The sequence below is a fragment of the Symphalangus syndactylus genome, chromosome 1 (assembly GCF_028878055.3).
Source record: "Symphalangus syndactylus isolate Jambi chromosome 1, NHGRI_mSymSyn1-v2.1_pri, whole genome shotgun sequence".
NCBI lineage: Eukaryota > Metazoa > Chordata > Mammalia > Primates > Hylobatidae > Symphalangus > Symphalangus syndactylus.
In genome coordinates this window covers 16555102-16796012 of record NC_072423.2, presented here as the reverse complement: position 1 = coordinate 16796012, position 240911 = coordinate 16555102, and the positions used below count along the sequence as shown (strand labels likewise).

At 37.2% G+C, this 240911-nt stretch overlaps 1 protein-coding gene across 8 annotated transcripts; it reads right to left on the bottom strand.

Annotated features, from left to right (window-relative positions):
* Positions 1 to 21160: 21160 nt before the first annotated feature.
* Positions 21161 to 226551, bottom strand: RTTN (rotatin). 8 transcript variants are annotated; one of them, XM_055296715.2, is made up of 49 exons: positions 226143 to 226551; positions 225643 to 225830; positions 224601 to 224778; positions 222331 to 222420; positions 220164 to 220254; positions 218385 to 218499; positions 217259 to 217409; positions 214198 to 214363; positions 211449 to 211630; positions 207753 to 207868; positions 196239 to 196409; positions 188233 to 188445; positions 186283 to 186395; positions 185430 to 185556; positions 169480 to 169605; positions 168842 to 168958; positions 167775 to 167911; positions 164495 to 164666; positions 161163 to 161262; positions 158980 to 159068; positions 158478 to 158595; positions 154075 to 154171; positions 153371 to 153439; positions 147276 to 147464; positions 146427 to 146666; positions 140424 to 140568; positions 132361 to 132515; positions 127412 to 127631; positions 111611 to 111739; positions 111042 to 111152; positions 106898 to 107056; positions 105564 to 105635; positions 91549 to 91738; positions 90085 to 90173; positions 81798 to 81891; positions 75818 to 76010; positions 73688 to 73778; positions 70057 to 70210; positions 67337 to 67474; positions 63888 to 64105; positions 47462 to 47567; positions 46600 to 46697; positions 45294 to 45371; positions 41286 to 41412; positions 37282 to 37484; positions 33591 to 33858; positions 23748 to 23851; positions 22568 to 22637; positions 21161 to 21592 (listed from the first exon to the last, which is right to left on the bottom strand). In XM_055296715.2, the coding sequence occupies exons 1-49, from the start codon at positions 226180 to 226182 to the stop codon at positions 21507 to 21509; spliced, it is 6693 nt and encodes a 2230-aa protein (XP_055152690.1). In that variant the 5' UTR covers positions 226183 to 226551; the 3' UTR covers positions 21161 to 21506. The 8 variants fall into 8 exon arrangements, 6 of the variants coding, with proteins under 6 accessions (XP_055152690.1, XP_063492703.1, XP_063492737.1 ...); XM_063636633.1 differs by lacking the exon at positions 146427 to 146666; XM_063636667.1 differs by lacking the exons at positions 224601 to 224778; positions 226143 to 226551 and having other exon boundaries at positions 225643 to 225758.
* Positions 226552 to 240911: the final 14360 nt, after the last annotated feature.

Below are 240911 nucleotides of genomic sequence, written 5' to 3'. Positions count from 1 at the left end.
AAGGCATTCTGCAAACACCCTGTTGTTGGAGGTTAGAGTGCTATTCAGTCTTACTGGCCTGGAATTTTCCAAAGGCTAATATTGGAAGTTCTTCCTACAAACCTGTATGCCCCCTGGTTTCCTATTCACCCTACCTACATAGCAGTTCTATTGTCCATCGTGACAATGACTCACCAAAATTTACCTCTAATTCTCATATGCATATTTCAATACCTCCCTGCATGGCATAATTAGGCAGCAATTAGAAGAAACTTTGGAATATAAACTGGTATTATTTTCTAACAGCAATTTTACTGAGTTGTATTTTTTTTCTCTGTTCCTCAGGTGTACAGATATGGTTTACTCACAAGTCTTAAGTGAGGACATATTTCCATCCCTGATTCATACAGGGTCTGTTTTATTTAATTAATTACTTGATTATTGAAAGTAGTATAATAAGTACCATGAACCTGTCACCCTAAACAAAAACCAGGATCTTGGTGCAACCTACATTCACTTGCGTTCTCCCCACGTCAAAACATCCCACTGCTCTTCCCCTGCTAAAGTCACCATCACCCTCTTGATTTGCCTTTTTATGTAGTTTCTGTGCGCGTATGTGAGGTGAAATTGTTTGTTGTTGTTGTTGTTATTGTTTTCACCTCTATGAAGAGTATATAAATATTTAAGACACATTTTTCTTCATTGAATATTCTACTACTAACAGTGATGGGAGTGAGATGGCAGAATAGGAAGCCCCAGACCTCTTTTCCTCCCCACTCCCCCACAAGATTCAACAACTATGCATGGATGAATTTCTTTTGAGAATTCCAGAAATGCAAGAAATAAATTTCTGGGTTTGAATAAATTCCGCAGTCTAAGGTATTTTGTTGGAACAATACAGATGAACAGAAACACTTAGCACAGGTGAGGGGCTCTGGCAGCAAGTGTGTGCTAGTCCAGATGGTGGCTTTGTTCTCAGCAGCCCCAAGCATCTAGAATATGCCAAACCTGTCCCTCCTCCAGGACAGGTGATGCAGAGCCAGTCCTCCAGGCAGCCCCAGAAAGTCCAGAACATCAGACACTTGCTGCAGCTCTGTCCCACCCCAGGGAGAACTCAGGATTTGGGGGTTCCCCATCTTGTTCTGTGCTGGGCTGCAGAGTCTAGTTGAGAGGCTCCTGTACCCTGAGCAAGCATGAAACTAGCGGTCTTGAAGCCAGTAGAAAAATTGGTGGCACTCTCGCTCCATAATCCTTTCTCTGGCACCTCTCACATGATTGGGAGAAAACCCCAGGTCATAACTTCTCCCAGGGAGGGAAGGAGGGGACTTGACCATATGTCCCATGTTCTGACATTCTGGGGGGCTTCCCAAAGGACTGATTTCTGTCTTGCCTGAATCTGAGAGTTGACAGAAACAGCCCTAGGTCGGGAGCCACTGAGAACGAAGGACAGAGTTGACACTAGTATGCACTCACCAGTCATACTTTCTGCAGCCCAGCACAGAACGAGAGGGAGAATCCCCAAATCCTGAGTTCTCCCTGGGGTGGGACAGAGCTGCAGCAAGTGTCCGATGTTCTGGACTTCCAGTCGGCTCTGCATCACCTGTCCTGGAGGAGGGATAGATTTGGCACATTCTAGACTCCTGGGGCTGCTGAGAACAAAGCCACCATCTGGACTAGCACATACTCACTGCCAGAGCCCCTCACCTGTGCTCAGTGCTTCTGTTCATCTGTATTGTTCCAACAAAATACCTTAGACCGTGGAATTTATACAAACACAAAAATTTATTTTTCACATTTCTGGAGGCTGCGAAGTCCAAGATGAAGGAACTGGCAGATCCAGTGTCTGGTGAGGCTCGTGTGTTGCTTCTGAGAACTCTGCCTTGTTGCTGGGTCCTTACACAGCAGAAGCCAGGAGGGCAAAATGCACCAGGCAGTCCCTTCAACCTCTTTTATAAGAGCAGCAATCCATTCATAAGAACGAGCCCTAATGCCTTCATCACTTCTCAAAAGGCCTCACTTCTTAACACTGTCACATTGGGCATTAGGTTCCAACAGGTGACTTTTGGAAGGCCACATATATTGAACCGATAGCATTCCACCTCTGGCTCCCCAAAATTCATGTCCTTCTCACAAAGGACAAAAAAATGCATTCATTTTATCACAAAAGCCCCCAAAGCCTTAACTTGTTCTAGCACTTACTTTAAAGTCTAAAGTCTCATTTAATATTGTCTAAATCAGATAATGGTTGACACCCTACGAACAAATTATTTTTTTATTTTATTTATTTATTTATCTATTTATTTTTTTGAGAAGGAGTCTCGCTCTGTCGACCAGGCTGGAGTGCAGTGGCGTGATCTCGACTCACTGCAACCCCCGCCTCCGGGTTCAAGCAATTCTACTGCCTCAGCCTCCCGAGTAGCTGGGATTATAGGTGTAAGCCACCGTGCCCAGCCAACGTACAATTTATTCTGAGGCAAATTCCTCTTAAGTCGTAAGACTGTGGAACTAAACAAGTTACATGTTTCCAAAATACAATGGTGGGACAGATGTAGGATAGATATTCTCATTCCAAAAGCAAGAAATAAAAAAGAAGAAAGGGGTAACTGGTACCAAATTAAGTCCAAAACCCAACAGGGCCAAACCAACATTAAATCTTAAGGCTTCAGAACAATTTTCTTTGACTCAGCGTTCTGCCTTCCAGACATACTGGGGCAAGGGTTGGGCCCCCAGGCCTGGGCAGCCCCACTCTCACTGCTTTGCTAGGTGCAGCCCATGTGGCAGCTCTCACACATTGCAGTTGCATGCCTATAGCTCTCCCAGGCTGGAGTCATCTGCTGGTGGTGCTACAGTTCTGGAGTCTCAGAGGTGGTCCCAACCCCATGGCCCTGCTGGCCATTGCCTTGATAGGGGGATCTCTGTGGCTGTGCGTGCCTGTGGCAATTCTTCTTGTGGGCCCTGAGGTTCTCTGAGGTAACTTTTGAGAGCTAGAAAGCCATGTCTCCATACCTTGTGTACTCTGTGTGCCTACAGAGTCAGCACCACGTGGACGTTGCCAAGGTTTATCACTTACACCCTCCAGAGTGGTGGCCCAAGCTGTACCTGGACCCACTTGACCGCAGCAGGGAGCTAAGGAGCTCTGTGCTGGAATGCATGGAGAAGAGACTTGAGGTGATTCTAGGCAGTGAGCCTGAGGTCCCAAAGGTACCTGGGCACTTTCCTTGAAACCATTCTGCTCTCAAGGTCATGGCATTCTGGCTTGTGATGGGAGTGGCCATGATCTCCAGAATGCTTTTGGGGTCATCCTTTCATTGTCCTGATGAATAGCATCTGGCTCCTTTCTATCCTTCCTAATCTCCTGACAGTCACTGGGCCACACCCACTGGACAGAACTTCAATTCTCTACAGAATGTGTCTTTTTATTCTTTACAAGTTGGCCAGGCTGAGAATTTTTCAACTCTTAAGTTCTGCTTCCTTTTTAATTAGAAATTCCATCTTTAATTCATTTCTCTTTTCTCACATTTTACTACAGTCAAAAAAGCCATGCCACACCCTCAATACTTTGCTTAGAGATTTCTTCGGTCAGATATCCTAGTTCATTGCTTTTTGGTTCTGCCTTTCACAAAGTACTGGGACACAGAAACAATTCAGGCAAGTTCTTTGCCACTTTGTAACAAGGATGGCCTTCCCTCCAGTTTCCATTAACATATCCCTCACTTCTGTCTAAGACCTCATCGGAAGTACCTGTACTTGACTGAGTATGGTGGCCCATGCTTGTAATCCCAGCACTTTGGGAGGCCAAGGTGGGAGAGTTGCTTGAGGCCAGGAGTTCTAGACCAGCCTGGGCAACAAGGTGAGCCCTCATCTCTACAAAAACTTTTTTAAATTAGGTAGGTGCTAATTTTGAATTAGCATATATAGTCCCAGCTGCTTGGAAGACTGAGGCAGGAGGATCACTTGAGCCCAGGAATTCAAGATTAGTCAGCTGTAATCTCACCAATGCACTCCAACCTGGGTGACAGAGTGAGACCCTGTCTCAAATAAATAAATAAATAAATAAACAAACAAACACCTTTACTGTTCATATTTTTACCTATATTCTGATCACAACTACTTAATCTCCAAGAAGACTGAGACTCTTCCTACAGCTCTCCTTTTCTGAATTCCCTCCAGAATCCCCCTCTATGGTCCATTCATGGCAATATGGGCTTTTTCTAGTCTGCTCCAGCTTCCACCCATTACCCAGTTTCAAAATTGCCTCCACATTTTTGGATATCTGTTATAGCCACACCCTACTTCTCAGTACCAATTTCTAAGTTCATTCAGGCTGTTACAACAAAATGCCTTAGACTGGGTGCCAGCAGATTCAGTGTCTGGTGAGGTCCTGCTCTGCTTCCAAAATGGTGTCTTGTTGCTGCGTCCTAATATGGCAGAAGGAGAAAAAGGGACAAATGCTCTCTGAAGCCTCTTTTATATGGGCATTAATCCCAACCATGAGGGCAGAGCTCTTGTGACCTAATAACCTCCGAGAGGCTTCCTCTTCTAAATCCATCACCTTGGTGATGAGGCTTCAACATATGAATTTCAGAGGGCCACATACATTGAAACCACAGCACTTAGCAAGGCAAGATCATGTAAACACACAGCCCCTGGCTTCTCCCTTAGGATGGAAAGAGAAGACTGAAACATACTTCCAATATTCAGACTTTTTGGAAGGCTGTTTGAGGGACTAGCTTCTGTTTATCCTGGCTCAGAGAACTGATGAGACTTGGCAAACTTTAGATATCTGAGGGCTTCTGAGATAAACAACAAAAAAAGAGCTGGGTAGTATGCTAGTGCTTCAGAGGACTGCAGTACAGCAGACAGATAGCAGAGAGAAAAGAGATTATGAACTTCTAAAAAAAGAAACTGGGAAATCCTTCTAGTTATGATCTATATACAAAAGTCCAAGGAAGTCATACCCATAGAAAAGATTTAAGAGGACCACAGAGTCACTAGCAAGGCTGACTGGTGAAGGTCATCACCTATACAAAGCCAGGCTGTAAAGACTGGGAGATGCAGCTGATTTTTCCAATACACAGACCCTAATATAAAGGGTTAAGAAACACAAAGGAACAGGAAATCATGGCCCAAACAAAGGCACAAAGTAAATCTTCAGAAATGAAGGTGAATACAGAAATGAAGGACCATACACCATGAACAAGTGAGATTTATCTCTGGGATGCAAGGATAGTTTAACACAGGTAAATCAATTAATATGATTACCTGACAAGGAATTCATAATTATCATCATATATATATTCAAGTAGCTTAGAAAAATGGTGCATGAACAAAATAAGTATTTCAACGAGATAGAGAATTAAAGAAAAAAAATCCTAAAATTTTGGAGCCGAAGAATACAATAAATGAACCAAAAAAATCACCAGAGGCCTTCAACAGCAGACTTGATGAAGCAGAGGAAAAGAGTCAGCACACTTGAAAATGGGTCATTTGAAATTATTCAGTTAGAGGAGCAAAACAAAAAAGAATAAAAAAAGTAAAAACTTAAGGGGACCAATGGTACATACTACAATATACATGGTACATTGCATTGCAATGGCACCTCATAAGGAGAGAGAGAAAAATGGCAGAAAGCTTATTTAAAGAAATAATGACTGAAAACTTCCAAAATCTGAAGAAGGAAATAAACAGCCAGATTCAAGGAGTTCAAATGTCTCCAAATAGGATGACCCAAAGAAGTCTATGCAGAGACACATTATAATCAGAGTCATGAAGGAATAGAAAATGAACATATCTATAGCCAATAGGGAAACTGAACTAGCAACAAAAACCTCCAAACAGAGAAAGCTCAGGACCAGAAGACTTCATCGGTGAATTCTACCAAACATTTAAAGAATTAATTTCAATCTTTCATAAATGCTTCCAGAAAACAAAGTCAAGGAAGAGGAAACATTTTCAAACCTATTTTCTAGGGCCAGCATTACCCTGATACCAAAGCCAGACAAAGATATGCAAGAAAAGAAAACTATAGTTCAACATCCCTGATGAGCATAGATGCAAAAATCCTCAGAAAAAAAAAAAAAAGAAAAAAAACTTGCAAACCAAGTTCAACAGCATAATAAAAGGACAATACACCACAACCAAGTGGGATTTACCCTTGGGATGTAAGGATGGTTTAATGCAGGTAAATCAATTAATGTGATTAATAGAATGAATAATGAAAATCACACAAATATCTCAATAGACATAGAAAAAGGATTGGATAAATTCAACACTATTTCTGATAAAAACAACCTCAACAACCTAGGCATAGAGGGAACTTACCTCTACATAATAAAGGTCATGCATGACAAACCCACAGCTAACATCATACTCAACAGTGAAAAACTGAAAGCTTTGTTTTTCTTTATTGTTTGAGATGGAGTTTCACTCTGTTGCCTAGGCTGGAGTGCAATGGCATGATCTTGGCTCACTGCAACCCTCACCTCCCAGGTTCAAGCAGTTCTTCTGCCTCAGCCTCCTGAGTAGCTGGGATTACAGGTATGTGCCACCATGCCTGGCTAATTTTTGTATTTTTAGTAGAGACGAGGTTTCGCCATGTTGGCCAGGCTGGTCTCAAACTTCTGACCTCAGGTGATCCACCCGCTTCAGCCTCCCAAAGTGCTGGGATTACAGGCATGAGCCACCGCACCTGGCCTGAAAGCTTTTTTTTCTAAGATGAGGAACAAGAAGAATGCCCACTCTCAGTACTTCTATGCAACATAGTACTTGAAGTCCTGACTAGAGAAATTAGGCATGAAAAAGAAATAAAAGGCACTCAAATTAGAAAGGAAGAAGTAAAATTGTCTCTGCAGACTACATAATCTTATATGTAGAGAATCCTAAAGATGCCACACACACAAAAACGTTAGAACTAATAAATGAATTTAATACAGTTGCAGGATACAAAACAGACACATGAAAATTAGTAGTGTTTCTATACACTAGCAATAAACCATCTAAAGAAGAAATCAAAGAAACAACCCCATTTACAACAGCATCAAAAATAATAAAACACTTAGAAATAAACTTAACCAAGGAGGTAAAATATTTATACACTAAAACTACAAAACATTAATGAAAGAAACTAAAGAAGATAGAAATAAATGGGAAAATATACTGTGTTCATGAAGTGGAAGGCTTAATTAGTGAAAATTTCCATATTATCCAAAGCAATCTACAAATTCAATGCTATCCCCCTCAATATTCCAATGGCATTTTTTTTTTTTACAGAAAAAAAAAATCCTAAAATTCATATGGAACCCACAAAGGTCCTGAATATTCAAAGCAACCTTGGTAAAGAAGTACGAAGCTAGAGGCACCAAACTTATTGGCTTCAAAATAGATGTATTATAATGCTACAGAATCCATAAAAACAGACATATAGATCAATGGAGCAGAATAAAGAGACCAGAAATAAACCCATACATATCTGGTCAACCAATATTCAAAATGGTGCCAAGAATACACAATGGGGAAAAGTTAGTCCCTTCAACAAATGGTGCTGAAAAACTGGATATCCATATGTAAAAGAATGAAATTGGAATAAATACTTAAAGGTAAGATATGAAAATGTAATGCTTCCAGAAAAAAATCAAAAGAGAAAAATTCCATGACATTGGTCTAGGTAATGATTTCTCAGATATGACCACAAAAGCAAAGCAACAAAAGCAAAGAACTAATAATAATAATAATAATAAGTGGAAATACATCAAGCTGATAAGCTTCTGAATGGCAAGGAAAAACAACTAACAGTGAAAAGGTAACCTACAGAATGGAAGAAAATATTTGCAAACCATATATCTGTTAAGGAGTTAATATCCAAAATATAGAAGGAATTCCTACAATGCAATAGGAAAGAACCAAAAAACCCAATTAAAAAATGGACAAAAAACTGGAATAGACATTTCTTCAAAGAAGACATACAAATGGCCAACAGAAACAGGTGATCAAGCAGCATTAATTGACAGGAAAATGCTAATCAAAACAATATTACCATTCCATTAGGATGACCATTATAAAAAAATAGTGCTGGCGAAAGAGTGGAAAAACTGAAACACTTGTGCCCTGTTAGAGGGAATATATAATGATGCAGCTACTATAGAAAACAGTACAGAGAATTCTCAGAAAAATACTAAAATAGAATTATCATATGATCCAGCAATCCTACTTCTGGTGTTTATCCAGAATAATTGAAATTAGGATCTCTAAGATATTTGCACTCGTATGTTCGGTGCAACATTATTTAAAATACCTAAGATGTGGAAACAATCTAAATGCCCATCTACAAATGAATGGATAAAGAAAATGTGGACCAGATGTGGTGGCTAATGCCTGTAATCCCAGCACTTTGGGAGGCAGAGGCAGGCAGATTGCTTGAGTTTAGGAGTTTGAGACCAGCCTGAGCAACAGGAAGAAGCTCTGTCTCCACAAAAAATACAAAAGTTAGCCAGGCATGGTGGCACAGCTACTTGGGAGGCTGAGGTGGGAAGATTGCCTGAGCCCAGGAGGCAGAGGTTGCAGTGAGCTGAGATCACACTACTGCACTCCAGGCTGGATGACCATAATGGAGTATTATTTGGCTTCAAAAAGGAAGGAAATTCTACTGTATATAACAACATGAATGAACCTTGAGGATATCATGCTAAGTTAAATAAACCAGTTACAGAAGGACAAATACTGAATGATTACACTTTTATGAGGTATCTACAGTAGTTAAATACATAGAAACAAAAAGCAGAATGCTGGATGCTAGGGTCTGGGGGGAGGGAGAAGTGGGGAGTTGCTATTCAACGGGTATAAAATTCTAGTGATCTGCTGTAGAACATTATGCTTATAGTTAACAATACCACACTGCACAATTAATTATTTAAAAGGGAAGGTCTTATATGATTTTTTTTACCACAATAAAAGATTCTACTACTACAATCCATTCATACTGTTGGATATTGTTATTGTTCATTCATTTTGACTGCTGCATAATGTTCCATTGAGTAAACTGAATCACATAAACTGCTTATTCATTAACTATCCGATTGATGGGCTTTTGGGATGTTCCCAGGTGGTCATTACTGTAAAGAATACTGCTATTAACACTTTTTTACATGACTCTTGATGCTCATATTCTCTTGAATATTTTGGGGATGCATACCAAGGACTAAAACTGCTACATCATAGTGTATGTTAATGTTGAACTCTAGAAAGTAATGTCAAATTGTTTTGCAAAGTGGTTGCAACTACTTCCATTTCCACCAGGAATGTATAAAAACTCCCATGAATTTATATGCTCTCCAACATCTATTACCATCAGACTTTTAACTTTTTGTCGTCATTTGAGCGTAAAGGTAACTCACTGTGGTCTTAATTCTTATTTTCCTAAATGAAAATTACATTGAAGACCTTTTTATATGCTTATTGGTCGATGAGTTTCCTTTTCTTGAAAATGCCTGCTCATGATTCCTATTTTTTCCATTGGGTTATGTTCCACTTATTGATTTGTAGTTCTTTATATGTTGTTGATATTAACTCATTGTCAGTAACATATATTGCAGATATTTTCATCCAGTTTATAACTTAACCTTTTTAAATTTCTTCATGGGTGTTTTCCAATTAACAATGTTCCTAATTTTTATATATTGAAATTTGTCAATCTTGTCTATTATAGTCAATGCATTTTTTAAAATCTATTTGAAAAAAGTCTTTCCTAGCCCATGGTCTAAAATACGTTTTCTACTAAGAGTGTTAATATTTTGTTTTTGACATATATGTCCTTAATCGTTTTGATTTTTGCATATGTTGTACAGAAGGAACCCAATTTCATCTTTTCTCATATGACTAATATTTTTTCTCACCCTATTGATCAAGTAGTCTTTCCTTTCTCCACTGATTGCATACCATTTATCATATATTAAATTTCCATATATGTGTTTTGCTTATCCCTGCCCCAATATCAGACTGTTTTAATTACCATAATTTAATATTAAGTTCTAAAACTACTGCTCTTCAAAATTCCTCTTCTAAAATGTCTTGTCTATTCTCAGATATTTACTCTTTCATATAATGTTCAGAATAATTGCATAAAACTCTACAGTAATATCCCATTGAAATTTTGACTAGAATTGTGTTAAATCTATCAACCAATTTGGGAATAACTATTTAATGATGTAAAAGAGCAATCATTTTATGATGCTCAATGATTTTGTGGGCCATGATTGAGCAAAAGCCCAGCAGCAATGGTTCTCCATTTACCATGACATCTGGGACCTCAGTGGGAAGACAAAGGCTGGGATGACTCAATGACTGGGAGCTGGAGTCATCTGAAGGCTCATTCACTCATGTCTGGGGTTGAAACTCAGCCATGACTGTCATGCAGAACTCATGGCCTCATGTGGCTGCATGGCTTTCTCACAACACGGTGGCTTGGTTCCAAGGGAAGCAGTAGGAAGCTGCATCATCTTTTATCATCTAACCTTGGAAGTTATATCATATCACCTTTGCCATAGAATTACAGACCCCACCTCTAGAGTGGGGAAGTATCAAAGTCACTTTTTAAGAAAAGTAAGTGGGATAGGAAATACTGTCCTGGCTATCTTTGGAAAACAAAATCTAAGTCTCCCTCTCTATTCACACAAAGCCTAACCATATCAAAAAACAATGTCTTGTTTTTAATAGGAAGATTATAATCACGACGTTGATTTCTTTAATAGCTATAGAACTACTGAAGTGTATTATTTTTGAGGTCATATGTAGCAAATTATATTTTCCCAAGAACTTGTCCATTTCATTTATGCTTGCAAATATTCTAGTATAGAATTGTTGATAATACGCTAGCAGTATCTCTTTAATCTCTATCTGTATGTATGTCCACATTTACCTTCATTGTATTATTTGTATCTTTTTGCTTTTTTAGTTGATCATTTTTGGCAGAAATTTGTCTAATTACTGCTCTTTTTTCCAAATAACTGGGTTTTTTTTTGTTTGCTTTGTTGATTTCCTACATTATGTCTTTGGTTCTATTTCATTGACTTCAGCTCTTGTTTTTTCGTTCTCTCTCAAACTTAATTTAGGTTTAGTCTTTCATTATTTTTCAAACTTCTTAAAATAGACATAATGTAGCTCATTAATTTTGAGACTTTCTTCTTTTATATAGATTTAAAGCTAAAAATTTCCCACGAAGATTTTAAAAAGGGAGAAAATTTTCACTTTTACTGCATCCCACAGGTCTTTAAGTGTGGTGTTTTCATTATCATGCAGTAAATTTCCATTGTGGTTTCTGCTTTAACTTTTGGGTTATTTAGAAGTGTGTCTTTTAATTTCCAAATATGTGAAGATACTATCTTATTGTTAACTTAATCACATACTGGTAAGACTTCTTCACCTATATTGACCTATTCCTTGAAATGTATTGAGACTCTGTTGCCTAATACTTGATAATTGTAAATTCTTCAAATGAAACAAGTAAAAATGTGTTTTCTTTAAATTTTGGTTGCAGAACTCTGTATATACCCATTAGATCAAGGTTATCAATTGTATTATTTAGATTTTCTATATCTTTTTTGAGTTTTTACCTGCTTAACCTATGAGCATGTGCAGAAATCTAGTCCCTGTGATGGCAGGTTTATCAAATTACCACTTTTTGCTTCATATACTTTGAGGTTATTTTATGAGATGCACGCATGTTTAAAACTGTTACATCTTCTTGGTGAATTTAATCATTTATCATTATAGTGATCTTTCTCATATCCATCTCAAAAAAATCTTGAAATCAATTTTATTCGTGACAGTAACTTCCAATTTTATTTGGGTTTTTTTTCACTTTTATTTCACCCTTGTAAATAATATATATTTAGATTTTAAAACTCAATCTTTCAAGTAAGTTTAGTAAATGGACTAAACTCATAAAATCAAGTTTATCTTTCATTTATAAGTTTAGTCCATTTACTTTTACTGATGTGCTTTTATGTTTCTGTCATATTTCTTTTAATTTGTCCATTTTTTTCATCTTTTCTTAAAAAAAAAAACCCACCTGAATAACAAGGTAGCATTTTCTTACATCCTTTGTTCTTCCCTTACCAATGTCCATCATGTTGCTATCATCTAGTTAATTTTCTTTCAGTACCGTACATATAACATGCACAATTTTAAAGACATTTTACATATGCATACACCTGTGTTACCATAACCTGAATCAAGGCACAGAACATTATAAATCAAGGTATAGAAGACATACGGTTGCTTTGTACCTTTGGGTCAATACTCCACCTCTAAGTTACCGTTATTATGACTTCTGTCACCAGAGATTAGTTTTGTCTGTTATTGAACCTCATATAAATGAAGTAGGTGTAAATTTTTTTTAATGTCAAGCTTCTTTTGATCAGTTTCTGATGTTTACACATAATGTTGTATTTCTCAGTATTTTATTTTTCATTGTTGAACAGTATTTCATTGCTTAAATATATTGCAATTTATTTATCCATTCTTTTATTGATAGGCATTTGGGTTGTTTCCCAAATCTGGGGCTTGGGACTATTATAGTATCATTTCTATTTAGTATACATCTAATTCTCAGAGATTTCCTCATTCTTGCTTTCTAATTCATTAATTCATAACTCAACTGTATCTATTCTTAGTTCTACCTATTGTAGTCTTTCAACTTTTATATTTGTTGCACATATTTTCTGCTCTTTTTATGTTTTCTTGTTTGGGGTTCATATTTTAATTTCTTCATCTCTTTCAATGACTGACTAATTTTAAATTTTTGTTTCATCTGTTTTAATGTTTCTGCTTCTTTTTGAAAACCTATTTTCAGCATGTTGTTTTCCTCAAATGTCCTGTTATTTTGCCCGATAAGTTCATTTTCCTCTGGAGTATCAGGCAGGTACAGTGGAAGGCCAGCCCTTAGTTTGTATAAGTCCAAGACAGATCAAGGGGTGCATAAGCCTATAACGGATAACTAGTTCTAGGCTTCAATCAGTCACTCCCCACTCCCAAAGCACCTTCTTCTCTCTGTCAGGTCCTCGCCCTTTGCTCCCCCAATGAGAAGCATTAGGAAGAAATGTTTTGAGACTGTAGTGCCTATGTCTGTGGGGGTCTGAAGTGGCAGAGAACAGAAGAGCCTAATGGAGATCAGGGAGACCCACCCTTTTTCCCGGCTCCTCACAAGCACAGGGGCTGTGTTGCTGCCCAGAGTTTGCTCATGAGCACACTTGGACCAGAAATCTAAACTGCCAGGGGCAGGCACTGTTTTCCCCAAGGCAATGGATAAGAGAAGTAAGAAGAGCTCCCACTACTGCCTACCCCTCTTACACCTGTCTTCCCTCTCATGGTCTTGCTGGGCTGTCTGCAGCCCCTGAACAAAGATATACCCCCACCCCCAACACAGCAGTTCCAACAGCTTCCCCATGACTCAGCTGGTTTCTTACAATTCTCTCTCCATCCTAAAGGAAATTTTGGGAGAGGGATCAGCAGTCCTGATAGGCCAGCGTCTTGGTCAGCACTAGCCCCATTTCCCTAACCATTTCAAGGCTTTAAATCATACCTAGCTCATGCTATACATGTTGGATCTACCAATTGTCAATCATACTTTGTATTCAGAGCTTCTTAATTTGGGTCAAAACTCAGAATCACCAAATGAGAGATGCAGTATCCTCATTCTTCCACATAGCAGCTGCTGCTAAGAAAGATTTAAAGTGATAACGATGAGAGATGTTATTCCCTATTGTGATGGTACCAAGAGAATATGCATTTCCACCAGTTTTCATTAAGTCAAGTTACTATATTCCCTTTCAGCTTTTACTGCTGCCCCCTCCTCTCTTTCTGTGCAAAGCAAATACTGTCATGTTTATTTTAGTCAAAGTTAGGTTCTTACAGTGCCTGCTGCTGCACACTAAGAAGCAGGGCCTGGAAGGAGGCTGACAGGTGATCTGTTGATTTGTACCTTTCACACAGCATGGGTAATACAAATTGCCTGCTTCTGTTTTCCCACACTGCTAGAGTTGCAGCTTACACATTTTTCAGAATTTACTGTTGTTTTCAAAAAGCTGATGCCTACACTCTATTCCCCAAAAGAATGTACAAGTAAGATTCCTAGTTAAAAAAAAAAAAAAGAAAGAAAAAAAAAAGGATCCTTAAAGTTTAGATTGGCATCTGTTTCATGTGGGTGCCAGTTTTCAAATCCTAGCAAAAATATTGTTTTTTTCTCCCTCTTCATTGAACTAAAAGATAGTTTAAGAATTTTAAGTGTTTTAAGCTGTACTTCTTTTTTCAGTAGACAGAAATCTATTCCATAAAAGAAACACGGTTCTGCAAATTTTGAAAAAGTCAATAAATTTTGAACCTAACTTACACTGTGAAATTCTGTAGCTTCGCCTAATAAAGTCATACTCATTCATTCGATATATATTGAGCACTGGCTTTGTGCAAGGCGTCATGAGAGGTGGGGAGTTACAAGCTCAATCAAAGGTCATGTCTTTATGGAGATAATGGGAATGATGTATGAGAATCAACATAATATGAGGGGTAAAAGGGCTAAGGGACATAAAGACTTAAAACAACAACAAAATTAAAATCTAAAAGAGTTGTGGAAACTCAGAGTAAACCGTTTCTTCCCAGGTGGGGAATCTGACACAGCTTCATGGGAGAGTTGTGGAAACTCAGAGTAAACCATTTCTTCCCAGGTGGGGAATCTGACACAGCTTCATGGGAGAGTTGTGGAAACTCAGAGTAAACCATTTCTTCCCAGGTGGGGAATCTGACACAGCTTCATGGGAGAGGTGACATTTTGGCCTTTTACAACAGGCAGAAAAATGTAAATGTGAAAGTGGGTGGAGGCATACTCTGGAGGAGGAAAGTTGAAGAATTAAAGAGGTAGGAGAAGAAGAGCAAGCCAGAGAATCTGAAGAGGGCATTAGGGTAAAGGGTGAGTTGAGAGTAACGTCCAGGCAAGTACACATATCCTCGGGGAATCTTTCTTCTAATAATAGGGAGCCAGGCAAAGGAGTAACCACGAAAACCAACAAAAGGCAGTTCAAAGTTTGAAGAAACCTCAAAAGGTCATAGAATGGCACAGCCTCTCTTACTTGGCCACCACAGAACAGATTTGCTCAGATTAAAGAATTCTCTCCATTCTCCCAATAAAACATCCTGGCTGATGCCGGAGCACATGAGCAGGGGAGGGCCAAAGGGGGTGGGCATTAGTGCCACTCTCTCTGGCTTCCCTCAGGTGAGTTTCATGCTTACAGAGATTTGGCTGTGCTTGTTCCCAAACCATTTACATCACTTAGACTTGTTATTGGAATTATAGAATTTGGTGAAATACTAATGACAGAAGTGATCAGAAAAATAATTGTTACAGTAAGAACTAAGTTGAGTGTTTTGCAAAGAATTGGTAACAAGAAGTCACTTAAAAATTGCTATTGAATCTGGTGTGGCAAGTCAACTACAAAATAAAGTAAAAAATGGTAGAAATCTGGAAGAATTCTTAGAGGAAAGACAAAGATGTAGAAGAGGTTAGTTTGGGTTGCTTTAATATGTGCCTTAGTATTTGCTCCACTTTCAGAAACTGAAACTGGAAATTGTCCAAATGCATTAGGTGTGATTTATGATTTTAAAAAAACAGTATTAACACCAATAAGGGAACTATACTCTAAAAAGGCCTCAGCCCTTAATGAAAAGTTTGTGGAATGAATATATATTTACATACATAAAATACATACACTTAGACACATATATATGTATGTAATATATATTTAGATACATATATGTAATATATATTTACATACATAAAATAAAATGTTAAAGGTACATATTTAAAATGTTGCAATTAATTTTATTTTTCAATTAGCCAGTTTTAAATTACTGTCTGTGAAAATGCTGGCAATCTGTTCACATCAACCATTCTATTTCCCAGCCTCATTTCTCCCTGAGGAGAAAGTGGATCCTGACAGCTGATGGCTGCATTTCATAGGCATAAACTCCACAGAGGGCATCTGCCTTTACACTGGAAAGGCATCTGACTTCTTTCTCTGACACTAATATTTTTAGCTCTGAATGCAGCTAGAACTAATCACAAAGTCTAAATGCAGACTGAACAAATTCAATAAGCATCTAAATCTTATTTACTTGGGAAGATAATACTTTTTTTTTTTTGACCCCTAATTACATCAGTTTTCTCTCAAATCAAGAACATTGATGGACACTGGTGGTTGCTGAACCAAACACCACCTCCCCTTCTCTATTAGCAGTGGCCTGTGCTACTGGATCTGGTGATGTGCCCAAATAAGGGACTACAATTCTTGGCCTCTCTTGAAGCTTTGAGTGACCATGTGCTGTTCTGTCTGAGATGTGAGCTCTAGTTATTGGACCTGTCTTTTGGGAAGGCTCCTTAAAGGGAAACATAGCTGAGGAAGTCCTTTTCCAGCCTTTCTCCTTCCTGATGTCCATGAGGTAACTTCCTAAAGGAAACGTGCAAAGACAGAGCAGAAAAGCAGGCAGTTGAGCCCCTGAGGACACTGTTAGCTACAGACTGCCCACGTGTGCGTTTCCTGGGACGCAAACAACAACAACAACAAAAACAGTAAAAAGAAAAAGAAATTCCTCTCTTACTGAAGCCATGATTATTTTGGAGTTTCTCCTCAATGAAACTGTTGCTATTCCTAGCAGATACAGAATATAACTTTAAACCATGTATCATACCCATAAACTGATTCTCTGCAATTCAATCTTCATGAATATGACCAGAAAACAATTAAAAACAGTAAGTTCCCATTTTATAATCTGTCTACTTCCATGGTAAGCCAAAGAATGTTCCAATAAACTGTTTGAAGAAATAATGTTTTCAGAATTTACAAGGAACTGCAAGCAATCTGCTACCAGACTACCAAGTATCGCTGCCCAGAAGAACCCAAATGGGTGCAGATACTCCAAAGGCACAAGCATTGGCAGAGGCCAAAGTGAGGTAAGGATGCCACTGAAAAGTAGAAATGTGTCAAAGAACATTACCTTGGAGTCTGTACTAAAACACTTTTTTTTTTTTTAGCTTTCATACAAAATTAAAAAGAAATTTATTAAATGTTACCATATGGGTATTTTGTAGAACATGGGTCTAAAGATTTATTTTTTTCTGAAGCGGATTCATCCAACGTGGAAGGAGCAAACAAAATGCAAAAATGAACGTTGCTGGAAACATTTAAAGTAGGATCACACTGAGCTCCTTCTGTGTTGCTGCCAAATCTCAGAATCCCGGGGTCTTGGCATAGTCTTTCGCACATCTGAGCCTTGAGGCCCTGTGAAGTCCCACACAGCCCCAGGTGCGGGACTTGAGTTGTATAAGGAAACTTGAGTTGTATAATGAATTTCCTATGAGAAAGTTTAAGTTAGGAAGAATAAACTCTATGTTCCCCAAAACTAAGTTTCCTAATTGACCAAAACAATATCGTCCACACCCCTTAATCTTTGGATAACAATGATCAATGGGAAGAAAAAAAATGGCTACTCCCAAATTGAAGGATTTTTTTTTAAGCTAAGATTTTGTTTTGGTTACTAAGGTTATAATTTTTTGAATCTTCCATTTACACAAGTCAGATGGAAAAAGAACAATATTTTGTCAACTGACACTCAATCAAGACAACATGACAAGCAGAACAAAATGTGCCCACCCCAGGTGTATATAATGCCTGTATGCACTGCTTTGTGAGACTCGGGTTCTCAATGGCGTCTTGCCAAATGTCTGGGCAATCAGTCATCCCAGGACTGTGGACACGCACTCCACCAGGAACCAACAATCCTTTTGGGATGCTGGAACCTCAGTTTTCACAGCCCAACTCACTTTCCAGCACATCCCGTCCCAGAGGGGAGGAAAGTTTGCAAGGACACAAAAGATTTAAAGTTTTTGCTTAAACAGATGTTTTTGAGAATTTTGTAAGAATAAAAAATCACTGATAACATCTAAGGGATAACTATGTACCAGGCTAAGCACTCAGTCCTCTCACCAACTGCACAAGGTAGGACTGTCCTCATCCCCATTTAGCCTTGAGCCTGTTCCAGGTTTCCAACAATTGCAGTGGTGAGGCCAGGGTTGATTCCTGGTCCACAGGACTCAAGAGCCCTCTACTCTTAACCGCTCTATTATGCTCTGTCATTCACTGAGATAACTACAAGCAGATCTTAATGCAGAAGCGGGGATGCCAGTCATTACTCTTACCCATCACTCTGCCAAATCCGAGGAACATCACGGGTCAAGAAGCAGACTTGGGGCTCTGGCAACCTCAAGAAATGGGGAATACACAAGGTGCAGCCCCGAAGACTGATGATGCAAAATGCCCATGGATGATGAGTCCATTTAACACTACAAAGGAAAATTGGTGATCTGGAGTTAAATAGGCAAAATTCTGTTTGTTTTTTTTTTCTCCATTCTTTATACAACACCAAAAAAAGAGGTACATTAAGCTATTCATTTCTGTGTCTTTAGGAAGAGTGGGAAAAGGGTCCAGCCAGGCCTGCTAACACTACTTTCCTACTAGCTTCCTGTTTTCAAAACTAATGGCTGCCTCCTCCCTCAAACTGCTCAAGTCTTAAGTCCAGAAGCCTCAGTATCAATGTCTGCACTTCATGTGTGACGTGGCACTACCTTTTTGTGTTTCCATAGCGCACATACACTAACTCAGCCCACCAAAAATGCTAGGATATGGAGAAATTGGACACCATGAAGTATGAACTAGTCCCCTGCACCTATTTCCTGGATCGTTGCTTAAACTTGGGCATGTGTGAAAGAAAAAATACTTGGTTCGCATTCAAGAGACACAGATTCAAGTCCTGATTTCATCAGGCAGCAGTTAAGTGATATGAAATAATTTTCGTGTTCTAGGCAGTTTTCCGTAATCATGGGGATTAATCAGTGGTTCTCAAACTGTGGTGAGCAGAACCTGGAGAGCTTGCTAAAAATTCTCCTAGACACAAGTCTGCCTCATTGAGCCCAGGAATCTGCATTTCAATGCACACACCTGAGGATTCTGATGCTGGTCCCCAAGGGAGAGGCAGGGCAGCTGCTACAGCAGTGGGCCAGTCACCTTGAGGCTCCTGCTGAAACGTCTTCCCTGCTGGCTGACGGGACACAATCCCAGGAGACCCAGTTGCAAGGACTGTCCCCCAGGATCTGGACCAAAGCGTGCACCCGAGCTTCACATTCCTGGACACCAAGAGAGGCGAATGCAAGTTCCCCTAAAGCCATGGCCCCTCTCCTTTCTCCAAGGTCTGCAGTCCTCCTGGGCTTTGGCAGGTAACATTTCTGGGTGGTTCTGACTACTAGGCTACAAATCTCCCTCTGGTACTACTGTGAACTGCTAGGGAAAATGATCAGTTACAACAATTCTTCCTGGTTCCAAGAAGATGAGGTAGTGCCTACTCTGATATGTGAATCAGTCAGTCAATGAACCATAATATCATTTCCCTGAAGACAAATTTTTGTTGAAAAATGGCGTTTATCTATAAGATTCAAACACAAAAAGAGATACTTCAGTGGGGGTGGTAGAGGGGCAGAAAAAATGGTTTATAAAGAAAAGTGGTTTATAAAGAAAAGCCAAATTTATTCACAGTTATCCTGGGTTCCAACCTCCGCTTCACTGATAACCAACCACAGCCAATGAGCACATTACTTAACCGCTCTGCGCCTCCGCTTATTCACCTGGAACACAAAGACATTAGTAGTATTTTAGAAAAAGACAGATTAAATGATAAAAGTTCCGAGAATAGTACCTGGGACATAGAAGGAGGAGTTATAAAGGAGTTATGAAGGGAGTTAGAAATTCATTTCATTTATTTATCAGTGAGGGCCGATTAGAGAATTCCAGAAAAATGCCAAGGAATATAAGACACGGGGAGAAAAGGGAAAAATAATTACCAAGATTCTTGCTCTCAGAATTGGCGAGTTTTCTCCGCTCCACATTAACTTGGGCGGCTCAGAAACTTCTGAGCTTCCTAGATTTATTTTTCAGATCTCGAATCAATAATTCTCAGACATTACAAACTTAACTGTTACTACTTCTGTATTTAACATAAATTTTGTCCTCATACTTCCAGCTTAAATAACATCGCTGCTTATTTTATTGCTGTTAGCAATTTAACAGCACTTAAAATGATTTTAGTTTTTCTGAAAACATTATCCTAAATGAATATATATATACATGTATATGACATATATGTATATTCAAACATATATATATATATATCACCTTTTCTCTTAGACACAATTTTCTCACTTTCAAAAGTGTTGGGAAAGTTGCTGAAAGTGATTAGTATTTGATTTTGGTTTAAATGCTGAATTCAAAACTACAAGTTAAGTAAGATTATGTAATAGAGTACTTTACAGAGCTTGTTCCTCCTGTATTTTTTTTTTTTTTTTTTTTTTTTTGACAGAGTCTTGCTTTGTCACCCAGGCTGGAATGCACTGGCATGATCTCAGCTCACTGCAACCTCTCTGCTTCCCAGGTTCAAGAGATTCTCGTGCCTCAGCCACTGGAGTAGCTGGGATTATAGATGCTCAAGATCAGGAATGGCTAATTTTTGTATTTTTAGGAGAGATGGGATGTCGCCATGTTGCCCAGGCTGGTCTCAAACTCCTGGCCTCAAGTGATCCACCCACTTCGGTCTCCCAAAGAGCTGAAATTATGAGCGTGAGCCACCACGCTTGGCCGTCTTCTGCATTTTTCAGTCTTACTCTATTCTTCATGTTTTGGGCTGAGCTAAATTTGAACCCAGGCTTATATAGCCCCAACTCTATTTCTTTCTTCTTTATTACATAGCCTTGCAGAAGCCAAAGGTAAAGATTATAAATGTAATGATTTAAGAGTCATCTAGAAAGAAGATAACATCACTAAAACTTGCCTAAGAAAGCTTACAAATCATGTACACTTACTTCCACACAGCCCTTTACAAATAATGCACACTTACTTCTACATAGGCCTTTTCCAGTGTGGATGCTCTGGATAACAGAAAGTTTTGAAAATAAGGATTAGTACTGACAGAGCCAAATTTTACATCAGTTAAAATTTTTTAAAAAAGAGAAAAAACCAGGACACAATGTCTCCTTTCAACTCCTAAAATTAATATTCATGAGACTGATAAAAGTCTGTAAGCAGCAATTATTAGTCAATTTTTAGTTTCTAAAAATAGTTTTATTAAATAACTGTTAAATAGGATTTTTTACAAAATAAATGGCACAGAAAAGGGTAAAAATGTTTATGTTCTCAGAACTTTCTATGCCTTTTCAACAGAAAGGAAAAGGCACAGAAAGTTGTCAGCTGCTATTACTTCTGGAGAGCTGCCACGACTGGACGGTGTTAGAGTATCACCAGTTCTCTTTCTCATGGGAAAGAAGGGGATCAACACTTTGTAGAGAGGTAGCATGTCTTCAGGTAACAGCTGCTACACACAACTGGCTTCAACTTTAGCTCCCCTGTTGATGACTGTCAGCTTCAAGGTGTAGCATCTCATGGCATTCAGGAAGAGTTAAGGAGCTGCACGAGGTTTTCAAGACATTTCAAATAATAGGCATTTAGAGGGTCTGCTTCTGAGTTTGGGAAAGCTGAGATAGAAAAATAAGAGTACAGAAATACTAGTTTATGAAACTTGGTACTATACTTAAGAGGCACACACATGAACAAATATATATGAACAGGATTTATATATAATTTATAGCTGTATTTAAGTTCTTGATGTAACAGCATTCCAGAATATTCTACATTTTTAAAAAAATAAACAAGTTAAAAAATTAATACTTTTTTAAATTAACAGCTTACCCAGAGTATTTTTTAAAAAGTACCCCCCATAATGGATACCATTAACTATAATTCCAAACGAACGCCATTACTCTTTTTTTATGTACCATCCTTCCTAAAGCATAAACTTTAACTCAATTATTCACTAGCTCCAGAAATTCATGGTCACAGCTAAAACAAACTAAAACCTCCCCTGCTTAAAAAAAAAAAAAATTAGACTATAAAAACACAAATAACCAACAGATATATTACAGTACAGGAAAGACACAGTTCAGTGTTTTAGCATAAAAAATGTTCAGAGAATAACGCTCACTGAAATTTGATGTCACTAAAAATGAATAATGTGCTTTGAAAAGAAAACCGTCTCTAGTATTATGACCACATCACAGGGAAACATGGATATAGGGGTAATAGGATCAATTCTTGGAAGACTGTCCTCCAGCTCCCTGATGTTAGATCCAAGTTTTCTGCTCACAGTTAATTCTAATTGGGCCAGTTCTTATCACTAAGAACATACTTCAACACAGTGGTCACTGTTGGCAAATAAAATTTAGTACAAAAATAAGACGAAGATCATAGATGCATTTTTAGAAACGATCACATCTTAAACTTTCATCTATCTATTTTATTATTTTTTTAAATGATATAATTAAATCACATACTGAATATTGGCACATTTTACAATGCCATTTTGCTGTGGCCTGTCCAAATATCTCATTAATCAGAGAATTCACTTAATAGCTTCCAAGTTTAACTATAATCTCTTTCTTATTGCAACTTACTTTTCTTTGCTAAGGAGTATGCTTCATCCACTCTCCTTTTCACTGATGGACTTTTCAAAGCTGTTTTTGCCTAGAGATAATATAGAACAATCCATTAATTAGGTTTCTTGCCATGTGTTATGGATCATGATAGCAAAACACTAATTCTGCCCATTGCTAACTACAGTATTAAACAGAATATTATGAAATATAATAACTAGAGAGTTCTTAGTATAATACATCCTGTTGAGTCAATCCCCTTGCACATTCTGAAGTCTTGCCCATATCCCTTTTATCTAACTTGATTCTTTCTCTATTCCCATTTTCTTTCTTCCCTTCTCTTTTATTCCTTCTCCACTAATCTCAATTTGCTATTTTAAACTAGTCAACCTTGGTTTCAGTTTTTCATATTCCCTTGAACCTCAGATTTCTGATCACATATACCAAATATTAGCAGTTGGCCAAGAAACACTTATGGAGTGACTACAAAGTGCCAAATCCTGTGCTAAGCTCTGGGGATACCCAGGTGAGAATGACAGCAACAGCCTCTGTCCTTGTGTATGTGACTCTGGCCAGCAGGGAGAAAACTAGCCCAGGCAGAGATAGTCAGCTGAGAGAACACCGTTCTAGGATGGCTGTCTATTCTAACACTGTCACTTGGCTACTATTTAATCACTAGATACTTATGGGTATTTCTCTTGGGAATGAGATGTCTGCAATAAAGCAGAAGTCCAAAGGCCAGAGAAAGAGTACAACACAAATCTCCACGTTGCCTGCCCTTTTCTCAGAGCAGGCTTTGTGCTGCAGTCTTATAAGAACTGAGCTAGAGAAAGGGGAGTTATACAACTGGATAAAACTTTTGTTACTCAGTTTTAAGATGTGTTTTCCCTTGATACATCTTTTAGAAGAAACAATCTATACTAAAATTGCAATAATACAGTAAATTAATTTAAATGAAGAGGAAAAAGCCAGTTCAGAGATTCTCTTCTAAACTGAGACATTCTGTTGAAATAATTAAATAAAAAGATTTCAACTGATGGTTTACTAATTGTATGAATGAGCAAAGTGAACACAGGTCTTTGATTTTGTCTTTTTTCTTTTGCTGTAACTCTTGACACCTTTGGATGTATCCTAAGAGTTTATACCTGGGTTATACCTCGTTGTTTGCTCACCAGGTGTAACAATGATTTTTAAAACTGACCTTCTGATAATTGTAAATCAGAGCCCAAAGCGCAGCTGCTCCAATCCTCTGAGCATTTTGATTCTCACTTTCCAGACAGGCAGCAAGCACAGTAATGACTTTTTCTAAAAATGAACATATATTTTAAAAAGGTTCAGTCCCAGACACTGCATTGTATTCTTATCTTGGACTAGTCAGACACCCCCCTCTTTTCCCATTAGAATGCATACATAAAGTTGGTATCACTAGACTATGGCAAAACCAATCTTTTATGCCATGTGGTATATGGGAGGACAACCTGAAAACATTGTTTTCATGTCAGGCATAGAAGGGTCAAAGACACTGAAGCTGCCTCATTTTTTGGCCGGAATTCAAGAAAAGGCACATTCATTTAAAGACCACAAGTGTGCAAAAATAAGTATACAATTAGTTACATTAATGAGTTACTCAATTATAGCTAACATTTTGGCAGGCAGAAAAACAGATCTGCTTTCATGATAAATTATAAAGACTATCATACAAACATATCAATAGCATGAGCTACTATATAAAAACGATAATCAAATATCACACTGGTTGATGTTTTTTAAAAATGACTAGGGTGGCTGGCAAGATGGCTGAATAGGAACAGCTCCTGGGTGCAGCTTGCTGCACCCAGGCAAACAGGGGCAGGAGTGGACCTCCAGCCAACTCCCAAAGACCTGCAGCAGAGGGGCCTGTTAGGAAGAAAACTAACAAACAGAAAGGAATAGCACCAACATCAACAAAAAGGATGTCCACACAAAAACCCCATCTGGTGGTCACCAACATCAAAGACCAAAGGTAGATAAATCCACGAAAATGAGGAAAACCCAGTGCAAAAAGGATGAAAATTCCCAAAACTAGAGTAACTCTTCTCTTCCAAAGGATCACAACTCCTCACCAGCAAGGGAACAAAACTGGACGGAGAATGAGTTTGACGAAGTGACAGAAGTAGGCTTCAGAAGGTGGGCAATATCAAACTCCTCCAAGCTAAAGAAGCATGTTCTAATCCAATGCAAGGAAGCTAAGAATCTTGATAAAAGGTTACAGGAAATGCTAACTAGAATAACCAGTTTAAAGAAGAACATAAATGACCTGATGGAGCTGAAAAACACAGCATGAGAACTTTGTGAAGCATACACAAGTATCAATAGTGAAATCGATCAAGCAGAAGAAAGGATGTCAGAGACTGAAGATCAACTTAATGAAATAAAGCGTGAAGACACGATTAGAGAAAAAAAAAAGGAACGAACAAAGCCTCCAAGAAATATGGGACTATGTGAAAAGAAGAAACCTATGTTTGAATGGTGTACCGGAGAGTTATGGGGAAAAATGGAACCAAGTTGGAAAACACTCTTCAGGATATTATGCAAGAGAACTTCCCCAACCTAGCAAGACAGGCCAACATTCAAATTCAGGAAATACAGAGACCACCACAAAGATACTCCTCGAGAAGAGCAACCCCAAGACACATAATCATCAGATTCACCAACGTTGAAATGAAGGAAAAAATGTTAAGGGCAGCCAGAGAGAAAGGTCGGGTTACCCACCAAGGGAAGCCCATCAGGCTAACAGCAGATCTCTCTGCAGAAATCCTATAAGCCAAAAGAGACTGGGGGCCAATATTCAATAATATTCTTAAATAATGTGTCTTTTCTTTTTTGAGGGGGGAGGGGGATGGAGTCTTGCTGTCTCCCAGGCTGGAGTGCAGTGGTGAGATCTCAGCTCACTGCAACCTCTGCCTACCAGGTTTAAGCAATTCTTCTATCTCAGCCTCCTGAGTAGCTGGGATGACAGGTGGGCACCACCACACCTGGCTAATTTTTTTTGTATTTTTATTAGAGACAGGGTTTCACCATATGGGCCAGACTGGTCTCAGACTCCAGATCTCATGATCCGCCCACCTTGGCCTCCCAAAAGGCTGGGATTACAGGCGTGAGCCACCGCGCCTGGCCCAAGAAAACAATTTTCAACCCAGAATTTCATATCCAGCCACACTAAGCTTCATAAGTGAAAAATAAATAAAATCCTTTACAGAAAAGCAAATGCTGAGAGATTTTGTCACCAGCAGCCCTACCTTACAAGAGCTCCTGAAGGAAGCACTAAATATGGAAAGGAAAAACTGGTACCAGCCACTGCAAAAACATATCGAATTGTAAAGAACATTGATACTATGAAGAAACTGCATCAACTAACTGGTAAAAAACAACCAGCTAACATCATAATGACAGGATCAAATTCACACGTAACAATATTAACCTTAAATATAAATGGGCTAAATGCCCCAATTAAAAGACACAGACTGGCAAATTGGATAAAGTGTCAAGACCCATCGGTGTGCTGTATTCAGGAGACCCATCTCATGTGCAAAGACACACATAGGCTCAAAACAAAGGGATGGAGGAAGATTTACTAAGCAATTGGCAAGTGGGGGGGAAAAAAAGCAGAGGTGGCAATCTTACTCTCTAATAAAAAAGACTTTAAACCAACAAAGATCAAAAAAGAAAAAGAAGGGCATTACATAATGGTAAAGGGATCAATGCAACAAATAGAACTAACTATCCTAAATATATATGCACCCAATACAGGAGCACCCAGATTCATAAAGCAAGTTCTTAGAGACCTACAAAGAGACTTAGACTCTCACACAATAATCATAGGAGACTTCAACACCCCACTGTCAATATTAGACACATCAACAAGACAGAAAATTAACAAGGATATTCAGGAGTTGAACTCAACTCTGAGCCAAGCGGACCTAATAGACATCTACAGAACTCTCCACCCCAAATCAACAGAGTACACATTCTTCTCAGCACCACATTGCACTTATTCTAAAACTGGCCACATACTTGGAAGTAAAACACTCCTCAGCAAATGCCAAAAAACTGAAATCACAACAGTCTCTCACAGCACAGTGCAATCAAATTAGAACTCAAAACCACACAACTACATGGAAACTGAACAACCTGCTCCTGAATGACTATTAGGTAAATAACACAATTAAGGCAGAAATAAATTAGTTCTTTGAACCCAAAGAGAACAAAGACACAATACACCAGAATCTCTGGGACACAGCTAAAGCAGTGTTTAGAGGGAAATTTATAGCACAAAATGCTCACAGGTGAAAGAGAGAAAGATCTAAAATCAAAACCCCAACATCACAATTAAAAAAACTAGAGAAGCAACAGCAAACAAATTCAAAAGCTTGCAGAAGACAAGAAATAACTAAGATCAGAGCAGAACTGAAGGTGATAGAAACACGAAAAACCCTTCAAAAAAAATCAGTGAATCCAGGAGCTGGTTTTTTGAAAAGATTAACAAAATAGATCGCTAGCCAGACTAATAAAGAAGAAAAGAGAGAAGAATCAAATAGACACAATAAAAAACGATAAAGGGGAGATCACCACTGATCCCACAGAAATATAAACTACCATCAGAGAATAGTATAAACACCTCTATGCAAATCAACTAGAAAATCCTGGACACAAGACTAGGAAGAAGTCGAATCCCTGAATAGATCAATAACAAGTTCTGAAATTAAGGCAATAATTAATAGCCTACCAACCAAAAAAAGCCCAGGACCAGATGGATTCACAGCTGAATTCTACCAGGCGTACAAAGAGGAGCTGGTACCATTCCTTCTGAAACTATTCCAATCAACAGAAAAAGAGGGAATCCTCTCTAACTCATTTTATGAGGCCAGCATCATCCTGATACCAAAACCTGGCAGAGACACACACAAAAAAAGAAAATTTCAGGCCAATATCCCTGATGAACATCGATGCGAAAATCCTCAATAAAATACTGGCAAACTGAATCCAGCAGCACGTCAAAAAGCTTATTCACCAAGATCAAGTTGGCTTCATCCCTGTGATGCAAGGCTGGTTCAACACACACAAATCAATAAACGTAATCTATCACATAAACAGAACCAACGAAAAAAACCACACAATTATCTCAACAGATGCAGAAAGACCTTCAAAAAAATTCAACACCCCTTCATGCTAAAAACTCTCAATAAACTAGGTATTGATGCAACATATCTCAAAATAATAAGAGCTATTTATGACAAACCAACAGCCAATATCACATTGAATGGGCAAAAGCTGGAAACATTCCCTTTGAAAACTGGCACAAGACAATGATGCCATCTCTTACCACTCCTATTCAACACAGTATTGGAACTTCTACCAGGGCAAACAGGCAAGAGAAAGAAATAAAGGGTACTAAAATAGGAAAAGGTTCAAGGGCAGGGTCTGTGAGTGTAGCATCTGCTCACTGGTATTGGTTACAGGGCAGCATCTGCTCACTGGTATTGGTTAGAGGGCAGCGTCTGCTCACAGGTATTGGTTAGAGGGCAGCATCTGCTCACTGGTATTGGTTAGAGGGCAGCGTCTGCTCACTGGTATTGGTTACAGGGCAGCGTCTGCTCACTGGTATTGGTTAGAGGGCAACATCTGCTCACTGGTATTGGTTACAGGGCAGCATCTGCTCACTGGTATTAGTTACAGGGCAGCGTCTGCTCGCTGGTATTGGTTAGAGGGCAGCGTCTGCTCGCTGGTATTGGTTAGAGGGCAGCGTCTGCTCACTGGTATTAGTTACAGGGCAGCATCTGCTCACTGGTATTGGTTAGAGGGCAGCGTCTGCTCACTGGTATTAGTTACAGGGCAGCATCTGCTCACTGGTATTGGTCAGAGGGCAGCGTCTGCTCACTGGTATTGGTCAGAGGGCAGCGTCTGCTCACTGGTATTGGTCAGAGGGCAGCGTCTGCTCACTGGTATTGGTCAGAGGGCAGCGTCTGCTCACTGGTATTGGTCAGAGGGCAGCGTCTGCTCACTGGTATTGGTCAGAGGGCAGCGTCTGCTCACTGGTATTGGTCAGAGGGCAGCGTCTGCTCACTGGTATTGGTCAGAGGGCAGCGTCTGCTCACTGGTATTGGTCAGAGGGCAGCGTCTGCTCACTGGTATTGGTCAGAGGGCAGCGTCTGCTCACTGGTATTGGTCAGAGGGCAGCGTCTGCTCACTGGTATTGGTTAGAGGGCAGCGTCTGCTCACTGGTATTGGTTAGAGGGCAGTGTCTGCTCACTGATATTAGTTACAGGGCAGTGTCTGCTCACTGGTATTGGTTAGAGGGCAGTGTCTGCTCACTGGTATTGGTTAGAGGGCAGCGTCTGCTCACTGGTATTGGTTAGAGGGCAGTGTCTGCTCACTGGTATTGGTTAGAAGGCAGCGTCTGCTCACTGATATTAGTTACAGGGCAGTGTCTGCTCACTGGTATTAGACCAACCACAGTGCTAGTGTATTTTAGGAGCTCAATAAATATTCGTTGTGTGAAAGATTCCAGAATAAAATAAACAAAAATTTTGTCTACATAATTCAATTTTTTTATTTTAAGGGATTTTAAATATTTAACAAAAACAAAACAAAAAAAGCTGCTCCCTAAAGTGAACTGGAAATGTGCATCAGGACAATGTGAAAGGCAGGTGCAGTGATGTTTCGGGCACGCTGCAGCCGACTCCCTGAACACCTCATCTGCACTATCTGATGCCCTTTGGTTTTCCTGTATCATAACCTACCCAGAACCAAGCCATGTATGTAGTTTGCAGACACAATTTATCACATGAGGTTACGGCTGCAAGTGCTACTCATTAGGGCACATCAAATGTCCCCTTATTAAATGGGAGGGTGATTTCCTTATGTTCCATCGGAGTAGCATCAAGTGATGTTTTTAAATGTTGTCTCAAACACTCAGAATATATAACTCCTCTCATCTAAGTAAGTTTATAACTCCTTCAACCAGCTGCTATCTCTTAAAGCATTTTTAATACTACTGTGTGTGTGTGTGTGTGTGTGTGTGTGGTGTGTGTGTATGTGTGAGAATTAATGTGGTGGGCCCCTCTGATAATGCAAGTGGATCGACTTTTTTAACAAAACAAATGTTATTGTGAAACATGCATTTAACAAAGCAATAAAACAATTTTGAGTTTAACAAGTAGGTCTGAACTCTCATATAAATATTTAAATAACCTAAAGTGAATATACGGTAGTAAAATGTAAATAATGAGAAAGTATTTTTGAATATTTGAATTGAATATTACCTTAATATAATAATTGAATATTACCTTAATATAATAATTGAATATTACCTTCTTAATATAATTGGTTTAATTATAAGTTTAGGGATGTCAGTCTGGTAATTACAGTGAGTTGTCAGTTATGGTGACATTAATGTCTTAGAAAAGTTCTTGAAGTTTTTACTCATCATTTCTTCAAATATTTCCTCCCATTCTCCTAGGACACTTCATTAAACACAAAGACTGTCTTGATATATCTGCTGTGTCACTTACCTTTGATTCTTTTAATCCTTTCTCATCTTTTTAGCTTTCTCTGCTGCGTTCTGGATAATATTTTTCTAATTTATCTTCTAATTCCTAAGTTCTCTGCTATACCTAACTTGCTGTCAGACATGTATATTAAGTTTTCGATTTTGGCTACTGAAGTTCTAGATTACTGTTGTAAAACAGAACTTCCTACAATCATGGAAATATTTATATCTTGCTATTTAATAAGACAGCCACTAGCCACATGTAGTGAGTACAATTGAATAATTTTTATTAGTTTAAATTTAAATAGCTACATGTGGCTGATTATCATACTGCACAGTAAAGTTCTTGAAGTTCTGTTTGGTTCTTTTCAAATATTTCAACTTGTCAGTTTCCCATTTCCTAAAATTTTCAAGCTTGTCATTTATTTATCTAAATATGGTATAATTAAAGTTATTTTTAAACCCGTGCTTTGTAATTCCCATATTCAAAGTCTGGGCAGATAAGCTGGTATTTTTATCCTTCTGCTGTTTCTTACTACATGTTGCCATGTCTCCTAATGTGCTTGATTATCTCTAACTTTGTACTGGTTAATGCTTTTGAAAAATTATTTGTAGAGGTTCCCTGAGGCCCAGTATGAACTTGTTTTTCATCCATCACCAAGGCAGTTTGCTTTCTGCTAAGTACCCAGAGGCACCATCAATCGAAGACACCTCAAGCCAAGTTCACAGCCAACTTTGGGTGCTGAGCCCTATCAGAAGCAGTCTGTAGTACCCATTCTCACATTTGTTTTTCCTTTACAGTCTCCTTCATGAAGTTTGGGAAACCAACTTATTTCTGACTCATCCATCTATTAAGAGAATGGTTCTTTGTAGGTACAGCTTAATACAGGCAGGATAGCCAGTAAGAATCCCCACTTTGGGGAATCACGGCTTCTGTACTCTCACCCCTCAATACTCCTCAACAAAAGCCAAGCATACAATCTTGGCAAATGCACTTGGGGCAAAATAATTTTCTATGTAATTCTTACTTGGGGCAAGACTTTCAATCAAAACTGGACTGGAAGTTTCTCACTATCTTTTCAGTTTTTTTATTATTTTGAGGTGCATTTTAATATAGCCTGTCTAGCATGTTATTGTTGTTTTCAGAGGAGACTTAGTCTGGCATTACCAGAAACAAGGAATGTTCCAGATCTTTTTTTGGAGATGGAGTCTCACTCTGTTGCCTAGGCTGGAGTGCAGTGGCGCGATCTTGGCTCACTGCAACCTCCGTCTCTCCGGTTCAAGCAATTCTCCTGCTGGGGACTACAAGGTGCCCGCCATCATTCCTGGCTAATTTTTGTATTTTTAGTAGAGGCAGGGTTTCACGATGTTGGCCAGGCTGGTCTTGAACTCTTGACCTCAAATGATCCACCCACCACGGCCTCCCAAAGTGCTGGGATTACAGTTATGAGCCACCATGCCAAGCCCCAGATCTATTTTTACCAGCAAGGTCAAGCTCCACTGCACACTCCACTCCTGACCATTTAAACCAGATGTGTGGGTGCTATCAATCAGAGGCAGCCTTTCCTGGTAGACTTTTAAGCTGGCTGCCTCTGCTAAGGCCTCCTCTGTAGATCCCCAAGTGGAAAGAGAAGCATAGCCTGTGACATCCCTTTATAGTTTCACACAGAAACTGCACAGCTGATGTCTCTTATCTTACCCCTGCCTGAAAAGCCCACTGATCTCTAGTCTGTGGGGTAGGGGAAGCTTCTCACCAAAGTTTATCCATCTGCTTTAAGCTAATGAAGGAGAAAAAGCATTGCTGACTACAAAGAAATGCTAAAAATAATTCTAGAGGGGTCTAGAAGTGGAAAATGCAGACTTCTCTCCTTCAGTTCTCAAAAAGCTTGACCTTTTTCCAACTCTCAATAATAAACTGGAGGAAGTAGTCCCCAAAGAAAAAAAAATCATTCTAAGAAAGGTGAATAAACAATATCAGATGTTACTGAGTAGCTGCTATATACCAAGATGGTCACAAACCCTTCACAGGCTCTCTCATTGCCCTGAGGAGGGATTATCATTACCCTCATTTTACAAATGTGAGGGCTGAAGCAGATACAGTGGGAGAGGATGGAAATAAAACCAGTGATGTATATCACACAGCAACAGAGAACGCAGCATCAGCACAGCAGCCACCGGAAGGCAGAGTGCAAAATCCACAGTAAGGTTAGGTCTGGAACAAGCTAACTGAACTTTAAACATCTTTCTATATCATATCTAGCAGTTGATTATCAGAATGCTTATCAGAAAAACAGAATCACAACTATATACACCACAAAATGTAAGAACAATCATTTTCGTACACTTAGAAAACCCTTGATTTCACAGAAAAATGCCTCTGAGAAAAGTTTCAGTGAAAAACATGAAAGAACAAGAGAATGAATCTATCTTAAACATTTATCACGTACCAGAAATAGTGCTAGGCACTTTATGTGTGTTTATAAACTGATTCTTAATCAAACCAAGAAGAGTGGGCTTCTTTTATAGATGAAGAAGCTAGGCCCAGCGAGGCTGCACCAGGTGACGCTGGAGTGATGCCCTGGCGCTGGCATTCAAGACCAGGTGTATAGGGGTCTGGAGCCCACCTTCTGTTTTTCACTAGAACACATGTCTTTTATAAAACTCACTCCCCATGAAATTCACACACTCCTCACAGAGATAACACATGGTTGCAGAAAAAGATCTTTCCGATTCTTTTTGCTTCAATTTTTTTCTGAATCCTTACCAATCCTCGCCTCCATCTGTCCTACATCTCAGAGAATGAAGTCTCTGCGAGGCTAACTGCACCATCTGATCTCAAGCCCTGAACTCTCTCCCGTCTGCTTAGGATCTCTCTCAATCATCAAATATTTATTGAGTGCTCGCTAGTTGCAGGCACAATTCTAGGTGCTACACATAAACAAACAAAGCAGACAAAAACCTCCTGACCCCGTAAGAGCTTACCTTCTAGTGTGGGAAGACTAGGAATAGACAGATACATGAAACACATAGTCTATCAGATGGTGATAATACTATGGAGGGAAATAAAACCAGGAAAGGAAATAGTGAGGAGGAGGAAAGAGAAGGCAAAAAGAAGGGGTTGGGGGCTATTATATTAACATGTGCTTCTGGAGAGGCTTCACTGACATAGTAGCATTTGCTTGAAGATGCAGAGGAGGGGAGCCGGAGTTAGAGGAAGAGCAAGGAGAGAGGAGAGGGAGCAGAAGGTAAGGCCAGGAAGCCCTCGTCCACAGCTCCCCTTCCTCCAGGTGTCCAGTGCATGCACTGGAATGACATGATTTGCTAACCTCAGGAGACTCCTGGAAGCCCACGGAAGGCTGAAGCCATGCCTGATTCATTCCCATGCCTTCCACAGTGCCTTGAACACAGTGGGTGCTTAATAAATGCCTAGAAAATTATTTATAAAATTATTTGGTGTTGACCTGGACAGTCTATGAATAACTACATATATAAATGTATGTGTGTGTGAATACTTACCATTAGCCAGGATCTTGGGTTTATTAGCAGGACTGAAGCAAACATTATGAAAGATAAGAAGAGGCAATAACGGGCTGCTCTTGTGCTTGTATTTGCTCATCTCTGTTAGTAAGTCCAGACAGCCATCAAGCCTCAGAATCATTTGTTGCCCATCTTCTCCAAATGATATATTCAGGAGTAACTTCAACCAGAGAATAGTCAAATTACTGAGATGTTTATTTCCTCCTTTTGGCAATGCTAGAGAGAGGAAGTTCTGTAAGAAGTTACTCTGTGGATAAATAGAGAGAATATTATTTTCTTCTCATCTTTTTCATTGTTTTCCTAGTCCCTTGGTGACCAATTAACTAACATTCTGATATACTCTTCCCCTACATTAATTTCTCCTTCTTTCTAATACCTTCTGAATACTCCATCTACATTATTTCCAAGTATAAGTGAAAAAGGTAAGGAGAACAAAATAGTGCTCAAGTTTTAATTCCTGCTAATTATTTCCTCATGATGGATGAAATATACTATAGTTAACTCTTAATTATTTAGAACTGATAATTAAGTTTGGAGATTATTTCAGCGCTCTTGAGTTTTCTCTTCTCTCTGCCTTCTGGTGATTTTGCTATTCATTAAGAGCTACCCTATGGAAGGAAAAAAGGCAAAAATCCAAATCAGTCTTGAATACTAGTTAACAACTCTGGAAGTAGTGAGGGTATTTTGAATCATTGTAGCTACAGGTGTTGTTGTTGTTTTTATCAAATCTATAGATACATCTTACATTCACTTTATCCCAGGTACTTATCATTACAAGTAAGAATTTTTGATGGCTACAGGTCATTCTATTATGCTTACAGATGAGAAGCTTTATTATTTGAACTGTAAGAGTCTTTTCAACCTCCAAATAAAGCCCCTTCTACAAAACCCCACCAAACCCTTAACTATAAGATAATAAATTATTGCTTAGACTAATCTATATGCAAAGCATAAAAGTGCAGCATCAAGCTGCAGCCCATGGCAGCATGGAAACCACAGTTAGGTGGACATTTTAGAAATGAAATGCAATCACTTAACTTTTATGATTGCACAGAATAACTCTTCTCTCTCTCTGTTTAAATCTACTCCAGTTTATCTCTTAGGTTTTCCTAGACCAAAATCAAGATGTTGGCTTTAATCTATAAAATACACTTAAAGTTTTTATACAAAAGGACTCTCTAACTGCAGAGGACATTTACAGGAAGCTGGGTCAAGCACTCTTATCATGTTTCTTATGTACTAATTCAACCTATTTCCTAACGTTTACTCACATTCTTTCTATAAAGTTAATACAGAGACAATTAGGAGAAAGACAATCCATTGTATACATATTGCAAGAAACTTTTAGTGTTGCTAGAATGTCAAAGATGCAATTTATCATACTTTGTGTAGAACTTTTGCATTTTTATTCATAAGTGAAAATGGTCTATAATTTTGGTCTACAATTTTCTGGGTGGTACTATTGTCAGGATTTAGTATTAAAGTTGGTCAAGGTTCATAAATTTATTAGGGAGTTTTTTCTGTACCTTTCTATAAGTTGTAATTATTGAAATAACATAGAAACTCTGATAAAATAATTAGCTATTCAGATGTGAAATCACTTGTGCCTGATATCTTTTTAATAATAAATTTTAAAATTTGCTTCCAAAAAAAAAAGAATGAAATGAGCTACAGAAATATTATCAACATTACCCACACAATAAGTAAACTGTAAAATTACATGCCCACTTTCAGCTGCATTTGCTGTCACTCACACCTACTCTCAGCCAAATTGACAGTTTTTAGATTCAACCCTTGCTGGATTTGGGACTGAAAAGGGTGATAAAGTAGACGTCAGTGCTCTCAAATGTAAATGTGCTGTGGGTGTGGGCACTCCTTTTTTTTTTTTTTTTTTTTTTTTTTTTGCTGCTTCTAAAGATGTTTTCAGACAATTTCCTACACCAGGAAGAATATGTAGAGATGTATACCATGGTAGAAAAAAAAAAAAAAAAACAGGATATTTCAGAGCCTGAGCTGTACAATAGCACCTGCTGCATTTTCTGCATCCTATAGATGAGTAATGAAGAAGTAGAAATGTTAAGTGTCTGGGCTCATTATTACTTAATGCAGCAGAGGAAGTCTCAGGCATTTCCTAATTAGAGCAGAGGAAAAAAGACTTGATTAATCCGTCCCTGGAAAGACAGTCTGATCACACTTCATCAAAATATTCTCAAGGATAGCACTAGAATAACAGATTAAGAGTTGAACATATCTTAGAGATTATTTTGTTTAACCCAAATGAAGCTGAAAGAGAATAGGTCTCCAGCTCAAAGTCACACACCAGAATCGAGATTGGCACTTACATTCCTTCTGGGTGTTCCCACTTAGCTTCCCACCAACATGCTCTATAAGGAAGTGGTGGAAAGCGCTGCCCCCGCTCTGCTCTCACATATGCAGAATCTCTCATTCTTATGGATGCTAATCACATATATCCAGTTCAAGAGAATGTCTCATTTTGGAAATGATGCATGTATATGAATACATATATGAAGAAAATATATTCAAATACATATACATATATGACATACATGACCATATACATGAAGAAAATATCCAGCCATGTGCTGGTAAATAAACTGATTGTGGTGAGGGTAGAAAAGATCCATGATTTGTACAGTTCGCTGAATTACATGGTGTGATACGCCCACTGTGGCTGATTTCAAAGTAACAATGTAATATCAACTGGAATTTTTATAAAATTCCTGCGAAATTTCAGATGACACTCATGAGTCAGTAGGAGGCTGGCTCCAACATGCCACTGAAAACATCTTTCCTTGGTAAGACTGATCTTTCCATTTCCTTAGAACGACCGATCTTTCTATTTATCTGGTGATAACAAAGTATCTTCTGAGGAGTTCAGGGAGAAGAAACAGTAGAGGAAAAGGAGACTCAATTCTTATAAATGCTCTCAACTTTTGCAATTTATCTTGGCCTTCAAGTAAAAGAAATGGAAACACTCAAATTACAATACTAGTAAGTAATATATAATCTGATTACATTCAAATCTGAAGGGATTTCCCCAATTAGGGATTCTGTTTATACACATCTAAATAAAGAATCTAAGTGCATATGTGTACTAGAATTTATTTAACTCATTACATCCCTTTTAAATTACCTTAAGTTAAAATCAGTGATGAGAAGTCTAGCTTGGGAACTGGAATCCTAGAGAACTCATAAAATTGCTTAATATGCCATAAGGAAGTTAAGTCTAACTGGGGGAAGTAGGCTGTGATTTCATAAACCATTTTGTCAATGAAATTAAACTGAAATTGTTACTGTTCAATTTGGTCTGTTTAAAGACCAATATATTACTTTTATTATCGCCAATAAATGTAAGACAGCTATCTTTCTAAAACCCTCATCACTGAGAATGATAAAATACAATCCGAAAGCTAAGAAGATACATGAGAAGGAAATGGTATGACTCTACTCTAGCTCCTGTCCCTCTGCACGTGCCATCTATCAACTGGCTTTAAACAAAGTGAACCTCTTAACCCTTTTATGATCCTTTAAAATAAAATGCCTCAAAATCATAATATATTAATCTTAGAAACTGAGTTGTAAACTTTCGATTGGAAAGATTATTTCACTGAGTACCCTTTTAAGATATGCGGGGAGTTTAAGTGCTTACCTTCTGAATTACTCCTTTACAGTCATGCGACAAGGCCAGGTTTGAAAGAAGCAGAAAAACCATCTGCTGAACCATGGTGTTCTCCAGTGGCATTTGGGAAGCCAATTTTAGGATACACAGCATCAGAGAGTTGCTCACGGCTCCTCTATGTGTAGCTTGAACAGGCTGTTGTCCACAACTTGACCAACAAAGAGAACTGCAACCTTCAAAAATAACAGCCTATCACAATGTCTTCTCAGTTTCCCTGTTTAGTTTTTGAAGACACCAAGTGGCAAAGCATATCTGTCTAACAAAATGACTTGGCCATTAACCTGTGAACTGCAAATTAGCAATGGAGGCTAATGTTGGTGTCTACATTCAACCTAATAGATATACTGTCCTCACTGAGGGCCTAATTATCTCAATAAAGCACTTGAAGACACCAGGTTTATTTTTTAAAAAAGAATAAAATAAGCATACTAGGGTTTTTAATAGTTCCTAAAGAAAACATCTAAATAAAGGCCTGTGTAAAGGAACAGAAATTTTAGAAATGGGAGATAACTTGTCTAATGCCTTCATTTTACATAACATACAAATAAAGAACATAATATCTCTGGGAAAGGGGACAGAACAAATACTATTTTCTATATTTGGTCAACAAAGATATGGAGCTCAGAAAAGCCAGTTTGTTGCTCAAGGTCACACAGCTTAGCATGGCAGCAGCCAAAAGTGGCATCTACAGGCTTTCCAGGGTCCAGTGTTTCTCAGGAAATTAAGTAACTGAATGACACTTATTGAGGGAGAAAAAAAAAATTAGAAATACATTTTAATGTTAAATCAATAAGACTGTATTATACGTAAACCTAAGGTATAATTGACTTGTGAAAGTTCATACGAGGAGGCCAACTTAAGTATAAATTGATCAGAATCAAATACATTCTGTAAAAGAAACTCACAAAACATGAGTAAACAAACAAAAGATATACTAGTGGAGCTGGAAAATGCACTGAAAGGAGACATTCCCACCAGACCCAAGGAACGGAGAAAGTTAACAGCACAAAATGAAGGCAAGGACAATCCTCTACACATATGCTTCGATGACAGTTCAAGTTCAAGAGCTTGAAGGTCTGTTTATATCTCTTTGTGCTGACTGGAGACAGCCTGAGTTGGGTATCGAAATGGACAGCTCCAGAGGTGTCGATGATTCAAAGGAATAAGCCATCATCAGCATCTGGCAGTAACTAGATGGGCTCTTAACTGTTTTGAGTTCCAGTCCCTTCTCTGTATAACCTTCGATATTCAGAGACCCCAGTTGCTGGGCTACTGAGTGTTGTTAGAAGAAAGCACAAAAACTTGCTAACTAGTCAAATTTTAATTTATGACCATAAATTTTAAATGGGTATTTAACACTGCCAGCAATCCTACTTTGCTTCTCTAGTGTGTTTACTTTCCTTCCTCTAAAAACAGCTACTTCACACTTTCTCCTCTTTTCACATCACCTCTACTCCTTGTCTTTGCTCATTCTTAGTGGTCAGTGTTCTCTCCTAAATGAAGAAAGCAGAAGTATTCAAAATGGGAATTTTCTCATCATTCCCATCAAGTCTACCAGCCTTCCTAAATCCACATCCTTCCTCTCAGCCTTCCTTCTGCTTCTGTTAGCTGTGCTCTAGCTCTCACCTCTCTTATCCTCTCAGACTGGGCTCTTACCCGCACTCTTTCCTGCACCTCATTCTCCCAATCCCTTAAGTTAATAAACATGCCTTTAAAACATACATTTTTAAAAACGAGCAAAAACTCTTCCCTTGACTCCACATCTGTCTCTTGCTATTGCTCCATTTCTTTGTCCTCTTAAGACTAGAACATTTTGGAAAAGCTGTCTCCTCTACTCTTCATCTTCTCTCCTCAACTCACACTAAGTAGGTTTCTGTTCCGGCACTGCACTAAAATTACCCTCAAGGTCCAAAAGAACATCAGTACTGCTAAGTCCAATGGCCATTGTTTCTATCCTCACTTTAGTAGAATTTTCTATAGCATTCCACATAACTGAGCATGCCATTCTCTGACTTTCTGTGACTGTGCACTGTTATCTCATTGGCTGCTCCTTCTCTTTTTTTTCTGCTGGTTTCTCATCTTTTGATTAACTCCAAATGTTGATGTGCCTTAGAACTTGGTCATGGGTTTCTGCTTCTCCATCTACACATCCTCCCTGGGTAATCGCAAACAGCCACATGGCTTTAAATACAATCTATATGACAATGACTCCTGTGGTAGCCAGCCTCCAAGATGGTCCCAGTGGCCCCTGCCTCTGTACCAGGGTTGGGTATGTGTGACCCACAGGAGCTAGGAGTGCTGTTCAGTTACTTCTGAGACTGGATTATAAGAGACTATAACTTCTGCCCTCAGCCCACTCATTGTGGGTCGTCTGAGACAGCCCTAAGTAGCAAGGAATTGAGGCTCCCATAGTCACACTGGATCCTCTATCCCAGTTAAGACTTCAGATGATTGCAGAGACTCTGAGCGAGGACCACCCAGATTAGCCATTCCCAGATTCCTGAGCCACAGAAGCCGTGGCATAATGAAATGATTGATGTTTGCAGATGCTAAATTTTAGAGTAATTTCTTTTGTAGCAACAAATAACTAATAATATTCCCAACATTTTAAATCTTCAAACTTACCTCTACTCTCCGTTGAATTCAACTCCAGCTTACTATTTTCACCTGAGTGAACATCAACACCTCAGACTTAACAAGACCAAATAGAACTCTTGATTGCTACTACTTTCTCACTTCAAGTCTGCTTCTTTTAAATCTTCCCCATTTTAGTAAATGGCACTACTGTGCACTCAGGTTCATTTCTCCAAATGAAGTTCACCCCGGACACCTTTTTTTCCTTCCTACCTCCCACAACAGGTATCCTTGACTCTACCTTTGAGCTATATACTGAATCTGTCTACTTCTCTCAATCTCTCCAGCTACCACTCAAGCCCAAGCTACCATTATATCTCCATGACAAGTCTCCCTGCTTCTAGACTTGCTCCCAATCATCCATTCTCCACATACCACCCAGGGTAATTTTTCTTTTATTTTCTTTTCTTTTCTTTGTGAGACAGAGTCTCACTCTGTTGCCCCGGCTGGAGTATAGTGGCGTGATCTCGGCTCACTGCAACCTCCGCTTCCTGGGTTCAAGTGATTCTCCTGCTTCAGCCTCCTGAGTAGCTGGGACTATAGGCATGCACCATCACGCCTGGCTAATTTTTGTCTTTTTAGTAGAGACAGGGTTTCCTCATGTTGGCCAGGCTGGTCTGCAACCCCAGACTTCAAGTGATTCGCCTGCCTGGGTCTCCCAAAGTGCTGGCATTACAGGCATGAGCCACCTTACCCAGCCTAATCTTTCTTAAACACAAATTAAATCATGCCACTCACCAGCTTACAACTGCCAATATCATCCTGTTACACTCACATAAAAATCCAAACTCCCTACTCTGGCCCCTGAGGCCCTACATGACCTGTCCTCCTATCTCACTTCAGATCACTCTCACCAGAACTCACAATGCACAGCCCACCACAGGCTCTTGATAAAACATCTATCGAGTGCATGAGCGAAAGAGGAGCCCTAGTGATATCAAGCATCACCAGACCAACTGTTCTGAGAACTAACTTTCAACATGCCAGTCTCCTGCTCTAGAATCTATAAGAAGTTCTAACCTTCACCTGAATTTTGAGGCCCTACATCATAATTTTTATCCTCTCGATTTTCCTACTAAACTCAATTTCCCAATGCCAGATAATCAGACCAGTCCTCCCTCTCTATTCCCTGCACTGCCAATGACTCTTTCATGTCAACACACTAAAATATCTGTCTGCTCTCATAATACCTATGAGAAAGCTTGCCTTTGCCCATCATATCCTCAATAAATCAGAGAAATACTTCAAAATAGGTATTAGTTTTTCCAGTCCACCTTAACAACATATATAAAACTAGTATTTTGGTATATTATTGAAAGGCAGTATTGGATCCTATTTACCATTTGGAAAATTTGCAGTATAGACACAAAGGAGCTGCAGAGAAATTTGCATCAATGAATCATCTATCAAAATCCAAGGCCAGAGAGAGTGCAAGACAGGGACAAGGTGAGCTTCAAGAGCTGCTTCCTGTTGAAGGAAGGGGAAAAGACAGCATTAGTCTGAATATATAACATTAAAATCAAAACAACAACAAAAGCCACCAACATAAGACACAAGGAGAACCCTGTGACGGCTTCAGCATCCTGCCCCAGCCCCACTGGGCTCCACACATGGCTGCCCTGACCACGAGCCTGACTAATCTCAGGAAGTCCCTTCAACACCAGGGTGGTTAAGATGTACCACTAAGGTAGGAAGCATAGAAAATAGCCTTTGTAACATGTAAATTAAACAGCAAAGTGATATCTCACAACACTGAATAAATTCCTGTAAATGTTATGAAATGGCCAAGAAGTGAGAATTTCTGATTAAGTAAACATTCTCATCAACTCTGAGTCCTCTTTGCCCACCCTCTCTCCCTCTCTTTCTCTCTCTCTCTGTGTGTGTGTATGTGTGTATATACTCAAAGTAAATTAGGTTTTGAGTAATTTGAATATATAAAATTCAGTCTAAATATTATGATAAGTCAATAAATTCTGAAGTAACTCAGAGTCTTTATTACAAAGATCAGTTACCCCAGGACAATACTGCAGATAAAATATAGCTGTTTAAGTGCAGCAATATCTGTTTTAAATGAACAAGAATTCCGAGGTAATTTGTAGACCCATGTTTATGCACGTGAGCATGCACATAAATACACACACAATTTCACATAGCATCAAGTGGCAGAAGAGAAGTGATTCCCAACGTTCAACACTCTCCGTAAGCACTGAAGTCATTCCCAGTGCTCTCTCTAAAGTTCTTCCCATGTTCACCACTCTCTGTGGCACACAGCCCTCCATCTGCAGCAGATGACCTTGTTTACTATTTCACAGAGAAGACAGAAACGATTAGGTACAAATTCCTTTATCTACTCTGCCATTCTGTCCACATAGTTTATCTGTATTTTCATCCATTCATCCTTCCTGTCTGACAAAGAGGTGTTCCACTTCTTGCCTGCCAGAGATTGATACATCCATCTGTGTTCTGAAACACAGCTCTTCCTGCCTCCTCAGGGATCTTAATCCACCAGTTAGTTCTCCTCTCGCTATCTCTTAAACAACTCGTCCCCAATTTGCTCATTTCTGTGCCTGTATTCAAGTAGTTTACATTTTAAGAGAAACAAACATACTCATTTCATCTTATATGTCCTAAATTATTAATGCCACTTTTCATGACCAAACTTTCACATTACTATTACTGTAATTTCCCCGTCTCACATTTAATCTTTAGCTCATTTCCATTTATTTTCTGCCCTGATGATTCTATTGAGGCCACTCCTACTTTTGTGGTTGCCAACAATGCTTAAGCACTGTGGCATTTGCTATATGTCTCTTAATTTCCATGCTGCTGCTCTATCTTGGATCATTTCTGATAGAGTCTGGATATTTGTCCTTGCCCAAATCTCATATTGAATTGTAATCCCCAGTGCTAGAGGTGAGGCCTGGTGGGAGGTGTTTATATCTTAGGGGCGGATTCCTCATGGCTTGGTGCTTTCCTCAAGACAGTGAGTGATCTCATGAGATCTGGTCATTTAAAAGTGTGTGGCACCTCCTCGCCAGCTCTCTTACTCTTGCTCCAGTTCTAGTAATGTGATGTGCCTATTCACCTTTTGCCTTCTTGTCATGATTGGAAGCGTCCTGAGGCCTCCCCAGAAGCAGATGCCACTGTGCTTCCTGTATAGCCTGCAGAACTGTGAGCCAATTAAACCTCTTTTCTTTAATAAGTTACCTAGTCTCAGATATTTCTTCACAGCAAGGCAAGAATGGCCTAATGCAATCTCCAAATTCCTTCTCCAGTATTCCCTTCTCAGTCGTTTTCTGCCCTCTCTTAAATGTTCCTATTTTCCAAACATATGACCTTGGTTTTCATTACATACTTTCTTGGGAAATTTCAATGATAGTGAGGACCACAAACACCATCTACACATTGATAACTCCTAATATCCCCACCTTGTATCACCCCTTAGAGTCCCAGACCCATAAAATCTATGGGCCACAAGCCATTTTTCACCAGGATGCCCCAAAGACTCTTGAGGCTAGCACGTGCAAGCATGAATATCGGGTCTCTCACACCTGTGCTCTGCTCTATCATGCACTCTTAATGCATGATAACGTAGCAGCTTAAACTGGAGTTTGGAAGTCATTCTACATTCCTCCTCTTCTCAAATGCCTCAAATTTACTCCCTACCCTCCTTCTCCTTTCTACCTGCTCAAGTTAAGGTGTCATCATCTCTTGTTTGAACTATGACAGTCCCCTCTGTCTAACCTTGTCCACTGTTTAATTCATTTACCTCACAGCCACCATGATCCTTCCAGTATGAAAACCCCTTAATGTTATGCATATGCAAACAGCAGGGTGGGGTGGCAGTGGGTGACCTGGTGAATTACCCAATAGTGGCCAACTATTAATAATGAGAACATGCCATACACCTGATAAAAGCTAAAACTGAAATTAACAATCTCTACCTCCATAAGATTATATTTACACTCAAGGATAATCTAAATATTCTTTGGATTTACTTCTTATTAAACAACTTAGAAATACAGAAATGCTTTGACTCATTGAGATATTACACTTTTATAAATGGCTAATGTGATACAAATTGAGCACAATATTTGTAACTAGTATCCAGGTTAGCATTTCATAAATCTTTATAGGTAGATCCCACATGTAAAGTATTCCAGAGTATTTCCCTGAATAAGGTGTCATGAATGAATATTAACTGCACACACATGAAATTTATATATTTACATATACACATCAATACTGACTGTACATCCAGTCACAAGCATAATAAGCATGAAGGAATCATTAAGTTTATTAATGGCACTTTTGTTTGAGAAAAAGTTCATATAAATTCACATATAGGGAATTTTAATAAATTGTATAAATAAATACTTAATTTCCATCAAACTACTTTGAAATATAAATTGTGAGTCATGCATCTGGCTTTTTAACATCGCTTAAGGAATAAGTGTGTTCAACATGTCCATTTTCCAGATGTGGTATCGTTTTTCCAGTTGTGTTCTTACCACAAATAAGAGCAAAACAGGTAAAAATTTATAAGGCAATAAAAGCTTCTATAATTTATCTTTGCTTTCTATATTAAAGCTTTAATTTAGTATTTTTTTAAATTTTATTGTCATGGCTAGCTTTTATAAAGAATAATCTAGTATTTCTGCATTAAAGCATTAATCTAGTATTTCAAAAGTGTTGTAAAACTATAGACAAAGCAAATCAGAGTGTTCAAAAGATTATATCCTCTATAGTAGTACTGATACAATGGTTTAAAACATCATCAATGCTTACAAAGCAAAACATCTCAGTGATTTTTAGACAGAAGGGCTGTGTAAATGGTCACAGGGAGTCAGCAGAGCTAGAAGAAACTTCCTCTTGGTGGATGTGGCCACACTAGGTAGCAGCTCTAACTATCTTCTCCTTTGAAGCAGGAAACTCTTCATCTTCTTTCCTTATAGATACAGACAGCTTCACTTATTTCCTTGAAAAGTTGTTTTGACAACCCGTTTTGAAACAATCTACCTTATAAGACACATCCAGCCATTCATTCCATACCCAAAACATTTAAAATGCCTAAGAGTACAGAATGAGGCTGAAGTTTGTGAAGTTAAAGTTTCAGTGATAAATCAAAACACTGATATACACAAGAAATGTAATCAGTGTTGATGAATAACGATCAGATACACACATTTCTGACAATTAACACTGAGTTTAAGGACCAATCAACTGTGTGTCTAAAAATTTAAAAGTCAGAGCTTTCCATTTTTCCTACTACATTGTCTCATACAAAAATTAAACTGCTTAATACCAGGACTTCTTCTATTAAAATTTTGAAAAGTAGCTCTACTTACTTTACATTCTTCATTTTGATAAAGACAGTTTCTTAGGAGCTGCATGGCAAGGCTTAACTCTTTAATAACACCATCCTCCTATTTAAATAAAAAGCAGTTGAAAACTGTGAATGCAACAGCATACTTCACTTTTTGTGTATAGTAACTCCCTCCCCTTTGGGTCACGGTACAATGCAGGTGTGCTCTAATCATGCCCAACCACTGTAACTTTGAGGGAACTGACAGGCTAACGATCTCTGAAAGATGACCATATCTCAAGAAACACATTCACCACGAAAAAGCTATTTCTGTTCTATCAAGCATGGAGGAACTCGGATATATGATAGCCTCCATGTTTCATCTCAATAAAGTGAGGCAGATACTGACAGATTTTCAATCATATCAGGTGTTGGCTGACTTTCTCAATGAAGGACCTTTGGCTAGAGAGGAAAGGAGGCAAAAAAAAAGAAAAAAAACAACTGATAAACATACAATCAATCTCCTGCATCAATTACATTATTAAATAAGACTTTGTCTTGGTTTCTTACTAAATGCAGTAGAAACTAGTTATTACACAGAGTGCTGCTATAACGACCTTACTTACACACATATATGTTTATTTATATATTTATACTATTCACACAATTTACTTTGCTGAATAAGTGGGTGGCAGATCTTGTGAACCACAGTAGTTATTGTTAATCATAGCTATTATATAATAACTATGCTATTTTGAGTTTACCTGAGCATGCAGTTTAAACATGAGTCCAGCAGACTCAATGCTAGAGGAGATATTCAGAAGGCACAGAAGGAGATAAACAGAGATGAGGAATACCAGCTCTGCAACCACCCAGATTTGGGGCAAATATTAGCTGCATCAATTACCAGTTGTGTGACTATGCTGTAATGAGTGTTTGTTCATGAGATAATAAATATGAAATGTTTCAATAGTGCCTGACATATAGAAAACTCTTAATAAATTATAGTTGTTGTAGATCTCATTCCTAGTTAACCTATGCTTGTTTTGAGATACAGATTTTCTTTTTGTAGTATAAAAAATTTATCTGGCATAATACCATGTATATGTGGATATTTCCAATGTTTATAATAACAACAGTGCATAAGAGACATGTTGTCTAAAGATCTTCAAGTAAGAATTAAGACCAAAAAAAGCCAACAATCTGCTAATGTAGAAGTCTCATTAATTTCTCCATCTGTATCTTTCTTCTAAATGAGACACTCATTTCAAGCTCGTGCTCATTTCTAGGCACAAGGGGACTGAAGAATGGTCTCTCTATACAGTCATTCATTTATCACAGAATGCTACCTTTTTTTTCAATACTGCTTTCCCAGGCCTCAGAGAATCTAGGTTCAGCTGTGCATTTATGTGTTTCATCTGCTCCATGCAATTGTCTATAAGATTGGCTGAAAGACAAAATCTGCAGTAGTCAAAAGGATATTCTATTTCCAAGTAAGTTAAAACCACATATACCAATCAGATTCTCAAAAAGGTAACATTTTCTATTTCTGACCCACTTCATTTTAGAATTTTCAGTCAGAGATTAGTGAATCAGAGGGGGGAAAAGTAAGAGAACTAAAATGCTGAAGGCCATTTGTTTTCAGTTTTTAGTAAGATACTACCCAAGTCCAATTTACAACTTGAGGAATACATCATTTGTTTTAGTAGCAAATCACAATTGGTATTAATGGACTTGATGTTGCCATTATTCTCTTTTCATTCTCAGATCTATATTCTCCGATTCCCAAATGAGAAATTACAACACTCAAGAGGGAAATTTATACGAAAATATGGAATCATCTGTTGCTGTTTTTACCATCAAAACTATGTGGGTTTTGTTCAGGTATACAGTGAGTGCTTCTGAATAGTAATATTTAATTATAATGAAACTCAATGTGTTACCTTTTAGCTTCCCTACTATTTACATATAGGTTCTTTAGAGCAAGAACCATCACATATTAAACAAACAAAAACAAACTATGTCTAATCTTTTTATTTGAAAAGTAATGCATATTTACTGCTTCTGTATGGAAAAAAATTATTTTTAGTGACACTGAGATTATACTATATGTTTTTTACATTTTGAGTCCAAAGAGAATTAACTTGAACAAGCAACAAAACATATGAATTGATAATGCCATCAAAACAGCTGATGTGTCATGTGGCTCACCTTTCAAAGCACGTTTCTGTGCTCTTCTACTGACAGCCAGAAGTGACATCAATGCATTTGCAGCTACTCTTTTCAGGATATCTTTGGAAGATTTCCCTTCATAGCACTGCAGAGAATACAAATCAAACCGCTTTGAAGAAATATTTAATCTGGAGCAAAACTGTTGTGAATAAAGAACATTTTCTGCTTAAAAGATATTGCTAGGTGTCAACTATCATGTGAAATTCACTGGATTTTGATAAATCATTAATATTCGTGAATGTTCTGTGTGGATAAGACTGTATAAGTTGTTTATAATACGGAAGAGAAAAACAATCATTCTTAAAGACCCATCCTCTACAGAAAAAAGCTTTATTTAGCTTTCACATAGCAAGCTCATATACTTACTCAAATTCATCAGAGCATATTGTATATACATGTGTGTACCTTATTAAAATGGGTTCTTGTAAAACTGCTGAACAGGAGAACTGTCATCAATTTCTTCATTTCTCCTTCTGGGGACACATTCCCCTCTCTCCATTTCTATCTAAACTACCCCTATATCTTAGGTGATTTGGTTCTTTCCATTTTTCATTTCTATGGTAACATGCACCCGTCATATAACATTTTCTCAAAAAATAGTGCGTAACTTTTTTGACTTTCAGAGAAATGGAAAATCATTTGTAATTCCGAAACTACTATTTCTGTATATTTCCTTTATACATTTAAATTTATGAGTTAGAAAAATTTTCACTTAAAAATTTATAATATGTATAAAAGTAGACATAATAACAGATTCCATACATTTTTATTAAAAAAAACAAAACAAAACAAAACTAGAAATTTGTGCTCCAAGATGGCCAACTAGATACAGCCAGGAGGAACATCTCCCACTGAGGGAGCGGGACATCAGGAAGACTGGCACACTCCTAGCAGATCTTCAGAGGGAAGGCATTGAGAGCAGATGGAGGGAAAACACAGAGCTGGGGCTGAAGGGGGAGGAAGCTGGGGACCCTGCTCGGGGCTACCAAGCACCACAATTTGTTCCTGGCCCCCAACAACTCCTGCAGAGGGGGAAGTTGAAAAGGCAAGGAACGAAATTTGCTCTCCCCACAGGCCTCTGGAATCCTGGTAGGAAGGGACCCCTGGACCACCATGGACATTTGAGTTGTCAGGGAAAGCTGCTTAGGGAAGTGGTAGAAGCAGAATTCCAGCTGAGGCAGAGCCCAGAAAGTTTGGTATGGGAGTGTCTACAGTGGAGCACGGCCAGGGATGCTCATCCCCTTAGGCTAGACTTGCTCCCATAGGAGACTTTATCCCTAGGGGAACTGTAGGACCTCAACTCTGCAGGGTGGTCTTGCCCATGAGACAGGGCCAGTCTGGGCCACCCTGTGATCTGCTGGCTTCTCCCAGAGCCCAAGCCTAGCCACACCTGCTTGGAGTGAAGCTCCCAGGTACGGGCCCACACGGTAGCTCCTGCACTGGCAGACTGTGCCTGACTAGCAGAGTGCTCCAGCAGAGTGACCCCAGTGGACACGCACCAGCATTCTTCCCCCACTGCAGCCTCCTTCATGCTGCCTTGCCTGCAGGCACTCACCCACTGGCCACCCACCACAGTGCTTTGTGGGCGTGTACAGGCGGACCTGCCTTCCCTTCCCCACCAGCACATGTGTGCACGTGCACCCTGCTGTGCCACTGCTGCCAGCCGTGAGTGCACCCCATCCTCCCTCCCTGCTATTGTCCTCAGAGAGTCAGCAGGCATGGAGCCCGCCAGCCCTGGGCCTGCCAGCACCCCGCCCCTGTGCTGGGGCTGCCAACACAGAACTAGCCACCAAAAGCATAGAACCCAGCCCCAGCCCTGAGCAGCCACTGACATCAGAATGAATGGGCACAAAGGGTACACATAGTCTTGCGTCCACCATTGCCCAGTCTCATGCTAATACCACTATCAGTATGAATGCACACACAGTCTCAGGTGGGGGCTCCCACATCCCCAAGCCATGCTGCTACCACAGCTGCTGTAGATGCCTGCATCAAGGCTGGCACCCTGGCACCTGACAGCACCCTGATGCAGCTGATGAGTGTGCACCCTGCTGCACTGCCACTGCTGCTGACATGTGTCAACAAGGATGGATCCTACTGCCACTTCCCTACGAAGTGCTTTGGCTGGCACCAACCATCAGAGAGTTACGAGCAGCAGTCTTAGAGCACCTTGGACCCTCCAGAGCAGCAGGTTCCTAACCCTGAGGAAACAGAGATCAAAGCCCTGCCCTGATACCAGTCCCCAAGAGTTAGAGCACACAGTCCAGGAGCTGAGTTGAGCCTTGGCTCCCTAAAATCTTCCTAAAATGAGTCGACTGAATACACCTTATATCATAATGAAATGCCCAAGGACATTAAGTAGGATAAAAGGAAAAAAAAAAAAAAAAAGACAATCATCCAAAGGATAGCAACTTCAATGACCGAAGGAACATCAGCCCACAAAGATGGAAAAAATAAAAACAAAAAAAATAAAAAAAAAAAAACAGTGCAAGAACTCTAAGACCTCAAAAATCCAGTGTCTTCTTTCTTCCAAACGACCATACTAATTTTCCAGCAAAGGTTCTTAACCAGGTTGATATGGCTGAAATGACAGAAATAGAATTCAGAATATGGACAGGAATGAAGATCATTGAGATTCAGGAGAATATTGAAACCCAATCTAAGAAAGCTAAGAATAAAAATAAAACAATACAGGAGCTGACAGCCAAATAGCCAAGAAAAGAATGTAACCGACCAGACAGAGCTGAAAATCACACTACAAGAATTTCATGATGAAATCACAAGTATTAACAGCAGAATGGACCAAGCTAAGGAAAGAATCTCAGAGCTTGAAGACTGGTTTTATAAAATAAGACAGTCAGACAAGAGTAAATAAGTAAGTAAATAGGAGCAAACAAAACCTCCAAGAAATATGAGATTATGTAAAGAGACTGAATCTACAACTCACTGGTGTCCCTGAAAGAGATGAGGAGACATATCTCATCATCCATGAGAACTTTCCCAACCTAGCTAGAGAGGTCAACATTCAAATTCAGGAAATGCAAAGAACCACAAAACACTTCACAAGATCATCCCCAGGACACATAATGATCAGACTCTCCAAAGTCAGGGAGAAAAAGAAAAAAAAAAAAAAAAAAAAGGTAAAGGAAGCTAGAGAGAAAAAGTCAGGTCACCTACAAAGGGAAGCATATCAGATGAACACTAAACCTCTCAGCAGAAACCCTACAAGCTAGAAGAGATTGGTGGCTTATATTCAACATTTTTAAAGAAAAGAAATTCCAACCAAGAATTTCATATCCAGCAAAACTAAGCTTCATAAACAAAGGAGAAATAAGATCCTTTACAGAAAAGCACATGATTAGGAAATTTGTTACCACCTGCCTTACAAGAGTCCCTGAAATAAGCACTAAATGTGGAAAGGAAAGACTATTACCAGCCACTACAAAAACACACTTAAGTACACAGACCAGTGACACTATAAAGCAACCTCACAAACAAGTTGGCGTAACAGCTAACAAAACGATGACAGGATCAAATTAAAACATATCAATACTAACCTTGCATGTAAATGGGCTAAATGCCACAACAAGGAACAGTGGCAAGATGGATAAATATGCAAGGCCCAGTGGCATGCGGTCTTCAAGAGACCCATCTCATATGCAGTGACACACATAGGCTCAAAACAAAGGGATGGAAAAAGGCTACCAAGCAATGAAAAACAGAAAAAAGCAGGGACTGCAATTCTAATTTCAGACAAAACAGACTTTAAACCAACAAAGATAAAAAAAGACAAAGAAGGGCATTACAAATAGTAAAAAACTCAATTCAACAAGGAAACCTAGCTATCCTAAATATATATGCACTAAACAAAGAAGCATCCAGATTCATAAAGCAAGTTCTTAGAGATCTTCAAAGAGACTTAGACTCCCATAGGGTAACATGGGAGACTTCAACACCTCATTGACAGTATTAGACAGATAATCCAGACAAAAAATTAACAAAGATATTCAAGACCTGAACTCAACACTGGACCAAATGGATCTGACAGACATCTACAGAACTTCCCACCAGAAAACAACAGAGTATACATTCTTCTCATTGCCACATGGCACATACTCTAAAATCAACCACACAATCAGATACAAAACAGATTTCAGCAAATTCAAAAAAATCAAAATTATACTGAAATGGTTTGGATCTGTGCCCCCATCCAAATCTCATGTTCAACTGTAATCCCTAATGTTGGGGACTGGATCATTGGGGTAGATCCTTCATGAATGGTTTAGCACCATCCCTTTGGTTCTGTTCCTGTGACAGAGTTCTCATGAGATCTGGTTGTTTAAAAGTGTGTGGCATCTTGCCCCTCTCTTCCTCCTGCTCCCACCAAGTGAGATGCCTCGCTCCCCCTTCTGCCATAATTGAAAGTTTCCTGAGGCCTTCCCAGAAGCTGAGTAGATGCCAGCATTATGCTTCCTGTACAGCCTGTGGAACCGTGAGCCAATTAAACCTCTTTTCTTTATAAATTACTCAGTGTCAGGTATTTCTTTACAGCAATGTAAGAATGGTCTAATACATATACCATCCACACTCTCAGACCACAGCACAATAAAAACAGAATTCAGTACAAAGAAAATTGCACAAAACCATTCATTTACATTGAAATTAAGCATCCTGCTCCTGAATAACTTTTGGGCAAATAATGAACTTAAGGCAGAAATCAGCAAGTTCTTTGAAACTAATGAGAACAATGATAACATACCAGAATCTCTGGGACACAGCTAAGGTAGTGTTAACAGGAAAATTTGGAGCACTAAATGCCCATATTGAAAAGTTAGAAAGATCTCAAGTTAGCACCTAACATCACAACTAAAAGAACTAGAGAAGAAAGAGCAAACCAACCCCAAAGCTAGTAGAACACAAGAAATAATCAGAATCAGAGCTGAAGAAGACTGAGACATGAAAATCCATTCAAAAGACGAACGAAGTGAGGAGCCGGTTTTTTGAAAAAAATAATAAGATATATGGACCACTAGCTAGACTAATGAAGAAAAGAGAAAAGATCCAAATAAACATAATGAGAAATTACAAAGGGGATATTACAACTGACCCCAGAGAAATAACCATCAGAGACTATTATGAACACTTCTATGCACACAAACTAAAAATCTAGAAGTGGATGAATTCCTGGCCACATATATCCTCCCAAGACTGAACCAGGAAGAAACTGAATCCCTGAACAGACCAATAATGAGCTGTAAAATGGAATCAGAAATAAATAGCCTGCACACCATAAAAGCCACGGATCCGATGGATTGACAGCCGAATTCTACCAGATATATAAAGAAGAGCTGATACCATTCTTACAGGCATTGTTCCCCAAAAAAATGAGAAGTAGGAACTCCTCCTCAACTCATTCTATGAGGCTAGCAAGGTATGGCGAGATAACTTGCACACTTGGAGGACGGAGAGAGCAGCAACTGGGGGACTTCACATTGAATTCAGTGCTGCTCTATCACAGTGGAGAGCAAAGCTGTGCTGGGCTCAGCCAACACCCATGCATGGAGAGATCATTTAGATCAACTGCCCAAACCAGCAGTCAGAAGTGGAGTTTCTTGGCAAGCCTTGCCACCGTAAAGCCAGTGCTCTGGGGTCCTAGGTAAACTTGAAAGGCAGTCTTGGACACAAGGCCTGCAATTCCTAGGCAACTCCTAGCGTTAGGCTGGGCTTAGAGCCAGTTGACTATGGTGGCATGTGACACAGGGAGACACCAGCCAGGGCAGCTAAGGGAGGCCTTACACCATTTCTCCCTCAATCCCAGGCAGTGCAGCTCGCAGCAACAGAAGTGACTCCTTTCTTCTACTTGAGAAGGAGAGTAAACAAGACTTCGTCTTGCATCTTAGATACCAGCTCAGTCACAATAGAACAGGGCACTGGGTAGAGTCGTGAGACCCCCCATTCCAGGCCCTAGCTCCTGGATGACATTTCTAGACAAAACGTGGGCCAAGGGAACCCACTGCCTTGAAGGCAAGAAACCAGTCCTGGCAGGATTCATTACTTGCTGACTAAAGAGCCCTCAGGCCCTGAATAACCAGCAGCAATATCCAAATAGTACACCACAGGCCTTGGGCTCTGGGATGTGCTGACTTTAGGTATCACCCAGCACATTCGCAGCTGTGGTGGCTACAGCAAAAGACTCCTTCTGTTTGAGAACAGCAGAGGGGAAAGTAAAGGGGACTTTGTCTTGCATCTTAGGTGTCAGCTCAGCCACAGTGGGTAGAGCAACAAGTAGGCTCTTGGGCTCCCTGAATCCAGGCCGAAGCTCTTGGACAGTATTTCTGGACCATCCCTGAGCCAGAGGGGAACTGACTGTCCTGAAGGGTGAGCCCCAGGTCTGGCAGCATTCGTCACTGAATGATAGAAGTGCCCTTGGGCTCTAAGTGAACATTGGCAGCAGCCTGGTAGAACTCCCATGGGACCGTGGTATTGGTGGCCAAAAGGAGAGTCTCCTTTTCCTGTGGAAAGGGGAGAGAAGAGCAGAAAGGACCCAGTATTGTGGTTTGAGTGCCAGGTTAGTCGCATTAGAATAGAACATGAGGTAAAATTCTAAGGTTTTTGACTCTAATCCCTGGCTCACAGACAGCATCTCTGGACCTGTTCAGGGTCTGGGGGAACTTACTGCTCTGAAGGGAAGGACAGAAACCTGGCTAGCTTTGTCACCTACTGATTATGATGTCCTAAGGCCTTGAGTGAACATAGGTAAGCAGGTAGCAACTGCAGTGGGCTTGAGAGAAACCCAGTGTTGTGTTGACATCAGGACTAATCCAGCGCAGTTCCAGTGGTGGTAGCCACAGAGATGCTAATATCACCACACCCCCAGTTCCAGGCTGCTCAGTATATAGAGAGAGACTCTGTTTGTTTGGGAGAAAGTAAGGTAAAAGAACAAGAGTCTCTGCCTGGTAATCTGGAGAATTCTTCCAGATCTTATCCAAGACCACCAAGGCAGTACCTCTACAAGTCTGCAAGAAATGAAGTGTTATTGGGCTTAAGGTCCAACTCCCTTGGAGTGCCTGGAAAGCCTACTCAAGGAGGACACACACAAACAAGCCCAGACTGCAAAGACTGAAACAAAAACCTAACTCTTCAATGCCCAGATACTGACGAACATCTACAAGCATCAAGATCATCCAGGAAAAAATGACCCCACCAAATGAACTAAAATAAGGCATCAGAGACCAAGCCTGGAGAAACAGAGAAATGTGAACTTTCAAACAGAGAATTCAAAATTGCTGTGTTAGGGGAACTCAAAGAAATTTAAAATAAGAGAAGGAATTCAGAATTTTATCAGATAAATTTAACAGAGAGATTTAAATAATTAAGAAGAATGAAACAAATTCTAGAGTTAAAAAATTCAATTGGCATACTGACAAATACATCAGTCTCATAATAGTAGAGCTGACCAAGTAAAAGAAAGAATTAGTAAGCCTGAAGGCAAGCTATTTGAAAATACACAGTCAGGGAAAGGAGACAAAAGAAAAAAGAGAATAAAGAATAATGAAGCATGCCTATAAAACCTAAAAAATAGCCTCGAAAGGGCAAATTTAAGAGAAAGAGATAGTGGTAGAAAGTTCATTCAAAGGGATAATTTCAGAGAACTTCCAAAACCTAGAGAAAGATCAATATTCAAGTACAAGGTTAGAGAACACCAAGCAGATTTAACCCAAAGAAGACATTTAAGATATCATAATCAAACTCCTAAAGGTCAAGGATAAAGAAAAGAACCTAAAAGCAGCAAGAGAAAAGAAATAACATACAATGGACCTCCAATATATCTGGAAATGTTACAGGTCACAAGAGAGTGGCATGACATATTTCAAGTGCTGAAGGGAAAAAAAAATAAAACAAAAAACAAAAAAACTTTACCCTAGATAGTACATACGGCGAAACTATCCCTCAAGTATGAAGAGAAATAAAAACCTTAGACAAACAAAAGCTGAAGGATTTCAACAACACCAGACTTGTCCTACAAGAAATAGTAAAGTGAGTTCTTCAGTCTGAAATGAAAGGATGTTAGTGAGCAAGAAGAAATCATCTGATGGTACAAAACTCACTGGTAATAGTAAGCACACAGAAAACCAGAGACTACTGTAACACTGTAATGGTGTTGTGTAAACTACTCTTATCTTAAGTGGAGAGTCTAAATTATGAACCAATCCAAAATAATAACTACAGCAACTTTTTAAGACAAAGACAGTACAATAAGACATAAAGAGAAACAACTAAAAGTTAAAAAGCAGGAGATAATGTTAAAGTGTAGAGTTTTTATTAGTTTTCTTTTGCGTGTGTGTTTGTTCATGCCATCAGTATTAAGTTGTCATTAGTTTAAAATAATGGGCTATAAGAAACTATTTGCAAGCCTCATCATGGTAACCTCTTACCAAAAACAATACAAACGGAGACACAAAAACTAAGAAGAAATTAACATACCACCAAAGAAAATCATCTTCACTAAAAGAAAGACAGAAGGAATTAATGAAGAATGAGATCACAAAACAATTAGAAAACAAATAACAAAACGGCAGAAGGCAGTCCCTACTTGTCAATAACAACATTGAATGTAAATGGACTATGGGCTAAACTCTACAATAAAAACACACAGAGGACCACTTATCTGTTGCCTACAAGAAACATACTTCACCAATAAAAATATATACAGACTGAAAATAAAGGGATGGAAAAAGACATTCCATGCCAATGAAAAAAAAAAAAATAGGAGTAGCTATACTTAGACAAAATAGATGTCAAAACAAACACTGTAAGGAGAGACAAAGAAGGTCATTATATAATGATAATGCAGTCAATGCAGCAAGAGGATATAATGATTGTAAGTATATACGTACCCATCACTGGAGCGCTGAGATATATAAAGCAAATATTAGAGCTAAAGAGAGAGAGAGATCTCAAGACAATAACGTCTGGAGACTTCAACACCCTACTTTCAGCATTGAACAGACAGATCTTCCAGACAGAAAATCACCAAAGAAACACTGGATTTAATCTGCACTAAAGACCAAACGGACCTAATGGATATTTACCAAACATTTCATCTAATGGCTGCAGAATACACATTCTTCTCCTCAGCATATGGATCATTCTGGAGGATATTCCATATGTTAGGTTCACAAAACAAGTCTTAAAACATTCAAGAAATTGAAACAAAATCAAGCATCTTCTATGACCAGAGTATAATAAAACTGGAAATCAATAACAAGAGGAATTTTGGAAACTATACAAACATGAAAATTAAACAATATGCTCCTGAATGTCCAGTGGGTTAATGAAAAAATTAAGAAGAAAATTGAAAAATTTCTTGAAACAAATGATAATGGGGCCAGGCATGGTGGCTCACGCCTTGTAATCCCAGCCCTTTGGGAGGCCAAGGTGGACGGATCACCTGAGGTCAGGAGTTCGAGACCAGTTCGGCCAACCAACATGCGAAAAATATAAAAATTAGCTGGGCACGGTGGCAAGCGCCTGTAATCCCAGCTCCTTGGGAGGCTTGAGGCAGGAGAATCACTTGAACCCAGGAGGCAGAGGTTGCAGTGAGCTGAGATCGTGCCACACTGCACTCCAGCCTGGGTGACAGAGTGAGACTCTGTCTCAAAAATAAATAAATAAAAATAAAAAATAAAATAAAAATACATGTAGCAATTGCGGGCAGAGTTGGGTCGGAGTTAAGACTCCTAAGGAAATAGTTGTGTGCACAGATATGTCTTTTATTCCCTCCTGAAATTCCATTAAAATGACAAAAATGGGATTATACACACACACACACACACACACACACACGACTGAAAACGAGAAAGCAGATGGATGAGTGGCAAGTTTATTAGGCTTGGGAACCCTGAATTCTAAGTGGTGAGTGGGGAAAGCTGAAAACTACCCCAATCTATCCACTGAACTGCCCAAGGCTGAAGAAATTTAGCACCAGGTATCCCTGGATGTGAGGATGAAGAAGGATTGCTTAGTCTCTAAAATGCAGTTACATGCCCAGATCCTGCCTGACAGCCACGAATTTCTATGTAATTAAGCCACTCTTCCTCCCAGCCCTTGCAAAATCCTGGATGTTTAGTCTCTGGAGAGGATAAATTAGGATTCTGAACTGGCAGAGACGGGAACATTTGTGGGCAAGAGTATTCTACTAAAACCTTTGAAGTTAGATTAAGTGAAATTGTGCAAACTAAATTCTGAGACCTCAGCTGTCGTCTCCTACTTGGCTACATAACATTTGGCAGTTGGGTTTTCATTCTCCAGGGAATCTGATAAGCCCCAGAAGACAAGCCTACAAAATAACCCCCACTGGTCCCCCTGGACAGCAACTGACAAGTTGCACTCATATGCTCAGGGATGTCAATCTGCTTTGAGTTTCCCAGTCTTAAATAGAGCACATAATCAAGATTACCAGACACCAAGAAAAGCTGCCCAACAGAAAAGAGAGACTAAAATAAATACAGGAAAAGACAGCAAAGAGAGATTACATAGGGAAAAAAAAAAAAAAACCTCATAGGAGTTCCAAATGTACAGAGCATACAAAGTACAGGGAATGTCTCTGCAGTAATTTAGAAAGCATGAGTTTATAGATGGAAAGAATCCCCAAGACAGCCCAGTACAACGGCTAAAACAGATCCACACCTGGATGCTTCATCTAAACATTTTAGAATACGAGAAAAAGGAAAGATTCTAAAAACTTCCAGGAAGAGAAAAACCAGGAATTTTAAGGGCTTCGGAATTTCCTTTTTTTTTTTTTTTCTTTTGAGACGGAGTCTCGCTCTGTCGCCCAGGATGGAGTGCAGTGGCGCGATCTCTGCTCACTTCAAGCTCTGCCTCCAGGGTTCACACCATTCTCCTGCCTCAGCGTCCCGAGTAGCTGGGACTACAGGTGCCCACCGCCACGCCTGGCTAATTTTTTTGTATTTTTAGTAGAGATGGGGTTTCACCGTGTTAGCCAGGATGGTCTCGATCTCCTGACCTCGTGATCCACCCACCTCAGCCTCCCAAAGTGCTGGGATTACAGGCATGAGCCACCGCACCCAGCCAAGGCTTCAAAATTCTCTATAGTAACATTTGGAATTAAAAAGAACAGACTATGGCTTCTAAATTCTGAAGTAAACGATTTCCAATCCAGAATTCTCACTAGCCTAACTATAAATTACATGTAAGGGTGATAAAGACTTTCAGTCTTATAGATCTCAAAAGACCTCCTCAGTACCTTTTCTCTGAAAGCTAAGGGAGAAGAAACTCTAAGCAAAAACAAAGAGCATTAACTAGGAGAGAAGGCCACAGGAAATGGGAGACAGCATGCGGGATGCAGGAGACTGCACATAGCACACAGGTAAAGGAATTCCTGGAACCAGGTGAATGGATATCTCAGGATGACAGGAGACTGCACCTAGCACAGAGGTAAAGGAATTCCCAGAAACAGGTGAATGGATATCCCACAACGACAGGAGACTGCACCTAGCACAGAGGTAAAGGAATTCCCAGAAACAGGTGAATGGATATCCCAGGACGACAACAGGCACCAAGTAGGTTAGAAGGAATTGGGAAGAGATTTATTCCAAAAGATGAAGCGATGAAGTTCTGACAATTCTGAACACACTGAGAGGATATTTAATTCTGGCAAAGAGCATGGAGTTTATAAATGATAACAGGAAAGTCAGCATGTTTTAAAATAATACAATAATTACGTCTAAGGCAAACAAAAGCTGTGCAAGAAAAGAAAATTAAACACTCTGCAACATGGTTCAATTGTGTATAACACTGTCATAAATTTAATACCATTCACGCTGCCTATTCTCTAATTGGCATTATGGTATATCGATATTAGGAGAATAAGAAGGAAACCCATTTTGGCAGGGTAGGTGGGTGAGGCATGAAAAAAAAGCTACAGTCTCATTTTCCATAGTAGGAATTCAATAGATAATATCTCAAACTGAATAATCAAGACAAAAAAATAAGCATGTTATTTAGATACATGAAAGAGAAGCTATAAAAAGTAGCTAAATGAGGTATAAGTGGTCACCTCTGAGAAAATGACGAATGAAGGCAGAAATCTACTTTTAGTAAAAACTTACAGATAAAACTGTTTGGTTCTCTAAAATGTGTACACGGTAAAACTGAAATCAAAGCCCCATACCAAAACCAAACAAACAAAAAGGAAACAAACAGGATTAACCTATGGTAAATTCACATACTTTCCAACATGTACTGAAGGAAAGGCTGGAGTGAAGAACTGACTTTCTATCAGTTTCCATACAGTACTTACTGCAGACTGAAAAACAGTCTGAGCATCTCTGCACAGAGCAAGTGGACATGACTGGAAGTGTGAGGAGCCGGGAGGCAGCAAGGCTGAGAATAAACTCAAGCAACAGATAACTAGCTCCTAGATGATGCAAATACACAAAAAGAGAAAAAGAAATCGAGACGATACAGAGCAAGAAATAATGTCTTTTCATCAACCAAAATTCATTTAAATGTCATGCTCTTTCTAGATTAATCCCTTCTGTACATTTAAGTGATGTAGGGTATTCTAGGTCAAGACTTTCTTGCTTTCTTTCCAAAAGGTACTTAATGTAAAAAATAGGCTTTTTAATTACAGTGAACATTCATCAACACAACAGTATCTTAAATATATAAGCCTTCCTTTCAACAGATTTACCCTTGAATTTTACCATTCACTAAATGTGAGCACAAAATACATCTAAAATAAGACACAAGAGTTCCTCATTTGCATTACTACTTTTAGATATCAGATCAAATATAAGGAGCAAAATTAATTCATTATCTCAATTGATTAATACATCAATTATAGATGAAATCTACTACATAGAGAGATTTTTATTGATCTTGTTATCTATATGTATTTGCAAATAAAACATATTGAGCACAGTAGGCCCCCTTATCTTTGAGGGATCCATTCCAACACCCCCAGCGGATACCTAAAACCATGAATAGTACCCAACTCTATATATTCTAAGTTTTATTACTATACATATGGAACTACAATAAAGTTTAATTTATAAATTAGGCAGGAAGGAGATTAACAATAATAATAACAGAATAGTATAATAAAAATTATGTGATTGTGGCCTCTCTCTAAAGTATCTTACTACAATGCACTCATCCTTCTTCGTCTTGTGATTTGTCAGTCTGATAACCAAGATAGCTATACTAAGTGATGAATGGGCACATATCGTATGCAACGTGGGTAAGCTAGACATAGGATGATTCACGTCCCGGGGGGAGACAGAGCAATATTTCATCATACTACTCAGAATGGCATGCAGTTTAAGACGTAAGAATTGTGTATTTCTGGAATTTTCCATTTAATATTTTTGGACTACAGTCAACCATGGGTAACTGAAGCCATAAAAGGCAAAACTACAGATAAGAGGAGAGTACTGTATCTTCACAAACTAGGGAAGGTAAAATCTCTGCTAAGTCAAATGTGTTCAGTATTTTATGGACAAAAGAGAGCTGAATATTTCTTAGAAAATGTTCAAAGTCTGAAACCATCTCAAAATGGACTTACAAAAAAACACTTACACATGACTAAAGATGTAAGTATGAATACCTTCAACATGTATCCCCTATGGGATAGTGCTATAAAGCACCATTTAAAAGATAACTCTGCCCATTTTAATTGAAGTTCCAATACAGTAATTTGTTAGGAGGATGGAGATTTTAGAGGCAGCTGAAACTTAGTAATAATGTAATAAAAGCCTATCATTTTGCACTTGAAGAACTGAATCACAAGAAGTTAAGTGACTTGCCTAAGGTCCCATATCAAATGTTTTTTGCGTATGGATTTACAGAAAACTTAAATAGACCTTTGAAAGACACCAATTTTAGAATATAATTTCTTCAGATAATTTAGACTGTAGTTTACTTTGCTTCATATAGCACTTGGCCCAAACCACAGCCTCCATGGACATATAGTAAGCTACATTTATTACTTACCAAAACGTGTTGCTGTTGAATGTATTCTAATAATATTTTAATTCACATATCCTATTTCTATAGGGCAAAAAAACCAGTGTTTGTAATTTAATAGGCCCATTAACTCCCAATTTACATTAGGTACACATTTTGTCATAAGTGTGCCAGGAGTATACTTCCTCTCTTCACTTTCTTTGTCTTAAACTTGCCTGTGCCTTTCTAACAGATGTCATGTATCCAAATTCTACTGCTTACACTAACACAAAGAGTATGATTTATTAGGAGACATGGTTTAAATAATTGGTTAATGTATCCATACCCTCACAAAATACATGTTTTGTAATTTAGAAGAAATAAAGAAGAAAATTAGCTAGTCATTAGGAAAATCATTGAGATATTCTGTGACTGTAGGCTATCTCATTTTCTTTGTCCAAAAAGGTAACAAAAAAATTATAAACAAAAGCTTTTATAATGAATAATATTACAAAGTATTAGGTAAAAATAAGGACAAGGTACATTTCACAAATTCCTCTAGCACAGATTTTTTTTTTCCTGTGTATACTATTATAAACTGATTCATTACTCTACATGGATCCATATGTATCATGAGTCTCATCACGGATCCTTCAAACACAGCACCACAAACAACATTAAAGAGTTGGGAAATAAAATAGCCCTGGCTTCGCCTGGCTGGAAGTCTTTAAATTTCCCAGGTCCAGGAGGACTGGTTGCAGAACATCTAGTCATCCATGCAGAGCCAGGCTCCCACAGCTATTGCCATTTTGGCCTTGGCAGGGAGGGCAGGGCCCAGCACACTGCCCTCACTGCACTCTCCTCTGAGTGAGTGAAGTCACTGAAATTCTCTGTCGAGCAAAGTGTGTCAGCAAGATCAAAAGCCTTTCCCCAAGCAGTACCGTGCTCCAACCAAAGCCAAAGTTAGGAAATTTATAATTAAATTAGATAGCGGTTGTGGTTGGGAGACTTTTGAAAAGGTTTGAATTTTCCTCCTTACAACATTCTTTAAAGTGCAAAACTGGAGACTCAGTTAATCATTGGGAAATAAAGTCTGTTGTTCTGATGGGGAATGAGAAAACTGGGACAACGTCCAGTTTTTGTTTTCAACAAAGAAAATTTAAGTGAACTGACAGTGAGGGAGTAGGTACAGGAAAGCTATGGCCTCCCAAGAATAAGAGGCTTTTAGAGAAATGCTTTGAGGAACCCTTCTCCCCTAGAGCTCTATCCAGGCTTCTGAAGGCGCTGCTGGAGATGGATGAGAAAATGGGGGATGCCTTAACAGGCTTCTTACCTATGCTGGAAAGGCAATCAGATTCTGTAGCACAAGGGAGACAAAGTCCCCTGAGAAGCCCTGTGACACTCTCCACAGGACAGCTCCTGGGTGAACCAGGAAGCGTTTTCTCCTCTCTTACTGGCAATCCTTTCTGCATCTCAACATAATCAAGCCTTGTGCCCAAAATGCACAAGCAGTCATACCAGAAATATCTGCATGACCATGACTCTCACAGGCAAAGAAGTGGGTAAAAATCTCCAAATTCTAAGCAACAAAGGGCCTATAACAAATCGGCACAGAGACAATCTTCTGTCTTTGCCAAACGTGGCTGGCTGATTGGGAAGCTGACGCAAATTCTTCAGTAAACAATTCTATTACTTTTCTACCTTTCAGCGAGAAGACAAAAATCATAAAACCATATGATTAAAAAGAATAATTCTAAATACTGAAAAATCTAAAAATATTCCTGTTTGTAAAAAACAATGTACAACTTTAACTTAGTAAACACACAGTTTTTAAAAAATTACTAATCTACTTATAAAATAATACTTTAGTGATTTTAGAATGTTTTCTGATTAATAAAATTATTGATTCACATTTTAGACTATAAACATAATTTTATAAGATAAAACAGGTAACAGGGCTTGGAAAGGGGGCATTTTCTTCCAAATGTGCCAGACAAGTCCACTTACCTATACATGTAACCAGCCCCAAAAATCTGTGGTCCATTTATAGAAATCAAATGTCACTTAGAATATATTTTCAGAGACATAGATTTATCTTTAAAATTACAATAAATTTTGAACCATAACTGCATTCCTGAAATATATCCATTTTCGTCATGATATGAAACATTGTCTTGATCAACTGTTAGATTTAGATTAGTAATATTTCACTTCAAATTTTTATATCATATTCACTGAAGAAACTGGTCAACATAAGCGGGTGGGGCTAAGGAGGAGATAGTTAATTTAACTTTATAAACTTTTGTATCATTTAAACAGTCATAATAAGCATTACTATTTCTTAATTTAAATGACTGAGACAGTTTTTAACAAGACCATGACTGAAAGTCAATTCATTTAAATGCTAAAGTTTTTGAAAAACCAAGAAATGACGTACCTGAAGAATTACATCACTAAGTCGTTCTAGAGATTTCTGATTTTCCTGAGTGTCATCAAGAAGTGAAGCCATTGTTGGACTATAGGATAAATTTGTTTTGCTCTTAGCCTGGAGATGCCCTTTTGCTTCTTCGGTCAAGAGAATAGAAAGGAATTGCAGGCTGGCAGTATACAGGGCAGGGCACGTGGCAGACAAGCCTGCACATTTGCAGAACATATCTAAAAGAATAATTTCAGATGTGAATGTTTGAAAATTTCTTCAAAATTCAACAAAGAAGGAAATCAAATTGATTTTAAAGTAACTATACTCTGGATCATCTAGATTACCAACTTGTGTGATTGTGTTGCAATTTTTAAAGGAGCTGGTACCAAATAGAACTTAAAAGCAAGACTTAGTATGCAGTGTTGGCACAATGTACAAATAAATATTTCATAGCAGTTCAGACAGCACATGAGTGGTCACGAACTGATTCACAAACTTAATACAGAGTGGAAAGAACAGACCAAACTCAAAGGAATTTACACTGAAACAGTCATTATTAATTTCCTGTTGGGAGCACTGGTTTTGTTTAATCAAAATTACATGTGTTGTTCTATATTTTATAAACTTGAAAAATTGGATTTATAATTTTGTTTTGATTTTATATTTTAGATTTATGCTTGTGTGAGAATTATAACCATAAAAATTTTTACTTAGATTTTGGCTTGTACAAATTAAAGTTACATAAGAAAAATAAAGTAGCAGTAGAGTTTCATGAGAATTATGTTCATTTAAATGATGTCCAAATATTAGTCAAGTTTGAGAAAAGACTCTTATAGATAACGCAAGTTACGGAGTGACCACGAGATCTTTTAAATGTATATGGGCATATGAGATGGAAATTGATTTTAAAAAAAACAAAAACCAAAAATAAAACCATGGCAAAAAAATCAATGATAATTGTTATTAATGCTTTCATTAACATTACTATTATGAAAACCATTTATGCGGTAAGTTACTCTTGATTAGTACTATTATTACATAAAACTATAGACATATTTTGAAGGAAGGTTTTGAATTTAATATGTATTTATTTTATCACTAGAGAAATAGTGTCAGATAAATAAGTTTAAGTCAGAGGTCAGCAAACTTTTTCTGTAAAGGGCCAAGTAGTGGGTATTTTATATTCTGCAGGTAACTGGCTTTTTCACAACTATTCTTCTCAACTGTTGTAGCATGAAAGCAGCCATATGCAATATGTAAATGAGTGTGGCTATGTTCCAATAAAACTTTATTTACCAAAACAAGCTGCAGGCCAGATTTATCTAATGTGGGTAGCATCATGCTTTCTATTGATATTATTGGTGACTCAGGTGATAAACTAATTTTCCCCCAATAAATATAAGAAGAAAATCTCAATGTCTTAATCAGTCAATCTCTTTCAATTATTATATTTTAAACAAAATAATGATATCCTACATGGACACTGTACTCCATGGTAGACTCAGAACTCCTATATTCAGAAAACTAACAATTCTGTTCCTTGTTAAACATGCATTTGCCGTAATTCTTACTATCGCTTTGGTTAAAAATTGTATCATGCATTTAAGTTTACTGAATGATCAAATGATAAAATAAATGTTAAAAAAAATCAGTCAGTTGAATTAGCAGGTACTTTGGAAGCTTAAAATAACTCAATTTTGAGTACATTTAAGCAGGTTGTTTAAAAAGGTTACATAAATGTCAGCTATGAATATTTATGTTAAAAAACAGCTTTTTTCTATGCTAAAATTTAGGAGGCTTCATGAATAATTAAAGATTAGTTATTTTAAAATAACCATGTTTATTTTAGTGGGCAACTATCATGAAAAACATCTTATAAAAATAATTATACTATACTCTTCGCATTTCTGTACTATAAGAAAATTCTGATGTGATGAGAAAGTTATTTTTATCATAACTTTCCATGTTATCATGTATACCGGATTTTATATATGAAGATGTATCCGCATATGATGCATATATGTCAGAAATGATACTGGTTTCTATACCAACACGAGAAAATTTATCTCACTGTTTTATAATCATATCATAGGTACCTTTATAAAACCACAGACTTAAAAGTGACAAATGGGATCTAAAGAGCGTCTGCACAGCAAAACAATCATCAGAGTAAACAGGCAACCTACACCATGGGAGACAATTTTTGCAATCTATCCATCTGACAAAGGTCTAACATCCAGAATCTACAAGGAACTTAAACAAATTTACAAGAAAAAAAAAACAACCCCATCAAAAAGTGGACGAAGGATATGAACATACACTTCTCAAAAGATGACATTTATGCAGCCAACAAACATGAAAAAAAACTCATCATCACTGGTCATTAGAGAAATGCAAATCAAAACCACAATGAGATACCATCTCACGCCAGTTAGAATGGTGATTATTCAAAAGTCAGGAAACAACAGATGCTGGCGAGGATGTGGAGAAAATAGGAATGCTTTTACACTGCTGGTAGGAGTATAAATTAGTTCAACCATTGTGGAAGACAGTGTGGCGATTCCTCAAGCATCTAGAACCAGAAATACCATTTGACCCAGCAATCCCATTACTGGGTATATACCCAAAGTTTTATAAATCATCCTACTGTAAAGACAAATGCACACGTATGTTTACTGTGGCATTGTTGGCAATAGCAAAGACTTGGAACCAACTCAAATGCCCATCAATGACAGAGTGGATAAAGAAAATGCGGCACATATATACCATGGAACACTATGCAGCCATAAAAAAAGAATGAGTTCATGTCCTTTCAGGTACATGGTTGAAGCTGGAAGCCATCATTCTCAGCAAACTAACACAGGAACAGAAAACCAAACACTGCGTGTTCTCGTTCACAAGTGAGAGATGAACAATGAGAACACACGGACACAGGGAAGGGAACATCACACACCGTGTCGGGGGATGAGAAGCAAGAGGAGGGAGAGCATTAGGACAAATACCTAATGCATGCGGGGCTTAAAACCTAGATGATGGGTTGACAGGTGCAGCAAACCACCATGGCACATGTATTCCTATGTAAAAAACCTGCACGTTCCGCACATGTATCCCAGAACTTAAAAGTAAAATTTAAAAAAACCAACAGTGGCCAATATAATGTTCTCAATAAAAGACAGCTTCAGGGATGACATCTTTAAAAAGCTTAAAAAAATAAAAAAATAATAATAAAACCACAGGCTTTCCTAACTCGCTTTTATGTTATCTCAAAATGTGTTTCAATTTTTCAAAAATGCATTTTTGGGGGGCTCAAGAACACTGCAAATTTTTCAAAGCAAGCACCCTGATACCTCTTTTATATGCCACACCATAATTACTTAACTTTAGTGAATTTACGTATCTAAACAGGCAGAATCATTATCTCGTTTTATTAGCAGAAAGCCCCCAAGATTATGCGAGTATCTTCTTACCAATCGCCGCTGTCCAGTGCTTGGCCAGGGCCACGGTAACAGATGGGAGTGTGACGGCACCAGCTTTCCTCAGGAGCATGGCCAGAAGATTAAATAAATGTGTCCATGTGTGATAAAAAGCTGATATTAACTCTTTATCTATAAAATTAATCAAAACACTTCAAGTTATTAACACAACGAAGGAAAAGAACCTTTCAAGATATAAAACTTACCACAGACACTTCATTACACTTAAAATGAGGGGTGTGCACTTATCAAATGAAGACAAATCTAATTCAGCATTATCCAAAATTTGTTTCAATTAACTTCTTTTCCATTGCTTCTTAAGATATCTCCCCTCCACCCTCCTGCATATAAAGCCACACTCACAAACTCTCCTCTTATTAAAGCATACTCAAGAACAATCAGAAGGTGTGACAAACTAAATATTAAGCCATGACTGCAGAACTATATATTGGCACATTATAAAACTATGTCATTGTTTGTGCTACTTTTGTCAGAGTAAGTTTTCCCCTATTTCCTTTATCCCCTCCAGCAGCTTCGGGCAGGGGTGAAAGGAAAGCACTGTGTGCCAAGGTCAAGGTAGAAAAGAAAGAATTTCTTTGAAGAACCAAGAAAAGAATCATCCCACAAAGAAAAGTATGACACAAAAGAAGATTCTGCAGCTCTTCCTATGGCTAAGGATGTAGCAATTCTAGGATGAGGACCCATTTTCCCTTCTCTGTACTCAGGTAAATGGAAGCTGGAGAGCAGTCATTGAGGACTCTCTCTGACCACGCCATCAGGAGGATTTGTCATCTTTTATCAAATTCCACTATAATGTAAACTTTATAGGACGTTAACCCCGGGGACATCTATCTAGGTGTACTTCAGCACCTATGAGGTACTTGAAAACTGCACCTTCCCCAGGGCAATCCTTGGTGTTTCTCAACCCTCTTGTCATTAGTGGCTCTCTAAAGAGTTTATTTTAGAAATATGTTTCCTCATTGCCATCCCCACAAGATTTTAATTCCACACATATACTGTATATCTCTTTATGTACTATATGTATATCTGTACGTTGTACATAAAAAGGCTAAGTATAGAGCTTACTGTTTTTATTCAATACAGGCTTAAGAATAGCCGAATAAAACATTTAAGTTGAAAATTAAATTAAAAATTAAAGACCTATTAACACCAAATTTAGCTTTGCACCTATACTTGCTGAATAACTTTTCATGTAATTTATTTACTTATATATATATATCATCACAATGTATCAATTTATATACATAAATTAGCAATTCATATAAATACATAATAGCAATATAATAAATTCTTATAAAATCATTTAAAACTTTTTTTTCAGAAAAAATTTTAAAAACTTCTTAAAAATTATTTTTAGTGAACTTTTAAAACCTTTTGCTAGATATGAGAAAACAATTTTTAATTTAACCAGCTAATAGATGTACCTTCAGATATTGACATTTTTTCCTTTCAGCGCTTGATGTAATTAATGATGGGTTAAACAACTTTTATGTAATTAAATATATACTACTTTCATTTAATTTTCAAAGCTCAAATCATACAGAAAAGCAAGAGGATCAATAAAAAGCATTCACAAGGCAGCCAGTAGCAGCCAAGATACACAGACCACCTTTTGCTATATGACCTTGGGATCAAACAATCAACCAAAGGTCCTCCAGCTGCTGTCATCTATTCACCACAGTTTTGTGGCACTAGTCTTGCATACATCTTGTGTATCTTCCATGAACTCAACGTCAATGCTTCTCAAGGAATTCTCAAGAAAAACCAAGAAGAGAAATAGTAATAAGATTGTCTCAGGTAGAGTGGAGCTTTGGAAGCCTACAAACCATTTTAATTTCTAAGATGTTTTTGCCTCACCCTCTTCTCCCCAAAATCAATTTTCACGCCTTAGGGACTGGGGGTGATATCACCTTGTTGAGCTTGTCCAGTCTAACCTAATAAGCTTAGTTAGGGTATCACTGCCACTTGTTGAATTTCTAAAGAATTACTATTCCCTTAACATCGAGATCATTTTAACACTGATGAGATGCTAAGAACTGGCTTTGCTGGGTATCATAACACACTTCGTTTTCTAGACCTAAAACCAAGTAAATCCATCGTTCAAATAAAACTGAAAGGCAAAGAGAATTACCAAATGGTCAATTACTTCATTATAAATGATTGTTTCCATTTTTAAAACAATTATATTAGATTTTGACAAAGATCCTACTTTGCTTTAATTTTCTCCACTAAGCATTACATTCAACGTTTCATCATAAAATATTTTCCCCTGGAGATAACATTAGATCACAAAATATATATACATTTCAATAATTTAGGACCTTAGGAAATTTTTGATGTATTCTAGATTGGCTTATACTTGTTATTGGGAATGTTTTATTAAGTTTTTGGCCTTAGCCATAGTTTATAAGAATAATTAATACCCAGAACTCACTGTACTTTCTGACATCACACAGAGGGCTTTGCCCTCATTTAAACTGAAAACTCAAGGGTAGTCCTTTATTATACTGCACACTTGTCTTAATTGGTACCACTAAAATGCACCCAAACTATAAAACACATTATCAAAGCCTTCCAAAATACTAGCAAAAAGAAATTCAAAAAGTAACCTTCAAGTGAATACCTGAAACAGAGTAAGTTTTTTTTTCTCACTATTATTCGCTTACATTCTAAACTAAAACAATTAAGCTTACCTAATACATCTTTGGTACATACGGTGAGAATGCCAATGATATTGGTGATAAGAGGTTTCATAAGCTCATCCTGAATCACAAGGTCAGGCTCCACCAATAAACATGACTGCAGAAGCCTGGACAAAGAGGATAGGTATTCCAGGAGAAAGGAAACCTGTTTGAAAAGGAGACAGGGTAAAATCAAACATGCCATATAAAAAGCCCATCTCAGTGATACAGTATTTTACTTTTGTAACACAATAAAAAATAAAATATTAACCATAATTTTTCAAGATCTGAAATTAACACATAGCAGACAAAGCATTATTTTTCTCATAAGCATGTCATTAACAGCCATATTAATACTGTCAACTATACACCAAACAAAGCAATGTTTTCAAAGTCAAGTTTTGAATTCCACTTAAAGAAGTAAAGTCTTGGCCAGGTGTGGTGGCTAACACACCTGTACTGTAATGCCAGTCCTTTGAGAGGCCAAGGTGGGCAGATGGCTTGAGCCCAGGAGTTTGAGACCAGCCTGGGCAATACGGCAAGATCCTGTTTCCACAAAAAATATAAAAATTAGCCAGGCCTGCAGTCCCAGCTACTTGGGAGGCTGAGATGGCAGGACCACTTAAGCCCAGAAGGTAGAGGCTACAGTGAGCTGTGATCACACCACTGAACTCCAGCCTGGGTGACAGAGTAAAACCCTGTTTCAAAAGAAAAAAAAAAAGTCTCCACATTTTTCAAGTAGTCAAATTATGAAATCAATATTATGGAAGAAGTAGAAAAGTGCATAACAAAGCCATAAAGTCTATAATTTTGTAAAGAAAGAAAGATTACAAAAATACCCTTCAAAGTGCGTAAGTGGGGGTGGGGGAAAGCTAGCCTAATAGCCTAGTTATTGCTACAAATGAAATGCAAATATGTTCTATTATTGCCCTCAGCGTAAAAATACTCCCATTATTAATTATAAAAGAAAAAATTAAATCATCTTCAATATCACCAACAAAACCATCTCTGGAATTTGCCTGATGCTAATGTTGTTAAGTATTAACTGGCAAAAGTACTTTTCAGAAAAATAATCCTCTGAATATGTAACAATTAAAGAATGAGCTGTGATGTCTCGTTTGTCCACTACCCTCAAGCAATGAGCCAGTTACATATAAGTGAATTTTATAAAGATATTCTGAAATCAGTCATTCTCTCTCTCTGTACACACACACACACACACACACACACACACACACACACTTTTTTTCCTCTCACCTTATTCTGGGGTTGTAGGAGTGTAATGAAGAGTCAAGAGCCTGTTGTAAATTTGTGGAGTATGTGTCCCTGAGGTCAATGGTCTCAGACTATTTACAAATAGTTCTGTCCTACTTCTCCTGATGAATACGTTCTCCCTTTATCTCATTTGCCAACTTACTTTATATAAAAGTGTAGGTGGCTCCAGGTTTCACAAACTCTTCAGTTTGTGAAATTTAATTTGTTTACTGCCGTGAAGTCTTGAGACTTCATATTAACTTCATATTCTACACTACTGAAATTATAGCAAGTCTGACCTCTGGATGTATGAAATATTACCATAAATAGATAAACCATGCCAGGTGAGGCAAGAAGAAGTGTTATAGAGAAAAAGCTGAATTGCTATAGATTCTTTTGTATACGATCACATTCAAGATTAAATAAAATATTAATATATTGAGTAGTTGATAAAGTAACTCTTTTTCTATGTATGGCCCTCTTCAAAAAAAAATACCAACCAACTGACCACAAACTTTAATACATCATACCTTTAGCAGAGTATAACCCCACCAGCAGGGCTCTGATCACTCCATCTGCTGCAGGCACTCGCAGCCTGCTCCCTCACCTCCCCAGCTTTCTGCTTAAGTGTCACCTTCAGGAGGCCCCTCCCCTTGCTGACAGACCCTTTTACCCATCCTCAATTACTTTTTTCCATACCATTTGTGACTATCTGATAAAATGCATTTTATTTACTTGTTCACTGTCTGTCTCCTGCATTTATGGCACAGACTGTACGTGAGGAGAGATGCTCATCTGCTTTGTTCAAGGATATATCACTAGCACCTAGAACAGAATCTGGTAAAGCAGAGGCTCAAGAATTTCCTGGCATGAGTGAATGATCTTATATACATACCAAGAGTCCAGAAGCATTTAATCTGCATAAGGCCACCTAGTGCAGTGGTTAAGAATGTGGGCCCTGGAACTGACCTGCATGGGTTGGAATCTATGTCAGAGACCTTGGACAAGTCACTCATCTCTCTGGGCCTCAGGCATTTCCTTTATAAAATGACATTAATGATAACTTCATGATTCTTGTGAAGATTACATGAATTAACAAAAACAAATGCCCATAAGTGTTTGCTACTGCTATTATTCATTCATCGCACAAGTATCAAGTGAGCACCTGTCATGAGACAAGCCCTGTGCCAGACACTCAGAACACAATGGAACATAACAGCCAGTAAGGTCCTGACTTCATGGAGCTGACTGTGCCCCTCTGGCCTCATTTTGCCCTCACAGATTCTGCTCCAGCCACTCCACCCTCCTTGCTGTTTCTTGGATAGGCCAAGCATACCCCAACCTCAGGGGTCTTGCAATGACCACAGGACTAGCTTCTTCACTAACTTCGGGTCCCACGTCACTGCCTAATTGTCCTAAGTGGAATAGCCCTACCCTTCCAACTCTGACATCACTTCCTGTCCCCTGCTTTAGTTTTTCTTCTGAGATGTCTATCATCTTCAGGCATATATGGATTTTCTAATTATCTATTCTCCCAACTTGAGGAAGGGTCTTTGTTTTATTCACTTGGAGAAGATCTAGGCACACAGCAAGTACTCAACAAAGATTTGTTGGATGGAGAGCAGAAAAATGGAGGAGACAGTCATTATGCAATAGGCATGCTCAGGTGAAAACACTGCACCAGGACAAGAGCTTCAAAGACCATGTGTGTAGCATTCCCAAACTTTGTAACGGGGTCTGTCTTATTCAGCTCAAAGAACACATCTCAAAGCAAGAGATATTGGTCTACTTCACCTTTAATTCATCATCCCCTAAATAAATCTTGTGGCCCTTCTTAAAACTTGATTTTGAAATAAAATTTCTGTTAGCAACAGCTACATGAATAATTGTTAGGCATGTTTTATAAATAGATTCTAGCTATAGGCAAGAATTTAAAACAGTAAATATCTGTGAAGGAACAAGAATAAATCATTTTTATCAAATTGGGTTTTGAAAATACACATAAGTTAGCCACCAAATATTTTAACAACTTTAACTTTGGTGTAAATAACAGAGAGAGCCTAAAATCACAGAAGCAGGAGGCAAACTATACCAATGTCCCTCTTTATTGAAGTGGTGCTCCAAGATATCCAGACACTTGATTATACATTTAAAGCTGGTTAATGATGGAGTCAAGAATAGAATCTAGGTCTTCAAACCCCATCTCTCTTTTCTAACATCCAAACATGTCCCATATTAAAATTTTAAGTAACATATTTCAAATAATCTCATCATACCATGTATATTTTGAGAGGTTTTCATCCTTTTCCTATGACTAGTATCTCCTCAGCAAGATTTTTATTTTTGACACCTAACGTAAACAAACCCCAAACAGACTTGAGACGCTTACCTGAGCCTGAGTGTGTTCAGCTGGAGGCGATGAAGGCAGCAGGACTCTGAGTTTCTGGACACATGTCTGTATGAGGGTAGCATCTGCAATGCTGTGATGATCAGAAAAAGAAAATCCTTCAGAAGATTAGTATACTTTTTATTAAAGATTAAAAAATCAGAATTTGAAGTTTAAAGGTAACTCGAATACAATTCAAGAGAAAGGATCTTTATAAGCAAAGAAAATGTTTATAAAAAGATATCTCAAATAAGTTCAAATTGTATCCTGGGTTACCTTCAAACAGGAAAATATCTTGTCAGAGAAACGTGAGAAGCAAAGAGTTGTGAAGAAAATATCTAAGGAAACCTAATAAAAAGCAGAATAAAATATAATACAGCCCATTCGGAAAGAAAGCAAATGAGTAACAGGAACCTTGGTGGTTACTTTCCTAATAAAATAGCCAAAATACTGGCTAAAATAGCAACAACACTGTTCATATTTAGAAAGTAAAAAACAAAATAAAGTAAAACAGGCCGGGTGCGGTGGCTCATGCCTATAATCCCAGCACTTTGGGACGCCAAGGTGGGTGGATTATCTGGGGTCAGGAGTTCGAGACCAGCCTGGCGAACATGGTGAAACCTCGTTTCTACTAAAAATACCAAAAATTAGCCGGGCGTAGTGGCAGATGCCTGTAATCCCAGCTACTCAGGAGGTTGAGACAGGAGAATCGCTCGAACCCGGGAGGCGGAGGTTGCAGCGAGCAGAGATCGCGCCATTGCACTCCAGCCTGGGCAACAAGAGTGAAACTCTGTCTCAAAAAATAATAAAAATAAAAAAATAAAAATAAAGTAAAACAAGTAGGATTTTTTTAAAGTCGAAAATGAAAAACAGATATGGAAATATGATAAGCCTTTGCCATAATAGGTCTTTTAATGCCCCTGAGGCCTCAATGCCACATCAGACTCTTAGCTGACTCGTAAGAAGCAAAGAAGATCTTATCCCTAGAGCTCTATTTTGGTCATCTTCAGGCAGGAGCATCCGGGAAGGAAAGCCAACTGACTAGCAGTTACTTTTCCAATCCGAGTAGGCACAGTAAAAACATGACCAATAAATATTAAAGCCAGAACAAACTCATACTCCATTGCATATCATACATGTTAAAGGAATAATTCCAATCGAATGAAGTGAAACAAGGAATACTTCTTTTAGAGTTTATATTTCTTAGAGTTTTCTTAATATCCCAGAAAGAAAGAGAAGGCACTATGATTTGACAAAAAGACGGAAGACATTTCAGATGGTGAATGTTCAAAGGTAAAGGGACAGAGAGACAGAGAAATGCAAATAAACATGTGGTCAAAAGGAGGTGGGTGTGGCTGGCTAGAATAAACTGAACACCAGAAGAAAGGAGAAGTAATACTTAAGGGGGTATCCTAGATACCATCACTTTCAATTCTCACACTAACCCCATTAAATAGGTGTTAATGACACAGTAGGGAGTAACTTCCCAAGGCTGCAAGCTACTGAGTGAATGAACTATCATTAGACCTTAGGTCAGCCTGAATTCAGTATCTAGTCGTTTTCTACTATAATTTACTAGAAATTCAGAAAAATTATGTTACAGACTGATTAATATCAAATAAGTGAGTAATAAAAATTCAAACAATTTTTCTTTGAATTTAATTTCCCTAAATTTTATCAGAATACTTTTTGATGAAAAGTTTAATTTCCCATAACAAAATAACTCCAAATGAATTTAACCAATAATTTTTCAACCCAGGGACATTATTCTGATATGACCACTAAAAAGATGAATTCCCAAATTCTCTCACATCCATTAAGAATAGGGGATAGCACCATATTCCTTAAGTGTGCTGGAGGATAAATAAGGTTTAGGATCCATGAATTTTAGAAAGCAGGAGTTTTTCTTTGGCCTTAATAGTCGAGATAACAAACTAATACAAGTGCTTTACTAGATGTAAAATAAAAACCATCAAGACAATTCTGGCAAAAGCAAAATCCTAGAGTTCCATGAGCCTGAAAAAGAATAAAGCTATATTCCCAGGTCACATGAAATCTTATATCAAGTCATGAATACAGCTTGTGTAAATTTATCTCGACTAACATGCCCCTCTAGGAGTATTTATCTCTTACCTACAGAGAAGTTCTATGAGATGAGCTTGTCGAAAAGCCTTTGCAGTGTCTCTGGGAGCAATCGTCAAGAGGTTGTCCAAGAGGCTGCACATTGCTGAAAGAAGAGATGGAGTAACAAAAACACACGGTTTGGGCAGGGGAGCAGAAAGAGATGAATCATGAGGTGGCCGTGGTGATGTACTTTCCTGGTGACCTATTATTGAAAATAAACATAAGAATTATTATTTTATTTACCTTACAGCTATGTACAATACTCAAAAGTTCTTATAATCACAGGAAAGTTCCTGAAAATGATAATGTATATTTGGGGAATTGGCTTAGCTGCTTGGCTCATCTTAACCTTGAGGTTAGGGGTCAGGCTACCCCTACTACTCCTGACCTCCACCCTCCACCATGTGTGGATGTAGACGTGTACACACGGACATTGCCGTATGCAGAAAAAACAAGTCAGAAAGGGCAGAACACGACTTCATGCCCCAAGTATTCAGACACTGAGGAACAAACAGATGATTTACAATCCTTTTTCTGAAACTCGAGGGGCCAGAGGTGTGCCCAAATTCAAATAATTTTTAGGTTTTTTTCGGAGTAAAATCTTACTATTTTTATTATTTTTTAATTTTTAATTATGGATATATAATCATTGTACATATTTATGGGGTACACATGATATTTTGATACAGGCACACTATGTGCAATGCTCAAATCAAGGTAACTGGGACATCCATCACCTCAAACATTTATCATTTCTTTGTTTTGGGAACATTCCAACTCCTTTTAGTTATTTTGAAATATACAATAAGTTATTGTTAACTATAGTTACTCTGTTGTGCTACTTAACACTAGATCTTATTCCTCCCAACTGTATTTTGTACCCACTAACCATCCCCTCTTTATCTCTGGCTCTCCACTCTTTAGCCTCTGGTAACCCTCATTGTACTCTCTATCTTCATGAGTTCAAGTTTTTTTTTTTTTAGTTCCCAAATATGAGTTGCAATATTTGTCTTTCTGTGCCTGGCTTATTTCATTTAACACAATGGCCTCCAGTTCCATCCATGTTGTTGCAAATGACAGGACTTCATTCTTTTCTCTGAGTAATATTTCATTGTGTACATACATGGTTCATTTTCTTTATCCATTCATTTGCTGACAGAACTTAGACTGATTCCTTATCTTGGCTATCATGAATGGTGTTGCAATCAACATGGGAGTGCAGCTATCTCGTTGATATACTTTTTTTTTCTTTTAGATATATACTCAGCAGCTGGATTGCTAGATCAGAGGGTAGGTTCTATTTTTAGTTTTTGAGGAACCTGCATACTGTTCTCCACAGTGGTTCCCAACAACACTGTACGAGAGCTCTCTTTTCTCCAAAATACTTTTAGACTTTAGAACAGTAATAAGGTACCTGCACCCTACATTAGTTAACACCTCCATTAACCTTTGAGCATTCCCTTACTTTCTGGCAGAGCAAGATGTTCCAGGTTCATCTTGTTCTTTCCTCGCCCAAGCTCTAAAATTGGATATTTGTTCCAAAGTGTTGATTCCCTAAAGTGGAGAATGGAGTTTGGAAAGCAAGATTTGGGCACTAAACGTACACATTGCTATTTAGTGTGTCATTGTTTCTAAGCTAGAAAACGTGTGTGTATATACGTATGCATGCACATACGTACCCCTGGGCACATAAACATATATTTTATCTACGAATTAAAAGTCATTAATTTGCCTGTAATTCCAGAATTTTGTGAGGCTGGGGTAGGAGGGTCACTTTAGGCAAGGAGTTCAAGATCAGCCTGAGCAACACAGAGAAACCTATCTCTACAAACAGGTTTAAAAATGAACCAGGCATGGCGGCACATTCCTTTAATCCTGGCCACTCGGGATGAGGTGGGAGGATCACTTGAGCCCAGGAGGTCGTAACTGCAGTCAACTATGATCACAGCACTGTACTCCAGCTTCAATGACAGAGTGAGACCTCATCTCTTAAAAAACAAAATAATTGATTCATACTGAAAGCTCCAAATATAATCCAACACTCCAAATATAATCCAACACTAAATATCTTCCTCCTTCCATATTTGTAATTTTCCTAATGTGAAAGTAAAAAATCTGGCTTTCATTGTCTACAATATATTTACTTATTTGCCTTGCCTTATGAACACAATAAGTAGTTTCAGAATTTCTAACTAATAATACTGCAAAAAATAAAACTAGTAACTAGAGTTCAATGCTTGGTTACAGTTATTTTTGCCAAAAGTCTGAGGACTAAAGTCCTAAAAATAAGTCTGAGAGTTACTGGGGTTACTTCCTCTCTCACTTCAATGCTATTCATGTGAAATGTAGCTGGATTAATTTGTTTGTATTCCATGTTATTGTTTCCCATTTTTGTTGATTTTATTTTTCTTTTCAGCAAGTAAAACATACATGATTATGAAAGTCAACCTATACAAGAAGATACATGCAGAGAAGGGTCACTATCCCACCCCTCAATCTCTTCTACACTGTTCCCATCCTCTCTTATTTCCTAACTAACTCCCACCCATTCTCATAATTAATCTCATTCATTTCCAGCTGTTCCTTCCTGTTTTCTTTCTACACAAATAGATACATGTATTTTAAATTTCCCCTTCTTTTATATGCAAAAGTAGAAAACTGTAAATATCATAAACTATAAATACTCTCTATCATTGTGCTTCTTTCTTCACTTGACAATACTTCCTAAAATTTGTTCCATATCTGTTTGAAGATATCCTCCCCTCTCTTTTTTTTTTTTTTTTTTTTTTGGAGAAATGGTCTCTCTGTTGCTCAGGCTGGAGTCTGATGCAATCATGGCTCACTGAAGCCTCAAAGCCTGGGCTCAAGTGATCCTCCCACCTCAGCCTCCTGAGTAGCTGAGACCACAGGTGTGTGCCACCATGCCTGGCTGATTTATTTTATATTTTGTACAGATACAGTCTCACTACCGTGAGAAGTATCTCCCACCTCAGCCTCCAAAAGTTCTAGGATTATTGGTGTGAGCTGCTGTGCCCAGCCCCCTCTTTCTAATAGCTGTAGTTCTCCACTGTTATTTTAAAAATAAATTTTATTTATAAATAATTTTGTTATATGTTTATCATTATCTATATATTGTTATATATTTATCAAAAACTATCCTTCTTACAGGCATTTGTGTTGTTTCCATGTTTTATAATTACAAACAATGCTTGCTAAATTATCAAGTACATATGTATTTTTATATTGCTGTAGATAAATAAAAGAGAATTCCTAGAAGTGGAATTGTTTAATCAAAGGTAAATACACAGTTTTGTTATCTATTGCCAAATTTCCTTCCAAAATTGTACTAATTTGCATTTTCTCTAACAATGTTATGAAAGTGCTTATTTTCCACAGCCTCGCCAAAAGAATGTACTGCCAATACTTAATTGTTGGCAATTTAATAAATAAAAAAGTATCTTTGGGTAGTATTAATTTGTATAATATTTTTCCAAAGATAAAGGCTACTTTTAGGTCCTTTGTAAATTATCTTTTCATGTTTTCTGCTCACTTTTACATGAGAGTTTGTGTTCTTTTCCCCTCAAATATTACGTCTGTAATCCCAGCCACTTGGGAAACTGAGACAGGAGGATTACTTGAGTCCAGGCATTCGAGACTACAATGAGCTATGACCATGCCACTGCACTCCAGCCTGGGTGACAGAGCTAGACTCTGTCTCTTAAAAAATAATGATAAATCTTTGGAAATAAAAATGGAAAAAATTAAATTGAGATAATTCTAATGAAAATTGTCCAAATGATTTCAAGGGAAATCTTTCAGTATTCATAAAATATGTATTACATATCTTCAGCACTTCTAGAGCAAGCATATAGAAACCTTTTCTGAATTTTTCTGTAAAGAGAGCTAGTTCAGAATATAAATTGATACATATTTTTTCAATTTTCTTGCTCATTTATTTTGTAAAACTAAGGAGGACATTTGACACCCTGATCTCTTATTTCCAAGTTTTGAAAAAAAAGGAATATACCTGATAGCATCATACATCACCAAAAAATTGTGAGAATTAATCCTCTGTTCATGCCTCCCCTTTCTGTGGGTATTCTTTCTTCTATATGCTTTTTTTTTTTTTTTTTTTTTTTGGTCATATATATGTGCTGAAATGATTGGCAAAGAGTAAAATTGCATAAATATACATTTAAAGCATACTATTTGTGGACAGGCATGGTGGCTCATGTCTGTAATCCCAGCACTTTGGGAGGCCAAGGCAGGTGGATCATCTGAGGTCAGGGGTTAGAAACCAGCCTGGGCAACATGATGAAACCCAGGCTCTACTAAAAATACAAAAATTAGCCAGGTGTGGCGGCACACCTCTGTAATCCCAGCTACTCAGGAGGCTGAGGCAGAAGAATCACCTGAACCCAGGAGGCAGGGACTGCAGTGAGCCAGGATTGCGCCACTGCACTCTAGCCTGGGCAACAGAGTGAGACTGCCTCAAAAAAAAAAAAAAAAAAAAGCATAATACTTGAAAATAAAATAAATTTAAAATCAAGGGTAATCCAAACAAAAAACAGAAAGCCTGTATGTCCACACAAATGCCTATATCACGTGATGAATGGGTAAATGTAATATATTCATACAGTGGAATATTATTTGTCAATAAATAAATGAAGTTCTGATACATGCTAGAACATGGATGAACCTTGAAAACAGCACACTAAGTGAAAGAAGCCAGTCACACAAGACCACATGTTATATGATTCCATTCATACAAAATGTCCAAAACGGACAAATCTATAAAGAAGGAAAGTAGATTAGTGATTCCTTAGAGTGCCAAGAATGGGGGAGACACGGAGTGACTGCTAATGGGTATAGGGTTTTTTTGCAGGATGATGGAAATATCCTAAAATTGATCGTGGTGATGGTTGCACAACTCTGAATATACTTAAAACCAATAAAGTATACACTTTAAACAAGTGAATTATATGGTAGGTGAATTATATCTCAATAAAGCTGTTAAAAATAAGAGTAAGGCAACATGCTTTTAGAGATAAATGTTCATGAAACTCATGATCGAATGTCATTTCATGCCCTATGTCCTTAGCCATTTAAATAATCTGAGTTTGCTCCTTTTGTTCTTAAGAAGATCAAATGAGTATTTTCTATAGTTAAATAATTTTATATATAGTGAACATGAATTACTAAAAACCAAAATGGAACACTGTTTAGGAAATTATTGGAACAAATATTGTAATGAAAGTTCAAAGTTTTAATTCAGAAAGTTTTTCTAAATGTTTCAGAAAGCACTTTTTCTGCATATACTTATATGTATGCCAGGGTTTAAAATTACTTTCTTTTTAGGTAGTATAGTCCTTTCAAGTCAGGAATTTCATGCTACTGAATAAGGCTTATATACTCACTAGAACTAAAAAAAAAAAAAAAAAAAAAAAAGCAAAGTTGCAAATTTGAAGCATAGCAGGGTTGGAAACAGTTCCTAGTACAAGGAGCAAAACTTATATATTGTCATTAATAAAAATTAGTCCCAAGTTGTGTATTGTGCATTTCTAATAAAATAAAGACTCAACACATTTTATGTGCCTTTAAATGGAAGCACAGCCTTAGAAAATACTTAAGACCAGAATCGCTTTATTTTCAAGTGGATTACTTGTAGCAAAGTGTTTTCTCAAAAGAAGGGAAAAAATAAAGTTAAGTTATACCCATCAGTTCCCAAATTGAAATGTCCAATACCTATGAGTGCCTAATAAGGAGCCATACAGGAATTGGACTATTTATTTGAGAGCCAAATTCCATTTATTAGTTAAGAGCATTTATTTTATTAATTTCTGATATATTGGTTCTAAATGTATTTCATAATGGTCTATAACTTATTTCATTAAAATTCTGTTCTTTAGACATTTACTTTCAAAATATCTGTCTGGACCAACTTGTCATTTTTCTTTTTGAAGGTAGAATGTCTTCACTAAAAGGATACCTTGAGCCACAAACTGGTCATGGGAGGCTTCAGGTAGAAGTGTTGTTGACTGCACAAGTGGCTGAAATTCAGTACTCTCCAATGAAGGTGCCACCTATAAAATCAGTAAATTATTTTACTTATTAATGTTACAGTACGGAAAATGAAACAGGCAACATACACACAAGATATCCTTAAACAAGAAGGTTTAAAACAAAATTATACTAGTTAGGATAACTAGAAAAGATTCCATATCTTGGGAGTTACAGCAGTTTTTTTAAATGGCATTTCCACTTCTTCTTAAAGGAATTGGGAATTGTTATCATTTACATAAATCAGTAACTCAAAGGAGCAGTATTGACTTGAGGCCCATTTAGGAGTTTAAGGTTCCCATAAGGCCAATTCCCTCATTGCCCAAATGTTAGAAAGGCTAAAATATACCACCTTAACTGTAATTCATTGTGATTTTTGCATTTCTTGGTTCATAATAAAGATATTTTTAATGTTCCAAATGGCACACATAAATTTTAATAGTGCCTAAAAAATTAGAAGTATTAAAAGATTTTTCTCTACCTCACCTCCTATCAAGGAAGAACACTAAAAAACTGTGCCAATATGCTGAGATTGTTTCCAAATACAACATTAAACATAAAATCTGTGGAAAGCAAGTACGATTTCACCTACAGGTTTATAATGAGCAGAGCGACCTTCTAAGACTGAAAAAGCACAAAGTGATGTGTTTGGCACCTCTTAGGTGAAAAACACGTGGTGAAGTCAGATAACTCTTTTCCTTACCATCAATTTCTCTTCCGTGAAGTAACATGAAGTGCCCATACCTGGGTAGCCTCCATATCAGTACATGCAACACAACATTAGCTATCCATAGAAGTTATAAACCATCATTCCAGACTCAGATCCTATGTAGCTCACAGTATTTGTACATTGATTGTGTATATATCTTAACACTTAAAGTAGAGTACCTTAGAATTACCATGATGAAATGAAAGCAAAAACTAAGGCTATTTTCATTTGCAGTTTCTAATAGTAAACAGAATATAAATTTGAAGAAATTACTAAAAATGGAATATACAGTTTTTTAAATCCCTCTTTTAACTTGAGCCCTTAACCATCTTTCACCGCATTAACAGTCATGATGCCAAGAAGTAAGTGAGAAAGCTGCAGCTAAAAAATGTAAGCTAAGCACATAAAGTAATCTAAAAAGTAAATCTGGAAAAAAGTTCAGTCTAAATAAGTTAATCATAAATAAACATTAAGTGCCTTATTTTATGTAATATTAGATACAGATACTAGGTAAAAATAACCTAAAGCTTGTTTATTTTTAAAAATATATTTGCCTACAATTGGCAATGAGAGGTATGTGAAAAAATGTTCCTGTCAACAGATATCAAGACAACATTTATAGTTCTGTGAAGAAAATAATCCTATGCCAAGACTGATATCACAAACTATGCACAAGCTAATATATCTGGCTCCTGCCACAACTCTTTTGGTTGTATAAGAAAAGTTAACGGGTTAATGATGCTGAAATCCTTTATCATTTCACTGAACATTCTTCCAACTGATAAAGACTCAAGAAGGCCTTATTAGTGATATAAATAGAAGTAGGTACCTGCTTTGTGGTTTCAATGATCAATGTGGGAAAAGAAAGCTTATAAGGGCCCACTAAATACCTGGCTCATTAGAAGAAAGCAAAGTTGTGATTCATGACAAAGGTCAGGCATTAGTAAAGATGTGACTTTCCTTAGTCTAGTCCACAGAAGGGATACACAAGTTTAGAAAAGATGCTTTCAGAAAGTACCTTACTGTATTATAACTTACCCCATGTGGTTGGGGAAACACAATGATTGCTTTATATGGCGCTTTAAAATTGATTATGGATGATTTATATTTCTACTAGCCTCTATTTTTTAAGTGTGCTAAATTAACATATTGCTATTTTAATAACTAAAAGCAAAATAGTATTAAAGCAAATTGTCCCAGTTCTATGCTCAAATCTTTGCTTGTTTAATCTCCAATAGATAGTATTTGGTTACATTTGATAAAGTACATCGATATGTAAATATGTTACTTTTCACCTTAAAATCCAAGTAATAACTAGACAATTTTGGCATTCAAGTATTAGCTACTGGAAGGTGCAGTATGAGCCTATGAAGCTATAGGTAGAAAAAGCCTGACCTAGTCCACGTCCTCATTTAGAGAAAAGGACCACAAGGGATTTGTCCGAGTTGAGAGTAATTAGGATTCTCAGTCCAGAACTGCATTCATGACAGCATAAATGCGTTAAAATCAGAGGCAGTCCTCAGACGTACCTCTTGAGAAAGCTAGCTGGCCTTGTTTGACAGGCTTGCTTCTTTCTCCCTGATCCCCCTGTGTCCCCGTGGAACTTCAGCTAGACTAACTTCACCTGCCCCATCCCAGGTGAAGGAGAAGGAATTGGCTTAGTTTAAGAGCAAACTTAGTCTGCTTAAGTCATCCCTTCCTGTCAAGCTTCTCGCTGCTCTCTACCTCACAGTAAGTAGGATAACTAGAGTTGTCCTCTTATAACAGCGAGAGTCTAATTCTTGTATCTATCACTTGCTCAATTCATTAGAATGTGCTGAGTGCAAAATCACAATCTAGACTTTTCCCTCGCTTTCACATCTGCCACATGACATATCCTGAGATCTTCAATTTATAATCCCTCAATAAGACAAAAAAAATCTGAATTTGAATATATTTCTAGCCTTATCACTTTACAGATATTACAAAAGACAATACAAGCTTTTTAGAGCAGGTTGATGCTACTTAAAGGTACTGTTCTAAAACAGACTCAGATTAGTGTAATGGATGTTGCTAGGGGATAGGAGCTGGGGAAAAGGGGAGATGTTTGGTCAGAGTGCAAACTTTCAGATAAGATGAGTATGTTCTGGGGATCTAATGTGTAGCATGGTGAATATGGTTAATAACACTGCACAGTCTACTTGAAATTTCTTAAGAGAGTAGACCTTAAGTGTTCTCACCACAAAAAACAAACAAAAAAAGGTTAACTCTAAGGTGACAGATGTGTTAACTAATTTGACTGCAGTAATCATTTCATCACATATACATATATCAAGTAATCTCACTGTATATCTCAAATATATACAGTTTTGTCATTTTAGCTCAAAACTAGGGGAAAATAAAAAATAAAATGGACTCAAATCTTGCTTATAAAAACTGAAAAAAAATTGTTCTTCAATGTGTTTGTAAGCAGATTTGGTAACTAAAGGTTTCTAAATTATGCTTCAGTGTAAAATAAGCAGCTAAAATTAAGAAAGTCCCTTTGAAATCACTGAAAATAGCAAAGTCATTTGCCATATCCAAGTAGAATTGGAGTGTAAAAAACAATTTCTGTCATACAAGCAAAAATGCATCAATGTACAAAAATGATTTTCTTTGTATCTGTCTTACAGAAACAAGACACTTTAACTCCTTTTGAAAGTTAATTCAGAACTTGAATATTGTATTTGTCAAAATGATCTAATAATAGTTTAATCATCTTCCCTCAAAAGCAGTACTGGTGCCAAAAAAGTTTATTTAATTGTTTTTAAAAAGGTACAAAGGGAGAAAATAAGGATTGTAGTGTGAAAAAAATAAAGTACAAGCCTAGCCACGTTTTGAAAACATGGAGAAATATAAGATATGAAGGGTTTCTAAGAGATTCTAAGTTCCATGTGTTCATTTTAATAAATAATACCTTTCTCTATATGCCCAAGAGCAGGAAAGCTTTGGCATGCTTTTCAATTTGTAATCATTAATTCTAACCAAATTGTAACAAGAAATTTAAATTATTTCAACTAATAGATTCATAATTCAAATGCATTATGTACAAGATACGTAAAAAAAGAAAGCTCAGAAAATTCCTCTGAAGGAATGAGCAGAAGATGATAGACGATTCTTGCATGTCTAACTAAAGGATCACTTAAAGAGACAGATTATCACCACAACATAGTCACAGTTCCTATGCCGTCCTGTGAGTAATCTAAGAGCACAAATTTCCAAGAGCTCGTCTCACTTGTATTTTCCTCCTAACTAAATATACAAGGTTGTTAGACTCTGGATAATCCACAAGTAGCTGAAATTTATTTAAACAGAGTATAACATTTTCTTTCTCTTTCCACCATCACACAAACTGCCACCTCCTCAAGTTTTCCTGGGGTCACCATGCTGGAGGTATTTTTATGTCCTATCAGTGATGCCTATGTAAAAACTATTTTTCTTTTAGAAAGCCTCTTGGATCCATCCCTGCTTAAATTGTCCTCCGTCCACTCTTCTTTCTATAAAACAATTTTAAATACCATCAAATGAATGTCAATACATTTTTTCTCTCATATCAGTTGTAATGTTTCATGCCATTCCATGCTGCTGAAATATCCTTACATCTTTATCTTTATAGCTATTATATCTTACCTCTTCAAATCCAAAAGCTGATACAGCTTTCTTAACTAATTCCTATCTGATTAGTCAGGTCATCAAACTTTAGCTTTCCGTCCCACATTCTACTCCAAACAGCCTCTTGCATTTTCTGAATGTTAATGCCTTCAGTATAACACAACTTCATATTTAGTTAGAAAGTCTAAGTATGCTTTATGTTCTCAAGTAGACTTTTGTCATTTGTTAAGTGGTCACTGAATCCTAAGGAATATTTGAATCTTTTCAGTCCCTTGCAAATGTGTGTATGCATATAAAAGAGAAGGGGATAATATTTTAAAGCCCATTTCAGTTGCCACGGCCTACACAAAATCACTTTTCATTTCATCATTCCTTTTAAAGAAACCTCACTGTCCCTTGACTACACCATCTTTTATGGGATCAATCACATCTGGCCCTAGAGTGAAGAAGGAAGCAAACATACTTCTGGACTCAAAAGAATGGTCTACCAGTTACCACGCTAGGAACTTGAACAAGCATCCACTTCGTGGAGTGGGACCTTACTCCATGTCCTAATTTCCTCTTTTGCAAAATAGTAACAATGCTTTTCCGTTTATTTAAGACTATGAAGTGTAAAAATTCTCTTTAAATGTTTAGAAAAACTAAAATCAGTTTGCTTTAAATCCATGCTCCAGAAAAAGTTTGAAAGTATCACATAGCTCACAAAGAAAGGCTCAAAAAGAAAGGAATTACATTTCCCACGTTTTAATTTGACAACTGATAAATTTAAAAAAATACAGACATAGTTCTGCTCAGGAACAGCAGAAGAGACCGAATTTTGGTCATAAAGCTGTTGCTGCACACAGGTGTGTAAGAGGCACAAACAGCTATCCATCTTGGATATAAACGTGATTTCGAGACGAAAAACTACACCTAATGGCTGCATCCTCCTACCCCGGAGGAGGAGAATATCGAGTTTGATAGAGGCCACTCCTGAGGAAGCATTAACAAGGGCGATGCCCCAAAGCTAACAATGACACTCTGCTTACTCTATCTGCAGTTTATCAAACATACAGGACCCAACAATCCTTACAACGCTTGGCAAACAACTGAACTAATATACATTAGGTAACAGCATGAAAGTCCCTAACTTGGCATTAACAGCACAAAATGGATAGTGACCCAGGAGAACATGCTGGATGACATGACCCAAATCAAAAGATGATGCTTTCCTTGGAAAGACAAAATAGAAAAACCAGCCAACCAACCAATAAAAGATTGCATTTTTTCTCAATTCTGAGATAGACAAAACAAAGATATAAATAAGCAGATAAGCTGATTAATAAGATTTACATCCACTCGGCGGGGCGTGGTGGCTCACGCCTGTAATCCCAGCACTTTGGGAGGCTGAGGCAGGCGGATCACGAGGTGAGGAGATCGAGACCATCCTGGCTAACATGGTGAAACCCCATCTCTACTAAAAATACAAAAAATTAGCCGGGCGAGGTGGCGGGCGCCTGTAGTCCCAGCTACGCGGGAGGCTGAGGCAGGAGAATGGCGTGAACCCCCGGGGGCGGAGCCTGCAATGAGCCAAGATCACGCCACTGCACTCCAGCCTGGGTGAAAGAGCGAGACTCCTTCTCAAAAAAAAAAAAAAAAAAAAAAAAAAAGATTTACATCCACTCAACTTATACCTCAATTTGTAACTTCAACATTTTCTTACACATAAGAAAGTATGACTTGGTCTAAGTACTGACAGCTTTGGTTTAAAGTAATACTGGCAGAATGAAAACACTCTCCAGATTTTTTTCCTGCTGGGACAAAGATACACATCATCTTGGGTACGGTAAAGAAAATATAACTAGTAGAATTAGTGTACTAAAACTATTTTTGTAAATAAAAGTCACCCATTCTAAAAATTCTGTTTGGAAACCTCCCAAAAAAGTAAAAAGTAAACTCTGTGAAAATTCTAACAGAATACACTAGCCTTTGGAGAAAACAATAAGAAATAAATTTTACACATATTACAAAATTCTTTAAAAAAAACTGAAAAGATTCCATTGGTATATATTTCTAAAAGTCTGTGTTATATCTAAACACAAACAAGTTAAAGATCTTCACTTTAATCGGGGTGCTTCTTTCTTTAATAATGACTACAATAAGAATTTCCAAATTTTCTCAGAAAATCTAGTATTCTAACCTGTAAGATTTATATGTTATTATAAAATAGAGAAATTCAAAAGGTTGATATGCTTTTGCTTTTTGTATTTAGGTTTTCTTGTATAGGATAAATACGACTTGAGTGCTCACCACGAAATAGCTAAGATAACTCAAAGTTAATTAGAGCAATTATTATTTACTGAGTACCTATTAAAAGCAAAAAAACTGAAATATGTACAAAGATTTCAAGGCTAGTCTCGAGCCCTTTTGACAAATAGGCTAACCAAACAAAATTTGCTTTTTTTTTTTTTTTTTTTTGAGACGGAGTCTTGCTCTGTCACCCAGGCTGGAGTGCAGTGGCGCAATCTCGGCTCACTGCAAGCTCCGCCTCCCGGGTTCACGCCATTCTCCTGCCTCAGCCTCTCCGAGTAGCTGGGACTACAGGCGCCCGCGACCACACCCGGCTAATTTTTTTTTTTGTATTTTTAGTAGAGACGGGGTTTCACCGTGGTCTCGATCTCCTGACCTCGTGATCCACCCGCCTCAGCCTCCCAAAGTGCTGGGATTACAGGCGTGAGCCACTGCGCCCGGTTAAGCACACATTCATGCCGTCCTTCTGTGAACTAAGTAACCAATTAAGACAATTCACTTCGGCATTTATCATATTACTGCTCTTGTTGAGACAAAGGTACACACTATCTCCACCTTGGAAAGGAAAGCATGACATCTAGTGGAAACTCTTACTTTTCCATATGAAGATCCAATGTAGCACTAAACACAAATACTTCTCTTGAATCTAGGGAAAAAAAGACTTAAAACTGTAGCAAAACGTATCAGTCTTTTGAGAAACTAGGAGATAGATTAAACATAATCTTTACATTATAATGTCTGTATAATAATTATTATTCTCATATTATTTTTGTTTCTGGAAACAGGTGTATCAAATCTTTGCCTTCCTGATATGTTGTATAATACAGTAATTATTCCAAAAACCCTTTAAAATTAAAAGTAACGTTTCCCAGTTGAGAATAAATGATTCTGCATGTTTGTAAATAACTGAAACCTAGTATCAATCATTCCTTATAAATACTCAGTGTTTCAAACTTTTCTGCAAAAAAAGCAACTAATGCATGAATGAAAGGGGAAGCAAAGAAGGCATGCAGACAGGCATATATAAATTTCAGGTATTCCAGATAAACTTCTATGTGATGCAAGTATTTAGAAGTGTGTTTAAAGTTGTCAGCACCACACTAGAATCATTTGAATGTTCTTCATATTGCCCTGCCCTTAAGCACAATTTCAGGGTAATCAACCATTTTTAATCACGTAGGATTTGTTCTCTTCTAATACTAGTGATAAACATATTTTCACACTTTTGTACTTTCAAAAAAGGTAGGAGAGAGGTTGAAAATTCTCAACTAAAGGGATATTCGGTGTAGCTATACCGTAGCAAGGCACACCCTAGTTCAAACTCCAGTTCTGCTACCTATAGCACTAATGATCACAAAGTTACTTTACTTCAGAGTGGCTTGCGCACACAGAAAAGCAAGATAAGTATCTGTAATGTACAACTGATGTGCAGGTTGAATACAATAATTTAGCAAAATTCTGCAGACAGCACTTAGAATAAATCATAGCTGTTATAACCTTACACTTTGTATTCTTAACTCTTCCACTATGCAAATTCAAATTTTTTCAGAGATTCAAAATGAAGGACTTATGCATTCTTTGCAAGTACCGTTGTTTCTGAGGTGGAGAGAGAACTTGGATCTCGATCCTGACTTATCCTAGATGGAGCCCTCCAAAATTTGAATGAGTCATCTAAACCTGCAACAACGAGAAAACTGTTAACATGGACACCCTCCTACGAACTGTAACAATTAACTAAAAGGGTACTCATTACAGGAAACCAATTTAAAACCAAAGAAAGAAAAAAAAGTACATGGATCTGGCTTCTGAGATAGACCATTATTTAAAAAAAAAAAAAATCTAAGGAAAGAGTTTTTTTTAATGTGCATAAGAATCACTGAGAGCTTGCTAAAGCGGCTGCTTCAGCCCCAGCCCCAGAGGCTCCAATACCCCAGGTCAGAGTGGAAGCCCTGAGTGTTCACTTCTAACAAGTTCACAGGAGATGCCAATGCTGTTAGTTTAAGGGCCATGCTCTGAGTTTAAGGGCCACGCTCTGAGTAACTGATCCAGAGAAATGTAAACAATTAAGTGAGTCACTTTTCTAATAGGGATATTTAAAATGTTCAAACTTCATCAAATCTCATTTTGTTGATTCCTCCAAGAAGTAAACAGAAAAGTGAATCACACATTCACACTTAATAATTTGGGGATAAAGGAACTTCATGTCTTCAACTTAACTCTTAAATGGCTCAGAAAGAATATATATAGATCATACATATCCATTTATTTATATACACATACACACACATGTGGTAAGATGTAAATACAGTAAAATGTTAACATTTGAGAATTTTTTTGTACTATTCCTGAAGCTTTTCTGTAAGTTTGAAACTATGGCAAGATTCTAAAAAATTATTATAAAAATGAATTTAAAAATAAAAGCTATTTATATTATTAAATTACTATTTATTACGAGATATAATTATTTTTATGTGCTCAGATCTTATACTTAGCAAATCTATGAGAACCAACAAACAAAAGGAATAAAAAGGTTTCAGGAAAATACTGTGACAAGTAACATACTAAAATAAATAACTTTTTGATACATGAGCAAAATGAATTAGAAAATATAGTGGGAAAAGGTCTCATTCATAAGAAGGATAAAAAAACTGTACATTGCCTAGAAGTGAAAGTTCCAAAAAAGTTTGAGACGTTAATAGAGAAAGAAACTATAAAACTGTACTGATGGGCATAACTTATAAAATATTAATAAGATGTCAAAAATAATTTCCATGAAGAATTTATAACATACAAAAATGCCTGCAGAATATTTAGTGAAAGAAGGAAATACACAAATGTACACAAGATATGAACATAATTACATAAAACAAACAAAGGCTATACAGAGAAAGAAGACTGGAAGAAAATACATCTCTCTGGGTGGTGGAACTGGAAATGAATGTTTTCCCTGTATACTTTCATTTTTCAAATTTTTGAAACAAATATATGTATTTTTAACAGTTTTTAAAAGTTACATATTACAAAAATAAAAATATAAAGATATTGTACTTACCATTTAAATCATTGCTTTCTGAATTTCTATCAAAAGCAGAAAAATTCAAATCAAACATACACCGTCCTAGGTAACAATGTTTTACCATCTGATTCAAATGTTCATAAAAATGGCAGTGATATAAAAGAGCCTGAAGGGCAGGTTTTCCAATGAGTGATAGGCCAGAGTCCTCATCATGGACACAGGGACCCTGTAGGAAAAGAGGAAAAGAAGAAGGAAACACTGATTTATCCAAGAATTTCCTTAAAAAGATCCATTGTCTCCTCTCAAGGAAACAAATGGGTCCCAGATGCTCCCATCTCCTTCCATTCTGCTTTTGTCCTTACACAGTTATAGCAGCCTGACCTAGGACAAATTATTCCATAATACTCTAGGTCTTTGCTGCCTAAACACCCCGGAAGGGACAAAGCTTATCTTTCTCTTGAGGGGCCGTTTCATTTAAAATGTTTCTATGGAATGATCAGCTTTAACCAAGAAATCATATACTTGAGCCAAAAACAATAAAAGCAGTATTTTTAAATCTACATATAATAGTACAATAATAGGTGTTAAAATATATGAAATAAGGTGGTCCATATATTATGTTCAGGATTATTTTTTATACCTATCACTAACCCAGGTAAAATGAAAAGGTCCATTAATATTCATATGGCAAAATCTGTCACATTACTTCCCACTGAATTAATCCTGACAAGGAAAAAAACACACACGTACACATACACACACATGAACTGCCACCAGGAGGCTGAAAAGAATCTGCTATTACACAATTTTTCTCTTTGCATTTTTCCCTATTTTTTGCATTGTCACTTACTACTTTTCCTGGAATATCTAATAGCAAAAAGCAAGCAATGAGGATTGGTTTGAAGTTTGCAAATAATCCTATCGTTAGTTTATAAATATTTCTTTCTACTTTCTGGGAAATGATAATAAAGTTAAGATTTTAAAACAGGCCATAAGACAAAAATAAAAGATAGCAAACAGAAATCTAAGAGCCAACAGGAAAGATATGTTCAAAACATATTCCAAGTTGACCTTTAACCATAAGATTTGTGTGTGTGTCTCTTCTCTCACCCTCTCCATCACCAAGAGAAGATGGATATTTTAACTTACTCTTCAGGAAGACAAAGGAATTCACAAGTTAAAGGCATAATTACACTAACAAGGTTATTTCTATTAACACTTCTTTTTAAGGACATTTATATACATCATTATAATGAAACCTCTTCAATATTCAATGTCTTTTACGACTATGAAGTTGTTATTGTTGTGTTGTAACAAATCTACCAACACTGGGAGCTTACTCGTCCTAAATAGAGCAATTTATATAAGAAATAAGAGTATTGTAATGAACAGCCAGCACATGGTGGTCACTGTCGTTATTTTAAATGTAGAGGTCTAGAAGAATCAGGTAAAATAGAGAGAAATACAAAGTGAATGGGGTTATGTGGCTCCTGTTTATTAACCAAGGTATATACTACAGGTACTGGCGCCCTTTAATACATTACCTTATTTTATTATATAGAATGAAGTATTCACCCAAAATCACAGAGTCAATCTTAACATTCACAGCTTCAAGAAATTCTATCTTTTAAGCAAGTTATAACGTACTTAAATGTACAAAACATGCCAAACACCCAAGAGATGTGCAATAAACTGCTTAACATCACAAATTAGAGTCCTCATTATAATAATACAGGGAAGGAATTAACAAATAAGACAAGAATTGTAGGGGGTTTACTAACTTCACTCCATCTAAAAAATTCAATAAATCAAAAGCGATTAATCAAAGTTGTACAAGAACTATTTTTCAAATTATATTTTATAATGATACAAAGAACAACTTAAAAATATTTTGCCATACAGATTATATAAAAATACCCAATTTTTCATATTTTTGCAAAATTATGTCTACATGAATGCTTCCTCTATCAGTTATCACAACCCAAAATTCACAAAAGTTTAATGAAAATAGAGAAGAGAATGTAAACTGTATAAATCTTGAAAACAGAACAAAATGATATTTACAGCTCTTTGAGAGCTCTTAAATCTGCTGCTTCTTTATTCTGTTCAAGGCCTACTGAGGCTGATGGCTATACCAACTGTTAGGAAGACAAGAGTTACAAACCCACTGTCTTCTAAAATCTAACATTTCTTTAGTTTTTAAGTATTTTAGAAGTGAGAAGTTATACGTGTAAATACGATATTAGAACTCTTGCAATTATTCTCTAAATATGTAAAATTGTCACAGTGATAAAGAACTTAGTTCAATCACATTTTCCCTTCAATAAATTAAAAATTCATTTTCCAGTTCCTATTAATATAAACACAGACTTAGAAAATATAGGTAACAAAGAAAGTCATAATAAGAGACACAAATTTATAACTAAATCTATCTAATAAAGTTTAGAATCTGTTCTATCTTTCCTCTGTTTATAAATCATGGTAAAAATTATTCAGCCTACCAAGATTGAAGAAGCTAATTTAGCTTATGAACAAAAAATTTAGTATCATAGAAAATAGTGCAAAAAGGTTTAAGATATGGAAATAAAAAAGGAAATAACAGAAAATAAATTCAAGAGGCCTAATAAGGGACTTAGAATTTCTGGAAAGATAAAACATAACACAAAAAAAAGAAAAATTCATCTTAAAAGAAATAAATATGAAAAGATTTGTCAGAGCCAAAGAAAAATAGAAGATCCAAATCTTCAAATTAAGAAGCTTAACAAATGTCAAGCAAGAAAAATGGAAAAAAAGATACCTAATAAAAAAAAATTCTAAAACATTGAGGACAAAGAGATGATAATGAAAGAAAACATCAGCCATAAAGAAGTAAAAAGAGTCAGATGAAAATTCAACTTCTCATCAGTAGCACTGGATGCTAGAATACAGTGAAGCAAAATTCTTGGGAGGAACAATTTTCACCAAACATATGGTAACTAACCACATTATCAATCCAGGGCAATTTAAAGACATTTTCAAATATGCAAGAACTTGTGATATTTATCTCTCATGCACTTGTTACTAGGTACCAGTACAATCACTTTGAGAATTATGACTAGGAAAAGAAATTCTAACAGAAGAGAAAGGATGAGTAAGAGCTTCGAAAAACTTAAGACATGAGACATGATATGGACCCACAATATAAGAAAAAACAAACAGGAACCTCAAGGGAAAATAAATCACCTAAATGAATTTTTAAATTATATTTTTATATATACATATATACACACACACGTATACATGTATACATACATACAAATACCAGAAAACTTTTCCTCTGAGTATTAGATGAGTTGGTCCTGGAAGCAGAGATCAGAAAGTGTAATCACAGCCCACTAAGTGTCTCTGTAGTGAGTTACAGTTTTCAACTTTTAGAAGCAACCTACAGATAAAATTGAGACTGCAGATGAGAATGTAAACATAATCAATGCTCACAAAGCAAAAGTAAAAATAAAATTATTAAAGATGAGTATTAGAAATGGAAGAGGAAAGACTGAAGAAAGGACAGGTACATCTCAGCCATGTCTTATTCATCTCAAAATGGGTTGGGGTCAAAAGATATGATGCATGGGTGACAAAACCAGGAAGAGCAAGTGTGACCAGTGGAGAAATAAGAGCAGTAATACCACTATGGTACTATGAGATACTGTGGTATCTGCAGGAAATTGTGTACATGAGCTAAATCCTTAGGTACTAAAGTAGTATACGAATAAATATATTATTGCAAACATGCTATTTAGATATACAGTGGTAACTCCCTGAAGAATTTAAATCAGAGGTAAAACTGTCTCAGTGAAAGGAGAGGGATAGTGAATTTCACTATAAGCTCTGTTAGCTTTTTTAACCATACGTATTTATTACTTGAAAAAAAATTTCTTCTAAAAAGTTCAATTAGTGCATTCAAAATATTTTTGAACTGCCAAGTAATCTGAAATATGCACATACTACATAAAAATTATTTTATTTTTTATTTAACTAAGCATTAAGCCTGAATCCCCATTCTCTACACTTATTGAGAGCATTATAATGGAGCCAAGCCCAGGATATGCACAAAAGATGGCCAGGCTCAGGCTTTCACAGATAACTAGTGGTTCAAGGGCCAGAACAATGAAGTCTTTCATGCACACACTAGGCTCTGCTCCATACATCCATCAGTAATTGATGGGGTTATCTTTTAGCATAGTGGGGAAATTAGCCCAATCAGGTCTAATTGCTCTGTCTCAAGACATCTGTATCGTGACTAGCCTTGCCCTCAGGTGAGTTCTGGGGCTGCCAGATCATCTGCTGAATTGCCAGAGAGAGCTGAGAAGGAAAGTAAGAAAGCTCTTCAAATCACCAGAATGCCATTACAAATACATTTACAAAGAAAACTGCAAATTAATTATGTCATATCAAGCTCCAATTAATTTGAAAACATCTTTATCAAGAATGCAAATCAGAGTATTAATTTTAAAATGCATATTATACTCCTAGTGTCAGTGCTAATATACCCATTAGCTATAATTGAAAAGGTACTAGAAGCAAAGAATAACATTTAAGAAGATATAATATTTTCAAGGAGAAAAATGAATTATTGGCATATATAACAAAAATGCTATAATATAATCCAAAGACTAAAAAAAATGACCCTAAATACATTAGAAATCCGAAACTACATGTAAAATATGAATATCATTACAATGATATCAATTTACCAAGTACTCATTGTCTTCTGGAAATACTCATGATGCTTCATAACAAACATATTAAAAGATAAAAATAATACATATTAATCATATCAAATATCAAAATAATATATAACTATAAATGAGTTGACTATTTAAAACATATACACAGACAATTACTAGCTTTGTTCACTGACAGGACATAGAAGCAATGACACCCCAGGAACAATGAATACATCTAGAACGCAGATCTTGGTTTCTAAATACCATTCTCCATGAAAAGAAATCAGAGCCCTTGGAGCAAATATCTGATTCCAGGATGGAGCTGGGATATTCTATAACACTTTGCTGTACCAGAAGTAAGGAAATGGCTCAAATATTGATAAAGACACAAGAACCATCATGAAGAAATTTCCCCTGGACAAAGCTAGAATGATTTGAACATTGAAACAAACAATGATAGAAACAGATTATAGCCCATTAAACAAACTTAAGAATCTTCAATCCATGCTGGTGTAAATAAGTGAATCACTAAATAAGCAAGGAAGAACAAAAAGTTCTTCCTTACGGTAGCATGTAATAAACATAGAAAGAAATGATGGAATTAGAAAATCATTTGGCAACAATTCTGTAATAACTGTTTCAGATAAGAATCATGAATGGAATTTAAAACTAGGAAAACAGTGTGGAGATTTCTTAAAGAACTAAAAGTAGAACTACCAGTGGGATTCGGCAATTCCACTACTGGGTATCTACCCAGAGGAAAAGAAGTCATTACACAAAAAAGATACTTGCACACACATGTTTATAGCAGCACAATTTGCAATTGCAAAAATGTAGAACCAATTCAAATGCCCATCAACCAATGAGTGGATAAACTGGTGTGTGTGTGTGTGTGTGAGATACACACACGATGGAATACTACTCAGCCATAAAAAGGAATGAATTAATGGTATTCGCAGTGATCTGGATGAGATTGGAGACTATTATTCTAAGTGAAGTAACTCAGGAATGGAAAACCAAACATCATATATTCTCACTCATAAGTGGGAGCTATGCTATGAGGATGCAAGGGCTTAAGAATGACACAATGGACTTTGGGGACTTGAGGGAAAAGGGTGGGAAGGGGTGAGGGATAAAAGATACAAACTGTGTGCAGTGTATACTGCTCAGGTGATGGGTACACCAAAATCTCACAAATCACCACTAAAGAACTTACTCATGTAATCAAACACCACCTGTTCCCCAATAACCTATGAGAAAAAAAAAAGTAAAACAAAACAAAACAAAAAACTAGTGAAGGGAAGTTTGATGAGAAACAGATATTTACAGTCTCAGAGCACCTCTTTCCAAAAGAAAAAACTGTAACTTTACAAAGGACAAAACAGGCAGATTCTATATTTACTAAGTAATCAAAGTTAATATCACCAACAATGGGAAAGAGCAATATAATATCTCTTGACATGATGCACTGAGAACCCATCACTTCTATGGTTTTTCTGCCAAAAATGAACCTGGGGAAAAGGACAAATCTAATTGAAGGATATTACAAAAAATAAGTAGCCTGCATTCTTCAAAAATGTTAAGATCATAAATATTTAAAATTTTCAAACTATTTCAGATGAACGAAAGCATATATGTAAGACAAGTATGTGCAATGTGTATTCCTGAACTGGATCTTGGATCCAGGATTGGATTTTTTTTCTTTTGTTTTTTCTATTAAAAACAGCAGTGGGACAACTGAAAAACCTTGAGTAATCTCCTAATTTTGATAATTATTATTGTGATTATGTAAGAGGGTATCTTTATTTTTAGGAAATCCACACTTAAGTGTTCAGAGGAAAAGAAGCATTATGTCTACAACTCTCCAATAGTTTAGAAAGAAGACACTAGACAGAGCTGAAGTAAATGTGTAAAATAACATTTGGGGAATCTGGGTGAAGAGTATATAAAAATTGTATTGTTTCTACAAATTTCCTATAAATCTAATTTTTTTCAAAATAAAGTTTAAAAAGTCTGTGTACCAATTCAAAGTCCTGTCACAAACATGGAAAGTAACTAGAGCATGAACAAGTTTATTTAAATCACAAACTGACAACCCATTATGTTATTTAAGTGCATGAAATTACCTTTTACATTTAAATGTGAGATCATTTTTGAGTGGAAAGAACTTTAAAATTATGCATAAGCTACCATCATCATACATAACATGATTATAACAATGTTTCCCGGGTACATGTCATCCCCTGTAGGCCATAAGCCCAAGAATACTAAATTGGATTATCTGTGAATCTCCAATATTTAGACACTCAACAAATGTTTACAGAAATGAACTGAGACAAGTTACATCAATAATCCATCTCTAATCAATAGATTTCTTGTTATAATCAACTCTAAAATTGGTTGTTAAAGTTTCAGGGATACGGATTTGCGACACTAGTCTTCAAACTAAACCCAGTTATGAAACCATCCACATTCAGGAGTCTTAACTCCTAGTCAGACTGTGGGAAACTGGTCTGAAAAACACTGGACAGTTGGGAGCCACAATACAGTTTTGCGTCAACTGAATATTGGCTCTGTTTTCTCTCCTTGGCAGAGAATGTAGTATGCAGGGTTTTTGTTTTCAGAGACAGAGTTTTGTTCTGTCACCCAGGCTGCAGCACAGTGACACAATCATAGCTTACTGTGGCCTCAAACTCCTGGGCTCAAGCAATCCTCCTGCCTCAGTCTCCTGAGTAGCTAGGGACTACAGGTGCATGCCACCATTCCAGGCCAATTTTTAAAATTTTTTTTAGAGATGGGGTCTCACTATGTTGCCCAGGCTAGTCTCAAACTCCTGGGCTCAAATGATCCTCTCACCTCAGCCTCCCCAAGTGTTGGGATTACAGGCATGAGTCACCATGCCCAGCTGGGATGTAGCTTTGAATGAGGCTGAGTTTGACTCAAGAACAAGACCAATGTTTATAAATATCCCTCTGAAAAGTTAGTGTCCTGAATATAAAAGAGCTGTGATACACCAAAGACTGACACAGCAGGAACTGGGTTCTCATATCCAGCAGGGGCCTGGTATCAAGGCCCCTGGTAGGAGTGCTGGATGCCAAGGGAAGACAGGCCGAGATACTTCATCTGCTCCTCCTCTTAGTGACCACCCCACTTCCAGTATGCTTCTGCATCCACAGAAAAATGAAAGGAGACTTACACTACGAAAATTAAGGCTTTATTTCTAACTGTATTTACTTATGATATTAAGACCAAAAGGATAACTCGAATGTTTTGCACATTTTAATGAATCAGTCAAGAGAGATGCAGCAGTTACTTTCTCTGTGGTAGGGGTTGGGAGAAACATTTTTAAAAATACAAAAAATGTAGCCCTGTCAGAAACAAACATTCTACATAGGAAGATTAAGTTAAATGGCATGAAATAATGCAAATATGGAAAATAACCTAATTTAGTGGTAAGACATTAAATGTTAGTGTCTTTAAAAGGAAGATTAAAATGGGAATTGCAGTGGTTGGTAAAATTATTTAACACTTTAAAAAACAAATTGTTTTACATTATTTACTTTTATCTTGTCCGAGAAAAGATTTAAGGCCCATTACAAGGAAAAGTAAATTGTAACATGATAGTAAATGCATACCAGGGATAAAAGAAAGAAAAAAGCCAGAGATATGAAAAAAGTGCAACCATGAATAAAGCTTAGAAGGTAAGCTGGGTGTGGCAGAATGTGCCTGCGGTCCCAGCTACTCAGGAGGCTGAGGCAAGCATATAGCTTGAGCCCAGGAATTTAAGGCCAGCCTGGACAACACAGTGAGCCCCATCTTTTTTTTTTTTTAAGTACATACAGAAAAAGTCATAATTGATAAAAGGGCTCTACTTTCTGGCATCTAACAATAAAAGGGAAACTCGGCTATAATATTATTCATAATTTATATATGCGTATTATTACTACTCACAAGTACAACAATTCTAGATCATGACATGAAGTAGGAATTTATGCTACTGTGCAGGGGAAAGAGAGGAAAAGGAGTAGTAATTATAAAGAGAATGCTTCAGAAAGCCTATGAAACAAGAGCACTAGCGGGCATTAATTTAGACTGCAGGCAGGAAAACAAAGTGGAAAGCAATAGAAGCAATTCTCTTTGCTAAAAAAAAAAATCAAATATTTACCTCAATCAAAATAAAATTTTAACAAGGCTCCTAAACATGCTGTTTCATGCTATATCCTCCAAAATACTATGAAAGGTACACTAAAATAAGTAAATGAAACATTTTGTTGAATAAGATTATTATTCATAATTCTACCAGACTGTTTGAATTTTAAAATACTGGCTATGTGGCCCCTTTTTCATGGTTGCGAAGGACCACGTGCCCCACTAGCTGCACCCAGAGACAACCATCTTGTTTCCTTCTTGCAGCAGCTGTTTCTACTTTGGAATTTCAGACCCCACTAAACTTTCTTAAAATTGCATGACAGATATACTGGGTTAACTATTTTCACTGCCAAGGAAGAACACTTAAACAAAAATAACCAAAAAAAAACTGAAAAGAGAGGAAGAAAACCTGAGTTTATTAAAAAGCATACAAGATTGTCCTTATTTCTCTAATTTTTCTTAAGACTAGCAAAAGTTTTAGGTCTAACATGTAAGTCTTTAATCCATCTTGAATTAATTTTTGTGTAAGGTGTGAGGAAGGGATCCAGTTTCAGCTTTCTACATATGGCTAGCCAGTTTTCCTAGCACCATTTATTAAATAGGGAATCCTTTCCCCATTTCTTGTTTTTGTCAGGTTTGTCAAAGATCAGATAGTTGTAGACCTGTGGCATTATTTCTGAGGGCTCTGTTCTGTTCCATTGATCTGTGTCTCTGTTGTGGTACCAGTACCATGCTGTTTTGGTTACTGTAGCCTTGTAGTATAGTTTGAAGTCAGGTAGCGTGATGCCTCCAGCTTTGTTCTTTTGGCTTAGGATTGACTTGGTGATGCGGGCTCCTTTTTGGTTCCGTATGAACTTTAAAGTAGTTTTTTCCAATTCTGTGAAGAAAGTCATTGGTAGCTTGATGGGGATGGCACTGAATCTATAAATTACCTTGGGCAGTATGGCCATTTTCACGATACTGATTCTTCCAACCCATGAGCATGGAATATTCTTCCATTTGTTTGTATCCTCTTTTATTTCATTGAGCAGTGGTTTGTAGTTCTCCTTGAAGAGGTCCTTCACATCCCTTGTAAGTTGGATTCCTAGGTATTTTATTCTCTTTGAAGCAATTGTGAATGGGAGTTCACTCATGATTTGGTTCTCTGTTTGTCTGTGATTGGTGTACAAGAATGCTTGTGATTTTTGTACATTGATTTTGTATCCTGAGACTTTGCTGAAGTTGCTTATCAGCTTAAGGAGATTTTGGGCTGAGACAATGGGGTTTTCTAGACATACAACCATGTCATCTGCAAACAGGGACAATTTGACTTCTTCTTTTCCTAATTGAATATCCTTTATTTCCTTCTCCTGCCTGATTGCCCTGGCCAGAACTTCCAGCACTATGTGGAATAGGAGTGGTGAGACAGGGCATCCTTGTCTTGTGCCAGTTTTCAAAGGGAATGCTTCCAGTTTTTGCCCATTCAGTATGACATTGGCTGTGGGTTTGTCATAGATAGCTCTTATTATTTTGAGATACGTCCCATCAATACCTAATTTATTGAGAGTTTTTAGCATGAAGGGCTGTTGCATTTTGTCAAAGGCCTTTTCTGCATCTATTGAGATAATCATGTGGTTTTTGTCTTTGGTTCTGTTTATATGATGGATTACGTTTATTGATTTGCGTATGTTGAACCAGCCTTGCATCCCAGGGATGAAGCCCACTTGATCATGGTGTATACGTTTTTTGATGTGCTGCTGGATTCGGTTTGCCAGTATTTTATTGAGGATTTTTGCATCAATGTTCATCAAGGATATTGGTCTGAAATTCTCTTTTTTGGTTGTGTCTCTGCCAGGCTTGGTATCAGGACGACGCTGGCCTCATAAAATGTGTTAGGGAGGATTCCCTCTTTTTCTGTTGATTGGAATAGTTTCAGAAGGAATGGTACCAGTTCCTCCTTGTACCTCTGGTAGAATTCAGCTGTGAATCCATCAGGTCCTGGACTCTTTTTGGTGAGTAAGCTATTGATTATTGCCACAATTTCAGAGCCTGTTATTGGTCTATTCAGAGATTCAACTTCTTCCTGGTTTAGTCTTGGGAGGGTGTATTTGTCGAGGAATTTATCCATTTCTTCTAGATTTTCTAGTTTATTTGTGTAGAGGTGTTTGTAGTATTCTCTGATGGTAGAAGGACATAGGCATGGGCAAGGATTTCATGTCTAAAACACCAAAAGCAATGGCAACAAAAGCCAAAATTGACAAATGGGATCTAATTAAACTAAAGAGCTTCTGCACAGCAAAAGAAACTACCATCAGAGTGAACAGGCAACCTACAAAATGGGAGAAAATTTTCACAACCTACTCATCTGACAAGGGGCTAATATCCAGAATCTACAATGAACTCAAACAAATTTACAAGAAAAAAACAAACAACCCCATCAAAAAGTAGGCAAAGGACATGAACAGACACTTCTCAAAAGAAGACATTTATGCTGCCAAAAAACACATGCAAAAATGCTCATCATCACTGGCCATCAGAGAAATGCAAATCAAAACGACAATGAGATACCATCTCACACCAGTTAGAATGGCCATCATTAAAAAGTCAGGAAACAACAGGTGCTGGAGAGGATGTGGAGAAATAGGAACAGTTTTACACTGTTGGTGGGACTGTAAACTCGTTCAACCATTGTGGAAGTCAGTGTGGCGATTCCTCAGGGACTTAGAACTAGAAATACCATTTGACCCAGCCATCCCATTACTGGGTATATACCCAAAGGACTATAAATCATGCTGCTATAAAGACACATGCACACGTATGTTTACTGTGGCACTATTCACAATAGCAAAGACTTGGAACCAACCCAAATGTCCAACAACGATAGACTGGATTAAGAAAATGTGGCACATATACACCATGGAATACTACGCAGCCATAAAAAATGATGAGTTCATGTCCTTTGTAGGGACATGGATGAAACTGGAAACAATCATTCTCAGTAAACTATCGCAAGGACAAAAAACCAAACACCGCATGTTCTCACTCATAGGTGGAAATTGAACAATGAGAACTCATGGACACAGGAAGGGGAACATCACACTCCGGGGACTGTTGTGGGGTTGGGGGAGGGGGGAGGGACAGCATTAGGAGATATACCTAATGCTAAATGACGAGTTAATGGGTGCAGCAAACCAACATGGCACATGGATACATATGTAACAAACCGGCACATGGATACATATGTAACAAACCTGCACATTGTGCACATGTACCCTAAAACCTAAAGTATAATAATAAAAAAAAAAAAAAGAAAAAAAAAAAAAAAACGGCTAGCAAAAGTTGTAATCAAGTATTGTTTGGGACAGCAGTGGCTCTCCAACTTTTTTTATTTTGGCCAACTTAGCAAGGCCAAAACTCCAAAAGCTAACTTAAATCACTATTTTCCACTTTTTAGTAGAAAATGATTTCCATGATGAAGACTGGAGAATAACAAAACCAACAAACTGCAGTAAGCATGCCACCAGCAACAAACAGGAACTTTACTATTTAATTTCCAAGAGAAAAATATGAACAGCTACATACGGTTCTGTATTATAACATAATGTCCCAGGAACTTTAATGTAACTTTAATATACTCTGCCTTTATACTTATTTCAATAATTAAAAATTCATTGGTAGTACATCACCAAGTATATCCATGTACATGCGTCACTAGTTTAACAATGGGAGTAGAGACGATTTGTATTTGAGCCAAAAACAACATGTTTTAAAATGTAGTCTCCAGATAACAGGTACCAAAACTACCACACTATTAATATAACTATTAATCCTGCATATTCCCTCCAGTTTTGTCTCTTGGTTTTATTACAACATGGATAGTAGATAAGCAGCCATTATCAGAAGGCAATGTTAAAGAAATTACGAGCAAATTACAAGCCTGGGATTTACAATGACTGGTAGGGTTACCCTGGGTTTGTAAAGTTTGGAAAGGTAAGTCTTCCAAGAGTTAAATGCTACCTGGGACTCCACAACCATCTGGATTCATGCTTCGGGTCATGTGAGGAAACTTGACCTTGCTACAGTTCAGCTTGTTTCACTAACTCCTCTAAGGGTATAGTCTAATTAAAACTTAAAAATAAACCTTAGATTTATACAGGATTCTGAGGAGTGAGGTGTAGCAATATGATAAATATATCCCTATAAGGTGAAAATGTAAGGATAGGTAAAAGGACAGAAACAGCACATCTTATCTCCCCAATAAGTGTACTTTTGTATCTTCCAAATTACCTAAAACTGCAGCAACACGGATGGAGGTGGAGGCCATTATCCTAAGTGAACTAACTCAAAAATAGAAAATCAAATATTGCATGTTCTCACATATAAGTGGGAGCTAACCAATGAATACACATGGACATAAAGATAGAAATAACAGACACTGCGACTCCCAAGGAGGGAGTGGGGGAGGTGGCTGAGGTTATAAATTACCTAACTGGGTACAATGTTCAATATTTGGGTAATGAGTACATGAGAACCCCAATCCCCACCATTACGCAATATACTTATGTAACAAACATGTACATGTATCCCATGAAACTAGAATTTTTAATGTAAGCTATAAATATGTTAGGTAACTATTTACTGACGTGATATTCAGAACATGAAACAGAAAGTTAACCCAACAGAAACCAAAGCAAGATAAACTATAACCCGCACTGTGCACTAACCTAGAAAAGGAAAAAAAGATGTTAACATCAACACATATTTAACTATCTACAAATTTGTTTATTATTACTAAATTAGAGAAGTGATATAGCGAAGTGGGTAAGAGACTGCCTAGACTCCAAGCAAAGGCGTACCATTGACTAGCTGTGTGATTTATGCAAAAGTTCCTAAGCTTAGAAAATGAGGATAGTAGCAGTTCACAATTCAAACAATTATACAAGTTACTATGTCTTACATTTCTAGAAGGGTGCCTAAAATATAGTAAACATATGTTAACTAATATTATTTGTTTTAAATTATTTTGAACACTACAGAGAAGAATTTTTAAGTATGGTCAGCATAAGAAAAAATTCTACATTCTAAAATTCTCTTAAAGAGACCCTTGTTGTCTTGTATATAGTTTCATCAATAATGAAATATACTACTTATACAGAAAATTTATCACCAATTAATTTGAAATATCTACTAGGTTGATAATTGTTTAAAATCACCCACCTGCCAAGTATAATCCTTTATAATTTCTGTAGGCATTGGAATTACAAGGAGATTCTGAAGAATAAATGCTGCCTGAAAATGCAAAAAAAAAAGGTCAATACTGCCATCTTGTTGTCATCTCTGAAATAACCAATATATTGTAATGTAATAGCAAAAGACATATCTCTGGTCAACTGCAAATGCTGAGAGGTCATTACGAGAATTGTCAAACTGTATTTCTTGTTAGGTGATGACCTTGTTAGGTAATGACCTAACAGTATATGAAATTATTTCATCAGGAAATATATCTTTTCCTATTTCAGAATTCAGCTTTATTAAAAAATGATTTGTATAACATAGACAATTCTGGTAGCATTTAAGAAATATAATTTTAGGTTTCTACTATCCCCTTTCAGATTACACACACACACACACACACACACACACACCCTCTGCCCCGCTTTCTCCCTTCTCTTATACAGACTCCTTTCAATAAAAACTTGCTAACTAGAAATACAAACCACAAATGTCCAACTTGACTGACTAGATTCTGAAGATGATCAAATTAAATAATCATACAAATAGGAGCACTGATTGTCTGCTTAACGAAAGATGATATAACCATAATGGGAGAATGACAGGATTAACAAGAGGATTCTAAGAAACTGACATTTCCAACCATGATAACTAGAAGTGATGGAAAAGCTTTAAAGTTGATAAATCAAGAAGCAGCCATAAATATAAACATCACTACTTAAAAACATGAAGGCAAATAGCAACAAAACTAGCCTTTTGAGCTTGGAACTGGCGACTGCTAATGGTGGACCCAGGAGCTGCTGTTTTTCTTCATAAGTCTCTAAGTACAATTTGATTATTGTTTTAAAACCATTTAAGTGAAGCATTACTTTAATAAAAGCAGCAATAAAAAAACCACAAGCTATTCAGAAAGAATTAAAATAGGGCTTATTTTTCCCTCTCATATTATATGATAAATACTACAAAGAGTTATTTTGACAGCCTCTTATCTATACTAAAGCTTCATAAATATCAGAGACCCATAAATGCTGAGATAATATAAAAGTAATTTTTCCTGTGAACTACTTGTCAATGCATAATAAAAAAAGTTCACATTAAAATATAGTATATTCTGATTTTATCTTATCGGAAGGAAGGACTCCAGTTTTTCCCGTGCATGAATACCTTTTAAATCCTCTACTGTCATTTTGTTTGGGTTTTCACAGGCAGGAGAGATCATGGTCAGTGGTCAGTCCACCATGTTGAGCGGGAGTCAAGTATCACTTACGGATACCATCACATAGAATTTCTACGGAAAAAAGGAGAAAAGACAGACATACCTCCCGGCGCACCATACTACATTCTGACTGGTCCAGAAGAATGTTCACCACAGTTCCCCAGAGCCCACCGGAAATGTTCTGACAACTGTTTGCTAAGGCCACACAGCCAGTTTCAAGGGTGGTCAGTGCTGATCCTAATCCCAGTGAAGTGAATCTCACCTGTTCAAATTAAAGAGAAAGTTGTTGAATCAAATAATCCTTTTTCCTAACATGAATTCTTAGTTTTTCTGGTACATAAATATCATACTTTAAAAAAATATGCCATTGGTTTTACGATCCTAAATTATAAGAGACATCTATAGAAGACATTATCCTCCATTCCATGATTCAAGAAAGCAATAATATAGGAAAAATTAAATATAAGCAAATTTCAAAGCAAAGTAAAACTGGGTATAAAAAGATACATAAAAATTATAGTTTGCAAGCCTTTTTCTAGGGAAAGCATAGGGCACTTACCTTTTATGAACACAATTTCAATTTATTCTTCATTCTTAAAAAAGGTAGCTATTCTTTGCTCTACCTTTCTTAATTTTTTAGTGTTTCTTCCAAATAAATGATTTTAACTTTCTTAAAACTTCAAAACAAAGAGGCAATTATCATTTTACAAGGCATTTTGTATTTTCCTCAAAAGTTATTTCGAGAGAAAAATGTTTCCAAATAAGATTGATGTGGTATAATATGCTTGCTGTAGAACCACTGCTGTTCAAGCCACACGTTTTGGTAAATTTCTGAATTCTAACCCAAAAATATAGTTTTAATGACAGCTATAGAGTTTTAAAAAAATGCAGTCATAAAATAGTCATGTAGTAAGTCCAAGTTCAATGTGACTAAAAAATGTATTTCAAATATTTCTATAAGTAAGATTTTATTATAATAGCATATTTTGCTTGAAAAAAGTAAACAACTGGCTAAAACTGGAAAGAAATAATACAAAATTGTGTATTGTAATGCAAATGCCATTTTTTGCATTTAATTTAATTTCATTACATGAGACTTAAATGTTGCAAGTCTATAATTTCCAGATCCTTTTCAACTGTTTCAAAACGGCTAAGCCTCTCCAATAATTTTCCACTCTTCTGAAGGTAATAGATACTATAACCTTTTCTCTTTTATATTTTCAATCTATACTCAAACAAATTTGATTGAAAATGAGGGTGCTGTGCCCTGAATTGTGTCTCCTCAAAACTTGTACGTTGAGGCCCTAATCCCCAAACTGTATTTGGAGACAGAGCTATTAGGTGATTACAGTTAAATGAGGTTATAAGGGTGGGACCCTATTGCACTAGGAATGGTGGCCTCGGGAAGGAGAGAAATCTTTCTCCATGTGCATGCTCCAAAAAGAGGTCATGTGAGCACACAGTGAGAAGGTGGCCCTCTGTAAACCAGGAAGAGTGCCCTCACCAGAAACCAACCATGCTGACACTCTGATGTTGGACTTGTAGCCTCCAGAACTGTAAGAAATAAATTTCTGTTTTTAAGCCACCCAGATGATGGTATTTTGTTATGGAAGCCTGAGCACACTAATACAGATTTTTGTACCAAGGAGTGGGGATGCTGCTGAAACAAATGCCTAAACACATGAAAGTGACTTTGGCACTGGGTAATGGGTTAGAGGCTAGAAGAGTTTTGAGGTGGATGCCAGAAATGTAGACATGGGTAATTCTCATGAGATCTCAGACAAAAATGAGGAAAGTGTTATTTTAAAAAAGGTTATTTGAGGAAAGGCAATCCTTGATATAAAGTAGCAAGAAAACTGGTTAAGCTGTGGTCATGTTCTAGTGTTTTGTGGAAGGCAGAACTTGTGAGCAATGAATTTGGATATTTAGCTGAGAAGATTTCTAAGCAAAGTGTTGAAAAACTGGCTTGGTTCCTTCTGATTGCTTATAGCAAAATGCAAAGGGAGAGAGATGAATTAAAGAAAGGAATTAAGAATGGGTAAGCAAAAAGAAACAAGAACAAGATTTGAAAAATTCTCAGCCTATCTGTGCAAAAAAAAATGAGAAAGCTTGTTCTAAAGAGAACATGGGGGGTGTGGCTGAATAACCATTTAAGAAAGAGATCACGGGTGCAATTCATGGACTTAATCAGACATCTCAGCAGAAGCCAGGAATAGAGATGGGATTATATCAGCAAAGACATTGCCAGTTTGAACTAAAGAGGACACAGAAAGATGCAGAGAATGAAGGAAAGCTGTTGGACTTCCTGGATTCTGTAAGCAAATATGTGCTACAGTGGTCCCTCCCTTATCCATGGGGAATACATTCCAAGACCCCCAGTGGATGCCTGAAACCACAGATAGTGCTGAGCCCTATAACTACTATGTTTTCTCCTACACATACATATCTATGGTAAAGTTCACAAATTAGGCACAGTAAGAGATTAACAAAAATAACTAAAAATAAACTAGAACAATTACAATATGCTATAATAAAAAATATATAAATGTGGTCTCTCTCTCAAAATATCTTATTGTATTGCACTCAGCCTTCTTGTAATGATGTGAGATGATACAATGATTACATAAAGAGATGAGGTGAGGTGAATGATGTAGGCATTGTGAGGGAGGGTTTGGCTACTACTGATCTTCAGGCTGCTTTTGGAAAATGAAACCTCTGATAAGGGAGGACTACTGTATTCTTCAATGAAAAGTAAGAATGATCCAAAAAATGATTCAGAGATCACCAGGCTGCGAATCTCACCACAGGACTAGGGGATGGCTTTTCCTCCTTGGTTTCAAAGACCTCTCTGATTTCGGTGGTCCAGAATGATGACCCTGCCCAGTGCTTCAGGAACATGGCTGCCCTTGAAGACAGCTTTATGGGCGGGGCTCTTGAAGATAGCCAAAGGGATGGGGTCACCCCATAGAGCCATCTAGATGCTGTCACTCTGGTGGGCCTGTAAGGCACAGCATCAAGCCAAAGAACATTATCCTTGAGCATTAAGATCTAATGAAATTTGCTTTGCTAGGCTTTGGACTTGCTTGGGACCCATCACTTCTTCCTTTTTTCCTATTTCTCTCTTTCGGAATGGGAATGTCTATTCTACCATCATCTTTTGGAAGCACATAACTTGTATGGATTCACAGGTTCACATCTGGCGAAGAATTCTGTCTCAGGAGGGTTTGTATCTGGAGACTTACCCAGATGTGGTTTAGATGATATTTAGATGAGATTTTGGACTTTAGACTTTACAGTTGATTTTGGAATAAGTTAAGACTTCTGAGGTTGTTGAGGGAGAATAAAAGCATTTTGCATGGAAGAAGAACATGAAGTTCAGGGGCTCAGGGGTGGAAAACTATGAACTGAACTGCATCCCTCCAAAACTCATATGTTGAAGCCTTTATGCTCAAGTGACTACAATTGAAGATAGGGTTTCTAAGAGATAATTGAGGTTTAATGAGATCATAAAGGAATGGTCCTATCTCCATAAGACTGGTAAACTTACAACAACAACAAAGAAAAAGACACATCTGTCCCTATACCACCCCTCCCTCCCCTGCCCCACATGCATGGACCAAGGAAAGGCCATGTGAATACACAGCAAGAAGGAAGCTGTGTACAAGCCAGAAGAAGAGCCCTCACCAGAACTTGACTGTGCCAGCACCCTGATCTTGGACTTTCAGCTTCCAAAACTTCTATGAGTAAAGAAGTTTCTGTTGTCTAAGCCACCCAGTCTATGGTATTTTGTGATGGCGGCCTAGGCTAAAACAGAGCTTAAATAAAACATAAGGTAGAGTCACTACAATAATCCCATAATATAAGTAGGTATATGCATATATGTTTTGTGTCTTTTTTGTTTGTTTTTTGAGATGGAGTCTTGCTCTGTCACCCAGGCTGGAGTGCAGTGGCACAATCTCGGCTCACTGCAAGCTCTGCCTCCCAGGTTCACATCATTCTCCTGCTGCAGCCTCCCGAGTAGCTGGGACTACAGGTGTCTGCCACCACACCCAGCTAATTTTTTTGTATTTTTAGTAGAGACGGGGTTTCACTGTGTTAGCCAGGATGGTCTCGATCTCCTGACCTCGTGATCCATCTGCCTCGGCCTCCCAAAGTGCTGGGATTACAGGCGTGAGCCACCGCACCTGGCCCCATGTCATTTGTTTTTTAATCTAAACACAATACATTTGATTCTCCTTCACACTCACCTCTGGGTCCCGATCAACCCACAATGGAATCAACCAAGCCAACCCTTGTTGAGTAGGAATATATTCTTCACTATGACTGCCCAAAGGCAAGAACCAAAGTGACATCCACTCCTAGAGGGAAAAAAGGGAAACAGAAATACTTTAGGTAAGTTTCTAAAAATAAAATGCAGGAAGGTTAAAACAAGAATTTTTAATGAAAACAACGTAAAAATGTATTTTATACTTGGTTTTAATCCATTATTCAGCCAAAACAAGGCAAATAAAAAAATCTCAGTTTCTCCTTAAAAAGTTAAACATAACAATTTTTTGACAGAAGCTATTTTTCCTATAATGTAGACAAAATGTAGTTTTTCAGTGAATGCACATTTTAATCAATTTCAAATAAGATTCAGATTTGTTAATATACGACTTCTAAGAAATATTCTAGTCAAAAATCATTCTTGTTTCCTAAAAAGAAAAGTCAAAAGAGACATTTTCATGTAGCAAGTTTACATGCTTGAAATGTGTTGGACACAGCACATTCCCTTTCAAGCAAATGTTCAGAAGACAGACAGCTTTAATGCGCTCACCGAGCTCCCAGCCTGGGCCATCATCTCATGGGATAAGTGAAGCAAGCAAAGAATTGTGCTCTTTGTAACACCTTTTCCCATGAAGGACATAGCATTTCCTCCACGCTCCACATAAAAAGAAGTAATGACCTGAAAAACAAATGTAAACAATTTCATGGTGGCTTTATTCTTAATGGTATATAAAGATACATATATAACTGTCTACTGACTCATATGAATTAATCCTTACCTTATAAAGTTGTAACATTTTTAGTTTATATACTTAAAAATGAATAAGATGGTAAATTTTATGTTATGGGTATTTTACCATTGTTAAAAGAAAATATTCTTCAGCCTACATAACATAGCAAGACCCAGTCTCTACTTTAAAAAAGAAAAAAAATAGCCAGGCATGGCAGTGGACACCTGTAGTCCCAGCTACTGGGGAAGCTGAGGAGGGAGGATCACTTGAGCCTGGGAGCTGGAGCTTGCAGTGAGCTATGACTGCACCACTGCACTTGGCCTAAGTTACAGAGGGAGATCCTGTAATTTTTCAAAACAAAAACAAAAATTCTTAGTTTCAATATTTTTCCTTTTAAAGTCTATAAAAAAAAAAAGATGTGTGGTGCCCTCCTAGTACACAGTTGTAACTTAGAATATGCTTATATTTTTAAAAATGTTATAGCATCCTTTTAAAGAGTTTATAAATAATTTGTGCTGGTTTTCAAGGGGAATGCTTCCAGCTTTTGCTCATTCAGTATGATATTGGCTGTGGGTTTGTCATAAATAGTTCTTATTATTTTGAGATATGTTTCATCAATACCTAGTTTATTGAGAATTTTTAGCATGAAGGGATGTTGAATTTTATCAAAGGCCTTTTCTGCATCTATTGAGATAATCATGTGGTTTTTCTCTTTGGTTCTGTTTATGTGATGGATTACATTTATTGATTTGCATATGTTGAAAGGGCCTTGCATCCCAGGGATGAAGTAGACTTGATCTTGGTGAATAAACTTTTTGATGTGCTGCTGGATTGGGTTTGCCAGTCTTTTATTGAGGATTTTGCATTGATGTTCATCAGTGATACTGACCTGAAAATTTCTTTTTTTGTTGTGTCTCTGCCAGATTTTGGTATCAGGATGATGCTGGCCTCATAAAATGAGTTAGGGAGGATTCCCTCTTTTCTATCGTTTGGAATAGTTTCAGAAGGAATGGTACCAGCTCCTCTCTGTACCTCTGGTAGAATTCGGCTGTGAATTCCTCTGGTCCGTTTTTTTGGTTGGTAGGCTATTAATTACTGCCTCAATTTCAGAACTTGTTATTGGTCTATTCAGGAATTCAACTTCTTCCTGGTTTAGTCTTGGGAGGGTGTATGTGTCCAGGAATTTATCCATTTATTCTAATTTTCTAGTTTATTTGCGTAGAGGTGTTTATAATATTCTCTGATGGTAGTTTGGATTTCTGTGGGATCAGTGCTGATCTCCCCTTTATCATTTTTTATTGCATCTATTTGATTCTTCTCTTTTCTTCATTAGTCAGGCTAGTGGTCTATCTATTTTGTTGATCTTTTCCAAAAAACCAGCTCCTGGATTCATTGATTTTTTTTGAAGGGTTTTTCGTGTCTCTGTCGCCTTCAGTTCTGCTCTGATCTTAGTTATTTCTTGTCTTCTGCAAGCTTTTGAATTTGTTTGCTGTTGCTTCTCTAGTTCTTCTAATTGTGATGTTAGGGTGTTGATTTTAGATCTTTCTCCCTTTCACCTGTGAGCATTTTGTGCTATAAATTTCCCTCTAAACACTGCTTTAGCTGTGTCCCAGAGATTCTGGTATATTGTGTCTTTGTTCTCTTTGGTTTCAAAGAACTAATTTGTTTCTGCCTTAATTGTGTTACTTACCCAGCAGTCATTCAGGAGCAGGTTGTTTAGTTTCCATGTAGTTGTGTGGTTTGTAGTGAGTTTCTCAATGCTGACTTCTAATTTGATTGCACTGTGGTCTGAGGGGCTGTTTCTATGATTTCCGTTCTTTTGAGTTTGCTGAGGAGTGTTTTACTTCCAATTATGTGGTCAATTTTAGAATAAGTGCGATGTGGTGCTGAGAAGAATGTATATTCTGTTGATTTGCGGTGGAGAGTTCTGTAGATGTCTATTAGGTCTGCTTGGTCCAGAGTTGAGTTCAACTCTTGAATATCCCTTTTTTTTTTTTCTGAATAGCCTTTTTAATTTTCAGTCTCGTTGATCTAATGTTGACAGTGGGGTATTAAAGTCTCCCACTGTTATTGTGTGGAAATCTAAGTCTCTTTGTAAGTCTCTAAGAACTTGCTTTATGAATCTGGGTGCTCCTGTATTGGGTGCATATATATTTAGGATAGTTAGCTCTTCTTGCTGTATTGATCCCTTTATCATTATGTAATGCCTTTTTTTTTTTATCTTTGTTGGTTTAAAGTCTGTTTTATCAGTGATGAAAATTGCAACCCCTGCTTTTTTCTTTCCATTTTCTTGGGAAATCATCCTCCATCCCTTTATTTCGAACATATGTGTGTCTCTGCATGTGAGATGAGTCTCCTCAATATAGCACACTGATGGGTCTTGACTCTCTATCCAATTTGCCAGTCTGTGTCTTTTAATTGGGGCATTTAGCCTGTTTACATTTAAGATTAATATTGTTAAGCATGAATTTGATCCTGTCATTATGATGCTAGCTGGTTATTTTGCCTGTTAGTTGATGCAGTTTCTTCATAGCATCAATGGTCTTTACAATTTGGTATGCTTTTGCAGCGGTTGGTACTGGTTGTTCCTTTCCATGTTTAGTGATTCCTTCAGGAGCTCTTGTAAGGCAGGCCTGGTGGTGACAAAATCTCTCAGCATTTGCTTGTTTCTAAAGGATTTTCTCCTTCGCTTTTGAAGCTTAGTTTGGCTAGATATGAAATTCTGGGTTGAAAATTATTTTCTTTAATATTGAATACAGGCCCCTACTCTCTTCTGGCTTGTAGGGTGTCTGAGAGAGAACCGCTGTTAAGACTAACGGGGATGGGCTTCCCTTTGTTGGTAACCTGACCTCTCTGGCTGCCCTTAACATATTCTCCTTTGTTTCAGCCTTGGTAAATCTGATGATTACATGTCTTGGGGTTGCTCTTCTCAGGGAGCACCTTTGTGGTGATCTCTGTATTTCCTGAATTGGAATGTTGGCCTGTCTTGACAGGTTGGGGAAGTTCTCTTGGAAAATATCCTGAAGAGTGTTTTCCAATTTGGTCCATCCTCCCTGTCACTTTCAGGTACACCAATCAAACATAGGTTCAGTCTTTTCACATAGTCCCATATTTCTTGGAGGTTTTGTTCATTCCCTTTTGTTTTTTTTTCCTCTAATCTTGTCTTCACGCTTTATTTCATTAAGTTGATCTTCAATCTCTGATATCCTTTCTTCTGATTCATCGATTCAGCTATTGATACTTGTGTATGTGTCAAGAAGTTCTGGTGCTGTGTTTTTCACCTACGTCATTTATGTTCTTCTCTAAACCAGTTATTCTAGTTAGCCATTCCTCTACCCTTTTTTCAAGGTTATTAGCTTCCTTGCATTGGATTAGAACATGCTCCTTTAGCTTGGAGGAGTTTGTTATTACCTACCTTCTGAAGCCTACTTCTGTCAATTCACCAAACTCATTCTCTGTCCAGTTTTGTTCCCTTACTGGCAAGAAGTTGTGATCCTTTGGAGGAGAAGAGGCGTTCTGGTTTCTGGAATTTTCAGCCTTTTTGCACTGGGTTTTCCTCATCTTCGTGGATTTATCTACCTTTGGTCTTTGATGTTGGTGACCCTTGGATGGGGTCTCTGAGTGGAAGTCCTTTTTGTTGATGTTGACGCTATTCCTGTTTGTTAGCTTTCCTTCTAAGAGTCAGGCCCCTCTGCTGCAGATCTGCTGGAGTTGGCTGGAGGTCCACTCCAGACCCTGTTTGCCTGGGTATCACCAGTGGAGGCTGCAGAACAGCAAAGATTGCTGCTTGTTCCTTACTCTGGAAGCTTCGTCCCAGAGGGGCACCGCCAGATGCCAGTGGAGCTCTCCTATATGAGATGTCTGTCAACCCGTGCTGGGAGGTGTCTCCCAGTCAGGAGGCACGGGGTTCAGGGACCCACTTAAGGAGGCAGTCTGTCCCTTAGCAGAGCTTGAGTGCTGTGCTGGGAGATCCGCTGCTCTCTTCAGAGCAGGCAGGCAAGAACATTTAAGTTTGCTGAAGCTGTGTCCACAGCTGCCCCTTCCCCAAGGTCAAAAATTTTAAATTTTAAGTGGCTACTTGAAAAATAAAATATCTAAATGATCAGGTCCTTATTATCTTCCTCTAAGTCATCTTTGGAGATATCTAACATCTGTGATCTGTGTAATGATTTTTAATTCTAGCTTATAAATGACAAGCCAAGAACTTTGACAATATTTTCTTTCAACTTGATATTTTTGTCAGACCTCTGGCATTATACATCATGTATCTGATTTAAAGATGTAATTATCATAGTTTATTCACCTATCATAATTAATCATGCTTAGTTAAAAAGTCTCATTTCACAGCTACAAAAAGCAAATACTCATATTCAAATTTCACTGTGCAGAAACAAGCTAATCTCTTATTAGAAATATGGCTCCCTTCCAAAAAGGAAACAGCTTTAATTACTAAGAAACTATGAAGCAAATCATTTGGACCAACAATGACTTTGTTTCAATGTTCTCTCACATAAGCCTTATTCTTTAAAAGATGAATTTAGTCATTAGTAGTACAACAGGGATACCTGTTTATGTAATTAATAAACTAAGCAGATAGTCCCAAGATTAAATGTTACCCTGCTACAATTTTTAACAAAAGTGACAGATTTCTTCCTAATATTTTCCTACCATTTAACATAAAGTCATAAAGATTTTCTGCTCGAGATGTTTTATGAAGCACAAAACGAACTCCTTTTTAAACCAAAGCAAGATTTGCTAATCAAATTTTTTATAACTGCAAAACATTACATAACAGGGACTGTGCTTTTTATGTATCCTTTACCTAACAAACTGTTACTAAGTTTTATTACCTCAAAGACAACTGAACATAGAATGGACTACTGCCTTTTTGCCTACACTTCTTACCTAAAACTAAGCCCTTTGGTTCTCCAATACCATGAACAGTTCATTTCAATTTCTGGTATTTGAAACATAGGTGTGATCTAAGGTCTTTGCACATAATTTTTTTAAAAAAAAGCACTTCTGATAGTTTCTAAACATAAATGAGGCAACACTTCACTTCTTCTTTAGTTACTGCTGTGGCAGGTCCTCACCTATTCCTGATTTCAAAGAGTAAAACTCACTTTCTAGAGGAGACAGACTCTGTAAAAGGTTGATAGAGTATTTATAAATCACATTACAAAAAATGCTATAAACTAGGTGCTTATAGGTTCAATTTTTTTTTTTTTTAATTTTTAAACCTTTAGGTTCAGGGGTACACGTGAATGTTTGTTACACAGGTAAACTCATGAGAACAAAGTTACAACACATCAGAATCTCTGGAACACAGCTAAGGCAGTGTTAAGACGGAAATTCATAGCACTAAATGCCTCCATCAAAAAGTTATAAAGATCTCAAATTAACAACATCACAACTGAAAGAATTAGAGAAGCAATAACAAATCAACCCCAAACTAGCAGAAGACAAGAAATAACCAAAATCAGAGCTGAACTGAAGGAAATCAAGACACGAAAAACCATTCAAATGGTCACTGGATCCAGGAGTTGTTTTTCTGAAAAACTAAATGAGATACATAGGCCACTAGCTAGACTAACTGAATTATATTTTAAATGCACTAGAGGAGCTGACTTTGTAAGAAATATTATCATTAACTCTTTAATATACCTGTTTTTTAAAATTCATACATTTCTGATAGACAGCAGAAAATAACTAATTAGTATACTGACAGTTGATCCTTTTTCAATATTTATAATTAAAAAATGAAGTTTAATTTTTTTATATACTTTAAGTTCTAGAGTACATGTGCACAATGTACAGGTTTGTTACATATGTATACATGTGCCATGCTGGTGTGCTGCACCCATTAACTTGTCATTTACATTAGGTATATCTCCTAATGCTATCCCTCCACCCTCCCCCTAACTGATGACAGGACCCGGTGTGTGATGTTCCCCACCCTGTGTCCAAGTGTTTTCACTGTTCAATTCCCACCTATGAGTACGAACATGCAGTGTTCGGTTATCTGTCCTTGCGATAGTTTGCTGAGAATGATGGTTTCCAGCTTCATCCATGTCCCTACAAAGGACATGAACTCATCCTATTTTACGGCTGCATAGTATTACATGGTGTATATGTGCCACATTTTCTTCATCCAGTCTATCGTTGATGGACATTTGGGCTACTTCCATGATTATAGCAGCATGATTTATAATCCTTTGGGTATATACCCAGTAATGGAATGGCTGGGTAAAATGGTATTTCTAGTTCTAGATCCTTAAGGAATCACCACACTGTCTGCCACAATGGTTGAACTAGTTTACAGTCCCACCAACAGTGTAAAAGTGTTCCTATTTCTCCACATCCTCTCCAGCACCTGTTGTTTCCTGACTTTTTAATGATCGCCATTCTGACTGGTGTGAGATGGTTTCTCATTGTGGTTTTGATTTGCATCTCTGCTGGCCAGTGATGATGAGCATTCTTTCATGTGTCTGTTGGCTACATAAATGTCTTCTTTTGAGAAGTGTCTGTTCATATCCTTTGCCCACTTTTCGATGAGGTTGTTTGATTTTTTTCTTGTAAATTTCTTTAAGTTCTTTATAGATTCTGGATATTAGCCCTTTGTCAGATGGGTAGATTGCAAAAATTTTCTCCCATTCTGTAGGTTGCCTGTTCACTCCGATGGTAGTTTCTTTTGCTGTGCAGAAGCTCTTTAGTTTAATTAGATCCCATTTGTCTATTTTGGCTTTTGTTGCCATTGCTTTTGGTGTTTTAGTCATGAAGTCCTTGCCCATGCCTATGTCCTGAATGGTATTGCCTAGGTTTTCTTCTAGGGTTTTTATGGATTTAGGTCTAACATTTAAGTCTTTAATCCATCTTGAATTACTTTTTGTATAAGGTGTAAGGAAAGCATCCAGTTTGAGCTTTCTACATATGGCTAGCCAGTTTTCCTAGCACCATTTATTAAATAGGGAATCCTTTCCCCATTTCTTATTTTTGTCACGTTTGTCAAGGATCAGATGGTTGTAGCTGTGTGGTATTATTTCTGAGGGCTCTGTTCTGTTCCATTGGTCTATATCTCTGTTTTGGTACCAGTACCATGCTGTTTTGGTTACTGCAGCCTTGTAGTATAGTTTGAAGTCAGGTAGCATGATGCCTCCAGCTTTGTTCTTTTGGCTTAGGATTGTCTTTGCAATGCAGGCTCTTCTTTATTTCCATTTGACCTTTAAAGTAGTTTTTTTCCAATTCTGTGAAGAAAGTCATTGGTAGCTTGACGAAGATGGCATTGAATCTATAAATTACCTTGGCCAGTATGGCCATTTTCACGATATTGATTCTTACTATCCATAAGCATGGAATGTTCTTCCATTTGTTTGTATCCTCTTTTATTTCATTGAGCAGTGGTTTGTAGTTCTCCTTGAAGAGGTCCTTCACATCCCTTGTAAGTTGGATTCCTAGGTATTTTATTCTCTTTGAAGCAATTGTGAATGGGAGTTCACTCATGATTTGCTCTCTGTTTGTCTGTTATTGGTGTATAAGAATGCATGTGATTTTTGCACCTTGATTTTGTATCCTGAGACTTTGCTGAAGTTGCTTATCAGCTTAAGGAGATTTTGGGCTGAGACGATGGGGTTTTCTAAATATACAATCATGTCATCTGTAAACAGGGACAATTTGACTTCCTCTTTTCCTAACTCAATACCCTTTATTTCCTTCTCCTGCCTGATTGCCCTGGCCAGAACTTCCAACACTGTTGAATAGGAGTGGTGAGAGAGGGCATCCCTGTCTTGTGCCAGTTTTCAAAGGGAATGCTTCCAGTTTTTGCCCATTCAGTATGATATTGGCTATGGGTTTGTCATAGATAGCTCTTATTATTGTGAGATATGTGCCATCAATACCTAATTTATTGAGAGTTTTTTAGCATGAAGGGCTGTTGCATTTTGTCAAAGGCCTTTTCTGCATCTATTGAGATAATCATGTGGTTTTTGTCTTTGGTTCTGTTTATATGATGGATTACGTTTATTGATCTGTGCGTGTTGAACCAGCCTTGCATCCCAGGGATGAAGCCCACTTGATCATGGTGGATAAGCTTTTTCATGTGCTGCTGGATTCAGTTTGCCAGTATTTTATTGAGGATTTTTGCATTGATGTTCATCAGGGATATTGGTCTAAAATTCTCTTTTTTGTTGTGTCTCTGCCAGGCTTTGGTATCAAGATGATGCTGGCCTCATAAAATGAGTAGGGAGGATTCCCTTTTTTTCTATTGATTGGAATAGTTTTAGAAGGAATGGTACTAGCTCCTCTTCGTACCTCTGGTAGAATTCAGCTGTGAATCCATCTGGTCCTGGACTTTTTTTGTTTGGTAGGCTAATAATTATTGCCTTAATTTCAGAGCCTTTTATTGGTCTATTCAGGATTTCAACTTCTTCCTGGTTTAGTCTTGGGAGGGTGTATGTGTCCAGGAATTTATCCATTTCTTCTAGATTTTCTAGTTTATTTGCATAGAGGAGTTTACAGTATTCTCTGATGGTAGTTTGTAGTCTTGCTAGTGGTGTATTTATTTTGTTAATCTTTTCAAAAAACCAGCTTCTGGATTCACTGATTTTTTTTGAAGGGTTTTTTGTGTCTCTATCTCCTTCAGTTCTGCTCTGTTCTTAGTTATTTCTTGACTTCTGCTAGCTTCTGAATGTGTTTACTCTTGCTTCTCTAGTTCTTTTAACTGTGACGTTAGGGTGTCAATTTTAGATCTTTCCTGCTTTCTCCTGTGTGCATTTAGTGCTATAAATTTCCCTTTATACACTGCTTTAAATGTGTCCCAGAAATTCTGGTATATTGTGTCTTTATTCTCATTGGTTTCAAAGAACATCTTTATTTCTGCCTTCATTTCGTTATGTACCCAGTAGTCATTTAGGAGCAGGTTGTTCAGTTTCCATGTAGTTGAGCAGTTCTGAGTGAGTTTCTTAATCCTGAGTTCTAGTTTGATTACACTGTGGTCTGAGACACAGTTTGTCATAATTTCTGTTCTTTTACATTTGCTGAGGACTGCTTTAATTCCAACTATGTGGTCAATTTTGGAATAAGTGTGATGTCGTGCTGAGAAGAATGTATATTCTGTTGATTTGGGGTGGAGAGTTCTGTAGATGCCTGTTAGGTCTGCTTGATGCAGAGCTTAGTTGAAGTCCTGGATATCCTTGTTAACTTTCTGTCTCATTGATCTGTCTAATGTTGACAGTGGGGTGTTAAAGTCTCCCATTATTATTGTGTGGGAGTCTAGTCTCTTTGTAGGTCTCTAAGGACTTGCTTTATGAATCTGGGTGCTCCTGTATTGGGTGCATATATATTTAGGATAATTAGCTCTTCCTATTTAATTGATCCCTTTACCATTATGTAATGCCCTTGTCTCTTTAGATCTTTGTTGGTTTAAAGTCTGTTTTATCAGAGATAGGATTGCAATCCCTGCCTTTTTTTGTTTTCCAATTGCTTGGCTGATCTTCCTCTATCCCTTTATTCTGAGCCTATGTGTGTCTCTGCATGTGAGATGAGTCTCCTCAATATAGCACACTGATGGGTCTTGACTCTTTATCCAATTTGCCAGTCTGTGTCTTTTAATTGGAGCATTTAGCCCATTTACATTTACTATTGGTATGTGTGAATTTGATCCTGTCATTATGATGTTAGCTGGTTATTTTGCTTGTTAGTTGATGCAGTTTCTTCCTAGTATTGATGGTCTTTACAATTTGGCATGTTTCTGCAGTGCCTGGTACCGGTTGTTCCTTTCCACGTTTAGTGATTCCTTCAGGAGCTCTTGTAAGGCAGGCCTGGTGGTGACAAAATCTCTCAGCATTTGCTTGTCTGTAAAGGATTTTATTTCTCCTTCATTTATGAAGCTTAGTTTGGTGGGATATGAAATTCTGGGTTGAAAATTCTTTTCTTTAAGAATGTTGAATATTGGTCCCCACTCTCTTATAGAGTTTCTGCCGAGAGATCCGCTGTTAGTCTGATGGGCTTCCCTTTGTGGTAACCTGACCTTTCTGTCTGGCTGCCCTTAACATTTTTTCTGTCATTTCAACTTTGGTGAATCTGACAATTATGTGTCTTGGAGTTGCTCTTCTTGAGGAGTATCTTTGTGGCATTCTCTGTATTTCCTGAATTTGAATGTTGGCCTGCCTTGCTAGGTTGGGGAAGTTCTCCTGGATAATATCCTGAAGAGTGTTTTCCAACTTGGTTCCATTCTCCCCGTCACTTTCAGGTACACCAATCAAATGTAGATTTGGTCTTTTCACATACTCCCGTTATTTCTTGGAGGCTTTGTTTCTTTTCATTCTTTTTTCTCTAAACTTCTCTTCTCGCTTCATTTCATTCATTTGATCTTCAATCACTGATACCCTTTCTTCCACTTGATCAAATCAGCTACTGAAGCTTGTGCATGTGTCACGTGGTTCTCGTGCCATGGTTTTCATGGCATCCATCAGGTCATTTAAGGTTTTCTCTACGCTGTTTATTCTAGTTAGCCATTTGTCTAATCTTTTTTCAAGGTTTTCGGCTTCTTTGTGATGGGTTTGAACATCCTCCTTTAGCTTGGAGAAGTTTGTTATTACCGATCATGTGAAGCCTTCTTCTCTCAACTCGTCAAAGTCATTCTCCGTCCAGCTTTGTTCTGTTGCTGACAAGCAGCTGTGTTCCTCTGGAGGAGAAGAGGTGCTCTGATTTTTAGAGTTTTCAGCTTTTCTGCTCTGTTTTTTCCCCATCTTTCTGGTTTTATCTACCTTTGGTCTTTGATGATAGTGACATACAGATGGGGTTTTGGTGTGGATGTCCTTTCTGTTTGTTAGTTTCCCTTCTAACAGTCAGGACCCTCAGCTGCAGGTCTGTTGGAGTTTGCTGGAGGTCCACTCCAGATCCTGTTTGCCTGGGTATCACCAGTGCAGGCTGCAGAACAGCAAATATTACAGAACAGCAAATGTTGCTGCCTGATCCTTCCTCTGGAAGCTTCATCTCAGAGGGGCACCCAGCTGTATGAGGTGTCAGTTGGCCCCTACTGGGAAGTGTCTCCCAGTTAGGCTACTCAGGGGTTGGGGACCCACTTGAGGAGGCAGTCTGTCTGTTCTCAGATCTCAAACTCTGTAATGGGAGAACCACTACTCTCTTCAAAGCTGTCAGACAGGGACGTTTACGTCTGCAGAGGTTTCTGCTGCCTTTTGTTCAGCTATGCCCTGCCCCCAGAGGTGGAGTCTACAGAGGCAGGCAGGCCTCCTTCAGCTGCGGTGGGCTCCACCCAGTTCGAGCTTCCCAGCCACTATGATTACCTACTCAAGCCTCAGCAATGGCAGACACCCCTCCCCGAGCCTCGCTGCCGCCTTGCAGTTTGATCTCCGACTGCTGTGCTAACAGTGAGGGAAGCTCTGTAGGTGTGGGACCCTCCAAGCCAGGCGTGGGATATAATCTCCTAGTGTGGTGTTTGCTAAGACTGTTGGAAAAGCACAGTATTAGGGTGGGAGTGTCCCAATTTTCCAGGTACCGTCTGTCACGGCTTCCATTGGCTTGGAAAGGGAATTCCCCGACCTCTTGTGCTTCCCGGGTGAGGCGATGCCCTGCCCTGCTTCTGCTCACAGTCCGTGGGCTGCACCCACTGTCCGACAAGCCCTAGTGAGATGAACCCGGTACCTCAGTTGGAAATGCAGAAATCACCCGTCTTCTGCGTCGCTCACACTGGGAGCTGTAGACTGGAGCTGTTCCTACTCGGCCATCTTGGAACTTCTCCGAAATTTATTTTATTAAAGGGACTCCAGTGAAATTCATATTAAATTTTATAGTACAGCAAAGCATATTTATAATCTTTAAATTTGTTTTAAAAACAATATGTGCTTTTGGAAAAAAGTTCTAGATAAGACCAAACAAAAATATATATATACATTATTTAAATCATTATTTAATAATAAAAACACAAAAATAAAACTTATTTTTATAATAATTTGTTACATTTCCAAAATGTTTTTGAAACTGTATCTTAATTTAAAAACTATACACAATATATATGTATTATGTAGCACATATATTAATTAACTGATTCACTAACCACTATGTAAAAACCATGGTGCTAGGTCAATGAAGTAGCCATGGGATAGCAGAAACAGCCCAAAGATGATACTTACAAGCTCACAGTCTACTAGAGCAATGCAGAAAACAAAATAAAGGTCCAGGTACAGTGGCTCATGCCTGTAATAGTGGCACTTTGGTAGGCCAAAGTGGGAAGATCATTTGCACCCAAGAATTCAAGACAAACCTAGGCAACATAGTGAGACCCATCTCTACAAAGAAAATTTAAAAGCCAGCCAGGTGTAGTGGTGCACACCTGTGGCCCCAGCTACTTGGGAGGCTGAGGTGGGAAGATCACTTGGGCCCAGGAGGTTGAGGCTGTAGTGAGCTGTGATTGCGCCACTGCATTCCTGCCTGAACAACAGGGTAAGACTCTTTCTCAAAGAAATAAAGTAAAATAAATAAAAATATAATGTATTAATAGCCACATATATAAATTGTTACAGGTATATAACCTACAGGAAAGGCCAAACAATATTAGGTAAGTATCCAACTTTTGAAGAATAAGAAAAGGTTTCTAAATGAAGGTAAATAAGTAAGTTAGATCTTAAATTTTTTGTAGATATTGCCATCCCTAAACGAGAGGAAACTATGTGAAAGAAGTAGTCTTTTTAAAGTGCATTTTTATTTTGGAAAAGCAGCCAGATATAACTGAAAATTCAGAGATGTGGGAAAAAACTACAATGGGGGCAAATCTCTAAATGCAAAATTATTGAGCCTTATGCTCTTGAAAAAAAAAAAGATTTGGATTGAAAAATTTACGCTTCTGAAAAATAATCTGGCAGTAGGTATAGATTACATGATGGCAAGAAGGCACCCACAGCATGAAAACCAAATAGGAGGTTACAGATACAATTTTATCAGAAAATTCCATGTTTAGAATGTCTACTGCTATCGCTATCAATTTACTTATCTTTCAAAATCTAACTCTACAGTGCTTCCTACAAGAGTCATTCTCAAGGTCCGAACACAGTTAACAATCAAAACGAGGTTGACAGATTTGTCCAGAAAGAAAACAATGAGTAATTTTTGGATTCAGACAGTTTATTACCTACATAAACAGCAAAAGCAAGAATAGTCAAAGGTGCCAGCTACTAGTATCCCTTGCACAGGATGACATTGAAATAAAGGGGCCAGATGACTATAACAAAGATGCAGGACGCTCTGTTGCTGAGAAGCCCATGCCATGTTGCAGTAAAGCAGTTTTATAAGCTGTAGCTACGCCCCAAGGAGAGAAAGGCAGAAAGCCCAGTGCTCATCGGAACCTAGGAACCAATAAGAAACGGGCTCCTAACTGACTTCCTAACAGACAGTGAAGTAAATGAGCTGCTCACAAGCCTTTCATATTCTCATGTTCCAGAAGAATCACAGGAAATTCTGCCAAGATTTAGATTGGCTGTAGTTAAGCCTTGTCTATGAAGCCCAAGGGCAGATATGCAAAATTGTCAGGCCACTGTGATGAGGCTGTTCCCATAGAACTATGTACAACCATATCATTGTCATATTTATTATACCACAATAGAAATATTTTGACCTAAATGATGATAAAAACATGGCATAAGGCCACGCTTAGAGGATTAGAGCTCAAAATGCACATTTGAGAAAGACTTTAAAAAAAATCAATGATGTAAGCCTCTACCTTAAAATGTCAGAAAAAGAGCTGTAAACTAAACTAAAAGTAGAAGGAGATAATAAATATTGGCAGAAATAAAACACGGGAAAAACGTTAAAGACAGGCTCAACAAAGCCAAAGGTTCATTCTATTAGGAAGATAAATCAAGAAAAATTGAGAAAGGAATAATTGATGTCTGGAATGAAAGGGGACTTCACTACAGATTCAGCAGACATTAAAAGTGTAAGATGATTTGATGAATACCTTCATAGTAATAAATTTTAAAAATTGGATAAAAAGTTTTTAAGTTCTACAAAAACATAATAAGGCTGACACACATAAAAAGAAACTCTGAATGATTTTAGATCTATTTAAAAAGTCACTTCAGGCCAGGCGCAGTGGCTCACACCTGTTATCCCAACACTTTGGGAGGCCAAGGCGGGTGGATCACCTGAGGTCAGGAGGTCGACACCAGCCTGGCCAACCTGGTGAAACCCCGTCTCTACTAAAAACACAAAAATTAGCTGTGCGTGGTAACGGGTGCTTGTAATCCCAGCTACTTGGGAGGCTGAGGCAGCAGAATCACTTGAACCCGGGAGGCAGAGGTTGCAGTGAGCCGAGATCACACCACTGCACTCCAGCCTGGGCAACAGAGCAAGACTCTGTGTCATGAAAAAAAAAAAAAAAAAAAAATTAATTTCATTTCATAATTTACAATCTTCCCAAAAGGAAAACTGCAAACCAAGATTGTTTCACGATCAAATTCTACCTAACATTAGAGAACAAAATTACACTAATGCAAATCAGCTATTCCAAAAAAGAAAGTTATATAAAGGAATATAAGATTTAAAACAGTTGAAAAGGTCACGTTCTTAGAAACTCCCTGCTGCATTAATTCGTCATTCTCCCATTTTAGTCATAAGAATGGAATGATTTTGATTATTAAAAACCTGACAAATTCTTTAAGAGAAAAAAGATGCAAAACTCAAAAAACTTTTTTACATGAGCAAACAGGTAGAATAACTCTAAAAACTTCAGAATTCTAAAAAAATTGAGAAACGAAATCCACTAATATATAAAAAGAGTAATACATCACAACCTAACAGAAATGCAAGGTTGTTTAACATTTTAAAATCAATCGATAATGGAATATAAGAGAAAAATCATGTGATTATCTTAAAAGATACAGAAAAAAGCAATATACAATTATGAATTAAAAAACAAAGCTCCTAGCAAAACAGGACAAAAGAAAACTTCCTTAATTTGATTTTTCTTAATTGACCAAAAAAATATAAACAGCATACTGAAGGGTGAAAAATTAAAGGCTTCTGTTTTGATATTAGAAATAAGAATTGCTGGATACATGGTCAATGTATAAAAATTGGCTATATTTATATATTTCAATAACAGAAGATAAAATTTCAAAACAGATGCTCATTTTCACCAAAAGATAAGAATGTTCATAGCAGTAGCATCTAAAACTGCACAAACTGGAAGAAAAAGAAAAAACAAATATCCTTTAACATTGTACAGACTGAGTATGCTGTATACAAAATGCTTGGGACCAGAAGTGTGAATTTTGGAGTTCTTTGGATTTTGAAGTATCTGTATCATATACTTACTGGTTGAGCATTCCTAATCCAAAAATCCAAAACCTGAAATGCTCTAGTGAACACTTTCTTTAAGCATCAAAAGTTTCCATTTATTTTTTTGAAAATGAGAGTATTTATAAAAGTGACCTTCCTTATTAATAAAAATCACTAAAACATTTCACTATTATGACTTATATAAATAATGCATAATATTCTACATTGAACAGAGTAACATATAATGTACTTGTGGCCTGGCATAAAGTAAAAGCAATTGATAAATAGTAAATAACTACCATGTGGGGGGTGCTGCTATTTCTACTTACCTCAAGGAGACCTGACAAGTACTTCACACAGATATCTAGAGGCTTTGTGAGAGGAGAGTGTGAGCTCCATCCCGGAAACGCAGTGAGGTTAGCCATCCCTCGTAAGGTCCGCTCAAGGGACGGCAGCCCATAGAAATGAGGCGCATCCGTCACTTTCAGACACTGGAGCAGTTTCAGAGCCAGCTGCGTTTGAAAAACGTAAAGAAGTTCCGAGCATTTCCTATGTATGCAAAAGAGGGAAAATCAACCACCAAGGAAGTATAATGCACTTAATGGGCTATCTTACTGGCTATAAAAGGTTACTTAAACTCATAGTAATAGAAAAAAATGAACTAGACAAAATGGCAGAAAATATTCTCTATCAAAATGAGACTTTTCAAGGAAAGCATAAAATACCAACTAGAGAATGTCATACAAAATACAAGTAACAATTACACTGGGCCGGGGCAGTGGCTCATCCCTATAATCCCAGTGCCTTGGGAGCCTGAGGTGGGAGGATTGCTTGCGGCCAGCTTGGGCAACACAACACAGTGAGACCTCATTTCTACAAAAATGAAATAAAATAAAATAAAAATAAATTAGCCAGGTATGGTGGTGCACGCCTATAGTCCCAGCTACTCAGGAAGCTGAGGTGGGAGGATCTCTTAAGCCCAGGAGCTTGAGGTTACAGTGAACTAAGAATGTGTCACTGCACTCCAGCCTGGGAGACACAGTGAGACCCCCATCTCTTTTTTTTTTTTTTTTTTTTTAAAAAAAAAAAAGGTTGGGGGATTGCTGGCAAAATGGTCAAATAGGAACAACTCCGGTCTGCAGCTCCTGGCGAGACTGACCCAGAAGGCAGGTGATTTCTGCATTTCCAACTGAGGTACCCGGTTCATCTCATTGGGACTGGGTGGAAAGTGGGTGCAGTGCACGGAGGGCAAGCTGAAGCAGGGTGGAGCGTCGCCTCACCTGGGAAGCGCAAGGGGTCGGGGAATTTTCTCCACCACCCAAGGGACGCCGTGACAGACTGAGCCTGAGGAACTCCTGCACAGATACCGCGCTTGTCCCACGGTTTTCGCAATCTACAAACCAGGAGATTCCCTCAGTTGCCTACCCTACCAGAGTCCTGGGTTTCAAGCACAAAACTGGGCAGCCATTTGGGCAGACACCAAACGAGCTGCAAGAGTTCTTTTTTTCATACCCCAGTGGCACCTGGAACAGCAGCGAGACAGAAGTGTTCACTCTGCTGGAAAGGGGTGCTGAAGCCAGGGAGCCAAGTGGTCTGGCTCAGCAGGTCCCACTCCCACTAAGCCCAGCAAACTAAGATTCACTGGCTTGAAATTCTCGTTGCCAGCACAGCAGCAGTCTGAGATCGACCTGGGACGCTAGAGCTTGGTGGGGGGAGGGGCATCCACCATTGCTGAGGCTTCAGTAGGCAGTTTTATACTCACAGTGTAAACTAAGCCACTGGGAAGTTCAAACTGGGCAGAGCCCACTGTAGCTCAACAAGGCTGCTGTGGCCAGATTGCCAGATTTCCCTTGTCTGGGCAGGGCATCTCTGAAAAAATGGCAGCAGCCCCAGATAGGGACTTATAGATAAAACCCCCATCTCCCTGGGACAGAGCACCTGGAGGAAGGGGAGGCTGTGGGCGCCAACTTCATCAGATTTAAACGTCCCTGCCTGACGGCTCTGAAGAGAGCAGCGGACCTCCCAGCACACTGATCAAGCTCTGCTAAGGGTCAGACTGCCTCCTCAAGTGGGTCCCTGACCCCCGTGTATCCTGACTGGGAGACACCTCCCAGTAGAGGCCAACAGACACCTGATACAGGAGAGCTCTGGCTGTCATCTGGCAGGTGTGCCTCTGGAATGAAGCTTCCAGAGGAAAGATCAGGCAGCAATATTTGCTGTTCTGCAGTCTCAGCTGGCGATACCTAGGCAAACAGGGTCGAGAGTGGACCTCTAGCAAACTCCAGCAGACTGGCAGCAGAGGGGCCTGTCAGAAGGAAAACTAACAAACAGAAAGGAATGCATGTCCACTTCAAGACCCCATCTAAAGGTCACCAAGAAAAGATATCAGTGATTGAAGATCAAATTAATGAAATAAAACGTGAAGACAAGATTAGAGAAAAAAGAATAAAAAGGAACAAACAAAGCATCCAAGAAATATAGGACTATGTGAAAAGACCAAATCTACGTTTGATTGGTGTACCTTTGAAAGTGACAGGGAGAATGGAACCAAATTGGAAAACACTCTTCAGGATATTATCCAGGAGAACTTCCCCAACCTAGCAAGACAGGCCAATACTCCAATTCAGGAAATACAGAGAACGCCACAAAGATACTCCTCAAGAACAGCAACCCCAAGACACATAATCATCAGATTTACCAAAGATTAAATGAAGGAAAAAATGTTAAGGGCAGCCAGAGAGAAAGGTCGGGTTACCCACAAAGGGAAGCCCTTCAGACTAACAGCAGATACTCTCAGCAGAAACCTACAAGCCAGAAGAGAGTGGGGGCCAATATTCAACATTCTTAAATAAAAGAATTTTCAACCCAGAATTTCATATCCAGCCAAATTAAGCTTCATAAGCAAAGGAGAAATAAAATCCTTTACAGACAAGCAAATGCTGAGAGATTTTGTCACCACCAGGCCTGCCTTACAAGAGCTCTTGAAGGAAGCACTAAATATGGAAAGGAAAAACCAGTACCAGCCACTGCAAAAGCATACCAAATTGTAAAGAACATCGATGCTGTGAAGAAATTGCATCTACTAATGGGCAAAACAACCAGCCAGCATCATAATGACAGTATCAAATTCACACATAACAATATTAACCTTAAATGTATATGGGCTAAATGCCCCAATTAAAAGACACAGACTGGCAAATTGGATAAAGAGTCAAGACCCATCAGTGTGCTGTATTCAGGAGACCCATCTCACATGCAAAGACACACATAGGCTCAAAATAAAGGGATGGAGGATGATTTACCAAGCAAATGGAAAGCAAAAAAAAAAAAAGCAAGAGTTACCATCCTAATCTCTGATACAAAAGACCTAAAACCAACAAAGATCAAAAGAGAAAAAGAAGGGCATTACATAATGATAAAGGGATCAATACAGCAAGAAGAGCCAACTATCCTAAATATATATGCACCCAATACAGGAGCACCCAGATTCATAAAGCAAGTTTTTAGAGACCTACAAAGAGACTTAGACTCCCACACAATAACAGTGGGAGATTTTAACACCCCACTGCCAATATTAGACAGATTAACAAGACAGAAAATTAACAAGGATATTCAAGACTTGAACTCAGCTCCTGACCAAGCGGACCTAACAGGCATCTACAGAACTCTCCACCCCAAATCAACAGAATATACATTCTTCTCAGCACCTCATCGCACTTATTCTAAAATTGACCACATAATTGGAAGTAAAACACTCCTTAGCAAATGCAAAAGAACACAAATCATAACAAACAGTCTTTCAAACCACAGTGCAATCAAACTAGAACTCAGGATTAAGAAATTCACTCCAAACCACACAACTACATGGAAACTGAACAACCTGCTCCTAAATGACTACTGAGTAAATAACGAAATGAAGGCAGAAATAAAGATGTTCTTTGAAATCAATGAGAATAAAGACACAATGTACTAGAATCTCTGGGACACATTTAAAGCAAAAAACAAAACAAAACAAAAAAAGAAAATTTCAGGCCAATATCCCTGATGCACATTGATGCTAAATCCTCAAAAGATGTTGAATAGGCATTTCTCCGAAGAAGATACACAAATAGCCACCATAAGAACACGAGAAGATGCTCAAAATTATTTTTCATAGAAGAAATGCAAATAAAAACCAAAATGATACCAGTCTACACCCATTAGGATGGCTATAATAACAAGTGTTGGTGAGGATATGAAGAAAATGAAACACTCATACATTGCTGGTGGGAACGTAAAATGGTATAGCTGCTGTGGAAAACAGCTTGGCATTTCCTTGAAAAGTTAAACATAGAGTTACCATTACAGTTACCATATGAACCAGCAATTCCACTCCTAATTATACACTCAAGAGAACTGAAACACATGTCCACACAAAAATTTGTATATGAGTGTTTACAGCAACACTATTCATAATAGCCAAAAGGTAGAAACAGCTCAAAGGTCCACCAATGTATGAATGGATAAACAAAACATGGCATATCTATAAATAGAATATTATTCAGTCACAGAAAGAAGTAGTGATATTTGCTACAGCATGCAAGGACCTCGGAAACATGATGCTAAGTGAAGAAGCAAAAGGTCACATTATTGTTTGATTTCATTTATGTGATATATCCAGAATAGGCAAATCCACAGACATAGAAGACTAGTGGTTGCCAGGGCCTAGAGGAATGTGTGAATAGGGAGGGACTTTTTCATGGATACAAGGCTTCTTTTGGGGGTGATGATAAAGTTCTGGAATTAGGTAGTGGTGACAGTTGCAAGCATTGTGGATATACTAAAACCATTCAAATGCACATTTTAAAATTGTTAAAATAGTGACTTTCATCTTAATTTTTTTATTTTTAAAAAACAGAATTCATAACTAGAGATACGTATTTGAAAGTCATCAGTGTAAAGATAATCATAAAGTCATAGGCATAGGTATGACTGCTCAAGTAGATTTGTAGACAATTAAGAGAGAACCAGGAATTAAACCCTAGAGAACAAAACAGTGTGTGTGTGCATATGTGAGTGATGTGTGCACGTGTGTAGTGAAGGAGACCAAGCACTTACAATCAGGCTGTAACAGATTAAACTGAAACAAAAACAAGCAGAACACTATAACTGATTATTACTTAAGTATTTGAAAGAAGTATTTCTTAATTTGAAAGAAGTACAAAGTAAAACTTTGAAAATCAAAGAAAACTTAGGTTCTATATAAATGCACCTAAACCTGCAATGTTACAAATGGTACCTGTCAGTAACTTCCATGAAATTGAGCAGCAAGGTATCAAAAAGAGCAATCAGTTCTTTCTGAAGTTGTTGCCTGACAGCAGTCCGGATATCATCTGTTTCTTCTCGTGCCTGTGACTCTGTCAGAACCAAGAGGTCTAACAGTGGGTTTGCACTCTAAAAAATGAAATTTGTAAAAAATATATTTACTAATTGAACTACATATTGTTTCCTATAAAGGGTTTTGTTGCTAACCACGTTCTAGTAAGAGTTTTATTTCCTAACTAGTAGGTGTGGGCCTTTACTGCATTAGTAGAGATGTTCTAAATTCAAAAGATGTTTAATATATTCTCAACAAAAGAAAAACATATTTATCATATAAAACAGAAAAAAAGGACGAGAAAAACAAAACCACACATAATCATGCCACACAGAAATTGCCACTATTATATATTGGTATATAACTCTCCTTTTTGTTTCTGAGAATATAAACAGAAAACTGTACATTTTTCACAAACCTATAGCAAGTGAAAGAAATCACTACTGCAACCATTTTTTCCTACTTCCTGTTATTAACAATATTTCTGCAAAAACATTAGTTTAATATCTGATTATTTTTCAACAATAAGGATTTACCATACTAACTCCTGGATAATCAATGATGCATAATTTCACTAAGCTGCAACACACAGTGTACTCAAGTTGGATTTTATCTTATGTATGAATTCTGCAATAAAATTATTAAATCAAAATATTATAGGAGTTTTAATTTTTTGATATATATTGCCAAATTGTCCCTGTAAAAAATGTACCAATACATACAATTACACAGGATGTGAAAAGACCCGCAGCACTCAAGCCAATGCTATGTGGATTATTACTGCAATAATCTTTGCCAACTTGATAAGCTAGTAAACAAATATTAGTGCTTTCTAAAATCTTTCCACATGCACATGTATGTTTATTGCAGCACTATTCACAATAGCAAAGACTTGGAACCAACCCAAATGTCCAACAACGACAGACTGGATTAAGAAAATGTGGCACACGCAGTGGCTCACGCTTGTAATCCCAGCACTTTGGGAGGCCGAGGCGGGTGGATCATGAGGTCAGGAGATCGAGACCACGGTGAAACCCCGTCTCTACTAAAAATACAAAAAAATTAGCCGGGCATGGTGGCAGGCGCCTGTAGTCCCAGCTACTCGGAGAGGCTGAGGCAGGAGAATGGAGTGAACTCAGGAGGCGGAGCTTGCAATGAGCCGAGATCGCGCCATTGCACTCCAGCCTGGGCAACAGAGCGAGACTCCGTCTCAAAAAAAAAAAAAAAAAAAAATGTGGCACATATACACCATGGAATACTATGCAGCCATAAAAAAGGATGAGTTCATGTCCTTTGTAGGGACATGGAGGAAACTGGAAATCATCACTCTCAGTAAACTATCACAAGGACAAAAAACCAAACACCACATGTTCTCACTCATAGGTGGGAACTGAACAATGAGAACACATGGACACAGGAAGGGGAACATGACACTCCGGGGACTGTTGTGGGGTGGGGGAAGGGATAGCATTAGGAGATATACCTAATGCTAAATGACGAGTTAATGGGTGCAGCACACCAACATGGCACATGTATACATATGTAACAAACCTGCACATTGTGCACATGTACTCTAAAACTTAAAGTATAATAATAATAAAAGAAAAGAAAAGAAAAATCATTGAGGAACCTGTTAAAATGCAGAGAAGATTTGAAATGTTCTCAATACAAAGAAATGACAAATGTTCAAAGTGATGGATATCCTAAGTACCCTGATTTGATTATTATACATTGTATGCATGAATCAAAATCTCACATGTAAAAATATTATGTATTAGTAAAAATGTAGACTCCCAAAAAAATAAATAAATAAAATTTTTCCTCTTTTCCCAACTAAAAAAAAATAGATAAAGGAATATAAAAGGATTATTTCTAATAATATTGACAAAAGAAAATGTTACATTAATCAGAAGCATTAATATATGGGATATTTATTAATCATCTATGATGTCTCAGGCACTGTGCTAAAAAAAAAGATAGTAAGATTTCATTTGACTTTTTGAATAAACTAGAAGATTTGCATTTTCATTCCTGTTTTACAGATGGGAACACAGATTTATAAAGAGGTTAAATAACTGTCTAAGTCTTAGACAGACAAGGGCAGAGCAAGAAGCATCTTACTCCAAAGCTAGTATTCCATCCTCAGCACAGCGTCACAGCACTAGTGCATGTAACAAAATACAAAAAGAGATACAATCAAAATGTAACTATTGTTCTTATAAAATCCTTCACCTAAAGAGCTCAAATCAAAATTAATTGCATTCTCTTTAGGGAAAAGAAATGAAAATATGTAAAGAAACCTCTAAATTGCTTATAGTATATAGAGATATATACAATTATAAATAATATAACTGAGAGCTTTCAGAAACTATTTAGTAGAGACACCTTGCTCTTATTTTACAGTGTTTTAACATCTAAATAGTTTTTTTCCCAACTTTTTCTTTTATCTTAAGCAATATATGTCTTGGATAAATTAAAATCGCATAAGACATAACTGCAACTTTTATGTTCCATACATGAAGAATTGAGATAAACATTTAGTAAATCATAAAAATAAATATACTTTCTATAGTGCTCTGAGCCCTAAATATCCAAAAGTTGACTCACACTCACATGCCTTCTGACTCCCAAAACTACTGACAAAATGAACAAACTGTTTATACCAAGATGCAAACTCCATCTTGTAAAACAATTTCATTATCGGGAATTATTAATTCTGATATGCTGATAAAAATTAAGTAGAAGCTACTCTTAATACATGAATATACTGATACAGTATGTGTATACCTAAAAATTAAGATTCTCCCAAAGAATCTCATCCTATTAATAACTTGTTTCCACTTGAAGATTACTGAGGGTTTTTTCTCTTTTTACCTTTGATTTACATGTTAACACTGAAATTCAGTGAACCTCAGCAATACCAGTTGTAAAATATAGGGTGAAATACCATTTCTCAAGTACAATAGAGTAGAATAAGATGTCTCTACTGATGCCTACAGATGTCAAGTGCTTAATCATATCTGAAGTTTTTGTCTTTAGATATTAGGATTCAATCCTAATTTTAAATCAACTACTTGGGCCATTATTCTGTCACTGGTGACCTCTAAAAGGCAACAATTTCTATAACGATGGCTCATTTTCTTTACACACACAGTTACCACTCATCATATCCAATTTTACATCCATCAGCAAGCTATGCCAAAAGTATGTGCAAGACCCTCAATAAAGTCTGAGTGCACATGAGCCTGTCACAGGAAAGTCAGCCAAGGAAAATATATATGCCGTGTAATTCTGTTGAGCTTCACCAAAAGAAGAAAAAAACTAACAGCCCCACATTTATGAATTTCCATCAAAAAAAATGCATTCCGAAAAGAAAGGTATTCAAATTCAGCACTTCTAGGTTATTATAAATAAAATATCATATTAAAAACAGATTAGAGGTGTAATAAACTCCTAAATTGCCTAAGAATTACAATATGTTTGTAATAAATGAATGTCTTGATAAAACACATAGAAGAAATTTTCACAAGGGAAAGTTCCTAAATCTTCTCTCAGGAAGTTAGCTGATTTTTCTTTTCACTTCCTCTTAGCATTCTTCTGACTAATCAGGCATTCATATCTGCCTAATTTTGTTTTTGCAACCACAGCTTTTGTATATCTTTTCACGTATGTCCATACATTCAAAGCAATTTACTTGGAAATGTTATTTTACTGAACTTCTTAAATCATTTCTCACTTATTTTACTCACTTCAAAGGATAAACTTTAAAAGGTACTTGATTTTCTATTTCCAGGTTCCCTTTATCCTAAACATTGGTAGTTATATAACACATACTAATTTATCTTGTAGCATATTTAGGGAGTAAACCCACCTGATAGTGAATATTTAAGTTCACTTTTGTGCACTCTTAAAAGTATTATTATTTATAACACTTGCGGTGATAATATATGAGACAAAGTAGAAGCTTTCCGAAGAAAGGTTTAATACCATACAAAGCCAAATAAGTAAACGTAACTGTACCAAAAATTCTTTTCAAAAACTGCATTAAAATTATAGTACAATCATCTAGAGTCTTGTAGGAATTTCATTTTAATTTCATAACTATGAATAAATTATAAAATGTACATCAACTTATGACATACTACAAAATTAACAGTAATTTAAAGGTATGGTGTTCCAAGTCTAAACAAATATAACAAGACTGAAATCATATCTAATATCGTTTCTAACCATAATGATAAAAAACTAGAAGTCAACAAAAGAAGGAATTCTGGAATATTCACATATACATAGAAATTAAGCAACATGCTCCTGAACAATCAATGGGTCAAAGAAAAAGCTAAAAGGGAAATTTTAAAATGTCATGAGACAAACAAAAATGGACACAAAACCAACCAAAACTTATGGGATGCAGCAAAAGCAGATCTAAGGACATACATAACAATAAACATCTACGTCAAAAAGAAAGAAAGATATCAAGTAAGCAACCTCAAGGAACTAAAAAAAGAGAATAAATGAAGCCAAAACTTAGTAAAAAGTAAGAAAACAATGAAGATCAGGGCAGATACAAATGAAATAGAAACTGGAAAAACAATAGAAAAGATCAACAGAATCAAGTATTGAGATTTTGAAAAGATGAACAAAATTGACAAACCTTTAGCTAGACTAATAAAAAAAGAAGACAAAATCAGAAGCAAAGGGAAGACATTACAACCGATACCACAGAAACATAAGGAATCATAAGAGACTATTACAAACAATTTCATGTCAACAAATTGGAAAACCAAATGGAAAAAATCCTAGACACATAGAGCTACCAAGATTGAATCATGAAGAAACAGAAAATCTGAACAGACCAGTAACAAGGAGATTAAATCAGTAATACAAAGTCTTTCACCAAAGAAAAGCCCAAGACCTGACTGATGGCTTCACTGCTGAATTCCACCAAACATTTAAAGAAGAATTAATACTAATCTCTGTACTCTTCTAAAAACAACTGAAGGAGGAATACTTCCAAACTCATTTTATGATGGCAGCATTACACTGATACCAAAGCCAGACAAGGGAACTACAAGAAAAGAAAATCACAGGCTAATATCCCCGATAAACACAGATATAAAAATCCTTTACCAAATACTGGCAAACTGAAACCAAGAGCACAATAAAAAGATCATTCACCATAATCAAGTGGAATTTATTCCAGGGATGCAAGGATGGTTCAACATACATAAATGTGTAAATGTGATACACTAAATGTATAATAAAAAAAAAAAAATTAATAGAATTAACAAAAACCACATGATTATACCAACAGATGCAGAAAACGCATTTGACAAAATTCAACATCCTTTCATAACAAAAACTCTCAATAAATTAAGTAGAAAAGGAATCCCAACACAATAAAGGCCATATATGAAAAACCCACAGCTAATATCATACTCAATGGTGAAAAGTTTAAAGCTTTTTCTCTAAGATCAGGAACAAGACAAGGATGTCTACTCTCACCATGTCTGTTCAATATAGTACTGGAAATCCTAGCCAGAGCAATTAGTCTATAGAAAGAAATAAAACGCATCCACATTAGAAAAAAGGCAAGTTAAGTTGTCTCTCTATGCTGATGATATAATCTTAAATCTAGAAAAACCTAGACTCCACCAAAAAACTTTGATCTTAGGTGAATTCAATAAAGTTGCAGGATACAAAATCAACATATAAAAAATCAGTGGCATTTCTATACACTAACCGCTCCCCCCCAAAAAAACTCATTTAAAATAGCTACCAAAAAAAATTAAGATACTTAGGAATAAATTTAATTAAAAGGTGAAAGATCTCTACACTAATGTCCAAGTTGCAGGTACCAGAATGAAATCATGCTCCAAGGAAAGGGGAGGGGAGGGGAGAGGAAAAGGGAAGGAAAAAGTGAAGGAGAACGGGAAGGGAGAAGGGAAGGGAGGAAAAGAAAGAGGACAGGAAAGAAGAAATGAAAGGAGACTAACAACCCAATTGTGGTGGAGAACCAGCAAGGACAACAAGATACAATTCACAAAAAGACCGAATATGAAAATATCTCCATCTAATTCAAAATAAGTTATCTATTTATAAAACCACAAAAACCTCAGCACACACACACCTCTACAATTTGACACAGCAATTACAATTCTAGAAATTCAGTCTATAAATGTACTTGCATATGTAAGCAACCTTGAACGTAATACACGGTTTCCATTTTTGTTAAATCTTAACAAGTTATAAAATTAAGGTTTTGTGTGCTTCTTGTAATTAACTACATAGCTTATTGCTGAGTTAAATGTTTATTGAGAGCTCGCTCTGTGCAAGGCACTATAGTAAATGCTGGGTATGCAATAATGAACAAAACAGTCCCTACTTTCACCAATCTACAATAAAGGAAAAGATAATTACTATGGTTTGAACGGTCCCTCCAAAATTCATGTCGAAATTTTATCCCCAAAGTAACAGTATTGAGAGGTGGGCCTTTGGAGGTGACTGGATCATGAAGGCCCTACCCTCATGAATAAACTAATCCATTCATGGAGAGTGGATTAATGGGTTATCATGGAAGGGGAACTGGTGGCTTTGTAAGAAGAGAAAAACCTGAGATAGCACATTAGCATGCTCAGCCCCCTCAGGACTCTTCAGAGAGTCCCCACTAGCAAGAAGGCTCTCACCAGATGTGCCCTCTTAAACCTGGACTTTAGCCTAGACTCCACAACCATAAGAAATAAATTTTTTTATAAATTACCCAGTTTCTGATATTATGTTAGAAACAGCAGAAAACAGCCTAAGACAATAATAAACATCTAAATAAGTTTTGTACACACACAAACATTCATATCAGTTAGCATTTCTAACAACACAGGAATTCATATTTTTACATAAAATTATCTCTAAGTTTCACAAATGTATTAATACATAATGAAACATATTTGCCTTATAAGATCCACTATCTCCTATATCAGTTTAGGCCCTCTTTTCTAGTTTTGTTTTGTTTTTTTTTCTTATTTGTGTAAAGCTTTATCTTAGCTAAGTTGAGTAAATTCATATGGTATTTGCAAATAAATACATAAAGAGACAGAGAGAACAACAACAGGGACCTGGCATCTTGGGTTCTTTGCACACTTCTTAGAATAAGAAATCTGAATAGCCAAAATTTTTAGAATAGCTATTTAGAAAAATTTTAGAGCTGGGCGCGGTGGCTCACGCCTGTAATCCCGGCACTTTGAGAGGCTGAGGTGGGAGGATCACCTGAGGTCCGGAGTTCAAGATGAGCCTGGCCAACATGGTGAAACGCTGTCTCTACTAAAAATACAAAAATTCGCTGGGCGTGGTGGCAGGCGCCTGTAATCCCAGCTACTTGGGAGGCTGAGGCGGGAAAATCATTTGAACCCAGGAGGCAGGGGTTGCAGTGAGCGGAGATCGCGCCATTGCATTCCAGCCTGAGTGACAGGGCGAGGCGCCATCTCAAAAAAAAAAAAAGATTTAGAATTTTTAGAAGAGCTAAAAATCTGAGAGTAGTGGGGGCTAGAAGGGTAAATACTCCAGTAACCGTTATTTAAGGCCTGAGCACACTTTACTCATTCTTTATAACTTCACCATCACTATACCCTCTCCTGCCTCCATCTGGCTTTGTTAGCTAACTCTCAACATGCCTATCTGGACATCCACCCTGTCCCCTGCCACCTGAACTGAAATCCCCACTTAAAAATACAGTTGCAGCGGAAAGTTCACATGCAGTACAGGTTTTATTAAACACAAGACTGTAGGTCCCATTCACTGTACAGAATTTTAATAAACACATTCACAATCCTATCAGGAAAGCCATGTTGTTATGAGCCATTCATTACATGAAGACTACTTTACCAAGCATAGACAATATAAAATTATCCTTTTCCATAATATAATGTTAATGATTTCTACAAATAAGTTACTTCCCAAACTTAAAATCCAAATTCCTTAACACCACTTACATGTCTAAGAAGTAATTCGAGAATCCAGTTTAGAAGTTCTAGTGAAGAATTTTTTCTTTGTTCTTTTATTAATTTATTTAAAAAATGTACGATATCTATTAGCAGTTTCTCATCTTCAGTGCAAGCAGGAAGCACTTGTAAAAACCTATAATGAAAAGACAATAATTATGGTTTCTGGCGCTTTAAAATACACAATACCACTGTTCATCATAGATACGTGGACTTAACAGGTGTCTTGTGAGGATGCTATTTTATGAGACACTGTTCTAAATGCTTTGAAAAATGCAAAGTTGAAACAAACTGGGTATCTGCCTTCAAGAACATGAGCTTATAGTGGAAAAACCATGTGGACAAGTAACTAAAATAACTAGAAGTGACAAATATCATAGGAGAAAAATAACAAATTCAGAAAAAGTACCAAAAAAATACCAAGGGGAAAAACACTGACTCTAACTGTCCCATGAAACTTGCTTTTTCATACTGGGAATGCCATGTTTCACTGATAGGAAGAATTATTACTTCACACCTAATTCTGACCAACTTGAAAAAATAAGGTCATAAAGTGAGGGGAAAAAAAGTCCTGCAAGGACGCTACCAGAGTTTGTAACAGGCAAGGAAAACACTGAAGGTAGACTTAGGATGAAATTTGTTTGTATGTTCACAGCAAAAGGATATGAGACAATTTTCTGAGATTTCTTTAAAAAAAAAAAAAAAAGGTTTAAGAGAGCTAAAAGATTAGTAGACAATAAAACATTTGTTTAAAAGGGAGAAGTAGTTTGGAAAATCGTTTTTTTAAAAAGCAATCAGGAAGAGATATGATGAGATTCAATTTTATCTGTAATGTTTTATTTTTTTATAAATCTAAAGCAATTGCATCAAAATGTTAGTAAGAGTGGCAATAATACGAATCTTAATATTCAGCATTTATTGAGCACCAACCTTGTGCCAGCCTATGTTCTAAGAGCAGGGTTTTTGTCAAACTTCATAACAACAGCATGAAGTAGGTACCTCTATCTCAAAGACAAGAAGACTCAACCAAAAACATGATTAAGTCGTTTTTCCAGTCACACGGCTAGCAAGTTTTAAAACATGAATACTAAACTAAGCAGTCCAACACCAGGGATATATAATGCTGTATTTCTTAGTAATGTGGTGTTTGTCTCATTATTATTTTTCCTTACTTAAAATTCCCACATCCCCAAAATGACATTCAGCTGAGTAGGATGGCAGGTGTCGGATTATGAAAATTGAGATTAGAAAAATACTCTGAAAGGATGGAATGAAAGGATGATTCTAACAACCATAGATCTTTGGGGAGATTTATGATTTAACAATCATAAAGATTATAAGAAGTCTTCCATGATATCCAGTGTAACATTAAAATATCAGCTCTGTAACCCCATTTTATATCCGCCCTCGTATCCCTTAAATCTAAGTGTACTATCCTCTTTTCAATTCCTCTTGAAGACACAAGACACTCTTTCCTAACTCAGGGCTTTATCCCTTTGCCTGGCATTTTTAAAAAAAAAACACTTAATTTGTATAATATTTGTTGAATATGGCATTTTAGTCTAGAGGAGAAATAATATATTCTAAAAGTGGTTGTGAGTCAACTGATCATCCATTTATGGATTCAAAGTATCAAATTTCTGTCACATAACATGCACCAAACTATATTCCATTTATTTCTGTTTTATTTTTAACTGACAAATAATAATTGTATATATCTTTAGGGTACAATGTGGTGTTCTAACACATGTATACATTGTGGAATGATCCAATCAGGCTAATTAACATACTGATCACCTCAAATATTTATTTCTCTGTGGTGAGAACATTTAACATCCATTGTTTTAGCTATTTTGAAACATACATTATTATTAACTATAGTCACTATGCTGTAATAGATCACCGGAACTCATTCCTCTTGTCTAACTGGAATTTTGTAACCTTTCAGCAATGTCTCCCTTTTCTCTACCCACATCCCCCTGCCACTTGCCTCTGGTAACAATTCTACTCTCTACTTTGAATTCGACTTTTTTTAGATTCCATATATAAGAGAGATCATGTGGCATTTGTTTCTCTGTGTACCTGGCATCGTTTCGGCTTCCAATCCCATAGACTTTTAACATCCTTCTACCTGTTATGCCTTGGCTTGAGCTTCATTCTCTGAACCACTTTTTCTCTACTGAAGAGGGATAGGGTGCTCCTCTAATACAGTTTCATAAAAGCCTGCTTGGAAGCATTTCTACTTTTGATTATACTTTTAGCTGTCTTAATTCCAAGTTCCATGAGAGCAGGACCCTATCAATTTTATTCACTGCTATATTTCCTACAAGAGTGACACCAAGTAGGTGATCAATAAATGTTTGTTGAATGATGGAAAAGGAATAGGAAGAGAAAGGCAGTAGCCCCTTTCTTCCTATTCACCCCACGCCACAGCACCACACCCGTATAAGGCATCATGTCCAGATCTCAGGGAGTGTCCTAAGGAACACAGCACCCTTGTAAAATAGCATGAACAAATGAGAAGTCTGGATGCTGTGGCTTTTAAAGTCTATCTAAAAAAAAAACAAATCATTTAAAGCAGGGTAGGAGGAATAGAGAAGAAATTATAGTTAAGTTTAAATGAAGAGTTGTCACATGTGAAGACAGTATTTATTCTGTGAGTTTAAGGACAGAATAATAGGTAGAAATGACCAGGTACAGTTCAAAAGAACAAAAAACTTACTAATAATCACAGCTCAAAAACAGAATGAATATCCTTCAAAGGAGGTGTTCATGCTGAGGCTGCATGGCCAACTGTGTACTATGACTTATGCCACATATGAGGGATATAAAAAGGAATGTAATAAACCCAAGGCACATGAGAAGACAAGTATTTAAACAAGTGTAGAGGTAATGCAGGAAAGCCACATGACAATCATGGTAACTACAATTCCACATACATTACAGAAGAAGACGACCTTGGAGCTCAAGGAGGAGTAGATATTCACGAGGCAGCCAGGGAGTTAACTATGTAAAAGAAAGGAGGTATAAAACAGAAGTGTATGCCCTAAAATATCAAGCAGTTTCATAAAACCCCAATATTTGTACTTCATGGAAACACAGTATATGTTAGAGAGAGAGAGGCAGAAACTGCAGCTGAAAAGGTAAGCAAGAGCCAGATCAAAAAGAACTTTCTACAGCATGCTAAGGGGTAGGAATTCTATTAATATCCAGCACAATATGGAAGAGAACCCACAGGTGACATGTATTTCAGAAGGATCATTCAGGAAGCAACACAAATGAGTGGCATAAGGTTAAAAGCAGAAAAACCAATTTGCTAGTCAGTCTACAATCTGGTGAAAAATGGAGAAAAACAGTAGCCAACAGGACTTTCAGTAGGAAAGGAGTAGAGGGGCATTAAACATGCAAACTCAACAGAAAAACTAGTTGAAAGAAGACTCTAGATACCTCTAACAACTTGTAATCCTACTGAACCATGACTATCATCTGTTTTCTTAAAATAAGTTTCCAAAATGATATTAGATTGTAATAGCATGCTTGTGTGTTAGCATACACATATAAAAACATACACATAAATTAATGTTGGACTGTTAAAATAATTAGCTTGGAAAGTTATGTTTAGAAGCCATAGTACCGTTAAGTAAAAAGATTTTAGAAACCATTTTTTGTTGTCAAACTGAAATATACTTTTGTTAATAGTGATAAATAGTCATGGTTTAGGGTGGTGTTCATTCCAGTATATATGTAAAAATCATGTTTACCCTTCTCTGGATAGTTGAGTTTGCTAATATCATTTTTGGGTAAAAAATTAAATGTAACTTCAAAATATAAGACGACTTCCTTACATCTGTTGTTTAAATGACCTGAGAGGACAATTTCAAAATATCTGAGCAAAGCCAGAATTATTCTAACATATACACTCACTTCTAAAAGGACACCTTTTGAGGAACATTCATTTGGATATATCATATATTTGAAAACTTAGCCTCAAAGTATATTTACTGACATGGAAAATGTCTAAAAAATAACATTATTTTTTAAATACAATAAAAAACTATTCACACAGGTATGAACATGCTTCTCTATATTTTGTTTTGTCTAGAATGATATAATTTGAAATAGCTGTATTTTAAAAATATTAAACTAAGCTTATAAAAATGTTCTCAATATCTCAATACTTTATACAGCCATAATTTATGAGAATTTTCTATCTCCAAGCACCCTTTAAGCTGTTGGTTCATCTTAGATAATCAGTCAAAAAGATAATGTTCCTTTCTATCATTAAACTGAGTGAAAGCAAAACTAAAGTTTCCCAAAGCCTCATTAGTACATGCATTTCTGGAAGTAAAGTTTTTAAAAAGTTTTCATGAAAAAAGGTGGATTCTGTGATATACATTTTTGATACATTCCTTAGTGAAACATAATACAGCAAAAATACATCAATATTTATAAATTATGCAGTAGTGTCTGTGTTGCCATGATCGAGCACAGGCCTGAAAACCAAATACAAGATGAATATTATATATACATGCGTGTATATATATTAAACATATACACAGTCTATACTCTCCACTTACACTAGTCCTGAGGAAACTAACCATAAAAATGTGATGCTCACATACAGTTACTGCTACTGGGCAATTAGAAATACTCTAAAGGCTTCCACTGACCCACAGTTTGAGAGTCTTTCCTGTAATGCGGTATTGCATACTATTTCTATGGTTTTAATTCACAAGAGAAAGAAAACTTAGCGCAATGAATTCAATCAGCTTTTATGTTAAAATTTCTTTTGACAAATAGGGACATATTACATTTATTTAAAGTGAAGGATTTATGCATTCTTCAACTGGCGAGACTGTTTAAATGCGGGAGTGTGCTGATAAATATGTAACTGAGAGTGCTGACTTATTGTGTTTGTCAATTTCCATGGGCTAAATATCCCACTCTAGACAATTTGGAGCTACCATGTAACATGAAGTTGTGAAGAGGCACAGTGGCACTCCATTGTAGTTATTTCCATAAAATACATACCCCTGTAGTGCATCTGTGTGCATAACCTCAAGAACAAAGATAACAGTAAAATGTTGCCACATAATTAGAAAATGATGTTTGCATATTCATTACCCTTTGTCTTCATATAATTTATTTAATTGTAAGTTTATATGATTAAGAATGGCTGTGTTTAACAACCAACTTATAAAAATCCTGAAAATTCAACCATCAGCTCTCTCAAAAGGCTGTATTAGTGGGCACCAGCACACCACTGGAAAACCTAATCAGATAAACTAATTTTTAAAGCTAAACTAATAAGAGAATTCATATTTTGGAAACTCATTTAACCTAACAGCTTAAAAACTGCACATTTTATGTTAAATAATAAAGTTATAAATTTTATACTAAAGTCACATGAAGAATAAAATGAAAATCTGCTTGCAGTGGTTGCTTATCAGTCTTGTTGCAAATGCAACCATCTGCTACAAGTTAAGCATGTTAAATTGACAAGCTAGAGCCTTCTCAACTAAGTGCTATAAAGGACCTCCACATGGCAATCAACTTCATGAAATTGAGAGTAAAAAGAAAAATGATATAATTTACTTAAGAATAAAACAAAAGCAAAACAAAACAAAACAGCCTGTGGCAGGTGTACCACACCTATTAATCAATTCACTGATGTCTCAACTCATTTATAACATGGATAGAAATAAACATTGAATTTGTTTCATCCATGTCTTGTCCTAATTATTTACTTTTGTGCAGTAAAATTTTCTAAGGATAATACATTGTTATAAGTTTATTAATAATCCCTTCAACAATGCAATAACTACATTAAAAATTTCTCTTTGGCTATTATTACAGATGAGAAAAATCCTGGAGTTTTTCTTTCTATGATAGCAGCAGTAAGGGCATAGACTCTTATCTTCAAAGGTTAGGAGATGAACACAAATACACTACAATCCAGGTCTTTGAAACTGGCAGCCTTGACCTTACACTGACCTGTTTAGTGCGGTATGCCAAGCCAAGGACTTCAAGGTAACCCCACATGGACCAGGGCAACCCTTTAAAGACAATCTGTCATTCAGAAGATAAAAGCTCATCCTAGTCACAGCAGCCCTAACTTCCCTGTGGGCTGCTGCCTGAACAATGGAATGGAGGCAGTCCTGCAACCCACTAGCCATGTGTGTTATCTTCAGCGTGAGGATGTCCTCTGTGGATAACTTCAATGCATCTAAAATTCTAGACAAAAAGAAGAAAAAAGAAGGAGGGACATAAAGCTATTTAAATAAAAGCTCACACTTATTTCTATTATAAACTCTCCCAAAAGTTGTTTAATCTTCATTTTCTTTTAACAAAAGGTTGACTTACAGCCGAAAGAAAAACTGATACATATCTGTCAATATTAGGATTTTACATTGGCATCCCAAATGTTTATATTGACTTTTCCTCCTTATAAAAATTTTTATTCACATAAGACAGATTAGAATATTAAGATACTCAAAAGTAATCACCATCACACTAATGATAACACTCATGCATATACTTACTGAAATTTTATTCTAATCCAGAACCCTTTTCCTAGTGATTCATATCTATGAACAAATCAGACTTAACCTCTAAAACAGTACAGAGTAAAATGCTTTTTCATTTAAAATTTTCCCATGATAGATTGTTAAAAGTAACAAACACATGTAATCTTTAAAAGAAAGTAAAAATTATAACTGTTAAAAAGCAGAATCAGATGATATCAAGGGAAAAAGCTACTGGACCTAAGGAAAAAGTAAAACCTAACTAATTAATTACAATTAATTAATTGCAAATGCTTTTTCAACTAATATAAGAGCTTACTCTTGCATTTTAGTTTCAGAGTTCATTTGCTTCAACAGATTATCACTCCCACGATACCATGACAGGTTCCAAGCTATTCTCAGCATATCTGACACCGGCTTCAAGGCCAAACAATCAGCAGATAAGGGCAAAACTATGGAGTAAGGACTCACAGCATGGTGTCCGATTACACGAACAGGTAGATGATACCTAAAGAAAATGTGTACAAATAATTACAAACTCAAATTTTTAAATGCTACTCAAAAAGATGAGCCACAAATGAGAGCTAGTTCAATGCCTCCCAACCCACAATGCTGCAAAGGTTTCTCTTAGTCCCTATTTTAAACAATTATCATAATTTATACAGTATTTCAATTATTCTTTTCATCTCCTCTGAACTCCCCAGAACACTTAAATCCTTTCTTGAGGACTTACCACATTCTATGCTATATTAACAGTTGTTGTGGAGATAACTAATGCTCCTTGAAGTCAGGGCCCATGATATAGTGAACCAAACATAAAAGGTGTTCAGTTAAAACACTGATACTTACTTTATGCCAAACACTGCTTATTTTGTGTCACTCATTCACAGTTACATGGTATGGCATTATGATACCTATTTTACAAATGATCAAAATGAGGCTTAAAGCTGATAAATGAATTGCCTATGATCATAGAGGTCACTAAATGACTGAATTCCAGCTTATTATTTTCACTTGAGAACATGGTTTCATCATCAATAAATTCAACAAGAACCAAGAAATATGTGTAGAAATAAAAACAGATTCAATAGCAATATCTTTTAAACCAAAGTTAATTTTGTTCTATCATAAAGACACAGGCATGTGTATTTTGTTTCAAGTTTTTCCTTTAACATTGTGAAATAATCTAACATGCACTAAATTTGCATCCTAGAAGGAACAAAAAGAAATTTTAAAACTCCTAAAATGTATATAGAACAAAACATGATCCTAAATAGCCAAAACAATCCTGAGCAAAAAGAACAAAGAGGGAGGCATCACACTGCCTAACTCTGAATTATGCTACAAAGCTATAGTAACCAAAACAGCATGATACTAGCATAAAAACAGACACATAGACCAATAAAACAGAATAAAGAATGCAGAAATAAATCCACACATTTGGTCAACTCTCAACAAAAGCACCAAGAACATACACTGGGGAAAGAACAGTCTCTTCAGTGAATGGTGTTCAGAAAACTGGATATCCATCTGAAGAAAAATGAAACTAGATCTCTATCTCTCACCACATACGAAAATCAAATCAAAATGAATTAAAGACTTAAATGTAAGACCTGAAACTATGAAACTACTAGAAGAAAACATTAGAGAAATGCTTCAGGACATTAGCCTAGGCAAAGATTTATTAAGTAAGACCTCAAAAACACAGGCAAGCAAAGCAAAAATAAGTAAATTGGATCATATCAAGCTAAAAAGCCTCTGCATAGCAAAGGAAACAGTCAACAAAGTGAAGAGACCACCTATGGAATGAGAGAAAATACTTGCAAACTATTCAACTGGCAAGAGATTAACCACCAAAATATATAAGGAACTCAAACAACTTAACAGCAAAATAATAATAATAATCCAATTAAAAGCTGGGCAAAAGATCTGAATAGAAACTTCTTAAAAGACATACAAATGACCAACAGGTATATGAAAAAATTCTCAACATTACCAATTATCAGAGAAATGCAAATCAAAACCACAATGAGATATCTCACCCCAGTTAAAAAGGCTTTTATCAACAAGACAAAAAAAAATAACAGATGCTAGCAAGGATGTGGAGGAAGGAGAATGCTCATACACTGTTAGTGGGAATGTAAATTAGTAGAGCCATTATTGGAAACAGTATGGAGTTCCTCAAAAAATTAAAAACAGAACCTACATATGATCCAGCAATCCCACTGCTAGGTATATATCCAAAAGAAAGGAAATTGGTATGTCAAAGAGATATATGCACTCCCATGTTTATTGCAGCACTATTCACAATAACCAAGATATGGAATCTACCTAAGTGTCCATCAATAGATGAATGGATTTTTTTAAATGTGGTATAAATACACAATGGAGTATCATTCAGACGTAAAAAGAATGAAATCCTGTCACTTGAAACAACATGGATGGAACTGGAAGTCATTATGTTAACTGAAATAATCCAGGCACAGAAAAACATCACATGTTCTCCTTTACATGTGGGAGCTAAAGAAAAAAAAAAAAAGATCTCATGGAGATAAAGAGTAGAATGATAATTACCACAGGCTGTAAAGGATGGTGGGGAAGGGGGGGAATTAAGAAGGGATGGCTAATGGGTACATAAAAATTTAGATAGAAGGAATAAGATCTAGTGTTCAGTAGCACAATAGGGTAACAATAGTTAACAGTAATTTGTTGCATATTTCAAAATAACTAGGACAGCAGATCTGAAATGTTCCTAACACAGAGAATCAATAAATGTTAGAGGTAATGGACATCCTAATTACTCTGATTTGATCATTATACATTGTATGCTTTTATCAAAATATCACATGTACTCCATAAATATGTACTATTACATACCCATAAAAATAAAATAAACTCCCCTAAATAAATAAGCAAGCAAGCAAAGTGCTGTGGGATATAGATGAAGGAACTCCTAAGGGAATGGGGAACACAGTTCCTTCAAAGAAGCAACAATAAAACTGACAGCCAACGTTCCTACAAAAAATGGACTCCAACTGCCAACCTAGAATTCTATACCTAGTGATAACATTTTTTAAAACAGAAAGAATTTTTAGATTAAAAAAAAAAAACCTGACAGAAATCATCGCTAATGTAAGGGCACTACATTAAATAATAAAAAAATCTTCAAAAAAAAAAATTCTCAGATGGAGGCAGAAAAAACAAAAAGGCAATAAAAAGTAACAGAAACGACCAAGGCATACAAATCTAAATGAGTATTTACTGTATAAAATAATTATACTAACATCTTATAGAATTTAAAATATGTATAGAATTTAATACCTGACAATAAAAGAAAAAAAAAGAAGAGCAAATAAATGGAGTTAATGTGTTCTAAGGTCCTTGCATTGTCTGGGATGTGGTAAAAATACTAGTTCACAGTCAAGGAAGCAAATTATAATTTCTATATTATAAAATAATAATCATCTGTATAAAATATATAGAAATAATGTATATAGAAGAATACTTAGCTGGGCACAGTGACTCATGCCTGTAATCCCAACACTTTTGGGAGGCTGAGGTGGGAGAATTGTTTGAAGCTAGGAGTTCAAGACTAGCCTGGGTAACAAAGCAAGATCCCAATCGCTACAAATAAATAAATAAATAGAATATTTAATGTATATATAACTACAAGTTAACAGCTGGAAAACATGGATTAATTTTAAAAATTAAGAAAAGCCAGAGAGGAAAAAGAAAGAAAAAAACCACATTGGACAAATAGAAAATAGCAAGCTAATAATCTGTATCCAAAAATATTAGTAATTCTAGTAAACGTAAAATGCATTAAAATATTCCATTAAAACTGTAAATACTGTCAGATTGGACCAAAAAAACTCAACTATATACTTCTTAAAAAAAAAAAGTACATTTAAGGACACAGAACAGCTAAAACTACAAGGATGGAAAAATACATTATCATGCTAACCACTAACCAAATAAAAGCTGGTGAAGCTACAGTAATAAGAGATCAAGTGAATTCTATATGATGAAGCACTGCTAGAGATAAAGAAATAATTTCATAATGATAGAGACAACCCACCAGCATGTTTACAAACTAAATTACATGGCCTCAAAATACACTGTCAGCCAGAATGACAATGTCATAGTGGAGATTTTAACATGCCTCTCCGCTACCTGAAAGAACGTCACACACATACAATAAAGTAGACACAGGGAAGATCTGAACACTATCAATAAACCTGATATATTTTGATACCTAATAGAACAGTATATCCAACAACTACTATATATACATTATTATTTTCAAGTATACATGGAACATTTTAAAAAGCTGACCATATGCTGGGCCATAAAGTAAAATTCAACAAATTCTAAAGAATTAGAATCATAGAAAATATTTTCTAATGTCAATATTAAGCTAAATATTAATAATAAAATAACTAGAAAACCTAATAAACTAAATCTTCACTAGTTACCCCCAATAACACTAAACAACCCTTGGATCAATGAAAAAAAAATCACAAAACACTTAGAAAATATTTTGAACTAAATAATAAAATATGGCATATCAAATTCGTGGAATATACCAAAAGCCACACTTAGAAACAATGATAGCTTTAAATGAAAGGGCGGCTAACAATCAATGGCCAATCCTCCAGTAAGTTAGAAAATGAACAGCAAATTAAGTCTGAAAAACATAGAAGGAAGAAAATAATAAAAAGCAAAGAGTAATACATCAGAACCACTCTGAGATACCACCATACATCCATCAGATGGGCAACAATTTTTTAAATGACAACATTACTGTGAGTAAAGGAGTAATAAAACTCTTTCTCCTCTTTATGGACAAACATGATCTTGAGCTAACTCTCTGTCCCTTTACCCAGTAAAATCAGATAGATATGGAAAGTCAAGAATTTACTAAGCTGCTTTGCTTATGATGAAAATGACTCCCCACATCTGGACTGAGACATCCAGGAATAAACTATAAATGCACGATGGGATGTCACAGCTCTGAGCAATCTTGAGTGCTGTGGCTCTTATAAGCAACCTGGAAACTATGCCTACAGCCCACTTACTAGAGAACATATTTTCTATTTGGGACATGAGGCTTCCAAGCCAAGACAGCTCCCAGCACCCACAAATGTGATCTCATTCTAAGCATGACTACTGCAGTTGTGTGAGTTTTATTATTTAGCCAAACCCAAACACCATTAAGACTGGTAATGCAAATACCAAAGGCTAGTGAGGATGTGGGGCAGCTAGTACTTTTCCACTGATGGTGGGAATGTAAATCAGCACAACTTCATAATACTGTTTGGTAACACCTACTAAAGCTAAACATAAATATCCTATATTCCAACAATGACACATGTTCAAGAATGTTCTTAGCAGTCATTTATTCATAATAGCCCAAAACAGAAAACAAATTAAATGTCCACAAATAGAATGGTAAATAAAAGTGTTGTATATTCTTAGAATACTACATAGCAATGAAAATGAACCAACTATTGATTGCTTCATGCAGCAACATGGACAAATCTCTCCAAGTTGAGTAAAAAGCCAACATAATAATGCACTCTATTTATAAAGTTCCAAAACTAGCAAAAATAATGTACAGCAATAGAAATTAAAATAGGATTACATTTTGGGGTGGTAGAAGGTAATGAGAAAGCACAAAAAGGGTTTCTGGTCTGTCAGTAATATTCTATGTCAATCTGTGTGACATAAATAAGTACGTTTACTCGGAAAAATTCAAGGGCTGTACCCTTACGACTTGTATGCTTTATGTACGATATATGTCAATAAAAACAATTTACTTTTTACAAAAGTCTAAAGAGACATGAAAACCAAATACAGTGCAGAACCTTAACTGGTTATTGCATTCTGAAAAAATATACACAAAAGATACTTGGAGATAACTGGAGAAACCACATCATGTTATAGAATTATTTTTAATCTTGTTAGATGGGATCATATTGCAGCAGTTATGTAGAATAATGTCCTTAAAGATGTGCATGCTGGAATATATAGGAAAGGAGTGATTTATGTCTGAAACTTATTTCCAATTGGCGGGTGAGGGAGAATTAAATATAAATAAAAATATGTATTAGGAGAGAGAAAGCAAAGAGACTCATATGTAAATAATTGATGACTCTAGGCTGAACGACATACAGGTATGCACTGTATAGTTCTTTCAACTTTCCTGTAAATTTGAACGGTATCAAAATAAAAGATTGGTGGTAGGGAGATATACTTACTGAAATCTTCAAAGCACCATTGTGAAGGAACCATGAAAGCCCAAGTTATGAGATTTAAATGCTAAATGAAAATTGTCACAAATTATAGATATTGATTTCCCTTTCTGTAACAACATTTTATCCTTCAAGAAAATCAGAGAAATAAATCCTTTACCTTCTAAAAACGGAAACAGGCAAACTGAAGACTGATGGTAAAGAAGGTTTATTGGAAGGATTAACAGACCTATTTCATAAAAAACAGAAACAAAGAAACAACTGAGTAGAGCAAGTTTTGTCTAACGAATACAAATACAATTTACCTCACTTCGCTGACTGCAAATGAAGCAACTGAGTCTATCCTTTAGTATAGAAACAACATGTTTGCTACTTCCTAGATTTGCTTGTGAAGAGTAAATTATGTTTTAAAAAAAAATTCCATGTAACAAATGATTCATACAATGCAGCGGTGGGACTAGCAGGTGGACTTTGTGCGTCTCCTCCCACGGATCTTGCTCAAGATCAGTGCTAATCCTATACTATCGTCCTAAACATCTTCCGAGGTTTTTTAAAAATCATGAAATATTAAGAAAAAAACACATATTTGAAGGTATATACTAAAAATGTATTAAAGACAAAAATTACTGCAGTAATTTTAAATTTTATATTTAGTAATGTTTAAAAATAAAATTTGATATAGACTTTCTGGGCCAATAGGCTTTTGAATACTGTTTATTCAAATCAAAATTCATACCACATTATGTGTAGCATGGACAGCATAAGCTTCGTAAATCAGAAATTTCCATGCCTTACTATAAGATTGCATCAGATTCCTGAGATAAATAGTTAAGAGTAAAAAACTTATAAATTCTTATATCTCACCACATATCCATTCTTGATACTTCATCAAATAATAGAAGACAAAATAGTGCTCCAACTTCAGTCACAACAGTACAGTCTTCATGAAATATTAAGGAAACTGAATAAAAAGAAGCACAACTTTATGAAATATTTGTACGTCTAGAAAGAATGAACTTCAAATTTAAAATATCTTGATTTGAAGAGAAAAGAAATGCAACATTAACCCAGATAAGGTGACACTAAAACACAGGCTTTCATCTCTAACTTGTGGATGTACAAGAATCACCTGGAGGGCTGGTTAAAACAGTTTCTGATTGGATAGGTTTAGGGTGGAGCCTGTGAATGTGAATTTCTAGTAAGTTCTCAGAGGATGCAGACGCTGCCAGTCCAGGAGCCACACTTGTAGATACACTCACTAGACACTGTCTAGTTTTAGGTAATTAGAGAAACGAACTGACACAGCCTCTAAGAAGGTTATGCCGAGTCATGTAATTCTAGCTAAAGTTTCCTCACCGAGAGATCTTATTTTGTAACTTTTGCCCTTTACTACAAACATGTGATCATAGAACTTGGATTTGACTTTAAAATGTTATCCTTGGGCTCTGTCATTGTTTTGGTTCCTTTTAATTATGACAAGATGATGGAAAAGGGAAGTGCTCTGAACAGATAGACTTAACACTAGCTCTACCACTTACTACTTAGCTAAGTGCCCTGGTCAGATTCTTTAACATTAAGTCTCAGTTCACACTTCTGTAATGATCCCAATGCCACAATTTCCTTGAAACCTATGAAATTCTAAACAAAGAAGCATGATGTTATCTCACAAGAATAACAACATAATACACAGTTAGCAAATTCAGGGAAGCAGTAATAAGAAGTTTTGAGAGAAGAGATTTTTCCTAACTGAAAGAAAAGAAAATCATCCTTATGTAACTGGCATGATTAAAAATAGCAATAAACCAAAAAGTAAAGAAACAGAGAACATGTAAAAATTAACTTATAATAAAACAGACATTTCACATCAGTGATGAACAGAATGAACCATAATATTTCCAAATAAATAAGAAATTACAGCAATGCCTTTGCCTGATTTAAAATTTAATTTTTTTAAACAACACTCGAAACACAGGAAAAGTGTTTTCAATCTGGAACTAGAGAAAGTCCTACTTGAAGAGCATGATAAAAAATTGCCCAACTGCCATAACAGAAAAGTTCTATATGTTTCCATAAAATATTTAAGGTTAAAAATATAATAATAAATAAATTTAAAGGACAGAAAAGTTGAAAGAAAATATTAATCACATAAAATCAAGCATAAGGATTGTACCTATCTTATAATAAAAAAAAACCCTACAAGTCACTAAAAAGAAATTAAATACAACAGGAAAATAGGTAATCCATAGATTAAGAAATTTGAATATATATGAAAAGATCACTAAAACTAAAATAAGAAAATAAAACAACTATATATTTTTACCTATAAGATTAAAAAAACTAATGACACATATTCAGTGTTGGCAAAGTTGTAATGAAAATAAGCATTTTTAAACACCTTTGGTGAGAGTGATTTGGAAAGGAACTTAACCATTATCTTATAAAATCTCTTTGACCTAGGAATTCCAACACTGAATGCACAAAGATGATCACACAACACGATTACTGTCATGGTGGAAAATCTAAAACAAATACCCAGTAACATAGCAAACTGAAATTCTGAAACACCAATGCAGTAGTTTTTAGGGCTTTTTAAAGAACGTATACTCACATGAAATAATACAGAAAGACATTCAAGTTACATTTCCAGTTGAAAAAAGGAAGCAACACAATACTGTAATATACAGAATGAAAACTACATGTGTGTGTAGAAAAAAATCATTCGGAAAAATACATTCCTAATGATAACTAGAACAGTCTTCTTTGGGGAAATTGAGAAAGAGAAGAAAATGAAAACTTAGAATTTGTATAGTTCTATATTGCCTGAATTTTTACAATGGGGATGTATAGGTCTGTGATTATTTAAAACAAAAACAAAGGTAAGGAAGTTTGGATTCTCTCTCAGTAGCAAAGTAAATAACCCAATAACCATTTTTCGGTTACAGCCTTGGCCAAGTTGCTAAATCTCTCTAGACCTCACACTGAGATGGTATAGTAAATGATTTCTAAGTTAATTTCTAACCCTGAAATACAGTATAGAATTCTGTCATAACATAAAGTTTGTAATTCAAAGTAGTGTTATCTGAGTATTTATTGTACTCCTTTGATCCACTATCCATGCTACAGAAATAATCTTCCTAAAACACATACTCCCCTGTTTAACAACCTTAAAACGGCTCCTCACTGCTGTTTAATAAAATCTCCCAGGCCCTGCACAAACTGCCCTCCCGGCCTCATCCCATCATTTCCCCTTCACTCCACACTCCCCAAATCCAGCCAGCTCCATCTCAAACACATCAATCTCTCATACACACAACGATGGCTCCATCTAGAAGTCAATCTTGCCTATTTGAACTCCTACTCATTTCTGAAATTCCATCTTAGATGCCACATTCCCTAGAAACAATCTCCGATACTTTTCACCAACCAATCTGACCAGCATGTCCTCTGGCACCAGGAATCCCCAATTACAAGTATTACTGTGGTGTACTGTATATTTATTTGTCAATGTCTCCAACTCTATTGTAAGCTCCATGAGGGTCATTTACCATGCTCATCAATATAACCCAAGGGCCTAGCATTGCACCTAGCACAAAGCATGTGCTTAATAAACGTTTGCTGAGAAATGGGTTTTGTTGGTTAAGCAGCTGGTTAAAAATTAATTTTTCGGCCAGGCACAGTGGCTCACGACTGTAATCCCAGCACTTTGGGAGGCCAAGGCAGGTGGATCACATGAGGTCAGGAGTTTGAGACCAGCCTGGCCAACATGGAGAAACCTAGCCTCTACTAAAAATACAAAAATTACCCAGGCATGGTGGCAGGCACCTGTAATCCCAGCTACTCGGGAGGCTGAGGCAAGAGAAATGCTTGAACCTAGGAGGCAGAGGTTGCAGTGAGTCGAGATCGCGCCACAGCACTCCAGCCTGGGCAACAAGAGTGAAACTCTGTCTCAATAAATAAATAAGTAAGTAAGTAAGTAAAATTTTTCCTGAAACTAAATCCATTAATGGGGGATACTATATTCATTCTCAAACTCATTGAAAGTAATTTCCACAAACAGCAATGAAATAGAAAAACTGAAATACTGAAAAGGGTATAGATTATATTGCCTTGAAATGTGCTTTTGAATCCAGTAGGTGTTCATAATAAGTTCCACGCTTGAATAATTTAAATGAAAATTATAAACGAAAAGGTAAACTAGGAACTAAATTCAAATGAATAAGGTTAATCAGAAGACAATTATTAACAGGATTAAAGAAAACTAAAAATCCATAACTGCTGCTCTTTCAGATGATCAGTCTATACAACCTTATAAAAACGTTATAGTCTACTCAAAATGTTATGAGCCTAAACACACTGAATCTGTTTAGAGTTTTACCTGGTTTTAGGGCTGCTAGTTAAATAAACTGCATCTTACTCACTTGGCAAGCAGAAGCCAACAGGAGGAAAAAATGCTAAAATAAAATGACTACATTGTAATAACACATTTTGAACATAAATCTCACTTATCTCCTATATGCCTGATAATAGACAAGACGAAGCACATTCAGATGCTTGTACATGACTCTTCAGCACATTCAGATGATTCTACATGACTCTTGCAGAATATTAAAAAGCAGTGGCCTAAATCTCTAAGAAAGAAAATAGTACAAAATGTTACCAAGGTCTCCATTGAGGAAAAAAAAAAACAGAAGACAGGCAGAACAAAACTCCATGAAACGTGTTCATCTAACACCTTACTAAATTAGAATCAAATTAAAATGGTTTTTTAAAAACCACATTTGATAGAATGTAATAAATTTAGGCTCAGAGTCATTTAGGATGGTCTAGTTTCTACCCACACAGGTTGAGTCTATACTCTTAACATCTGTCAAATGAAATAATCAGACAAAATGTACCAAGATCCAAAGGTATAAGCAAAACAAGAAAGATGAAAGAGATATTGGAAAGAAGATAGTAATAACAGCAGCTGCAACTTTCTCTCTTTATAGATAATAGTTTCCTGTCTGAGTACCAGATACATGTACATCAAGGTACAAAGAACAATCAGAGGTTTCAGCTTTTCTCAGCTCTAGCCTCCACTCAGCAACAGGATTATAAAGCAATTTCCACAAAAATATTAAACATTTTCTATTTACATTAGTAGTGTATTCACTAATAAATGCTGTTGTTCTAATAGCAAAATAAAAAGTAAATGTGACTTACAATTAAAGAAGAAACACTTAAAACTTAAGAACAATCTAATTATTAGCAGATTTTCTTTTATTTACCTCTGAATAACAGGGTCAAAAGAGAAGACTGTTGTGAGAGGGAAACACGCATGACTGGATCGCCACATAAAACCTTCCTCAAGAGTGTGAGGCATGGCTGTATCAAACATTCTACAACCTGGGCCAGGAGGAAAAACACAGCTATTTCATTTTCAACAATTATCAGGTGAGATCAAACAGACCATAATATTATCTTACTCTAAATTTTATGCTTTTTCATCAAAATTATCTGAAACTAAAGTGTAAATAAATACTAGGAATTACTTTCCACTGAAAGTTAAGTTTTGTGTATACTTCTATCACCTATCTTATGGAAATTTTAGGATTAGTTTTCCTTTATAGAGACTCCACTTTTCGAATTAAAAAAAAATAATGAATGAGATAGGAGGTGTTACTTAGAATTTAAAATCCAAGTACTCATCCAAATTCTGCTCAGTTCAATTTCAGATCTGATTAATAAAAACAGCCTGTAAAACAATGTCTAGATGCACATTAGCCTTACCTTGCCATCTTGACTCACACATTCATTTAAATACTCAATTATTTTGTCAATTAAGCATAACTTTTTCACCACAGCATGCATTTTAATATCTGTAGATAAAAAAAGTTACTAAAAGTTAAAGAACATTTTTTGTAGTTTAAAACACATATTTTGAAATACTCAGAACTGATATCCACATAACCTTCAAACTATTAAAAATACTTAGACATGGGGTTGACATTAGAGTATGAAACTTTTAACTTTTTACTTTACATACACCTGTCCAATTTGAAAATGTTTAAGTAAAAAGCATATCTTACTTCTGTAACATAAAAAACTATAAAAAAAAGAATTATGGAACTAGTTCAGATTCTGAAAACTACGAGAATTTAAGTGTACAAATGAATGCTTATATTTATACACGGCAAATTATCTTCTTTATATTATTTCATTGACTCTTCCAAATTTATCACCTTCAAATGTTTATAAGTCTCCACAAGCTCATGTGTAAAATATGACTTACAACATGAACATTTTTCTATCTATAAAAAAATCTCTAACCTCAAACTATTAATAGCAAACATAAAAGGAAAAAGATTATAATACACTATATATTTCTGGAGAACATGAGCTTCTTTTTAATAAGCATATATTCACATATTATGTTTGCAATTAAAAAGTTTTTGTATACACACAAAAAAACTTGTATGTATAGACATGCGCACACGCACACACAAATGTTACCAGAACTCAAAACTGTAATTGCTTATATATTCGTTACAAGTATTTAACAACTTGCAGACAAATTTTCTCCTATATTCTCATTAGGAAAAACACATACACTCACATACTGATATTGAAGTGGTAGCTATCACCGTAACAATCTTTAGCTGCTACTTAAAGAAAAAAAAATTTCCATTGCCCCCCAATACAGGGCATACCAAAATTATAAGGCATACTTTTGAAATGTTAACAATATTGAAGGAATACTCTTTGAGTTTTTCTTGATCTTTTTTTTAACCAGGGCTTTCCACATTTTCTAGTCTTCTTTTCTGTAGTCTGTGTGATTGTTGTTAAAACTACAAATATGTGGAATATGTTTTTTCAAATAACTCTCTCATCCCAGTTTCCACTCATGTCACAACAAGAAGTGCTAACCATAAAAATCTTTTTACGTAAACCCAAAGTTATCATTTCTCATAAACATTAAGGTACATTCATCACGTATGGGGAAAAATTCAAAACTAACCCAAAGAACAAAAGCCTATGGAATAACAACACTACAAACAAAGTTAACAGTGTATTACACTAGTTGTTTTTAAAAATAAACATTTATACACTATGGAATACTATGCAGCCATAAAAAAGGATGAGTTCATGTCCTTTGCAGGGACGTGGATGAAGCTGGAAACCATCATTCTCAGCAAACTATCACAAAGACAGAAAACCAAACACCGCATGTTCTCACTCATAGGTGGGAACTGAACAATGAGATCACTTGGACACAGGGCGGGGAACATCACACTCCTGGGCCTGTCGCAGAGTTGGGGGCTGAGGGAGGGATAGCATTAGGAGAAATACCTAATGTAAATGAGTTGATGGGTGCAGCAAACCAACATGGCACATGTATACCTATGTATCAAACCTGCACATTGTGCACATGTACCCTAGAACTTAAAGTATAATTTAAAAAAATAAAAATAAACGTTTAAAGAAAAGGCATAGCTACAGTGTACTATTTTTATTTTACCTACCACAAAAGTATTATTTGATTAATTTCCCTAAGCAAGATGGTACAAATTGAAAATACGATGCATGCACTCGGTAAACTGAGGAAGGAACATGCACTTCACTATTGGAAGTACACTAATATTTTAGAAAGAAGATAATTCTATCAAATGGCATTTTACAGGTCAAATAATAACAAGGAATTAGCAAACTTTTTCTGTAGAGAACCAGTAGTAAGCATGTTGTTAGGCTTTGCTGGACACACACATATGGTCTCTCGCATATTCTTTGGTTTTGGCTTGGTTTGGTTAACAACTCTAAAGATGCAAAAACCATTCTTGAGGGCTGTCAAAAAAAAAAGGCCACAGGCTGGATCTGGCCCATAAACCATAGTTGCCAACTCCTGCCAGTACCACACGGCAATCTAAAATTCTATTATCAACAGTACAGCAATCATTTTCCTTAAAAGACATTACCTTGCATAATCACAGCTAACTGTTCAGCAGCTGACTTTCTCAAAACAAGATCAACATCATCTGAGGTGAAGATTTCATATACCTTTTCAACTGTCTCCAACTACAAACCAAAAAAAAAAAAAAACCAAAATTACATTTATCTGCTTACAGTTCTCCAGTAAGATTTTATAGTTTGTGCCCTATGAACAAAAGCTCAAAAAGTCAACTTATTTAAATAACCAACATATTTACAGGTAAATTCACACAATGCTGGGTTGAGTAGCAGTTCTGTATTTAAGTCTTCAAGGAATTGTCACACTGCTTTTCACAATGGTTGAACTAATTTACACTGCCAACAGTGTGTAAGTATTCCCTTTTCTCCACAACCTCACCAGTATCTGCTATTTTCTGACTTTTAATAATAGGCATTCTGGCCAGGCGCGATGGCTCACGCCTATAATCCCAGCACTCTGGGAAGCTGAGGTGAGCAGATCATCTGAGGTCAGGAGTTCAAGATAAGCCTAGCCAACAAGGTGAAACCCCATCTCTACTAAAAATACAAAAGGCCAACATTGTGAAACTCCATCTCTACTAAAAATACAAAAATTAGCTGGGTGTGGTGGTACACGCCTGTAATCCCAGCTACTCGGGAGGCTGAGACAGGAGAATTGCTTGAATCCAGGAGGCAGAGGTGGCAGTGATCCAAGATCACACCACTGCACTCCAACCTGGGAAACAAAAGTGAAACTCTGTCTCACAAAAAAAAAATAAATAAATAAATAGCCATTCTGACTGGTGTGAGATGGTCCCTCATAGCAGTTTTGATTTGCATTTCTCCAATGATCAGTGATATTGAGCTCTTTTCCATATGCCTTTTGGCCACATGTACGTCTTCTTTTGAAAAATGTCTGTTCTGTCCTTTGTCCACTTTTTAATGGAGCTGTTTGTTTTTTTCTTATAAATTTGTTTAAGTTCCTCATAGATGTTGGATACTCAAAGAAATACACATCATTCTACCATAAAGACACATGCATGTGTATGTTCAATGCAGCACCGTTCACAACAGCAAACACATGGAATCAACCTACATGCCCATCAATGGCAGATTGGATAAAGAAAATGTGGTACATATATACCATAGAGTACCATGCAGCCTTAAAAAAGGACGAGGTCATGTCTTTTGAGGAAACATGGATGAAGCTGGAGGCCATTATCCTTAGCAAAATAACACAGGAACAGAAAACCAAATACTGCATGTTCTCACTTATAAGCAGGAGCTAAATGATGAAAACACAAGGACACAAAGAGGGAACAACGGACACTGGGGCCTACCTGAGGGTGGGGGGTAGGAGGTGGGAGAGGATCTGAAAAATAACTATTGGGTACTAGGCTTAGTACCAGGATGATGAAATAATCTGTACAACAAACCCCCATGACACAAGTTTACCTATATAACAAACCTGCACAGGTACCCCTGAACCTGAAATAAAAGTTTAAAATAAATACATAAATAAATAAAATTTGCAACAATGATGCAGTAGGTCAAGAAGGAACTTAAGATCTAAAATAAAGAGTCATCATGTCAAATAAGTCTTTTTTTTTTTTTTTTTTTTTTTGAGACAGGGTCTCACTCTGGTCACCCAGGCTGGAGTAAAGTGGTGCAATCTCAGCTCACTGCAGACTCCACTTCCTGGGCTCAGGTAATTCTCCTACCTCAGCCTCCCAAGTTGCTGGGACTACAGGCATGCACCACCAAGCCCAGCTAATTTTTTTGTAGTTTTAGTAGAGACAGGGTTTCAACATATTGCCTAGGCTGGGCTCAAGTGGTCTACCCATCTCAGCCTCCCATAGTGCTGGGACTACAGGCATCAGCCACTGTGCCCGGCCCCTCTCTTCTTAATATACATTTTTGCTAGGAAGTTATTTATAACCCATTAATCCATTAGCAACCTTACAAAGGTAACAGAAAACAACTATGTTCCCTAACATCTTTACAGGTAGTACCAGGCTAACCTGAGAAAAGTGACCCAGACCTATGACTCAAGATTTCCCTGTTGCTCCCAGAAACCACCAGCTGGTATTCCCATGAACCTCTCCATTCTTTCTCTTAGAAGACCCCACAGCAAACAGTACTCTGGGACTTGCTGTCCAGCACCCCTTCAAAGCTACTCCCCAGACAAGTCCCTTACTGTCACTTCATGCTAGAACAGCATCTGAGGTGGCAAAACCAGCATCAGGAAAAAGGGACAAGAAAATAACAAAGATGAAGCTCCTTTCTCCCACTCATTGCTATCTTCCAGTCCTAACATGGACTCACAGAAGACATGTTAGAATGCCCCCTCCCCGCCTTCCTCCATACATCAGGGCACAGGAGTGACTACCAATGGCTTAGTACTCAGGGAAGTCCCAACCAGACCTGGTATGTGGCCAGTGGAAGACTCTCCAATCCTCCTGCCAGCACTGTCATACAGCCCTGAACATTCAGTTTAGAAGAACATAATGTGTTTCCCCATTAAAAAGCAAACAAACAAACAAAAAAACCGACTGTATCACATGTGGCTCTACCATACTACTACAGGCCTTGGCAAGTTAGTCTAAAATAAAACAGACAGATTGCAAACTTGAGTGAAATGAGAAAGTACAGAACACAGGAATGAATCCATGAAAACAGTGGACTAGTGGACAGCTTTCTTTATAGAATTCTCCATCAGTCCAGCATGCTATAGGTACAGTCCTAGCTAAAGACAGGAAAATGTATTTACAGCCGCTGCCCATTGCTCCCATTACCATCTGAGCTCCACCTCCTGTCAGATCAGCGGCAGCATTCGATTCTCATAGGAGTGCAAACCGTATTGTGAACTAGGTATGTGAGGGATCTCGGCTGTCTGCTCCTTAAGAGAATTTAACTAATGTCTGATGATCTGTCACTGTCTCCCATTACCCCCACATGGGACTGTCTAGTTGCAAGAAAACAAGTTCAGAGCTCCCACTGATTCTACATTATGGTGAGTTGTACAATTATTTCACTATATATTACAATGTAATAACAATAGAAATAAAGTACACAATAAATATAATGCACTTGAATCATCCCAAAACAATACTCCTGCCCCGATCCATGGAAAAATTGTCCTGTGAAACTGGTCCCTAGTGCCAAAAAGGTTGGGACCACTGCAATAAATCAACGTATCTAGAAGCCAGATAAAGCCAGAACACAATTTCAAACCAGCCCTGAATCCCCATAATTCTCTCCCTCCCCAGGACATACACAAACTGAAGAATGTCACATAAAATACATGATATAAAAATGTATCAAATTACCACACAGTAATAAACTCAAAATTTATAGTCACCTTAATAACCAGCTCTCTTCTGTCATCCAGTTTGAGTTCGATAGGTTTCTTCACAATGAATAAATTAGTAACTTTGGAGAGAACTCTGGCGTCTATTAGAGGACGCTTTGTATCAGCCCCTTCTTCACTGGTAAGATGGAATGCTAAAAGCTTTAATGCTAGTGAACGGACCCTAAGAACACAAAGTACTTAAGTCGAACTTTATGATATACAAATGTCTATTTTAAAAGGGCTTGTAATCACAAGTAATTATATATCCACAAAGTACAATAAGTAGTCACAATTATACTGCCATTACTAGTAATAATTTACTTTTTCTACTAAAAAATCTTTGATATATAATTATAATGATTTATTCAATATAATAGTTATAAAATAAACATCAGAAACAAAAAATAGTAACTACAAATGAGACAGACTCATTGAGATTAAATATCAGTAAACTTCAATAAGTACATCTGCGAATTAAATCTATAACTCCTGTCTTCAAATCTAGTGAACTATTCCCAACCATAAAAAGTATCACAGACCGCTGACCACAGTCCAAACGTTAAGTTGAACCCACAGGAAAGTAATGAGGCTCATAAAGGAAGTGTGGTAACACTACAATGTATAAAAATCTTCTTATATCAGGGGCCAAACAGATTCCTGTCAAATATGAAAATACAAATACTTTTTCCTTATCTGGAAGGGATTAGGAATAAGGTCAGCTGAGTGGGGAGGTGGGAGACTTTTCAAGAAAAGAGTAAATACTATATGCCACTAAACAATGAAATAGAGAAACAGAAAAACCACTGAGTGTACAAAGGTCACTAAGGCGGCAGATACTGAGTCAACCATGTATATGTCACTCCTCTGATAGGTTTTCGAACTACCTGGAAACTGGACAAATTTTAAGCAATAATACAAGTTGCCAGGTTTTAAGAACTACCTATAAGACAACAATTAAAACATGCATCATTAGGGTGGCCCTCTTACTACAGACTAGAGCAGGTTGCCTTCTGTATGTAGGCCTGCCACCTTGAGCCCCTGTATCATAACTTTTATCTGACTTTATGATAATTAATAATAAAGAATAATTGATAATAAGAGCTATCTTCCCGGTTACACACTAAATGCTGAAAGGGCAGGGCCCATGTCTGTGTTGTGTGCTGCTACGTTCCCACAGCTCATAGACATATAGTAAGACATCCAGTAAATACTTCCTGAATCTAACACAAAGTAGATATTTACTGCAATATTGTTAACTGATATCATCTCCAGAGGACTAATAAGTCAGGCAAACTTTCTCCCTCTCCATTTCCTGAGTTACCTCAAGAGAGCTTAGAAAGGCTAAACACCTATCTAATAGTTTTCCCTTGTTCCTTACATTCTAAGCCAATGATATCTGTATTCACATCTGGGGTTGTCAGTTGAGAGACAGGTATAACCCCTAGCAAAGGTGGCTAGAGATGAGATATGTAAAGCATGTATTTATGCATCTTGTTCTCTGGTATATACATTTAGCATATTTTTAGGTTTAGCATAGGATGCCACAATCCAGTTATTCCTATACATGTATGTAATTCTTTAACAGTTTTGAGTACAGTCATGCACTGCGTAACAATGTTACAGTCAACAGTGGATCACATATACAACAGTGGTCTCATAGGATTATATTACCATATTTTTCTAAATCTTTTCTATGTTTACATACACAAATGCCACTGTGTTACAACTGCCTATGGTATTCAGTACAGTAACATGCTGTACAGCTTTGTAGCCTAGAAGCAATAGGCTATAGGATATAGCCTAGGTATGTATGTAGTAAGTTACTTAGGTTTGTGTAAGGTACATTCTATGATGTTCACACAAGGACAGAATCACCTAACAAAGCATTTCTCAGGATGCATCCATGTCATTAAGCAACGCATGACTGTGTATTTATGTATAAGGTACTCTATGAAGTTCTGAGAATATAAAGATTAGCCAACAGACAGGGTTCCTGTCTACATGGAGTTTATGGATGGGTTGGTGGGATGGGGTAGAATTAATACAATAAGGAAAACAAATATGTCATTTGAATTGTTTCAAGTTCTGTATAATAGAGACTTATCTTACCCAAAGAAAGATCTGGCCTGGCCTTGCGCTATGCTCCTGGGGGCGTACTGCCTTAGAATGTCTTTATTAAACTGAGGACCTTGGGCCCCGAAAAGCAAACAAGAAATGACCCCTATTGTGTTAATTCTCCAAACTGGGGGTTTGTTCAAGTAAGGAGTACCACACTAGCATGTTAATTAACAGGGAACAGCCTTTCTGGATGTGTAGAAGACAACCTGAGAACACAAGCACATTAACTCCCTCTGCCCTACTTCTTCCTGTATCACCCATAACATTACTCTCTACAATACAGAGATATTTTAAAGACTCTATAATTTTCCACCTTCCATTCTCTTAACAGTTTAGTTAACTTCCACCTACTTCCTTATTTTTCAGTCCAGAGATCTGTCTATAAATAAGCTGCTGTATTTTCAGGATTAAGGTTTGGGAAACACAAATTATCCACTGTTAAAAGAGCATCTGTCCATTCTTCCTAGCCTTTTCAACCAGCTATTCCTCTTTATCCCTGCGTATCCATCTCGACTCTCAGTATTTTTTTCTTTTTCAGTAAGGGAAAATCTAACCAGTGTTACCTAAAAATAATAATAGAAAAGATTCATGTTGCAATGACAGAGAAGGAAGAAAAACAGTATCATTCTCCTTCTTTTCATTAATTAAAACAATGCTTATATTAATGGCAGTCAAAGAAAGGATACGTTTTCAGTTTCTCAAGTAAGAACACAGCTATACTGGATTAAAATACCTGCATAACTCTGGTATATGAGACAACTGGCCTACTATATTTATTAAAAACTTAATATTCAGAACACATGTTTACAAAAGGATCACTCTGGGAGGCTAACAATTTCTAAAGAGAAGATGGGAATGCACTATAATTTTTACCATCTATTTATCTCCATGGCTCTCCAACTTGCCTGGGCACTACTGAGCAGCACTTAGTAGCAGTCCTATAACAAGGGCTGATCTGGCAAGGAATAACTTGGCTGTAAAGTGGATGAAACGTCAGCAAGTACATAAAAGACATTGTATCTGCTTAGTTTCACGCATTAGTTTCCTCTAGTAATGGAGTAACACCCTCCTTAAAAATTCTTTAGTTTTGTTTCAAATTATATATAGTTACTATACTTTCTTAGCATGTTTCCATTAATCTTTGATGTTCACAAGATTATGTTGTACTCACGATGGCTTCTTCACTAGCAAAAGTCGCAGCATGGACTTTAATCGGGTAGTACACGGAAGAATCTCTTCTGTGTCAGAACTTGCTTTGCTTAGAAGGAGAATGCAGTTACCCAAAGGATCTTCTGTGTCGGCATAGCCCTAATAGATTTGTTTTTAAAGAGAAATTATTGTCTAATTGTATACATAACTTTTCAACTTGAAAATAAAAATTGTATTGTCCTATCAGCAACTCATAAATGTCTTTCGATTCAGTTGAATAAAATAGTTATTTTTTAAAATAACCTCTATGAGCTAAGGAGCCTAAATAAAACTGTATTTAAAAGAAAATACATATACATACAGGAGAACTTCAGGAAAACATGCCAACCTTCTTGACACTTGCTGATTTTTCTATTTTCTAAGATTCTAACAGTGGCACCTCCCCTCGGTGAAGCACCTCGCAGATCCTCAGCCACCCTAAGAAGATGGAATGCTCTAAATGCTACACACATGGAAGAGGACCCTGTGAGTCTCAAGGCACAAGGCCTGGGCTCTCTCTTCTAAAAGAGGACTGTGCTTATGATGGCATTTCTGAACTCCACCTTTTCATCCAAAAGAGACAGGAACCTGACTCCTTTAATGTCCAGAAGGATTGCTTTAAAAAAAAAAAAAAAAAGCTGTTTCTAGGAGCATGTTAATTAAGGTATCACTCTAATCATACATATGCATGGATAGAATTCATGAGGCAAGTTAGTTATGTAAGGTCTCCTTAAAAAGCACTGTTAGCTCTGCCTAAAAGCCTTTATATAAGGTTGAGTTCTATTTTTCACAGTCAATGCTGTGAATGCACCTCACTTTTTAACCTCCCACCCAGATATATAAAATATATACAGACAAATTAGCTATCCTGGTTTAACTTACTGCCAGAAACAAGACAGCCACCCACTTCCTGTTCACTTATCCCCAGCGCCTTCACAGCTTCTCTTCATTTCTCTCACAACTTGACAGTTTTGCTGTTTGCATGCATTTAAATCAATCACACCCAGCCAAAGATAAATGGTATCATAAAAAGTGAATTTCACAGAATACCTGTAGTATTGGAATGACAGGACAGAGAGATTCAATAAACTTGTTCCAGGTCAGTGCTGTCATCATCAATCGTCCCTGAAGCAGGTATAACAGAATGGCCTTGGCAGCAGTGTTCACCTGCTCAACAACAAAGACCCAATAAACCAGTCAAATGAGATGTCCCGCTAGGTCACCTGACACACCTGGAACATTTTATAGCATGTGGAAAGATGCTAAAATTAACATTTCTTTCTTTCAAATGTTCGTATTTCCATAGCATCATCTTACATTCTGTTCTGTTTTTCTTCCTTAATATTTCTAATTTTTTACCTTTAATGTACATTGGTCCCTTGAGTAAAAATTTCCCTAACTGAAATAATCTGCTTACTACCTGTACTGTATAGTTCTCTACATCTTAGATGAAAAATGTAAGTAAACTGATCTGAATTTTTTGAAATCAAGTGTGTCCTGTATTTTTATTCCCACATTTTACGTAACATTTATTTTTATTTAAATAACACTTCAACTGAACCAATGTACCAAAGACAGGTTTCTTTTTAGTTTCTCACCATGCTATCTAAACTATATTAGAATATCACCTTGATTTAGCTGAGTATCTAAATTACTGTAATATTTTCACTTATTTTTAACGTTCATACCTCACTTTTGGGCTCTTGAATGCCAAATACAGAGATTTCATACAGAACTTTTGGATGAAGTAGAAAATGAATTCCATTGCAAAGTGAAGACACAGGTTTAGTGACATTATGGACACCTAAACATTCCTGTAAAATAATATTAAAAAGTATTTTTAAATTAGCAACACTGATTTTTCCGAAAGATCCATCTTTCTTCTGTTTATAATCCCATTTCTATTTTAGTTTTTACTTCATTGAAACTTTTTTTAACAAGAGAGAATGAAAAAGATTCTCCTGTCTAACAGTTTCTTAGTTTGTAGGAGACACGTATTATATTACTTTCTGCCAACAAGCATAATCATGATAAATTAAGTAAACAAACGGCTGAGACAACCACAATCTCTTAGTTATTCATCATGATAGACACAAAGGCCATAAACACAGTAAGAAACCTATCCTAAGGTATTTGCATTTTACTTACAAAGGTTGGGAAAGAAAAATTCAACATGAAAAGACTTCAAAGACTTCAAGTTATGGGAGACATAACTTTATATACTATATATATTTATATTCTATATATATACAATATAAAGAATACATATTTTATATATATATACCTATTATATATAATTTTATATGCTATATATTTATATTCTATATATGTGATATATATATGATTATATAAAGTTATCATCAATACAGCTATGTACCTAAAATACAATTACTTTGAACCAACACTTAGAGTAACTATCAGGAATTTTTTTCTCAATATGTGATAGAGAATAGTATTTTGTTAGCAGCTATTTAAGGTGAGAGGGAAAAAAAGCTACTTGAAATATTAATGGAATTTAAATACAATATAGAAGGTAAAAATACAATAAATAATGAGTTACATGAATACTACTTTTTTCATTCTGCAAATTTCTACTTCCTATTACCAACAATTCAAAGGTCAAAAAGTTACACACATACACTCATATATGTATTTGCATAAATTATTTTTCTTTCAACTGTTAACTTCATGCCACAGACAGCAACTTCATTCGTATTACAAGCTTTTCAAAGATCTAAAGCCTCAGCCCTAAACAATAGCTGTCACCTACTTCCTTAAGATACTTACCTACCATCTAAACTGTGACTATCCCCTTCTGAAACCAAGATTTACTTCCTAAAATTGTCTTATTTTTCTCCAGCACCTTTATTTTTCTTCACATGATTATTCTAATCACCATATGACATATTCTAATGTGTCTCTGGCCCTGGCTTTCCCCTCTTGATAACAATTCATTTTTCAGCTCTCTTTCCCACCACAAGTCCTCACAAGAGTTCGCTGTCCTCAGTCAGTACTTCCTCATTTGCCAGGCCCTCTTCAATGCACATCAGCAGGACTTAGGTTCCTACCATTCCACAGGAGCTTCTCGTAGAGGACACCAACAACCTCAGTGATGCCAAATCCAACGTGTGGTTCTCATCTGACTCTTCCTTCGAACCTCTGTCTCCACTTCTGGCTCCCTCTGTTCCCAGCTTCTAACTGGTTAGATCCTAGACGGCCTTCTCTTCCCTAGTCTCTCACTAGTTGATCCTATCAAAGCTTGTGGCTTTAATATCATCTCTAAGCTGATGACTGAAAATTTTATACCTAATCTGGGCTCCACACTCCAAAGGTAGTGTGGTGCAATGCTTAAGAATATGGGCTTTGGAGTGAGCCTATCAGGGTTCAAAGCCCAGTTTCACCACTTTTAGTTGAATGACCTTGGACAAACTCAAAGTATCTCCATTTTCAGAAAGAGGTAGTACCTAGCTTACAGGGCTGTTAGGAGGATTCAGTGAGATAATATACTTATAAAAGTACTTGATACATAAAGTAAATGCTCAATAAATGTTAGCTGCTATCATTATTATCAATGAAATTATTAGCATTAGCATTATTATATTTAACAGTCTACTTAACATATGCATTTGATATAAAAAGGCATGTCAAACTTAGGTTCAAAACAGAATTCTACCCAATCCACAATCCCATATTTGGGACATCAATCCAACTGCTAAATCCAAAACCTTAAAATTCATCCTTGATCACTCTCTATCTCCTACTCCTATTATCAGCAAGACCAATTAGCTCCACATCTGTAATGCCTCCTAAATTCATTTCCTTCTCTTCATCTCCACTACACCACCACATCTCATCAGGGCTACTACAGTGAAACTGGTCTTCTTGCTTCCATCCTGACCCCCTACAATCCATTCCCCACAATGGGAGAATGATCTTTTCAGAAAGATCATCAGATCAAGTTAAAATCATTCATAGCATCTCACTGTACTTAGAATACAATTCATAGCTTTATAATGTTTGGCACCTGCCTACTTTTCAGACCCAATCTGGCACCATTTTTCTGTTATCTCATTATACTGCCCTTCTTTTTGTTCGTGAAACACTCGAAGTACATTCTCACCTGAAAAGCAGAGACTTTTCACCTGTTGTTTCCTCTGGCTAGAAATTCTCCCTCCCTCCCTAGCCAGCCTACATAAATTTGGTCCACATTACTAATCATTCTCTAGTCCTTTATCCTTTCATTGTCTTTACAACACTATTTTCTTTAAAACACTAAATACATAGAATGTATACGCAGTGTTGTAAACTATATATATATATATTCTATACATATAGTGTTATAAAGAAAACTATATATACATACATACACGCACACATACACATACATACTTTTTATGTATTTAAAGAATTTTTTTTTAATTATTACATACTTCTCTCTCTGTCCCCTATGAGAAGGTAAGCTCTCTGATAAGGCTCTTTTCTGTACTTTATATCACTACAGTCTAGCGTATAGTAAAGTGTCCAGTAAATATTGCTAAATGAATGTTAGATGTAGGTAACATGGAAGTGGTGGCCATTTAATCATCCCTAAATTTAAAAGCTATTTTACCTCTTTACCATACCATCCTCAAAGTTAAGTCTTACAATAAAAAGCTAACTTGCCTCTTCAGAAAAAGTAACCTCCACATTACTAGCATGCTCCTACATTTAGGTTAGGTAAAGCTTCAGCAACGCCTTGGAGATTTACCGGAAGACACTGGAATAATATCATCTGACAGACATAGCCAATTAAAGTGAAATGCCTTTACAAATCCTTATATCCAAACCAAGATACTATATCTTTATGACACAGGGGCTACAAGAAATCTCATCATTTGGAGCTTTTGATTTGGATTATTATAACTCCCTGATAATAAATATGTATCAATTTTTTAAAACCACATTGCACTATACAGATAATTATCTTTTGTGACCAAAGAAAAATCAACATATTTTGCAAGAACAGTGTCAACTAATATAAATTTCCAAATAGTTGACAAGAAAATAAAACATTAAATGAAAGTTCACATTCTTTTATTTTCTCTCCTTTTACAACTAGGATAATAAGGTGAGTTTTAACAAAAAATATTCTTTCAGTTTAAATTTTGCAACAAAATGTATGACACTTCGTTATAAAAACTATAGTATATTAAAATTTAGAATTTTCAAAATTACTAAAATTCAGTGCATTTTTTTAAAAAACAAATTCGAAACTGACACACATATATTTATTTCTGACATTCCTTTTTTCCTATCATTCTACGATAGGAAAAATTATCTGGATGTTAATTTTTTAGAACTCCTCTAAAAAATTAACATCCAGATTATTCCTACTTGAAATTCATCATATACCAAAATGATCATATACATCAGTAACTCAATTTACATCAAATATTTTCCTATCTGCAAAAATTTTTATTTCCAATAATTATTTAAAATCTGCCTCAAGAAAGATATCAAATCGTATTCCACCATTTTAAATTTAGGGGTATAATAACTATCCCAAATACAGGGATCTTAGTTTCTTGACCCATTTATCTCAATGATACTCACCTGCCCTATAACTGAGGAACCCTCCTCTTTTCACTTGTTCTACCTCTAAAATCATAAATGTAGGTTTCTAATCTTCTTACTCAACTTGAAATACGGTCCTTCTTTGACCTCCAGTCCATAAACCCTTCTACTTTCTTCCCTGTAGTCTTTACAGCCTTTGGTTCTACGGTCTACCATTTCAACTACTCAGCTCACTTGCACCAAAGGTGTTCCCTCCTCCCCGACAGCAATGAAATAACCCAACCCTTGATCGATCTCAATGTTCACACTCCCCAAAACCACACCAGCTAGCCAAAGATAAACATGCAAAGTAGAATAGTCTCCCTATTAAGATTATAGACACAATTGACTAAGCTCTTCATGCAGCCCAAAAATGCTACTATTTGATATTATCAAATACCTACTCATGTTGGTCATTTCACACACTCAACATCTCACTTTCAATCTCAAAGAAAATACAGACTCAATAGAAGGAGGCTCCTGCAACTTCCTGTTATATCTAAGCCCACATAACCCCAATTAGCCATCATGTTCAAGGTCCCACTGCCTTCAACTTTCAAAGGCACTAGCTTCTTTTAATTAGCTACTTGCTACCCACTATCTTCAATCTTTCCTCCTCTGATTCTTTTTATTATTTCAACATATACAAATGAAAATATAACACTTCATTACAAACCCCTTCCAAGGTGCATCACCACTAACTGTCAAATCCCTAAAAGCAAGGCAGAAACAAATATATAACCACCATCTAGAGAATACGAGATCACAAGAAAAAGCTACCCTGCCAAAGAAAACCTGAAAATCAAAATAACAGTATCTGCTAAAATAAACAACATAAGGAAGATTCAATAGCCATAACAAGTGGGAGGATTCTAATACAATAATCTAAATAAGATTATAAAATAAATATGTTTAAAATTTACAACGACACAAAAGAAGAAACTAGAGGACTTGTTCCTGGCCTTGAGCAGCTCTTAGGGAAGTGGTGAGTGCAATAGGCATGGAGCAGCCCACTCTTGCAATGATCCTCTAGGCTCCTAACTATGGGAGACCCCATGACCTGCACAGACCTTTGAGTTGCAAGACAGAACTGCCCAATGAATTGCCAGAGACAGAATCCCGGTCTGCACAGAGCCCAGAGGGTCTGGTGCAGTAATGGCTGCACTGGGGCATGGCCACAGGTGCCTGTTGTGGGAAGTCAGGGACCCTGAACGGAGAGACCGGCTGAAGCCATGGCAGAAGAACGTGGATTGTGAAGATTTCATGGACATTTATTAGTTCCCCAAATTAATACTTTTATAATTTCTTATGCCTGTCTTTACTGCAATCTCTAAACATAAATTGTGAAGATTTCATGGACACTTATCACTCACCCAATCAATACCCTTGTGATTTCCTATGCCTGTCTTTACTTTAATCTCTTAATCCTGTCATCTCGTAAGCCAAGGAGGATGTATGTCACCTCAGGACCCTGTGATAATTGCGTTAACTGCACAAATTGTAGAGCGTGTATGTTTGAACAATATGAAATCTGGGCTCCTTGAAAAAAAAACAGAGTAACAGCAATGTTCAGGGAATAAGACAGATAACCTTAAACTCTGACTGCTGGTGAGCCGGGTGGAACAGAGCCATATTTCTCTTCTTTCAAAAGCAAATGGGAGAAATATCGCTGAATTCTTTTTCTCAGCAAAGAACATCCCTGAGAAAGAGAATGTGCCCCTGAGGGTGGGTCTCTAAAATGGCCCCCTTGGGTGTGGCTGTCTTGTATGGTCGAGACTGTAGGGATGAAATAAGCCCCCGTCTCCCATAGCGCTCCCAGGCTTATTAGGAAGAGGAAATTCCCGCCTAATAAATTTTGCTCAGACAGGTTGCTCTCAAACCCTGTCTACTGATAAGATGTTATCAATGACAATGGTGCCCAAAACTTCATTAGCAATTTTAATTTCGCCCCGATCCTGTGATCCTGTGATCTCATCCTGCCTCCATTTGCCTTGTGATATTCTATTACCTTGTGAGGTAGGGGATCTTTGTTACCCACACCCTATTCGTACACTCCCTCCCCTTTTGAAAGTCGCTAATAAAAACTTGCTGGTTTTGCGGCTTGTGGGGCATCACTGAACCCACCGACATGTGATGTCTCCTCCGGACGCCCAGCTTTAAAATTTCCCTCTTTTGTACTCTGTCACTTTATTTCCCAACCCGGCTGACACTTAGGGAAAATAGAAAAGAACCTACGTGACTATCGGGGCAGGTTCCCCGATAGGTGCCCATCACCCAAAGCTTGACATACTCCTCTAGGTGGCTTTGGTCTTAGTTGGCTGCCAGAAGTAGAAAGAGCAGGGCTATCTTTCCCACAAGACTAGGCCAACCTGATCTGAATGCCACCCTGTCTGCCAGCCTTTCAAAGGGTCCTGTCTGTCTCACTAGCTTGCAATACAGCCTCAGCTGCCCTGTCGAGATGCTCGCCAACAGCCACCACCACAGGTCTTTTGCCAACAGCCTCTGCCTTCCTGTCAGAGCGCTTTTGCAGGCACACACCCGCCCACAGCAATCCCTACTGGCACACACTTGCCTGCAGCCTCCCCTGCCAGTGCGCACTCGCCCATGGTCACCCCCACCACAAGTGCACTCTCCCAAAGCACCACCCCATGCCCCCCCAGAGCACTTTCTCAGGCAGTCACCATCGGAAAGTTGTTGCCAGCAGACTGGGAACATCTCGGCTCCTCCAGTGCAGCAGGTGCTTGACCTCAAGGGAACAGAAATCAAAACCACTGGCCTGTTCAGTGCACCCCCAGGGTTAGAGCACACAGCCCAGGGGTGCTGAGCTGAGCTCTGGCCCTGAAAGCACACAGAAACCAAGCCAATTGACTAATCCCAACTTATACCACAGTAAAATCCTCAACGGCATCAAATAATACAAAAGCAAAAGGCCCCATCCAAGGTAGAGCAACTTCAAAGATTAAAGGAACATCAGCCCACACAGATAAGAAAAAAACAGTATAAGAATTCTGGCAATTCTAAAAGCCAGAATGTCTTCTTACTTTCAAATAACCACACGAGCTCCCTAGCAATCGTTCTTAACCAAACTGAAATGGCTAAAATGACAGAATTCAGAAGCTGGAAGGCAAGGAAGCTCGACAAGATACTGAAGAAGGCTGAAGCCCCACCTATGGAAACCGGTAAAATGGTGCTTTGATCCATGATCGGATCTGACAGAAACATTTTAAGTAAGAACAAAACTGAACTTCTGGAAACAAAAATTTCATGATAGGAATTTCATAATGCAATTGGAAGCATTAATAACATAACTGAGGAAAAAAATCTCAGAGCTCAAAGACTACTCCTTTGAATCAACACAGGCAAACAGAAATAAAGAAAAAAGAATTTAAAAATGAAAAAAAAAAAACTTCAAGAAATATGGGACTATGTAAACAAAACGAACCTACCACCCATCAGCATTCCCGAAAGAGAAGGAGAGACAGCAAGCAACTTGGAAAGCATATTTGTGGATATTTTCCACGAAAATTTCTCCAACCTCACTAGGCAGGTCAATAAGCAAATTCAGGAAACTCAGAGAACCCCAGTGAGATACTATTCAAGATGACCAACCCCAAGACACATAGTCATCAGATTCTCCAAGGTCAACAGGAAAGAAAAAATATTAAAAGGAAGCTAGAAAGAAAGAGCAGGTCACATATAAAAATAACTCCATCAGGCTAACAGCAGACCTTTCAGCAAAAACCTTACAAGACAGAAGAGACTGGGGACCTATAATCAGCATGCTTAAAGAAATTCAAACCAAGTATTTCATATCCAGCCAAGCTAAGCTTCATAAGCAAAGGAAAAACAAAATTATTTTCAGAGAAGCAAACGCTAAGGGAATTCATTACCATGAGACCTGACTTACAAGGGGTCCTCAATGGAGTGCTAAAAAAGGAAGCAAAAGACCATTACCCGCCTCCACAAAAACACACTAAAATACATCTCCCACTGACACTATGATGCAACTATACAATCAAGTCTACATAACAACCAGGTAGCAACATGGTGACGGAATCAAATCCTCACGTATCAATACTGACCTTGAACATAAACGGGCTAAACACCCCGCTTAAAAAGCACAGAGTGGCAAGCTGGATAAAGAACCAAGACCCAACTATATGCTGTCAAGAGACCCAACTCACATGCAATGACACCCACAGGCTCAAAGTAATAGAATGGAGATACAGATCTATCAAGAAAACAGAAAACAAAAAAACAGCAAGGGTTACTATTCTTATTTCAGACAAAACAGACTTTAAACCAACAATGATCAAAAGGATAAAGAAAGGCATTACATAATAATAAAGGGTTCAATTCAACAAGAAGATTTAACTATCCTAAATATATATGCACCCAACATTGGAGCACCCAGTCATAAAACAAGTTCTTAGAGACCTACAGAGTTTTAGACAACCACAAAGTAATAGTGGGAGACTTCAACACTCCACTGACAGTGTTAGACAAATCACTGAGGCCAGAAAACTAACAAAGATAGTTGGGACCTAAACTCGACACCTGACCAAATGGACCTAGGAGACTCTATAGAGTACTCCACTCAACAAAAGCAAAACACATTCTTCTCATCTGCACACAGCACACACTCTAAGATCAACCACACACTCAGCTGTAAAGCAATTCAAGAAAACCGAAATCATATCAACCACACTCTCGGGCCACAGTGCAATAAAAATAGAAATTATTACCAAGAAGATCTCTCAAAAATAATACAATTACAGGGACCTTAAACAACCTGCACCTGAATGACTTTTGAGTAAAGAATGAAATTAAGGCAGAAATCATAAAATTCTTGGAAACTAACAAAAACAGAAACACAACATATCAGAATCTCTAGAACACAGCTAAGGCAGTGTTAAGAGGAAACTATATAGTGCTAAATGCCTATATGAAGACGTTAGAAAGATTGCAAACTAACAACCTGACACCACACTTACAGGAACTAGAAAAGCAAGAGCAAACCAACCTGAAAGCTAGCAGAAGAACCAAAATCAGGGGTGAAGTGAATGAAACTCAGACACAAAAATTCACACAAAAGATCAACAAAACCAAATTCTGGTTCTCCAAAAGAATGAACAAGATTGATATATCACTAGCTAGATTAATAAAGAAAAAAAAAAGAGACAATCCAAATAAACACAATCAGAAATGACAAAAGTGACGTTATCACTGACCCCACAGAAAGACCCTCAGAGACCATTAAGAACAACTCTAGGCCAGGCGCAGTGGCTCACGCTTGTAATCCCAGCACTTTGGGAGGCCAAGGCGGGCGGATCACGAGGTCAGGAGATCGAGACCACGGTGAAACCCCGTCTCTACTAAAAATACAAAAAAATTAGCCGGGCGTGGTGGCAGGCGCCTGTAGTCCCAGCTACTCGGAGAGGCTGAGGCAGGAGAATGGCGTGAACCCGGGAGGCGGAGCTTGCAGTGAGCCAAGATCGCGCCACTGCACTACAGCCTGGGTGACACAGCGAGACTCCGTCTCAAAAAAAAAAAAAAAAAAAAAAAAAAGAACAACTCTATGCATACCAAATAGAAAGCCTAGGAGAAATGGATAAATTTCTGGATATATACAAACTCCCAAGATTGGACCAGAAAGAAATCAAAATCATGAACAGAACGGTAATGTGTACCTCCAAAGTTAAATCAGTCATTAAAAAATAAAAAAAGCCTACCAACCAGGAAAAACACTGGGCCAGACAAACTCACAGCCAAATTCTACCAAATATAAAAAGAACTGGTACCAGTCCTACTGAAATTATTCCAAAAAATGAAGGAGGAGTGACTCCTCCCTAACTCATTCTATGAGGCCAGCATCATCCTGATACCAAACCCTAGCAAAGACACAACAAAAAGGAAAACTTCAGGCCAATATCCCTGATGGACATAAATGTAAAAATTCTCAACAAACTATTGGTATACTGAAACCAGCAGGACAGCAAAAAGCTAATTGGCCACGATCAAGTATGCCTTATCCACTGGATGCAAGGTTGATTCAACACATGCAAATCAATAGATGTGATTCATCACATAAACAGAACCAAAAACAAAAACCACATGATCATCTCAACAGACACAGAAAAGGCTTTTGATAAAATTCAACATTCCTTCTTGTTAAAAACCCTCATCAAACTAGGCACTGAAGCCTCAAAATAATGAGAGTTATCCATGACAAAGCCATAGCCAGTATCATACTGAACAAGCAAAAGCTAGAAACAGTCCCCTTGAGAACCAGAACAAGACAAAGATGCCAACTCTCACCACTTCTATTCAATATGCTATTGGAAGGCCTAGCCAGATCAATCAGGCAAGAAAAATAAAAGGCATCCAAATAGGAAGAGGAAGTCAAACTATCTCTCTTCACAGATGACTCTATACCTGAAAAAAAAAAAAAAAAAAAAAAACATATTCTCTGCTCAAAGGTTCTTAGAACCAATAAATGACTTCGGTGAAGTTCCAAGATACAAAATCAATGTACAAAAATCAGTAGCATTTCTATATACTCCAATAACATCCAAGCTCAGAGCCAAATCACAGTGAGAATTGTAAAACACTGCAGAAAGATATCAGATATGACACAAATAAATGGAAAAACATTCTGTGCTCATGAATAGGGAGAATCAATATTGTTAAAATGGCCATACTTCCCAAAGCAATTTACAGATTCAACATTATTCTTATCAAACTACCAATGCCATTCTTCACAGAATTAGAAAAAACCATTCTAAAATTCATATGGAACCAAAAAAAGAGACTGAATAGCCAAAGCAAACTTAAGCAAAAAGAACAAAGCTGGAGGTATCAGACTGCCTGACTTCAAGCTATACTATAGGGCTACAGTAACCAAAACAGCATGGTACTGGTACAAAAACAGAAACACAGGCCACTAGAACAGGTTAGAGAACACAAAAATATAGCCACACACCTATAACCATCTGATCTTTGAAAAGACAACAATAACAAACAATGGGGAAATAACTCCCTACTCAGTAAACAATGCTGGAATAACTGGTTAGGCATATTCAAAAGATTGAAACTGGACCCCCTTCCTTTCACCGTATATAAAAATCAACTCGAAATGGATTAGACTTAAATGTAAGACTTAAAACTATAAAAACCCTAGAAAAATACCTAGGAAATACCATTTCTGGACACAGGCCTTGGAAAATATTTCATGATGAAGTCTCCAAAGAAAAGCAATTGCAACAAAAACAGAAATAGATAAGTGGGACCTAATGAAACTAAAAAGCTTCTGCACAGTAAAAGAAACTATCAACTAAGTAAAAATATCAACTAAGTAAAAAGCCTACAGAATGGGAGAAAATATTTGCAAACTATGCATGTGACAAAGGTCTAATATCCAGAATCTATAAGGAACTTAAATCAACAAGTAAAAAAACAAATAACCCCATTACAAATGGGCAAAGGAATAAACAGACACTTCTCAAAAGAAGACATACACATGGTCAACAAGCATATGAAAGAATGCTCAATATCACTAATCATTAGAAAAATTCAAATCAAAACCACAATGAGATATCATCTCACACCAGTCAGAATGGCTATTATTAAAAAGTAAAAGAATAACAGGTGTTGGCAAGGTTGGAGAGAAAAGGGAACACAGTACTATAAGCCCTATACACTGCTTGTGGGAATTTAAATTAATTCAGTCACTGTGGAAAACAGTTTGGAGCTGTCTCAAAGAACTTAAAACAGAACTACCATTTGACCTAGCAATCCCTTACTGGGTATAGACCCAAAAAAATATAAATCATTCTACCAGAAAGACACATGAACCCAGATGTTCACTGCAGCACTATTCACAATAGCAAAGACATGGGATCAACCTAGATGCCCATCAACAGTGGATTGGATAAAGAAAGTATGGTACATATACATCATGGAAAACTACTCAGCCATTAAAAAAGAATAATGTCTTTTGCAGCAACATGGATGCAACCAGAGGCCATTATCCTAAGTGAATTAATACAGGAAAACCAAATACAGCACATTCTCACTTAGAAGTGGGAACTAAACACTGCGTATACACATGGATACAAAGATGGGAACGAGAGACACTGGGGCCTACTTCACAAGGGAAGGTGGGAAGAGAATGTATTAGCCTATTCTCACACTGCTATAAGGACATACCCGAGACTGGGTAACACATAAGGAAAGAAGTTTAATTGACTCACAGTTCCGCATGGCTGAGGAAGCCTCAGGAATAATCATGGCGGAAGGCACCTCTTCACGGGGCGGCAGGAGAGAGACAGAATGCCAGCAGAGGCAATGCCAGATGCTTATAAAACCATCAGATCTCATGAGAACTCACTCACTGTTAGAAAAACAGGATGGGGGAAACTGCCCCCATGATTCCAATTACCTTCTCCCACTGGGTCCCTCCCACAACACGTGGGGATTACAGAATTACAATTCAAGATGAGATTTGGGTGGGGACACAAAGACAAACCATATCAGATGGTGAGGATCAAAAAACTACCTATTGGGTACTATGCTCACTACCTGGCTGACAAAATCATTTGTACACCAAACCCCAGCAGCACACAATTTACCCATGTAACAAATCTGCACATGCACCCCCAACCCTAAAATAAAAGTTAAACTATCGCAAGGACAAAAAACCAAACACCGCATGTTCTCACTCATTGGTAGGAACTGAACAATGAGAACACGTGGACACAGGAAGGGAAACATCACACACGGGGGACTGTTGTGGGGTGGGGGGAGGGGGGAGGGATAGTATTAGGAGATACACCTAATGCTAAATGACGAGTTAATGGGTGCAACACACCAACATGGCACATGTAACAAACCTGCACATTGTGCACATGTACCCTAAAACTTAAAGTATAATAATAAAATTTAAAAAAAGCAGAAACTAATGAAAGATTACATGAAAAAAGAACAAGTCAATTAAAGAAAGCAAAGGTATAGACATGAAAAACAGTATAAGTGATAATCAAAACTTGATGAATTTAAAAAAAAAACTATGATGGGAAGTGACTTTGCACCCATTAGGATGGTTACTATTATTAAAAAAAAAAAAAAACAAGGCCAGGCACGGTGGCTCACATTTGTAATCCTAGCACTTTGGGAGGCCGAGGCGGGTGGATCATGAGGTCAAGAGATCGAGACCATCCTGGCCAACATAGTGAAATCCCATCTCTACTAAAAATACAAAACTTAGCTGGGCATGGTGGTGCACGCCTGTAGTCCCAGCTATTCGGGAGGCTGAGGCAGGAGAATCACTTGAACCCGGGAGGCAGAGGTTGCAGTGAGCCAAGATCGTGCCACTGCACTCCAGCCTGGTGACACAGCAAGACTCCACCTCAAAAAAAAAAAAAAAATCCAGAAAATAAGTATTGCCAAGGATGAAGAGAAACTGGAATCCTTGGCAATGCCAGTGGGAACATAAAATAGTACAGTCACTGTGGAAAACAGTATGGCAATTCCTCAAAAATTAAACACAGGATTACCGTGTGATCTATCAATTCCACTTCTGGGTATGTAAACAATTGCAAAAAGATGGAAACGACCCAAATGCCTATCAACGGATGAATAAACAAAATGTAGTATAGGATGAGTGTCCCTTATCTGAAATGCTTGGGACGAGAAGTGCTTCAGATTTTGAAATTATTTGGATTTCTTAATATTTGCATTACACTTTCCAGTTGAGCATCCCTAATCTGAAAATTCAAAACCGGAAATGCTCCAACGTGCATTTCCTTTAAGTGTCATTTCGGCACTGGAAAAGTGTCAGATTGTGGAGCCTTTTAGATTTTGGATTTTCAGAATTGGGGTGTTCATATATACAGACAATAGATTATTATTAAGTCTTAAAAAGGAATGAAATGTTGATACATGTTACAACATGGATGAGCCTTGAGAACATTATATTAAGTGAAATAAGCCAGTAACAAAAAGACAAACACTGTATGATTCTACCTATATGAGTTACCTAGGGACCTCAAATTCATAGAGACAGAAAGTAGAAAGGTGGCTGTCAGGGGCTGGGAGAAGGGGAGAATGAGGAGTTATTGTTTAATGACTATAAAGTTTCAATTTGGGAGATGGGTAATGGTGATGATGGTACAACAATATGAATGTACTTATGCCACTGAACACTTAGAACACAGTTAAAATGGTAAAATTTCTTTTTTTTTTTTTTTTTTTTTCAGAAATGAAGTCTCACCCTGTTGCCTAGGCTGGAGTGTAGTGGCACGATCACAGCTCTCTGTACCTCGACCTCCCAGGCTCAAGCCATCCTCCTGCCTCAGCCTCCCAAGTAGTTGCGACTACAGGCACATGCCACCATGCCCAGCTATTTTTTTTTTTTTTTTTCTTGTAGAGACAGGATTTCCCTATGTTGCCCAGGCTGGTCTCAAACTCCTGGGCTCCAGTGATCCTCCTGCCTTGGCCTTCCCAAATGCTGGGATTACAGGCATGAGCTACCACACCTGGCCTAAAATAAATTTTATGTTTTTTATATATATATATATATATATATATATATATATATATATATATATCACCATCAAAAAAAAGTAAATTAGACAAAGCTGAGGAAAGAATTAGTGTACTGAAAGGATACCATTGAGAAATTCTACCCAAATAAAACCTAAAAAGATATGGAAAATATGAAAGAAGGCTTAAAAGACACAAAGGGTAAACTAAGAAGGTCTAACACAGGTCTAATAAGAGTTCCACTTGGAGAAAACAGCAAGGATAAGAGAAAAGCAATATTCAAAACAGGCATGACCAAGAATTATACAGAAGTGAAGGCAGATTGAGTGTTCAAAGCGAAAAGTCCTACACAAGATAAATGGAAAATCATGTATGCATGGAGACACATTTTAATGAAACCACAGGGCATAATTAACTGATAACAGACTTCTCAACAATGATAGAAGCCTAATAAGAATTAAGCAATACTGGCAAAATGCTAATAAAAACTAGCAGTCAACCTGTATTTTATATGCAGCCAAATTACTATTCAAAATAAAGTGAAATCATGACATTTTCAAACATATGCACACAGTTACAGACTGTCACTGAAAATAGTGAAAAACTTACTTCAATAAAAAGGAGACTGAACCTAAATATTTATCAATAAATAAAAGGAAGTATATTCAAACTTAATAGCAGTTAAGGTAAATGAACCAGGCAAATCTCAAATCCTGCTATATATACTAATCATGCTATATATAAAATTCTTTATATTATTTATTAAAGATATAGCTTTATAAATAATATACACCAACTGAATGGGAAGAATATACACCAGCTGTGTAAGAGTGGCTAGGCTATGCTGGTGGGAGAAGAGAAAGCAAAGAAGCTTCCTCTATAACTAGTATTTTTCTTTGAATAAAAATGAATCAGAAGTAAAAATGGCAAAATGTAAACACTTATTATAACCAAACTACTTACAAGAGTGTTAAATACAAAAGGACACTTTCAAGAGTACGTAGGAATATATATACTTTTAAATATTGTCCTATGTGCAGTGTCCTTTTCAATATTGAAATATTTAATATTCTATGCTGAAATATTTTATTTAAGAAGACAGAAAAATGTTTCAAAAGAAAAGAAAAACAAAAAATAACATCAAAAAAACAGAATTAAAACCATAAAATCTAGGCCATAACAACCTAAAAGGTTTCCTGGGCATAGAAATCACTTTTGAATACCTGGAAATCAATTTCCCTTATAATTTTTCCATCATTAATACAACATAAATGTAATTCTTAATAAAACTTCGAATAAATCAATTCAATTGCTGGACTTAACTAAGTTAAGAGAATTTAATAGTACAAAATTTTCCAGAATTGACTAGTAATTATCATCTACTTTTATGGGATATAGTTCTTATATCTCACACAAAAGGTCAAGTAAATTAAGTTTGAAGGTATAATAAGAGAGTCTACTATTTGCTCTCAAAAACAAAACATACAAAAAAACAAAACCTCACCTTCACGATTTCCAGACAGCAGTGGTAAGTTTCAGCTTTCACTTGTGGCAACGGGTGAGACAACATATGGAGAAGCACCTTCTGACTTTCTCCCTGTAGTAATGGACTGGCCTGAGCAGATTTCCAGCTGGTGAAAAAGTAACACAACCGAGACATCTGAGGCAAGTAAGTTACTAAGCAAAAGACTGCAAAGCATACTGGAAGGGATTTCTTCCTACTCCAATTCCTCAAACTGAGATCTTATTAAAAATAACCAATATTAGCAAGTACCCACCTAAGCATTTATTTGTTTCAGGGGAGAGGAGCTTCTGTCTTAAAGAGTATTTTTAAAAACCCAAAATGTCTTTAAAATCCCCTCTCAGTTGATGTTTATCACATCACAGAATTTATTCTTTCCAAAAGTAATAAAGACACTAAGTTCTAAATAGAAATTTGCTGATGTCCTCAAAATAAATTAACCAATACACAGTCTTTTCTAAAAATCCACATTAAGAAAAAGGTACAAAGTAATAAAAGTTACAAAACCCTCAGTTTAAATTATTAAAACTTTAAAGATAAATAAACAATGTGTGTGAATAGTCTGGATGGATACCAAAAACAAATGTATAAAAATCCAAGGATTATTCATTTTGATTGTAGCCATGACATTTTTGAAGTTTAATCTTGAATATAACAGTTAAGTATCCTAATGCAGCTGTACATATACCCTTTAAAAGTCAGACACATATAAAAGCAATTAAACTGAAAAATAACAACAAAGATATAAGGTCAGTTTCACTTTCACTGTTTCTAAGTTTACACGCACCCTAAGTGTCCAATAATAATTTAATCACATTAAGAAAGAAAATATTACATCTTTGAACAAATGCTGATGATTGCCTTTATTAGGGGGAAATGCTGATGATAGGAAAAGCTACGCAAGGCTTGGTCTGCCAGCTCCACTAATTCTAAGAGATTCTTCTCTCCCTAAAAAAAGAAGCAGAACGGAACAATAAATGTCAAGTTCATGTGCAATGATATTCTCAACAGCTAACGAAGCAGCTTCAAGAAATTAGACCAGAGACCACGAGATTGTTTACATTTGTTTAAGTCCACTTTCTCATCAAGCAACCTAAAAATGTCAGCCTAGGTGGAGAAATGTAGGAAAATTCCCTAGCTAAATGCCACATGAGACTTTCTATTATTTAACTCTGAGTAAGCTTAAAGTTATAATCAAGTTGCCTGGTTCTTTGATTACTTCTTTGTAGCTCTACTTCCCCTAATAAAAGTAGGGCTAATGTATTTATTTTATTATAAACCTGCCTCTTGTAGCCTGACCACTAGGAACGTACAGGACATTCAACATGTGTGATTAACTGACCATGCAAAATGCCACAGAAGCCAGACCCAATGGCTCACGCCTGTAATCCCAGCACTTCGGGAGGCTGAGGCAGGCCGATCACTTGAGGTCAGGAGTTCAAGACTAGCCTGGCCAACATGGCGAAACCCTGTCTCTACTAAAAATACAAAAAATTAGCTGGTTGTGGTGGCACGAGCTGTAATCCCAGCTACTTGAAAGGCTAAGGCAGTTGGTGGAGCTTGCAGTGAGCCAAGACTGCACCACTGCACTCCAGCCTGGGAGACAGAGAGAGATTCCATCTCAAAAAAAAAAAAAAAAAGCCACAGAAATACTTCAACTTCAACTTAAAGACATAATTCAAAATTCTATCATAGAGAAAACAAGAAGACAGTGGTACTAACATGTGGCAAAAGGAAAGGAAAAAAAATAAACTATAGTGGTAAATAAGAAAAATTATAAGTATCAAGTTCAAGGCCAGGCACAGTGGCTAACACCTTTAGTCCTAGCATTTTGGGAGGCCAAGGTGGGAGGATGGCTTGAGGCCAGGAGTTCAAGACCAGCCTGGGCAACACAGTGAGACCTCATCTCTACAAAACAATTTAAAAATTAGCCAGGTGTGGGAGCATGTGCCTAGAGTACTAGTTGCTTGGGAGGCTGAGGCAGATGGATTGCTGGAGCCCAAGAGACCAAGGCTGTAGCCTAGGCGACAGAGGAGGCTGTCAAAAAGAAAAAAACATTTCAAAGAAAATAAATAGGTTCAGATAGATTCTACTGTAGACACCAAAATGAGTAAGAATTTTATCCCTAATTTCCCAAGATCTTCAGGATCCATGTCCTTATTTTCAAACAATAAACAACTCTTGTATCAATGTCTGTCTCTAAGACCCATTAACCCTTTCATTGATAACATACTAATATTCTAACAGTATTTTTTAAAGGGATAAATACTGACACATAATTATTGCTGTAACACTGCCGTAAAGTCATCCTAATACATTATAAACAACGTAGTTCATGACTGTACTTAACATATTTTAAAAATCAGGCTTTATGTATATGTAATAAGTATCTATAAAATATTGAGGCAAAAATATGTCTACAAGTAAGCACTAAAATAGCCCTTGTAATTCTGGTTACATCAACTGTCATTCAGTTCATATCAGTAAGTCACTTCATAGAGGTACTCATTATCAAATATTAAGACATTTGTAATAACCACTGCTTTTTCATAAATCACTGATATTAGGAATATATACCATTAATTAAAGTCTTTGTTTTACTTCTATACAAATCATATCCTTACTTTCACCTGTTAAATAACAGGTTATTTATAATTGACCCACTCAGGAATAATGTATCCCACCTGTGACAATTCAATTATATGTCCATCAATTTGAAAAGTACAGATTAAATTTTCAAAATATGTCAAAGGGATTTAAAAGAGATATTAACAAAACTTTTTACCTCTTTCTCAATATCAGACAGGAAGTTACAGGTGCATTCAATTGAATAAACAGCCTCTGCAGTTCGTTTATAAATACTGTAGTTTTCAGAATTCAGCTGTTCCAAATAGGCCACAACAGCTTCATGAATATTTGGATATTCCAAAGAAATAGGCATGTCCAAAGAAAGGAGAAATAATGCTGTTGACATAGGCTCTGGTAAAAACTCGCTTGCCTTAATGAATTAAAGAAACAAAAAAATTAAAACTTTGTTTAAAAAAAAACTTATTTTAGAGAAACATGGTGGGCTATAGTCTTAACCTAATCCAACTTCCTTTTTAGCAATTCTTTGTCAAAAATCTGAAGCTTTTTCCAAAGAAAATCCCATTTCCCAACACATCATCCACCTCTACCTCTGTGTCTTTGTTCAATACAAAATGTCTCAAGTCCAAATATCAACTCTTTCTCAAAGCTAGGATACTAACTACACTTTCTTCTTCCCCAAACCAACTTCTTCTCTCCCTGAGCCCTACACCTTGTATATACCTCTGCTATTGAACTAAGGCATGAGGCCTTTTTCTATAAGTATTTTCTGTACATGTACACAAATCTCCACAATAACCCGATAAACTAAAGACAAGAACCTTCCCCATCCCATAGCTGAACATGACAGAGCTTATTAATGATATATTAATAACACAAATCAAGTATAGCTATAGATTGATTTGAACAGAAACAAATTTTTTTCTTTGGTTTTGTCTTTTAATAGTGGAAATTCAACATAATATTTTAAATAGTTCTAAAATACAGAAGATAGCCCCTTAATTAGTATAAAATCAATATGCCCAAATGAAATATTGTACACATTATAACCTTAAATCAATAGATTTAAAACTGAAAGAACCATGGTTTTTAAAAAAAAATGGTTCTAGTTTTGTGACAGGATTCTAAATATCAATTAAAGAAATAAAAAGGACTAAAAATTTGACGTTCAGAGAAAATCTCTTGACAAGGCTCACTATTATGGCTGAAATGCTGCCTTTACAAAAGTGGGTTTGGTCATGATTTATTTCATGGATAACCTATTTCAAGGATAATCATTAACTACCTGAAAGTCTTAAGAGCTGAATCAGCTAAACAACAATACCTTTAAATGAATATAGTTGCTAAATGAAGATCAGAAACTACAGAAATCAAAATTTTAGATTACACAGACATGACAAACCTCCAGATTAGTAAAACAGCAGCTATTAGAAAGTAAAGAGAAATTTCATTATTCTGTGAAGAACTATCCTTTTTTTTGTGGGCAGGGGAGGAAAAAGAGAAACTCAATTATCTGCTCACCTATTATTCACTCACCGAGCGAATATTAATTGGGCCTTACTGTGTTCCTCTACTATATGCCAGGTATCTCTCCAGTCCTGGGAACCCAGCAGAGAGCAAAATAAAATCTCTGTCCACATGAAGCTCACATCCCACTGAAGAAAGTAGAGTGTAAATCGATATACTTCCTAAGATGTTAGGTGTGGCTAAAAAGTGTTTTAAAACAGGATGGGAAAGATGAAGAGGAACAGAGAAGTAATGGGGAGTGGAGGCAGGGAAATGCTACTTCTCCAAAGTAGTAGAGGAAGGCCTCGCTAATAAGGTGACATTTAAGTAGAGCCCTGGAAGGGTCAGGAGCCATGTGGCTATCTGAGGGAAAGCATTTATAGAAGAGGGAAGAGCAATTACAAAAACTATATTTGGTAGCAAGGAAGCCAGTGTAGCTGGTTCTGGGGGATAGAGTCAGAAAGGAGTGGTGGGCCAGATGAGTTAAGACTTTGGGTCATCATAAGGAATTGTCCTCTGCTGAAAGCCACTGGAACATTTTAAACAAGTATCAAAATTGGTCTGTAGAGAACTGATGGTAATGTGCAAAAGTGGAAGCTAAGAGGCAGAGGACTTTACTGCAGTAATCCAGGCAGGACAGAATGGTGGGCTTAACTAAGGTATTTCAGATTCTGTATAGGTATTCAAGCGACAAATGACAAATTTTGCTCAGGGATTATATCCACATATGAGCAAAAGAAAGGAATCAAGGCTGACTCTAGGGTTTTTGCCTGATCAACAATCAAGTTGAACAACAAAGTTGCCATTTACTGAGACAGGCAAGACTATAGGAAGAACATATTTGGAAGGGGAAGCAAAGAATGAAGTTTGGGACATGTTCAGTTGGAGACATGTATTGTCATCCAAGTGAAGACATCAAAAAGGACACTGGATATAGATAAGTTCAGAGTTGAGGTTATATGTCTGGTCTGGAAGTATAAATTTGGCAGGCATCAACAAATAGATGGCATTTAACAATCACAAATGGGATGTATTTCATGAGGGCTACAGTCAATCCTGGGGTTCCACTCCTGAAGAGTTAGGAAGATAAAGAGAAATTAGCAAAGGCAATTTACACTGTGCTAAGAGAGTAAATCTTCATGGATCTAACTCTAAAGGCACTGCGTTCTAGTTTAAGAGAGTTCTCTCTGACTCCAGTCAGAAAAATAACAGCTGCTGTGAGAATTAAACAAGCATTAAGCAGAGCATATGGCATATAGCACTCAATAAATATTAATTTCCTTTTCTCGCTTCACCACAAACGAATTCCAACATTTCACCCTGCATACTTGTATTTGAAACTCTTGCTATCTCAACAACTCAAAGCCCCATGCTAATGTCATCAGCTAATCTTTACATGGTCCAATGGACTAATCACAATTTACACCCCTAATCTAAGATAGCTGTCCTGCATATATAAGCATTAGTCACATACCATCAGAACTAAAAGTGAAGATGTTTCAGTGCAAATCCATCAACCCCATTAGATAAAAAATAATCAGCAACATCATCTCATGTGCATTGGGAGGAGGGGCTATAAATGTTTCCTCTAAACCTAGCCACTCAGCAGCCATGGCATAATTCTATGAGTTTGTTAGAAATGCCAGCTCTCAGGCCCTACCCTTTACCCGATGAATCAGAATATGCAAGATGTGATTAACAATATCTCTAAGTGATCTGTTTGCACATTACCCTTTGAAAAGCACTGCTCTCAGTCACTCAACTGCACCAGGTCATTAGATCTCTTTATATACCTCCCTGAAAAGCTAAAGACCTTGTGTTACAAATTCTTCCTTAGCCTCAGTGAGCGTCACTAGCTAAGAAAGAGTAACAGCAGTTCCTAGGATGCTCCGTGCTTCTGCTTCCAGAACAGGGCTAGTACTTTTAGCTCTTACTTCCCAGATGTTTCCCCAAATGAAATTACCTTCATTTGTTTTACCAATTTAGTTTACTCAACCACAATATTTTTCACAAGATTACCAACTTATCATTTTAACCTATACATGAGAATTCTCCAAAATCATTTAAAATCAACAAATATCAGTTTCAAAACAGGCCTCAGAGGACATTTTGTTAAACTTAGGAAATCTCTACATAGATTCATATTTATTTTCCAACATCCAAATTATCTATTTGGTCAGTGGCAACTCAAAAAAACCACTTTAAAGGCAAAAAGTTTTAGGGTCCAAATTCTACTTCAATTGTTAGTGGGCTAGCAACAGAGGGCAGCATAACCTTACATTTATATAAACCAAAGAAAAAATTTAACAGCAATGAAATAGCATTTTTGTTTAGATCTCATTTTAAAGTATTTAGTCAATTAATCAAAACAAATATAATCATCTAAAAACAAATACCTTAATTACAATCTCCCACAATGACCAAAATTGTTTTAATAAAGTTCCAAGTTATATATTTAAAATAACTACCAAAAATTAGATATTGATTTGTTTTTAAAAATGGAAACAATAAAACAGTAACTACCTTTAAAAAAAAAAAGCACGGAAAATTAACTTTACATTATTCTGGCACTAAGTAAAATAAATTACTGATTTCTATTTTGGTTCCTGTCCAAATAAGCACATAGACGAAAAAATACAATCATAAATAAACTACATGATGCAACTGATAGGTTTTCCATCAATACTTCGACCCATAGATTGATCATTTGCAATACTTAATAGCAAGCAATTGTAGCACCACTAATTTTTCATTTATATAATATTAAGGAAGACACCCATACTTTAAATTCAATTCCTGTCTTAAGAGACTGGAATTCTTCCATTCTTGATGCTTATGCCTTGAAAAATTGTCACTCTTCAAAACAAAAAAGGACTTCAGAAACATAATGACTAGTAAATACAAGTTAAAAATTAAAAGTAACACAAGTGATATTATTTTCCTTAAAGCAAAATACTATATTTAAAATGCAGTGTTTTACCCGTTTTCCTGGATCACCTGATAATACATTGTGTATATAAGTGATACTTAGAAAATGGAGTTTGGGCCAGGCACGGTGGCTCATGCCTATAATCCCAGCACTTTGGGAGGCCAAGGCAGGCAGAACAAGAGGTCAAGAGATCGAGACCATCCTGGCTAACATAGTGAAACCCCATCTCTACTAAAAATACAAAAATTAGCCGGGCATGGTGGGGGACACCTGCAATCCCAGCTACTCGGGAGGCTGAGGCAGGAGAATCACTTGAACCCAGGAGGCGGAGGTTGCAGTGAGCTGAGATCACGCCACTGAACTCCTGCCTGGTAACAGAGCAAGACTCCATCTCAAAAATAAAGAAAATAGGCCTGGCGCAGTGGCTCACGCCTGTAATCCCAGCACTTTGGGAGGCCGAGGCGGGCAGATCACAAGGTCAGGAGATTGAGACCACCCTGGCTAATACGGTGAAACCCCGTCTCTACTAAAAATACAAAAAATTAGCCGGGCGTGGTAGCGGGCGCCTGTAGTCCCAGCTACTCGGGAGGCTGAGGCAGGAGAATGGTGTGAACCCGGGAGGTGGAGCTTGCAGTGAGCTGAGATCGCGCCACTGCACTCCAGCCTGGGCGACAGAGAGAGACTCCGTCTCAAAAAAAAAAAAAAAAAAAAAAAGAATATAGAGTTTGGACTATATGCTCTACAGATTTCTAGCAAACAAAGCTGCAAATGTTTAATAACTAAAGGCAACAAAGAGGCATAGGGAATAGTTTTCCAGTTTTCATAATTTCTCCCATACCTGCATTTTAGTGTGTCACTCCTTTGTTTTTGTAATAAATACACCACGAAACACTGATGTCTGAATGATCTATTTTTACCACTAACATTCAAATTCAGAGATAACCTCACATCTAAAAATACAGTCAGTAAGAAGATTTTAAAGAAATATTTACACACATTAAAATCACTTTTGACAGACTTCATACAATGGAATATTTGTAATAAAAGTTAACAAATTAATGATATAAGCAACAATAGTTACGAACCTCAAAAAGGAGTCAAGAGGGTACATACTTTATAATTTCATTTAAACAACATTCAAAACAGGCCAATTGATCTATAGTGACTGAAGTCAGAAAGGAGTGTGGCTTGGAGAAGGAGGGAGAGGTAACAGATGGGAAGGGGCCTTTGGAATGCTGGTAACATTCTATTTTCTGTTATGCGGGTGGTCACTTTTTAAAGACAGATACGTTCACTTAGTAGAAAAAGCACTGAACTATGTACTTTTCTGAATGTATATGAAAGTTTAAAAAAAAAAAAAAGCCTTTACAGAATTAATGTTTTTTTTCCTGATAGCATTTTAAAAATCATTTAAAAATTTAAGTGTTCTGATTAAACTAACAGTGCACAATTTCAGAAACTGTAATTAGCAAATGCACAGAAGAGACATCAGCCTTAGGCACTTTCAAAAAGTGCTTCTTTTTAATAATTTCCCGGCCATATATTCTCACAATTATCTTTTCCGTGTACTACTCTTTTTATCCATTCTTTAGTTAAAAACAATAAAACTTATGAAACTATAATATTTTTAAATTATGCTCATAATAAAAACATGTTTAAGCATTCAGCCTTTGAACTAGTAATGCCATTAGGAATGTAAGAATCCAAAATATAAGTAAACGTGTAAGTAGCAATTCAGCAGTGTTATTTATCAAAATACCAAAACAAGAAAAAAAAGAAACCTAAAAGCTTAATTTCTGGAATCCTTGTGGAAATCATAGAACATCTTGCTGGTAAAATATTAGTACCCATTAAAATTTATGAAGTGTTTAATTAAATGGAAAATGTATGTTAGATAATAAGAAATGGTAAAAAAAAAAAAAAAAAAAAAAAAAAGAATAAACAGGCCAGGTGCAGTGGCTCACGCCAGTACTCCCAGCACTTTGGGAGGCCGAAGCGGGCAGATCACCTGAGGTCAGGAGTTCAAGATCAGCCTGGCCAACATGGCAAAATCTCGTCTCTACTAAAAAAAATAAAAAATTAGCCGGGTGTGGTGGCTCACACCTATAATCCCAGCTACTTGGGAGGCTGAGGAAGGAGAATCACTTGAACCTGGGACGTGGAGGTTGCAGTGAGCCAAGAAAGCGTCACTGCACTCCAGCCTGGGTGACACAGTGAGACTCCGTCTCAAAAACAAAAACAAAAATCAAAAAAAAAGAATAAATAACTTTCACAGACACTGTCAATTGGACTTAATGCAGAAAAAAGCCTCAAAACTAACTTGAAATTATAAATGAATTTTTATTCTTCTTTGTACATCAAAATGTTTTTTAAATAAGCATCTTATTTTCTGAATAGAAGTTAAAAACTGAAAACACCAAAGCTTAAGAAAAGAAAGGGCTAGGTAAAACAGAAAAGTAGGAAAAAGAAAAGTACTAGAATAAAGACTAGCACAGAAGACAGTTTATTGCTACCATGCGCAGAAAAGCAGCTTTGTGAAAGACACCTAAAGCAACATGTTAATTAAAAAAAAACTTTCAAAAGACATACTAAGGTATGAAATCATATATTACGTAAGTCAAACTATAAATATTGTTTAGATATAAAACAAGTTACCAAATATTAAATAGATAAATAAAAACCAGGATATTTAATCCTACCAAAGATATCTTCTGAAATTCTTTAGATCAGGTGCTAAAATAAAAATGTTAAGCAATTAAGTTGCTGGCAGAAAGGAAATAGTGGGATACCTTCAAGAGAAACGCATGTGACCAAAAAAACAAAAAATCCCTTAAGTTACTAAAATATGCAACACACCAGCAATATACATAAAGTACAACAAATACAAGAAATAGGACAGTCCTCAGAAACCAACTTGATCAACACTTAGCAACTAAAGCACTGCTAACACTATTTTGAATAGATAAAACAAGAAAAAAGGTTCCATGACATTAAGATATGCTAACTACAAAACAATTTCTGAAGCAGCAATGGAAACTATTGTTTGTATTGTGTGTCAAGGAACCTGGGAAATAGTGAGTAAGTAAAGAACTCTGACAACACGTACTTAGCTGAAGAGAAGCAAAGGCTACTCTTGATATTAATGATAAGAAACACACTGCAGAGATAAGATCAGTAGGCTTTCAATGCCCTCCAATCAATTAAAAGATACAAGTATACCAATTATATATGTATATATGTATGGAAAAATGTATTCGTATAGAAGACATAATCTCTTCCCTCAAGTGATCCCAAAGTTATTAAAGAAATGAAACCAAATAAGTCAAACATGTACATGTATACGTATAAGTATAGATAACAGCCAAGTCTTGTCTTTTACAAAACTAAGTTCTATGAGGCCAGGGACTAATTCTAACCTATTCAGTTTTACATCCAGCAAGTAATACTGCTAGCCCACTGTAGGCAATCAATAAATTATTCACTGAATGAACAAGGAATAAACAAACAAACGTACAGACTGCAATAAAACATATGCAATAAAAACAACAGCAAGATTAAAAAATAATCTCCCATCAAATCATTTGTCAAAATTGTTCAAAATGTTCGCCATTTCTCAATTTCTACATTTCCCATATAATCTGTTACACTTATTTTGAAAATGGCCTAAAGCACAATACCTTCACACCATGAAAACAGCAGAAGAAATTTACAACAGAGCATTTATTTATAATAGTCAGTAAACTACAAATGAGCAGCATTACCTGCCTTACCTTTTCAACAGGGAGAAGCGTTTGTAGCAGTCGAACTGCAAACAGGGAAATGCTGATAAAGGCCATTCTGTGGTGCACAAGCATCACCTCTGGTTGCTCCAAACTGATACTACTTTTATGGTAGCACACGGTTTCTCCAAGGGCTCCCAACACCAGAAGTAGTTTCTCTTTCTGAAAACATTTACACAACATGAAACAGAAGAAAACAACCAATTTTAGGGGCCAGTGTACAAAAGCCATGGAGAACAGTTTAAAATATTATCATTATCATTAAATAGGAAAACAAATCAAAACAGAATTTATTCCTCTCTCTGAGAATTACCAATACCTGCTGACATAATTTAAAAAGCACAAAAGAATGATAAACCACCTACATTTTAAAAATACAATAATCTTTAAGTATTTAATATGATGAATCTTAACAATTAATAAATACAAACAATAAAATACAAAAGGTAAATGAACCATAAATTCCTCCTAGTTTCTAGTGCTTAATTGTTCCAATTTGGAACATTAGCATGCAAATCCCTCGTCAAATATTTCTTATGCTTACTGTACGCCTAACACAGTGGCAGGCATAACGAAAAAAATGCATTAGTACAAGAGACGTGATGATCCCTGTCCTCAAACTGATAACATTTCTAAAGAAACGAATCAAGGAAAGTCAAATAATTAAGAAGCAATTAAATATCAAATTTTATAAACTCTCTTTAGATAATAAGGTTTCAAGTGTAAAATGTTATGCCATCATAAATTTAAATAATTTACTACTTCAAGAGAAATCCTATCTTTTAAACTAAAAGGTATACATTAAATATGAAGAATCTATGCATAGTAGACTGACTTCTAAGTCACATCAGTATAGACAAAGTATATCCCAGATATACTGATATGCCCCCATAAACTAGCAGGTAAAAGGACACCCTCAGAAAGAAAGAAAAAAAAAACTGAAGTACTTAACTTTCAATTTTCCATTGAAAACATATGAAAAGAAAGAAATACCTGCAAACTAAGAACAAAAATCTAATATATCAGAATTTTTTCAATTCAAGGATGACTATACAGGGAACAACTAAAAGGTATGAGGCCCAAAAACCCCAAGTCATTGGCAAGAATATGGAAAAAATGGAACCCCTGTGCATTGCTGGTGGGAATGTAAAATGGTGCAGCCACTGTGGAAAACACAATGGGCAGTTCCTCAAAAAAACACAGAATTATCACATGATCCAGCAAATTATTCCACTTCTGGGTATATACCCAAAAGAACTGGGTCTCAAAAAGACCCAGTCTCAAAAAGAGATGTATACACACCCAGGGTCTCAAAAAGAGATGTATACACACCCAGGTTAACAGCAGCACTATTCACAACAGCCAAAAGGTGGAAACAATGAAAGTGGCCACTGACCAGTAAATGCAGAAACAAAATGTGGTATGTTGTATATACATACAAGAAAAGGAGGCTGGCGCGATGGCTCACTCCTGTAATCCCAGCACTTTGAGAGGCCGAGGCAGGCACATCATGAGGTCAGGAGTTCAAGACCAGCCTGACCAACATGGTGAAATGCCATCTCTACCAAAAATACAAAAACTAGATGGGTGTGGTGGGACGTGCCTGTAATCCCAGCTACTCAGGAGGCTGAGGCAGGAGAATCACTTGAACCCAGGAGGCAGAGGTCGCAGTGAGCCAAGATCACACTTGGGCAAAAGATCCAGCCTGGGCAAAAGAGCAAGACTCCATCTCAAAAAAAAAAAAAAAAAAAAAAAAAGAAAAGAAAAGGGTGTTGAGCATTCAAAAGGAATTACATTCTGATACATGATACAACATGGGTGAAACTTTAAAACATAAAATAAAATAAGCCAAATACAAAAGTGAAATAAGCCAGATACAAAAAGACAAATATAGATTCCACTTATATGAGGTACCAGGGGCTGGGAATAGGCAGAATGAGGGGTTATTGTTTAATGGGTACAGAGATTCCATTTAAGATGATGAAAAAGTTGCATAGATAATGATAATGGTTGTACAACAATGTCACTGCAGAAGTAAAAGACAAAATAATCTACATAAGCAAAACAAGGCAAAAACTTTTGAGAGTAGACCAAGCATAACTATACTATAAAAAGTTTAAATTTTCCTATAAATGAAACAATTTCATATTGAAGTAAAACATAAAAATTAAAAATTTATATATAAATCCTTAACTGTCATGGGATTAAGAGTAAAAAAAGAAAATTAAATTAAAAAAAATCTGTGAATAAAAGGTTAAAAGTTCAATGAGTAGTAGAATTAAAACAAAAAATCTAAGCAATATGAATAGTGAATAATTTAGGGCAAAATAAATTAGAGTAATTTTCTACTGATGACATGTTTAACAATAAAGACTCAATAAAAATGAGTGTGATCTGAATAATATAGGACATCAACAAAACATGTTATTGATATGGATTTATAGATTTTAACTCAGTCTTTTTGAATGCAATTAAAATTAATAGACATAAACTTTGAACACTGCAAAGAATATAACTTCTCTTTAAGTTTCCAAGAAACACTGACAAAAATTAACTTTAAACATACTTTACCACAAAGAAAACTTCAATGTATATTTAAGGCTATATTTCTCTGATCCCCAAGAAATAAAACTAAAAAGTAATAAATATTTAAACCAAAAGTAGAACAATCCTTACAAAATTAAAACAGAAAAAGTAAAATATCCTCATACAAATAACTACTGGTCTAGGGAAAACAAATTGGAAATACAGTGACAGTCTTATTATATTGACAGGCAATTAATTCCTCCATACAGTATTTCTCCATGCAAACAGTACTGAGAACATCTCTATTATTCAAGTCTATTTACTTGTGAAATTGTTTAAAATAATCTTGCTAATTCTAATGATGAATTGAGTACTTCTCAAAATATCATAAAAAGCAAATACTTTAAGAATGAGTTTTACAGTTCTATTTCCAACATTTCTTCTAAGCAAAAAAAAAAAAAAAATGGCTTTTTGTTTTGTTTTGTTTTGTAGGAAAGGATTGAAAAACAATAGTAACTGGCCCACATTTTTTAATTCTTTGGGCTAAAGATGTTTAAGCAACAACCCTAAAGGAGTTGACTGGGGGAAAAGACCAGTCCTCACAGGATATTCATAGTTTTTACAACAGAAGGTACAAAACTGAAATACCAGGTTAGCAAAATGTCTTAAATATTACCAATAAAACAGATTTTACAGTGTAAACACAACTTATACACTACCTCTGCAATATACAATGGGTTGTGGATTCTACAAGGCACCTAGAGTAAGAAACTGCAGCAGGCTCTGCCCCTCACATGCTTCCAATGGACCTTCCACACTGCAGCCAGTCACAGTTCCTCGTGCCAGTCTCACGAGGCACTTCTCTGATTAAAAGCAATCTCATCCTGCCTTCAAAGGAAAGGCAGAACTACTCAGCACCATGTCAAAAGACCCCTACCAGCAGACTCTCATTTAACTCACCAGTCTCTCTCCACTATTTTGCACCTCACATTCCATGCTCTAGGTGCTTGTGTTCCATCTACCACCAGCCCTATCCTTTATCTCCGATCAGAATTATCCATGCCTCTTTGTCATGGCTCATGGTTCATTCTCACTCTCCGCCAGATTAAAAAAAAAATGCTATTTTATTTGCTTGGCCAAATCCTACTTATAATTTAAAACTCAGTTCATTCAGATCTACAAAAAGCCCTCACTGAGGCCAGGCACGGTGGCTCATGCCTATAATCCCGGTACTTTGGGAGGCCAAGGCAGGAGGATCACTTGAGCCCAGGAGTTTGAGACCAGCCTGGCCAACATGGTGAAACCCAGTCTCTGCTAAAAATACAAAAATTAGCCAGGAGTGGTGGTACATGCCTGTAATCCCAGCTACTTGGGAGGCTGAGGCACGAGAATTGCTTGAATCCAGAAGGCGGAGGTTGCAGTGAGTCAAGATCACGCCACTGCCCTACAGCCTGGGCAACAGAGTGAGACTCTGCGTATGCGGAAGAGAAAAAAAAAAAAAAAGCCCTCACTGACATCCCAAGTTCATAATTCGCAGTGTTTTCAAAGCACCACTGGCAGTAAAACATAATGGCTATAAATACAAAACCACAAGTGACCCTGAAAACTAAACTGTGCCTCAGTTATGGAGTTTGCAGGGTCATGATAATTAAACGACTTCATAAATAGTGCTTAGTGTCTGACATACAGTAAGTGCTATATTTAAACTATCTTAGTTTAAGTGTTATTCCTGTATGCTTATCTCTGTTTTACTAATGTCATATTAAAAGTATCTATCACCCACAGGCATAAAAAGGCACTACATCTTATTTGATATTCCAAGTGCCTAGCATATATTAATAGGCAATCAAGAAATGTGAGTTAAAATAACTGTCTTTGGAATGGTGGCAGCAGCAGGGAAGGTCTATGTAATTAGAGATCCCACTACACTAGTTACCAATTCACAATCTGGTCCAAATATCCTTAATGAGCCCTTACTGCATACAAAGATCTTTAGTTTCTTCCACAATCCTCTTAGCCCCTCTTGAAGTCCTACCAACATGCTACAATTCTACCAACATGCCTTGATGTTGAAGTTACCAGTTCACAGCAGGTCAGATGGGAATTTAGAAGCAATGAGTCATAAAGATGAAAAGACTGCTTTCCAATGACTGCAATGACAGGAATGACACAGAAGAAATGTGGAAAAGAAACAGAATATAGACCTAAGAGTCTAGGTTATCTGGCAGGAGGTGAAAGCTAGTTTCTCCTTGCATCTTGAACCTGACTTAGCATGTAAATAGGGAAAAAACAGACCTGACATGATGATGGAGGACTAGGGGGAATGACATATGACATACTTTAGGTCAGCGTAACTAATTTTGGTGAAAATATTTTTTCTTTTATTTACTTCGAGTAATATAAAAATATTCAATTAAGGGGGCAAATTGAAATTCCCTTCCATGCTGAGTTACAGGGTTCCAGACACAACTGATGCTACTGACATTAGCACTGTGTGGAAATACCTAGAGATCTGATCATATATCCTCAGGTACTTAATTTCTAAATTGATAGCAACATTGATTATTTTGTTCCTTTAATGACTCAACAAAAATACTGCTTCTTTCTTTTGAAAATTGGCAAAAGTATGAACATTAAGAAATTTTACTTGTTTGCTTCTTTTAAAATATAGCCAAAGAAAAGAAACATTTATTCTTTTTAAACAAGTAAATCAAATATAATTTGAAGTACTTCTGTTTTATTTAGCATTTCTAACATACCAACTGGCACTTGTACAACAGAATTAACCTTTAAAGTAAAAATAATTCATTGAATCATAAAGTACCAGCAGCCAAAAGATAAAAGTGAACGACTAACTTTTACAGATAAATGTTCTGGCCAAGAAAATTTAAGTTAATTTAAGAAACAACTGATAAAGCATTCCTCACACTTCAAAGGAAAAATTTACTTGTTGAAAACCTTCAACATGTGAAAAATCTCCTAAAAGTACTACAAAATAGTGTGATAACCTTAAGGACTAAAGAAAAACCAAGATTCAGAACTATTATCAGAAAATGAAAGACTTGAAAATAAACCCATTTTAAAATATGCAATTTGTTTCTCTTTTTAAGAGGTTCATGTTTTGAAAAAAATAAAAGTTTGGGTTTCTTTCTTACATGGGTATTGTTATTATGTAAATATCTGTAATTTTTTTTTTTATATTCAGACCTCTATTCACAAGGATTTCAGACAGCCTGTAACAATGTTTAATTAAATATAGACCGACTTACATCAAAATAGCATAAAGACAAAAAAACCTGACAAATGTGAGAGTCAATATATATTTTTATAACTAATAAATTTTGATTCTACTGCCCTGACAAGGCAGCAAAAGGGAAGGGAGGGAGGGAGAGGGAAAGGAAGAAAGGGAGAGGAAGGAAGACCAGACATTAGGAATTCACATTAACAGAAGAGATAGAATGCCAAATCTTCAAGGAAGGCAAGGTTATCAGATGACAATTTCAAAGATATTAAATGACAAATGATTTATGTTATTTTGAAATGTTAAAAAAGATATGGTTTCCAGTTACATGGAGACATACTCTGGTATTCCATAGATCTCTTAAATATTATGTTGTAATATAACATTCTTAAGGCTACTACTGTACACGTGTTGATTACTCGTGCAAAATATTACTTATCAAAACACTTCTTGCAAAAAAATAAAATTTAATTCCATATTTTCTAAAATTATCTACTCTACTGAAATACAAACAGCAAAAAACAAGGTATCCTGAACTCTCCACACTTTGAATGATTATTCTAAAGTTGATCCAGAATTTTCACTCTAGATAAATGTACATTTAAGCCCCTAATAACTCACAGGCCAGTTGCTTAAATGACATAATTAAAAACTTTATGTAAAACTTCCAATTCTGGCCGTGAAATAATAACAAGGACTTCTCCTGTCCTTCCCCAGAAATCAACTAGAAAGTGGCATAGTAAACAATGCAGGACTGTGATGCCAGAGAGAAGGAAAATAAGCAATGAGAGTCCTACTATACCTGAAAACAATTACTGTACAGCAAACACAGGCAAGAGAAATCCAAAGAGTCTGACAGTCTCAATGACTTTAGGAGATGAAGATGCTTGTGGAAGCTGACATGGTTAGGAATTGTGGGAGAGCTATGCAAAGAAAGAGTTTCAGAGACCTAAACAAGTTTCCACCTAGTCCATGCTGAGATTAGGTGGCTTAGATTATAGGTAGATACTCTGTAAATACAGGCCAAAGATGATTACTGAGATTTAAATTGAACGACTCCCAGGGCTCACACAAGACAATAAAACTCAATCTTCAACCAGGCAGAGTAGACAGTCATCAATAATCACTTTGGACATTCAACAGAGGTCCCAAAGGATCACACCTCAGGAGCAGAGTTTAACCCCAAGCAAAGGTTCTTCTAGATCAGGGTTTCTCAACCTCAACACTTCCTCAACGTTTTTTGACATCTTGAGATAAAAAATTCTTTGTTGTGGTGAGCTGTTCTGGCTTCTATCTACTAGAAGCCAGTAGCACCACTCCAGGTGTGACAATCAAACATGGCTCCTGACATTGCTAAACATCCTCTGGGGAGCAAAATTACCCGCAATTGAAAACCACTATTTTGGACCCATTCTAGCAAAATTTTTTAAAGTCTTGAGAAAATGAAACTGCTCTACAAGTAACATAACCACCTGTCGGCCTCAATCTTCTGGGTTCAAGTGATCCTCCTGCCTCAGCTTTCCAAATAGCTGGGACTACAGGTATGCACCTCCATGCCCAGCTAATGTTACTAATTTTTGAGGAGATAAGGTCTTGCTTTGTTGCCCAGGTTCATCTCAAGCTCCTGGCTTCACGTAATGCTCCCATGCTGGCCTCCCAAAGTGCTTCAGAACCCTCCCAAAGTGCTTCCAAAAGCGCAAAATAAAAAATCAAGACACTCAGCATGGTAATATTGAAAAGGTCCAGCATCCAATCAGAAATTACTACACATATCAAATATTAAGATCCATAAAGAGAAAAATCAGCCAGTGGACAAGACCCAAAACTGAAATACTCAAATGTAGACCTATACACTGACAACTTCAAAACACAGCAGAGACAAATTAAAGAGCTAAATAAGGCTGGGCACAGTGGCTCACGCCTGTAGTCCCAGCACTCTGGGAGGCCGAGGCAGGTGGATCACTTGAGGTCAGGAGTTCGAGACCAGCCTGGCCAACATGGTGAAACACGGACTCTACTAAAAATACAAAAAAAATAGCTGGGCATGGTGGCCCACCTGTAATCTCAGCTACTTGGGAGGCTGAAGCTGTAGTGAGAGTCACTTGAACCCAGGAGGCAGACATTGCAGTGAGCCGAGATCATGCCACTGCACTCCAGTGTGGGTGACAGAATGAGACTCCATGTCAAAAAAATAAAAATAAAAATAAATAAAGAGCTAAACAAGTGAAGACATATATATGGTAAACATGGATCAGAAGACTCAATACTATTAAGATGTCAATTTTTCCTGAACTGATCTATAAATTCAACTCAATTCCATTCAAAACCACAGCAGGCTTTGTGTGTGGTGTGTGTGTGTGTGTGTGTGTGTGTATGTGTGTGTGTGTATGGTGGCGGGTGCCTGTCATCCCAGCTACTTGGGAGGCTGAGGCAGGAGAATGGCGTGAACCCAGGAGGCGGAGCTTACAGTGATCTGAGATGGCGCCACTGCACTCCAGCCTGGGCGACAGAGTGGGGACTCCGTCTCAAAAAAAAAAAGAAAAACAAGAACAAAGTTGAAAGACTTATACTACCTTATTTCAAGACTTACAATAAGTTTCACTATAGCTACACTATAAGCTTTCACTATAAGCTACAATAATTAAGTCAGTTGGGTATGGGCATCATAAGAGAAAACTGATCAAATAGAGTCCAGAAGTAAACCCATACATAGTTAGTTGGTAAGGAATTCAGGAAAGAAAGGATAGTCATTTGAACAAATAGTGCTGAGAAAATAATTGTATTCCCATAAAAAAAAAAGTTCATTCCTTACCTTGTACTATATATAAAAATCAACTCAAAATTAATCAAAGATATAAAACCTAAAACTTATGTAATAATTCTAAAAGAAAGCATAGGAAACATTCTTTGTATTCCAGGTTAGGCAAAGATTTCTTAGATAAAATATCAAAAGCATGATTCATAAAAGAAAAACTAAGAAACTGAACCTCATCAAAATTAAGTATTTCTGCTCTCCAAAAAGCTAAATGATCATCTCAATAGAGACAAAAGATTGGGCAAAATACAATAATCATTCATGATCAAAACTTTCAACAAACTAAGAATACAGGGAGCTTCAATTTTATAAAGGCATCTACAAAATACAAATGTACTAGAGCTAATATTATATTTAAAGGTGAAAGATTGAGTGCTTCCCCTCTAACATCATAAAGAAGGCTCTTACCATATCCATCCAACATTATACTAAAGCTTCTAGCCAGGGCAATTAGGCAACTTAAAAAAATTAAAGGTATCCAGAGTGAATAGAAAGAAATAAAACTGTCTTTATTCACAGATAAGATGATCTTAAAACTGTTTTTATTCACAGATAACATGATTTTATAGGTAGAAAATCCTAAGGGATCTACCAGAAAACAAAACAAACGAAAAAAAAAAAACTACCAGAATTAGGACGTTCAGCAAGGCCACCAAATAGACGATCAATACACAAAAATCAATTGTATTTCTATATACTAATAATGAACAATCCAAAAACTTTTAAAATTTTCATTCACAATGGCATTGAAAATAATAAAATACTTAAGTGTTTTTTAAAAAAGACCTAGACTTGCTCTCTAAAAATTACAAAAGAGGCTCATAATCATCAGTCACTAGGGAAATGCAAATTAAAACCCAATATCATTGCACATCTATCAGAATGCCCTCTCCCCCCCCGAAAAAAAAAACTGAACATAATAGATGTTGAAGATGTGGAACAACTGGAATGTCCATAGGAACATTATTTGTAATAACTAGAAACAACCCAAATGTCCACCAACAGGTGAATGGATAAACAAATTGTGGTATGTCCACACAATGTAACACTACTCAGAAATAAAATGAATAAACTACAGTAAGCCTTCACTTAACACCATCAACAGGTTCTTGGAAACTGACTTTAATGGAACAGCATTACAAGTTCCATGCCACTTCACTAAATGCTGATGAGAAAAAATAACTGGGTTTGTTATAAGTCAGTTTGCTTAGTCACAGTTTCTGAAAACCTATCTATGATGCCAAGTGAGGAACTGCTGTACTGCTACATAAACAACATGGCTCTGCCGGGTGCGGTGGCTCACACCTGTAATTCTAGCCCATTCAGAGACCAAGGCAGGCAGATCACTTGAGGCCATTCTACCATAAAGACACATGCATGTGTATGTTCACTGCAGCACTATTCACAATAGCAAAGACATGGAATCAACCTAAATGCCTATCAATGGCAGACTGATTAAGGAAAATGTGGTACATATACACCAATGAATACTATGCAGCCATAAAAATGCATGAGATCACATCCTCTGCAGCAACATGGATGGAGTTGGAGGCCATTATCCTATGCAAACTAATTCAGAAACAGAAAACCAAATACTACATATTCTCACTTATAAGTGGGAGCTAAACAATGAGAACACATGGACACAAAGAGGGGAACAACAGACACCAGGGATTACTCGAGGGTGGACAGTGGGAGGAGGATCACAAAAATTACCTATTGGGTACTATGATTATTACCTGGATGACAAAATAATCTGTACACCAAACCCCCCATGACACACAGTTTACCTATATAACAAACCTGCACACGTACCACTAAAGCTAAATGAAAGTTTTTTAGAAAAAGAGCATGCCCATTTAAATAAATCTACCCTAGAGACATACCTGCACATTTATGAAATAGCATAAGCACATTATTCATTGTACATAATTTATATTAACAATAATATCCATCAAGAGACTGGGTTAACAAATACACAACGAAGCATTTGCTACCTATAAAAAAGAATGAGAAAATCTCATGTATAGATAGGGAATAATTCCCATACCTACTATTCTGTGCATGTAAGACGTATTTTTAAGTTATAAAAACAGGGTGCAAAACAGTGTATATAATATACCACCTTTTATGCAGGATGGGGAGAGGATAAGAATCTACATACTTAGTTGCTTACATTTGCAAAAATAAAATAAAAATAGAAAAAATAGCCAGAAAATAAAAATGACTACCAATAAGGAAAACATCTTAAAGGTAACTGGATGGGAGGGAAGTATCTCTGAGCTACATTTTTATGAAGAAAAAACAATTGCCAATATGAAAACAAACAAAAACAAATCTAACTGCATGCTGAATTGGTAATGGTAGCTTTAAGGCACAGTATTTTGACTGTATATCCTTAATGAGATTAGTCTATGTCAAAAAGAACTGCCAGGAAATCTTGAACTTTTCATTAGAGTTGTTCATAGTAATGTTAATATTGCTGTTCTGAAACTATCTTATGTATGTTTAAGGTCAAAGCTAATAAGCAATTATGCTGATACTGCTAGGAACGAAGACTTTCTACAAGCAAGCGCAAGGATAAGAAATACAAATTTAAAATAAGAAAAATAGCAATATAAATTCACAATCTTTAAAAATACGTATTTCCTAACTGTTCCTGAAAGGAAAGAATGATATCACAGTAGCTATAACCACCTCTAATGGCCTGGTTTTGGTCTTAATATACCTTCCCCTATTAGAAGTAACCAGAACCTTTGGAAAAATAGGCCTGTTCCAGGCTATTTATAAAATAAGCCTGGGACATATTGAGTCAAAAAGAAAAAAGATTTTGAACATGAACGAAACAATGAAACCAGCTTAAAAGAACCAAAATCTTAAAAAATACTATTCTCTATATCCCAAAGAAAACATTGATTCTCACCATATCTATACCAAAAAGGCTGCTGTCATCCCAGATATCTGTTGAAACTGCTTCACCAATAAGTGTCATATCCTCTGCAAGCAATTCCAGAACTCTTATTATAATTTGTCTGCTACCTAGGAATAGAAACAGAAAAAAGTAAAGGAGAAAAAGTTACTTAACTTTAAAATAATCAGCTGAATATCATATTGCTCAATTTTCTAGTTAGTCATGCTCCAACATTTTCTCTTTTCTAATGTTCTTAGAACTGTAGAGAAATCACAATTTACAATCACACTGAAGGCTTCTGTTCCAGTCACAATACTACTTTACTATATAACAAATCAAATACATTTATAATTGGAAAAGATATTGAAAGTAGCAATAATCTAACAAGTACTGTGAGATAGATTAAAATAATTTTTCCAATTTAGGGACCATCCATTTTACACGTAATATGTGACAAAGCACCAGAAAGGTTTAGAAAACGTATTCCAGTAATTTCTATTTAGTACTAGAAGGCTTGAGCCTTCTCATAAATTAGTATTTTCCCCACACAGGAGTTGCCTGGGAAGCTAAGCTTGGACTGGAGCAACTAAAGGAATAAATGAACATGCTGACATTTGCTAAAGAAACTCTATTTGTACTCACCTTATACTCAAAAAAACTTCCCAAAGTCACACCCACCAGAGCAACCTCCTTTCTCCACAGAGACAGAATAACAAAGACTCCACTTCCATTATCCTGTGTGAAACGAACATTCACAGGAGACTTTCCCACCCCGCATCCCAAAGGTTAAGTTCTAATGAATCAAAGTAAAACAAACTACCAGATTGGAAGGATCTAGATTAATTTTTTCATAGAACAGCTGGAGCAAATTCTCTTAGAAATCTCTCATGATATTGCACAGTTACAAATCATGCCATAATTTACCACGAAAGGCCAGGAGAACATTTAGAAGTTTTTATGTAGCAAGATATAGTTTTATAATTATCAATCTGACTTTTTAAAGCAAATTAAGGAAAGGTTAAATGCAAAATCATTAAAGTCTAAAACTGTTCTTCTCAGCTTACCAGACAGATAAACATATGTACTTTATGATGTCAAAGTTCAGATCTTTCTTCATTTCCCATTATTAGTATATGAATTAATATACAGTTCCAGCTAGTAGAAGCACTTACTGAGTAAAAAGTATGAGTACACAGTTTTCCTCAGGATAAAAACATTTTAAGTGTTTTCCAAATATATACCTTCCTGCTTCTTTCTCCTCCATCACCTCCAAGTGGCAAAAAATAGACGTGGGACTTAAAGAACCATTAACTTGGAATATATATTTTTACTTTGCCAGTATAAAGTAAAAAGGGCAAAACTTGCTTATGTTATTTATACCCTGATGAGTTTATCAAATGTTGAAAATGTATAGATTTTGAGAATAGAAATCATGACTGCTTTCTTTCTAAAACTTTCTTTATACCTTGCAAAATGCTAAAGTATTTAAAAGCATGGACTTTAGATTCAAAAGAATCGTGGTTCAAGTCCCTGCTTTTAGCTGTTTGACTTCAGGCTAGTTTCTAAACCACTCTAAAACTCAGCTTCACCATTTGTAAAAATGGAGATAAAATTAGTAACTACCAGTATTGGAAGGATAAAATGGGTTGATATGAAGAATACATGAAATAATGCACACAAAACCAAGTATGAAGGCAGAACCCAGTAGGGACACATGCTAACTGTTGTTTCATTACCAAACTCAGTAGACATCTGTCATATTGTTATTGCTGTTACCGTTGTTCAGTACAATTACAATTAAATACCAGTGTATATTTCAGTAAACCTCTTCAAATTTTCCTAGTGAAATGCCTAACCTTGTTTTTACTTTAACTCGTTACTTTGCATTTTGTCCTGCTTGTCTCTTTAATCACCTAGCCTTGCTTCCCATGTAAATAAGACTCTCTCTAGCTAAGAAAGCCGGACAAACTCCAATTGACTCCTTAATTTACAAGACACTAAGGGCTCCTCACCCAACCCCCTTTCGTAAAGAGTTGCCCTGGGGGGCCGGGCCCGGTGGCTCACGCTTGTAATCCTAGCACTTTGGGAGGCCGAGGCGAGCAGATCGCGAGGTCAGGAGATCGAGACCACGGTGAAACCCTGTCTCTGCTAAAAATACAAAAAAATTAGCCGGGCGTGGTGGCGGGCGCCTGTAGTCCCGGCTACTCGGAGAAGCTGAGGCAGGAGAATGGCGTGAACCCGGGAGGCAGAGCTTGCGGTGAGCCGAGATCGCGCCACTGCACTCCAGCCTGGGTGACAGAGCGAGACTCCGTCTCAAAAAAAAAAAAAAAAAAAGGCCGGGCGGGGTGGCTCAAGCCTGTAATCCCAGAACTTTGGGAGGCCGAGGCGGGTGGATCACAAGGTCAGGAGATCGAGACCATCCTGGCTAACACGGTGAAACCCCGTCTCTACTAAAAATACAAAAAATTAGCCGGGCGTGTTGGCGGGCGCCTGTAGTCCCAGCTACTCGAGAGGCTGAGGCAGGAGAATGGCGTGAACCCGGGAGGCGGAGCTTGCAGTGAGCCGAGATCGCGCCACTGCACTCCAGCCTGGGCGACAGAGCGAGACTCTGTCTCAAAAAAAAAAAAAAAAAAAGAGTTGCCCTGGGGGTAAACAGATCCTCAGCATTTCAAAAGAGCCCAATTAACTGATAAGGTACTAACACCAACAATGTATGAAGTTCCCAAGAATTTTCTCCAGGAGATAACAACATAACACCTGAGTTCCTGACCGGCATAGACCCTATATCTAATGATAATGAGAGATTTAGAACCTTGCACCTGGTACCCTTGCTCTTCTTGTAACCATTTGTCTTTTAAGTTGTTTATCCCTCTGTAACCATTTTGATTCTTTTGATTCTTGCATGTTTTCACTTCTGTAGAATTATTACATTTGACTTCCCCTCCCCTTTCTAAACCTAAGTATAAAAGTTAATGGAGCCCCTTCCTCGGAGCCGAGAGAATTTTGAGCATTAGCTGTCTCTCTGGCCGCCGGCTTAATAAAGGACTCTTAATTCGTCTCAAAGTGTGGCGTTTTCTTAACTCGCTTGGGTACAACACTAGCACATCTGAACAAAAATGTAATCTCAAAATATTTGTGGGTTTTTTAAGAAAAATTACTACAAAGGTAAGAATCCAGTTTTGGGGTTTTGTTTTTAACATGTTAAGTGGCTTAAGTAGTAAGAAATGAATGGGAAGAGTGAACAACTGGCAGCTAATCAAAAAGTTTCCAAAGAGCAAAAGCCAAAGATTTTTTTATTCTGGTCTATTCATGCCAGTCCACCTTTTACACCTTATTCCAGTTGCTCTATGTTGTCACTGCTCAAATTTAAAATAACCATACAATCCAAAAAACAAAAGAAAAAAATTGATGACAGCAAGAATAAATGCAAAAAATAGATAAATAAAAATTCTAACAAAAAATAAGCATGAAAGCCTGTGCCAATAAAAACTCATAAAATAGAAGGGCAAGCTGAATGGCCCTCCACGGCCTCCACATTTAATTTAAAAATAATAAAGACCTTATTAGGTTTTTAGAAATTTATATCCCAAAAGATAAGTAAATACAGATTCCAAAGGCCCTAACATAGAAGAGAAAAAAAGGAAAATCCTAACGAAATACAAAACAAACACAAATTATATCAGAATTACGATTTCAAAAACAACTAACCTGTTCTTAAGAGAGGAACACCTGATTCCAGAATGGAGACACAAAACTGGGGAAGACTGAGCTGCTGGAATTGTAGTTCCAATGTGTCTTCAGTTTCCAGCTCTGGCAGATCTATGTGTCCCATATCCAAAGGTGAATGAACGGATATCCTAGAGTTTACATGAGCATGACTACTACTTCCACTGCAGAATAAACAAATGATAAACCTTGCATATAGAAACAATCCCCAAACAGATTTACTGCATATCTGCTGCCTGGCATATTAGAAGCCTCATACAAGTCACAACTCTATTGCTTCATTCAACTCTGGTCAGATTTATAGAAACTTTGACAAATTTACGAAATTAAATTCCATAAAGACGACTCAAGGCCGGGAGTGGTGGCTCATGCCTGTAATCCCAGCACTTTGGGAGGCCGAGGCGGGCAGATCACCTGAGGTCAGGAGTTCAAGACCAGCCTGGCCAACATGGTGAAACCCCATCTCTACTAAAAATACAAAAAAAAAAATTAGCTGGGCATGGTGGCACGTGCCTGTAATCCCAGCTACTGGGGAGGCTGAGGCAGGAGAATCTTCTGAGCTCAGGAGGTAGACGTTGCAGTGAGCTGAGACAGCACCACTGCACTCCAGCCTGGGTGACAGAGCAAGATTCCATCTCAAAAAAAAAAAAAAAAAAAAAAAGACTCTTAATTGCAAATGAAGCCAAAAATGCATCTATATTTTGCTTTTCAGGCTGATATCTCAAAACATGTCAACATTCCTATAGTAGCCATCAATATTAGCACTGATAACCCATTCATTTCTAAAAGAAAACAAGCAGATTTATAGGAAAGCTCTTCTGTAATCAACGTGTAAAGACAAAACCAATAGTTCATACAGTTTCCTAGATTTTCTGAGTTTCACCACTGTTCTAAGTAAGCCAGTGTTAGTAAGTGAAGGATGTTTCCAGAAAAACATCATGGGAAATGTATTACTTCATTTAGTACATTCGACATCATGTAGTGACTTCAAAAATGCACCCAAAAAACGGAACATCCCATCGTCCTTGGCTTTCTTCATTAAAAAGTTCTTACCTCGGATGTAAAGTGCTGTAGTAAGAATTTAAAAAGTATAGAAAGGCTAAGCCTCACACTTACAAAGAGTCTCAAAATTTTGTCTTTTGATGTATCCACAATTGAAGCTGAATCACAAGAGATATATTAATGCTATGGAACATTTAAATATGCCCAAATTATATACCAATGTTGTCGTTTCTTCAATTTCAAGATATCAAGCACCCCAAAATATGGAAACAACTCAGGCTTCTCTGTAACTCTGCAAGGCCACTTGAGAAGCTGTTCACTCAGGAGTGAAAACTTACAAGCATGAAGCACACAAGAGAATGAGGCAGAAAGGCTTCAGAAGGAGAAAGAGAAAAACATGGCTGAACAACCAACTGTAATATAAGGACTAAGAGCATAGACTCTCCTATCATTCCTATCATTTTAACCCTAGCTCTGCTCTTTACCGACTGTCATGCTCTTAACCTCTCTAAACCTCAATGAGGATGATAATAATAATACTAACCCTATATATAATATCAATCCTATTCTAGGACAACTAAAGGAGACAAAGTATGCAAAGCACAGGGCATAACACCATGCACACAGCAGGTATGAATTGGTATTAGTTTGTTAACAGTAGTAGCAGTATTGCAAGAAAATAACCAAGCCAACAGACTAATGCTCAACTTACTGAACATTTTTTAGAATGACACTAAAGAAGAGGCTAATATGTTTCTAACACGTTTGCAGCCCAAGGAGAAAGTAACATACAAATACCATGCCAATCCTTTTAAGCAGAGTTGGTGTATGAAAATCTGGGTGCCAAGCACTGGGGGCCAAGCATGGTGACTCATGTCTGCAATCTCAGCACTTTACGAGGCCAAGATGGGAAGATCACTTGAGCCCAGGAGTTCAAGACCAGCCTGGGAAACATAGTGAGACCCCATCTCTACAAAAAATAAAAGGTTCAGCCAAGTGTGGTAGTGCACACCTGTGGTCCCAGCCACTTGGAAGGCTGAGGCGAGAGGATCACTTGAGCTCAGAAGTCAAGGCTATAATCGTGCCACTGCACTCTAGCCTAGGCAAGAGAATGAGATCTTGTCACAAAAAAAAAAAAAAAATCTGTATTTACACAAACAAATACCATAAATTGTTCACCCTGAAGGAGTCCTTATTTTATAAAATTCTCCAACCATTCCTTTTAACAGTAAACACTTATCTATTTGTTATAAGACTTACAAAAATATGTGTAAAATACCATCAACAATGTATCTATCATTTAAAGCTATGCTTTTAAACTAGATCATATTCCATTTGTGGCTGGTAAAAACAATTTAGTGGGTCAGAATCATTTCTTTTTTAATGAAATCGGAACTGAAAATATAGTTCAGTGTGTCGAATATAGTATCAGAATACTATTTTGTGAACATTTTGTTTTGAGGGACACATACACATACACACATATATACATAAACAGAGTATATGTTCACGTACTGAGCGCTGAGTTGCGATGTAATATTTATCTGTCCTTACTGTGGATCATGGTCAAAAAAAGTATGAAGCCAGGGTTTAACACAAGGCCTATACCTGTGTTAATGTTTCAAAAAAAAAAAAAAAAAGGACAGATAAATAATTACCTCCCTCTGAAAGTCACACACACAAGTTAACCAGCGTTCCTAATTTCCCCAGAGACACTACTAGCAGGCACCTAGAGGACGCTGCATCCCAGTCCTGGCCATCTCCTCTGGGTCGCTGGCCTGTGCGCCCAACCACAGAAGGCCGAGGGCTGCTGCTTCCTGGGGAAGGATTCTGGGAATGATGAGTACCTCTTGCTTCATGACAATAAGACAAAGAAGAATTTTGGGAAACTGTGTCTGGGGAAAAAAAGAAAGAATAAAATTATCCCTTAGTAGAAACAGACTTCTGACTATGTAGTATTTATGTATCGTTCTTCCAAAAACATTAACAAATTAAGATAGTAGGAATCCTTCTACAGGGGTAAAAACAAAAGCAAAGATCAAACTTTTCTATAAGTATTCACTTAGCACATTTAGGTTTCTATCTAACTGACTTGATTACATGGGACCTTGTAGTCAATGGTATTCAGTTACAACATTAGAGACTACCAAAGCAGAAAAACACTAGATCATGCACTCGTCTGCTTAAAACTCTCCAAGAATGGCTACCTCATACTATATATAAAAATTAACTCAAAACAGATCAACAACCGAAATATAAAAGCTAAAGCCATAAAGCTCTTAGCAGAAAAAAAGAGGTGTAAATCTTCATGACCTTAAATGTGGCAATGGATTGGTTAATACAACATCAAACGCACAAACAACCAAGGAACACACAGATAAGCTGGACTTCATCAAAATTTAAAACTTTGGTACACCAAGGAACATTACAAGAAAGTGTTAAGATAACTTATAGAGTGGGAGGAAATATTGGCAAACCATACATCTGATAAGGGTTTAATTTTCAGAATATATAAGTAACCTAAAACCCAGCAATAAAGAAAACAGCCCAATTTTTAAAATGGGCAAAGAACTTTAATAAACATTTCTCCAAAGAAGATATATGAACGAACAATAAGCACATAAAAAGTCATTAGAGATTCATTGGTCATTAATCATTAGTTCTTTAGAGAAATGCAAATCAAAACCATGAGATACCACTTCACATCTACTAGGATGACTATGATTATTTTTAAAAAAGAAAAAAAATGAACAAGTTAGTGATGATGTGGAAAAACTGGAAGCTTTATATATTGCTGATGGGAATATAAATGGTACAGCTGCTGTGGAAAATAGTTTGGCAATTCTTCAAAAAGCTAAAGATAGAATTTCCATATGATGCAGCAATTTCACTCCTAGGTATTACCAAAAGAATTGAAACCAGGCACTGAACAGATACTTGCAGGCAAATGTTCACTGAAGCATTATTCACAACAGCCAAATGTGGGTACAACCCACATGTCCATCAACAAATGCATAGATGAATAAAATGTGGGATATACATGCAATGGAATATTATTCAGCCATAAAAAGGAATGAAGTTCTGATACACACTACAATGTAGATGAAGCTTGAAAACATTATAAATAAACCAGATACAAAAGGACAAATACTGTATGATTCCTCTTAGACGAGGTACCTAGAATAGACAAAATCAGAGACAGTAAGTAAATTAGAGGTTACCAGGAGCTTTGGGGAAAGGAAAAATGAGGAATCACTGCTTAATGATTAGAGTTTCTGTTTAAGATAATGAAGAGGTTTAGAAACAGATAGTGGTGATGGCTGCACAACAATGCGAATGTTATTAATGTCATCATATGGTATACTTAAAAATGTTTATAACGGCATATTTTATATTATATATATTTTACCCCAATTTAAAAAAAGAACTAGGTAATAAAAGCATTTACACTCAGAGAGAGGGGGAAAAAAAATAAACTCTCCAAGAGCTTCTCACTACACTTCAAAGAAAATATAAAATCTTTAAAAAGATCTGCAAGCCCCAATATACTCTGGCCCCTAACTACCTCTCTGATGTCACCTCATTCTCCTCTCCTGCCCAGCTCACTGCACTCCACTCTCATGGGCTTTATTTCAGTCGCTCAAGGACATCACCCTCAGTGCTAGCCTTGAGGCCTGGCCTTCCCTGGAACACTCGTCTTGCAGCTCTTCGAGTGATGGTTCCTTGTCACCCTTCAGGTCACCTCCTCTGAGGGACTTTCCCTGACTATCCTAAATGAAGCTATGGTTACCCAACCACGTTCTGTCACATCACCCTTTTTATTTCCTTCAAGTACTTCTCCTTATCTCAAACAAACCTGATGGTTTATCACCTGTCCCCAGCCTTTTAAAATAGAAGCTCGTAACGACTTGGATCTTATTCGTTTGTTCAGTGTTATACTTCCCTACAGGCTAGAATATCAGGGGCATAAAACAGGTAATAAATACATACTTATTAAACACATTAACAATTCTTCAGAGATATCAACTTTTTAAATCAACATTGTAACTCTTTTTCTGTTGAAGTATGGGGTACCCAGACGTTCTCTATTATCAGTCATTTGTACAATCTAAGATCTAGAACAAAACCAAGGTAAAGCATAAATGTTCAAGTAGCACAGGATCAGTGAAACTCCCAATGAAATAGGGATTAACTATGAAACATGATGACAAATGACTATAATATTTGACTTTCGATGCAGATTGCATTAAGCACACAAAAATCCTAAATTGTACTGTTTTGTCGAAGCCAGTCTGGTACTCTATTTGGCCATTAGGTGGCGCTTTTTCTCTGAAAAGTCTGGCATTGCTGTAACACTCGACTACATCGCAAGTTGCATAAAAATACTTTTCATAAAATTCAAATCAATATTTTTCAAACAAAACAATTTATTAACACTATATGTAACTTGCTAAATTGTCCCAAGTCCTACATGAATAGCCATACCCAATATCCTAGTCACTACGTCCCAACAACACTATATAGAATCTCTACAAGTCTGGGAGAAAAAAGGAAAACACCTTGTAAATATCTCTTATCCAGAAAAAAAAAAAAAAAAAAGGCTCAAGAGATCATGGCAGTTTCTGTCATTCACACAACCTGTAAAGATAATCATTTGAATACATTTAGGAGTAGGGAGTTTATGTTGTGAAAATGCGTATACAATAAACCCTAACAGTAACTATAATGGGAAGTTCCCAGAAGAATCTACAAATAACACCAGTGGCTAATGAACAGATAAAAATAAATACCCTGTTTATTGGAGAAAAAACCTGGATCTCGGTGAAAGTTAAGTCTGTTTCTTAAATACGTGCACAGCTGCTGCAGGCAGGACACTGACTGTAATGCCAGGCGATGCTTTCCATCTCCTCCAAAGGCCAGTTTCAACAGAGATAAAAGGCTCTGAAATCAAGAAGAGCTGTGAAAATGATTAAGGGAACAAAGTGCTCAACTTCAAAGCAGAATGTGGAGCTTAAGTAAGTAAGCCTAAGAGAATAATCAAGAGAAAATAAGTTGCCAAATATTTGTAAGACATAAGAAACAGAAATGGGCAAATATGACTTGGCATAAAGCAAGGAGATGGGTCAAAATAAAATAAGACAACAACATTTAAATAGAATAGTCAGTGTTTCCTATTTCTAAAATCTGTTAGTTGAGTAACCATTCTGAGAGAAGACAGAAATTATTCCCCACTCAAGACATTACATTACAGAGAACATTTTAAAAATCACAGCAAGCCCTTTTCATCTCAAGCATCTAAACCATTTGACCACATTTTGGGAATTAACAGCTTTCCTCTGCGATCATTTGCCAGCTTTGATCCTAGATATTAACAGCTGGCACCCACTGGAGTCCATTTCAGCCCTGGGAGTATGGAGCGAGAATGCTGAGCCATTACTGGCTGCTGTGAAGATGCTGCAATTCCCCATCCTGGATCCCTCTCTCTCTACTATATAAGCAGTAAACTAGAAAAAAAGAAAAGAATCCATCTATGTTACTCACTGCTACTGTATTTTCCCAGCAGGTAGCACTGTGCGTTAAATAAACTAGATACTCAAGAAGCAATGCTATTCTTACTTTTAACAAGGGCTCCTGCAAAACCTCAATGTCCAAAGTCTACTCTACCATTTAGGCGATCCATAAATGGTGACTCAAGGTGGCCAAACTGGACGGCAAGTGTCAAATGAAACTACTACTATTGGAAGAACTATAACTATCCATCTAAGTTAGCGAATAAGTGCTTTAAATAGCCAAATACTTCACTTTTTAAAAACATGAGTACAAAGTTGCTTCCCAAGAACTCCTACTCTGCAAAATTCGCTTTATTGCAAAAAGTTCTCTACTTCAAAATCTAAAACAATTATAGAGGGCACTGACCTGAACAATTTTTGGCCTTTGAAGAAAAATCTCGGCAGGAAAATCTTGCATGATAACGTCCTTCAATAGCTCACAGGTATTCCAGATTAAAGTGTGGTTACTACTTCTTAAAGAGCTACAAAACATAGTGTTAATCATTTTTAAGAAGAGTTCATCTATTCCAGATTCTAAGTAGCCTACTGACACAATGACTCCATTAACAACCTTTCAGGTCTCAGCTGAGATATCACTTCTCCAGAAAAGCCTTCCTAAATCTTTTCCCTAACCAATAAACAACTCTAGGGCAGTGCTTCTTCCGTTTGTCCATTATTTGGGATATTATAACTGCCTGTTGATTTTGCATTCCCCACTAGACCCTCTCAAGAGCAGGAACGACATCATACTAACCACTGTACCCTCAGAGTTTATCATAGGGCTGCAAAATTAGTTCAATGAGGTCAAAGAGCACACAATTTTAGGAAATCTGCCAAATAAATCAAGAAATGAGACAGAAACAAAAGTACAGAGGCAAATTCTAAGAATTAAAGTCCTTACTGATCTTCCCCACTCAAGGTGAATCAGATTAGGACTCCCCTCTTATCCCATACAGAGGACACCTATCAACTTCTGCCCACCTAGGATTGGCAGTTGTTCACTCTCCATCCCAAAAAAATCACAGCCCTTCTCTCAGCCCAGTTCCATTACACTATCCACCATTTCACTATCCAGAGGCATGCATTAGAAATTACCGCCATCTCTGCCTTTGGGACTGACTCAAAACTGAGAGATCATACAACCTCCTAACCCTTTCCCATGTGCACTCTGCCTCTTGAATATGTTCTTCCACGAGAATTCATGTCATTATTAAAAATCATTTAATGGCATCCACCTGTAATCTGGACCTAGCCCTAGTAAATTGGTCTTTATTTTCCAGATTTATACCCCAAAAAAGCAGACAACTCGTGTATTGTGGCATTTATGAAACTGCACAAAGTGAATCTGGACATTAAAATACTCTCTAAATTTCTATATATCAGCTATTTACTCTTGTGGGTAGTAATCAATTAACAGTCGTTACATTAGATTGCATCAGTGGTACCCAACCTTATCCACATGGTTTAATTTGTCTCCTAATGAAGCCCACATTTTGAAATATATTCTGCCAAAAAGACTACATTTATGTTTAATTTTCCATTTTTATTAATCAAGGGCATAAGCAATGGCCAATAAGAGAATCTGGCCAATAAGAGAAAATTCCTGTCACCAAGAACTACGCAAGAGTGCAACCACAAAAAGAAACATGGGCCAAATGCAGAGGCTCACGCCTGTAATCTCAGCACTTTGAGAGGCCAAGGGGGCGGATCACTTGAGATTAAGAGTTCAAGACCAGCTTGGCCAACATGGGGAAACCCCATCTCTACTAAAAATACAAAAATTAGCTCGGCGTGGTGGCGCATGCCTGTAATTCCAGCTACTCAGGAGGCTGTGGCACAAGAATCACTTGAACCCAGGAGGCGGAGGTTGCACTGGGCCAGATCGTGCCATTGCACTCCAGCCTGGGTGACAGAGCAAGACACTGTCTCAAAAAAAAAAAAAAGAAAAGAAAACTTGATGTTTGATTAAAAACAAATAGGAATTTTTTTCTGGCTAGCTTTTTGAAAAATAAAAATCATTTAAATATGACCACTACTACCTTTCACTGCCACTAGTATCTTTTCCTGGTAAAATATATTGTAATAACTATCAAACTTAATGACTATAAGTGAACAAAAATACCTGAAAATACATCAAGTACCGTACCTTTCATTAGAGGAGAGGACATGTCTGTCTGTGGTGGTCAGGGGTAGCCAAGGAAACGTAGAAAACTTCAAGCACTTCACAGTCTGATTTACTGTCAATGAAATAGCACATCTCAAGGTATCAAAGAATAAAGAGATGACAGATTCACAATGTTAAGAGTAAGTTTTCCCTTTAAAACAAGTCCCAAAATAAAGGCTACATCTTACAGTAACCTAAAATATACCAAACAAGGTCAGCTGCAAATTTGTTCTATCACAGGATAAATAAGAGAGTTCTCTTTTCATAATTTAAACAGAACTCATATGATATTAAAATAAGTATTAGAAGAAGAGCATTAAACACAATCCAACACAGACTGATGTATGAAGTTTCCATTAAATTTTCTATTTTACCCTGTGGATAACCAGAACATCAAACTTAAATTCAACATAAAAGGAACTGACATTTAGGGAAAATCTGAACTTTTAGAAATTAAAAATGATAAAACATAATGATAGACTGTATCTAGCCATGTTCAAATATCCTATATGGTGTCAGGGGTTTTAAACCTCTGTGAAGATGACTTGAAGACCGTAAGGTCGAAAAACAAGTATCGGTGTTCAAACAAGATTAAAAGAAATCTGAGAAAGCAACACAGTTTTAAACTATCCCCATGCAAGTTATTGTTAACAGATCTTATATAGTGCAAGTTAAGGTGGCAACACTGAGAAATAGCATCTACATAAGTCCTTCCAAATGGCAGTCTTTCTGCCAAATGCTTTGAAAAGAGCATGGAATCGCTAAATGTGGATAGCAGTATTATTAAATTCCCAAACATAGCACAGTTACTTCTTTCAAAAGTGCTAACATAAAAGCAGGGTTTACTTTCTAAGGAAATAAGGAGAGGTGGGTGGAGGGAAGGACAGGCTTACACCACACAGTTAAAAACGTGTCCAAAATAAGCCAGACTGTCAATCAAGACAAACTGCAACTCACATAAAAGTGTAACAATCTCAATCCCCCTGAATTTCATCGGTTTCATTCAGACACCCATCCTTTACCAACCCTAGAGATTCCCCTCCCTTCAGATGTCTCTCATCTTGATGGAATTAAGCCTCTCAGCCATCTGGCCTCAAAATCAAAGCTTGCTACAAGCCTAACAAAACTTTTCCAGAATGAAAAGGTAAAGTATTCTAATGGCTTAACAAGTTTTCCGTTCTTTCTTGTTATTCCACCTGTGAGTTTCCATGAAAGCTTTTTGAATAACAGAGGCTTCCAAATGGAGTTCATTTGAATATGTGACATCAGCAGATATACTCTTGAACATATCCTTTTCATCTTAACTGTGCAGGCAAGAAAATGGTAAGTATGTGATTACTTAACTACTTCCTAACTGCCTCACCAAGGACAAAGTTTTCAACCTTTCTAATCTCAGTGTCTTTCTTAGTAAAATGTGGTCACTAATAATAGCAATCTCAAAGACACTCCAGGAGGACGCATTCGTTCCTTCAAAGAATACATAATGAGTGCCTAATACATTTTTTGGCATTGTTCCAGACACTGAAAATAACGCAATGTTCACGGCTATTATCAAACTTAAAACAAAAATAATAAAAAATAATGTGTTAGGAAGAAAACTACACATAGGAAGTGATCGCTGGCTAGAATCATCAGGAAGGTCTCTGATGAGGTGGCATGTGAGCTGAGGCTGAACACAGCCAGATACAAAAAGATGGAGATGAGATTCCAGATTCCAGAAACAGGGCTCTAAATCAGAATTTTTTAATTCACTGGGTGTTGAGGAAATGGGAAAAGAAACTGAATTGATCTTCAGTCTCTGGCTGGAATAACTGGATAGATGGTGCCATCGGTAAGCTGGAGAACAAATGAGATGGCATGTGTAGCGCAGGGCACAATTGCCTCAAAAAACTCATGTTCATTAAGTACGACATACTACTGCCATTAATACCATCCATCTACACAGTTGCTCAAATATGGTTAGAATAACACCAAATTTCATCATTTCCAATCGATATCCTAAACTAACTTGAAACAACTAAAACACTTAATGGTAGTTTGGTGCTGAAATATTCAAGTTTGGTAAAAATACATCTTCATAACAATGAAGAAAGTACATTAATTTTCAACTTCCCAAGTCAACAGGATTTACTTCCCAAAATATACACACCCACTGGTCGTGGCGGCACTTCCATCTGCTGGAAATTACTTTTGTCTTGGGGAAAATATCCTGTTAAGATTTCAGGGTTTTTTGACAATTCTGAAAAGAAAATAAACATTACTGTATTCTCGATTCCTTATTTGCTTAAAGTGAAACTTACTTTCTTTAAATGGTAATGTTTTCTCTTAAGTATTGGAATCATTTCAAAAATTTTAAAAAGTCCAGTTTTTTTTCTGAATGATCTATCTTCCTAAAGAGGAAAAAATGTGCACATTGAGCCCGCTTCCAGTTCAGAAGCTTTTTCCCCTCTTTCTTCTACGTTAGCCAAACACAGCTATTTGTTAGAATGTACACGAAGAATCTGCAACAAAGTATTCAAGGACTATCCCTCTCTACTTCCGAATCCATCTCCCTCTCCCTTGACTCCAATTATATAGCTCCTGATCACTTCAATTTTCATTTATACCTTAAAAAGAAAGTTGTCAAAAACAAAGGAGTCAAACATTATCTTTCAATACCTGTATTACAATTCCCTGTAACATGCGATTATATGTTCAGCAGTTCAGCTGCAATGAAAATGAGGAAAAGGCTAAAACTATAGTTTGTAATTTTAAGTTTTCATGGCAATAGTTCCTAATACTAATAAAGAAAACTAACAATTAGCCCTAAACCATTCCTCTACTCTCACCCGCAAGGAATTAGATTAAAAATTCACAATGTAAGACTCTACTTTATTTGTGATGTCTTAGAAACTGCAAAATATATATTGTGAAAAATCACAGGTTTGGGAGCCAGATAAAGCAATGTTAGAATCCTGCATCTGCTACAGGTTAGAAAACTGGGTACCGTGGGGCAAGTTACTTTATATTTTTATTCTCAGCTATAGAGTAAGACTAACAACATCTCACTCAAAGGGCTGCTTTAAGATTTAACAAGATGATGTCTTTAAATCAATTTATTCAATGCCCCACAACGAAACTCAATAAATGACAGCTGCTATTGTTGTTGTGAACCGCAGTACCCACAGCTGAAGCTGTAACAGTACTGGCAGAGAAGAAAATATGGTCTCACAGGTTAAGTATCAAAACTTATTTCTTTTTTTTACTTTTACTACTCAATCACATAAATTGCATGAAGATGTTTTTCTTCTAATCAATTCAAATGCATTGCATGTGCAAGGCACTATACTAGGTATTAACAACAACACAACAGCAGCAGCACAGCAGCCAACACTGCTACATTTCATACATGCTGGGCCCTGGCAGCAGCACAGCAGCCAACACTGCTACATTTCATATACGCTGGGCCCTGTGCTAAGCCCTTTACAGACACTGTCTCATTTAATCTCATGACAATTCTACGAGAAAGGTGTTCTTTTTTTTTTTTTTTTTTTGAGATGTATTCTTGCTCTGTCACCCAGGCTAGAGTGCAATGGAGTGATCTCAGCTCACTGCAACCTCTGCCTCCCAGGTTCAAGTGATTCTCCTGCCTCAGCCTCCCTACTAGCTGGGATTACAGGAGCCCACCACCATGTCCGGCTAATTTTTGTACTGTATTTTTAGTTGTGACGGGGCTTCACCATGTTGGTCAGGCTGGTCTTGAACTCCTGACCACCTGCCTCAGCCTCCCAAAGTGCTAGGACTAGAGGTGTGAGCCAGCATGCCCAGCCCGGTGTTCTTTCTTATTATCCCAGTTTTTGAATGAGAAAACTGAAGCCTGGAAGGGTTAATTACCTTAGCCAAGGTCACACAACTAGCAGCAGAACTGAGACTTAAATCCATGTCTCTTTGACTTGGATTTTAACAAGCATATCATTATGGACTGCAGCATATAAAAATACTTGCATTATGTCGTTTTGATTGGTCCCCACAACAAAATCATGAGCTAGGACAGATATCATTATACTCCAATATGACGAACAAGGTCAAAAATACAAATATAAAGCACTAAGAACAATGTCTGAGCACTCATGTGCTCAATAAAAATACGTTGTTATTGTCAAAGAAATAATCTGTCAAACTGGTCTCATAAAAGCAAAGTCACTGGCATCCTTTAGGCCTGACCCAAAAAGCAATTAATGCAAATGTACCATCCTTTGACTAACAGTAGAGGAGGGGAAAAAGGTCAAAATCATGTAAGTTAACACAAGAAAAATAAGTTTGAGGGAGGTGGGAGAAATCTTTTTTAAAAAATCTAATCTCCCTTTCCTTAAAATTTACCATGAGAATTAATATATTTGTATTTTAACAGATTCCATCAAGTTGATTCCAAAGAGTTACCAGTTCGATTGGTTTGGTATGAGGCAGAAGACAGTGCAGGAACTTCCGAAGGAAGAATAAAAAGTCCATCCAGGATGCCATCAATTTCAGCCTGCAGATTTGGCTCCACATTAGACCGAAGCTTAGATAAGAACTCTACTGCACCAAAGTCAACCAAATGTTGGACTGCTGGGGGATACTAAAATAAGAAGAGGATGATCTTGAGAATAACTGTATCAAAATCTCTGTAACTTACAGCAATCAAAACATAAAATTATTTTTGGTGTATCAGATGTTCCTTTTGTGAAAAACAAATCCTTCATGGCTCTGCCCCAAACCAAGGCACTTCCATGAGGAGCACATACACCTAAAGAGACATACATCCAACACTTGATGACATTTAGGAAAGATGAGCCAACACACTGAACACTAGAAATGCACATTATCAATCCCTACTCTTACTTTTTTAATGGGTTACTTTTTTCCACTGACACTCACCTTCTGCTCCCAGCCCCAACCGGTTAACAGGATGTCAAAGTAGTTTAAGATTCCTCTACCACTGTACAGTGATTTAGTTTTGAAAGGTTAAACTTACACTTTGATATCTGACCCTGACAACTAACTACTCTTGAGGTAGGCATAAGAATACCAATCTAAAAGCATATGGAAAAGCAACTTAAAATTGTTATTTATAAATCACGATTATGTAACATTATTTTTAAATGTGTTCCCTTTCATAATGACATATCTAATTTTTAAGATGCAAATATCAGAAAATAAAAACAGAATACAAATATTAACCTCCAAAGATAACTCAAAAAATCAGAACATACCAAAACTCAAAAGAAGTTCTGTGTTACTTCTGAGCACAGCAGAGACCATGTGGGATTCAGTATCACAAATAAAAGATGAGCCATATACCCAGATTAATTAAAAATAAACATCTCTGGTTAATTTAAAAAACTTTTAACCCCAATTATTTAACTTTCAATAAACGCTACAATTAAATGACTAAGAAACAGTCACGCGTCTGATTATTTTCTTTATTTCAAAATGAACTTACCTTAACCAATCTGCTTAACAGGTTCAGAGCCTCTTCCTTCATCGGAACGGACGGGAAATTAAACCATTCCAGCAAATGAAGAAAAAGTTGCCTCTCCTGAATGAGATCAGCGTAGCAGATTAAGTTGTGCTCTATCTTGCAGAGAATACTCTTGAGAGCGCGCTCCCTGATCTCGGCCAGCTGATGACCTGTCAACGAACAGCACAAAACTATTTTATTTCCCGACTGCAAAGAGACTACGTTACTTATGCTGTGGGCAGGAGGGGCGTGAAGACGGAATAAACCAGTTTTTTCAGAAGCAGGCCGCTGGTGCCTTCGGGACGCGAACCGCGAAGTTTACACAAAGTCCGAGATGGGTCCCCGGGGACTACCCTGACAAAGCGGGGGCGAAAGAGGGAGCGGTCGCGGAGCGGCGGGCCGCGGAAACGTGACACGACCATTCTCAGCAAGTGCCCAGGGCGGGGTGGGATGCCTTGGGCGAGGGGCAACCTGACAGTTACCGAGTTTCCTGATGAGCCCCGCCAGGACCATCTCGTCCATCAATCTGCAGCCGCCGGAGAATTAAACTGCCGCGCCACTGCGTCCAGCCACAATTAATGTACCACGGAAACACGTCCTGTGGGACGGTGGGTTCCGCAACGCCTACGCTCACTAGGAGCAGGAGGCATTACGTGAGCCCTTCGCGGCCCCAGCGTCGCCAGGAGAGCTTCCAGCCTCTCTAGAATCACTACTGCGCACTTCCTGGACAGCAGTCTCCGTTGCAAGAAGCGGAGGGGAAAAAAAAAGCAACAAGCAGGGGTAGAACCAGCGTTGGCCGCCGCGCACGTCGGGAGTTGTAGTTCTGGCTCGGCCGTGCGTCCTGCACGGATCTCCGGGCCCGCCCAGGCGCCCGCTGGCCTGGGGTTCCGGCTTACAGCGCGGGAATTCGGGAACCCAGCGCGGGCTGCAGAGGCCCCAGCAGGAGCCCCGCCTCCTGGCTCGGCAACGGATTCGTTCTTGGCCCTGCCAATCTTATTCTCAGCTTCCAGAACTTCGTGATTTAGAATGCAGACTTTTGCTTTGTGACAGTTCTCCCCATCCCCGACTACTAAATGACGAACCCTCTTTAACTGTGAAATGTACCTGCAAAGTCAAGCAGTGACTTTGGATACCCAAGTTCAGATATGAACAAGCAAGCTACAAAAGCGGGGTGGGCGGGTATGAGTGAGCAGAAGAGAGAAACCGGGCTGCAAAAAGGGAAAATAAAGGCGGGACGTGGGGGTATGATTTGCTGAATGCCACCAAAGTTGATTTTTTGCACCGTGCACAGTGATCGAGCTAAGCAAATCATTTTTTTTTTTTTTTTTTTTGAGACGGAGTCTCGCTCTGTCGCCCAGGCTAGAGTGCAGTGGCGCAATCTCGGCTCACTGCAAGCTCCGCCTCCCGGGTTCACGCCATTCTCCTGCCTCAGCCTCTCCGAGTAGCTGGGACTACAGGCGCCCGCCACCGCGCCCGGCTAATTTTTTGTATTTTTAGTAGAGACGGGGTTTCACCGTGGTCTCGATCTCCTGACCTCGTGATCCGCCCGCTTCGGCCTCCCAAAGTGCTGGGATTACAAGCGTGAGCCACCGCGCCCGGCCCATTTTTTTTAAATTCTAAGCAGCGGTAAGAACAACAAGAAAATTAAATTTGGAAAATGATTTGCATTTTCTCGCTGTGATCCTTTCACTTTCCCTGGGAAAGGGATGTCAAGGCAGGTAAAGTGAGCCCTCGGTATCCCTAGGTAATTGGTTCCAGGACCCCCGCAGATACCCAAATCCACCCATGCTTAAGTCTCTTTTATAAAATGGTGTAGTATTTGCATATAACCTACACACATCCTCCTGTATGCTTTAAATCATCTCTAGATTGCTTACAATACCTGATACACTGTAAATGCTATGTAAATAGTTGTTACACTGTACTTTTTATTCGTATTATTTTTTAATTGTTGTATCGTTATTTTCAATTGTGGGGTTTTTTTTCCCGAATATTTTCCAGCCCGTGTGTTGAATTCTCTGTGTGCAACCAGTGGACACACAGCAAAGGCCTACTGTATTCCCATTCCTATTTTGCCAAAGAGGGAACTTAGAATCACAGAAGTACCCCTACACAAAGTCACATTAACTAGTAAGTGACAGATTGAGGAGCTGACCTGATGTTTCTTTATTCTATTCAGAGTACCTTGCTGCCTCCTCATGTGTGTAGATAAGAGAGTGATGGTATTTGAGTTGGATCTTAAACAGTAAGTAGGAGTTTGCCACACAAAGAAGTTGGGTAAGGAAATTCCTGCCAGAGAAAACTGTATTTGCAAAAGCAAAAATTCAGACGAAGTGTGTCAAATTCGGGAAAAGAACAAAATTCAAGGTGGCCATATTATCTCTGGGAAGAAGAAAGGAAGGGCAAGAGAGCTGCTAGCATGCTGGATATTCTCCATTCCGCCTTCTAGTGGTTCCTCCCAGCTCTTCCAGCTCTGCATCAACTGACCTGAACAGGCAAAAAGACTGCACTATCCAGGCTGCCTGGCCCTCTGGCTTCCAGTTGGCTGCCGCCAATAGGAGACATCAGCAGGAAATTGGAAAGTAGGAGGAAAGAGATACGGATATTAAACCAAGATTCCACTAGCCCATGCCTAAGCCTGCCTGGCCAAGATTGTAGCAGTGGCTGAATTCCTTGACCCAAAAACCACATCTCCTGATGGTTAGCATACCACAGTGGGCACTGCAGAACCCGTTACACCAGCTCAGAAGTGTCTGTAGTTATCCAGGAAGGAAGGTGTTAATTACGGATTTGAAGTGTCAAGGTCAAAAAACACATGACAGTACAGAAAAATAATAGAAATAACTTGTCAATGATATTTCTGAGATGAACAATTGTAGATGATGAGAGACTGTAGATGCAGTGGGTAAGGGGCAATAATACTGTAGAAGAAATATAAAAAATCCATTGACTTAAAACAAGCATGCTACAAGTAAAATGGGGGTCAAACTATGAAAGGGTTTTACTTATGTTGCACCCAAGGTCAACATAAACATTTTATTTTATTTTCATTGTTGAGCATATATTGCTCCTGTAATTAGACAAAAATAATTAAATCCCATTCATTACATTCAAAGCAAATAATCTATCATTCTCCTATTAGACTATTGATTCAGTAATTTTTCCTAAAAAAAAATCAACCTTCAATTTATTAATTCTACTATTTAAAAACACACATATATTCTAGTGCATTAACTGTATTATTTTTTACCAGTTACTTCACTCTGTCGCCCAGGCTGGAGTGCAGTGGTGTGATCTCCGCTCACTGCAACCTCTGCCTCCTGGGTTCAGGTGATTTTCCTGCCTCCACCTCCCGCGTAGCTGGGATTATAAGCGTGAGCCACTACGCCCAGCTAATTTTTGTGTGTTTAGTAGAGACGGGTTTTCGCCACGTTGGCCAGGTTGGTCTCGAACTCCTGACTTCAAATGATCCTCCTGCCTCGGCCTCCCAAAATGCTGGAATTACAGGCATGAGCCACCACACCTGGGCTATATCCTTCTTTAAGTGTGTTTTGCTGTTCTTTTTTTTAACTTCTTAAGCTAATGGTCTTGTTTACATTCTTTCTTTTTTAGTTATAGAGAATTTTAAGTCCATGAATTTGCATGTAAAAAATGTTTTAATCATGTATCATGAGTTTCGATTTGTAAGGTTTTGTTCTCAACCAATCTGAAACTGCTGTTTTGATACTTTCTGTTTAACCCAAGATCCATGTAGGAAGGTGGTCTTTAATCACCAAGTCTTTCTTACATACACTTTAGTTATTAATTTCGACTTTTATTATATCAGAGTCAGCAACAATTACAAAAGCTCAGGGCCTTTTGTAATTTGAATGTTAAAGTCAAAGATTTTAAGTGAACTTGAAAAAAATGGGCAATAGATGTCTGTGTGGATATATAGAAAACTGCATGTAATTTTCTTGTTGTACTTACAGTGGTTTTTGTTGTATTTATTTAAATGCTATGTATAAAAACTTATGTTGAATTTTACATGATGATAAATGATGGTCACTCAACTGGTGATATATACATGGATTGGGAAGGGGTCATGGGTAGAGCTATTATATGTTGAGATTTGCTGTCATCACAAGCCACAGGACATTAAGGACACATGAACCCAAAGGCAAAGGTCAAATTCTACTATCTGTCTACCGATTCTGCTATTTCCACTTGAATCTGATTCATCTTCAACCTCTTGGTCATACCTGTAAAATCACTAACAGTCATTGCCTCAGTGTGCTGAATCAGATCACTTAGATTAGATGAGATATTTATCCCCAAAGTCACAGGAAATAGTTACTCTCCTAAGAACTCATATTATTATCTGTAGGAATTTATTCTAGGGGGAAATGAAATCTTTTTTTTCTCTTGGAAAAGACATACATTTTTGCTCTTCCTCACACTTTGGACATGAGTTTTCATATTTGGGGTTATACATGGTGGGTCTGTCAGTTGTGATCATGTGCATTTTATACCCTTTCTTTCTGTTAATATTTGACCAAATCTGGTTCATATCAGTATAAGCTAAAATATTGTATAGAGCACAAGCTTTGGAGGTAGGCAGACATGGCTTTAAAAGCAGTGTTGCGCCTTCCCTAATCACACAACCGTGGGCAAGCTGATTAACTTTCTCGGTTGCAAATAACAAAGCTGTAAGTCAGGCAAGTAAGCAAAAATGGGTTATCTATCATCTCACTCTAGAAGTGGATCTAGCCTCAGAGACTCAAAAGAATACCAATATTTTTTATTCGTCTCTCGGCTTTGATTTTCTCAGTGTGTTGTATGTTTCTCTTCTATTACAGGCAGAATTTCCTCAAAATGTAGAGGAAGAGAAGATTGTGGTCCAGACTTCCATCTTCCCATATAATGACTCCAGAAGAAAAAGAAAGCTTCTCTCTGAGCATCCAGATATAAAATCTATGATAAGAACCCTTATCAGGATTACCATTAGGAGATTACCTGATCCTAGGTTATTTGTTCACAGTCACTGAACAGCAGGGCAGGATATTATAATTATTAAAATTAGAGTTACAGAAAGTGGGGCAGAAGACTTCCACTTAAAAAGGTATGTTATTCACAGAAAATGAGGGAAAAGAATCTTGCACAGAGGGAAGAAAAAAAATGATATCTCTATACTCGCTAAGCCTCAGCTTCCACAAGTAAAAATTAAGATTAATAATAATACCTACTACTACTACTACTAATAGGACTGCCTGGGGGCCAAAGAAGATGCTTTAGAGAAAGGATTTGTTCCAAGACCTCCCATAATAAGTAGTTACTACAAATAATAGCTCTGTTTTAACACCTGTCAAACTTGGAGGTACCTCTCTTTCTGGGAATCAAATGCAATGTCAAACCATGTTCAAGCACTATCTGTGAGTGTAACTGCAAGGTAGACGCTCCCTTCATCAGAGGGATCTTACGCCCCAGAAGCAACTTTGCTATGTAAGTGATGGAGGTTTGCAGAACAGAGGCGCCCACAACCTTACTGCCATTTATTTGTGCAGCCATATCCAAACAACATGTGCAGCAACAGAAAAAGGGGGAAGGCAGCACTCTGATAACTTTTTTCTTATTCTTCGGAGGGGAGAGATTATTGGCCCAAGAGGGAAATCCTTTTACAACCTACTTTTACATTAACTGGGATCATAATTTATTTATGAAAACATCATATAAAAAGAGCAAGCAAGCAGGATTCCTAAACAAAGGGGGCTCAAACCAATATATGTGTAGAAGTTATTCATTGTCCCCAGGGCAGGCATACATTTTGTGTGTCTTCCAGGAAAGTCACTGGCACCCCAGCCTGCCTTCTTTCAGAATAAAGGTCATGATTTATTAATAATTCTGAGCTCTAGGAAGGAAAAATGACCCAGGGTTTCATCCCTCACTTACGAATTTTCCTCATCATGCCCCATAACTTTGTCCTATGAATTCACATATTTAATTTTTAAGGGTATCATCAAATTCTAATTTATTCTCTCAATACCAAAATAGAAAGTTAGTACATATTTTATGCCATTTTAAAGTGGAAGGATTGAAACAAGATATATTCACTTTCCATTTCAATTAGAGCAACATGATTCGAACCCTGCTTTCTTTTCACAATTTAATGAATAGTTGTCTTAATTATAAAAGGGCAGACGCAGATAAAGTTGTCTACTTTCACCACATCCATTGAGCATTGTACTGGAAGTGTTATCCAGGGTAACTAAACAAGAAAAAGAAATAAAAGGCATCCAGATTAGAAAAAATAAAGTTCATATCTGTAATTGACATCACCTTACACACAGAAAATCCTGACTGGGCGTGGTGGCTCATGCCTATAATCCCAGCACTTTGGGAGGCCGAGGCAGGTGGATCACCTGAGCTCAGGAGTTTAAGACCAGTTTGAGCAACATAGTGAAACCCCATCTCTATGAAAAATACAAAAAATAAAATAAAATAAAATTAGCCAGGAGTGGTGGCATGTGCCTGTGGTCCCAGCTCCTTGGGAGGCTAAGGTGGAAGGTGAGAGAATTACTTGAGCCTGGGAGGCAGAGGTTGAAGTGAGCTGAAATGGCACCACTGTACTCCAACCTGGGTGACAGAGTGAGACTCCACCTCAAAAAAAAGAAAAAAAAAATCCTAAGATATGCACAAAGAAACTATTAGAGCAAAGAAGAGATTTTAGCAAGGCTGCAGAATGCAAGATCAATATACAAAATCAATTCTTTTTCTATACCCTAGCAATAAACAATCCAAAAGTCCAATTTAGAAAATAATTCAATTTCCAATAACATCAAAAATAATAAAATACTTAGGAATAAGTTTAACACAATAAATGAAAGACTTCTGCACTGAAAATTATAAAACATTATTAAAAGCAATTAAATATTATTTAAATAAATTGAAAGACATCTTGTATCATGCACTGGAAGATTTAGTATTGTTAAGATGGCAATACCCCCAAAATTGAACTACAGATTCAAAGCAATTTCTATCAAATACTCACCTGCCTTTCTAGTAGAAATTTATAATTGTCCTCATATTCATGTGGAAATCAAGGGAATCAGACTGACCAAAACAATCTTGAAAAGGAACAAAATCAGATAATTTATACTTCTGAATTTCAAAACATATTTCAAAGCTACAGTATTCAAAACAGTGTGATACTGGTATAAGGACAGACAATGGAATAGAATTGAAAGTCCAGAAATAAACCCTCATACTTCTGGTCAATTGATTATCAACCAGTGCACCAAGACAACTCTTGGGGAAAGAATAGTTTTTTCAACAAATGGGATAACTGGCTATCCACATGCAAAAGAAGGAATTTGGATCTGCACCTCACACCATATGTAAAATTAATTCCAAATAGATCAAAGACCTAACTGCAAGAGCTAAATTATAAAGTTTTAGAAAAAAACATAGGCATAAATCTTTGTGAATTAAGCAATGGTTTCTTAGATCTGACAGCATAAACACAAGCAAAAAAATAGATGAACTGGACATCAACAAAATTAAAAACTTTTGTACTTCTAAGTTTTAGCAGTGGGTCTCTTCCAAGCACACCTTCCTTTCTTTCCTGTTCTAAGGCCTTTTTCAATAAACTTCCATTCCTGCTCTGGAACTTGCCTCGGTCTCTTTTTCTCCTTTGTGCCCCTCAGTCAAATTCTTTGTTCTGAGGAGGCAAGGATTGAAGTTGCTAAGAACCCATGAGGGTAGGTCGCCAGTAACTTGAGGTCTCTTCTACTGCGAACATAAGGACAGGATCAAGAAAATTAAAAGACAATACACAGAATGGGAGAAAATATTTGCAAATCATATATCTAGTAAGAGACTATTATCCAGAATATACAAAGAACTCTTACAACTCAAAAATAAGAAGGCAACCTACAGCCTGGGAAACACACTAAGACCCCATCTCTATAAAAAATAAAAGAATTAGATGGGTGTGGTGGAGCAAACCTGTAGTCCCAGCTACTCAGGAGGCTGAGGTAGGAAGATCACTTGAACCCAGGAGATTAATACTGCAGTGAGCCACGTTCACACCACTGCACTCAAGCCTGGGCAACATTGTAAGACCCTGTCTCAAAAAAATAAAAATACAAAAATACAAAAGACAGCCCAATTTTAAAATGGGCAAAGGATCTAAGTAGTCGTTTCATCAAAGAAGCTACATAAATGGCCAATACACACATGAAAAGGTATTCAACGTTATTGGTCACCAAGGAAGAGCAAATCCGAAGCCAGAATGAGATATCACTTCATACCTACTAGAATAGCTATAGTCAAAAATAAGGTAAATAACATTATTGATGAGGATTTGGAGAAACTTCAAGTTTCCAATTTGGACAAATGGAAATCTCATACATTGTTGCTAAGGATTTAAAATAGTGTTGCCACTGTGGAAAATAGTCTTGCAGCTCCTCAAAAAGTTAAACACAGAATTATCATATGACCCAGTAATTCTACTCCCAGGTATATACTCAAAAGAAATGAAAACAGATGTTCCAACAAATGAATTCATTGCCTATGAATGTTTATAGAGGCACTATTTACAATAGCCAAAGCTGAAGGCAACAAAAATGTCTATCGATAGAGGAATATAGTAGTGAGACATGATACAACATGGATAAACCTTGAAAACATCATGCTAAGTGAAGAAACAAGTTACAAAAGACCACATATTGGATAATTCCATTTACATGTCTATTAGTCTGCTTGGGCTGCAATAACAAAATATGATGGTCTTGTTGGCTTAAACAACAGAAATTTATTTTCTGACAGTTCTGGGGGATGGGAAGTTCAAGATTAAGATGCTGGCAGGTTCAGTGTGTGGGGAGGCCACTCTTCCTAGCCTTTACATAGCTACTTTCTTGCTCTGTCACATGGTCTTTCCCCTGTGCATGTGCAGAGAGAGAGAGAGAGATCTCTGTTGTCTCTTCTTATCAGGACACCAGACCTATCAGATGAGAGTCTCCCCCTTATTACCTCATTTAAACTAAATTAACTCCTAAACACCCTTATCTCTAAATACAATCACATTGGAGGTTAGGGCTCCAACACATGAATTTGGGAGGGTGAGAGGACCACAATTCAGTCCATAACAAAATGAACTAGTCAGAATAGGTAAATTCATAGATGGACAAAGCAGATCACTGGTTGATAGGGACTGGTGGAAGCCGGGAATGGGAAGTGACTCCTTGGCTTTGCTGCCTTCTTTGGGGGATGATGAAAACGTTTTGGAACTAGATAGAGGTGATGGTTGTACTACATTGTGAATATACTAAATGCTATTGAACTGTACACCTTAAAATGTTAATTTTTGTTCTGTGAATTTCTCCTCAATTAAAAAAATGAAACTCTAAAAAAATAGAAAATAATAAGTGTTGACAAGGATGTGAAGAAATCAGAAACCTCATACACTGCTAGTAGGAATATAAAATGTTACAACCACTTTGGAAGACAGTTGGGAGTTCCTCAAAAGTTAACAGAATGTTACTATATGACCAAGCAATTTCACTTCTAGGTACTTGCTCTCCAAAATGAAAACATAAGTACACACAAAAACTTGTCTACAATTGTTCATAGCAGCATTATCATAAGAGCCAAAAGTTAGAAACAAGGCAAATGGCCATCAATTCATGAATAAACAATAGACTTATGGAATAAATAAACCATATCTATACAAGGAAATATTATATAGCTAAAAATGGAAGGAAGTACTGATATATGCTGCAATGTGGATGAACTTTGAAAACATCGTGCTAACTGAAAGCTAGCCGTGAAAGTACGCGTATTACAGTATATGGTTCCATTCATATGAAATGTCCAGAAAAGGCAAATCTATAGAGACAGGAAGTAGCTTAGTAGTTGCTTAGATTTGGGGGTCATTGGGGAAATAGAGTGGTAATATCTGAAGCGTAAGGGATTTCTTTTTGAGGTAATGAAAATGTTCTAAAATTGCCTGTGGTGATGGTTACACATATCTGTGAATATATTAAAACCTACTGAATTGTACACTTTAAATTGGTGAATCTTGTAAGACCTGAATAGTATCTTAATAATGTAGTACCCAAAAAAGCAATAGGCTCATATTAAGTTAAACACAGGAATTTATTTCGTAAAGAATTTATTTTGTAAAGACACAAAAAGTTTGCTAAGGAAAATCAGTGTCTTTTCCTGGGAATTTATGAGAGCATTATTTTCCATTTACTGATGACATTTAGATGTAATCCTCCTACAGTGATAGATCAGATGGCTGGCCCTTTTGTGAACCTTAGAGCACCATTGCCAGTTATCTACATTATTCAGCAAATGCAAGATGTTTCTGACCCATTTCCCCTTGTCCTTCAAGTTGCGGTTACTGTTCACTCTACCATTTAACCTCTCAAAAACATTCTTTTTTGGTAAAATGAGGTAAGTATGTACTTTGATTTCCAAATTGTGAGATTTGATTAGCAAGATGGGAAAGTCCTTCCATGAAAAGTGCAGGATAAGTTCAAGGTAAGATTATTATAATGTTAAGAAGTTTTTTCAACAGATAAAGACATGTAACTTCATTATTACAGTCAGATATATGATTCTGGGCAGGAAATATTTCCAGGAAAAAGAAAGAAAGAAAAAAACCAGTTCTTTGGCTATGTAACACAAAGACCTAGTCTCTTGTGATCTTCAGATAGCTCCTGCGAGCAGCCCCTCTCCACTCAACTTGAACAATAATGGTCTCCTTTGGGGCTACAGCTGAGTCAGATCTATTTAGGTGAAGTTCAGAACCTGACCCTGACTTTCAGCTCTATCTTGGCTAGTGATACATCTGTGCTGAATGTGTGTCAGGTCTGTAAATAAAATACTGATTTCAGTCACTTCTGCAGAATGTATTTTGATACTGTGATACTTTTCAGTGCCAGCTCCATTTTAAAGCCAGTTATCACTAAGGGGAAAAGGCAGTTAATCAGTTAATGTAAAAAAGCAGTGGAGGCCTAACACTGGTCATTTTTTTTTATAAAAGTGTTAATTTGGAAAGGTAACCCTGTACAGCACTCAGATTTAAACGTTGTGTCATGTTAACTGTCAAATGAAGACAAAAGCCTTGGAAGTCTAAAGAATCTCTTCTCATGAGGCCAGTCTCCACAATCTAATAATAATGCTTTTTATTTATAGCATTTTTGCACGCCTCATGTGGCCCAGGACAGGCTGGCCCTCGAAGGGGCCTACAGCTGGTCACTTGAAGACCTCTCCATCTTTGCTTTTCTATGAGACTCCACGCATGTCATCTGCTTCATAATTTTTTTTTTTTTTTTTTGAGACAGAGTCTCGCTCTGTTTCCCAGGCTGGAGTGCAATGGCACGATCTCGGCTCACTGCAACCTCTGCCTCCCAGGTTCAAGTGATACTCCTACCTCAGCCTCTTGAGTAGCTAGGATTATAGGTGCATGCCACCACACCCAGCTAACTTTTGTATTTTTAGTAGACACGGGGTTTTGCTGTGTTGGCCAGGCTGGTCTTGAACTTCTGACCTCAGGTGATCTGCCCACCTCGACCACCCAAAGTGCTGGGATTACAGGCATGAGCCACTGTGCCCTGCCCTGCTTAATAAGTATTCTGATTGAATAAATGAACGAACTTCCAGGTGATGCTTAAGATCATTTCTGTTGGGAAGTGAGTTATTAAGTCACGAATGAGAAGAGACTTAATCTTTTTAAAAGAGATTTTATGAAATGAGAAAATAAGTTGAATTGTTTTAATATGTGTTTTCTCTAAATCCTAGCACTAAGGGTAAATCTCCTTCACAAACCGGTAATCTTGGAGGTTCTGAAATTCTCAAGCCGGGGCCCGTGCTATTTGCTCTCACTCCCTAATCTCATTCACATTTTTTGTTTCAGTTAAAAACAAACACGGGTAACCTACACATTTATTTATGTCTCCATTTCTTTCCTTTGAGATCCCGACCAGGGTACTCAACTGCCTGCTCAGCATCCTCAGTCTGACACTTCAGAGGCATCTCAGTCTCAACACACAAAAATCTAAACACATGGTCTTCTCTCCCAAACATCATATTCCTTCAATGTTTCCTATTTCGGTGAACAGCTGTGCCGGCTCCCTGTTTCTGCAAGCTAGATGCTGGAGGAACCCTCATGCTTCTCCTCCCTTACTCCTATATAGAAAATATCTCCAAGCCCAATACAGGTTGAACATCCCTAATCCAAAAATCAGAAGCCAAAATGCTCCAAAACCTGAAATGTTTGGAGTACCAACATGACACTCAAAGGTTTTTGCTTGAAGGAAATGCTCATTGGACCATGTGGGATTTGGGAATTTTAGATTTGGGACGCAAATATTCCAAAATCTGAAAAAATCCGAAATTTGAAACACTTCTGGTGCCAGACATTTAGGGACTCTTTCAGGGACCATCTATCCTTCTAAATTGTCGATTTATGTAAATACACATGTATGTCCCCTCAAATCAATTTTCCGCAGGCAGCTAGAGCAATCTTTTCAAAATGTAAATCTGGTAACATCACCCCTCCCCACTTCACTGCTTGATATACTCTGTGGCTTCCAATTACTCCTAGTGTAAAGAAAATACAACATGATATTCAGGGTGTGGACAAAATCCTTTCTCCACCTCATCTCACGCCATGCTCCCATTCACTCTCAGTGGCCACATTTACTCCACTCACTGTCTACTCACTCTGGCCAGATTTACAGCTCTGATGTTTTTCTATGTTCCTTTAAGCGACGGGGCTTTTGAATATAGTTTTATTTCTGCTTGAAATGTTTTATTCTCCCTTATTTGACTCATAAACTCCTCTCTACCCTTTTTATTTTCATAGGGCTCAAGCATAACCTCTTTAGAAAGGCCTTCTTTGACTAAGTTCAAAAACCTCTGTTACACACTCCTGAAGCACAATATTCTTCACCTTTGCAACATATTAGAATTCCAATTTTACATGTATTTGATTAGTAGCCATCCTCTCTTCTGGACTGCAGATTCTGTGAGAGCAAGTTTTCTGTTTTTGTTTGCTACTTTATACCTAGAGTGTAGCCAAATTCTTAACTCATAGGAGACAATAATAAGTATATTTAGTGCATGAATGAATAAACTGAATGCTATTGTCCTATAAGAGTGCATGGCTACCGTATTAGTCTGTTTTCACAAAGCTGATAAAGACATACCTGAGACTGGGCAATTTTTTTTTTTTTTTTTTTTTTTGAGACAGAGTCTCGCTCTGTCGCCCAGGCTGGAGTGCAGTGGCGCGATCTCGGCTCACTGCAAGCTCCGCCTCCCGGGTTCACGCCATTCTCCTGCCTCAGCCTCTCCGAGTAGCTGGGACTACAGGCGCCCGCCACCACGCTCAGCTAATTTTTTGTATTTTTAGTAGAGACGGGGTTTCACCGTGGTCTCGATCTCCTGACCTCGTGATCCGCCCGCCTCGGCCTCCCAAAGTGCTGGGATTACAAGCGTGAGCCACCGTGCCCAGCGTGAGACTGGGCAATTTACAAAAGAAGGAGGTTGATTGGACTTACAGTTCCACGTGGCTGGGGAGGCCTCACAATCATGGCAGAAGGTGGAAGTCACATTTCACATGTCAGCAGAAGAGAGAAGAGAGCTTGTGCGGGAAACTCCCATTTATAAAACCATCAGATCTTGTGAGACTTATTCACTATGATGAGAACAGCACAGGGAAGACCCACCCCCATGATTCAGTTACCTCCCACTGGGTCCGTCCCACAACACATGGGAATTATGGGAGCTACAGGATGAGATTTGGGTGGTGACACAGAGCCAAACTACATCAGCTACCAATGGGTTGCATTCTAATAAGAGAGTTACTATAAAGGGTAATTTCCCTTTAAAAAAATCAATGATTTTTTCACACCACTTGGAAGAAGAGAGAGTATGGAAATAGTGTGAGCAAGCTGCTAGACTGAGGATGACCTTTCTTCTGGCTTAAAGCTGGCCATCTTCTCTCTGTGTCCTCATGTGGCGCAGACAGAGAGAGAAAACTCGTTGGTGGTTTTTTTTTGTTTTTTTTTTTGAGACAGAGTCTTACCCTGTCACCTAGACTTGAGTGAAATGGCACAACCGTGGCTCACTGCAGCCTCACACTCCTGGGCTCAAGTAATTCTCCTACCTTAGCCTCATGAGTAGCTAAGGCTACAGGCATACATCACTACACCCAGCTAATCTGTTAACTTTTCACAGAGACAGGGTCTTGCTGTGTTGCCCAGGCTAGTCTCAAACTCCTGGCCTCAAACGATCATCCGCCTCAGCCTCCCAAAGCTCCCAGTTTACAAGCGTGAGCCACCATGCCTGGCCTGTTTTCTTATAAAACCACCAATCCTATAGGATTAGAGCCCACCCTTGTGACCTTCCTTAATCTTACTTATCTCCTAAAAGCCCTATCTCCAAATACAGTCACACTGGGGGTTAGGGATTCAAAATATGAATTTTGGGAGGACACAAAAATTTAGTCCATAGCAAAATGTAAATGTATTAATTAAAAAGAGAGAAGGCAGGGTGCAGTGGCTCACACCTGCAATCCCAGCACTTTGGGAGGCTGAGGCAGGCTCATCACTTGAGGTCAGGAGTTCAAGACCAGCCTGGCCAACATGGTGAAACCCTGTCTCTACTAAAAATAAAAAAATTAGCCAGGTGTGGTGGCGCATGCCTGTCATCCCAGCTACTTGGGAGGCTGAGGCAGGAGAATCACTTGAACCTGGGAGGTGGAGGTTGCAGTGAGCAGACATTGTGCCACTGCACTCCAGCCTGGGCAACAGAGTGAGACTCCATCTCAAAAATAAAATAAAATAAAAATAAAAAGAGAGAAAGAACATGAATAGATATTTCTCCAGAGAAGATGTACAAATGACAAATAAGCACATGAAAAGATGCTCAGTGTTAAAATCATTAGGGAAATGGAAATCAAAACTGCAATGAGATACCACCTCACACCCATTAGGATGTGTACCATCAGAAAAGACAAAAACAAAAAGTAACAAGTGTTCACCAAGATGTGGAGAAAGTGCAACTTTTGTGCACTGTTGGTAGGAATGTAAAACAGTGCAGCCATATGGAAAACAATACGATTATTCCTCCAAAAATTAAACCTAGAATTATCATGTGAGCCAGTAATTCCACTTCTGAGTATACACCCAAAAGAATCAAAGGCAGAGACTTGAACAGATATTTGTACACCATTGTTCATGGCAGTATTATTCACAGTAGCT

Excerpts from the sequence above, each read along its gene's own strand:
- RTTN (XM_055296715.2), bottom strand. The coding sequence starts at position 226,182 with ATGGACGAGATGGTCCTGGCGGGGCTCATCAGGAAACTCG. Across the intron at positions 153,440-154,074 it reads GTATCAAGAATGGATATGTG|GTCTGTTAATCCTTCCAATA; the intron begins GTGAGATATAAG and ends TTTATGAAATAG. Across the intron at positions 23,852-33,590 it reads ACCCAAGATCCTGGCTAATG|AAAAAGTCATTACTGTGCTT; the intron begins GTAAGTATTCAC and ends GTTCATTTTTAG.